The following is a 288,358-nucleotide window of genomic DNA, read 5'->3' as shown; positions in this document are numbered from 1 at the left end:
GGCAGATACCAGGAACACTTCCCCCCCCTCCCATTTAATATGAAACTTTATTAGAAACATATAGTCACTATACATTCCTCAAGCTGATAGGAAAGTATGTATACAGAAAAAATGAGATATTGAAACAAAGTAAAAAAAAAAAAAGTAAAACAAACAAAAAATTCACAAGGAGAAACTTTCAATAGCTCATTGTCCCTTCCCTTCCATTGTTACTAGCTGCTAATGTACTTTTCTTTAAATATTGGAGGTTGTTGCTTATATTTATTTCATTCATTTCATGTGATTTTTAAAATTAATCTTTTAACACTTTTTCTTTAAAACCATATTATAGACGTCTAATTCTGCCTTGCGGTGTGATGTATCGTATGTAAGGGAGCCATTCCTGCTTGAATTTAGTTAAATTTCTGTGATGAATATATTCAGTCAGTTTTTCCATTGTTGTGTATTCTCAAATTTTGGTTTCCTATTCTTGAATTGATAGCAGAGTTCTACTTTTCCAATGTTGTGCCAAATTAATTCTTGCCACTATCAGCATGTTTCTTGGTAGCTTATTATACTTTTCATTTTTTATGTCTCTGGAATTATTCCTAATAAAAATATTTGTGGGTTCAATTAATATTTTATTTTTTAAAAAAATTCTGAATGTTTTCTCTTCCAGTATGGTAAGAGATTTTGTTCCCACATAACTACCACATATGGTAGAATGTTCCTTCTTCATCATGACATTTCCAGCACTTTTTATTCTATGATCTGTCCATCCTGTTAGCCATTGATAGGATTATATACCATCTATAAAACATTTTGTATCAATTCTCCCTCAAACTGTAGCTTGAATTGCATTGATTTTTCCATAGCTCTTCCCTTTGTTCCATAATAATTACTTCTTTGAAATTTTATATCCATTTTATCATGCAATTTTTAATTCATGCTGTCTCTATCATATTTCAACAACAATTTATAGATACATCCCAATAGATAATCATGGCTCTGTATAAATATTTCAATTCTGTTACCTTTCTGAAGGTGCCTCCTCTTTTATTGAGATCACTTATTATTCTTCCAGTAATTTGTAAGTACAATAATGATGGTAAGTTTCTTCCTTCTTTAAGAAATTCTTGCTGTGTCTTTAATCTGTTTTCTGAATCTGGATATACATATTGGCATGTGTGATTAAATATTTCTTACTGTAATTATCCTTGAAATAAAAGCATGCAAGGGTGAGGCTGATGATGAAAATTCTCAAGTTATCCTTATTCTCTGAAGGTTTCTAATTTTTAGCAGACTTTGTCTTATAATTCAATCTCTGTTATGTTACGTTTCTTTATATCATAAATACCAGTTAAGTCCATTGACTAAGCCGTCTTATTCTAAAATTGATATTCTGCTATTTGGGCAATTTAGCCATTTGGTTTTCCATTATAAACAACTTGCTCAACAGTATACTTTAAGATTAGGGAAAACAAGTCTTCCTCTTTCTTTTGAGTCTCATAAAATTTTGAATCTTCCTGTTTTTTTCCCTACTCCATATGAATCTGGGTTAATTGTTCTTTGCCAATCCTGAAAACTTTTATTTGAAATTGGAATTTGTGTCATTAGAAATAAAAAGTTCATTTTAGGTAAGATATTCATTTTTGTGGAGTCCTTGGTGCTCTCTGAGCCTTGTGGTTTTCTTGCAGACGTTTCATTGCCAGACTAGGCAACATCTTCAGTGCAAACTGTTGAAGCTGTTGTTGAAGCTGTTTGCACTGAAGATGTTGCCTAGTCTGGCAATGAAACATCTGCAAGAAAACCACAAGGCTCAGAGAGCACCAAGGACTCCACAGTTCAACCCTGAGCTACAAATATTTGCTTTGATTGATATTCATTTTTATTGTGTCAATAAGTCGCAGTCAGAAAATTTTACACTTTTTCACCATTTGAGATCTTGTTCTATTTTGTTCCATAATTTGTTGTAATTGTCTTGAAATATATCAAGATATTATTGCCTCCTATCTTATAGTCCTAAGTATTTAACTCGTTTTTTTTGTTGTTTCACAGGCAGTCTGGTAGACTTGAATCTTTTACTATTCTTTTTCTGCCAGTGTCACAATAGTGATACATTCTTATAATGGGGACAATGGGATTTCCACCTTTAAGTTATCACATACATTAGGAGAAAGTAAGAAAAGGACAATGGATGTCATTCCAGGATGTTTTTCCCCTCCTTTCTGTACTTCCTTTAAGCTCCAGTTAGGAACAAGTATCTGGTAGATGACACAATTAAGCCATGAGTCAGCAGGTATGTGACATGAATATTCATTTGCATTGAGTTTTCATATTGATTCTATTGAATTGGTTGTGTGCAGCTTATGATATAGACAGAACCTGTATCAGGCTGTGGATATCAGAACTTTATATCGTATGTGCCACAATCATCCTCAAAGAAGTAGCCTTCTGTCTAAAGTATTTTTTTTTCCCTTTTGCATCATGAAAGTAATCCAACAAGTATAAAACCCAGAGCCAATAATTTGGTGTGCAAATCAGTAGAACATCAGAGGCATAATCAAGAACGGAAATTTCTAGAATGCATAGGCAAGTGTGGAAAGCAGTATCTTGGCATTACTATACTACGTTACTGATACAGAGTTCTAGATGAGGATGATGTAAGATCTCTTTGTGTGAAAGAAGAAACTAATAATCAGTTTAATCAGTATACTCCATGTTGTTCTGTTCCTAATAAAACTCTGAAAAGCATCACTACAGACTCTTCACATAATGTGTTAAGTGAACAGGCTGTGGTGTCTTTGCCTATTCAAAAATTAAAGTGATTCTAATTGAAGAGAGAGTGCAAATGAAAATAATTAAACCTCCCCCTTTGATATTATCATATTGCTTTGGGGAATTCAAATTATCTGCAAATGCAAAACAAGAGCCCTATTCCTTGGTGAAAATAGGTTTTCTTGTGCCCAAGCTGCAATGGCAACATCAATACATTTTTAGTTGTTTGTTGTGCAGGAAGGCATTTCATAAAATTGATTTAGTGGAAATAGGGTCAACACAGCCCATAGCAAAATACAGGTTCTTCCATAATCACCAAAGTAATGCATTAGCTCAGTTTTGAAGTGCATACAATACTGCTGCCTTCCTGAGTAATTAGAATTATAGTCTAATAACTTACGTGTCTTATTTTTACAGAATCCTTAGCCTGACTCTGTAATAGAAGCTACATAAATAATACCACTGAAAAATCCAGAAATGTTGGTTACTGAAAGACTTGCTGTCCTAGAAATTGTTCACAATAATATTAAAGCTGCAATCACAAACATTAAGGTCTATTAAGCACAGCGTGATTTCAAATCACAATACATTAAACAATATTTCTTTACATAGCACAACCCTGTTTTAGGCACTTATTTGAACTAGCACTGAAGCATTGGACTTGCATATTAATTATCCAGGCAACATAATGTATGTGAGGAATCCATATTCAGATTTATAAATGTGATGGTGAAATATTAGTTGAAATGTCTCTTAAATGGCTCCTGTTTGTTAAAAACCTTTAACACAACTTGTGAATTCCAAAGCGCCAAAGGATTTTTCCCCTTTTCTCCAATATTGCATATAATGGTTTCCTAGTAAATAATTTCTGAGCAATATCTAAAGACAGTTATGACATATACAAGAATATTTTACCAAAATGTTTCTTTTATGAATGTCTAAGTATAAGCACTCACCACTGAGAATCATATAACAATGATTAATCTAGAAGGAAACAATGTAAGACTATAATACAAAATATTATAATATATAATATAATATAATATAATATAATATAATATAATATAATATATAATAATAATACATTAAATATAGTTTGCATGGAAAAAAGTATTCAACAAATTGAATACTAGGTCAAGTACAGCAGAGTATAGACCCAACAAAACACACAATGCTCAGAGCACGAATTAGGGCAAACACATGGGTATAATAAGAACGTCCCAAATATTACTTTGACTTTTGAGCATAAGTTGGAGTTAGAAGAGAGTGTTGTGGGTTGCATCAAGGGACTTTGGTTCTGGCACCAGGTTTTTCTGTTTCTATTTTCATTTTTCTTGTTTTTATTTTTTGTATGATATTGTCTTTATCTTATGGTTGTGAGCTGCCCAAAATCCTGGTTTTAAGGATACAAGAATTTTAAACAAACAAACAAATTTATATTTCTTCAATGAACAGGTTTTGTAGTGGTTTAGCATCACTATCACAATACCAAAATTCCAGTATGCCATATGTTATAACTAATTTAATTAATTCCACAATTTAATAAGAAGCATTGATTTATAAGTTCCTTACTGACCAATTTGGAGAGAAGTGGCAGTTGTATCACTCAGAATGTGATGTTAAAATCAATAGATTATAAATACCTATACAACATAAGTAAATCTTAAGCACAAACAGCCATAGCCTGAGGAAACACTCTCTTTCTGGTGAGACAGCATTAAATAGGTAGTTATTTTAGAAGATAATTGAATGCCTATTTTCTAATGATCACTTGATAGCCATAAATTTAAACATTAAAACCATATTCCTGAAAGTGACTTATTTCTTCTTTTCCATCTTGCTGTCTTTAAGCTTACAAGTTCTTTAATATGCACATATCACTACTGCTGACTTCTCAGCAGTGTGTTTCAATGAAGAAGACAAGTTCAGTGTCATTTACAGGCCCCTGGGGGCTACTCTAAGTCATTCTAAACTGAAATAATTTTAGGCTGCTTTTATTTTAAGTCACTTTCTCAGATACCAAGGGGAAGGCACCCCCTCCTCCCATATGCACACACACTCACTCTGACTGTTAATGCCAACTAAAACTAACCACAGTTAAACTCAAAAGTTAAAAGGGTACTGGTACTTGTCATTGTTCAAGCATAAAATAAAAGCAAAGTCCCAATTTGACAAACCAGAATAAATAAAGGCTAAATAAAAAAAGGAATGAAGGCTAAATATTATGCGGTTGGTTATTGATAAATGCATTAATTGCTTCTTACATAGTACTGCACATATAGCACATGGATTCATCTAACTGGTGGGTCCAGAACAAGCCAAGCAGGTCATTAAGAACAAGACAGTTCCATTCTGAAACTGAGATTTTAATCACTTGTCAGAAAGATCCAAGCAAGATCCAAGCAAGGGATGCTTTCAAAAGTTGAAAGCATCATCCTACCAACATAATGCAACTTCTGCCCCTTTTGAATGTGCTTTGTGACATACATACAAAGGGGCAAAGCTTGCTCTGCAACAGCACAATACTGCTTTCATCATTTTGACAAAAGCATTGTGTCCCGTGGACACCTCTGCCACTTGTTAAATTTCTCAAATTAACCCTATTAGATGATGTATTGAAACTTTGCAAAACTAAATGGACTATACTGTATTACACAATTGTTTCTTGTATGTATGGAAAGATTGTGACTATCTTATCTTGGGCTTTACTTTTCTGTTTGAGGAATTTGAAGAGCTCCAAAATTTGAAATATGCAGCAGTGAATATTTTCCATCTGTTTAGTAAATAACAAATAATTTTGAAGTTGTGAACATAAACATAAAAATTCAGCAATGTTTTGAGACAACATTTGTTCTATTTCCATAGTCAACTGTTATGCTTTTGGGATATCAACATTAGAAACCAAGTGATAATGTGCAATATTATTTTACAATGCAAAAGGGTGTCTTGACTTGTGTTGATACTGATGGACTTTTGATACTGAAGTCATAGTGTGTAATATATTATTTTCTTAATATTATCTTAATTCAGGGTCCACTTTTTATGGCAGGAGACTATACTCCATGCTGGATGAATCAGCTGGTTATCCCCTATTTTGGGAAGATTAAGCAGACAGAAGCTGTTATTTTCTGTAATGGGGCTAACCTTCTGGAATGGTCTCCCATTAAAGGTTTGTTTTTCTCTAATTGAAAAGAAAGGTTTTCCAGAAGTATTGTGTATTGTGCTGTGATTTTTTTTTTTAAATAGGAGGCAGTGTTATTGTCCTTTGTTACTATTTTGGGTTAGCAAGAGTCAAAGGGTTGCGGAGGGAATGAAAAGCTGAACTAATGCAATTATGATGCATGTGTTTCATGTTTCAAAAAGATAAGAAACCAATGTTCACTGATAGAATAGATCCTTGATGCTATAAAAAAATGCCTGAGTTGCAGGCAATCCTGTGACCTCACTTCCCTCTACTTCTTTAAGCCAATAGTCATGCTGATTTCTTCTTTTTAAGAATAATACAGGGGGAAAAGCACACACACTTGCTTATAATTATCCAGAATAAAAAGGATATACTACTGAATTCAGAGTATTCCTTCTATGTACATAAGAGTTATCTCAGCAGAAGCAGGGACTCAGTATCCAGCAAAAAAAATAACTTCAAGAAAGAGGCAGCTCTGATTCCTTTTTGGCTTGGCTACATTCAGTGCCATTTTCCACATTTCTCTGGAAGGTTTCCTAGCCATCCTGTGTATACACTGTGTTTTTGGAAGAAAGGCACTGCACAAAGATCCCCTACCTTTTCCCACTCACATGACCATTTGCACTCAAGACAACTTTGTATTCTATCTTTGATCAACCCAACCCTACCCAAGAAGGAAAGCTTTCTCATTAAAACCTTTAGGTAATGTTTAGTTCTTCCAGAATGGCTGGTTCCAGTCAGTGTGTCATTCATGGCCTAGGACTCTGCCTCTGCCTCTGAAGAAGCTGCTGAACCTGTGGAGTGTCAGCCTCAGGAGACATCAAACCAAGAATCACCTGATGCTGATCAAATACAAGCACCATCAAAACAGCTGGAGCAGTCAGATAATGAGTTACGGCCCCCAAGCCCTCAGACTCAGTGAATAGAGCAGAGAGCAGAACAAAGATGCTCAGTGAAGCTCCTTGCCAAGCAAGGGAGTATCTTAATTAAAGTTACTGTAGCTGGCTGCAGCATGATTTAATAGGCAGCCCTGACCCATATTTCTCCATTGGAAACAACCAGCTGATCTCCTACTCTGATGTGTCATTCCTGTGATTCTGCTTGTGATTACTGAAACCCTGATCTTTGGACTGGCTGACAAGCCTGACTTGATTCTGTGAACTTCAGGTTGGATTTGACTACTCTTCTGTTGAAAGTGAAACTACCCAGTAAAGCTTTCTTTCCTAGAGACTTTGTTTTGATTTATATCCTTTCCCTTGACTGCTGTTATCTGCTTGGCCTTCAGTAAATTACTATTCTCATCTAGCAACTGTGTGTGAGAGAGTCTGGACCTGAAAAAGGACACAGTGGAGGTGGGTAGGGAGAGGTTAAGCCAGTGTTTCTCAACCATGCTGGCTGGGGAACTCTAGGAGTTGAAGTCCACACATCTTAAAGCCACCAAGTTGGAGAAACACTGGGTTAAGCACTCAGCCTTTCTGTTATGGAGCACCACAGGACTTGGTCCTGTTTCTATTATGGTTTAACATCTATGTGAAAATTCTGCAAGAGGTAATCCAGTAGCACAGGGTGAGGGATCATCAATAGCTTCATGTGTATCTGTCAGCACCTGATCATTCAAGCATTCACACAATCACAGTTAGGAGGCTGGGATTCCTTTAACTGTTTTAATGAAGCGTAATGAACCGTACAGAAGGCAAGCTGTGAATAAAGATTTCCCACTCAAACCTAACTTAAAACTACATTCTCTTACTTAGTCCCCTTTCCCATGAAACCATGTCACCCTCCCTCCCATCCAGATGGTATTCCTGGCATATCTCGACCCCGTGTCCTTGATGTCCTCCATAGCCATAATAAACCACTTCACACTTCAAATCCACACCCCCTTCCATCTGGCAACATGTATTCCATTCCTTGGAGAAGGAAATGATGGAAGATGCTCCAATAAGGGTCTCTGTGAAATCTTGACATTTCAATATTTCTGGATTTTATAACTCAGAAGTTATATGTATATATTTTATGTGTTGGTAACTAGCCAAATAAAATTGAATGCAATAAATAAATGGATTCATTTTTCCCCCCTTCCCAGTCCAGTTGCCAACACATCCAAACAACTGAGATCCAGGATTACAAGTACTTTTACACACAATCCTGTATTCTTGTATGCATCTATTGTGCAGATGTAATAAATCCTTTCATCTCACACATAGACATACAGTATATAAGCAGCCATGCTTTATTTAGTGGTGATTTGTGATATTATAATGGATTTGCAGAAATAAGCAAAGCAAAAGTATGCCATTTCAGATGACTTCAGGAAAAGTAAATATATATAAATAAAAGGAATTAAAATTGTTATGTATTCTCAACTGATCAAAAAGTTACCTTCCCCTTAGAGGAAACAGTAACTTCTGTTTGTATTTGCAAACCACAAACTTATGGAAATATTTACCTATTTGAGTTTTATTTATTGGTAAATTAAAATCTTTTTTATTTTTGTGGTGTGTGTGTATTTCTTTTGAAGCCTACTGACTATAAAATCTTTTAAAAAGCCAATCTTTTAATCCCCCCACCTTCCATTAATAAATGCTTGCACTGCAATACCATTTGTGCAATTTACCTTTCAGTGAAAACCATTTTTACTTTGCAGAATTGCTTAGTAGCAAAGCACAGGAACATTTCTATTTGATCATTAGCTATTACTTAACCTGTTTACAGTTAATAATAAAATATACACAGTACACCAAAACATATTCAAACACACATTTGTTTTAAAAGCTAGAACTATTTACTATAAATTTTGTTAAGAACATTCAATAAATCATTTATAAGCCAATAAAAATATTTAAAATATCAAGTAGTAGTAGCTGTGATAATTTTATTTACTGGTTTGTGTCTGGTGTTAACTGCTTAGTAGACTATTCATGGTAAAAATAAATGTCATCTTACAGTAAATACCAACATAAATGTATAAATTAACATAAAATTAATTTATGTTAATACCATGGTCATAAAGTTTTGAATTGACTTGTGTAATCAACAGAAAAAAGTAGCAGTATATGGACAATATTCTATTATTTTATTGGCTTATTATCATTGCTATATCTTTAATTTATAAATACTTTTGTCATATCAGTGGGATTATGAACTGATCTTACTGAAAATGATTTGGCTTCCATTGAATTCTACCTGGGGCAACAAGATCTTTTAATGCTACCATTGCTTTTCCTAGTTTGGAAAGTTGCCAGAGTATGGTTAGCTAGATTTTTCCAGTCTTGTGTCTCTCAGATTTGTTGGCCTGAACTGTTAAAATTCCCAATCAGCTGGTTTGTTGACAAAATATATTTCTGCTACAGCTCTGAAGGAAGCCATACTGTGACTTTTAGGCTGTTTATTGGTCTCCTGTCCTATGAAAATTATTCACCAGTCTGATAGATCTTCGGGCATTGCAAACCTTAATTGTGTTCTGACTCCATGTTATTTTTTTTTCCCTTCATTCTTGCTGCCCATATGAGTTGGGTGTTAAACCATTTTTATTCTCTTTGATGACTAATGACAAAAGGAAGATGGAAGGGTGAAATTCGATTGATTTAAGAGTACTGCAAAAATGCTTGATCAAATGTGTCAGCTCATTCTACACTAATTCTAAGCCATTTTTTATTTATTTGATTTATACTTGGCCTTTATTTTAGATGTATTTTCATGTAATACCAAGGTAATCTTCAAGGTTTCAAGGTAAGCTCTGAGAAGACAAATTTAATAGGAAAAATCTCCAGCAGTGTTACTACTTCTGATAAGATGTTTTAAGCCTTCTCCACTCTTGATGAAAAATCAGTAAAGTATGTGAACATTTTGTGAATTTTGCCTGCCTCAAAATTTATCCCAAATCTTCTGCTTCATCTTTCATTCCATGGAATTTGATACCAATAATTTGATACTTAACATGAACATGGTTTTGAACATGGCTTTACTGAACGTTTATTAAAAGATGTTAGATCCCTAAAGATGCATAATTTGGAAAATGCATGTTAAATTTGTTTGTATAAACCAACCTAAGGTCTCCTCAATTCCATACAGAGAAAACCAAGAAAATAAAATTAACCCCCAAACAGATCAGCATTAAAAAAAAATGGTAGTAATATTTCAAATGATTACATGTGATGTTACCTATAATTGCTCCTAATGCGTGGTCACAGTCCTTGGAACCAATCAGTGGCAGAATGAAATAGAATTAGTGGCATTTAAAGCCAGGATTGGTCCCTAGTTTCTATTGGCTTATCTTGGTCCCTGTCACCTTTTCTGTAAAGGATTATATCAGGAGTTTTTTGTATTTCAGTCACAGAAATATGTTTTCTTTAGGAAATCTTGTTTGCCGTTTCCTGAGAATATATTGGAAATCAGAAATATGATAGCCTTCTTTCATCATTTTTGCCATAAATACACTGATACACAGATACTGTAATCAAATGAAGATGATTTAGTTTCTTCTGCTTCTCAGGGTAAAAGTCATTAAGCAAAGATTTAGAAAAGAGCACCACAAAGTATGCTTATCTAAATAACAATAAAGTTGACTGGAGCATATCCTTTCTCTCTTCTGTAAGAGTTTGTCTCATATTAGGTGCTACTATAAATGAATTAATGGAGGATTTGAGAAGCAACTTCATATAAATACAGGAATCAATGCTACTCATGTTTTCATTCTTCTAATAATGGAATAATTGGTTTGAGTTGCCAGGTTGTTAAAACATATTGATTAGCAAGCTAGTTAAGAGGGAGCTGGGTGGAATGTAGTTCAAGTGGATAAAAAGCTAAGTCTATAACCATACATGAAGAGTTTGGTCATTTCAACATCAAACTGAAAAGAGGTATCAAGTGGGGTGCCAAAGAACAATTCCAGATCTTTAATCTTTCATTAATGATTTGGAAGATGAGGTGGAGGGAATATTTACCAAATTTGCAGACAATACAGAACTGGGTTGGATAACTGATTATCAATTCAAAATAATTTGTTTTGAGAAATGTGCTGAAAGCAACAGAATGGAATTTAGCAGAGACTTTACTTTTTCTTCTTTTGGAGAAAAAGTAATCACATGCACAGATATAGGATGGGAGATAACTGGGTTGGTAGTAGATGTGCAAAATAGTTAACAATGGAAACAATTAGCCATGGTGGTTATGGATGTACTCAAGCAGAAAGCTGCAATCATCTCTTCTTCTTTAGAAAGTGACACCAAATGCTTTCCACAGCTTTGAAGAGGAGAAAGAGAGTAAATATTTAACAGCTTCTTTATTTTGATCTTACCGTAGTCCTGTTCCCATAGGCTTGGTGTCTAGTTATCCATGATTTAATTATCTGTGGTTAAATGCTGGAAAGTAACCCCTGCAAATAACAAGGCCCACCAGTACTATTATTCTTTACCCTGAACTGTTCAAGGACTCTAACTTACACTGATGGTCAGGATACTGGGAACAAGCCTGAGAAATCCAAAATCCTGCAGATTAGAGGTAGAGGAAATGCAACATTTACTTTTTTTTAAGCATTTAATTTTATAAGTAGAATGGAACCATATAGCTGACCACTACCAAAACTATATCACATGGAGTTTTGTAGCACAAGGAGAATGGGGAACTAGAGTAGAAAATAAATACCTTATTTCAGCATTCTGGGCATATCATGTATTTATCCGAAGGGAAGCTTAGATTCTTTCCCCTCCTATTTTTCTCTCTCTAACCTTTCTTTTTAGAGTACCTTAAATTTAGGATTGTTTTCCTTTCAGGTAAATACAGTACATGCCCATTAATATCAATTAATGGGCATGTACTGTATCAAGTCCTTACATATAAATGGATCATGCTCAGAATCTACATTCTTTTAGAGAAAGCATTCTATCAATCACTTAACCTTTGTCCAGAGGAATTTGGATGGGACAGAGATTCTGTTCTTCCACAGCAAGGATTAGAGTATCTACCTGTTATGCCCATGGATAGCTCATAAAATGGGCTGAAGAAAGGATTTTAAAAAAAGTGAAGAAATCATCCATCTGCCCCTGAAATGATATACCAGGAATGGTTTGACTATATATATGATAAATAGAATTGGAGAAAAGATTGAGCCTTGAGGACTCCCAAAGTGAAGTGCCTGAAAGCCTGACTTTCTCCCAACCACCACTGATGGTGTATGACCACTTAGCAAGGAAAGCTCCATCCATTTAGCTTAACTTCACTTAGCTTCATCCATTTTTATTAGCAAGGAAAGGAAGCATAATAAGATGTTGCTTTTGACACCCAACTGTCATAGGCAATGCAGAAAAATACTGTGGTTGACAGTACTGAAGTCCACTGAAAGGTCTAGAAGGACAAGAATGGTAGCCTTCCCCTATTCAATTTCTGCCAAACATACAGTATTCATGAGAGCAACAAATGCAGCTTTCATCCTGCACTAAGGCCTAAGTACAGACTGCCATGGGTCCAGATAATCCTTCAGAGCTCTTTAAACATCCTTTTCCGAAAAGGGAAGTTTGGAGATGATATGGTAGTTGTCCATTAACAATACGCCTAAGGCTCACCTCTTGTCTCTTTCAAGACAGCTAGCTCTTTCTCCTCTTTCAGAGATGTTGGTCACCTCCTGTATCCAACTTCCACTACCTTTCTAGCTGCCTTAATCAGCCAGGTGAACAAGGGACCCAGTCCATTCATGACAGAGATCATACCACCAAGAACCCTGTCTACTTCCTCCAGATCTACAGATTAAAAAACCCTCAACATTGCAAGACATTACTTCTGTCATCTCACTGTATTCCATCCACCTGGCTTCCAACATGGAGCTAATATGAGATATTTTAATCACAAAAGCCAAATAATTACAGCTTAAGATAAATTGAATTTTAGTCCTGGCTTTCCAAAGGGTTTGGGACAATCTAAATAGTACAGTTGGGTGGCATTCTGCAGATGCAGTAAGGTCAAAAAAGCAATTCTGCTTTGCTTTCTTATTGCCACAGAGACAGCTCACATTTGAGCTTATACTTGTATCCTGTTGTACTTCTTGTTTTCTGCTGGCATTGCTCCAGGCATCTCTTTGCTTATTTAATCTCCCAAAGGTCCTCAGAAAACTAAACATTCATCTGAAATAAGCCACAATAAGAGCAGCTTAGGAATTATATTATTTAGTGACCTGATCTGCCCTCCAGATCTTTGGGGAGGAAACTATCTGGATCCATCAGGTGCCTGGAGTGAGCCATTTTAATTGGTCCTGCTTCTCTACAGAGGTTAGTGATTTTAGTTAATCCCATCATCATGAAAAAGTAATCTAGTATGGCAAAGGACTGATAGAAAAATTCTTTCTTACCAGATCATATCTCATCTGCTCTGAATAAAGGATAAATCTAATGTGTGGGCAGCTATGAAAGTGAGATCAGCAATGACCTGGCACAAGTCCATGGGTTGTCATTGATGGCCATGAATTTCCAAGCTGACTCTGACTTCAGGGAAGAGAAGTTAAAATCACATCACAGTGCTAACATTCTGAGTAAGTCCATAATCACCCCAAACCATCCATCTCAGGAATGGATGTTGCTATGGAGGTAGAAGAATAAAACAATAGCAGCAGCATCAGGTTGTATCTCTGCCCCAACTTTACAAATAGGGGTTTGACTATTTGCAGAACTGGGCTCCTTGCAACATCTAGAGTCTCCTGGTAAACAATTGCCACTTGCCATTCCACTTTCTCTCCTCCAGCTTGGACAGTTTTCAGTGAGGAGTCCCACTACTCGTCAAGCTAAATCTTGGTAATGCACACTTGATCTGCACTCTCCTCTGTGACAATGGACAAGGTTAGATTTGCTGCAGAGAGACTGGCATTCAAGTGTATCAGCCTGAGCCTGGCTTGCCCAGTGTTGGATGCCTGGCTCATGACTTGAGTAGATATGGTGTTAATCTCCCTTCTCTGGAAACGTCTTTCCTCCATGTCCTACAATACTTGCTCCTGCCTGTCACTAATCTCCTGTCCATAGCTTCCTATCCCAAACCTCCAGTGCTGGGTAACATCTAACCAAGATTCAAATATGGCTGTTTGACAATCTTAATCAACCATATATTTAATTTCCCGCCATTCTTAACAACAGAATAACTAGCTCTCACTTCTCATTTCTCCGCCCCCCTCCAGTACACGCTTCACTCTTACCTAACTGGATCTGGAGTGGGGAGAACTCCCCTCTTTGTTCTCTTAATCTAGAGAGTGGTCCCTACTCCTCAGTTCTCCAGCTCTCACTCAGAGTGCAAATACTTCTTTTCTTCTTTCACTGATTGCTGTATTTGCTTTTCCATTAAATCTACCAGCCCATCTGTCAGTGATCCAAAGGGAGGGTCGCCAGGCCAGAGACAGACTGAGACAGTCAATTACACTTCAGTTCGTATCCTCTTGGCTCCCCTTAGCTTCCTTTTATACCTTACATCTTTTCCTTGTTGTCTATTTCTTGGATTTCTTTCTGTTCTCCCCCCCCCCCCATCTGTGTTGTGTACCAAGTGACACAATAACCACCCTAGCTCTACACATCATCTTCTCATATTCTCCTAAACGGGTCTTAGATTTCAGGCAGATTTCAACCAGCACTCTCAGTGGTGATCTCAGTGATTCCCATGAGCCCTCTAAACCACAGGTGAGACACCCATCATCCCCCAAAGTTCCAGCCTTTTGGTTCATCTGATCCTAAGGCCATGGCATTGCCATTCCAGTGTACAACATTCATTATCACTTTCCCAGCATAAAACAGTTTCCATGATCCATTTAGCCATATCCTCAACTCCAACTCAAGCTCTTTCTACTGTCCCAACTGATTAATTTCTTAGATAGCAAGTCCCTGTTAGCTTTTTTCCTCCCTTCTCTTTCACACCATAATTTATGAATGCTACATTATCTCTTGGGAAAACACCACAAAATACAAAAAAGAAACACAGGCACAGGCACAGCAACTACCCCATGAACAATCTCTCAACTGCTGTGTTATGAATTTCCCATTAAAAAAAAAAGAATCATCAAAATAGCCTTAGTAAATTGTAATGTTTCCTCTGGTAAGAAGAGCTGAAAGGATGTAATAAAAAACACCTTTTCTCTCACAGTAAAATAAATATCTCAGGATAAAGCACTAAATGGTAAGGAAAAAATGAATAGAAATTAAATCTACCAAATATCATTGTTGTTAGAATGGAGGTATTTTTCTTTGGAGAACTTCAGCTTTGACAAAGCAAAATGCATATTATTACTACAGTATACTGTATAATTTTATTATGGCATTGTGTTCCTTGTAAAATCTGACTTATAGATATCTCTTTAATGAATTCTATTTTTTACTTAAGTATACCATTTCCTGGAACAGATGTTTAATGCAGTACCTCCACTTATTTTCTTCCAACTCTTGATATACTAAGATCATAGATGGCAAGAAAAAAAGTAAATTAATTATTAGTGCAGCTTTAATCTACAGCTAATATCTTTGTGTCTTCTTTCTTTTCATGGTAGAACTTTGGAGCTGCTTAGAGTTAAAGTAAATGAAATGATATTAAAGCATTTATAATAATAATGAAAAAGAAAATTATTAGCTTCAACTTGTGACAATGGAAATGACAAATACCACCAGTCCACTCTTCCTCCAGCATATTGGCCATGTTTCTTGTTTCTTGTTTCTTGTTTCTTGTTTCTTGTTTCTTGTTCCTTGTTCCTTGTTTTTGTTTTTTTAAAAAAAACCTCAGAGCCAATGATATTGACTGAACTGCTTGCTGGGGAACCCTATTCCTGTTTTATGCCAAGGTGTATTTCTTTTTGACTTTCTTGGTCTGTGTCATATTATGGCTTTTGCCTTCATCTTCCTCCTCCTCTTCCTTGTACAAAATGGGTCCCTATGAATCCAAATTACTAGCCTCCTTTTCTTCATCCTGCACAGTCTGGAGTATGAGCCTGGGAATGAGTGCATCCACTGGGGCCTCTTCAGTGAAAACGTGGTGATTTAAAGAACATGCATCTCCTTGACCATCTTCCTCTTTCATTCACAATCTGGAACTTTTAGCAGCTCAGTGGTAACAGGCAGAGATCTCATCCTGTCTAGAGTTCCATTATCCTTGGAGAAACCTTCATTCTCAAACAGCAATGAATGAGCCCTTGGTGAGCCTTCAGAAGCTGGAGTTGCTGGCAGGGGGATAGTCAGTGCTTGCTGGATGTGGATATGCAGTGTGACCGGGGACTAATGAGGAACCTCTGAGGTTCTCCAAACACCTGCTCCTGAATCCAGCAATAAAAGACTTTCTTGCTGAGTCTCCATCCACAGTTCTGTAGAAAGGGGACCTCTGCCCCATAGAGAGAGATAGGCAATGAAATGTTGGGGATTCTGATGGAATGTGAGAAGTTGGGGGAGAGTAAAAAGCAACTGGTGGGGAGAGGTGAGATCATGTGTGGGACTAGGGAGGAAGGATAAGACAATGAAACAATCTCTTCATTAGTGATTTGGGAGTAGTTATAAGAATTCATTAAGTTTATTAAGTTTAGAAATCATTTTGCAATGAATTTCCAAAATTAAATGAAGGCAAAACATTTTACTATGCAATAGTATTTTGCACACTTGAACTGCATTCTTCTCAAATCTCCTTTTTAGAAATGATAAGTTTTTCTTCTTTGTTCTATAAATCTTTGTTCTATATCTCTAAGATACTTGCTGGTACTGTAATGTGGTATTATTATTATTATTATTATTATTATTATTATTATTATTATTATTCATAGAGTTGGTGATTTACAGACAAGAAGAAAATATACAGTGGGTGACCTTGGGGCAGTCACTCTCTCTCAGCCCAACTCACCTCACAGGGTTGCTGTTGTGGGGAAAGTAGGAGGAGGAAGGAATACTGGGCATGTTCCCCGCCTTGAGTTATTTATAAAAATAATAAAGGCAGGTTAGAAAATAAAGAAATGAACAAAAGATATAAAGATCCATAAATTATATTAATCAAAGAATTAAAGTTAATTCTTTAACTGATCAAAGTTAAATTAAAGCAAATAACAAACCAAGATTGGTTCAAGGCCAAATGCTGTCTGGAAGAGCAGCTTCTGCAATACAATCAGGGTGGGAGTCAACCAGACACAGTATCTACAGGGAGGCCATTCCAAAGAACTGGCACAACCACTAAAAAGCAGCACTGTCAAGCCTTGCTCCTCTAAAATTGTGGGATGCTACTAATAGTTTTTTTTTCCCCCCTGGGAGATCAAACTGGTTCAAGTTAGTTTTAATGGGAGAATGCAGTCCTGCAGGTAACTGGATGACAAACCATGTAGGACTTTATGGGTTAGTACCATTACTTTAAATTGTACCTATAAGCGCTATCCACTGAACTCTGAATCAACTGTAGCTTCCTTTTCTTTTTTTTTAAATATAATTTTATTGAAGAAATTTTAACAAGATAAAAACAATAAAAATATTAGAAAAGAAACAAAGAAAATAAGAAAGAATAGTGAATAAGTAAGAAAGAAAATAGAAAAATAGAAATGAAAAAAAATGAAAGGGGAAGGGGAAGGGGAAGGGGAGGAAGAAACAGCTTCCAATCTTTTGTATAGTGGTTATAAATGCATTTATATTTTATCTTCTCTCTCTAAGGTTACATCATAATTTCCTTCTTTCTATAAGCTACCCTTTCCAATCTTCAAACCCATAAATCACAAGTTCCTTTTTCTCTTTTTTTTAGCAAAAAGTCCATGAGGGGTTTCCAGTCACTGATAAATGTAGTTGTTGATCTTTCTCTGATCAAACAAGTTAAGTTTGCCATCTCTGCTAGTTCTGTCATCTTCATCAACCATTCCTTCATTGTGGGTATTTCAGAGTATTTCCATTTTTGCACATATAATAGTCTTGCAGCAGTAATCATGTATAAAAATAATCTTCCATGGCTCTTTTCTAATTCAGCATCCATTAATCCCAGCAAAAAAATTCTGGTTTCAGTTGAGTGTTGATCTTTAAAAGTCTTTGAATCATTGTATGAATTTGAACCCAGAAATTTCTGGCTTTTTTACAAGTCTACCAGGCATGATAAAATGACCCTTCACATTGTCCACATTTCCAACATAAATTTGAAACACCTTTATACATTCTAGACAATTTTTCTAGAGTCATATACCAATGGTACATTATTTTATAAAAATTCTCTTTTAGGTTATAACATAATGTAAATTTCAATACTTTTAACCACATATTTTCACACTGTTCCATAAGTATATTGTGTCCAAAGTTCTTAGACCATTTTATCATACAGTCTTTCAATTGTTCTTATTCTGTTTCAATAAAAGTGTATACATTTCAGCAATTAAATGTTCATCACTTACATAGTTCAACTTCAAATTCTGTCTTCTGCTGGTCAATTCCAAATGTCTTATTATTGACCTTAAATCTTTCTCTTAACTGTGCTATGAAAACCATTGAAAATTAAATCCCTCTGCAGCCAATTGTTCTTTTGATTTCATTTTATATTCTCCATGTCCCTGTTCTAACAATTCTTGATAAGCATTTTTCTTTACCTCGTGTAAAATGCTTCTTGTGCTGAGACCCATAAAGTCATTTTTCGGACACTCTGGGTTTATATCTGTTATATAATCGCAATATGGCACAACATCATGCCATCCAAACCTCCGATCATGCTCTTCTATTTCTAAAATTCTCTTATTTCTCAGCAAAACCCACTGTCTCATCCAGACCAAGCAGCAGGCTGCAAAATACAATTTAAAATCGGGTAATCCCAATCCTTCTCATTCCTTTGCATCTTGAAGTATTTTATATTTAACACTTGTTTTTTTTCCCCTTGCCATACAAATTTAGTTTCATTTTTTCCATCAATTCCATTTGTTTTTCCATTTCATATTCTTTGTTAAACATCTTCATATTTTGTTTATTAATTTTAAAACCAACTAACACCCCAAAATCCTTTAGCTTTTCCACTAATATTTCTATTTCTTCAAGAGGATCTTCCAGAATTTTCACCAGGTCATCAGCAAACACCCGTAATTTATATATTTATATGTTTGATATGAATCAACTGTAGCTTCCAAGTGATCTTCAAAGGCAGCCCCCTACAAAGAGTGTTGCAGTAGTCTAAGCAGTTGGTAAGGAGGGCATGAATCACTATAGAAAAATAAATGCCACAAATCTTTTGGGACAAGTCAAGGTGGGATACCTTTTAGTGGATCTTTAAATGGGAAAAACAAGCCCTAGTGGACTTTAAGGATATCCTTTGTGCTGCTCTGTAATCCACTGAGACCGGGATACCTTGACTTATCCCAAAATATTTGTGACATTTATTTTTCTACAGTGATTCATGCCATCCTTGCCAACTGCTTAGACTACTGCAACACTCTTTGTAGGGGGCTGCCTTTGAAGATCACTTGGAAGCTATACTAGTCACTGTCTCTCAGCCCAATTCACCTCATGGGGTTGTTGTTGTGAGGAAAATAGAAAGAGGATGGAGTATTAGGTATGTTTGCCGCCTTGAGTTATTTATAAAAATAATAAAGGTAGGACATACATACATACATACATACATACATACATACATAGTAACCTGGCATAACATAAAGCTTTTATTACAAAGAAGCTTTATCATCATATATAAAATATACTGCCTTCTCTGCCTGAACACTAAATTCCTCACATCATCTCTCTGGTTCTCAGTCCTCCAATGTTCCTTGATTATTTATCTCTGTTAACACTTGGTTGACTTTTTAATTGTTTTCTAGCATATGTCTTATACTTGCATTACTTTCACTATCTTAGTCTCTCTTTCTCCCCTTTTCCTCTTTCCTCCCTCCTTTTCCTGGCCTTGGCAGCCATCATCAGTCTTAACAAAAGGTTCTGGAAAACCAACAACTACCCTTTCCTTCCAGTCTTCTTCTTCCAATTAACTTTGCCTGGAACTTCTGAAGGTTTGGGTCCACAGCATTAGTAAATTCAGATTCTCCATTTCCTGTTGCCTACACATACTCACAGTTCCAACAGCTATCTCTTCTCTTTTCCTTGGAACATCTTCTGAGTGTTGATATGCTTACTTTCTATGTGCTTTGTGACTTTTGGACTTTATTTTTTCCCTGTCCGTTTTTCTTTCCAACCATAGCAACCTCTTCTCTAATAGCGCTTTTCCACTGTCCCTATGTAATACTTATCAGTTCCCCTCCTCTCTTCCAGAGAGGTGTTTTTCTACATGCTACAGGACATACTTTCTTGGTGGGAAATGCTGACAAGTGTCTTGTGACCTTGTTAAGAGGCAGGCAGAGGTGCCTTTTTTTTTCATTTTGCAACTTTACTTGAAGCAGAAAGATTTGCATTGCAAATATCTTTAAATCACTGGTTTATTTATTGCCTCTCTGGGGTACTCAGGCATAGTTGATTTGCTCTGTTGGCTTGCAGCCCTGAAGGAGGCTATTCCCCAGTTTCTGAAATGCCACATTTGGGTTTACATGGAGATGGAATCGAAACATGAGTTAATTGTTCCACCTATGAAAAGGTCTTCACATTGTGGAATCAAACTTGAACACTTCATAATTTGAACACTTCATAACAAAATGAATGGTGGGGTAGAGAGAAGGTATCAACTTTCCAGATTAGTTGAATAAGTGTAATTGTTAAGAAATTTTTGTTATGATTGCAAATCCATTTCTCTGTAAACACAAAACGGAAATGAAAGTTTAAAACCATGCATCCAATATGACAGGGTAGTTATAGATATAATGATAGAAATCCCAACTTTTTATGTTGAGAGATATTAATTATTAAAGCTGTAGCACAGTGTTTGTTGCTGATGCATACTGGATATTGGAGACAGCCAAAGAATACCAAAAAGACATCAATGTGTTCTTCATTGATTATAGAAAAGCCTTTGATTGTGTCAAACAGTGAAACATCCTTATAAAAATGGGAATCTCAGAACATTTCATTGTCTTCAAGTGAAACATATACACAGTCAGGAAGCTATAGTACAGACAGAACATAGCAAAACAGACTGCATCAAGGTTAGGAAAAGAATGAGATAATACTATATATTATTTCATTTATTCAACCTATATGCTGAACAGATATCAAGGTAAGCTGGATTGGAAAAAGATGAGCATGGCTTCAAAATTGGAGGAATAAAAATCAATAACCTGTGCTGTGCTGATGACACTACTCCGATAGCTGAAAATACAAATGATCTACAGACTCTAGTAATGAGAATCAAGGAGCACAGCAAAAAATGGGACTAAGATTAAATATAAAGAAGACTACACTAATGACAATAGATATAGCAAACAGCCTTAGAGTTGACAATGATGATACTGAAATTGTGGATAGCCAACACAAATTGAGGAACAAATGACCAGGCTCATTTTTGACACATTGTGTGAAGACCTAGCTGTCTTGAGAAGTCTATAATGTTGGGAAAGGTAGAAGAAAAGAATAAAAGAAGATGACCAGCAGTAAAGCTGATGGATTCAATTACAGTAGTGATGGTTTGATTCTAACTTTAGTATCATCATCATCATCATCATCATCATCAAGCAGTCAAGAAATGCACTCTAGGGTAGTTCTTAGTAGGATAGCAATGAAGGCTCTGGAAAAGATATTTAGGTGCCGTGATATGTCTTTATGTACAAAGATCAGCATCATGCAGGTTTGTTTCAGTGTTATTATTTGTTTACTAGTTTGCTAAGTTGTAAATTATTTTTATGGGATGGAATTTTGTAATTGCCGTGTTGTTCTGATTTGTACCATGCCTTGATTAAGGCAGCTAATAAATAAATAAAAAAATGTTGTGATAATGATAATAATTAAACATTAAAGGTAGTGACAGCAAATATAATAACTGCTGCATCCCCTGGATGTTGGGGTTGATTAGGGCAGACTTCATGGTAGACATGCCTTTTTTCAAATTCATACAATTTACCTACCACACATCTTAATAAATATATGATTCCAACATCCATTAAGTTATACATAGACAGATATTTTGTATTCATATCAAACTTCTAACTTGTAAAAAATAGAACTTGCCAATGTATACTGTATTTCTTCTCCCATTTGATTTGCAATATCTTGATGACATATTCTTATTATTGTCCTGATTACCAGGAAACACACTGAGACAATGACTTGGTCTCTAATATTTATTAGTAGTACTTAACAAGAATCCTAACAAACTGAGGAAGCGTGGGAAAACCCAGCCATATAAACCCCAAAGGTTAAGGCGGTCCTGATCTGTGTCTCTTTGAATGGCTGAACAGTTCCTCAGTGCTACGCATGCGCTTGACAGTCTGGGTGGGAGCCCCCTGCTCGCCATCCTTACTCATGACAATTATTCTAGGTAGTTTTTTTTTCTTTTTAATCCAATGGATCAATATACAGATTTTAATACTTACATGTATTATAAAATACAATGAAAGAATACTGTAAGTCATTTTTACACTTTTATTATATTTTATACCATCACTAACAGGATTTCTCTAGGCTGTGCACAATCAAATAAACAGCATAAAAAGCAAAGTGATATACAAAAAGTATCAAATCAACACAAAGAATGTTGTGGTATAGAGAACAGTGTATTGCAGACCTAAAGTTATTACAACATCCCCTTCTCTTCACTATAATTATCTGATAATTACAGCTCTCTAATTATCAGCTCTTATTTATTTTAACAATAATGAAAAGTAATCAATGCATAGCTTCTAAGTCAGCCTTTCTCAACCTTTTGACCCTGGAGGAACCCTTGAAATATTTTTCAGGCCTTGGGGAACTCCTGCACATTCAGGCTCAAATATAGGCCAGAAATTACAAAATTATTACATTCGTTCCATGTGTAGGCCTGTGCATAATCTATGCATTAACAGTGTTCTTAAACTAAAAATAAACAGTACAACTTACCTCTTTAATGTGAAGTTGCCCGAATTTGAAATAATATTTAAATAAATTGTGATCTCCCAGGGAACCCCTAGTGACCTTTCACATAACCCTAGGGTTCCATGGAACCCTTGTTGAGAACCCTGTTCTAAGTAAATAACATCTTATTTTACAGAAAAGTTGCTATTTTTGTTATGCAAAGAAAGTAGTTATAAGTTAATGTATATATACAGGCCTACACATGAAACAAATATAATGATTTTGGAACTTCTGGCCTATATTTGATAAATATTAAAGTACTTTTTGTTACGAAAAGTAATGTCCTCTCCTTCCAGGGTGACTTCTTATGCATCCTTGATAAACAAATCTGATTGGTTGTGGACTAAAGTATGCCCAGTTTTTGGAATCAAATGTGACATGCCTTTTCTAATTGTCAGGAAGCACATGATGGATGAAGAGTCTAATCAACATCCTTATACATAACTCTTTTTATGGCAATAATGTGAGTAATAGACAGAATGAAAAAAAAATTGATTGTATAAAAGCAAAACAGTATTACATCTCTCATACTGCAGGTGTTGATATACCTTCAAATACTGTAAAAGAGGAAATATAAACATTGCCTTGGGGTTCTTACTGTAATTCTGAATGAGCAGGAAGCATAAACTCCGTTTAACTATTAACTGATATAAACCCAAGTGAAGTGTATAATATACCAGGAACAGGCATTTAAATTAATATACTTTGTATTCAATCATTTTAAAAAAAATAGAATAATCTCTTGGATGCTTAATAGAAGACAACATTTCTACTGTTGATTGTGGATATGGGGATTGATCATCTCTGCAGTACTAAGCACTGAGTGGAGAGCTGTGAGGAGCTTTCTTACAACCAAAAATGGTACAGGTAGTCCTTGCTTAATGACCATTCGTTTAGCAATGATTTGGACTTATGATGCCACTAAAACCCAACTTACAACTGGTCCTCACCCTTATGACTGTTGCAGCATCCCCACAGTCATGTGATTGCGATTCGGGTGCTTGGCAACTGGTTTGCATTTACAACGAGTGCAGCTCCTGCAGTCATGTGATTGCCATTTTTGACCTCCCTAGCTGGCTTCCGGCAAGCAAAATCAATGGGGAACCATTTGATTCGCTTAATGATCATGTGGTTTGCTTAATGACCACATGGTTTGCTTAACAATCACTGCAAAAATGGTCATAAAATCAGGTCAGATTTGCTTAACATCACTTAGTGAACAAAAATCCAGTCCTAATTGTGGTCGTTAAGTGAGGACTACCTGTACTGTATTTATCCTATAGGAAGATCAGTTTCCCCCACCACCACCAAATACCTGTAAACTGAAGGTTTGTTTTTATTTGTTGATAAAAGCCCATAGAAGGAGATGTTGAAGGCAGAGAAATGGGCCAGAGAGATAAACGACTGCTGTGACATAGTTGTTGAAAAGACAGATGCCTTTATGTATTAACTTGCATGTTAGCTGTTGCTCTGGAAGAGCTGCTTGCCTACTGAACCTAATCACTTTTTAATTCCTGAGTAGGGTTTCTTGTCTATTTTCCCTCTCCTTTCTGTCAAATTGCTTCTTCCCAATATTTCACTTCCGTTCAGTTTTATCCCATCCTTTCTCTTTCCTTTCCCTCCAATAGAGCTACCTCTTCCTGTGACCCTATCTGTATCCGGTTTGTATTTTTTTTTTTTAACCCTTCTGCTTGTTAATGTTCTTTCTGCTGGAAAGAAGGGGTAAGTGTGTACTTCTGCATTTCTATGTGGGAAATACACATTTCTATATGGGTTTATGTGTGTGAGAGAAAATAGCTGATGTATATAGATGGGGAATCTATTTTCTAAATGAAGCAACTTATTTTAGAGGCTATAAATGTTAATGAATAGATAGCTCAGTTAGTATACCTGGACTGTGGTTTCTAGAAAGTAGACACACACATGTAAGTCACACAAAAACATTACTGGATGATAGGGTGGGGACAAATCTTCAGAATTGGTTTCAGCTGAATTATCAATTCTATATTGACAAGCTATTATGTTCTGCACAGGACTTTTGTTTGCTCTTGAAGACTATTTGGAAGTTGCAATTTGTCCAGAATTCAGCAGTATGGGCAATGATGGGCATACCACAAATGCTCATGTAACACCTTTGCTTTGTGGAAATCACTGGTTACCAGCAGTCTTCTGAGATGTTCATTTGTTTCCTGCAGTGTCTGGCTCTGCTGTTTAATTCAACAGAGTTGGCATGCTTTGGGCCCTGTCAATTAAACAGTGTCATCTGATGGGATTCAGAAAGCAGGCTCTCTGTTTCAGCATGTGCCCTCTGGAATAGCATCTTCTCAGAGCTCTGTATTGCCCCTACCCTGACCTCATTTAAATGAGCTCTTAAGAACTGACTTTTCCCCTTGGGTTTGGGCTAGGTTGGGGTTTGGGCCCCTTGTAGAAATGCTGGTATGTCAGAGAAGGTGCTTGCTCTTGCTGGATGTTCCTTACTGTTGTTGCATATCTAGTTCAATCTGTTTTTAACATTGTATGCCACCCAGTCATCATGGAGTTGTGTGGCTTTAAAATATGTATATATTACTTACATTACATTACATTACACAATACTATATTACAAAAATATAATAATATAATATTGCATTGCATTGCATTGTTATATGTTTGTGTGTATGTATGCTTGTAGGAAATGCTGGGATGTTTTCTATTTTATGGGTATATGATAGATCATCTTTGAGAGATCTAGATCTTCTTCTTCCTCTTCTTTTTTTCCTCTTCTTTTTTCAAACTTTAACATTAGAAGGACCTTCCTGTTTCAAGATAAAGACCACAGACATGTATTCCAAAGATTCGTGAGCAATACAAACTCCCTATGGCATGTTTATGTTACATAGTACATTTTAAATGAGATAGACAGACAGACAGACAGACAGACAGACAGATCTTACCCACATAATGCTCTTGACTGATACAAAGATTTATATAAAAATGTTTTAATAAAGTTGCACATATTACAATAAACACACACACAACATATAAACTTAAAATTCTCATCTTTCAGGAACAGAATTGGATTCCATAATCCCATTAATGGCAATTTGCTAATGGAGTGCTTTCACTGCAATTTAAAACTATTCAAAATCTAGAAACCACATGTGCTCAAAAGCACATATACTGTGTTTGTGTGTGTGTGTGTGTGTGTGTGTATGTATGTATGTGTGTGTGTGTGTGTGTGTGTGTATTCTAATTAAGAAGTACAAGTGTGTGCATAGGATCAATATTAGGAAAACATGAAACTGATACATTGATCACTAAAATGTGAAATAAATATCTGGGGCTTGATGACTAGTTTAAATGCGGACATGTGATGTGTGCACATAACTTGTTTAGTACAGTAATCAGAAAGTTATATTAAGTCAGCCATAAATCTCTCTGGAAATAAAATATTGTTGGGAAATACAACAGACACTGCTATCAAATCTCAAATAAGCCTTTGCTGAGTCGAGGAATAGGGGAAAAAATCAAAATGAAACAAAATGAAACATTCAAGGAATAATCTATATCATTTCTCCTTCAGGTGAACAAAATATTAAAAAGAAAACATTGGTACTATTACCAATGTTGTTTAATTATTGGTATTATTAAACAACAATGAAAATGCATTCTATAAGGGTATGAATGCAATAATGTTGTTAGTTATGACGATAATGTTATGAGCAAGTATCTTTGGATGCAGCTCAGAAATTGTTACAGAAGACAAATGCAGATATTGTTTAACCAGCACAGCACTTTATGATGCTCTTTAATTTGCTATTAGATAGCAAAGTCAAGTGTGTGTGAGTTGGTACCATATTATGGGTGCCAATGTACCTGCTTACAAAGTCAGTCGCCAAGCTGTCTGTAATTAAAGGTCTGTAATACAGCTCAAGCCAAAGTTGTTAATATTTTTAATCAAGTCCAGCCATTGGAGGATAAGTTTGATCTCCAAAAGACAGTCTCTCTGTCTCTCTCTCTCCAGATATGAATGCAGGGGTGGGGAGGGGGAAGAGAGAGAGAGAGAGAGAGAGATGCACTTTGATGACTGCAAACCAGGAAAACTTACGGAATGCCTTGATTAAAGAAGAGAGTACAAAAGATGGTCTATTTAATATTAACAGAAAGAGAGAAACAGAGAGAGAAATGTCAGCTAAAGCCAACCCAATACAACTAGATGGAGAAGCTGAAGGGGTAACAGGCTTTATGTTTCTAGACTCATAAAAATAACCAGGATTGTGACTGTAACCATGAAATACAGAAATGTTCACTACTTGGGAGAATGGCTATGACAGATCTAGACGAAATATATTCAAGTGCAGAGATATCAGTCTGACAAGAAATACTGTATATTATTTCAAGAAATTTAGAATCATATTATTTTTAATGTATTTATTTTATTTCCTTATTTCAATCATGCAGATGAAATACAACTGCCCTCCCCTCAGCACTGTGGGTGGGAAAATTTCATGGAATTATTTACAGAGACTTTACCCTTGTAGATCCAGGGAAGCAGAAACTCTGACCTGTGTCCTCATATGGTTTCCTTTTAATGATGCCCCAGGACATGCTCTGATCTCCCCAGTCATTTCTACATGTGAGGGTCGTACTGATAAATTTTACGCCTATTATTTTTAAAGACACCCAAGCCTACACTCAGATACTAGAAAATACTAAATACTGAATAAATGCTGAATAAATACTTTCATACTAAATACATACTAAAACCAAGTTGTACAATTGTGCAAAACTTTTAAGTAGGTATGTCGTTTTATTGTCTTACTGTTTTCTTTTTTCCCTGATAACAAATTGTTGTATTGAACTTTCTGTCTTTTTTTTTTCCCCACTGTAAAATCTGGTCAGAGACTGTAATAAAGATATTTGATCTGAAATACAACTGATTAAAAAATGAGCAAGTGTGACTTCCATTTTCAGAATCTTAATTAATCCTCTAATCCTCACAAATTATAATGCAATGCAACCAGCTAAGTATATTGAATTCCTTCTACAAAGGTACACTTTGCCACTGAAATTATGATTTAGAAATGCTAAATTTAACATTAAATTATATTAAATTAGGCAGCAATCTTTTGGACATTTTATTTATTATTTATTTGTTCTGTTTATGTTCTCAGTTCATGATCTCCAGGCAATGTACTACGATGCCCACAACAACCCAGTGAGGTAGACAGATAATAGCTAGCCCAAATTGCTCAATAAATTTCCATGGCTGAAGATGCATTGGGACCTGGCCTCCCTAAAATAATTGAAATGAATAATGAAGTAACGAGCATTACTCTGAATATGGTTGTGTTATTTATTTATTTATTTATTTATTTATTTATTTATGTCATATGGCTGTGTTATTTATTACTGTTTTCCAACACATTCATAGTAGATAACTCTCGATATCTGATTTTTGTTACTTCTTTCAACAACACTAACAAAATCCAGTTACAGTTTTTAATATGCACAAAGTATTCTTTAACAAATTGAAGAAAAGGTTTGAGTTGTCCTACACTACGTTTTATAATTTGAATAATTGTTTTTATTAGAAAAAGTAATAATTTACTGGAGTCAACCATGGAGATTTCTCATCATTACTTTTGAATGCCTTTTTGCCCTGGAAGGGAGGGAGGAAGGGAGCAGGGCCACAACTGGGGGGGGGGCAAGCGGGGCATGTGCCTCAGGTGCCGTGCTGGTGGGGAACCAAAATGAGTGCTGGGGGGGCGCCAAAGTGGGCGCGGAATCCATGTTTGCCCCAGGTGACACAGACCCTAGTTGCGGCCCTGGAAGGGAGGACCCTACTGAGAAATGCAATACATTTCTTGTAGATCAGCAAAATATTAAAATGGAGGGGCTAACCTGGAAAAAAAAAACTATTTTATTTTAGAGGCTCTGAGGTTTGTGTATACTCACACATATATACTGACAATCCTATATACGTAACGTATACTTTGATTAGTATTCTTACATTTCAAGGACAAACCCATCCAAAGTGTATGTGATAAAATTAACATATACTTTGACTTTTATCACATATACTTAAATTATAAACCTATAATTTAAAAACATTTACCACAAAAACATCAAAAACACAGAAAGACTAACATTTGGAATCAATAGCAATAAATTGGCAGTAAAACAGCAGTAACAGTTTCAAAAATTTCAGTGAACACAATATCATTAAATGGTTAAAATACTTGAACATCAGATCAACAGGAGCACAACCTAGTTTTAAAGAAGATTGATTTCAAACAAATGCATGGACTCTGTAAACTTCAGGTGGAAACTGAATGCCAGAACTGTGAGATCCTCTGCTAAAAACACTGTACCTCTCTTGCAACCTAACATAACAGATTGCAACTTGACAAAGGTAGCTTGTCAAGATGATTGATAATTGGTCTGTTAAGGGACATGGTCCTAGTTCTACAGATCTTTTAAGCCAAAACTGAATCTTTGAATCCAGTCCAGATATACCCTGAAAATTAGTGCAACACCTATAATGTTATTGTATACCCTTAACCAAAGAATGGTACACTCCTTTCTAGGACAGTTATTCTCTTCCACCGATCATGCAGTTTCAGAAGGGATCCATGTGGAGTGGTGAAGGAGGAGTAGGACATTTGCCTAGTCCTAGTCAAATCAACTTTAGAAATCAATGGGATGACAGATGTTGCCACAAGATAATTGATACAATATTCTATAATATTACTGAACTGTTGAACTGCTGTTAAGATACTCATTGCTACCTTTTGCATGAGAAAAGCTTTTTAAACTATGTTCAGCCTCTTTGAAGGAGATGGAATGGAACCAGAATTCACAGGATGATGATAAGGGACAACACCATTGTATGATTACATTGCCCTCTAAGCTTAGCTATATCCATAGGAGTCCACAGGAGAACAAGAGGTGGCAAGTGACTAAATATGTGTCACAAGACTGCAACACCAGTACAACAGGGCAGGGTTTGTGTTGTGCATCATGATACATATTTTGTCAAGTTTATCATGGTTAGAAAGGGAAATCTATGGCTGTATCCTCATAGTAACTTATAGGATAAGGGATTAATTTTTCTCAGCAAAGTATACTGTTGTAAGTATTCCTAACACAAGATGTTTGGAAATCATTTGGTCTTCAATAGTCAATAATGTTGCATTAGAGTAACAACATTCAAACATCTATATTGAGGCAATACATTTATTAACTCAACTGTAAAGGTTTACAATAGTGTATGAGCTTTTGAATTTCAAGTATTAGGCCATATAAAAATCAGAAAAGGGGAGCAGGATGGAGAAAAATGTAGCTGCACTGGGTTACAGACACAGATGGCTGATTCTAGAAACAAGCAGATTGAATCCTATTAGTTTGGGAAATATTGTGTTGAACTGTTGTACTAATAATTCTCCCAAATTCCATTGGGAGAAAGGAAGATGGAAATGATTACAGATTTCTCATTTTTGAAAACATGAAAGTCAGCTGTTAAATTCTGTTTCTGCCCTGCATGAGATGCACATAAGAAGATCATCATAGGTAGGGTTAAGCTGTGCTAGTAGGATATGTACCTTCAGAACATACAACTCCAGCATAACTATTATAAATACCCTATCCCTGTTGTAGTATCATTGTTTGAATTGAATAGCTTAAATAGTATTTTAGTGGAAGTGGTTTGCACATCAGCCTCACCCTTTAGTTATATGTGTTATGCTTATCACAGATGAAATTATGATGGAACTGGTCGAGTTTCCCTCTTTTTCTCCTTCTCATAAAATCTTCTTCCCATTTATTTAACTTTGTGCCTTTTAAACCACAAGTACAGGTTCTTTACAGTCGAGTGTAAGGATGGATCAATCAAAGTAAATCTGCTCTGATTATCTACTCCCTTTTGGGAGCAGATTCCATATCAGCACTTTTCTATATATATATTTTTAAATGTATTTAAAATTCTTAAGAAAAACTTCCAAGGATAGGACAGTTGGCATTATTTCTTTAAATATAGAATGTGATCAAAAGAATTCTATTTCTGTTCATTAACTGAAAATGACTCAGTAATTCAAAGTAACTTGGAATGTAGTCAAATTTATATATTCATATTCATATTTTATTTTTATTTACAATGATATTTTTCCTGAAATTTCACCCTATCAGAAATTTCAGCACATGTGAAATTCTATGGTTACATAGTCCAAGAAGTGTTTAAGAAATAAAGTCTCTCTGCAAAGAGCCCCACAACACAGTCAGTACATACACCCTGCTATTTTTTCTGTTTAATTTTCCTTAAGTGTCCTATAGAAAGTTCAGAGTGAATCTGTGCATTATATAGCACTTGAATGTTGCTCACATTTATACCTCAACTTTCCTCCATATATGCACAACTTTATGTTTATAATAAATTGGTAGTGTAATCTCAAATTATGGAATGCTGCTAGTGCATGAGTAACTAAGGGAATAGGATCTGTTCTTGATCCAACTTTCCATAGGAACCCTGAGATTTACAGAGAATTCTTACAGCAAGATTTTTTTCAATTAATTTCCTAATCCTTTGTGTGCACTAGACTTCATCAACTGATCCTAATATAGTGCATATTTAATGGATCTCTGTAAAGAAGTATCTCTGTACAGAAAAATTACCAGTTTCTTTCCTTTCTGTGCTATTGTGCAAACCGCAATAGTACGAAACTGTAGCTTAATAGCACAAGTCAAGGTCACATTATCACCAGCAATTGATTCAAAACTATCCAGTCATGAACTTGCCATTTGGATAACTGTTTTCATCCCCCATGCTTGGAGGAAGGGAAGTAATTCTGTTTTAATCAAAGATCTTCTTAGCTATTCATTCAGTTTCTTCAGCTGCTCTGGAATGGTTCTTCAACTATAATGCAGAAAGAATGGAAAGAATCCCATGGGCATTTAAGTTGCTTCTGGACTAGATTTAGCATTCTAGTCTTTATAGTGCTATTTATAAGGCTTATATATCTATCAAAGTGCAGTGGTGCTGCAGATATTCATCAGGTATAAATCCAGAAGCACATGTTTCCATGCACACACATTCGTGAATCTGCCCCCACAGAACTAAAATATAAATTAACACTGACTAATTCAGATGTGTGCTCCTGTGTTTTATTTATCTCACCATGTGAGCTCCCTAATGATGTTAATGTATTACTTACTGTATGGCCATTGGTAATATTACTGGATGGGCATTATAATCTATTATAAGATATAGTAAATATTTCTTGGATTTAAGCATTGTGCATTGTCTGGATAAGTTTTTGCATGGTATGCAATATAAAAATGTTACAAATAAATAACCAGTCTTATGAAAACTGCATACAGATTGAATGTGTTTTGTGTTTTAACTGAATCAATACTATGATATTTAGCTACTTTGCAGCTTAAGAAGGTACGCCAGAATGCTCATCTTCATGGATAGATTTCAGAGTTCTTTTATGGTGAATAAGATGCTCATAAGGAGAGTTACTGAAGATCATTAGTTAAGGGATAAGCAGCAGGTGTTTGTGCTAAATTGTGCTGCTCTTTGTTGGAATAAACCTACAAGTGTGCAGACCATAGGGGTCAGCTCTTCACTGAAGCTTCTGAGATGAAAATTTTCACCTTTAGAGGAATGACATAAGCAACTAATTTCTCTGTTATGATGATGGCCCTCTGTTTGGTATATTTGTGTACCAACTGTGACATTTGTTCTGTCAGATAATCAGAAGCTATTATCTTTTGATAGTTCATAAACTATTGATCACAACCCAGCACCATAACTCTCTTTCCCAGATATATCATTATGAGGAATTGGAAAAAAGTATAGTGATTCCATCAGACACACACTATTGGATATGCTATGTATTAGAAAATTGGCATATTGCCTAAAAGATAAATACAACAACTCTACTGCCAGTTGGGCCTTCCTTCCTTCCTTCCTTCCTTCCTTCCTTCCTTCCTTCCTTCCTTCCTTCCTTCCTTCCTTCCTTCCTTCCTTCCTTCCTTCCTTCTTTCCCTCCCTCCCTCTGCAATCTAATGTCCAGAAAGACAATAGTAAAAGAAGGTATCAGTTGACAGAACAAAAAGCTATATATCGAAATGAATTATTATCCAAAGTTGTAGCTGTCCAGAAATAATCCTAGCTAGATAAAGAGATGATTCCAAATTCCTCAGGTTGCAATTCCTGTTCCTTATAGTGAAGTTAGATCTTTAAAAAAATAGGGAGATGCCATTGCTCTTTTTTAAAAAATACTTTCTTACAGGCAGCAAATCTGATGATGTCACTAAATTGAGCATTTCCATGTGTCCTTGCTTGTTAGCTACTGTGGGCAAGTGATGTGCATGGCAGAAATTCTGTTGCTTAAAATATATAATTCAGTTATCCCACAGAATGTTTTTAGCATATGATTGCTAATAACAACTTTTTTCCCCAAAAGAAAAAGATTTCTGATGAAGAACATGAATATTAACATTTGCTTTTTAGTTATTTGGCAAGAAAATGGAAATGATACAAGCACATCATGAGTCTATTCTCTATGTGACATATCAGATTATCTAGAAAGAAACAGGGGTTTTTATTGTAAGAAAGATAAACAAATGAGCAGTTGAAGGAACAATATGTGTAAAAATATGAATAAATCATGCTTACCCAAGAAAAATATGCATATGCTAAATACATACTATGATTGACTTGAACTGCACTTGTAAACAGTCTGCATTTGTACATGACAAGAATGAGTCACACTTGTGTATTTCATCCATTTAATATGGATTTCTTACAGTGCATTTAATTTTTTAGGGAAAAAAAAACAGCCTAAAGTTCTGCTTTGGCTGTAAAGAAAAGACAAATTTCTTTTTAATATCTGGAAAAAAATATCCATGCTTAGAAGAAAGGTGAAAGGATTTTTTTCCCCTTGTTTTTGTTTTTGGCAGGAGACTGTTCCCAGATGATTTCATTATTTTCTTTAGGTGCAAGAGCTCAAAGGTTGGATTCAGTTTTGCATAAAGGTATATCAAGATAATCCGATGTTTGAGAGAAAAACATTTGTAAACATGTGTATTATGCAGGTGCATCCATCTGACAGTAATTGCTTTTTGACTGGCAATACACCTGAGTTTATTGCTATTAATGTGTAAAATTGCCAAGCTCCCTGCTGTTTGTGGATTTCATTTGCCATCCCATGAACTATTTGTCTGGCAACCAATTTTCTCCAGTCCACTGACTCACTATTTAAATCACAGTCATCAAACTTGTGCAGATTGGCAAGGAATCTATTGGAGAGAAGAACATATTTCAGTGCTCTTCAACATATACATTATTTTTCTGACGTTCCAACAGTTAACGGACCTGGATGAAACTAGGGTTTATTCTTTTTATTTTATTTTACTGAAAATACCTGCTCCTATGATAGTCAATCAGCATAGTGAAAATAGCACAGTGGCCATGTATGCCTGACATGATCCAATGTGCACAGTAGCGCATGATCAAATACTCATGTAGAGATCTGCTGCCAGAGAGCCAAAGACTTTAAAGCAGCTGCCCACATTGGTCCCAAGCTACTGCAGATGGAATGAAGAAAAGACTCCCTTTGTGTCTTATTTCATCCCCTTTGTGTGTTCCCTGGGATTGGTAATAAAGTGGAAACAAACAAAGGAACTGGAGCAGTATCATTTGTGTGCATTCTCCATGTTCTTTTCTCTGTATTAGCAGCTGGAATGGATGACTATCCTAACGTTAACTCTCTTTTCCAGATTTCCTTGAATCAGGTGAATTACCCAACAATTAAATTATCCACTCCCATGGGTACTCTAGGGGTTTCTGATCCTCATTTAACTGAGAAATGATCACGCTTTAAGGTTTGCATGACATACTAGATTTTTTATTCTTTAATTGACCTGATTAAGTATGTCATGGTAGCATGCTCAGTATGTACATCATTCTAACCCTAATTTTGCCTGAAGTTAGAATGCTGTAAATGTGCAAGAAACTCTGTGCATCAATCAACTATAATCTTTCCATTTGTTAAGTCAGAGAATTCAAATTATGAACTTAGTCAGGCATATACATCTGCCAGTGTAACAAAGAACATTTGGTTACCTTCACTGATTTTGCTGTTGGCAGACTCTATTTAAAGCCAAGTCATGGTTTACAGCTGGCATATAATTGCCATGGATTGTAGTCTCTGCTTACTGTTGTCCAGAACTGGAAAGAATTACACATAAGCATGGAATTTAAGAAATCTATTTTTTTTGCCTGCATTATATTTATTTTATTTAAACTATCCATTCTTTGGTACAGTAAGTCTCCTTTATGTTTGCCAATGCTGTTAACAAGGAATATATTTTACTGCAAGGAAACTGCAGTGGCATGGGCAGTGATGCATATGCCACAATATAGTCTTGTAACAGAGCTGGTCCACAGCCTTCACTGGTTGCCATTCCAGGTGCAATTCAAGGTTATTGCCTACAGTATAAAGCTGTTTATATCATAGGCCTGGTTATTTGAAGGACTATCTACCTTCCATAATTTCTGCCTATTTCATAAGATCAGGCAGACTCGGCACATTCCAGGTCCACTCAATTAAACAGTGTCATGTATTGGGACCTAGGAAGTTGCTTTCTCTGTCTTGGTGCCTGTCCTCTGAAATAGTATCCCCAGGGATCCATATGGGTCCCATCCTGACACCCCAAAACTTAGGGTAGGATGGCTGCTGAGTCCCAATATGTTGGTTTTTGTGTTGTGTTTGGGGTCTGTTCTCTTCTGGACATCTATGATCTCTTTCTCAATCCTGATTTTCTTGCTTTTAAAGTGTAAGCTGCCCAGAGTCACCCAATTAAATACATATTAAACATTAAATAAAATACATTTAAAAATTTTAGAAAACAGAAATTTGGGTTTTAAAACAGCATTTTAAAAATGTTTTTCAGGTTCTTGGGTGAGGGTCAGTCTTAGCTCACTTAGGAAGGTGTTTATAGCTGCAATGTGTTCAATTTTAGATTCACCTATTCTATGGACTTCCCGTCCACAAAAAAAAAAAAAAAAAACAAGACTCCACAGAAAATTGAAAACTATAGGTCTTTGGAGAGAAAATTTGAAAATGAAACTTCTCTTAAGACATATGTAAACGTATTGATTCACCAAGATTTGCATATATATGACTCACACATCAAAAAAAGATCATTAATTACCACCACCAAAAATTGTTTTTTAAGAGAGGAATAATTGCACACAGTATTCATCTGGCAGATATGAGTTTGCCCACTGATGTCCATATTTAGATAACCAAAACTGATCATGATCACAGACCACACTTTAATAAAAGACAGCCCTTGTATTTGTCCAAATAACCGCGGAGAAAAGAATGGGTCTCAAACAATTTGTTCTCTTGAGAAAATAGTCCTGTAAAGTGAAAAGCCAAAGTCCCTTGTCTCTGTGTTATTTTAAATTATACATGAATAAAACATGTTAAATCATTATGCTAATCTACTATTCCAGTACTTACAATAATAATAGCAGCAGGAAGTGGAGAAAGGCTCTGAAGGATCCCTAAAATGTCTGTGATGTAGAAATGCACAAACTGCATGAAGGCACAATCTTGCATCATCAGAGAGTGATGGCTAAGTCTCTTCACAGCCCTAGGATCATTCACAATGTTATTAAGAGCTGCAGGGTCAATTCTAAGAGCCTTAGAAATAAGACGTTTAATATATCTAGATGATATCTTAAGAGCAGCTCCAACCGGGAAGCTCCATTAGTTCACTGAAAGGCCACAATTCATTTATTAAAAGCCCTGGGCTTTGTAATAAAGGAGTGGGGGGGAAATCAATCTTTTCACTTCAAAAATCAATAGCCTACTTACATTGGGGGGGGGGGTGAATACTCGAACCATGACAATAATGATGATAAGGAGTTAATATTGGGGTAGGAGGAGGGAGAAAGAAATGTCTGTAGATGTAAAAGATTTTCAGGTGCATTATGCAGCCAGACATGTTTTATATTCCTTTTTGACTGTAATCAGCGTCTTCCAAGAGTGTGCCTCTGATTGGATGGCTTTTGAATTCCAGGCACGTGTGTGGTGGGAGGGACATATTGCTGTTAGTTTAGATTGCAGGGAATCAAATCTATCACAGCTAAATGAGAAGTGGTTACTTAGATTAAAGCAGAGGAACGTAATTTCAAGGGGAGGGGGTAAGGAGGACTGACACACACTCAAAAAATGGGCAGAAAAGGAAATGAGTGGAGCCAGGTTAAAAACTAAACATAATTAACTTTAATTTCTATTAAAACAAAAAATTACATATTAGTATTGTGATTACTAGACCTCTATGAAGCATCCCACTCACCTAATCTCTTATCACTAGACTTTGGAATAATGCCTTTTCTTTAGTACTTCAAAGGAAGGCACTGTCATATATTGCATTTTTATTGTTGTTATTGGTTGAGTAAACATGCCTGTGATCTAGTATTGTTATTCTGTTATCTTGGCCTGCCTGTATATGTTGCAATTCTTGAAGACCCACTGGGGTTAGTTCTCCTAGAACTTTCAGTAAAGCAAGAATGAGAAAAACTTACTCCTGATCCAATTGCCCTTTGTTTGATCAATGGAAAAAAATACAACAAGGGTGACAGAATTGGATCTTAGGGAAAAGAAAGTTCTCAAGCATCACTAGATCTCTGGGGTAAGGATAGGGATAGGGGACAATAATTAGCAAAACAATCAAAAAAGAGAGGAGAACCATAGCCAAGACAAAGAGAGAGAGAGAGAGAGCACTAATTTTGTTGAGAAGATGAATGTGTTTTATAGTGCCAGTGCAGCAACTGATCAGGCATCATACAAAGAGAGACCTAAGGAGGTTTTTGAAGCCAAGATGATACAGTTGTTGAAAAAAGGTATCTATTTTATGAAATGTAGAGTGCAAAGCATACAGCTTTTTATTATGACCATGGGGTCTTGAATAAGTGCAAACAATAAAGCAGGAAAATCCATTGCAGCAAATGCAGCTGAAAACTGTCTGAACATTGCAGCTGTTCTCTCAGCACAATGTATTGAGACTCTGGCTATTTCATGGGATTCTGAAATAAAGCATTCAAAAAACACCCTTAACAAAGACAGAATTAACATTTAAGAGAACATCTGAAATTGTTATCTCCAGGGAAACCAGAAGATACTACAGAACTCCAGTCAGGCATGACAGGAAATGTAAATAAGTTTGCAACAGCATACAAATAGCCAGTAACAGATCAAAATGAACTGTGCTACCACTGTGGCAGAGGTTCACTCACACCCCAGCTCAATGCAGATTTAAAGGAGAAACCTGCAGAACATTCAGTAAAAGTGGGAAGTAATCAGAACCTGTTGCTGTGGGAACAGAATACCATATGCTAAAGTTAAATAAGCCCCTACTTTATAAAGAGTGCAATGATGTATGCCATATATAAAGAATTTGATAATAAAAGTAGGGTAGCTAGCTTCGAAATCTTTAGATGAAATTTGAGTAGTACTGTTCACACTAGAATGGCAGAAGCATATCAATGCAATTAGATGCTTGTCTGCTGTGTCACTTATATCACAGCATGCATTTCAGAAGCATATTAGAGATCCTAAATACAATTAAAAATTTATACTGGAAAGAAGATCATTCCTATTAAGTAATACTGATAAGTGTACTATACAATTCAGAAACCACTGTGATATGTGGGACTTAAATGATGTGAGAACAGGTAGTCCAACATCTGGGTCATGAGTCTTTGAGGAAGCTGCCACTGGATTCCATCAACAGCTTGCACATTATATTTCCTATTGCCAAAACCCACAACAATAAGCTGAAAATGTTATTGGATGCTGCTGTCCCTGTGCTCAAAGATGACATCAACATCCTTGCACACATAAAAGATAAAATAGACTTACAGAAACTTACCACACCATAGTTTCACAAACTGTGCTCACTTCCATGTGACATACATGAAAAGCTAGAAACTGAACTGGGACAGATGGAAGCTGACAGAATTCTTTCAAAAGCTGATCAAATCCAATTAGCATTAGCTGTGATTCCAATAATTAAATGAATGAAACTTCCAGGACCTGCAATGATTTTAAAATTACCCATAATCCGTTACTATCAGTTAAGCAATATCTCTTATGCAGATTTGAGAACCTTCTCAAATCCAGGCAAGAAATATTGCCCAGGACAATTCAACAAAATAGGCCTGGCAGAAATTTATTTGTAGATAGAAATGAAGATTTCAAGGTGTTTTTCCTTGTAAATAGAAACAAAAGACTGTATCAATATAAAATACATGTTTTTGAATAGTATCAGCACTAGCTGTTTGCTGATGACTCTTGAACTAAGTGCCACAAGGTTGTCCAGGCATCCAGTGCCATTTGTATGATATCATTGTCACTGGAAAAAATTATAAGGTGTATCTTTGACACTCAAGGCAGAGATTGGCAGACTACGGCCTTCAAGCATCATGGAACAAATATGAGTTATTTATTCCTAGTATTGCCTATTACACTAACACCATCAGTGTAGTTGTGACTGCTCCAAGGCTACAAGTTGTGGCACAACAATGATCCCTTTTTGATTTGTTAATTATTTTAGTAGATTCTTTTCTATTTTGCTTCTGTGGTATACCTCTTTAACACTCTAAGTGGGGACTGCAGACACTGTGAAGAGGCTTTCACTGAAGCAATGAAAATTCATTCAGACATGGCATTCACACAGTATAACCCACACTAGCCAGTGAGGGTGACTTGTGATGCTTCACAGTATGGCATTGGTTCAGTTTTGTGACATGTCATAAAAAGCAGCAGTGAACAGCCAATAGCTTTCATTTCATGCCCAGTCACAGCTGCAGAAAATTATGCCAAATAATCAGGTAAGTCTGGGAAATTAAACATTCAAGCAGTACTCATGTGGAAGGAGGTTTACCCTCATCACTAAGCATCTGTTACTACAGTTAATTTTCATCCACAGAAAGTGATTCTATTTCCAGCAGCTGCTTGAACACAGTGATGGATAGCACAGATACAACATAGAATCCAAAAGGCCACACATAAAAACGCAATACTTCACCATTGTACAAACTATAGAGTACAATGTAAATGGACAATCAGAAAGATGAAAGAAAGAAGAGGACTTCTTTCTTATACTGAAGAGACTACTCCTGACAAAATGTGAAGATGACACAGGAATCAGCTGAAGAAAACACAGGTACAGAAAGAAGAAATTGCATCTGACATGGCTGGAGACTCAACTGTAATTCTCAAGTTACCACTAGTAGCACCTTGGACTGCAAGAAGATCAAACCAGTCCATACTCCAGGAAATAAAGCCAGACTGCTCACTTGAGGGAATGATATTAAAGGCAAAACTGAAATACTTTGGCCACATAATGAGAAGACAGGACACCCTGGAGAAGATGCTGATGCTAGGGAGATTGGAAGGCAAAAGGAAGAGGGGCCAACCAAGGGCAAGATGGATAGATGATATTCTAGAGGTGACAGACTCATCCCTGGGGGAGCTGGGGGTGGTGACGACCGACAGGAAACTCTGGTGTGGGCTGGTCCATGAAGTCACAAAGAGTCGGAAGTGACTGAACGAATAAACAACAACAACAAGTAGCACCTAGCTGTGCAATAGGCAGAATCTGTTGTTGTTCCACTGTTGTTAATATTATCAGACAGCCATTTGTGGTGATACACATTCACATATGAAAGCCACCACCATGCCTAGATTTGTAAATATGATATAGTTTTGTATCTTGGTAGAGTGGTGTGTTGCCTATTGTGTTATTGTTTTTGGCTTATATGCATGCCTATGACCCAGTATTATTACTCAGTTACCTTGGCCTGATTTTACCATTTATTCATTAATTTCCCTTTTCAAGGACTTGAAAACTACAATTAGGCAGCAACTTTTGTCAGAGTTCTGGATGTCCCATCTAAAAATTTAGGGAATGAAGTGTTCATTAAATACAACTTATATGTGCGTATTTAAAATTAAACTTATCTGTGTTGAATAGTATTTTTTGGCCATTATTTCTGAAGGCAATTGAGATTTCAACCTATGAGGCTGATTTTTGTCTTTATTACTTTACATTACAAAGTCTATATACTTTTTTTTTTGTTTGTTTTATGAGTAAAAGATAAGTTGGGTGAATGCATGTAAGTTAGCTGGCAGTATCCAGATATATGAATGACCTTTATGAGGTTATTAGTCAGCTTGTTTTACTATATCTGTATCCCTAGAGATGGAGACATGGATAGGCATATCTAATACTTTTTCTTTCTGTATGTTATTACAGTATTGTCAATCATTTGCTTGTAACTAGAATCCTAGAATTGTGCACTGGTCAAACTGAATATATTTCTTAATAGAATATTCATGGATAAACATGAGTGCACAGATTAAGACCTAAGATAGTTTTGTTTGCTAATGTAACAAACCATGTTAGATTTTCTGTAGTGCTTTGCCATTGGCAGTGTCTCCATCTGATCTAAAATAAAACTAAATTAAAAAGAAACCTTTGCTAGAAACATAATCTAGATATCTCATAACAATGGGAACATTTACAAAAAAATCTTGATTTTTCAAGGTCTGAGAAAAAAAAAATCCTTACTCCTAATTTATTTTTAGTGAAAAAACTGTATTATTAGCATATTAATGCTGTAAAGCTGTTTAAAAAATATTTTCAGGAGACACTTATTTTATCTCCCCCAAACCGTACTGTTTGTTTAAAACAACAGCCATTTATATTGGTATTCTGAATTAGTACCATATGCACCCATCCACTTTAATTTATAGATACTTTCATCAAGGTGTCTTCTTGTAACTGTGTTATTTTGTTTTGTTTTGTTTTTTGTTTTTGTTTTTTTTTTAAATGAGGTTCCTCAGGATCTTTAGTGATTTGCAGTCCTTGGTTTATCAATATAATGTTTTGGCAGACATTATAATACTATCCTTACTCTATTGCAATCCTAGCTCACTAATAAAATGTGTAGTGCTTTTAGAAATGGTGAGTAGAACATTTTGAAGACACCGGTTGGTTGATGAATAGCCAATGACATGTATTATGTCCTCCATCCCATCTAAGATCTTTCCTGAGGATCTACTAATGATTGCACAAGTCTAGGCTTACACTGGGTAATTTAACACTCCGGGTCTCTGTATTGGCTTGAAGAAGAAAAACTGGTTGTTTTGCATGCCATGTAGAATCAGCATAAGACTGTTTCAATAAATGGCATAATGCCAACTTTGAATGATTATCAGGAACATCAGGGTTGCAAATACAATACCTGTATTTTCTGTTGTTTCCAAGAAAAGCCAAAACAGATATCAATGTTTTTTCAAACCAAAATCAAATCTTTATTATGGTCATAGACCAGCATATACAGAATAAAATAACATTTGGAAAAAAAAAAAAAAAGTAAAACTAGTACCTAACAGTGTCAGTAACTGTTATTGCCTATTTGTCTCAAAGAAACTGCAACTAGATCAGATCCTTGCAGCTAACCTGGTGGAGGTTTTACATCAGTGATATCTAGACCTGTGATAGATTCACTAGAACATCATGTACATGGGGTTTTTTTTAAAGAAAAGCTGCTTAGCTGCTTCATAGATTTAGTCTTTCATATTGATTAAACCCTGAATTGATTTCTTTATTGATTTTTGGGTACATTCTCTTTTCTATTCAATTCTTGACAGCTCAAAGAATTAATATTAACTTGCATTCATAAGTAAGCTGCTTTTATTTTTAAATATATTACCATTAAAATCAAATGCAAATATTGCATTTTTTTTCATTTTTAAGGGGAAATATTTCCAAATGAACATGTTTAAGGTGCCAATTCACTACTGAAAATTCTACTCATAACACTACAGAATGCAATAAAGACATGATAGTTGGAAGTTGATGATTATGATTATGAATGATTATGATCATTTCTAATATATACTTGGAGCATAGTGCAAAAAAGGATTTGCTGTGTAAGAGGGTGCTTAACTTTCTTTCTTTGCCCAAAGCTCAGCATAGCAACCTTCTGTCTCATCTGCTTTCCCTTTTTAAGACAAGTCAAAATATGCATCTAGAATAAAAGCTGGAGTAGGATTTTCAGGGGAAAATACCCTTTCTCTGTTGCTATTTGCTTTGCTGCTGAAAATTAACCAGACGTTTCATACAAGGTAAACATTTTTTTTGTCCAAGACAGAAAGATAATCTAGATTCCCAAGTGCAAAATTTCATTGCAAAATGATAATAATTTGTATGTTGTAAGAGCATTTATCTTGACCTTTTGGAGAATTTTATTTCACGAGGAGGATTGTGAGCCTATGTTGATGTACCTCTAAGCTTTCCATATGGTCACAATGTCTGTTGTGGCAGCTCTGGGATGAGATCACAGGATTGAAACCATTTATGAATCTACTAATCCACATTATAAATTGGAACATCAACACCTTAACGTTAGCAAAGGCTCCAAGTAATGGAGACCAAGTAAATCTTCTGTTTGTTTTTCATTTCTGCTCATTTAAAGCATTAATAACATCCATGATTATTTTAAATAATGGATAATCACCGTGGGTAAGCAACCTATATTTACTTACAAAAGGCTTCATATGTGAATGCAATTGCTGTATTGGTGTACAGTATAAATAAAGTGAGAGATTCAGCTTCTAATTCCATTAAATTTATTTATCAATACAATGTACAGTATATTTTTTTTAAAATTCCAGAGTGACATTAAATGAACTTAGCCACAGAATGAGCTGAAAATTATCCATCTTCTCCCAAGGGTTTAATAAAATGCACAGAGCTTTGTTGGGAATGCCAAAGCTATTACATATATTGCAAATTTAAAATATATTCATCTGGAAAAGGCCATGCATATTTGCTTCAGAACTAAGAATAGTGGATGAAAGATGTCCATTTGCCAAGCCTGAGTTCCAGAAACGTTTAGCAGAGGATGTCATAAAAAGCCATTCTGCATTTCCTAATTTCTCAGTAGAGATATTTTAGTAATGACAACTGAAGACATACAAACTGCTAGTAGAATTCTAGCAATGATCTTTTTCTCTAAATATGCACCCTATTTGATGTTTAAAACTAGGCTGCAAAAATGCAAAGCAGAGTTAAGGCTATTAAAAAGCTTCATAGTAAAGTAACACATGAGAGAAGAAGAGAGTATTTTAGGAATTATTTATTCTTCAGGATATTAGACAGATAATCCAAATGAAAGCCATGAGAAACTAGCAGTGAATGAGAAGGGCTTCCAGATACCTTGCATCGGTAACTTAGAGGATTCCTTTCCATGAAATATTTTGATATTTACCAACATAAGCAATATAGATAAATATGCTGGAAGTATGACTTGAGTTGCACTGATACTTCAGCACCTCACAACCTACTGACCATGAGGAGCAGTCAGTGATCGATAAAGATTTAAGAATTTCTGTAATCCCTCGGTTAACTCTCCATCTGCCATTCTTTGGATGTGAGCTTGCGAGTTTCAGGAGCTTGTTGCTGTTGTCTTCCCAAGCAAAGTCTACTTGATAGAAGATACTACTTTAGAGTTAATCTACCACCATGACCCCCAACATATCCAATGTGTTTCCTGTAATGAACTTTATATTTCAGTTACAGTTGCAAAGAATTGTTTCATTTGCTTTGCACAAGTTAAATTCCCATTCTCCAAGAATGCAGGAATGGAACTTCCTCCAACAATAGGGAGTCTCTTTATAACTTTACCATGAAAGAGGAATATAATATCCATGTTTGAAGGGAATATAATTTGCTTATCAGCCAAACTTTAAGAACTAACTAATTGTTTTCTACTGCTGTTAAGATTCCTGATTATAACAGAATGCCTGGAGAAAGCATCTATCAGAGACGTTGTCTGCTCAGCTATAGGTACTAGCATGAGTAATATGGACAAACTGTAGCTGAGAGATTTGGGAGACTAGTCTAGGTTAAGGAGAAAAATTAGGCTAAACTGTTGGTAACGCTTGAGGAATTTATGAAAACCTGTTTTCCTGTGTTATCTTTCTGCCTGAAAGAAAACCTGAATTATAAAAATCAAAACCTTTACTTGTTGCAGCTGAAATGCGAATTTGAGCACTTGCTGGAAATTTTTAATAGTCATGAGGTAGAAAGTTGTTATTTTTTTAAAACTGCCCTGCTTCAGTTATTGAAATTGGCTGAAAATAGCTTTTTAAAATATTGGAATTTCACAAAGGAGTAAAATGGCAGCTGGCATTTGTCAAAGAAATGAGCTTAATGCATTATTTTTCTCCACAGAAATAATTATGGTCTAAGTGACCATACAGCAAATGAACAGCTGACTGATATGTGCTATGTGTAGAGTATATTCGGGGAAAGTTGTGGTTTTATTTAAACATATCTTGATTTTTTTTTCCATTTCAATATATTCTATGTCAAAGCAGTTCTTGGGTGACAAGTTCCTGGCAAAATAAATAACAAGTATCCTCTCTTATCCCATTTCATTGTGCCACTGGTAGCACAGAAGTAAGCCAATAACTAGGAAAATGCTGAATTTATGAGCAGCTGCAGGATAAACTGAACAAATAATCTAAAGTTGTAACAGAAGCAAGAATGAGAGTGAGCATTGGGGAGAAAGTAATTCCAAGGGTGTGCTATCTTCTCATAATAAGGATCTTAAGTGTTTTCAGGGGACAGGTAAAGGCAGTCTAGGAACATCTGAATATTATCCTGATTAATAAGGAAATTGTATATATAAATAAAAACCCTCCTTATTTCAGAAGACTAAGTTGAGTCTTTGACTCAGTTGAAGGGCAAAAATTTCACATTGGATAGCTCCCTTTGCATAATTGAGCAGAATGTCAACAACCTTGAGACTCCTGCTTAAACAACTAGTCTTCAGTCTGAAAATAAGGTTTTTTCTTCATTTTTCTGACTTATTTTGGTGGTAAACATGAATGGAACTCTTTCTAGGGTTTTCAGATTTCCAGATTTCCTTTATTAAACCAGTTCTTCCTAAGTTACATGAAAGCATAAGCAACAGAAAAGTTGTTTTCCCTCCTCTCTATTGGGATGTGTGTTTCCTGACTACACATACCCTGTCCACCCACCCTCAGCAGTTTTTTCCAATAACAATAGTGGCAAAACCTATTCTGGGAATCAGCCAAGAGCTATAATGTTCTAGGTATTTTTTGATTAAGAATTGAAAAGAATTTATGACAGTATGAATGATCACCAAACTCAAAAGGCTTAGTTAGATGACTGATTGGCTAAATCACTGAGATCTCTAGTGCCTAGGAGAATTGATCCAGGAGTGAGGGTGCCATTTCCACTTGCTAATTTAGGTCCTATATGATTCTATGATATAGAAGCTTTTCTAACAACATTTTAAAGAGTAGCCTTAGCTGCTAAGTGGCTTCAGGAACAATAGTTATTTCTCCTGGATCTGCAGCTGAGAAAATGTGTTCAAAATGTTTATAAGTGGATATCCCCTCAAGAGGCTGAAAGGATTGGGACTGAAGAGTTTATGTGGAGTTGGCTAGCTAGAGGATGGAAATGGGTTTCTTAGCACTGCTCCCAAACTGGCTATTGAACTGATGTATGTGTGTGCATATGTATGTATATGTCTGTGTGTCTGTGTGTGTGTAGGCATGAAAGCTGGTTGGGTCACTCTGGGCCAGTCACTCTTTCTCAACCCATGATGTCAGGTGACAAGATGGTCAGTTCCTGTTATAACCAATGGATCAACATTCGGTTGATCTAAAAAGCAGAAAATGCTAGAAAGAAAATCAATCAATCTTCCTTCTTCCCTTCTTCCCTCAGAAGAGGACAATCAATCTCCAGAGGCAGAAAAAGAATGTGACCTAATTAAAGGTTCTCGTTGGAAAGCATGATTTTGTACCCTTAAAATGTCTACTCAATCTTACTGATGTCTGGTCTTGACCAATTTTATGGGATCTTATTATAGGTTTGGCAAATGGGCCATTTTTATCAGGAGAATCTCATGATTAAGATATATTTCCTGCAGACTTTCTGATGAGATGTATGAGTATATTCTAATGATTTCTAGGGACTTTTGTTAACTGGCCAATTTAAAATAGTCCTGATGTTGACAAAAATAACTAAGATTTGATCAGATGATCCAGTATTTCTTGGACTATTTGAGGTACATTAATGTAATAAAGATGAGTTAAACTCCAACACTGACTTATATTTAAGAGGTCTTCCTAAATTTACTGCTTCATACTATTTCAAACTCATTTATACAGGTGAAAAAGGTATGCAAGCTCCAAGTCATTTCTGACCCTTTGGGGGGATGCCGCTTTCATGACATTTTCTCAGCAGACTATATTAAATAAATAGATAATTTTTAAACAATATTCTTTCATTCCTGGAGACTGGGACAGTTGTTTTACTGCATACAAAAAACAAGTTACCTATATCAAGAAGAGCTGCCTGCTGCAGATCACAAACACATGAAAGAGAGAGAGAGGAGTGGGGTGGTCTCAAGGTTTAAATATTAAGCCTTTTCCTTCCAACCTTTGGAGGCTATGGACTTCGGTCTTTTTCTTTTTTAATCATCCTTGAGTTTGGATTGCTTAATGTTTAGACAAGAGTTCTGTGTGGCTTCAGTAGTGCTGGCTGCTGCCTTGAAACTTCAGCCCTTCAGATATTAGTATTTGAAGTGAATTTGATGCTACAAGTCACAACATTATTAGAACAACTGGGGAAAGCTCAGTATTAGTACCTAAGCCTAATTTCTTACTCTCAAACAAATTGGTTTGCTTTTGTTGCATCCACTGATTGTTTCCATTTTGCTGGATGCCATTTGATCTGTGTGGCAATTCTGCTACCTTCCATTGACTAGTGGACTAGCACCACATTTAGCACCTATAGTAGGTATTTTGATATTTGTCATTTTCAGTGAAACTTGGAAGAAGATCCTAGTTTCCAGGCAGCTGGCCTTATTGCACATTAAGGGAAAAGCATCACCTACTTAGGTCCTGGCTGGAACAAGGAATTTATTTAGCCCATGAATGAGGAAGCATGCACATTGGTGAATTGTCCACTGCCTCAAATAAAATGGCAAATATGACAGTTCATGGAATCGTAGAATATTATCAATTATTTCTTTCTTAGTTTACTCTGTGGGCCATTCCTGTTATGGACAAACTGAAAATGATCATTCCCAATCTGGCTAAATGGAAAAATTAAGTGAAAGCAACTTTCTAGGGGTTGAATTTGCAACATTTCTTTTCATTATATACTTTTCATGCAACTTATCAACTTGATATGGATGCTTCAGATATGCTTCCAACCTGGGGATTGTTGCAGTTTTGGCTCAAGAGATTGCCAGAGCAGAGAGCTATTCTCAGTCAAAACTGAAATCAGCCAAACAGCACTTTTTCTACTATTGAAGAAGTTGCATTGACAATTAATTGGTGATTAACCTCCCATTATTATTACTTCCTGGGATTTATCTTATAGCTCATGCCTTATTCTAGTATCTGTCTTCCATGAATGATCAGATTCCTGATTCTTGTAATGGTATCTGGCACCAGAATCACAAGGATTTATGGTGTCATATCAGGCAAGCCAATTGTCGTTTTGTGGAGAAAGACTGTCAGAGCACGCATGACTGAGCACAAACAACTTTGGGACTGCTATTGAAAGAACTCAGCCTGAAGATAGAACTGCCTCTTCCTTTTTCTGACTTTGAGTTATTTTCATTTGGTGATAAACATGATCAACTTTTAGTCTAATTTTAATAGTCCAATTGCCTATTTGGAAGAGATCCTTAAATCAAAAGCCCTTTCACAGATGTTTATGCATAAAATACTATATATTTATTGATTTGACACTTTTAGTAGCAAGTTTACCTTTAGTTCATTTTTATTTTTTTTCTTGAACATACAATTAAAACATAATGAATAACATTAATAAACACTACTTTAAAATAAGGTGAACATACTAAAACTGAATTAAAGTAAGGACATATGATTCACAGCTAGACTATAAGAAAAAAAAATCCCACCAGGATGAGCTTGCTTACCCCTCCTTGTGGCTTTGTAATAATAATTGGCCTTTATTAAATGAGGCTATTCATTTATCAATTATTTCTTTTTTAAAAAAGAAAACTCTACGGGCTGTGTGGGTTTTTTGAGCTATGAACCAATGAATAAGCAGTGTCTTTATTATCTGGAAATCTAACATTTTCAAGCTGGCTGCCTATTGCTGCATCATTGCCTCTTACTATACTTTAACAGGAAAAGTGTTGCACATTCTTGCACCAGAATATTTATCACTCCCATTGCCTCCTAAAGCCAGGTGGTCATACAGCATAACTCCAGTATAAAATCAGAAAACTATAACATATGATTCAATACTATAAACATTAATGGTTAAATATTACTGTGGCAAGGATGTGTGAATTTTTTTTCCAACTAGAATTCTTGTTAATTGTTCCTACAAGAGTAGACATTTCCTTAAAGATTATAGGAGTCTATTTTTTGTCTCCCTTTGAATATACAATCTTACTGATTATTTACAATTGTCCTTCCATTTTCTGGTTGAAGATATTTAAGTTTTACCAATGTGATTTGCTTCCTGGGATGTATCTGAAATTCCAAATGATGTAATATCTCAGCAAGCTTGAGGAAATCTGAAGGTTTGTAGAAATATTAAAAAAGATTAAGGAGGAGATGTAGACTAATCAGAATCCAGAAAGAGGATTGAACATAGTCAACACAGAGCACTTAGATCTGAAGTAGATTAGGTAGAATGGGACTATGCTGAAAGTGTCTGTGGCTGGAATAATGAATAGGAACAGAGATGTTCCTACTTGTTTTTAATATTTGTAAAATACTTTAATATGTGTAATTCAACTTTTGCCAACCTGAGTGCCTGTTCTGCCAAGTGTCCAAGTAGTGATCAGGTGCTCAGACAATTGGTTCTTTTAGATCCAGAGACAATAAGTACACCAGTGAATAAAGAGATTTTAAGCTTTATTATTAACTTAAGCAAACAGATTTAAACAGAAACAAAATTTAGGCAGATTAAACAGAAGCATAAAAAGCATAGCATAAAGAAATAAAAATCATAACATACCAAGCAAGTTGATACCCAAACTCCCATAGGCTGTCAGGAGCCCCTTAATAAAGACAGCAGCGATACCCCAGGGCAGCTCAATTTCCACAGCATCCAGCACTCAGGTCTGTGCAGAAGCTCCCAAACTCAAAAGGCAATCCTAAGGTTTTTATCAAAGTCTGGCCCTAAAACCTCATGACCCTGTTTCCATGGTACAGAGACTGCAGGATCTGACCTTGACTGGATAGTTCTCAGGGTCTGGAGCACCTGTTTAATCCAAGAGCCTGGGAAACTATACAGATAAGCTAGTGCTTAACAAAAACAATCTTAGGGGGGTTTTCTTCCCCCTCCCATTTCAAACAGAAATTAAAAAAAAACCAAGCCAGTTAAACATTAGTATAACTCAAAATAAACTCTAAGCTTCTTCGTGTGAAGGAGAAAATCAAAATATGTCAAACTCCTTGAAATTCAATGGTCTTCTGCATTGCCACCAGAGTGCTATCAATTATATCCATTTTTGCTTATGAATTCTGAGAATTGGAGCCCATATCTCTAGACAGCGCCTACCTGGGAAGGGCTGATGTGGAAAGCTGGCCCTTCCTATCTTGAATGTGTACTCAAAGCCATGGGATTATTTGTAATCTTAAATTTTATAAGTGATCATGAATTTGGGCACTATTTATCTTCCTGTCCTGATTTCTTGTCTAGATTGTCAAAACATACTGTATGTGGGGTGTTTATATAAAGACTGATCTGTAGTTTTCTCTTCTGTGAATCCTTGTGAAGGATTGTAGCTGGTCTACTCTATCGGCCTTCTTCTTCCTCTTCCTCTTCTTCATATAAATATGCACACCTCACACAAAATGACTCTGGGCAGCTAGCAAAATCTAGCTGCATTGTATTCTAGGGAAAATACTTTTCCCTCCTGGGGAAATACAAGTATCGAAATATAGTTCTAGATGTGGGATTACTTAATTTATGAAATATCTGCTTCCACTTTTGATGCTTCGATGCATGCCTTACCTACAATTCTAGTTTCAAAATCTGTGGTTGTAGTGATCTGGTAGAGAATACAAAGCTTTTGTAAAGATACCACAGTAGTCTTCAGCTAAGCACAATTAAGCAGCATTTTTCACTGTATTTTTAAACCAAAGTGTGGTACTTTAAAGTTGTAATCTAAATAGAGACTCAGCTGTTACTAAGATTACAACTTTCATCAGATCTATCTGTTATAGGAGCAATAATGTTCTCAAAGCTTTACAAATAGCTTGAGATATTTTTCCTTTTTAACATTTGTAACCAAAATCTGAAAATTGGTTGTTAGCTTATTTGATTATGCACACAGCATTTCTATAGTTATCTATATCCAGTCCAGAAATGATTGGCCTTGTTAATTATAATTGTGTAAATTTTATTTCATTTTTCTCTCTAAAACAATCCCCACCATTTCACCAATGCTGCAATGTTCCTTGTGTACAACAGACTGTTCTTTTTCCTCACTTTTATACTCCTTTCTGTCCTTATTTGGAAAACAAACTTTTGAAATGTTCAGTTTGATCTGTCTCTTTGTGGAAACAAACCCTATTTTGTGCACTGTGAAATAAATAATAGCCTAATGATGCTTTTAACTTTTGTGGAGTTTTAAAAATCAGCACCTTGAATGCTGGAAAACGAGCCCCTAAAATGCAGCCACAGCCTGCATTTGCCCCTTTTTCTAAAAGGTTTTATTTCTAGGCAGTTTTGAAATCACTCCCTCGAATGCAGGAAAAGAAGCCCTTTGTAAAACCACAGCCAGCTTTTACCTTTTGTAAAAATCTAAAGACATATATTTTGCAAATTGTAGCCTGAAATGCACAGGCATGCGTAAACGTTTTGAAGTATGCCCTTAATAACATTTATTCCACCCCCTACAGCAAAGCCAGGAAATATTAACAGAAATTAAATACTCACACGTTGCAATCAGCCAGGCAACAGGTATCTGGTTGTGATACTTATTATGGATACATGTCAGAGACGTGTTTCTGGGCATGTGTGTTTGGTCAGCTAGTAAAAAGGGGATAGTCTTTGTCCAGGGCATGCCCAGGCATGTCAAAGTCACGATTCTGGAAACGTGCTTGAGTCAATGACCTGTCATTGCTGGTGCAGGGGAGTTTGTGCTGACAAACTTGAACAGCTACCGGTTTAAACCCAGCAGGCTTTTGAAAGAATAAAAGACCTACATTTTGAAGATGGCAAATACTGATGGCAATTTGTCTGATGTAAATTTGACCCCCAAACCTCCCAAACATTGATGTAGAATAAGAAAAAGACCTGAGCTATGTAGCCTAATTGAGGAGAATGAACTAATAAAGCCTTGTTATTGTAGGTTCTGCAAAACATCAAATGGTAAGTAAATATAAAGATTAAGAAAACAATATTTTGATTAGTTGAAACAGCCAGCCTAATTCTTATTTCCTGTTTTAGAAATGACTGTCTTAAAATGTTAGCATGACACAGATTCTGCAAGGGTGTATCATAAAAATGCTGCATCGTTGTTTAATGGGGTGTCTACAAGCAGATGAAGAACAAGTGGATGGAACTGGTGAAACTGAGCTTTTTAAAAGTGTATGCTTTAGACTTTCTGTGCCTCACGCCCTTTGGATCATTATCAGTATTTCTGACAAAGTGAATAAATTACATTTCACGCAGGACACCCTTAGTGAACTCAAGGCATTCATACAATGTATCAAAAAGAACAAAAACCAGTTTCATTAATGTCAAAGATTGAGGCTGAATTGCCAGTGTCTCTGAAGAGGATCATATGTCAGAATGTAACAGAAATTAATTACAAGAAACTGTTAACATTCACCCCATGAATTTTATAATAAAATATGTTTACAAATCATGTGAAAACTCTTATTATTCCTTTTGCTACTCCTGTTTAACCATCTCAGATGGTAAACAAGGAAATACAATTTAATCAAAGCATGCATAATATTATTCAAACTGGGTTCCCTGGTGGAGGGGTGGCTGGCTGGTTTTGCAAAAATGGTGGTAGGGCATTTACAAAGTAAGAAATCATTACTAGAGCCAGGGATTGCCACAGGCAGAATAGGAATTTCCACAGACTACTAGTGTAGTCTTGACCTTCCTTTCTTCAGTAGAAAAGGCTTATTTACTATTAGCAATATTGTTAAGTGACTGGTTGCTAACTGATCAACTACTTTCATTTTAATCTGCACTGCCATTGTCTTACCATTTGTGTGTCTGCCCTCCAGTCTGCTCAACAGACCCGCACAAGCTGTGTTAATCAAAATAGAAAAAAATAGGAGAGAGAGAAAGATATGGGATTTATGTAAGAAAAATAGAGGAGAAAAATAGAGGGGAGAAACATAGTGGGGGAATCCGAGGCATTATTTAATGTTCTAATAACGCATTAATTAACTGGCTAGTCCTATGAAAAGTGGTTTCACCAGGAAAAAATGCATGTAGTCCTTGACTTATGACCACAATAGGGACTGGAAAATTCATCATTAAGTAGTGTGGTCATTAAGCGAGGCATCACATGACCACCCCTTATTTTACAACATTTTTTGTGGTTGTCGTTAAGCGAATCATGCAGTTCCCCAATGATTTTGCTGGCTGGAAGCCATTTGTGAAGGTTGCAAATGGTGATCATGTGACTCCAGGATGCTGCAACCATTGTAAATACATGGTGGTTGCCAAGCACACAAATTTTGATCACGTGATTGCAGGGATGCTGTGATGGTCTTAAGTGCGAGGACTGATCATAAGTCACTTTTTTCAGTGCCATCATAATTTTGAATGGTTGCTAAATGAATGGTTGTAAATTGAGGACTACCTGTAGGTTCAAAGACAACCTTGGTACTTTGAAGCATAGGTCCCGTTTCTGCCTTGTATTCTGAAATGTGAAAGTCACAAGTCTCCATATAGTCCAGCACTAAGAGTGTTGTTGCTGGAGCCTTAGGAAAAATTCATTCTAGCATTTGAGAAAATTAAAAACTGGATCTTTTTAATTTTAATCTTTTCTACCCTCTTTCTACGTCTGGTATGCTACAACCACTTCTTCACTAGCTGATTAAATGGTAAGTAACTGAGGATGCTGGAAAGGATTTGGGAATCAATATTCTCAATTTAAATGTCTTAACAATAATGAAAACACATGCTTATTTTTTTTTACTTGATATTTGAGAAGTTGCTTATCACTTCAATCCAGGCTGAACTATGGAAAATCCATCCTTCTCTAGAACATATATTTATTTGATTCTAACTTTTGATTTACCAGATTAAGTGCCATCATCTGTACCATCTCCTGCTCCCTTCTTCCAGGCATAAGTGTTTAAGGAAAGAGGAGAACAAAGGCACTTCCACACAGCAAATGTTTTCACTAGCCTTGTGTGAATATTTCAGATTTGGAATTTATTCAGATGGATTTGCTCTTATCTGGAATGTCAAACTGTTTGACAGTAGTGAATAAAATTGAATCAACAGATTGATCTGATTCAATGAATCAAACATGTCTGCACTATATTAAAATGCATATGCATTTTAATGTTGAAATTTAATTGGCCTTGATTCACTTTAAATTGACTCTGATGTCTGAATTAAATGGATTGATTTTTTAAATTGATTTGAATGCTTGAATCTAATCAGGGCTAATTTCCACACTTCTAGTTTTACAAACACTCAAAGACATTTGAAGGTAATCTTTGATTATGTTCTTTTCTGACAATTTGAAATGCTGAAAACAAGGAAAAAATCCCTGACGTTACCTTGACCTGCTGGAAGTTCTGTTGCAGTGAAAAAGTCTAGCACTCTAGAGAGAGAGAAAAAATAAAATAAAAATAAAAAATAGTTTCTTTGTTGTGGACTTGCCCTAGAAATGTTGACACTTTTCTTCTCAAATATGGGTTATGCTTTCTGTAGAGAGTGTTTTGTTTATAGAGAAATGAACGTATTTTCTTTACATTCTATATCACCCATTTATTTCTTTTTTAAAATTATGATATAAAAGTAATCAGATTTTTCCCCATGCAGAGCTAGAAAACAATACCATCACTACCTTTATATTGCCAACATTTTGGCTTTTGGCTTTTTGAAATGTAAATTTATTCAAAACAACCTTAATTATAACTAAAATTACTGCTTCTTCTGAGACTGTACATCGCACACCTCATTTCATGTTGCAATCATCCTGTGTATGCTGCTGCACCTAAGTCTCCTGTTTTATTTTTATTTTTTTATGGGTCCTGAATGTTCCTTAAAGATAGACTGACCATATTTCCTTGAGACAAAAACAGGACATTGGGATGGCAAAACAGGACAGGGTTAAACTTATGTAATATTCACGAAAAAGGCAATAAAAAAAGTTTTCAAAAGTAAGCTGGGAAGGTGCAGGAGGCAGAGGTGCGGCAATGGTTGGGTCCAGAGATGCTAGGCAGGGGTGGCATTGGGCAGAGAGGTTGCAGGAAGGCTGAGGGTGGCGGTGAGCTGGGACGGGAGGACAGGAACGGAGGTGGCAGGAGGCTGGAGACGTGCAGGAGAGTTGAAGGTGGTGGCAAGCTAGGATGGGAGGACAGGAACGAGGTGGCAGGAGGCTGAAGAAGTGCAGGAGGGCTGAGAGCGGTGGCAAGCTGGGGCGGGAGGACAGGAACAAGGCAGCAGGAGGCTGGAGAAGTGGATGGCTGAGGATGGCAGCTAGCTGGAATGGGAGGACAGGAATAGAGGAGTCTAGTGAATGGTTGTCCCTGACAACCTGTTCCTCTCTGGCATGCCCTTTTATTTTATTTTCTTCCCACTGTTTTGGCCTGAATGCCAATTGGCTTCTTTTCTGCTGGGTGCACTTTTCCAACTGTCTTCCACTGCACTGACTGGTGGCAGCAACTCTTCCTCTTGCTCACCGCCAATCCTGCAGTTCCGCTCTAGGTTTCCTGCCGGATTGAGAACTACTGCCAAGTCAGCCTCCTTTTCAATTTCAATTTCAATTTTTTTCCTGCTTTTCCCAATAATGGCTCTAACATTTTTAAAAATGGGACAAAATTGACATTTATATTAAAATGATGGGATGGTTGGGAAATGTTAAAAAAATGGGATTGTCAGCCTACTTAAAGATCATTACATTAAAAAAGCTTAAGTGCATACCCTGAAAAGTTGAGTCTACTAGGAATTAAACACTAATTTACTACAGTTAGTATTTTCGACACAAAATAATCATATATTTTTAACTCTTTAATGACCATATTTATTTCTGAGTATAGCTCTGTGATACAACTCTAAAGTTACTTGGAGACAGAGATTCATCCAGATTATTTTTAGGGGTGGAGAGGAAACTTCAGTATAAAACAATGCCTTGGGAATATTGTGCCACTAAATCATTTAGTGTACCTAGAACATCAAGGCACACTCATTTTGTATTTCAAAAAATTCTGCATCTCTCTGCCTCTCCCTCATTCTAGGTTTATCTATGTTTAATTGAAATAAAAGCATAAATCAGAATTTGGTTGCACTGATGTACAACATTGCAAATTATATGCAAAATGCAGCACCTACAGTTTGTCTGACAGAAAAATATTTACAGTAACAATCTCTGGGGTAGAGAAGATGAATATAATTAGGAGTTTTGTAGAATCCCACATTGTAATATAAGTGCATAGCATGTTAATACAATCATTTTAAATAAGGCAGAGTTAAAACAACAACCCTAAGTAATAAATAAGAGCCTTGTGTGGCGCAGAGCAGTAGGCGGCAGTATTGCAACTGAAACTCTCCCCATGACCCCAGTTCTATCCCAGCAGAAGCGGGATTCTCGGGTAGTTGGCTCAGGTCGACTCAGCCTTCCACCGTTCCGAGGTTGGTAAAATGAGTACCCAGCTCGCTGGGGAAGGTGACGACCAGGGAAGGCAATGGCAAACCACCCCGATATACAGTCTGCCAAGAAAACATTGCGAAAGCAGCGTCCCCCCAAAGGGTCAGACATGACTTGGTGCTTGCACAGGGGACCTTTCACAAGTAATAAATATATTTCTGATAACCACAAGCAACAAATCAAGGGTATACATCAATTAGACTAAGCACCTTTAGGTCCAACTGACCTTTAAAAGTAAGGATTAAGTACATGTCTCCCACTGAATTTAATAGGACTTTTAAGTTCTTCACTTTGGTCCTATCTCCAGTTACACTTCAACATTGCACAATCATGCCCAAACACCATCAATCTTCTCCCTTGACCTATGACATTTTCCTCACTCACTGTGTCCCCAGCCTATGAGTAAAACAATCTTATGTTATCATTATGTATCCAGGTTCTGAGGTATCATACTCTCTTGCTACATCTTCAGGGTTTGTACAATCTGTAATGCTTTATCACATGTTATCTTGGATATGAGATCAGATGACCTGTTGTATAATCAGAGGTGTGGTTGGGAGTCTTGGGAGATTCAGACATGTCCTCTTCCTTGAACTAACTAGCCAACCCCACCATAGCCATTTCTCCCTGGAATTTGCCCCCTCTATTATATGCCCATCACCCCCTTCCTATTGTTGACACCAAGTTCTCCGGGCTTCCAACAAATTAGAGAAGAAGAGAGCAGAAATTCTCTATTTTATTTGGAGAAGAAGATAGGATAATTGTATGCTTTGCTTTAACAGTATTCTGTGTTCAGGTATCTGAATAGCTGTCATGTAGACAACAGGACAAATCATTCAAAGTTGTTCCAGAAGACCAGAAAAGAAACAATGAATTTAAATTACAAGTAACTAATTTTCAGTTGGACACCAGGAAAAAATTGCTAATGGCAAGAGCTGTTTAACAAAGGACTGTCTAGGAGATGATTAAATGACTGTCACTGGAGGTAATTAAAGAGGCTGGGTAGCCATCTGTCAGCAATACTATAGTAGTGGATTCCTGCCCTAGGCAAGAGGCTGGACTAGAAGATCACTAAGGTTCCTTCCAACACTTAAGTTCTAGAATTCTATGATATATGAAGTAGTATATATTATATAAGAGAGCCAGCTTGGAGTAGTGGTAGGGCACCAGGCTAGAAACCAAGAGACCATGAGTTCTAGTCCTACCCTAGACACAAAGCCAGCTGGGTGACCTTGGGCCAGTCACTTTCTCTCAGCCCTAGGAACCTGGCAATGGCAAACCACTTCTAAAATCTTGCCAAGAAAACTGCAGGAACTTGTCCAGGCAGTTGTCAAGAGTTAAGATGGACAATACTCCTGGCAGGATTATTGCTTCCATAGTTGCTTATATTTGCTATGGTGTATTTGCTTTTGGACCAATAAATTTTGATTGATTGATTGATTTGCTATGGTGGTAAGGAAGAGAAGGTAGTGCTTTGTTCAAAATGTCACTCTAGCAAATGTCACTCTGGCATAGCTATTGAAGTGAGATAATTTTCTTGCTTTGGCCAGGAAAATGGTATTTCTTTCCAGGAACCCTGTGCTGAACTGGGTTAGTTGGCTGCAACAGCCTCTCTCTGCTCCTTGTTCTTGCTATAGTCTTGCAATAGATGGATGGATGGATGGATGGATAGATAAAATAATAGTGCTTTTTCTGTGGGCCATCAGAATAACTAAGGCAGCTGATGATGCTCCAATACTTAGCCCACTGGACTATGAATGCACCTATCCCCCACTGAACATAATCCCCTGTAAGCCTATTTAAAATCAGCTTCACATCCATGGTCTCTCCAATGCTCACACAATGAATCCCTATTTAAATGTAAATACTGCAAAACTTATAAAGAGAAATCCCTTTTCATTCTACATTATGAATTACCAGGAAGCAAAGGTACAGATAAACACTGTGATTATGAATGACACCATTTTGTTTACCACATTTATGGCAGAAGTTCCATTATGCAGACACTTTGATGGGTGTGGAGAAAGAGAAGTTTTCCAAACATAAGCAGAGCTATTATTGGTGAATTTAGCATTCTCTTTTTAACATTTCTCTTTTACATGAAAGCAGTTTCTAAGAAAAAACAAAACAATATAATTATTTTTAATTTCAAAACTTTACTTCAGAATCCTTCATGTAAAATGTTGCATTTTATTTGTTTGAAATCTTTATCCTGCTTCTCTAAAGCATATGCAGCTAATAATATTTAAAAAACAACAACACCAAAACGTGCAACAACATTCACATGTATAGCAAATTTGCTGAAGCTAATATGGCCTGAGTTCAGTCATTTCTTGGATGAAAAGCTTGGAGTGTGCTTACAAACCCAGCTATGCCATTTTGAGTTTCACAGTAGGAGACCGAATATAAAATAAATTGATACATATGCTGAATATTTTTTAAAAAAGAGAGAGAGAGAGAGAGAGAGAAACATTACAAAGCAAACATACCACAAAATTACAGTGCACATAGTCACATCATAAGGTTATATATCTAACAGAAAACCATGTTTTTGTTTTTGTTTTTGCAGCAGGGCAAACATCAGGGACTTAAAAATCCTGAGGAAAACCTATCCTAAGCAATTATTGGTTCCCTTTTGTGGAGAATGATCTTCACAGGCTTGAGAGGTGGAAGATTTAAATTTGTTCTCCATTACCCAATTCTCAACATCAGGATGTCCTGAATACATGTTGGAGTCCTCAATTCTCAAAGTGCTTTATGGTGTACGTCCTTAAGTATATACTCTTGCTTGTTAAATACTTAGCACTTGGTCAGAAAGCTGACCATAGAAAGTGCCCATGAGTAGCTTTCTTTCAAAGTCTAGTGGCTAAGCACTAAACTGAACTTCATGCAATTTCTAGGCTTCAGGCTTCCCTCACATAAATCAGACACATTGCTAATTCTGGATTACAAATGAAGTTTCAGCATACGTTTTGATCAGGGAGACAGTGCAGAAATTCAGTATTTTAAGTCACAGGAAGTTTCCTTGGCAGCTGACCCTATATTGGCAACCAATCTCACAGCCTTTCCATAATTGCTAGAGGACTATGCATGGTGTATATCTCCCAACAGCACAGAATCAAAAATAGAAATTATTCTATTATTGATTATTGCAATGTTGATTCAGAATATTTTTTGCGCCTCTGGTCCCCTGTGTGTGTGTGTGTCTGTGTATAATCATGGCTGAAATAGTTCTTGTCACTGAACCCAAGCTCAGTCTACTCGAACTCTTAAATATATACACTGTATATATAGTGCTCTGAGATTTAGAGTGTACTTGATGCGTTGGATAAGTGGTTAATGTCTATATAGTGTAACTGCATGTCTTAGATCTGTTAATTATAGCCTTTTTAATATCTGCATATTCTACATATACGGTAGATGCCACATATCCTTCTCTTGACTTCCTCAAGAACTTCTAACAACCAATTATTCATTCTAACTTCACTGAGCCCTTCCACATAACAAGCCATTGAGACACAAGCCATTTCCAACCTAAAAAGAAGCTATCTAGTGGTCTTCCACTTTGGTCTCATTGCTCTCAGCCTGCAGTCTACAGTACATTCTGAGAGAGATCACATGGCAGAAAATCAAACTTTCATTAGAAAAATAAAGGCCAGGACACAACCACACACAACTGTGCATTATTCTCAATGTGAAGAGTAAGAACACTTTCTTTCAGAGCAGTTTCCTTGACTCACAGAAGAACTGGCTTACCTATGATGATAAAATATCCTTGTTTCTGCACATAGCTGGGTAATGTCAGATGATCCATCAAGATATTGTTTCCTTATCATCTGTGATAGAACAAAACCAAGTTTTGAACAGGATTGACACAGCTGCTTTACCATCCTCCCCTCTCTTCCGCTACCACAAAGATTATAAACTGAATCCTCAAATGTATTTGCTAGTCTTCTTATTCCAGCTGATGTTATCTGTTTCTCCCATTTTGAGCTACTTTCATAGAAGAGGGTCATTATAATCACTGTTCTGAGCCATGAAACAACCTTTAAGGCTATTCTAAATATTTAGGACTCTTTCAAGATTATTAGATATGTTTAACATCTACTTGCAATGTATCTAAGGACTTTTCTGACTCTTTCATTACACAATGAAATGTCTTCTTTGAGAAGTTATTTTCTCTTGCCACTTTTTAAAGAGATAATATATATTCATCAGAAAATTACATGCATCAAACGAAATAGCCTTTGCTCAATATTTTGCTTCGAAGTATGTTAAATGGCATACTCTGAAGAAAAATATAGGGCAAAGACTATTTCCTTGAAATGGCATGGGCAGCCAATACTATAAATTTTCCCACTACTTCGTTTTTTTCTGGAGCAGCTTCAGAATTCTATTCCATTTGCCAATTATTACAAAACCATATAATTCTCTAGGCTGAATTCTAAAATAGGAAAAGTAATGCCCTTTGCAATATTTTCAGCATCTGCATGGTTTATTTGAGGCATATTCAGAAAGTAAATCCTCATTAAAATTTGACAATTTTAACAGGTGATCAGTGCTAGGAGCAACTTATCACTCTAGTTAGAGCTGTGGTCTGTGTTGTTGTTTATTCATTTAGTCGCTTCCGACTCTTCGTGACTTCATGGACCAGCCCACGCCAGAGCTTCCTGTCGGTCGTCAACACCCCCAGCTCCCCCAGGGACAAGTCCGTCACCTCTAGAATATTGTGGTCTGTACTCAGTGAAAAAGTGTGTGCATATACATGTAAATCTGTGGATATATATATTAATTACCAGAATTTTGTGGTAATTGCTTTTGGACAGTGCTTGAGCTCTCTTTTCCATTGTACTGAATAAGGTGACTTGTATGTTCATATACGTATTTCTCAGGCATTTCACTGTCTAGAAATTTCCCCTACCATTTTATTGAAAATGTTATTCACTTATAGGTTTATTGCAGTGAACAATGCTGAAAAGGTAGTTATATGTTCACTGCTCTGTCTCTGTGTTGTGGAGATTGGACAAAGAGCACATCAGGACATGGGGGGATTTTGAACTGTTGGTGTTTGCTTGATAGAACAATGGTATATGCTCCTTTACATCATGAAGACTTCCATGGGATAGTGATAAGTCCTAAGGGCAGGGGTGGGAGGCATGGAAGGTAAATGCTCATGGTGCAAATTCAGTCCCTTTTGTACTTGTCGTGATATTATAGGCAAGTATGTAAGAGGTGGACATACTTGGATCCTGACATCACAATTCACCTTTTGTCATTTTGACAAAACCTTCGGTTGCTGCAAAGGCTATGCTTGAAAATAAATGAATATGTGAATATCCATATAAGTTGCTAAATTCATCAATTGTTTAAAAAATAATTTAAAAACTGACTTAAGCAAAGAGGAAAGTAAAGGCTTCACTGACAATCAGGTCCTCTCAAAAACTTTTTAAAATTAAAATACCCCTCCCCCACCTCTGTATGTCACCTGCTGGGGCTTCATGGGCAAGGGACTTTTCTTATATCTTCACCACCTTCTTTCCCCTTTCTCCACCACAGGACTTCCTAAGGATTGTGGGACAAGAAGTAGAGACGGTCTGCATAGCAACTTGTGAGCCACTCATAGCCTCCTCCTCCCACTTCAGGGTTAGAGGATGACATTTTGAGATGCAGTTATATTTCTTGATTCTATACTGAAGCAGTATGGTCACTAAGCCAGCTTTGGCTTAGTGATTCAGGAAGGAAAGGAGAGGAATTTGTTTGGTCTTAATCAGATTGTAAAGCATTTCAGAAGCTGGTTACTATTAGGCTGCAGCTGAAAAAGCTGACTCCCAGGATTTATCAAGATACAATTTTTGTAACAGACTATGCTTTGAAAAATAGGACAGTCCCAGCCAAACTGAGACTGTTGTCAAGTGTAATAAATGTTTGGCCACTGGATTCAAAAAAATACCAATAATTTGGCTATTCTATGTTATATTTTCTCCATATTTCTAAAAGGGGGAAAAAAAACACCTGGTGTTTTTTCTGTCCTTAAATATGGGGTTTTGGATTCAAGGCATAATAAGTCAAAATAAAAAAAAAGGTGACTTAGCAAGCCTATGCTGAATCTGCTTACTTAGGATTAACTGAACTTGTTGATTTAAATTGGAATATATCAATAAATAATCCTGCCTAAAACTAAGCCTCCTCTTTTTCAGCTTTATTTGGGTAAGTTATCTTAGAAAAGCAGCAGGTGCAGGAGAGACATTTTTCATTTCTAGCTCTGTCATCATAAGCAGCACGTTTTATGGGTTTGTCTATTGACAAATGGTGCTTTTTACGATATTGACATTAAATAAGAATATAATTTAGCTGGGCCAACTTGTTGACTGGTGCAGGCCTGAAGCTTTGAGCTAATCTAGGTTACAGTTTTTTGCAGAGAAATTAGATTTTTATTTTTATAATTTATATTTGTATGTATATATTGCTTTTCCATATGCATGGTAAATCAGGAAATATCGCTATACAGTGCAGAACACATCAGTATTCTATAATATCCTTAATGGTTATTAAGTAGATTGGCTTCCGGAGGGAATGGCGGACTGAACGCCTCTGCTTGCTGGCTCAGCAGGCGGAGTTGACAACGTGGTAACTTTTTTGGGCTCAGGCAGGTTTTCCTGAAGCCCAGAAACGTTCTCCGGATCAAGGAGATTACCTGGAATCATCCCATCTGTGCTCAGGATGGCTGCTTGCAGCCAGAAGATCACAAACAGCATTTCACATTCAACTAGTAAGAGCCAGCAGGGAGGCAGGGGATTTATCACTTTCCAAGCCGTGCTGCAGCCTTAAAAGGACACTAAGACTGGCCACCCCATTTCTAAATCACCAATTTGTTTTTTTGTTTGTTTTAGTATATGTACCCCAAGAGAGGCTTTCTAAAGTGAGGAGAAGTTGGTTCTCTTGGTGCTTAAAATTATTTTTGGGATTACTTTTTATAAAAAAAAAATATTTTAAGTTTTGGATTTTGTTTTCCTTCCAAAGGAAATTCCAAAGATTGAGAGTAAACAATTGTCTTCCTATTATTATTTTTGTATTAAATTTGAAGATATTAGCATTTGCCTACATGTTGAATCGGCTGATTTGAACCTTCAGTTGTTTTCACTTTCCCGTGAGAACTGCCTGCTATCTCACTCTCACTTTATGTAAACACACTTTGGAACTCTTCCATATCTTCAACTTTTGCTCGTTAAGTTCCTTGGGGGCACCATAATCTACTGTGTGAGACATGGAGGATTTTGAACAGATTCTTTCTGACTTTCACCAGGATTTTAAATAGATTTCTTCTGACTTCTACCAAGCTTTTATGCAAGATATCCAGGACATTGTGGAAAATATGAGATCTGAAATGTGCCAGGAGAATGGGGATGTGGTGGATGAAACTGAGGAATTTAAGAGCAATAGAAAGGGTTTGGGGTTTTTTTTAAGACTGAGATTGGGATTTTTATCAAGATGCTGGATGAAGATTGGATAGTGGAGTTGGAGAAATCTAAGGGAGAGAATGATCTGCAAGGCATAAGTGAAATTGATCTCCTGGTGGAATGCCATGAAAAGAACCTGGAATCTTTAAGGGGAGCAGTTGGGCTGTTCGATTCTTTCAGGAGGAAAGCTCTGTGCATGTTGTGGGATATGTAACTGCTCTGGTTTATTTTGAAGTGGAATAAGGGTTGAAGAATGTTCATCTGGTTTATTTTTAGGATTTGATTGATGTTATTCCCTTTCAAAGATAAGGAATTACTGTTTTGAATTGTCTTTGTTTTTTGGGTTTATTAAGATTAAAATTATTAAAACTGTTGTACTATTAAATATAATAGCAGACAATTTATGTGCTTTTTAATTTGATTTTTATTATAGTAGACAAAAATGTATAGAATAGTGGTAGGAAGGGAATAATTACTTCTGGTTTATATTTTGGAGGGGAGAAAGATGTTTAGGAGGTTTATACGAACTCCCCCCGCCCTCCTTATTTTAATATAAGGAGGAAGAATAACTGTATTTAGTGATTTTTATTATGTGTTAAAGTGAAATGAATTATAGAAATAATGTGGTGTTTTGATTTAATATACAGTTGGGTAAGACATCGATTATGGACATTTTTGTATATCCTTGCTGTTAAAAGCCACATCTTTTTGTAAATTTGTAATTTTTTCTTTTGTGTTTCCACACTTTTTTAGGGTTTTACTTATTTATTTGTTGTTCTTTCTTTGTAGTTTTTTTTTGGGGGGGTTGTAGTTTTTGTTCTTCTCTTGAAACCTAATAAAATGTACTATAAAAATGGTTATTAAGTAGATTGAAGATAAGTTACTTGAATATACTTCCATTGTGGTACATCCCTATCATGCTGTATAAGTAAAGTGGCCACATATTCTTTATTATAAATGACAGACCTTTATTTCAGAAAGCTTTCCTTTATAATTATTTAATTTAATTATTTGCTCTTGAATTTTCCTTTGTAAAACTAAGTTATAAATATAAATATATATGTTTTAATTTACTTATGAACCTCATTCATATTTGCCCCTTTTTTCAGGTTTGTCGATTATTTTTTTCCAGGAAAATATGGTCGTTGTATCTATAGGAACTTTTCTAGGCCCCAAGTAATTTGTTTTAATCATTTCTCTTCTAGTTCTTGCTATTGTTCTATCTGTTCTGCTTAGCATTACTGCCGATGGTAGTACGGAATTCTTTTAGTTACCCTAAATCTTTATTAAGTATTGTCCTGTTCAGACTGAAGGCGACCTGGGAGATTAACAAAAATACTCTTTATTAAGTAACTATTTACAATAAATAAGTCATTTGACTCAAGAAAGAACTTAGTTCAATCAAGACCAAGTTGGCAGCGGCAAGGCAACCGGCAAGAATGCAGGAGGAAGCAGCAACAAAGCAGTGGAGCAGGACTCACCAATGTAGACTGGAAGGCTGGAAAGGTCTGGATTCCAAGCATCTACTGGAACTGAAGACAACAGATCTCGAACCGAAACAATACTTGAATTAAGCTGACACTGGAACACCAACTGGGGCTGACCAGAGCCCCCTGGACTCTTCTGAGGACTGAGGATCAGACTGGACTGAACTGGAAGACCTGAGCTGGACTGGGTACCTGGAACTGGAGACTCCAAGCAAGATTGAGAACTCAGAACAAGGCTGGACTAGGTTGGATTCTCTGGACTAGGAACTCAGAGCAAGGCTGAGGACTTGGAACAAGGCTGGACTGGACTGGAAGTCCTGGACTAGGCAGCAATTTGGTTTCATGACAAGATAGATATGAAACTCCTGAGCAAGTTTGAGTACTTGAAGTGCAGTTAAACTGGACCAAAGATTCACTGTGAGTCTGGAGGTCGAAGGCACACTGAAGCTTCATGGAAGACCTGGAACTAACTGACAATCGGGAAATGTTGCACGGCTGCACTGAAGACTTGGAGTGAAACTGCGGGCTGGAGGCACCACTAGGCTGAACTGGAAACACTGGGCTTGGCTGAAATCCCAAAACAGGGCAGGAAGTGCATTTTGAATGCACACAAGATAGCTGTGGAGAGCCAAGGCTGGATGCAAGACTAAAGTTGCTGGGCTCGGCGATAAGAGGATCCTTGATAGCAGCAGAAGCAGGATTCAAGTCCTCTTCGGTGGAGAGCAGGGGTGCTGATTCCTCTTCGGTAACAGACACTGTCTCCAACGCTGATAGGAACTCTTCTGCAGATGCTGCAGGCTTGTAGGATCAGTTGTCTCTGGCCGCTTGCTCTTCACGCGTCTGCCTTTTATGCCAATCCTTCACGCACCTGGACCCTTCTGCAGCCAATTGGGCTGCCTTCTCCTTTGTGCATTTTTCTGCCCATTGTTGATGTGCGCTGATTGGAGGATTCAAATCCTCCACTGAATCTTGGCCAATCAGCACCTTAGGCTCTTCCCACGCTGCTGACTCATCATCAAGTTTCACTTTCCCAGTTTCAACCCAGTAAGTTTCTATTTCCTCCTCTGACTCAGAAGGAGTTTCGATTTCTGAGTCAGAGGCAGGCTTGATTCTCACAAGTATGGAGCTATCAAGGAAAAGTGAAACCGTGATTGCTGTAGAACACTAGGACCTGAAGTCCGCAGCAAAAGACTCTAGAGTCTTTCTTTTATATTAGCTAAGTATTGAAATACTGGCAAAACTACAGCAACTCTAGATCAGCTGAAAAGAAAACAAAGTAATGATTGTATCCTGATTGAATGAGATGGTTTTATTGATGAGACTCAACAAAGGGATCTGTTTGGAAAAGGGTACTGAGTAAAATAATTCTGAGGGCATTTTAATTCTGATACCTGCAGAAGTTGCTAATTTTTAAACTATGCTCATTTTAAGGGAATTGTATTTGTTTGATAAATAACAAAACACAACTAGTCATTTTTAAAAAAAAAATGTTTTCAGCATAAGTAAGATTTTAACCTCTATAACAAATTTCACTGTCAATTTAATATTTTTCAAATCAGGTTTTATTTTAACAATTATAATGAAAGCTCACCTGAGCAACAGTTATAAATAAACAATATATTGGTATATATTGTGCTAACAAAAAGGTGAAAAAGTCACATCCAGTTCTAGCAATATCCCCAAAGTGAGGTCCTCAGAGTAGTTGGGAAGATAAATGTTCAGCAAACTCCTTCCTCTCAGTTAAATTGCCAATAAACATAATTTCTTAAGGTTCTGATAAAAGTGGTAGATGTTATTCTCAAAGTAATATTATCATTTCACCTCAATTTCATCTTTAGTTAGCAAGGGAACAAATATTCCCTTCCAATACTCACAGTTACTGGTGGCCTTCTTATGCCCTGAGCTAAAACAAATTTGAGATTTTTTTTCAGTGCCTTTGCAAAAGACTTTCTCACCTAACTTTCAGTTCAATATTTATGTGCAAATACTGAGTCCTGGTGGCTGTTTAAGAAAAAGGCATTAAGCATGTGCCATATAGTCAACCTTGGGAACAATCTATCTCTACATACAAGTTCTTCCTCTCTTCCTCCTCCTCCTCCTCTTCTCCTTCTCCTTCTCCTTCTCCTTCTCCTTCTCCTTCTTCTTCTTCTTCTATTGTAACTAGTTTCTGAATTTTTCAGTCGTCAGAAGCAGAAATTTTAATAAAATATATTTGACAGGAGGAACCAGAATGTTCAATGGTTTCTCAAAACACAAATATATAATGTACATTTGGCATGGGAAGAGAGAATGAACCATATACTTGTAATATTCTAGTAGAAGTAATGGAATTTGTTCCTAATCATTAAATAGGAGGAATGGACAATGTTTTATATAATAAGACAGAATTTAGGAAGGGGATAGTTGGGAAGTTTTCTAGTGGGAAAACCAACATAAGAACTATATGCAGTTCATATACTTTATATTGTTGTTTATTCGTTTAGTCGCTTCCGACTCTTTGTGACTTCATGGACCAGCCCATGCCAGAGCTTCCTGTCGGTCGTCAACACCCCCAGCTCCCCCAGAGACAAGTCCGTCACCTCTAGAATATCATCCATCCATCTTGCCCTTGGTCGGCCCCTCTTCCTTTTGCCTTCCACTCTCCCTAGCATCAGCATCTTCTCCAGGGTGTCCTGTCTTCTCATTATGTGGCCAAAGTATTTCAGTTTTGCCTTTAATATCATTCCCTCAAGTGAGCAGTCTGGCTTTATTTCCTGGAGCATGGACTCGTCTGATCTTCTTGCAGTCCAAGGCACTCTCAGAATTTTCCTCCAACACCACAGTTCAAAAGCATCAATCTTCCTTCGCTCAGCCTTCCTTATGGTCCAGCTCTCGCAGCCATATGTTACTACAGGGAACACCATTGCTTTAACTATGCGGACCTTTGTTGTCAGTGTGATGTCTCTGCTCTTCACTATTTTATTGAGATTGGTCATTGCTCTTCTCCCAAGGATTAAGCGTCTTCTGATTTCCTGACTGCAGTCAGCATCTGCAGTAATCTTTGCACCTAGGAATACAAAGTCTTTCACTGCTTCTACGTTTTCTCCCTCTATTTGCCAGTTATCAATCAAGCTGGTTGCCATAATCTTGGTTTTTTTGAGGTTTAGCTGCAAACCAGCTTTTGCACTTTCTTCTTTCACCTTCATCATAAGGCTCCTCAGTTCCTCTTCACTTTCAGCCATCAAAGTGGTATCATCTGCATATCTGAGATTGTTAATGTTTCTTCCAGAGATTTTAACTCCAGCCTTGGATTCCTCAAGGCCAGCTTGTCGCATGATGTGTTCTGCATACAAGTTGAATAGGTAGGGTGAGAGTATACAGCCCTGCCGTACTCCTTTCCCAATCTTAAACCAGTCCGTTGTTCCGTGGTCTGTTCTTACTGTTGCTACTTGGTCGTTATACAGATTCTTCAGGAGGCAGACAAGATGACTTGGTATCCCCATACCACTAAGAACTTGCCACAATTTGTTATGATCCACACAGTCAAAGGCTTTAGAATAGTCAATAAAACAGAAATAGATGTTTTTCTGAAACTCCCTGGCTTTTTCCATTATCCAGCGGATATTGGCAATTTGGTCTCTAGTTCCTCTGCCTTTTCTAAACCCAGCTTGTACATCTGGCAATTCTCGCTCCATGAACTGCTGAAGTCTACCTTGCAGGATCTTGAGCATTACCTTACTGGCATGCGAAATGAGTGCCACTGTTCGATAGTTTGAACATTCTTTAGTGTTTCCCTTTTTTGGTATGGGGATATAAGTTGATTTTTTCCAATCTGATGGCCATTCTTGTGTTTTCCAAATTTGCTGGCATATAGCATGCATTACCTTGACAGCATCATCTTGCAAGATTTTGAACAGTTCAGCTGGGATGCCGTCGTCTCCTGCTGCCTTGTTATTAGCAATGCTTCTTAAGGCCCACTCAACCTCACTCTTCAGGATGTCTGGCTCTAGCTCACTGACCACACCGTCAAAGCTATCCCCGATATTGTTATCCTTCCTATACAGGTCTTCTGTATATTCTTGCCACCTTTTCTTGATCTCTTCTTCTTCTGTTAGGTCCTTGCCATCTTTGTTTTTGATCATACCCATTTTTGCCTGGAATTTACCTCTGATGTTTCTAATTTTCTGGAAGAGGTCTCTTGTCCTTCCTATTCTATTGTCTTCTTCCACTTCCGTGCATTGCTTGTTTAAAAATAATTCCTTATCTCTTCTGGCTAACCTCTGGAATTTTGCATTTAATTGGGCATATCTCCCCCTATCACTGTTGCCTTTTGCTTTCCTTCTTTCTTGGGCTACGTCTAGTGTCTTAGCAGACAGCCATTTTGCCTTCTTGGTTTTCTCTTTCTTTGGGATGTATTTTGTTGCCGCCTCCTGAATAGTGTTGTTAACTTCTGTCCAGAGTTCTTCCGGGACCCTATCTACTAAGTCCAGTCCCTTAAATCAATTCTTCACCTCCACTGCATATTCCTTAGGAGTATTAGTGAGCTCATATCTAGCTGATCTGTGGGTCTTCCCTAATCTCTTTAGTCTGATCCTAAATTGTGCAATAAGAAGTTCATGATCGGAACTACAGTCAGCTCCAGGCCTTGTTTTTACCGACTGTACAGATGTCCGCCACCTTTGGCTGCAAAGGATGTAGTCAATCTGATTTCGGTGTTGTCCATCTGGTGAAGTCCATGTATAAAGCCGTCTCTTAGGTTGTTGGAAGAGAGTGTTTGTTATGCAGAGTGAATTGTCTTGGCAAAATTCTATCAGCCTATGTCCTGCTTCATTTTGTTCTCCCAGGCCATACTTACCTGTAATTCGAGGTGTCATTTGACTGCCCACCTTAGCATTCCAGTCTCCTGTGATGAAAATAACATCTCTTTTAGGCGTGTTGTCCAGTAGGTGCTGCAGATCCTCATAGAACTGCTCTACTTCAGCTTCTTCAGCATTTGTGGTTGGGGCGTATATTTGGATCACTGTGATGTTAGATGGCTTGCCCTGAATTCGAATTGAGATCATTCTGTCGTTTTTTGGGTTGTATCCAAGCACTGCTTTAGCCACTTTACTATTAATTATGAAGGCTACTCCATTTCTTCTGTGGTCCTCTTGTCCACAGTAGTAGATCTGGTGGTCATTTGATGTGAAGTGGCCCATTCCAGTCCATTTCAGTTCACTGACGCCCAGAATGTCTATCTTTAATCTTCTCATCTCACCAATAACCACATCCAATTTGCCCTGGCTCATAGATCTTACATTCCAGGTTCCGATGGTGTGTTGATCCTTAGAACATTGGATTCGCCGTTCACCACCAGCACCGTTGGCCGCTAGCCGTCCTTTCGGCTTTGAGCTAGCTGCGTCATCACGTCTGGGGCTAGTTGAGCTCATCCTCTGTTCCTCCCCAGTAGCATTTTGACCATCTTCCGACCTGGGGGTCTCATCTTCCGATGGTATACCGACATATATCTGGTTGTACTGATCCATTTAGTTTTCACGGCAAGAATACTGGGGTGGGTTGCCATTACCTTCCCCAGGGATCGCATTTAGTCTGACCTCTCTGTCATGACCTTCCCGTCTTGGGTGGCCCTTCACGGTTTAGCTCATGGCATCATTGAGGTGCTCAAGCTCCAGCACCACAACAAGGTAACGATCCTTTGCTGAAGATACTTTATATATTATAAGTAAATTAATTTATTATTGTTCAACTGAAAGGTCATTTTACAAAGAACAAACATGGAATCAGGTCTGAATCTTGTAGCTTTGGATAGCTCAGTACAAATAGAATTCATTTCTGAGGCCTGTAGTGCTGCAGAGAGGAGGCCTAAGAAAATTTCCCCTATTATACAGTATGTCTACTGGATCCCTGTGCGTGCCCGTTTTTATGCCATCAGACCATAAAAACAATTAACTAATTAACTAATTGGTAAGTTAGTTATTATCCTTGCTTCTGCCCCATATCAAGCTGTTGATCATCTTATTTTAGGAAAAAAAAAGATGAATATGTTGTCCTTAGAAAGCCCTGTTCTATGAGAGGACATGACTTTATCAAGTGAACAAAAAAGGCTAGGGAATCTGCTAAAGCTTCTATAAGAAATAAATGAGAAAGCAGATGAGTTTGGAGACTGTAGCAATGCACAGACTGGTCCACTTTGGACAAGGCATTATCTCAAAAGCTAGAGACAGAAACTGCTTTAACTTTAGGTGCAACTATTGCAATGATAAGAAACTCTGAACCAATCAAGTTCCATGCCCTGGACCAAACAACCTTAATGGGACTGCAGGCAGTTGCTAAAAGTCCCTGCCAGTCAAACAAATCTATAGGGGGAAAGCAGGCAAAGAGCCAAGCTAGATAAACTTTGCTGAATGATTAAAGCAATCAGCTTCAAAACAGTTGGAGGACTGCATTCGGTGTACAGAGGGCAGAATGTCCTGCTAGAATGGCTGGATGGCATAAATGTAAGAAAACGGATCACTTTGCAGCCATCTGTTGTATTGGGAAGGGTGCAAAGTTGAAAAACCTGCAATATCAATGAGTGTTTCCTTTTGGAACCCTTGGTATACTGTCATGGGAAATGTTTTTGTGAAACAATAATATTTTAAAATGTATTGAGGAGCTGATGCAACTGTTTACAGAATCTGTTTACAACAGCTTCCAGAGCTTGCCTCATACCAGCAGATAACTGCATTCCATGAAAGACTTGACAGTACCACTTTATAGACAGTACCACTTGACAGTTACTTTATAGTTAATACACAATATAGGGTCAGATAACTTCAAGTGTAGCTGCATCCTCAAATAAATAATCTTCTGGTTCATAAGGTATATATTCCACATCATGTAAAAGAATTGTCCAGAGAGACTCACCTGAAAACAGGAACCTTGAAGAAGTTTCCAATAAAAATAATGTTTAAGAGTTGTTCTGTATGCAGTCTGTACAGCCAGAATGATTACAGTTCCACCACTCCTGAAAGAAAAAATAAATCAGAGAGCATGTGCTAGAAACAATAGGACTGAAATAATCTCTGAGCCAATGTGTCTTAATGGCATAAGTACCCAAGGAAAATGGAGAGATTCCATATGTGTATAAAGAAAGTTATCATATGGTTGAATAAAGCCATGAAAAGAGAGAGGTACCTCCTTCACACTACAGATAATAATTTTCTATCACTTGCAGCTGCTTGATTATTCATGCAGTTGGAAGCAGACAGAAGCTTTTGGCAGGTCCAGTTACACTAACATGGTGCCAGATTAGTTATCTTTATTATACCATTTGGTATTTTCTTTAAAAGATCAGCTTTTCGGATTTCTAGGGCTCTTGCTTCGTTCCAAAGAAAAAAATGTCTACGCTCATTCTCCTGGAAGTTGTTTCACTGGTGAAATCTTAGTTTATAATCTTTCTGAGGATGAAGATAGCTAGAACCAGAGACTGTCTAGCAACCAAGGCTTTAGGTGTAAAACTGAAGCAAAAGCTTCTTAACCCTAAAAGAGATGCCTGCTAGGCTTATATATCTTGGACACTGCATCACATGAACATTGAGAACAGATCCAGAAAAGGTGGAAGACATTTTAGGAATTAAACCCTCTGAATTCATGGCTGAGTTTTTGGTAAAGTGCAAGTCTACAGGAAAGCTACTGACACTAACCAAAAGACCCAGTAGCCCAAGAAGAAAAAAAACAGGCATCATCTACAACATACAGTGTAAGGACTGTATCAGCCACTATGTGGGACAGACAGGCAGAAGACTAGCAGAGCGCATCCACAAACATCAACTAGCAGTCAGAAGACATGATGAAAACTCCTTAGTCTTACAACACATGGACAGACACAACCATAGTTTCAACTGGGAAACTGTGAGCATCCTAGACCAAGCTAAATCCAAAAATGCTAGAGAATTCCTGGAAGCCTGGCACTCAGACAAAGCAGCCATCAACAGACACATAGAGGTAAACAACATTTACATACCATTCAAAAGAGACAACAGAAAAGCCAAAAGACCAGAACACTTCCTTGCCAGTAATCAACACCCACATATGCAAAGATTAACACTAGGATTAACATCAGAGGAACAATCAGATAACACAATATACCCTAATCAAGGAACTATTAACTCAGTCAATCAACCAAGCAGCAAACAACAGCCCAATCAAGGAACTTCCAAGGAAAGAACAACACCTCCACCAATACAAGCTGGACAAACCCCGGTATATAAACAGAGAGCAAGGCCTACTCCCTTTTCACACTGAAGATGTTGCCTAGTCTGGCAATGAAACTTCTTCAAGAAAACAACAAGACTCAGAGAGCACCAAGGACTCCACATTCCATAACCACTGAAGAGGTTGACAAGTTCCAAGGAGAGGTCAGTTGTGGTCAGCAGAGCTTGGAAGCAGCAACCTACAAAGAGGAAAATTGGCAGTATGGGGACCAGATGTCATCAGAAAAGCAATGAGGAATTCATCTAACAGAACAAGCTAATGAAAGTCAATGGCTACAGTGGTCGAAAGTTTAGAAGCAAGGGATTGACTAACAGAGATAGGCAATGGTGGCAGACAAGTAGTGAGGAAACAGCTGGATTGTCTAGTACAGTCAGCTAACAGACCTAGTGGCAGTCAATGAAGCAGCCAAACATCACCCTAGCAACCATGAGCTAGGCCAGAAGTAGCATCACATAAAGCAGGCCCAACCCATATTGGCAGTGCCCAGTGGTGGCAGAGGCCATCTACAAGAGAGGTGAGTGCCTGGGATGAGGATGAGAGAGGGGAAATGGAAGAACCTTTTTCCCACCTACCCCCACCCCCAGACCATGGGAGAGTAGCCAGGTAAAACTAGTCCTGTTATAGGTTAACAGCTCTTAGGGGGAGGTTGAAAGTGAAATAAATTGAGAAGTAGGGAAAAGAAAGAAAAACAGCATATAGTGGTTAGTTTAAAGATAAAGAAAAGAAAATTAGGAACTAAACTTTAGAATCAGCAATGCTTCTTTTTTCATAAATAATAGACCACCAAGAAAAGATTTAATTTTGTAACTTGCTCCTTTGCAAAAAAAACTAAAATTTCCCTATGGCAGTTGGCTTCTGTATTGCTTGAGACTGTCTCACCCCTGAGCCTGTGACATAGAGTGTCTCACGAAAGTATCATAGCAGATTGTTCTGATAGCCACCAAAATCTTCTGATCATAATTAATTCAACAGGCCACTGGCTTTTTCCCCAATGTTAGGACCAGGATGTTAGGAGAACCACATAAATGTGTGTCTGTTTGTGAATTTGTTATATGACGCCTTGGCTTTTTCTTTGTATTGGATTTTAAATCTTGTTTGATTATGGGGTTCTTTTTGTATTGGTTTATGTTTGTTTGTTTGTTTGCTTGTTAATTGGTTGTAGCTGCCCAGAGTTATGTATTTAAGATGGGAAGCCATATACATTTTCTAAATAAATAAATATCTATATGAGAATGTCCTAATACTCACAACAGACAATACTCCATAGTTCACAGTGTAAGATTTGTCCTGTTTGCAGAGAAATATCATTTTAATCATGATCACCAATCCCTGCTATCCATAAACCAAGGAAGAAGCAGAAAGAACAGTTCAAACTACAAAGCAAATACTAATATAGAAAAATACATTATCAGGTTTATTAACTTACAGAATAACACCATCCATGCAACTAAAAATAGCCTGGCATCACTAATCATGGGTCAATAACAATGGACCCCAGTTCCAACCTTGGAAATACACTTGGCCTGTCACTGGCCTGATTGCAAGAAAGTCTATGCATCATATATAAAAGCAAATTCCTAGAAATTCCTTTCTAATGACTATCATGGAATGAATACTGTGCTAGAATTGTTTCCTTTATCCGTAGCATGAAATAAATTAGATAACCATATGCAATGGTTGAACCAGCTACTGCACAGGTTACCTTAATCCTATATTGTCATGACCAACTCTGGCACTATCATGCACAGCTAGTTATAGAAAAGCTACAGTTCTCACTTACAGGAACTTCCAGAACCAGGATCAAGTGAGTTAAGCTTGCCCAGAGACCAAAACTCTAAGTCAAGTTAGTACCACCAAAACATGGCATCTGAATTTTATAAGCATTACATAACCTGAACATTGTGGAGTCCTTGGTGCTCTCTGAGCCTTGTTGTTTTCTTGCAGATGTTTCATTGCCAGACTAGGCAACATCTTCAGTGCGAAAAGGGAGTAGGGTTTGTTCTCTGTTTATATACAGTGGCTTGCCCTGCTTATGTTTGTAGGGGGATGTTGTTCCCTCCTTACACATGTGTAGGGATGTAAGAGACACTATATAGGACAGACAGGGAGAAAACTAGCAGACCGCATCCACAAACACCAACTAGCAGTCACAGTGAAAACTCCTTAATCTCACAAAACATGGACAGACTCAACCATACTTCCAACTGGGAAACTGTGAGCATCCTAGAGTGAGCCAAATCAAAAAATGCTAGGGAATTCCTGGAACCTTGGCACTCAGACAAGTCAGCCATCAACAGGTGGAACATTATTTATTTATTTATTCTTCAAATTTCTGTCGCTGCCCATCTCTCCCAAAAAGGGGACTCTTTACATACTATTCAAAATAAACAATAGAAAAGCCAAAAGACCAGAACATCTCCTCACCAGCAATCAATACCCAAATATGCAGAGATTAATACCAGGATTAACACCAGATGAACAAACAGTACACAATACCCTAATCAAGGAACTATTAACTGAGTCACTCAACCAAGCAGCAAACAACAGCCTAATCAAGGAACTACCAAGAAGAAAACAACACCCACCCCCCAACACAAGCAGTTCAATCCTGAGCTACAAATATTCTCAATTGGAACCTGAACATTATTTATCATAGAGTGCTGTCTACAAATTTAATAAATAATTTTGTAGATACTGTGGAAAACTTCACCACCTGGTTTTCTCTTGTCACCCCCCCCCCTTTCAAATTAGGGCTGATGAGACAAACAAAAACATAATCCTTCTGGAGTTAAGGTTAGCCCTGACACTCCTGTTCTTTTGCAGGGCCTTGAAAACTCGGTTTTGTGCCTGAGCCTGGGGCCCCAAGTGTGGGACAGAGCCTGTCTCCTGATTGTGTTAATGGTGCTTTTTTTTAATGATTCTCAGCTGCTGTGGATTTTTATGTTTTTATTTTTTTGTATTATATGTTTTTTATCTATTTTATGTAAACTGCCCAGAGTCCCATATGTGAGACGGGTGGCCATATGAATTGAATAAATAAATAAGTAGCACAGATTTCAAAAATTAGTAGCAAATTTTTATGTCAAACATATCTGGAGTTTATTTACTCAAAGTTTGCTTTTTGTTTTTTGTTTTCCTTTTCCAGATTTATTTGTTTCTTTAAAAAATAATCTACAGTATTTTTTACAACATGACTTTTGTCTTCAATAGATACGTTCCTTTGTTTTCCCAGTTGCAACATGAAGAAGCTTGTAAGACTAATGGCCTGCTTCTCACATAAATCATTTATTTGCTATCTGATATAGTATAACTCTCCCTACATAAAACTGATCAATTTATTCCTAATGGGCAAGGAGGAACAACCACAACATGAATATGTTTCACTCGCTGCTGGGGTTTCAGTAGCCTCATTAGAGAAAATTCAAGGACATATGGCTATGGGCCGATGGTACAGAGAAGATTCAAAACTGAGGAAAAACTATGACTTCTAGGCTGCCTGTGAAGCTTAGGTTAAACGAAAGGTGCATTTGATAGCATCAACAAGAAAGTGCCAAGCAATATGCAACAATTAGTCACTAGATGACTAACACTTTTAATATAAGTTAGGATCTTTTAACATAATTTTTATCTTTGAACCCTTCCCTACTATTGAATTAAAGTGCTATCCACCCAACCTTGTTTCAGTGCAAAATTTACTGCATTTCATCATCCATCATTCAAGGTAATTTCCTCTGGCTTTGTTGTTGTTCCCCTTTCAGGATATCACCAGCCAGCAAAAAAAAAACATTCATGAATCAGGGCACTGCAGCATGAATGGGATGAATCTGACTTTGGAACTTTGCCTCTGCTTCACTAGCTTGGTTTGACTTCCCTTCCCCTCGCATCCCATTTCTAAAGTTAAAATAAAGTGAAATAAATAAAGGTATGGGGAAAAAAGCCCCAGAGAAGAGGAACATTGAGGAGTCCTGTAACTAGCTAGATGCTGTACAGCAGAATAACTAAAATCGATAAGCTGCTGTGCAACTTTGTCTCTTACTGAACTGAGAAGAAGGAGAAGTGATTCGAAACTGACCTATATGCATTTGAAATTGACAAATATGGGGAAACTGACAAACTGACAAATGACCAGCAGTACCCCAATATCCCTTATTATTTTATGGTCACTGGATTTGGTTACTTGAAGAACTGTCTTCCCATGGTAACTGCCCACCCCACATATTTGGATAGGGAGGGACCATTTGGAGGCCCTTTATTGAAACAATGCCATCTTGTGGGACCCAGGAGGCAGGCCTTCTTGGTGACGGTCCCTATTTTATGGAATAACCTTCATCCTGACATACAGTTACCCCTGACTCTGCTGGCCTTTAGAAAGACTGTCAAGACCTAGATCTTTCCCCAGGACTTTGGTTTGTGATGTACTGGAGTCCTGATTGGTTGTTGGTATTACTGTTGTTTACTTTACCATTTTATTGTTGTTTGTTGGTGTATATATTGCAGCTATTATTTTTGTTAGGTGGTGTTGTTTTTTGTAAGCCTCCCAGGATCAGCTTGGTTAAGGTGGGTGGCCGTATAAATGCTTTAATTAATTAATTAAGGAAAAAGAGAGTGGCTGCATCCAATAACTAAAGATATATTTCAGAATACCATTAAAGCATAACATTTTATTTGTTTACATGATTATCATTAGGCTTGTTTAAACTACAGTTTGGCTGGCTAACAAATATGAACATAATTAACAGTAGCTATATAGTTTTGCTGTCTCTTCTACCTTGTTGGAAAATTACAGAGAGGGTGCTGTCAAAAACTGGGGAGGGGGACAGGTGATGGTCATGAAAAGAATCAGTGTGCTCATGCAGAGACAAATGATGGGAAAGAAATGACTTCCATAAGACTGGTTAGAGAAAAAAGGGCAGGTCTACATCTCCCAAATAAATTATTTAATTAACTAATTAATTACAAATGGTTTTATGCCACTGAAATCCAAATATATCTCTGTTCACACCTATGACAGGTAATCACCTTCAAGACAAAAGGACTTTCTATTACAGAATTTACATACCTAGAAGCTATGATGGGAAAGTGTTAGTTTTACAGGGGGAAAAAAAAAAAAACTTTTTGTAGCATTTACATTGGTACATTCCATGATAATTTAAGGCTGTTTCACTCATAGGCTGGTATGAGATGAGGACACATGAGACTGGGGAACCTTTGGCATTGTGAAGGCACATGGTACCAATGAAATTGCTTGTCCCACATCTGTTTAAAGTTAAATTGGTTTTTTAAAAAACTGACTTTATTCTATTTTTTATATCACTTTAGATATCTCTAGCAATTTCAGTAAAATTTAATATGTGAAATTATTGGATTATTTCTCAATGATGTCATTTTCAGGATGGAGACAATTCAAAATCCATTGTAAAATAGTCACAATAGACCTATTATGAATTACCTCTGAGGCTCTGCCCTCAAAAGTGGCCTACTTTTGTTTACAAATAAAAAAAAAATAGTTTCTAAAGTCTAAAGGCTTCTCAAATATTGAACATTCAGAATGTTGCTGAGAAAAAAAAGTGTAATATAAATGTGTGAAAAACATTCAGACAGAGAATTCAACCTTTATCTACTGTACTGTATCCACTTTTCAAGTTCTAAGGAAGAAAGTGTGGGCCTGCATAGAAATATTCTTTTAAAAATATTATTCTAATGCTTTTGTGCTGTTTCAACACTTTAAAATGAGTTTATTATTTTTGTATTTGATGTGATTTGGTATACATCATTTTTATATAGCTTTGCAGTGTGAGATAAATAGAGATAGATGCAAATCAATAACAAAGTTTATCTCTCCCTTTGGGGGAGATGGGCAATGACAGAAATTTGAAATATAAATAAATAAATAAGGATGAACTCTACACTTCATCTTTTTATTCTCATAGGCATCATATATCATGGGATTCTTATATTTATTGCAGTTTTCTGCTTCATTGATTCCTCACAAAGAATGTGGATCACCTGCTCTGGATCTCCATGCTAGCTTCAGAAAGCTCTTATTTTCATAGCTTTCAATAGTTAAGGTGATCTGGACTGAACAGCCCCAGCATGCCTGAGGATTGCTGTTCCTACTCTTTTCAAACTACGAGGCAACAACCAAAGGCTTGCACCAAGTTCTGGTATGTTCCACTTAACAGCCACACTCACAACAGATCTCTCAAGCAATGTGGAGTAACCTGGTGTTTAGCTACCCATAGTCACAGCATATTACCTGATGAACTTTAGATACTTTTAAAGTGATATAGAGGCTTCAGTGTTGTGAAGCATATATAGAAGATTTGGATTCAGAACAGACCTAAACATCTGTAACATACATACATGCATGCATACATACATTTATAGTGTTACTAGAGCAGCTTGGCAACCCCAGTTTAACTGATTATCCCCATGACACAGGCCATGATTTAAGCATCCTTATCCTGTTCTTTTCTGTACTGCAAAACGCCAGCTGGCAGCAAAACACAGAGGCAAGTAATGATAATGAGTAGAACACATTATACTGGCAGTTTTTCCCTTGCCACAGCAAGCAATAAATTCCACGTAGGATCACTATAACCCATGTTGTGGTTCTGCTGGTGCAAACAATGGGACAAATAAGGTTTATTGATTTCCAACTTACACAGCCTTTATTTAATTGCTCTTTTTTGTAACTTATCCCAGCAGTGGTCCTAGTTTCAAAGAAACCAGGTTTTCTAGTTCTGGCACATGCTTTTTAGAATGAAACTTTGGCCCATATTACAGCAGAACAAGCATGTGGAAACCCACCACTTTTTGCTTATGGAACCCCCCTCTGTACATTATCAGTTGTGAGGTGTAGATGTGTGGCAGAGAGAAAAGGCATAATGTCAAAGCAGTGGGTGGGGACACATCTCAATGACAAAGCACATGTTTTGCAAGTTTAAGGTCCCTTGATCAGCCTCCAGTGATTCCAACAATGCCTGCTTGAAATACTGAAGATGCTGTTCATAGAACAGCCTGGTCTTTTAAAATTCTGCCATCCAGCTCAAGAATGCCTTACTATTTGAGCAAGTTTATTAGTCAGTAGCAGGTCTTCATTGCTGCTGTGGAAGAGACCATTTTAGAAGTGGCCCTAATGGGTTAAGGGTGTGCGCGCGGGAATCAAGCAGGAGGTGTTCCAGTAGAAGAGAGGGGGCAATAACAGGTGTGTGCCTTTTCTTCTACCTGTCTGTTTCAACATGTGTACCACTGCCCACCTGTTCAGCCCTCCAGACACCCCGGCTAATTCTCCTCCAGCTGGTTTGCGTTCAGGATGAGAGGCTCTTTGGCTTGGCTTGTAGATGTCGATCTGGTTTCTGTAGCGATGGGGCAGACTGAGGAGATCTATTGGCTGCTGGCTTTGTAAATTTCATTCAGTTTGGTCCAATAGCAGAAGGAGAGAGACTGGTACAGCCTGGACCCCTCTCCCTGTTCAATCTCGCTTCTCCTAGCCAAGCAGTCTCTCTCGCGCTCTCCCTCCCTCCTCCCTACCGCTGTCTCCCCGCAGCGGCGATCCGAGCTCTTACTCAGAGACCAACTCGCCTTCTTCCCGCGCGGCTTGTAATGAATTTTCTCCCTTGAATGTAGGTCATTGGCAGCAAGGAGCAGCGGGTTCCTTCGAGCCTCGTGTTGCGGCCAGGTTTTGGGGGGTGCGTGGGTGCGTGTGCGTGTTGTTTGTTTGTTTGATCGCCGCTCCCCCCCTCCCCCGCTTCTGAGTGGGCTGTTGCATTCCTTCGGACAAGAACGATCCTTCGGGTTGTATTTCACGGACACGAAAAGGGGATGGGTGGTGGGGAGAGACGCCGAACTCCGCTCAATCGGGCGGCGTGAGATTCCAACCAAATTCGACGGAAGAAATCCGCTGGAAGGTCCTATTCCATCCACAGCAGCAGCTCCTTCAGTAAAGGTAGGTGCATCTAGAAGTCTTTCCTCTCTCTCCTCCCTTCTTGTTTTTGGTTTGCAGCTGATACTCCGTGGAGGTGCTGCTTTGCTGCAGTCATTTTTGCGCCCCCCCCCCTTCCCGCCGCTTTGCCACCTTTGTATTGGGGAAAAAAGGCAAAGACTTCTTTCTGTTTTCTTTTCTTCTTCTCCTCTCTCCCTCCTCCTCTCCCCGCCACCATCATTACAGAGGATTTCATCCCCCCCGCGCCGCCCTCTCTTCACACGCACACGCACACACTCACAATCACCCACTTAGGCATCCGCGCATCCTGGACCGTGATTTCGAAGATGGGGACCACTTTGCTGCAGTCAGCTCTTTCGCGAAGCTGTGGGGCTCTGTGTGAGATGTTTACAAAGTAGTTCTGCCTCTCAGAGAAATCAAGCCTGTGCAGCGGGGAGGGGGGTGATATCTGCAGTACGGGGGGCAGGGAGAGAGGGGGAAAGTGCCGCCGCTTCACGGAGATTATGCAGGGAAGCCGGACCTCGGGGGCTGTTCTTGGGAACCGAGCGGGGATGGAGGTTGGGAGAAATGCAAAGCAGGCGGCCGGAGCGTCGCTTTAGCCCTCCCCCGCTAGAATGGGGAGGGATTAGGGGCTCTCTGGAACCATTAAGCGGGTCCTCCTCCTCCTCCTCCTCCTCCTCCTGCTTCCTCATCTCCGGAGGCTGCTTGGTGTTCTGTTTTTTTTTTTTCCTTTTCTTTTTAATAGATGAGAAAACACACGTGATTTACAGACTGGCGTTCGGGGTGGGTTCCCTCCTTATTTATTACTTGTTTATCTGAAGAGAGAAGCTGAATTAAATGGGAAGAACAACGGAAATAGCTTTTAAAAAGGAGGGGGAGGGGAGGCTGGAGCGCCTTTGCGAGGGTGGGGGGACAACAGAATTGCTGGATCCGCTGTATGCACAAGAGTGGATCCTCTCTGAATTCTCTGCACCTTCTCGTGGTGGGGAGGGGGGAGGAGGGAGGGGAACTCCACTTTGGGCTGGAATGGTTGGTCAGTGCTGCTAAGTCTTGACTCTCCAGTGGAAAGTTAGCAAACCTAGAACTAAGACTCAAGTGGTCAAACAACCTGCCTTTAATGCCTGACATCAGGGCTGCTTCTAAGCTTTCCATCCAGCTCTTCCTTCTCTGCACTGCAGCTTCCTTCATTTTCCTGTGCACCCCCTCCCTTTTGGTCTGCAGGGCGTTGTGAAAGATGAACTGTCCCTTCTGCAGCCACCCGTGAAGGGGGTCATAAGATCGGCTGCCTAACGTGTTAGTCTCCTCCTTCTCACATCCTTTGCAAAATTGCCATCTTGCTCTCAGCCCTTTTTCCAGCTCCTGAGGCCTTCAAGGATCTTTAAGGAAAGGATGATCCTAATGGGGGGCGGGGGAGAGATGGTTTCATCTCCTCTCCCCACCCCCAAATCACTGCAGGCGCTTGTTCCAGATGTACAGGCTGCTACTCTTTTGGCACTCAGATGCTCTGAGAAGGTTTAGCAGCTGCAGCTGTCTTGTCCCTCACATCTCCCCATGCCAGGTCCAACTTGTCAGGTTCAGCTATCTAGCTTCTCCAGTGATGGATAGCAGTGTGACAGTTTGGAATATTTTTTACCCTTCACCAGTACCCAAGTGCCCAGTTTCAGTGTCTTTACTTCTGAAATGCCCTCCCACCCCCCACCCCTGGTAAGTTGCTTTCCCACTTGCTTAACCACATTTTGCAACCATTGCTCAGGAAAACACGGCTGTCAGTGCTGAAGCCATGGCCCAAGGATTGAGTAAATTGAACCCTACTTCCCACTCCATGGGTACCCTTCTGTCACACCAGTTAGTGGCCCTGCTTGGTAGTCTTTGCCTGAATTTTAACCTGAGCTAGCTGGAAGATGTTTGAAAGGTAAGAATATCTATCTTAGGTTTCAGGTAGGATATTAAGTAGTATTAAGCAGATGTGAAGTAAAAAGAAACTGAATTCTTGTTCTTACCATTCTAATTTTGAGCTGCTGTTCAGTTGCTAGAGATATGCTTTCCTGGATTTCATTTTGCTAGAAAGATTTTTTGAGTGCTGGGATAAATTTGGAAAGTGGTTATGTTCAGTGTCTGGTTAATTGTAAGTTTCAATATTTAGGGTTAGGGCTGTTAGATGTTTCAAAAAAAAGGTTCCATTAATTGCCTGTCTTGTTAGCATAACATTCTGAAACTCTACATGACATGCCTTTTTAGGTACCATGGGCATTTTTTCCCCCTATATATAGGTGTGTGTGTGTGTATTTCCTGTACAAACATGCATACATGTATAAGATGTGTGTGAGATAGATAGATAGATAGACAGACAGACAGATAGATAGATATGAAAATACTATAAAGAAAAATAGGAAAATACTATATATAGTAGAAACTTTTTTACTTTTGGGTGGGGGGAGGTGATGGAAAAAAACAGGTGCTGTTCTTGCAAGAAAATTCCACAAGGTGGTAGTGTGGACACTTCTTAATGATGTGCATTTTATTTATTTTTGGGGGAGGTTTGGTCAATTGCTTGAATGTTTTTCCCCCTCTATTTCTTCTTGTATCTTAAAAGACCCATTGTATGTCTGTTTTGCAAATGACAAAAGCAGGATTGTTTTACAAATTGTGGTATATTCATCTAGGCCAGCTTTCCTACCCATCAGTTATGTCTTTTTGGGAAATAGAAGGCCTTCTGAGATTTCAAAGTTCATGTATGAGAATTGCAGGAAGTGTAGGATTTGGCTTGCCTGGAACAAGATATAACAATTATGTCAAAGGATATGCAGCGGAATGAAGAAAATAGAACCTGTGTTTTGTTATACTAGATGGTGTACATCAACAGATCAAGAATGAACTGTAGAAGTCTGTAGATCTAGTAATGAGAGGCAAAGATTGATGTATCTATTGAATCCATTACACTGACTGTTTTTGATCAGATTCATGTTTCATCCTGTGTTATTGAGAGGATTTCAGTAAGCCAACGTCTTGTGTTTGTGTAGATAAATAGATTGATAAAACATTGTTGGAAAGAAGTTAGAGATGATATCCTTGCTGAAATATGAGTGAGAGAAGAAGGGAGGATGTTTTTGAAATAAGGGGAAATCTTTTGAACTTGTACATTTAAGGTGGGGCATACGGGTGGCAAGGTAGAGATGGTAAGGCTTTAAAGGATAAGACAGAATGACATGGTGATGGCTGCAATGTCATGTGAAAATTGCTTCTTTCCTATAATTTTCAGGAATCAGTTTACTGAAAATTTGAAACTCAGATTAATAGAAGGAGAAATATATTTCTTGCATGAAATGGGCACAAGCTACTCTATTAGTGGAGCAGATATGGTAGATTGCATTTTTAAATAACGGTAATATTGTGTCTAACCAGTTATATATTTCCCTTTGTGTGTGTGTGTGTGTTTCCTTAGCAGAGATACACCCTCCTGGTTATTCTGGAAGAGAATTGTACATTTTTAGTTAGAATTATGTGAGATTCTTATGCAAGAGTTGCATACTTTATGTAGCAGTAATTGCATTAGCATGAATAATTTGACAATACAACAGCACAAATAACAAGAATCTATGAAGGATCTTATGCTTGGTAAAACTACTCAGTTAAAAACTGTTTGGTTTTTAAAAATTATTTATTATCATTATTATATCAGGTGCTATTGTGTCATGCTACTTCTCTCCCGAAGATATTTATGTTATTCTGTAATGTAGTTAAACTATTAGTTCAAGCATACAGTGTATCCCTAAAAGGAAAGTTGGCAGTTCATTTCATTGTAAATAGCTACCTCTAAATCAATGTACTAAATTTGGTCAGATTATTTCAGTTCTGATATTAGCTGTTTAAGTTAAGTGTCTCATTCACAATAATATAAAACTGAAATATTGTAAATTAAAAATGAGTATCAAATGAAGTAGATAAAATTAAGGTCATTATTTCTGTATAATTGTGGCCTCTCATTTTATTATTATCTGAAATAAACTGGCTGTTCATTATTTTGTTTTAGCATAACATTTAAAAGATCAATGTGGCTATTTAGTATTCTTTTATTGACTGGCTTCATGATGAAGGGTTTGTCAAAAAGGGAATCTTAAAATGCGCATAGGCATTCAGCTGTGGATCAGAAGGAAGAGTTGCTTGAATTCTCCTCAGGATAGGATTTATTTTTTCAGATTATCTTTTGCTATAGAAACACAGCCCCTGGTTTTGATGGGTTCTCAACAGAGTCACCACATTAAAAGAGAAGAATGATTCTGATGAGTTGAATTGTCCCTTGTGTGGATTACATCCACCTGTGCAGGACAGTATCTTTGTCTTTGTACCATTGTATGGCCTGCTGAAAGAAAGAAAGAGAGAGAGAGAGAAAGAAAGAAAGAAAAAAAGAAAGAAAGAAAAGCAAGCAAGCAAGCAAGCTTTAATGCAACCCAGGTGCATTTCTCATACCTGCTTCACAGTAACTAAATACACTTTAAAATAACCGTAACAAAAAGAAATATTAGAAACCTGGACCTTAAACACAGGGCTGGCATCAAGCCACTCAAAGCCATAATGGGACTTTAAATTCTGGCTAAAGCTTTCTTCCCTCACCATGCAACTCAGGTGTACTCAAGCTCTGTTTGTAAAGCATTGATATTATGAGCCATTTTGATCCCTGAATTTGAGAGGGCTCTGCAACCTTTTAATGGGCCTCATTCTGTTTGCTTTAGTACTGTAGTCCCCTGACCTGAATTGCAACAGGAAAAATGCTTGTTGTCTGATGGAAATGAGATTTCATTGGCAGTTCTCCTGGAAATAATAGATAAGGAAAGACTATTCAATATATCTAAAGATGAAGAAGAAAAAGGAGAGAAATGGAGCCAGAGAGGTAGAGATGACAGCTGGAGAAACTGTTTAAAAGAAAGCATTCATGACTAAACATAAAGCTGAAATTTACATTTTGGAAATAATTAGGGGTAAGAATCATTGATATCTACAGCTTTTAAAATCTGACTACATATCTTAACATAGCTGAAGCAGATGTAATAGGAACAGTGATGACTTACCTGTAGCCATGCAGTTTCCTGAATAAAGCATCTTTAACTCCAATGCTTTGTTTAATTAAACTTATAAAATTGTGAATAAATAATAACACAAGTAATACACATAGGCCAATAAACAAAAGCAAGAACAACTGTCCCCTTGAAATCAGAGCTGTTTTCTCGTAACAGTGCAAGTTTATTTATTTATTTAATTTATTTATTTTCTGCCCTGCCTTTATTATTTTTATAAATAACTCAAGGCAGCGAACATACCTAATATTCCTTCCTCTTCCTATTTTCCCCACAACAACAACCCTGTGAGGTGAGTTGGGCTGAGACAAAGTGACTGGCCCAAGGTCACCCAGCCAGCTTTTATGCCTAAGGCGGGACTAGAACTCTCAGTCTCCTGGTTTCTAGCCCAGTTCATGTGCACTTTCATTTTTTTTAAAAAAAATGATTTAATTTTTGATTCCAAGATTCTAAAATAGACTTGGGCAGACTTATACATTTAATAAAATGAATAATAAATAAAATAATCATTCTGGATTTCTGGAGTGGAAGAGCAATAGGCCAAATATGAGAATTCTGCAAAGCAAATATAGGGGATGCAGTGAGAAAGCAAAGGCAACAGAGGGCCAGTTGAATGTGTGAAAGCATTGATGATTTAGGATGTTGCCCATCTATCCAAGACATTGATGTATTTCATATATTTTGTAATATTCCACACGTTGCCTTTTTCATTAAAAGTTTCCTAGAAAATGACTGTTTTTTCAGCCTTCTGCCTCCTTGAGCATTCTGCTTTGGATATTTCCAGATGTGGATTATTAGTTGCCTGACACTGTGGTTTACAAGGCATGAAGGATCTTAAAAAAGAAATACTTTCTAATTAGTCTTCTAGAATTACTTGAGGCTATCCAAAATGCACAGACACATACATTACTGTGGTACACAAAACAAAGATGACCTTCCAAAAAATGTTTGACAAAATTTCTGATCACATTAGCACTTCCAGAGGCCAAGTTCTCAAGTCAATGAGAAAATGGTTAAAGGAAAATATATACATGAAAGAAGTAAATTGAATTTTTTAATAATGTTGGGAGATGTGTAATGAAGTTCTTCATGGATCTCCATTAAGAGGGCATATTTTATTTAGCCTTTAAAAAGGTGGAATAAAAATGGATTTAAATACTCCAGAAGGATCACAACAAACAGATAAATGTGCAAAAAGGTAGCAAATAAAGGGTAAGTAATAGTGAAACAAAATATGCTCAACATATTTGCAGATGTGATCTGAATATGATAATATTTTAAAACTGTTCTTGACAATTTGCCAGCCAGAAATGGTAGGGGGAAAAAAAAAGATAAGTTGGTATTTCTAGTGGTTAAAATACAGATTGGAAAGAAAATGGATAGGATTAAAAAGCATTGGAACTAGGAAACAATGGCTTAGCATATGAAGAAGCTGGATTCCATTAGCAGGTGTGGAAAGGAAATGTCAGGACAAAGTAAGATCAGAAAATAATAAAAATAAAGAGAATGGCATTGGGAATCACTATATTTAATAAGTAGATAAATTAAGGAAACTTGCAGAAAAATGGGAATAACACAATGTCAGGCAGTGTATGATTTTTGAAGGATGAAATATTTACGTACAGTTGGGAACTGAATTAGAAGCAAAATCCCCTTCTTCCTAACCTGGAATCCTGGCCAACTTCTTACCCATTTATTCTTATTGCATATGAAGATAACCTTGGAAGAATCATACATTGTTTCTGTTAAAACTCTTGAGATATGAGATCATCTATGCACTTTCACTCTAATGTACATCTCTTCTATTTCTGCTTTTAATGTACTCACATTAAGATAACTTCATTTAAGTAATGTGGTAGCATTTTCTACCTTCCTCTTTCACATTTCATTTTCAGAACACTGTTCTACTTGACAGAGGTGTTGAAACTTTTAAGAGAGCCAAGCTTTGGAAATTAATGGAGCTCTCATTAGAAACACATTATAGAAAATCTCACAAGCTGATTAAATGACTAGGCTGAAGGATGAGAAAAATGCACTCATTATTAAAATGACATTTTTTAAAAAAAGTTTGAAATGGAATGGGAGTTTTTCATAGGGTTTGGTAATAGCATGAGAAAGGCACACTGAAGTGCAACTGATAGCAAATGGAAAATAGAGTATTTGTAATGTGCTGAAATAATAAAAATGGGGAAAATGTAAATTATTAAAATTATATGCTTAAATCATATATTAACATATTATTCATTAGGCATGATTTTATATCTCATCCAAAACAGACTTTATATTTTAATTTTGGAATAATATTTCCATAAAGGAAAATATTACCATTTACAACTAGAAAGATCATCCTGGGTACTTCCACCAGAAGGAACACTAAGACAAACAGGGAAACATGTCCTCTGAGACTTGGGATTATTGATCCCGCACAGAATAGATAAACTTGGCCAAATCAGAAGGCAGCAAATTTTGGCAGTGGATGCTTTAAAAATAATGAAGGAGGGCAGCCAGGGACATAAAGCATAATTAATGTGAGGACTGGAATTTCTGGGCTGTTTATTTAACCTACCATTGGTTGACCCAATGCCAGGTTTAGACTGTTTTTGTAATTGTTCCATGTTTCAGTCCTAATTCATTTGTCATGATTCCATATACACCCCTTTGCAGGATGAAGACTATTAGATAGATTTAGTTGATATAAATTAGATAATAATGAAGCTGATGAATGAATCAGGCTTAATGTCAGAATTCATCATCCAGAAGGGATCAGTAAAGGAATCAAATTATGCCAGACAGTAAAAACAAGAGTGATATGCTTGACATATGTAGGGCAAGGCAAAGTCAAAACTCTGCAGTGTAAGAAGCTGAGAAGAAGGTCTTTGGGAAAAGCTGATAGAGGATTGGTTTAAAAACCAAATTAGAATAATATAGATAAATATGAACTAATTGCTTTGGGAAAAGCTCACATATGATATAAAAATGCATTCTTTATAAGGTTGGGCAATCTTCAGCCTTCTGAGAATTTCAGTTTTATAAATAACACTCTAAAATCCATAGCTATAATGCATATAAAATGTGCAAATTAGACTTTAAAAAAATTCTGTGCCCCCAAACATGAAGTAGAAGAACTGAATAGAGATTTATATATATTTCATCAAATAAATTGATCAGTTAATTATGTGCCATCAGTTTGGTTTTGATTCTAAGTGACCACATAGATTTCTCCATGACAACCTGCCCTAAAATCTAATAAATAAATATCCAAATTATTCTACCTCTCAGCTTTCTTCCTTTCAGTATAGTAGTACAAAATAGTCAGGATGTCACTTATTTTGGTTCTATTATTAAGCAATCGAAGCTTTAAAAAATCATTGCTGATTTACTGTAAAGCACCTACAGTAGATATTGCAGTAGATGAGGACTGTTTTCTATCCACTCCTCTCTTTCTTGTTCTTTGAGATGTACAGACCTCTGGCTGTGAACATTTCAGGAGCACTGAAGATCATATCTGGGCTACAATAACTGTGAAAACCTAGTCTCAGCACTAATATGGCAAACGAAGTAGAATTTCTTGGTCCTATACTTCTATACATATTGTGCCTCTATATATTGTTCTGAGTAATCAAACCCCAATCTATTTTGTATTGCCATTTAAAATATGTTTTAAAATAAATTATGCAATATATATTTAGTAGTGGTTTTATATTAACCCTCTTCCAGAGATGTCCATGGAAGGGGAGTCAAAAATGTCAAGATTATGTGGGCAACTGTGTAACTGAAGCCCCTCCTCTTTTTAACATGTGTTACACAGACAAGTTAAAAAAGTAGAATTGCAATCACACAGTTGTACCTGCTATCTTGACATTTTTGAGCCCCTGTTGATGTTCCTGTCATCATACAGAATTTCTTACCTGCGTTGTTGCGAAGTTTGGAATAAACCTGTCTTTCCTGTCATAGGAAGCTATGTATTCTGATGTCACTATATTGGAATAAGACCATGTGTTTAATATTTTATCCGGGAGAATTATATATCTCAGTATTGGACTTCTCGTAAGTAATATCAGTGGTCTCATGCCATTTCAATGCTGTGTAGGATATAGATAAAATTAACCACAATAAGAAATATTGGTATACCTTTATTCATTTGTCTGCAGAACAATGAAGTCATATCTGATGAATTTAGGTAGTAAGCAGAAATGAATAGCTGGAATAATAGAAATTGTTTTGGATATTGAACTAAATTTATTATGAAGCAAGCTCTGTGGAGTGCTGTTTGTGTCTTTAAAAGCTCTATTTACCATTAGATCTGCTCACCGAATCATGGTAGCCTGGACTGAGGCAGCAATGATTGTTTTAAGAGGTTATAGTGACAAAGCCAGAAGCAACAAAATGCCTTTCTTGTTCAGCAGTCTGAAGAACACAAGGGCACCTTTAGCTCCATATGTAGTAGTCAGTCTGAGAGGCTTAGGCATCCTGACCTAACATGAACTCCTAAAAGCCTGTGTGTCTTGAGGTGCCAACATGTAGATATTGTTACAAATTCATAAATACCACATTTCTTCTTCCATAAGGTAATTCAAGGCAGTATATTTAAAGTTCTCTGAATTTTTTCATCTAGGCCCTGAATACATCTTGCTAAGTGTCAGGATTTCTTCATTATGTACTTTGAGGCAAGGGATGTTAATCGTATGAAGGCACTGATGTGTGTAAGCAATAAATGTGTGCCCCACCCTACCCGACCCCATGGGTATTTAAGTTCTAACATGTACCTGTAAAAAAAAAGTATAAAAATATAAATAGACTTGATTATCTTTAAATTTTGGTATTTCCCCATAACCATACATGTTTAAAATGCAATTGATTGGTTAAAAACAACCACCAAAATCAAAACCTTCCTTGAAAAAAATTCTGCCACAAGCACAAAATACATTTAGTTTGCTCAGTTTAGCAAACTAATTTTATTCAGCTGACAGAGAAAAACACTGTTTACAAGATAGTTATACAAAAAGCTTTTCTGTTGTGTTATGGAACAGCTAGTCTTCATCACAAGAGGTTGTTAAGCCCAGCTTAATGGGGTGGTTCTTGTGAACTAGATGAAGGAAAATGTACTAAACGTATATAATGAATAAAACCATGAGTTATATGTCAGTTAAGTTTCAGGGTCTGCATCTGTTGTCCTTATAAACTGAAGTTATATTTGAACAATGTCACATTTTGGTCCTCTTGTGAATACCCCAAAGTAGCTGAGACACCACACTATGCTGCAAACAGTCATTCCAAGCTTGCTGTGTTAAGTATTATGCCTAATGAGAAATAGTAGGGAAACACACTGATACAGTCAGGATGAGGTCTATTGGAAATTGCCATAATGTATATTCTCTGCTATCACATTGACAGGAGCAATGGGGGTTGAGAGATCAAATTCCTCCATCTGTTAACAAGTTGTTTTGTATCCCAAATGGCTAAAAAACAAAGATTTATAGGTGCAATGGAATCTGTTATCTAGGCTAGACCTGAAGTTATTCAGAAGCAAGCCAACTGATATAGCAGGGGAGGGCATTCATTTCAATAATCAATAAATTTCCTGGGATACTTTAGTTAATTTTAGCTCAAAGTCAGTAGGATACCCTTCAAATGAAAACAATTTTTGCTTATGAGTTTACAAAACTCAGGAAGATATTTACATTCAGCAACTGGTTTTGGAATATATACTGTAGATATTTTTTATTATATCTTCTATCAGCAACATGAATATTGTGTGACATAATGAGAAATAATAATAACTCAAATGTTCTATTTCAATCATAAATCAATAATAATATGGTTGGCTAGGTTCTATAGCCATTCAAAAACTTTTTGGAAAGTTTCCTCACCATATTCCACACAGTGATAACAAGCTGTTAGGAATCTTGCATATAACAGTCTCAGTGTAAGATAAAGTAACTTGTAAACTGATTGTATAGAAGTGAGGAGATGTTAGTCAATAGGTAAGAGGAAGATAATATTCAATACAGCCCAATTTTTTTCTGTACTGTATATTCCTTTCACTGATGAGATGTGTAGATTTGAGGCAAATATACACACATATTCTTATTTTTTATATTCTTATTTTGAGTATAGAACAAATAAACTGTTATAACTTCATACATAAATCATTGAACTGTGGAGTCCTTGGTGCTTCTGAGATTAGTTGTTTGCTGCAGACATTTTATTACCTGTCAGCCTTACCAGGTAGACCAGACAGGAAACATGACCAGATGAGCTAATGCTACTTTATTGTAAGGCTGCATTAACAGAATCTTGCAAATCTGAAAGTACAATTCTCCTGCAGTCTCCTTTACAACCCAAGAAACTACAGAGGGTCCCTTCTGAGCCTCTTGTCACACCCACTGTTCAGCTGTGGGCTATGCTGTCTCTTATCTGACTGTTCCCTAGGCAGATCTCTTCACCCTGTCTCCCAAGGTCTTTCCCACATACCATTACAATCAAGTAATCAAACAATTCAATCAAACAAGCAGAAAACAATATCCTAATCAAGAAACTACCAAGGAGAAAACCATGTCCCTACCAACACTGGCAGGGCAAGCTACTGTATACAAACAGGGAGCAAACCCCGCACTCACTAGCACTTATGATGTTACCTAGTCAGGAAATGAAATGTTCACATGCAAACAACCAAGCTCAGAGAGCACCACGGACTCCACAGTTCAATCCTGAGCTGCTTATATTCTTTTCTATAAATCATTGGAATTCTATGCTTTTGATTTTTTTCCCCACTAATTGTTGTTTGTCACTACAACTTGTAATGGAGACTTGAAAAAACTAAATTGTGGACAGGTTAGCTGGAAGTAGTGCTTTTCTGTTTACAACTTTACAGAGAATCTAAAATGTTGTGTTAATTTTTGTAGGGATTTAAGAATGTGTAATGAAGATTCATTACTGGATTGAAATATACATTTGTTGCAATTACACTTACTTTATAGAGAAATCTAGGCACTATTTGTTCAAATAAGATATATGTTATATACTGAAAACTGACATTAGTAAACATAATATACATAATCTACGTATTAAAATAGCTTATATAAACTATTTATGGAGTACACAGTTAAAGAGGAGTTTATGTAAATTTATTTGTGAAATATGCAGGAATAGCATAAACCAGCCAAATTATGGTTAGAGTTTGCATTACAGACCCTGAAATAGTCCTATCTAATTTGTGTTTTGAGTTCAATATTATTCACTATTTCTATCAAGTGCTTAAGGGGCAGATTGCAGGTGGAGTTTTGTTTGTTTGTTTACTGTTACTTGTACACATAGACCCAAGAATGAAAATATGACTGTAGTTCTGTATTAATGATTGGTTCTGTATTAAACCCTGACTTTTGCTATGCAATCGAAATGTTAGACCTGTGGCAAACATGCAAGAAGTACTTAATGGATGTTGGTTTATGAGATAACAGTAGTTCTGAAGCTGTAAGGATCAGAAACAGGTAAAAAATAATACATGTCTTCCCAATTACCAGCATGATATTGAGCATCAGCATCTATAGATCAAAAAGGACCACAGGTAATTTATCCAAGCTTTTGGAAACTGAAAGCAGATTTGAAGGAGAAAGGGCAGGGATGTTTCAATCCTTATCCCTTCAAATGAAATTGACATCTTACACTGACATATCATCCCTTGCCCTGAATAGTATTTACAATGACCCCATTTTTCTTCCTTTCTGCAATAGAATTAATTGAGAGACCATACAAAAACAACATACAGCTCAACCAATCCCACATCCAATTCAAAATATTTTTAGCCCAGAACAACTGTTTTGACAGTTCCAGAATTGCTCTGCAGAACAGCTCAATTCTGGGATAAAAGTGCTTGATTTATATTCAAAAACAGGATTGTTTCAATATCAGAGCATTTCTAGAATATTGAAACAACATCAGAATACCTCCAGCAAAGTTGGAACAATTCATTTCAAACTCTGATAAAATCTGAATTATAACAGCACTAAGATAAGAAAGTGAATGTTCCTGCAGAAATTGAAATGGTATAGTAGTAGGTTTTTGTTGATAAATTTGAGACTGGAAAACTAATGATGCCTCATTAATCGCAAAAGTTATCTGTGGGAACTGAAGTCCTTTTGCTTGCAGGAAACAAGAAGACTCTGATTATGTATTTTGCTATGCTATTTGGAATGGAAGTTATAATATTATATATTAGTTAAATTCTTAAAATCTATACATTTTCTCTATGCATTGATCTAATGATCTGAGGACTTGTGCTGAACTGGCAAATTTGAACTTCTGATAGATTTTGATTCTTGGTATATTAAAACATATGATTGTGTGGATTTTCTTAGCTTTGCTGTTTCAATTTATAAGTAAATGAAGTGCAAACCAGGTATTTATAGACATCATCAATTGATGTTTATGTTCAGCGACTTCCAGTGGGGACATGGCGGACTGAACTGCTGTACTCGCAGGCTCTGTGGGTAGAACTGACAAAGCGGCAGGTTCTTTTTGGGCTCAGGCAGGTTTTTCCTGAAGCCAGAGAGCATTTTCATGGACAGAAATTGCTCGAAGTCATCCCATCTGTCCTCCAGAATGGCACCTTGCAGCCAGAGGATCGCAAACAGCATTCGCGCTAATCTGGTAAAAGACTCCAGGAGGCTGGGATGTCACCATTTCCAAGCCGTGCTGTAGCCTTAAAGGGATACTAAGACTGGCCACCCCATTTCTAACTCACTGAATTCATTTTTTTTTTTAAGTTTATGTACCCTAAGAGAGGCTTTTTACAGCAAGGAGAAGTGATCTCTCTTGGTGCTTATCATTATTTTTGGGATTATTTTTTTGAAAAATCTTTTTAAGTTTTGGCTTGTTTCTCATCCAAATACTAAGGATTGAGAATAAATAATTGCCTCCCTGCTATTATTTATGCACTGAATTTGAAGAATTTAATATTTTCCTACATGTTGAATCTGCTGTTTTAAACCTTCAGCTTTTTGCTGCCACTTTCCTTTTCTTATCATACTTTCACTTATATAAACATCTTTCGGAAATTTTCCATGAACTCCTACTTTCACTAGTTAAGTATCTAGGGGGTGCCATAATTTACTGCCTGAGACAGAGAGGATTTCAAACAGGCTTTCTCAGAGTTCCATTGTGAGCTTCAACAGATCTTTTTTTCAATTCCTGTCAAGTTGTTATGCAAGATATTCAGAACATTGTAGAAAACATCAGCTCTAAAATGTGTCATCTGGTTGGGAATGTCGTGGAAGAAGCTGAAGAGCTCAACAATGATAGAAATGTTTCTACTGACAGTGATATTGAGCCTTCTGTTGAAATGCCAGATGATGACCAGATTGTGGAGTTGAAGGAATTAAAAGGACAGATCGAATTGCAAATTATAAATGAAATTGTTTTTCCGATGGAATGTTGTGGGAAGAGGTCGTTATCTATGGGAGGTTTTCTGCTGAGAAGTCTGGGTTTTTAAGAAGTGCAGTTGGGCTGATTTTTTTTTTTTTTAATGAAAAATGTTTTGTGTGTAATGTGGAGATATGTAAATGCTTTGGTATATTTTGAAGTGCGGTAAGGATTTAAGAATATTCATTTGGATTGTTTTTAAGGTTTGTCTGACTTTATTCCTTTTTAATGATTTGGATTAAGAATAATAAGGTATAATAAATGCTTGGTTTTAGCTTTAATAGGATTAAGATGTTATAATTGTAGTATTAATTATAAGAGCAGACAATTTATATGTTTTCTTAGTTTGATCTTTATTATAGTGGACAGAAATGTATAGAATAGTGGTAGGAAGGAAATAAATAAATGTCTTTGTAGGGGAAGTTGATTAGGAGGTTTATATATTTCTTTTTCTTTTAAATTAAGGGGAGGGGACAGTTGTATTTAGTGATTTTTATAATGTGCTAACAGAATGATTTATAGAAATAATGTGATTTTGGTTTAATATAGACTAAGGAATTGATTATGGAAATTGCTGCATATTCTTGCGGTTAAAAGTCAGAAGTCACCTCCTTATGTAATCTTTAAAATTCTTCTTGTGTTTTCACACCTTTTTAGTTTTTTTCCCCCTTCTTGTAGCTTTTTTTTTTTTGTAGTTTTTATCTTTTCTTTAAATCTAATAAAATTCGTATTAAAAAAAACAACTGATATTTATGTTCAGCATTAGACAATGAGAATATCCCAGTGAATGCTGACAAAATTTAGCTTTGTACAAAACATCATAGTTGGTAACCCACCTGCCAGGGTTAAAAACATCAAAAGTTTCACATTTAAACCTCCTCTTAAACTTGAGTAGGACACTAAAATAATTCTGAGGGTGGTATATCTTTATTTAATTGTTATTTTCAATATTTCTAATGCAGTGATCAAAGAGTGGCCTACAAAGGTGTTTAAAATAATAAAACCAATAAAATCACTAATGATAATAAATTACTAGCACATATTTAAATAGCTACAGTATATTTAATTAAATATTGCCTCACATAAGTGTTTTTATTTTCATTTTATGTAGCAAATATAAAGTAATAAAATGTAGATTATCCTACTATTGAAGAATAAAATATTTCTTTTTTTTTCTTTTTCTTTTTTTAATTAAATAGCCTGGAACTATGAGATCTTGTTAACAGTAGCAAAAGGTGCCCTGCCCAGCCAGATGGCATGCTAATGATTTCCCTTCTGTTGCTCATTTCTTAGCTCCATTTTTGTGAATTTACACACATGAAAGCCAGATATATTTATTATATTTTAATTTTGATTTATAGCTCATGTAGAAAGCTTAGATATGCATACCACCATAGCATCCATCCAAACTTGACTTTGAGATTATATATTGCTGATTTTTTTATAATATGTATTATTATATTATAATAAACTCTTTGACTTAGATGCAACTCTTTGACTTGGATTGCTCTACTACACAATCTTCCTGTCATTGGCTTCAACTGCTTGCTAAATAATGATTTGATCATTAATATTTCTCTTATTTAATTATTGGAGAAATGCTTTATCTTAGTTTGTTATCTTACACTCTTTATGCTTCCTTCCCTCCTCCCTCCCTCCTTCCTTCCTTCTAATGATATATTTGTATGGCAAGGGAGCTGTCCAATGTTGTCCGGTCAAATTGTAGGGAAGAACTCTTTTAAATGATCTCTTATTCAATGTGTTTTTTTCCATCTCCTCCAGCATCTCTCATGCTCCCTTCATTCAATGCTTTTTCATTCCTAGAAAAAAAGTGCATTCCAAGAAAAGTGACTAAGAACTTCTGCTGTATCATTTATTGTCATTCACAAATTTCTTACATACATGTAATTATTTCTAACTTTTTATGCATTAATGCTATAATAAGTATTTTAAAATAACACTTCAAAAGCATTCCATGATATGCATTCCTTAAACACAAATTCCAAAAATGCTCACTTCTGAATAGTTAACAGCAGACTACAAAAGTTTCCATTACCTACTGCCTAGCTATATTATGATGGAGTCTGTTTTGGCAGCATACGCCATTTCATTTCTACTTAAATCAGTGGAAACTTGTGGTCAATTATATATAAACCTCTTTGTGCAAAATAGGTTTCCTGACCTTTTTAATGCCTTTCAGCTGCTCTTCTTTCTGCCCAGAATGAAACACTTTTTCATGGCTTTAACAACCAGCTGTGCTTTCTCCAGAGATAAGGATAAACAACATGTTAGTGCAGTTAAATATATGGACATTTAAAAAGTCATGAACTGACTTTAGAAAATAAAAATGAAATGAGCAATGCTAAAAGGTAAAACAAATCATTTAAAAACTGATGAAGAGGAAATTGCTTCTCTGGAATAAATCAGAATTACGCATACACTAAAGTGTCTTGAACCTCTATCCCATACTGTTAGGTTAGTTCTTTTAAAAGCAGTGTTGGACATTGTTGTTTATTTTTCTACTTGCATGTGTCAGTGTTGGGGTCCACCATCTGAAATTTCCTCTTTAGTAGTCTCTCTCTCTCATTCTCTCTCTCTCTCTCTCTCTCTAACTTTTAGGGAAATGTTGCTCTAAAGCAGCTCTTTCCATCATTTAACCTTGGAACAAGCATCTTGGAAAATTCCCAGTGAATATGATATTGGTGTTTGCACAGTCATCCAGACATTTAGACTAGATTTGGCATTTTTGTCCACCTATTGAGTCCTTCCCAAGGACCTGGGATAGGCAACTGTTGTTGTTTAATAATATTAAATGTTATTTCTTCACCATTAATCACTGACCTTGACCAGCTTCTGAGCTCAAATAAGGAAAGTCAGGTACTGCCACCTTTACTTAGATGTTGGTCAGTGAGACCAGGACTTAAATCATGAACACTTTTTTAAAAAGCATGATTAATGGCGAAAAAAATTATTTCCATTCCCACAGAACAAATTACAGTAATGAACTGAATGTTGAAGCTTAGAAAGTGTCCCTAATGTTGCCTACTGTTATACAGTAGTTCCTTATGTTCCCAGTGAATGGCTGTCAAAGAGAATTTACATTATTAGGATTGTTTATATTTTCATGTGAATTACCAAGACACCCACATACAAACATAATAGTATGAATGTTATTGACTTTTGATACAAGTTTAGAAAGATTTACGAAAGCATGAGCTTTGGTATGCATGTTCATATTTTACCTCATTCTCAAAGTACTGTTAGGCAAGCCCCTTTTCCTTTAAATTCAGTGTCCTATGTGACATGTAATAAATACTCACTGGAGTAGAAATTTTATTTTAAGATGATGCAGTTTGTAGAATACTGGCAGGCTTTCTCTTCCAGCACATCCACATGGAGGTACAGTAATAGCCAAACCTTTTAACTCCCTTCCCTTCCCCTCCCCTCTTCCACATTTCACTCTGCATAGTGAGCAAATAGAGTCAGATAGCCAGCTGAAATCATACAACCTACATGGCAAAGAAAGTTTCAACAGCATTCATTCAAGTCATCTGCAGATGGATTTGTCCGCTAGTTGCAGTGATCTTCAAAGAACTGTACCTTTTCACTGGTAACTAAAAGATCATCTTTGTACCATCATAAAGTCTCCATGATCTTGACCAGAAACAAGATAGCAAGTTTAGATGTGAATTTTCTGTCCATGCTAACTGAGGAGGAGTTAGGACAAGGCCAACTGGTCAACAGAATAGATTGGAAAAGTGTTATACCTAAGACAAGCACAATGACACTTTATCTTTAAGGAACAATTTTAAGCAAGCCCTAAATAGGACCTAATTTTCTTTTACCACCAATAAGTATCTAGTCTTTTCCATTTCTGTGCTTCCATTCTCATTTCTTTCTTTGTGGAAGTCAAAGATGGAGAGATATCAATTAATTGCCTATTATTATTGTCAAACCTCTTAAATGAGATGTTGTGTAAAAATAAGTGATTTATTTTATTTAGAAAACTATAACAAATGAAACTTTATAGTCCTATCAGCTTCACCACATTCAGAAAGTGGCACTGAATTTTTTCACAGTCACTTATTCTGTTTACACAATGGCTCCTTAACATATCTGTATGAAATTTGCTTCCCAGTGTGAAGATTTTTATTGTTAAAATGTCACATATTTAGACCCCAAACAATAAAGTTATATGTATGGAATATACTATGAAAGCAAACATTTCAAAATGGTGTCTCTGAAGTTGCAACTGTAAAAGTTGTCCTCTTCATCAACTCATGAACATGTAATTTATCTGAAAATTTCATCTTACTGCACTGAAGAATCAGAAAGTTGCATACATTTGGGTCTCTCTCATAGTAGTAAATGGGGAATGAAAATTTGTTTTTCCCCTTAAACCTAGCTCCAGTTGGATTGATTTGTACTGAATTATCTCTGGAGTGACCCAGATCAGATTACTTCTTTTCTGGGACTTGGATCAAGCTCCTAAATTGAATTGGATGATCTCTGTGCACTCCTATTACATGAAGAAAATGGGAGATATAGTATATTGCTTGTAAGTAGCATTGCATGTTCACAATAGCAAAGTTTCTTTTCTGAAAATAGTATTGGTTGAGGGGAATAATGAAAATAATGTAAAGCTTCAATATACTTAGGATGTTCAGAAACATTGATTTGTTACATCATGTTTGACAAATTATTCTTTGATTTCCAAACAAAGTGGTGAAATAAAAGGATTTTAACTGATGAAACCTAACTGTATCAGTCTATTTCCATGCCAAATGTAAGCAATCCACCTCAATTATGCTAATTAGTGCCCTAGAAGAAAATGATACAGCTGTTTAGCAAATTAGTAGAGATATTTTCCTTTTCAGTAGAATAAATTTCAGAATATTCTTGCCAGAAGGAAATCTGTTGTGCACACATTTTTTTTTTAAGACAAGATTATACTTCATATTTTGACACCAAAAATTCATTATGTTTCCATTATGGATTGAATATATTTTATGTTCTTGGTTATTATGAGCATCTATATTCAGTATGTTTAAAGACTTCTCCTTTATCCATTTAGCTTAATTTCCCAAACCATTATCATAAAAATTGGAGCAAGGTAAGACAGAAATTATAACCAGAATCATGCTCTTTAATTTTATTATTATTGAAATAAAATTTATATGTTGCTGTTCAGCATAGGTTCTCAGGCCAAGTAGGAAAACACTAAAATATTTTGTCATTAACAACTAAATGAATATATAAAGTATACACTTGGGAAAAATTTTAAATAATAGAACAGTGCATGTAATGGAAAACATATTTGAATTGTTTTTTGTTTCGCCTAAACAATAAAAAAGTGTTCCTGTTGTTGTTGCTGGAACAAAATTCAAAACATTTCTAATATTCTAACCACTGGAAGCAACGGGGACCTGGAACAAGCTTGTTTTCTTGTTTCTATTTATAGGCCACAAGGATATAGCAACTGTTCATGCTGACTGCTACCAGCCAGCCTTCTTGCAGGGGGGAAAAAAAATCACTGAAAGGATTTTTTTAAAATGCTTTTAAAAATTTCCATTACAGATCCTATACGTAATCAATTTGTTTCTTCTTAGGCTAGCACCAAGGTATTCTTGCTTTGCCACTCAGGAACAGTATATTTATTTTGCCATAAGAGTAATGGGAAAAGAGATTAGTCCAGTAGTTCTTAAACTGTTTGACTTAATTAGCCCTTTTCCCAGTCTCAAATAATGTCATTACTTCCCCACACACACACATACCCCCCAAAACAGTCACTGAAACAAGTATCTCTGCAGCAGTCCCAAACTAGATCCTCAACTCACAAACAAGCAATTACAAATTGCTTCCTTACCCCCAAGGTTATGCCCAAATTACTCCCAGTTTAAGAACCACTGCATTAGTGTCTATGTTCTTGTAAAAAGAGCACGTGCCCTCTGTAATGGTATATGGGAATGACCTTGGGAGACAGGAAGAAGACCTGCAGATAGACAATGGTCAGATTAGAGGCAGCTTAGCCTGCAGAAGTAATGGGGACATGGCAGACATCTCAGAAGGGACCCTCCCTAGTTTCTTGGACTGTAAAGGCAGGGGGCGGGCAGGAGAGATGTACTTTCAGACTTGCAAGATTCTGCTAATGTAACCTTACAATAAAGAGATAGTGCTCCTGGATGTGGACTACCTCTTGCCTGGACTACCTGTCAGGTTCTCCGTTTCAATGTCCTGTATACATCGTAACTTTTCACATGTCACTCTTCTAATCCGTGTTTCCCTGTTGGAAATTTCCAGCCCTGCGAGGCTGTAATCTCTGGAATGCATGTTTGGGTTGGTGACTCTATTCAAGGTTACTTTCCCAGGCCGGTGTATGACGATGGTTGACATCTGGGATGGGGTGGTTGCTACGATGAGGCACGGGGCGGAGTTGGACTGAAGCAACAGTATTTGATTTGTATTTCGTGCGCTTTTGGTTTATTCTCAGCTTTGTCTGTATCTGCACACTATTCCTTTAATAAATCAGTTATCTTAAAGCTCGGGCTTGTGAGACTGAGTATATTGGAGTAGGCGACCATTACATAAAGCTGAGAATCATTTCTTTAACCTTTCCGCTAGCCCCATCCAAGTATTTGGTGAAGAGGGATGCTAGCGATGTCAGAACCCGGACTGCAAGCGTGCGAGGAGGGCGAAGAAGAACCAGACACCACAAGAGCGCTTGTGGTCCCGAGCTCCCGAGCTCAGAGGGCAGCCCGACGGGATAAGCGGGGTGCCCTGACGGAGGACCGGGGTTTACCGTCTGAAGTGAGTGGCGCTACAGGGGATGACTATCGAACCGGGGAGGAGGGAGACTCTGAGGTCGAATCACCCCAAGCATCCTGGGAACCGGAGATCCCGGTGGTAGTGACTACGGGTCTATTGGAAGCCCCGGTCACCCCTGCACGTATGAGGGCGTTGGAGGAAAAAATGGACATTATTGTTGCCCTGTTAAAGGACCAACCCAGAGGGTTGGAATCCTGGCAGGAGGGTCCGGAGGAAATTCCACCTCGACGGCCCAACCCGGGAGCGAGGTCCCCATCCCCGCCGAGGGGGAGAAGTAGGACTGGGGTGTTCTGGCAAGCGAGGGGTAGAGAGTCGGGAGTGACCAGGGAAGGGTCACAGGCGGCGGCCAGGCGTTCATTGGCCTTTGTGGAACCAGCTGAGCCGAGAGAGTCGGCAAGAACCCCTCCGCCTTTCATGGTGAAGTTCAATGGCGACCCTACCAAGCTGTCCTTCTTCCTTACCAACGATAGAAATTATATGGCTGACTGGGGGCGAAGCTTTCGCTCCGAGCTGGGCAAAATCAATGCCATCGCCAATAAGCTAAAGGGGAGGGCAGCAGATTGGTATGTGCAATTATGCCAAGCTGAAGCCACAGAACTAGAGGAGTTTGAGGAGTTCCTGTGGGCATTAAAACAACACTTCGAAGACCCCTTGGCCCAGGAACGGGCGAAGCGGGCATTGAGGAAGCTTTCCCAGGAATCCCTCTCCGTCGCGGACTACGCTTTGGAGTTTAAAGCCCTGGCTGGAAAGGTGGAGGACTCGTACCAGTCGACCCTAGTGGAAATGTTCAAACAGGGACTGGAGACGGAGGTCCTCCGATGGGCGTTGGGACGGGACGATCCGAAAACATTGTATGGGTGGATTCAGCTGGCCGGTAGTGCTGAAGACGCCCTAGAGACATTTGCCCATAATAAAGAATTGAAAGTTCAGTAAAAGTGTCCACACCCCGGGATTCCCAAGCCACCCCAAGTCGAAAAGTTGGGAGGAGGAGAAAGAACGCCGTTTTGTGAAAGGACAGTGCTTGCGATGTGGGAAAGAAGGACATCGTGCAGCGGCGTGCCCAAGAAAGAGATCTGAGGAGTGACCTGGAAAGGCATCCGGCAAGTCCCCTTCAGTACCAAGGAAGGTGAGAGCTGCCCGTGCGGAGGACAACCCTGACGATCACCAATTCGGGGGAGAGGAGGAACAGCTGGACTTCGAACAACCGGCGGGAAAAGCCAGCCACCTGCCCTGAACGGCGCCCTAGGGCAGGTGGAAGGAGAGGGGCGCAACCACGATTCGGTGAGTGGGAATTTTCCTACCCTGATGGTCAAGGTAAAATTGGGCTCCAGTACCCGAACTGTGGAAGTGTGGGCAATGCTGGACTCGGGCTGCTCGCGATCTCTAATGCACCCCGATCTGGTAGCCGCATTAGAGCTTCCCAGGTTCCCGTTGAAGCGACCAATGATTTTTACCCAACTGGACGGGACTATGGCCGAGGGGAAACCAGTAACCCACTCCACGGGACTGGTGGCGTTGCAAATGGGAAGTCATTGGGAGAAATTACCCTTTGTAATAGCACCGGTGGAGGGCCCATTGGTCATCCTGGGGATGCCCTGGTTTGTCAAGCAAAATCCGGCTATCAACTGGCTGCATAGAACTGTGACGTTCGCTGATGGATTTTATAAGGTACCAGAAAAGGATTTGTTGGAGGACAATGGAGGGGGGCGGGCAGCCACCACCACAGTACAAACGCTGTAACCACTAGAGGGACAGCCTGCCCAATATCAGGACTTTGCAGATGTTTTTGGCGAAAAGGAGGCAGATCGCCTGCCCCCTCACCGAAAGACTGATTGTGCTATTGAATTGTTACCAAATGTAAAGTTGCCTAACCCAAAAATCTATGCCATGTCCCCGAAAGAGTTGGCCACATTGCGAGAGTTCATTGACAAGAATCTGGCCAGGGGTTTTATTGAGCCAGCCAACTCTCCGGTGGGGGCACCTGTCCTATTTAGACCTAAAAAGGATGGTTCTTTGAGGCTATGTACAGATTTCCGGGGGCTCAATGCAGTGTCAATATTAAATATCCTTTGCCCCCCCTCAAAGACATGTTAGCACATCTGGCCAGAGGCAAGATTTTCTCAAAACTGGATTTGAGGGAGGCCTATTTTCGCATTCGCATAAGGGAAGGGAACGAGTGGAAAACAGCATTTAACTGTCCTCTGGGGGCTTTTCAATACAAAGTGCTACCTTTTGGGTTGTCAGGGGCACCTGGGGTATTTATGCAGCTTATCAATGAGGTCCTGCATGACCACCTGTTCAAGGGGGTGTTGGTATATTTGGATGATGTATTGATTTATACTGAAACCATGGCAGAACATGTTCACCTGGTGCGTCAAGTGCTTGCTAAACTCCGAAAAGCTGAGTTGTATGCTAAATTATCTAAATGTGCTTTTCATCAGTCCCAAATTGATTATCTGGGCTACCGAATTTCAGCAGGGGGGATTGAAATGGACCCAGCAAAAGTGGAAGCCATTGTCGCCTGGGAACCCCCGCACACGCGACACCAATTACAAAGTTTCCTTGGCTTCGCCAATTTCTATCGGGCATTTGCCCAAAATTTTGCGGAAATCGCCCTTCCTCTCACTGACTTATTAAAAACCAAAGCTCGGGGACACTCGATGATCAAAAAATCCAGGCGCGCTCCTTAAATGGACTCCAGCCTGCCAGCAGGCTTTTGAAGTGCTTAAACAACTGTTCACAACTGAACCCATCCTCAAGCATCCCGACCCAACTAAACCATTTGTGGTACAGGTCGATGCCTCCGACTTCTCTATCGGAGCCCTCTTGCTCCAAGCTGACCAGTCAGGCACTTTGAAACCCTGTGCATATTTGTCTCACAAGTTTACTGAAACGGAGAGGCGATGGCATGTTTGGGAAAAAGAGGCTTTTGCTGTAAAAGCAGCCTTGGACACTTGGCGGCACTTATTGGAGGGGGCTTCGCACCCTTTTGAAGTTTGGACTGACCATAAGAATCTCGAAGCCTTAACCACCAGTTGCAAACTCAGCCCCAAGCAACTCCGATGGGCCAAATTTTTCAGCCGTTTTGATTTCTCTCTCAAGTTCATTCCGGGGAGAAAAAACTTTTTGGCCAATGCCCTGTCCCACCGGCCCCAAGATTCTGGCCCTGCTCCAACTGTCCAAGGCACGGTGTGGACTGAAAACCAATTGGGATTGGCAGCCGTGACGCGCAGTCAAACACGCGCCCGTCTGACTCAGCAGCCAGCCACTCCTCCCTCTCCCACTCCGGGGCAGTTGCCAATTTCCTCAGATTTGCAACAACAGTTTCTTCTTCACCTGAAATCTGATACATGGTTGCAGACCAACTTAGACTCTGTTACTTTTCATGGGGGTTTTGCATGGAGGAATGATCGCCTTTATGTCCCTGCGGCTTTGCGAAAGACAATCCTCCTGCACTGCCACGATGATAAGCTAGCTGGGCACTTTGGCTACCTTAAGACCCTCCATCTCATCCGACGTCAATTTTGGTGGCCAGCGCTCCTCAGGGACGTCAAAGACTATGTTGCTGCCTGCCCTGTTTGCGCGGCAACTAAGCACAAAGTTGGAAAGCCACACGGCTTGCTACAACCGGTGGCTAACCCAACCTACCCTTGGCAGGAGATCTCCATGGATTTTATAGTGGACTTACCCCCCAGTCAATGTAAAACCGTGATTTGGGTTGTCAAAGACTTCTTTTCCAAACAGGCCCACTTCATCCCCTGCGCGTCCATTCCCACTGCGCAGCAGCTGGCCCGTCTGTTTCTCATACACGTGTACCGCCTACACGGGAGCCCCTCCCGTTTGGTGAGTGACAGGGGTTCACAATTTACATCACAGTTTTGGCGGGCTTTTTTGAAACTGGTGGGCACCAAACAAGCCCTTCCTACGGCGTGGCATCCGGAAACGGATGGATCAACTGAAGCTGTCAATTCCACCTTCGAACAATATCTCCGTGCCTTTGTCAATTATCAACAAGACAATTGGGTCGACCTCCTTCCCTTTGCTGAAGTAGCTTATAACAACGCGGTCCACCAAAGTACTGGCCAAGTTCCTTTTAAAGCTGTATTCGGCCGTGATTTCGTCCCGATTCCGGAACTCCCGCATCCGCAATCTCTCCCTTCCTCTCTCACCGATTGGGCTCAAACCTTAGCCGACTCTTGGCTGAAGATCCAACAGGCATTACACCAGTCGCAAGCCTCTTACAAAAAACATGCTGGCGTGAGGCGTTCCACCCAACCCGCATTTAAAGTCGGGGACAAAGTCTATCTTTCCACAAAATTTATCAAATCCCCACAACACTCCAAGAAACTTGGCCCTAAGTTCGTTGGTCCGTTTCCTATTGTTGCCCAAATCAATCCTGTAACTTTTAAATTGGATTTGCCACACAATCTTAAACGTTTGCATCCTGTGTTTCATTGCAGCTTACTCAAGCCGCTCGTCCTGTCGGATCGCTGGCATCCTCAACAAGCACCCCCCCCACCCATTATGATTGACGCTCAGCAACACTTTGAAGTTAAGGACATTCTTGATTCTCGTCGCAAACGCTCTACTTTACAATATCTCATCCGATGGAAGCATTTCCCACACCCTGAGTGGGTTGCCGCTCCTGATGTGCGTTCCCTGAACCTCGTCGCTAAATTTCATGCTGCCTATCCCTCCAAACCTGCTCCGTAACTTTTTTTTTAGGGGGGCAGTATGTCAGGTTCTCTGTTTCAATGTCCTGTATACATCGTAATGTTTCACATGCCACTCTTCTAATCCGTGTTTCCCTGTTGGAAATTTCCAGCCCTGCGAGGCTGTAATCTCTGGAATGCATGTTTGGGTTGGTGACTCTATTCAAGGTTACTTTCCCAGGCAGGTGTATGACGATGGTTGACATCTGGGATGGGGTGGTTGCTACGATGAGGCACGGGGCGGAGTTGGACTGAAGCAACAGTATTTGATTTGTATTTCGTGCGCTTTTGGTTTATTCTCAGCTTTGTCTGTATCTGCACACTATTCCTTTAATAAATCAGTTATCTTAAAGCTCGGGCTTGTGAGACTGAGTATATTGGAGTAGGCAACCATTACACTACCTCACAAGGCTGAGACCCTTATTCTTTCAATGGGACAAGTCAGCCTGATAAAAACAGAATCCTAGTATCCACTGACACTCCCCCATGAACCCCGTAATCCTGTTGCCTAAACCTTGCAGACTTTTAGCAATGTGGTCTGCCTTGATCCCAGTATGTGTATACATCCGTGCATGCGTGTGGCTGGCTGCCAAATATAAATTCTTGTATTTTTCTGCTTGGTGGGATGAGTATATTACCAAAAGAAAGAAGGATATTTAGTGCTGCTATCTAAGAAAGTAACCCTACTGGCAAAAGACAAAAGGCTTCCCTGCCTGGATTGCTTGCATTTGCATCTTAAAATATTCAGCAGCACAGAACAAAAAAGACCAATTATACATCATAAACTTGCCTTGCTCAGAAAAGGAAATAGCATCTTTATACTTGAAGTACCAAAGGGGCATAAAAAATTCACCAAACAGTTAAATCAAATTAAATGTCCTTTTGGAAAATGCATGATGCCCTTTGTTAATAGAGCAAAAGATAATGAACAGGGTACAGTACATGTGCACCTATCCACCCATACATATACCAAAGGTTATAAACCATTTCTAACCAACCAAACATACAGTTTTTGCATTTTTTGCAATTTTAAAATCTGAAGTCCTCGCAAGCAACAGGGCAAAAGAGAATGTAGTTTGTAAGAAATACCAAAATCTCAGCACACCAAGAAATGGAATTTGGTTAATTTTCAAAAATGTACTCAAAGTCAAAAACTCCAAAGAGCCAACTCTTAGTTTTTACATACAGCAACCTAACATTATTAACTTTTGTTAATGTGAAGCAGAATAGTTCATGTGTTTTATGATATACTGATTCTTAGTTGTTTTGTGTCAGGTGCACCATGGATGTTTTGATTCTGTCTTTTTAATGTCTAGCCAGTAAACCACAGATAATCTTTTTTTTTTTTAGTTATGGCAGGATGCAAATGCAATAAATAAGTAAATAAGATATTACTTTATTAACATTCTATCTTCAATACCTGTCTTCTTTTGTTGGTTATATCTAGAAATCCATCATGAAATTTGACTTTCCTAAACAGAATCTTTTTGAAAATAGAAGTAGGTCAACTTCAAGCCATCACACAATGGCATGATGTGCAGGCAACAATTCTCGTTTGTCTGGGCTGTGGTTTTGTGCTGGCTAGAGTATTGTGTCCATACCTAATGCTCTGCATATGGTGTGCCTGAATGTGGCTCAGAGCTACTGAACCTTGTTTGATCCAGCTGAGTTAGTGATGGGGTTCAATAACAATATCACTAGCTATGTGTGAAGGTGGTAGGGGGCAAAATGGAAAAATTGTGGGAAAGTGACAGGGAGAAGAGAATTCCATTGCAACTCAAGTGGTATAGAGGCTGGCTAAACCCAGGTAGAGTCTTATCTAGTATGAGACTTATTCAGGTGCAGCTTAGGGACTAGAATTGAGCTAGGAGATCCATGTGGGAATTCTTCCAAAGTGAACTTCACTTGGGTGCTACTTAGGGACAAGAAGAGACAGCCAGGTAAGCCATTTGAGTGACTTTCAAGCATTCTTCAGATTATATAAACCAAGGACACATGCCAGTATGATATTCTCAGATGAGTTAGTAAAAAAAATGTTTCATCAAATCAGCATCCAGACATAACTGTTAGGCCATCACCATGTTATTTGTGTTGGTGAATAACCCACTATTCAGTAGACTGGCAGGTGGCGAGTAAGATAGCATCAGACCACCACTACAAAGTGTAGCCCAAGCCTGGTGTTGATTGCCCTAAACTGACACAAGTCTGTTCTCTTGCTTCACTCTGTAGTGGAAAATGGAACATTTTGCATTGCCAACAAACAGCATAACTTTTGTTCCTGCCAATTTATCAAGCGCACTGTTCCAAGATGAGGCCCACTACAGAATTCTTTGCCAGAACTGGAATGGTGGGACTTGCTGATATTACTGAGGGTAGAATGCCCATTGCAGAACCTAGACATGGGTAGAGCTTACGGTCTTTTCTTTTACTCATTTACACAATTAGGAACATTCTCCATTGCAACAGATTATCACCGTGAATAATAATCTCCTTCACAGACTACACAAGGTTCTGCCATCCACAGTCCCTGCTTATTTTTCCTAAGAAAATTTGGATTAGTTTATCTGTCTGTACATTTGATAGGTTTGTTATGAAGAATAATAATTCAAGTTTAGAGATTGTGTCAACCATGAGTTTCTAACCTTGGGAAGGCATGGGCACACAGAAAACATTACCTTATTGTGTTATGCATTGGCCACCTGCTGATATAGCAGCCATTGGAAGAACAGGTTAGTGGGGCTATAGTTGGTTGAGACAGCTTGATAGATGATAGATCGGGATAGGTGGAGACTGACCTGATGCTGTTCTAACCTCTCCTTCATAATCCACTGTTGAAAGAGTGTGCAGGACAAAAACTAAACTGAATGGTTAGTTATCTGGATCCAGTTATTTGCATGCTGGCATATGTCAAGCTTGGCCTCAAACATATGCTTTAGCACAGGCAACTGGCTCCACCTGAGCACAGGTACCTTGCTGCTAGCTGATAACACAGATTGCCTATTGCTGCCAGAACTGCGAAAGACACTTGGATGATATCTTAGCCAATCCTTGCATTACTCCCAAAATTAAAGGAAACTTCATATCCTTGATGTTATTATTTGTGCTTTAAACTGATTGCAGGCAGCATAGGATTGGCCTCTGAGCTCATGCCTGAATTGCTCCCATACTATGTTGCCTTTGGACCTACTTAGGCAGTAACTTTAATAGCTTTTTGCCTTTATTGAGGAAGAAGAAATAAGGCATGGTTCTGCCCAAAAGATGTAGACCTGGACTCAAGTCTCTCATACTTTATTGTTATTTACTAAATGTGCTTTTACTGGCTGATTAAATCTACTGGATGCTGGCTTATAGTTATCAGGTATACTGTATTTAGGTTATCTGACATCAATTTGTTTTGACTGTGTCACAAAAGAGTATTGTCTTGCCCTTTAGGGGATACTAGTTCAAAGAAAAGCAATTAGAACAATAAAATGTTATTGCAGTTATCCTTGGGGCTATATTGCTTTCTTGCAGCTCATTTGTATTCTACTGGGTGATGCTTGAAAGTCTTGTGTACTATCTTACTCAGGCAGAAAGTTTTCTTAGTCAGATTATTTTGGTTTATACCCATCCCTGGGGGAAGACTGAGTTATACTCTGCTAATATTTATATCCATAGGAACATGATATGGTGGATATATTTGGAATGGGGAGACCTGAGTTCAATGTCCATTGTTTATTAGATAACCATGGTCTGTTTATTGTTTCTGACTCAACAATCTAACAAGATGGCAGTAAATCTAAAATGAGACAATTGTGAGCACCTTGGAACACACAGGATAAACATATACTGTATGCAAACTAATAATAGAAAACACAGTTCCAAAGTAATGATATATGTACAAACCTCCCATATTAGACTTTATGAACCTCTGTAAAACAGTTCAGCTGAATAAGCCTAACTTTCCCTAAACATACAAAACCGAGATGTCTAGGAAGATAGTGACTCTGTATGTACTATCACCATCCTTGTATTAAAACCTTATTAAATCCTTCAAGTTCCATTGAGTCATACACTTTGTTCCTATTGGCTCTGAAGATTAATGTTAATGCTATATTTACCCAGCGCTTAAAACCAACTGATTGCTATGGGAAACTGGACAAAGGGACATTGAATCTATTTTTTTTAAGTGCCCACAGTACTTTTGTTATCGGGAAAATAAAAAAGAATACTGGAGACCAGACCAAGAGACAAAAGCACTAAATAATATAGAAGAATGATGGTAGATTTTTCTTTTATTTAATCCTGACTTAAATGGTCTACATTTAGAGCTTCATTTTTTTATTTGCCAGAGTAGCAGACAGTTCTTATGCCTTTGTGCTGTGCCAGGCAGCCAACATGCAGGAGTTCTAGTGAACCATTGGGATGTTGCTATAGCTGAGTAATGACCTATGATCATGGGCATCTTTGGGCAGGGGAAGCCAGCGGTAATGTCACAGGTATCATGATATCATTGCAGAAATGACACCAATTATGTATTTGCATCATTTTATGCCATGAAACAAAATGACAAAAGTATATATTTGGTGGCATTTGCATGATGGTGTTGTAATGCACACAATATCATCTTGACATCATTCTCATTTCTATTGGATACCTAACACATTTGATTTGGTAGTTTACAACACCACACAAAACTGATTTTATTCCATATATCCTTAAACCTTCATTTATTGCATTTAACAGCGATTGATTCTTTTAACTGAATTCTGCTTAACTAAATGAAAGGTTAAGAATAACACTTTGTAAGATAAGAGTATACTTGTCAAAACAAATAGGTTTTATCTAAAATATTAGAGGTGAAAATCTGAGCACATGACTGTGATTTAAAAGAAGTCCTGAATTTATTTGTGTGTGTATTTTTAATCAATACTTACTTACATTTAAACATACAAGGAATAATAATAATAAAAAAATTATAGGACTGGGGGCAGTGGGAACTTAACTGTTATGCTCCATTGAGTCTTATTTTACCCAAATCAATCACAGCTCAGGAAAAAAAGTAGCATAGATATTTATCAAAGCAGGCCTAACATACAGATTTTGGATCCTTGTTAAGTATTACAAGATAATATGGTTAAGATTTTGGATTCAGAGCCAATAGCCAAAAGAAAGATTGATTACCACAGGCCTGATTTAGCACCTTTCCTCAACTGTACTAACCATGGTACAAACATGGCCTAGCAACTTCATTTTTTTATGCCATGTCCCTAAAAAATTTGCCCTCATCCCATCCCCAATCTCAAAAACACCTTTAGCTGTTATGGTTTTTAAGTAATGCTTATTCCTTTCCTTAATCATGGAGAAAATCAACCTATGTGGTCCCTTGGAGTTGAAAAGAACTTGAAGCCACATAATCAATCAATATTCCTTTAAGCAAATATCAAGTCATGTCAGCTTGACCCACTTCCCTAACCATTTAGTTGATGTTGCAGTCAAGTAGCCCCAGAGGGTGAGATTAGTTGGGTACCTCTTAGCCACTTTAGGCTAGTATAGGCATGCTTCTTCCTTCCAGCCCCTAGGTACTATTTCCAGAGCCATTCTGTTTGGGGCAGTTGAGGAATTAATGTTTCAAACTAGTGTGTGCTCACCATGTCTCTAAACTGATTCTCAGCTCAGGGGCCTGGATTAATTTGAACACCAGTTAACCAATGGTGTGGCACAAGGGCTTCATGCTGAAGTTGAAGGAGAATAGCCAAATTTCTATTGCTTCATAGTGTAACTCTTCCTGTGCCAGTTAGTTGTCTGGGTTGCTTTTGAACATTTGTTTAGAGCTGTCCTTGAATAGGGCTAAACTCATGTCCAAAAGGAGCCTGATGTTTGGGACTAGGACTTATGCAGCTGCATTAAAAGGGAGTTTGCCTGTCACTTCTTTAAATCCTGTCCAAAACCTGACTTTTGACATGACCAAATGATAAACTTGTGGGTCTTGTTATTCCTCAATCCTTGTTTCTGGACAGTGAATGGTGGATTATTTTCCTGCCAGCTGGTGAATTGGTTGGAGAAGAAGAAAACAAAGTCAGGGAAATGAAATAACACCTATATCCTGTAAATAAAGACAATATAATTTGCATTTCCTGTGGCAAAGTAAGTATTGCCACTGGGAACAGATAAACTGGTGGATATCAGTTTAGCCTAGGAAAAAGCTCAATGCAATTACCAGAATTTTATAGTGTGGCTCTGATAATTTTTCCTGTAGTGTATTATGTATGTCAGGTTCTGAGCTCTTTCTTGTTGTTTTCCAAAGAACCAACTTTGCTGTAGCTGGTTATTTCTTTGGAAGTGTGTGGATATGAGGATGAAGGTGTTGTGCATCATGGCCTTCTGGATCACTGGATGAATTTGAAACCTGTCCCTCAAAATTTGAGTACATCAGAACCTTTCTAGAGACAGGAAATAGTCCTGATTCTACCTCTTCCTCATGTCCCTGTCATGAAATGCTAGAGATTCTTGATTTGCATATTGGCTTTGTTCTCAAGACTTTTTTCTGATTGAGTTTTTAAAGGTTAATAAAAGAACTCCAAGCAGCAAACAGCAATCTTGCAGAGTAGAAGCGTGAACCAAAAAAGGAACTTGCACAGTAAGTTTAATTGCATTCAGAAATAAATTTAGTCTTCACATAGTAGTTAGATGAAGAAAAATAGAGATAGCTTACTTTTATTCAGTAGATCTGGATATGGGTATGTTCATAGTAGAAAGCATTTAATCATCACTGGTTCTTTGTAGACACTTTCTATGTAGAATAGAAAGTCTATGTGCAGGCAAGATGGTAGGGGGAGGGCTGCATTCCTGCAGAACCTCCTGCTTGCATGTGTGCCAGAAGGGTAATGGAGATTGTTAAGCCCAAGAAGGAGGAGGAAGTGGAAATCAGGTGATCCACGTGACATCCCACAAGCACAATAGAGACAAGTCTACCAGAGAAATCCACTTACTATGCTTGTGAGACAATGCTGAGTTGACCCCTGATAATTCTAACATTTTCAAGGGACAAAATTAAGGCTATTTAGGCACCCCAGGAAATCTCATGTTGTATCTAGTATCTGGAAGAATAATGGCAATATACAACTGAATTAAGCTTTCATCTGAGTGCCCAATGTAGTGCAGTGGTGATAGAAAGAAAAAAGTCCTTAAACATATCTACACTATTGGTAGCATGTTTTAGATCCTAGGGCTGTGGGTTGCCAAAAAGGGTTTAACTTGACTCCTCAAGAATATGATATATCCTCATGTTTAGAAGCAAACTTGCACATGTGGTTATATACCTTTTTGAGAGAAAACAGAAATCTGTAGCCATCAGATTTAGCTGACCGTATCTTAAAAGAAAAAGAGAAAGAGGAAACAGTATGTTGATATGGATATATAAAGGGATGCCATAACTGACCTGGAGCACATAATCTATGTATATTTAGTTTCTCTACATGGATCATTACTTTTCACACATGCAGTCAGATTTGGACCTTGAAGAGAGCATTTCATAATTCCAGTTTCTGCATAAGAATGGTTTTGGGATTTGCAGATCTCCTTAAAAATAACTGGATATGTGTTCATGACAGTAAGACAAAGGCACAGTTACTTTATTTTTTCTGCAGAGCTAAAAGCTGTACTTGAACAAAGACTGCAGTTACAGAGGTGAAAATGAACTGATAACCCTGTGAAGTGAATATATGACTCTGCTTCAGGGAAAATAAAATATAGAGTAATACTTTCAAAAATAACACCAGGGGCTGACAGAGGTAGGAAACTTAGTAGTGAAAGTGAAAAATGACCATCCTCAGAGATTATTTAAAGGTCACAGGAAAGATTCCTCTCTTTCTCTCTCTTCTCTCCCTTTCTTTCTTTCTTTCTTTCTTTCTTTCTTTCTTTCTTTCTTTCTTTCTTTCTTTCTTTCTCATTTTCTGACTAGTCGCTGTAGGTTCCATTATTGAAAGTCAAATAATATTAGGGGGACAAGGTGAAACGTGTTGAGGCTGTTCAGAAATAATGTTCATAAAAGTTACATTATAATTTAATTGTGTTAGCAAATGATATTGTTGGGATGGTCCATATGTAGTTCCAGTTTTAACCCAAATGGTGATTCTGAGTGAGGAGCTGATCTCCTAGCAGGATGTCTTCAGCTTTAACCCAATCTAAAACCTGTTGTGAAGCCCCACCCAGAGGAGGTTGGGGTCAAAAAGGGCATTTTTTTGTTCTTTCTTCATGAATCCAGTAAGAAAAATATAAATTGCTAATTATGATTAGACAAAAACAGATTTCCTTTAACTACTTCCACCAGAAAAACTATAAACATACAAATATACAGAAAATAGCATAAGTACAGGAATAACTTCAAACATTAGTAAGCTATTGATTGCAATTGTGTGGATTTCCTTGTGTCCTGAGAGACTTGCTCAGTTGGCAGTTCATGCGCACACAGGAGCGCAATCTCCTTAAAGCTACAGTAAAGCATGTCCTCTTATTCCCTTTAGAACAATTGTCAGTATGGAAAACTCAGTAACTCAGTAGGTTCATGCCCATATCTGTGAAGCCTTTGCACCTTGTTTAATATATATAACAATATAAAATTATTAAAATTATTATAATTTATTATATAATCCACATAATACATTCTAAATATATAATACAATTTATTATAAAACGATTGTGATGTTTATATATATATATATATATATATATATATATATATATATATAATGATATATAAAATCAGTGACCTGAATAGGAGCATGTTGTAGGACTGTTTATGTGTTTCAAGAATATAAAATAAAAGTTCATTGTCCCATATACTTTTTGTTATTGACAACCTTCACAATGTACCTCCTTGTTAAAATATTTTTTCTAGCTACTGATGTATTGAACTTAATGCACTACTCAAACATGGATGCAGTATAGCATATGATAATAGCAGGAATGGTAGGTAATAGTCATGTTGATGGTCAGAAGAGGTTAATATGTTTAGGTTACATCTTTTCAATGGAGTAGTTCAAAGAGATTACTTCTACAAGTTTGTTTGTTTGTTTTTCCCTCAAAGAAAATGCAATTTACAACCCATGAGAAATTTGGAAATGTATGTGGGTTTTTCAATTATTGGTTAAATTTTCAGAATTGCAGTTCATCTTATGATATAAAACTGGGTTTGTGTCCAGCAATGAAAATACAATATATTTATTGTATAAATAAGTGATAAAAATTTTGAAAGATGGAGAAAAATTAACATTTTTAGAAATACCATTCTTATTTTAAGTCTGAATACTTGCCAGACTTACATAATAGAATCCCTTTCTTTTATTGGCCAGTCTCATACGTTTTGGATTATTATTAATTCTCCCCAAAGATTAATATTAATCCAAGTTAATATTGGATTAATTATTAATTCTCCCCAAAGGCTATTAGGTAGCTTGGCTTAACTCAAGTTGTTTAGAATTTGGAGTTTGGCGAGGGGGCAAAGAATGTATCAATACCAATGTAAGCATTTGATAGTGTTCCATACAAATTCCCTTAGTAAATATGTTCAGGATAGTAGCATTAGAATCTGCCTGCCTAATACCAGTTTTAGGACATTGCCTTATAGTGTCTTATAACAGTTCAAAACTTTCAGCAAATAGAATAATGTGTGTATGTGTCTGGGAACAATATATATGCTGCTAAAAAATTATTTTTGTTTCTTGACTCTTGACTTCTTCTGGAACAAAGATGCTGAATTGAGTTAAAATTTTTTGAAAGTTCACTGATGTACAAAAATGTAATTAAGCATTGGATGACATTTTTAAATTTTATGTGTTTGGCTGGATGATAAGGGCTGTCAAGCAATTCATTTTAACAGGTTTTGCTCTGTTATTACAAAAAAAGCACTGAGACAGCATGTTTTCTTACCAGGGACTTGCCATGAATAATAAAATATTCTGTTTCTTTCCTTCATTATCTGTATTCCTTTCCTGAAAAGAAATAAGGATTTTAGGTCTCTACTTACCTAATTAAACAGCATTTATACTATATTCTCTCTTTGCTATTTTGTGCTAAATATACCACAAGGAAAAAACCCTATCATTATTATGGCGTTGTTGTTGTTGTTGTTATTTTGCAGTACTGGATTTCACTTTGTACCTGTATATTTCTAGTTTATTTGGTCTAGATTTCTAGCTGCCCAGAGTCACTGGTCTGAGATGGGCGGCTATAGAAATTGAATAGATAGATAGATAGATAGAAAGAAAGAAAAAGATAAAAGATTGGATCTTCTGCCATTGAAAAGTCAATGCTTTAATTTCCTTTCTTTTTTCCACCCAGTTTGAACAGGGATTTAAGAAAACCCTTACTGGAACACTCTTCATCATTTTAACTAACTATCCTTATTCATATTGTATGGTATCAGTAGATTCTTGAAAATTATATAGCAGGACAGGAAATTAATAGCACCTACCAGAAGTCTGCTTATGAATATTGTCATCAAATGATCTCTAAAGTCATTTACAAAATAACTGTCTCATTTTGTAAATTGTCTTAGCTGTGGACTTTTATATGAGCTCACAATTTTGGGTCTAATCTTAGCATACTGTCTCTGAATCAAAATGAATGAAGTAATGTTTTGCGTGATCACACTATTTCAAGAGGGTTTTGAAAGGACAGAGAATCTGCATGCAGCAAATGTTACCCACTTGTATACAAAGTCCAATATTAGCTTGAAATGTAGCACTCTTTCCAACATGGTGATGTGAAGGTTGTGACAGCCAACAACAGAAGTGTAAAGGACCATAGAAGACAGAAATTTATCCATGTCAGCCCTTCGAAATAGTCCAGACAAGAAGCACAAACCATGAGAACTAACACTATGTTTATTGTAAGGTTATAGTAACAGCAACTTGAAAGTCTGAAAGCATTTCTCCCCTCTGTTACTTTTACTTTCCAGAAAACTAGGGAGAGTCCCTTCTGAGATGCTTCCCACATTCCTTTCCCTCTGTGGGCTGAGATACCTTTTGCATGACAGTTGTCTAGTCTTCAGCTCTTCTTGCCTCCCAAGATCATTCCCACATACCATTCCAATCCATCCTTCCTTCTCCATATGCCATTCATGGAAAATTATTCTCTACAAGTGTCTTAAAACATGCAATAAATGTTATTATCATTTCACATTTTACAGCCTGACTGTAAAACATTTTGAAGTACATTTAATATGGTTTGTTACCACATTGTAAAATAAATAAATGTCACAACATAGCTACAAAAGCTTGATATATTCACATATTGTTAGAGATGACTCAGAGACCTTGTCCTCAAAGTCAACCAATGCAATAAATCTGAATCCTGGATGCTCAATTAGAAGCTGCAGCTGAACGATCACAGCACAGAAAGAGTGGTACTTCAGTGACAAACTACTTATTTTGTAGTGCCACGGTTTTCAGGTAGTTCCAGGAAGAATTGTAAGACTCTGTCTGAAAATGTTGTCAGCCACTGTAGACTATCTGAATAAATAATAACCACACAGCAACTATTATTTCTTCCTTCTCCTCTTCCTCCAGTACCATAAGCAACTGAAGGGAGGTGGGAAGGAACACCTCAAAACCACTGTTCTTATTGAAAGTGTATTACTTTTCCATAGGATTATAACTTGTACACTTACCTAGTTGTGAAAGCCACACTGGATGAAGTACTGTGCATGCAGCTCTTATCTTCGTTAACACAGTCAGAAGCTTTCTGGTGTAAGGGCAAGGAATATGTTTTCTTCTTTCATAAACTTTGCAGCGTCCCTAGCACTGTTGAAAATTCTATATTAGAACAAAACAATAGCTGAGGTTTAACACTGATCACTATTCATTAGTTTTCATAATTCTGTTTGTCTGCATGAATTAAAAACCAACACAAAACCCAAATTCATCCTCTCCCTCTGTTTCGAATTTACCCTGGAGGTGAAAAATGGAAAGCTTTACCCTCCCCACTGTATATATAGTGATCACAATCCAGATCAGAAGCCTGTGCCCTATTATGAAGGTGGAAAGAAATGGGCAGCAGTAGAAATTACTATTACTATTACTACTACTACTACTACTACTATTATTATTATTATTATTATTATTATTATTATTATTGACAAAAGTGAGGTTATCCCAGGTGTCCTTTCATTAATTATAACCTTTCTTTTTGTGGTAGTGCTTTTTATTTTTTAAACATGTTGTTTTTAAAAAGTATTGGGAGTTTAAAGAACAAATAGCAATGGACCTTTATTTCCCTTGAAGGACCTCTTCCTTCAGGTTTGATCTGTTGTTGAGAATGACATGGAACTAGAGCCAGTATTAGGTAGATTGCTCCACTTTCTCATCTTTACTTTGGAAAGTCAAGCATCTTACAGATGTCAAAATACATTTTGCCAAAACAAATTTCCGTTTACTAATTAGTTGGGCTTTTTATATTTTGAAAACAATTTGGAATAAACAATTTGGTCCTCATGTGAATTCATGTGCAACCTGTCTCTGACACCTCTCGTTTCAGGCTTCCATGTGAAGCTGACAAAAATGCAGCTATTTTTAAACCACATTAAATATGTATTACTTTAATTCACTTCTGAAGTGATGTTTTGAAGCATGCACAGTCTTGATAGATTCCACCAACCTTAAATAAGGTAGACGGAAACTAGAATTGATGGCTTGGTATAAATATGTCTATTTTTATTTTGTTTGGAATTCATATGTAATTTTTTGTTTATTCTTTCCCTGTTCAACGTTAATAAAATGGCAATATTGTTTCTGCTTACTTCTGACCAATCAGGAAACTAGTTGATATTGTGACATAACTGGCTAATGGTGTAAATAAGGACCCAAGTTAAAAATAGAATACACCCTCAGGACAAACTGGGGAGATCTAGTCTGATAACATTTAGTGTTTATTTCTTCAGAGGCCTCTGGCAATTTCATTTTGCTGCATGTTTTTGTCCCTGATGTGGAAGATTACTCGAATGGAAACTTCTTACTCTCGTTGCAGATAGAATACAATTTAAATATCAGTCTTTTCCTTACAGGCAAACATTAGACTCCAAATTACTTTTAGATACCCAAAGGCTCAGGGATGCATAATATATAAAAATATGCACTGGATCAATAAAAATGATAGAAAGGGCCAGAAGTAATAGAATAACCATTGGCAGAAATGACATTAAGCATACAAAGATATTCTGTTCAATCCTTGGACTCTCAGACTGGGTTGTAAAGACTCTTTACCTGCTAGAAGGCAAGCTAGCCTTTCATTTTGTAACGAGGAGAGCCACATTAATCTAGGGTGGCAAAAAATGAGGAGTCTGGCAGCACCTTTTCTGATTAAAAGATTTTATTTAAAAGGATAAGTTTTCACAAACTGCAGCACTCTTCATTAGAGACACAGAGTCCATGGCTGAGATAGGCAGTTCTTGAGATGTTTTGGACTGCAACTCCCATCCTCTTTATATGGTACAAACAGGAGTTTAAGTTACTAGACTACAATATAGGTATTTGTCCTGAGTGATTATCATACAGAACTATACGGCATAGTTAATATAAAAGAGTTTCCTATGTTCCTGTTAAATGTCAAGCAATGCATTTTACAAACATGTAAAATGCATTGCTTGACATTGCTTGACAAAACTCTCCTTCCTGATATAATTGCAAGTAAACAAGACCCACCCCCAATATTCCTGAAAGCTGTTCAGATATGTTTTTTTTTTCCTATTCCAGAAGAGAAGACAAACAAATGCAGCATTTTCAAATGTTCAAATATTCAAAAAGATTTTAAACTTCTTTCACTGCTTGTGAAAGTACACTGTTATGCCTAAACATGCTAAAGATGTTCAGGATTTTTTTTCTGAATGTTCAAGGATTATAGTTTATATTCAAATTCTCCTTCAACTATGAAACAGTAAACAGCCTACCTCACAGGTTTGCTGCAAGTTAAAAGTGCCTCAGATTACATGCTATAGATTCTATAGTAAGAACTCAGGGTTTTGTTCAATTTCTTCCCAACATTTCTTCAAGTTAAGTAGGTTTTTAATTACATTGGATTTAATTATTAGATTTATACTGCACCTTTCCTCCAGGAGTTCAAGGCATTTCTTCCTCCAATTTTCAATATGCTGAAAAATGAATTACACAATAGATGTGGCAGCTTCTGTTTAGCATTGTTACCAAAGCATGGATCCTAGTGTCCCCCTGAGTGGTATAGACTATTCCAATATTCATGAATGGTTTGTTCTTGCATTGTGATGCTTACTTTATAGAAATGGATAGAGGTGATACAATTGTGCATCACATCAAATAATGCAACTGCAATTTTAAAAACTGTTATTAGAAAAAATATAATTTTCTCTCTTTCTTTCCCTGGCAGGCTTCTCCATCATGATGGAATTAACTCAAATGGATTCCTATATAAATTTTGCACAGTAGGCTCTAAGTATCTGGGCATCTCATCTTCTTGGATAAGTGACATCAGCATTACAAGGGAAGAATCAAGGGATGGGCTGTAGCTACAAGAAGTCCATTGCTGTTTGTATTCCTGGGATCTGTCTATGTTCAATCTGCTGAGACACATACCACATTTATATTGGGTTTTCCATGCCTGACCAAGATTACCTTACATTTCCATTGGTAAATTACTCTCTTCCTCCCAACCACACACTTTTCTGATTTTTACAGTTGTTTCTGTCTCTTTCTGCAAAATTTGTTTTTCTGTCTGGGTGTGAAAGTCCTCGAGACCTGTTAATGCTGATGTAAAACCATGTCAAAGCCAGTGGGACTCTTATGGCTGCCTTTGATTTTTACTCCTGTTTGTGTCATGCTGAATTCCAATTTCCTCCTCTGGATAACTGCTCTAGCAATACGGTTTACGCTTATTGAGGGACAAGCACAATACCCAGTTGTAACCACAAATTATGGCAAAATCCGTGGTGTAAGAACACCCTTGCCCAATGAAATCCTTGGTCCTGTGGAACAATATTTGGGAGTTCCTTATGCTTCTCCTCCAACTGGAGAGAGACGTTTCCAACCTCCAGAACCTCCTTCCTCATGGACTGGTATACGGAATGCCACACAATTTGCAGCTGTTTGCCCACAGTATCTGGATGAGAGGTCACTGCTTAATGATATGCTACCGGTTTGGTTTACTGCCAACTTGGATACTGTGATGACCTATGTGCAAGATCAAAATGAAGACTGCCTCTATCTGAATATTTATGTACCAACTGAGGATGGTAAGTACATTCAGTAATGATGTAGTGGCCAGTGGGCCAGTCTGCGCAATTTATTGAAGTATGCACTGTAGGGAATTCTGCAATGAACTGTGTGATGAACTATAAAATTTCTAATTGGTTCTTATTAGATCAAAATATGATAAGAACAGTACCATGTCTGTATTGTTCACATTTGCTACATGCATTTATGATCACAGTCCTATTCTTCTTCCAAAGAGTGGCGCTATGTTAATCCCTGGTTGTTCACAGAGGAAAAGTCAATGTACAAAGAAAATACAAATGGCTCTGAAACCATTCAAATAAAAAATAAACAACTTCTAATATTAAACAAAAACATCTGTGTTAATACCTTATGTCTTCAAAATGAAAAAAAAAAAAGTCTATAGCTTATTTTGTTTAATAGAAGACCTTTGAATGACCATTAACTTTTTAGAAGTGCCTTGCTTTTTATTACTTCATAATAAATAATACATCTTTTTGACATAAAGATTTTTTTTATTTTTAAGCTGTCAGTATTTTAATAGCCCTCACTGTGTGTATATATAGAGAGATATATAATTCTTCATCCAGACAATTATATGTGAGCTAATCAATAGGTATGGCAAAATAGCCAAGAGTTACCATTAATTGTTTCCCAAACAAATATCTTTCCCTAATAATTTTTCTATAGATTTATTTCTATTACAAATATGTGTTTTATGCTTTTTCTTATGATTATACTTTTTAAATAATCTCTCAGTAACATTCTTACCAATACCCTTAGCTTTGATAATTATTCCTTACCTGAAGATAATGATTTACAAGGCAAATAGCTTTTTGGTTCTATTATACAGAATCATAGAAAATTGTCCTGTAGATGCGTATTTGTAAAATATTTAAAACAGACTATTTCAGTTTGCTTTTGTTCATAACAGTAGATTTATCGCCATCTTTGTACCCTGCACAAATAAATGCACAGAAGACAGATGATTATAAATGGCTTATTTTAAATAGCAAAGCACTTGAGGCTTTTGAATATCACTATTTTTATATTGTTTTTGCTCTGATTTCTGCTTCTGCTTCAAGGTTCTGTCAACTGTTGGCAGTGCTGCTGGTATAATTAGGAAATGAAATATTTCTAAATAAAAGGAAATGAAATATTGCTATTACTACTGCTGCTACTACAAATAATAATGTAAAAAACACTTAAGCTATAAAGTCCCAGCATATTTCCTCCATGTGATCCCACCCCTTTTCTTCCTAGCATATTGCAATGTATCTGTTTCCTTTTCTCTGTCTCATCTGAAGGAGTCAGTGGTTCACTCTTTCCCAGGTCCCTTGCTAAGTGATGGTCCTCTTGTGATGGAATAAAGAACCCATTGGCAGTTTCAAGAGGGATTATGGAAAAGAATGACCAATCATATTGCAGCAAGTGAAAAGGCGAGCAAACTGGAATGGTTTTAATGGAGTACCATGGTGCTCCATAAATAAAGGAAGAGTTCAGCTGTGACATTCTGTAAAGGAAAACCAAACTCTTTCAATCTCCAATTTCCTTTTCTTTATTTTGCACAAGAAAGCAGAGGCAATGTTTTTGAACACAGAGGGTTTCAATAAATAGCTGTTTTTCAATTTACAGTATTTTATGAGAGAAAAATAAAAAGCTGAAGGCATACCTCCCTATCTCACATATAAATCACTGTTTCAAATGAACCCTGTATGCATTCAAGCTCTTGAAGAAGTTGAGACTAGAAATACTGTTCCTTTTTATTCAATCTGAGGGAATCTTGTATTTTCAATGTTTACAGCAAGATTTAGGGAATCACCTTAATATAAATATTAATAGAAACACTGGTAATTTATAGGTGTATGGTAGAAAAAAATAAGCCAGAAGAAGGAGAGATTATAAAAGGAATGCATTTATTTTCTCTCTAATTTGCAGGGGTTGATATCAAATTAATTCAGCTAAGTTTTGGCAATTTAGGATCTCTGGCATAAGTGTTATTGAATGTAATTGAATAAAGTTTGTGCCAGACCCTATCTCTACTTTTATGAGATGTTTTTTCCATACTTACTTTGTAGGAAATGGGAATATTGAGAAGAATTTCACTTATGGGAAGGACTTACATATTTTTGAGAATTATCTAAACATAATAGTTTTCAAGGATAGACTTTATATCACTTCAGTGATGGCTGGGTGATGCTATGAAGATGCTTTAAATCATTGGGGGAAATTGCCTCAAGCATTTCAGAAGCTTAGAAAGCTTTCTAAGCTATTAGTTTACAAATTCTTATTGAAATTTCTTCCTGAAAATTAAAAAAAAATGAATTGCTTTTATTTTGTTAGGTACATATTGGAGGCACACAGAAATACTAAGAGAGAGGGATATTTGAAATTTGTTTTCTAGGATTCTTTTTTGATAATTGTTTTCTAGGATTTTACTTGATCCATCATCAATACCTGTGGAGTGAGGGCAGGGCAGGACTCAGGGAAAGCATCCTTAGTATAGGAACTGAGATAAATCAGAGGGATCAGATAATGAGTGAAAAGTGATAGACAAATAATTGGGGAGGCCCTGAATGTGATCACAGTTATTTGGGGAGGAAGGTGCAGCTTTGTACATAATAGCTTACCTTTGCTACACTAATTTTAAGTGTTCTATATAGAACCCTGTCTTAATACTTTGACACAGCTTTATCCTTGATTTGCTTCAATCTGAATGAATTCTAGAACCCAGTTAGGTTAATTTTGAAGCAATAAGATTTTCAAAAGCATATTTAAGCTTTTGACTTTAGCTTCCTGGCCTACCTTCCTTATGCAATAAGGAAGTTTTTCATAGATGCCTCAATCGGTAGTTCAGTAAAATTCCCTTGATCTTGGCAATTGTTATACATGCAATTATATAATATAAAATATGCATTTACATAGAATAGGGGGAAAAGTGAGAAAACTGTTATGGAAAACTGTAATTCCCATTTGTAAGAACAGCCAAGGCTATGAAACCCACCCATGTGAGTGCAGTTAACAAAGCTTGTTGATAGTACCAGCAGGATTCAACTGAATAAGACTATACTTTTCCTTGTGGATGAAAGTTCCTGCAGTTCATGAACTAATGATGAAGTTATGTGAGTCTACACATTTGAAGCTAGTAGCTGAAGGCCAATATGCTATTAATGAAGAAAATAATCACATTCTTTTGTTCCCAGGATTTGCATCTGCATGAACTCCTAACTTTTCATGGTTAGCATTTTTAAATCTGCACAGTTTTGAAATCCACATACATATTGATTGCTTTTCTGGGGGATGAAAATTTGTCTACATGAAAAGACATTCTCATTTTTTTAACCTGCATTTTGAATTGCCTGCATTTTTGAGGCCCTAGGGCAGTTTTACTTTTCACTATATTGGAATTTTACAGTTCTCTTATTTTGGTGAATTGCCTGAGCTTGTTTACACTGTGATGTCTATTATGTGTCAGCTCAGATATTTTCCTCAGCTTGAGGATAAATTATGCTTTATCACTTTCACTTCAAGTGACTTGATATTAGGGTGGTGTTTTTTGTTTTTGTTTTTGTTTTGGTGTTCTTTTCCCTGGCATGAAATCATTTGATTTTTGAAGCAAACCATGAGAGAAATTAATTAATGATGCAGTAATCTTACACTAGTTAGTTACACTAATTAGTTAATGATACAGTAAGCTTACACTATCTATAATGTAAGCTTACTATAATCTAAAAAGTAAAGTTCAGAATGGACTTTAATAATAAAACAGGGTTAAAAGGCACATAGATTGTAGCCAGGGAAAAGGTCCAACTGATTGTAACTGTCAGTAATTGATCTTTCTCTGGAAAACTGAACAATATAATGCAAAACAAAAGGGTTTGGAACCATGCATATTTTGGAATATGTCTTCCTCTATTCTATGTTCTTAGTCTCTACAGTGATTAATTAGAGATTAACAGGCCAATGACAACCTTGACTTCCAAAGAGTTACCTAATCTATTTTATACTCTAGACTTACCTAACTCTATCTGGGCAGCTAAAATCCAGGCAGCCACAAGATGGCTGCATAAATATACAAAAGTCATTCATTCATTCATTATTTCATTCTTATTGATTAGTCAACTGACCTTATCAAAATGCAGGACAGCACCAATATACAAAAATGTGCTTTAGTACAGGTTTAGTTTGGATACATTTAGAAATATATCCAAACTAAAATGAGCCTTCGTTATAGCTCTTAGACTCTTGAGGATTAATTTAAAAAATGAACATATTTCTTTACAGTCACAGCTCATGTTTTTTTTACAAAAGCCCAGCTACAGCCATATCAAAATCATTCTGATTGTGAACATGACAATGAAGTGCAGATGCTACTTTTTTTAAGGGTAACAGAAATAATTCCTTGGAGTTTAGCTTGCTCTTCTGGTGCTGTGGAAACTAATAAATGTGAAAAAAAACATTGAGTTGTGATTGTTCAAAATAAGGGTGGAGAGAATAGTAGTTTTTTTTTTTAAAACAAAACATTTAGGCACATAAGGGAGCCTATAAAAAGGGGGCAAAGATGGATGGAAGGATTTTATGTGTCGAAACAACAAGGTTCGTGACAGAAGAGCTTCCTGCCATGTTATAGAATAAAGTGATCAGGTATACCTCCCAATTAGGTAATGAAGCATTAACTATAACACCTTTAATTATTACATGCAAAATATATTGTCTGTCATTTTTAAAGAAGTTTGTTTAGGGCTACCAAATATGGGTTCCAGAATCCAAATCACTACTAGATGCAGGAAATATATACAGAAAACTAATTCATTGCTGCCATCTGGTGATTATCCAAATTTTTGCAGCCTAAATATAGTAGACCTAAACTTGGTTCTTATGCCACTGGCATGAAATGGATAACAATAGGGCTGTGCATAGCTTTGGAGGGTGCTTTGCCTCAGTGAAGCTTTATGCAAAATGCCCCAATAGAAGCTGGTTCATAACCAACACCTTCCCCTAATAGCAAAACAACTCCTCCTCCTCCTCTCCCTTTGCAATTCTGGTATGCAAAAGTTTGCTCTGAGCATTCATAGACGTTTCTCACAATATTTTTAATAAAATTATTTCGCCTGTAGCATGAACTGCCTGATCAAGACCAATCCCAGCTGTCTTGCATGGGTGTGGGGGAATGATTTGTAAGAGTTGAGCTCCTAAATACTTTTGGTATTTATTAGAGAATTATTGAAATAAGGGAATATGTGTTTCTTTTTAAATAGAAATTTAAAGTGCTTAATTATACAGTGTGCTTATCTTAAAGGAACTTATTTGTGGTTCCTAATATTTACATAGTCTTTCATTGCTAAATAAGTTCTCAGTAGGTTTTTCCATGGGACATTTTTTTTCTTTTGTTAGCCCCTCTCTCTTAAACAAAAACTGAAACTGTTGTCTTCTTTTCTTCTGCATCTAGAAGAGCACTGCCTTACCACATGGCTTCTGAATTTTCTCAGCTGCCAGCTTTTCAGAGTCTTCTCATCACAAAATAATTTGAAATCTAGGAGGTTGAGCTCTTCCCTCTGTGACTCTAGTCCTTCTCCAAATGAAAAGGAACGGTCTATAAATGGCTCAACCCTAATCATGTTTAAGGATTTAAGTTGAAACCACCTTCCCATAGCAAATTATCTGAGATGGGGGGGGTGCTACTTAAATTAGGTAGCGACTGATTCCAGCTTGTCTTCTTTCCCCACCCCTTGCTAGCAATGCAAGCACACTATTTCACCTCAGCATGCAGAGATAGTTAATATGATCCTGTTCCCTCTCTTTCAAATCCACCTCCAAGCACAGGAGACTTCAAAGTTCCATCCCTCCATCCCTCACTATAAGGAGACAAGTAACAGCATGATTTCTCCAAAGTACATGGTGTGCTGCTTTCTTATCATGAACCGTCCTCCTGCAAGAAGTGGAAGAGGCTCAGGAGAAGCAGGGCTTGGGTGGCCTGGAAAGAGTATACAGGCTCTGCACTAGGATCCAGAATGAACACCCTGACGAATAAGCCCAGGAATGAAACAAACATACACACTTTGCTGTCCTTATTTGCTAAGTCTGGTTAGATGAAGGTTGTTAGAAAACAGGGCTGTAAATAGTATAAATAATGTTAAAATAAGTGAGTTGTTGCTAGCCTCTGCAGAAGGGCCCGGCCCAAAACAAAAACTACCTCCCGTAGGCTGACCAATTAAAAGGAGAAAAGGAAATAATTTCATCTCTTCTCAGCAACATTGTGAAATGGGAAGTATCTGCATCTCTTATCTGAGTCATTAATTCAAAAGAGGCTTTGATTGGTATGCTGTCTGCTACCTTCACATGTTATCTGAACCTGTACATTCCCATGTCAAACAAGGTAGACATTAAACATGAGAAATTACCAAACATGAGAAATTACCAAGAGATTTGCTTTAAAAATAATACTTCTAAAAACAAAATGAAATGAATATTTCCAAACTGTACCAAGCAACTTATTTTAGCAATATGAGAATTGGGATTTTATTTTATTAAAATGATCACATTAAAAATAAACAAAAATATTTCTATAATTCTAATTGCAAACATTTTCACAGTGAAATTATGACCAATGTCCAAACAGAGGGAAAAAATCCCTTTTTTTAGTTTTTAGTTTTTATTTTCATTTATTTTATTTATTTGTGCAATAAATTTTAAAAACAAAAACAATTCCTTCTAAGTTTCTAAATATTTCTATCATCTGCCAGCCAGGTGTCTGTTTCTAAGTATCTAATCAAATCTTTGCTTATAATCCTACGAAAACTATTATTATTTTTCCCATCTTAAATATTCATGTTAAAGTACAAACAAAACAAATACAACAATCACAATATTTAGTTTAAATCAAATAATTGTTTTGTAACAGGCTGCAATATCTTTCTGAAGGTTACTAGGGTAACTAGGCATTGTTTCCAAAAGTGTTAAATGATGAACCTGAATATTAATATTCATAATTTACTAGTCAGAGTGGGTTAGCAAATATACGGGGCTCCTTTTTACATCATCTGGTCCAGGCTTTCTCAACTTTTTGACCCTGGAGGAACCCTTTAAATATTTTTCAGTTCTCTGAGAACTGCTGCACATTCAGGCTCAAATATAGGCCAGAAGTTACAAAATTATTACACTCATTTCATGTGTAGGCTTGTATATATGTTGCTTTTTGAGTGAGATGGGTGGTGACGAAATTTGAAATATAAATAAATAAATAAATTTAATAAAAGTGTTCTTACACTAAAAATAAAGGCTAAATCTTACCTCTTTAATGTGAAGTTGCTGAAATTTGATTTTTTTAAAAATAAATTGTGATCTTCCAGGGAACCCCTAGTGACCTCTCACAGAACCCTAGTGTTCCACAGAACCATGGTTGAGAAACCCTGATTTAGTCACGTCATGTGTAGTATTTGATATCTTTTCCCTAATCTGGATTTTGTCATTCTGACCCACCCCACCCCATCTCCTAGTGGTGGCAACCTTTGCAGAAATGACTACATATGCTTAGATGGCATGGGTTCCCTTCAAAACAATCACGCCAAGCATTCAAAACAGCTCAGTGTTTTTCCCCTTCACTCAGCTGTTTGGAGGAACTCAGCTTAATATTCACTGCCTACTTACGCACAATGGATGAATAGTTTGCCCTGTGTTGTCTGATACATTTGTTCTTTTTTTTTTTTCCTGTTTACTACATACAAAGAAAATTGCTTATTTTCATTTTCTGTATTTCATGTGGATCTTTGATCACTTTTTACAGAACTCTGCATAATTTTTTTTTTCCTCCTCACAAAATGTTTTTCTGTCTGGAAAGTTTTCAGCTTTAAACCAGCTACTTATGCTTGTTGGCTTATTTTTCCCTTTGGATGCGTAATATTTTACTGTACTCAGCCATATAACATAAATGGCAGGAGAAGTTGTTCTGGGTACTACATTAAAATGTTAGACCTTATTTCATCAGATAACTGCACTATAGTGGCACCTAGTGATAAAGCACAGACATTTCTCAGTGATAGAATAGAAATTCACAGATGGGGCAATTCATTTTTCCCTATCCAGAAGAAACACACTTTTATAAAATTAGAAGTTACAGATGCCTGTTCAGGTAACCAGTAAAACAAAAGAACCGGTGCTGATGTTATACACATATTGTTTGAATTTTTGAAAATAGTATTATAAACCTCATGCCATATGACAGCAGTGCATTTTTGAACATGAAAAAAAAATTGAAAGGTCTTGTTCTAACCATATGAGGAACTAAAATAATCTATAAATTGCCTTAGTATTTATTGGTTTATAGAGTAGGGTTCATTTAAGTATTATGGATGTTGCTTATATCACATCTGTGGTTTATCAATAAAGAACATTGCCTGTACTGTATTTGTTTCATAAACGCTGTTTGGAAGATAGTTTAAAGGGTAATTTTAAAAATTATTTGTTTATTTATTTCCATTATTTCTTTACTGGCAGTTTTGCACATGTCTTGGCAGTTAATGAAACCCATAAAGTAAATAATTTAGAAATTAAAATTGCACACTGATAATAATATGAAGAGCCAAATGAAGGTGTGAATTTCCAAAGGCTTGTTGGAACAGACATGTTTTTACAGCTTCCTGGAAGATGACCACAGTGATTCTCCTTCAAAGATGACCCTTTCTCAAAAAGGCATTTACAACCTCCTGAACTGGTATCTCACCTCTCCTTTAGCTGCCTGAAACAACCAGGACTCCAACCCACCAGTAGCAGATCCACATCCTTAGAGTATAAATGATCAAAAGAACCCCAGTTAACTTTTCAAGTTATAACTACAGTTACCTTCTCTAGTTCCATGCAAATACAAGCAATTTTATCAGCAAAACACCTTACAAACCTGTCACAACAGGTAGTGTGTGGGGGGTGGAATTTCACTGGACTGGCATGCTCCAGTAGCCTATGGTCCTCTTAAAGAGTCTGCTGGATAGCATTTTGCTGATGCAGAAAGCACAGAGAAATATTGGTATGGGGCTGCCCTTATGGAAACAGTGTAGAGGATATGGACTTGTACCTGGGCTTGACTGTCTTCATTCTTTATTTCCTGTCACAACCATGGTAAAGGCATTCTTCCTGCCATCAATGGCATGGCAAGTTTATTTTGTTAGCAGCTACTATGTTCTCTTTATTTATTGCAAATCTAAGCATTTTCCAGTTTGATATTACAGGTAAGTATTTCTCTGCCAAATATTGGTATTTTTATTAGAGTCATTCTTCTATGTATGGCTTCTCATTCTTGCCCAATCTCCAGTGCTTTCCACTGTTAACAAGTTTATTAGGTCCTTTAAAATAGTTATCATAATAGTATTTATTACTCAACTTTCTGGTTGTCAATACATCAATATAAACTAGACTGCTAAAAACTGAACCTATACTTCAGAATCTTTAAACAGGTGCATCACCACATCACGGCAAAGCTAAATACCATTTTCTTGGCGTACCATGAATTCAGAATGAATACATTATACTATATAATATGATTCATGGCTGTCAGAAATTAGCAACGTTTTTGTGGAGACAGACCATGACATTAGATTTGAAAGGAGCAACTCTGGCAAAATTCACATTTGCCAATCTTGTTCAAATACAGATCTTACTGCATCTTCTCTGACTGAAGATACAAACTACAGTTCACAGCAGAATTAATGATATAACTTTAAAACACCTACAAATAATGTTAAAATTTCCTTTTTCAAAAATAGAATTTCATTGTTTTGAATACTCTAGCCAGTGGTTGTCAAATCTGCTTTCCCTTAAATGCAGTCTAACAGATGTTAAACATTACAACTTGGCTATTTTAGTCATACATCACCACCAATGCTGCTTTTCCCTTAGCATGGGTTTCAAGCTTTGTCTCCATCGCAGCAACAGATCTGGAATCATAAATGAGAAAAAGCATCTGCACAGGAGAAGAGAATTGGAAGACATCTCTTCTGCAAATTTCCGAGCATCTGTTGCTTTTCTCTAAAATAAACACGTTTAAAGGTTTCCAGTATTTCTTCTGGACTTCCAAGGGCAAAGACATATATGACTCAGTCAGTTACTAAGGTCATTGGGTCAGTTTTTTCAAAAGCTGATTACTAATTTCACACTGTAAGCACAGAGAAGCTCAGCTCTTATGTTCTCCTTTGGCCATATAAACTAAAACTTCCATGTTCAGAGGCAATATTGGATTCAAACAGGGAGAAAGAGCGTGTGTGAAGAGCAGAAAAGAAGGATATGTTATCACTATGCTACATGCCACAATTATTTAGCCAGGCAAAGCTACAAACAAAATACTTCTGTAGGAGTCTTCTTGACCTGATGATGGAAAATTCACTTCTTGCATTACAGACCTCATCATCCCTGGCAATTGGCAACATTGGCTGTGACTGATAAGAACTAAATAACAACAACAGAGTCACATTCTCCAGCCCTGCTTTAAAATGTGATTTAAACTGATGCAATAGTAGCCTAATGAGGGACCAAAGCAATTGGAGATAAACACTGCCAAGTATTCACTAAAGAGCAGCTTCCTTTGTTCCTATAGGGCAATTTTAATAAAAAATAGGTAGGGCTTAAGCTTTACTAGGATCCCTGAGAAATGTGAATACCTTTTCATCAGAAAGAAACTTCATTAAACATATGCTTTTACAAATGGGCATGTGGCTTATATGTCATTACTACTGAACTGTGGTACTACAGAAAATTGCTGAGTTTATGTTAGACAGCACAAGAACTAATCATTCAGTGCTAGATGGTGAAATTGGAGGAAGAAACATCAATAATCTACACTATGCTGATAACACTGCTCTGGGAACTGATGCATATGCTCTACAGGCTCTAGTAATTGAAAGTTAAGAAGCACGGTGAAAGAAATGGGACTGAATGTAAATACAAAGAAAACCCAATTAATTACAACAGGTACAATAACCAGCCTGAAAAATGACATTGAAGATATTGAAATAGTGAATAGCTTCCACCTTTTAAGATTGGTGACATCAACAGTAAAGGGGTCCCCAAAAGTGCTGCAGACTAGCAGTCGGTGGGGTAGCAATGAAGGCCTTGGAAAGATATTTGGACACTGTGACAAGTCGATACCTTGAAAAACAAAACTCTGCAGGCAGAGTTGTCCAACTCTATGGAGGTGAAAGTTGAATTTTAAAGAAGCAGGATAGAAAGATTATTGATGTTTTTGAAGTTTGGTATTGGAAAAGATTCCTGAGAATACTTTGGATGGCCAAGAAAACAAAGAATGGTTGATAAAAGAAATCAAACTAAAAAAAAAAAAAAAACAGAATGAGAAACATTAGCCAGTTTCTGAAGTTTATACAGTAAATTCAGAGAGAGTTGATAGACATATAGGGGCATCCCAACAGCAGGCTGTTCCTTCTAATGTGATGTGTGTATTATATTTTTTTCAAAGACTCTGATTTGTACAACTGTGTGTGCCAATTGCTCTTTTGTCAAAGTATGAGAACTCTGTTTATTCCGAGTCCTGGAATGTGTAGAAAAAAACTCCATTCATTTGGCTAAGTCTGTAGGCCTTTTTTCAGATAAGAAGGATGAACAGATTAATGGAAAGTTGTTATCTTTGTTATCTTATTGTCAGTGTTTATTATACAATTAAAAATTCTGAAAAGAAAGCCTTGAAATCTCTCACTGAGATTTCAGAATTATAATTAAAGCTATGCAGTACAAAATCGACTCCTACATCTCAACTACCCACAAGAATTTAACAAAAACTATTTATGAATGAACATAAACTAGGCATAAACTTTACACATTGGATAATTTGCTGCACACCTGCAAAATAAGCTTTAAGAGAAGGTTATTTTGATAATGAAGGGCAGAATAATATATATAAGAGCACTGGGTTTATGGGATGATAATAAGGACAGATTTAATTTATTTTTCTTTTATCAGACTTATTTTGTTGATGTTTATTTGTTCAGTCACTTCCGACTCTTCATGACTTCATGGACCGGCCCACACCAGAGCTTCCTGTTGGTCGTCAACACCCCCAGCTCCCCCAGGGATGAGTCCGTCACCTCTAGAATATCATCTATCCATCTTGCCCTTGGTCGGCCTGTCTTCCTTTTGCCTTCCACTTTCCCTAGCATCGGCATCTTAACCAGGGTGTCCTGTTTTCTCATTATGTGACCAAAGTACTTCAGTTTTGCCTTTAATATAATTCCCTCAAGTGAGCAGTTTGGCTTTATTTCCTGGAGGATGGACTGGTTTGATCTTCTTGCAGTCCAAGGCACTCTCAGAATTTTCCTCCAACACCACAGTTCAAAAGCATCGATCCTCCTTCTCTCAGCCCTCCTTATAGTCCAGCTCTTGCAGCCATATCTTACTACTCAGAATACCATTGCTTTAAATATGAGGACCTTTGTTGTCAGCGTGATGTCTCTGCTCTTATCTATTTTATTGAGATTTGTTACTGTTCTTCTCCAAAGGATTAAACGTCTTCTGATTTCCTGACTGCAGTCAGCATCTGCAGTAATCTTTGCACCTAGAAATACAAAGTCTTACACTGCCTCTACGTTTTCTCCCTCTATTTGCCAGTTATCAAGCTGGTTGCCATAATCTTGGTTTTTTTGAGGTTTAGCTGCAGGCCAGCTTTTGCACTTTCTTCTTTCACCTTCATCATCTGCATATCTGAGATTGTTAATGTTTCTTCCAGTGATTTTAAATCCAGCCTTGGATTCCTCAAGCCCAGCATGTCGCATGATGTGTTCTGTGTACAAGTTGAATAGGTAGGGTGAGAGTATACAACCCTGCCATACTCCTTTCCCAAACTTAAACAAGTCCGTTGTTCCATGGTCTGTTCTTACTGTTGCTACTTGGTCGTTATACAGATTCTTCAGGAGGCAGACAAGATGACTTGGTATCCCCATACCGCTAAGAACTTGCCACAATTTGTTATGGTCCACACAGTCAAAGGCTTTAGAATAGTCAATAAAACAGAAATAGATGTTTTTGTGAAACTCCCTGGCTTTTTCCATTATCCAGCAGATATTGGCAATTTGGTCCCTAGTTCCTCTGCCTTTTCTAAACCCAGCTTCTGCATCTGACAATTCTCACTCCATGAATTGCTGAAGTCTACCTTGCAGGATCTTGAGCATTACCTTACTGGCATGTGAAATGAGTGCCACTGTTTGATAGTTTGAACATTCTTTAGTGTTTCCCTTTTTTGGTATGGGGATATAAGTTGATTTTTTCCAATCTGATGGCCATTCGTGTGTTTTCCAAATGTGCTGGCATATAGCATGCATTTCCTTGACAGCATCATCTTGCAAGATTTTGAACAGTTCAGCTGGGATACCTACTGCCTTGTTATTAGTAATGCTTCTTAAGGCCCATTCAACCTCACTCTTCAGGATGTCTGGCTCTAGCTCACTGACCACACCATCAAAGCTATCCCTGATATTGTTATCCTTCCTGTACAGGTCTTCCATATATTCTTGCCACCTTTTCTTGATCTCTTCTTCTTCTGTTAGGTCCTTGCCATCTTTGTTTTTGATCATACCCATTTTTGCCTGGAATTTACCTCCAATGTTTCTAATTTTCTGGAAGAGGTCTCTTGTCCTTCCTATTCTATTGTCTTCTTCCACTTCCTCACATTGCTTGTTTAAAAATAATTCCTTATCTCTTCTGGCTAACCTCTGGAATTTTGCATTTAATTGCGCATATCTCCCCCTATCGCTGTTGCCTTTTGCTTTCCTTCTTTCTTGGGCTACTTCTAGTGTCTCAGCAGACAGCCATTTTGCCTTCTTGGTTTTCTCTTTTTTTGGGATGTATTTTGTTGCCGCCTCCTGAACAATGCTGCCAACTTCTGTCCAGAGTTCTTCCGGGACCCTATCTACTAAGTCCAGTCCCTTAAATCTATTCTTCACCTCCACTGCATATTCCTTAAGTATATTAGTGAGCTCATATCTAGCTGATCTGTGTTGTCCAGTAGGTGCTGCATATCCTCATAGAATTGATCTACTTCAGCTTCTTCAGCATCTGTGGTTGGGGTGTATATTTGGATCACTGTGATATTAGATGTCTTGCCCTGAATTTGAACTGAGATAATTCTATCATTTTTTGGATTGTATCCAAGCACTGCTTTAGCCACTTTACTATTAATTATGAAGGCTACTCCATTTCTTCTGTGGTCCTCTTGTCCACAGTAGTAGATCTGGTGGTCATTTGATGTGAAGTGGCCCATTCCAATCCATTTCCGTTCACTGACACCCAAAATGTCTATCTTTAATCTTGACATCTCACCCAGAACCACATCCAATTTGTCCTGGCCCATCGATCTTACATTCCAGGTTCCAATGGTGTGTTGATCCTTAGAACATTGGATTCACTGTTCACCACCAGCACCGTTGGCTGCTAGCCGTCCTTTTGGCTTTGAGCTATCTGCGTCATCACATCTGGGGCTAGTTGAACTCATCCTCTGTTCCTCCCCAGTAGCATTTTGACCATCTTCTGACCTGGGAGTCTCATCTTCCAATGGTATACTGACATATCTCTGGTTGTACTGATCCATTTAGTTTTCACGGCAAGAATACTGGGGTGGGTTGCCATTACCTTCCCCAGGGATCGCATTTAGTCTGCTCTCTCTGTCATGACCTTCCCGTCTTGGGTGGCCCTTCACGGTTTAGCTCATGGCGTCATTGAGGTGCTCAATCTCCAGCACCACAACAAGGTAATTATCCTTTGCTGAAGATCAGATGTATACAAGCTTCAAGATTATTAAATCTCATTTGTTTTTCAGTTGAGATTTAGGAATGACAGCCAACTACCAAATAGTATCTGAATACGAGCACAGAACCAGCTGCTATTATCTACTGAAACAATAAGGTAAAGGTAAAGGCTTCCCTTGACATTAAGTCCAGTTGTGTCCGACTCTAGGAGGCAGTGCTCATCTCCGTTTCAAAGCCAAAGAGCCTGCGTTTGTCTGTAGACACTTCCGTGGTCGTGTGGCCAGCATGACTGAGAGGAACGCTGTTACCTGCCCGCCGAAGCGGTACCTATTAATCTACTCACATTTCCATGTTTTCGAATTGCTAGGTAGGCAGGAGCTAGGACTAGCAATGGGAGATCACCCCATCATGCGGATTCGAACTGCCGACCTTCCGATTGGAAAGCTCAGCAGCTCAGTGGTTTAACCCGCAGCGCCACCGCATCCCTACTGTAACAATACCTATATAATAAATACAAAATAATATTTGAGTTATTACATATTAAATATCCTTCCAGTTTTGGAACAGGAAGCCTCTTAGTTGTTGCTATCCCAAAATTAGAAGGAAGTCAACCTTTCTATCAACTGCCAATCATCCAGCAATCCACTGGGCACCTATCTAGCTTTATCAAATACTATTTTGATTACAGTGTGGTATTACTCATGGCTTGATTGGGTAAGATAATTTGTGATATCATTTTATTTTATCTTATTTTGCTTTTGCTTGAGGAATAATAACACAAAACCATTTCTCAAATAATATTATAATGCTGCCAATAAGTCAACATCTTTTATTAGGCAGTCATTTTAAAATGTGCTATGATATTCTATATTGGTGATACTCTAGTTAAATTTTAGTTTTTTGTCTTTAATTTTCTAGGCTATAAGCAGTAGGGTTCTTGTTGGTTCTTTTTTGCTGACATGTTCCCTATCAGGTCTTTCAACAATCAGCATGGCCTGTTTTTTTTTCTTCTTCTTCTGTTTCTTTACTTTGATGCAGCAAGCACATTTTTCTTTTAATCTTGCCCCTGTGTCCTTACGATGATAAATTGTATGAACCTTTTAACTGATTCTGCAATAGGATCTTAATACTAAATCCAAAAAAACTTTTGCTTTCTATTTCTGCATGGTGTAATCAAACCACTGTCCTATGTAAAGTAGCCTATTGATATGTTTTGAAAGTGTAAGTTATTTAAGCCAACTGCTTTTAAATTTCCACTTTTGTATCAATTTTCTCTAAGGAATCCTTGAGGTCCTATTATGCAACCTGGGTAAAATTTCGGGCTCTGTGCTAGGCATGCAGTGGATAGATTCAGAACCATTAGTGAGTTATACACAGAAATGGTTATTAACAGTAGTATTACAAATCAATAATAATTAAATTTAAAAGTAATTCAATTTAAAAATTAAAATTCCTTTAGCATCCTGGGTTTGAACATATGAAACATAAAATTCTAGAGAACATAACTGGAGTGTGAGAAGAATGGGCCAAACATTCTTTGCTGATCAATCAGTAGAACGTTTTCCCATCTCACTGATTGAGAAAAATTAAAAAAAATCATTTTCATCATTAATTAATTAAACACTTTTTTTTGTTTTTAGGTTTCTATGGAGATCCTATAATATGAACAAACTTTTCTTTACCATTTAAAAAAAAATCAAAATCAGATTCATACAAGATTTAAACAAGAAACAGTAATATGAATAGAAAGCTGTAAATGTCATCTGAAAAATCCTGGGCTTCTGCAAAAATACATTTTTGTTTACAGAAGCCCAGGATTTTTCCAATATTGTTTCTTGTTTAAATCTTGTATGAATCTGATTTTGATTTTTTTACATAAAAACAAGACAAAACAAAAAAGTTTAATTAAACAATTAATTGATTGATTTGTAGATTCTGGGCGGTGAACAAAATTTAACAAACATAAACAATTACAATAATACAAACATTAAAATATATAGTCGCTGAGAATAAAGCACCCTTCATAGTGACTAAATTAATCACAAAATGAGTCCCTGCACACTCTTGGGACCCAGGCCCAGGCCCAGAGCCAAATCTTTAATCAGGGTCAGGGCCATACTGATTTCCCGAGGGAGAATGCTCCATAAGGTGGGTGCTATGGCAGAAAAGGCATGCCTTCTAGGTCCTGCCAACCAGCATTCCATAGCTGATAGGACTCAAAGCATGACCATCCTGCCTGACCAGATCAGACAGGTAGAAACAACTGGATAGAGATGGTCCCTCAAGTAACCCGGTCCCAAGCCATGAAGGGCTTTAAAGGTGACAACCAGCACTATGAATTGCACCTGGAAACACACTGGCAACCAATGCAACTTACAGAGTAGAGATGTTACATGCGCTGAATAACTGGTACCAACTGCTACCCATGCTGCTGAATTCTGCACCGTTGAAGTTTCCAAATGTTCTTCAGGGGCAGCCCCATGTAAAGCACATTGCAGTGGTCCAGTTGGGAGGTCACAAGGGCATGAATGACAGTGAGCAGGGCCTCCTGGTCCAGGAGTGGGCACAACTGATGCACAACCCAAAGGTGTGCAAAGGTCCTCCTAGCCATGGCTGTTACCTGCTTCTTTGGGCAGGACCCATGAGTCCAGGAGGACCCCCAGATTGTGTACTGGGTTTGTCCCAGGTAGTGCCACTTCATACAAGACCAAAAATGGAAAGTCCCTGGCACCAGAAAGTTCAAACATCCAAAGCCACTCAGTTTTGCCTGGATGGAACTGAACCCTGTTGTGCCCCATCGAGGTCCCCACAGCCTCCAGACGTAATTAGTCTCAACCATGAATCATCTTATAATATAAAGCTTGCACTGGCTCATATAGCAACTTATAATAAGATTATTTCATCATTTTAATAGCTTCCATACCAGGAAAGAATCAGTTGTTATGCTAATGATCCCTTAGCAGTGAGAAGTGTGAGTGAACGATGCTACCTCTATTGCTATCATATTTAAGTCACACAAGAGAAGAGATAGTTTGTAATAGTAATTTTATTTCTCTTGGCAAAACAAGTTTTCAATAATCAGATAAACTGTATATACTATAAACCATTAATCAGGGTTTGCATGGTATGATAAGCAACTATCATTCTCTCTAAATACCCTACAAATTACTCTATTAATCAGGGGGTTACTAACTGACTTTTAATCATTGTGATGACTTCATGACCTGTAGCCTTAGTTCCTCATGCTAAATATTAGCCCTCCAAACACCTTCATAATTGACCACTGAATTATAATTTTCAGTATGAAAGAATCAGGAATTTTCACATTTTTTGCCCCTCCCCTCCCATTTTGAGGTAGGGGAAAAATGCAAGTCTAGCTTCATTATTAAAAAATGAAGGACCTTCAGATGCCAAAAAATTGCATGCTTCTGTGTAAGACATTTACTTGTAGTTGCAGTGGTATTTACTTTCCTATGCAAATGTGTGAACTATTACCATCTTAAAAAAAAAAACAAAAAAAACAACAACAACCCTAATTTTGCATGAACATTAGTTAAGCCAGTTCATCACAGTTACTCTAAATTCCAGGGACTTTTTAAGACTCTGAATGGTCAGAAGCATCATGTTAATTTAACCTTATGCTGACTTCTTCATTTTCTTGGTTATTTTGGTCATTGCTTTTGTTCACTGAAGTCAGTGGCCCAGTAAATAACCCCAATATTAAGGAATCCAAAATAGTTTAACTGATTAATTTTATTTCAAATTATCAATACAGTCAATTGTTTCAAACTGAAGGATGTTTTGGATGAAATGGTCCAATTGATTGATTAATGAATTTATACCCTACCTTTCTGTGTTTTCCAACAATTAAAGTGGCTTGAAACTTAAAAAAAAAAAAAAAACGAAGTACAAATAGAAAAAAAAATAATACATTTAAAACCAAAAACAAAATTAAAACCAGTCATTAAACTAATTAACAATTAAAAGCTTGGCCAAAGATATGTAGTTTTAACATGTCCTAAATTGTTCCTCTTTTTAAAGAAGAGGCTTTGCAAGGCTATAAACTGTGTCATTTATATCAGCACATCTCCAAACCTGTGCCTTCTAAATTCTGTTGGACTACAATTGCATAATTTCCAGTAACACCAGTAGTTCTGATTTAATTTGCATGCTCTGACGCTATGCAAAGGTATTTTAAAGAGATGCGATACTTGAATCAATAGGCAAGCCATATTATCAGACAAGTTGCAAACTCATGATTGAGTAAATTGTAAAATATTTCATTTTCTTTTTTTCAGTTGTTTGAAACCATTTTTCATATGTCCTTCAATCAACCTTGCTATCTAAGGATTCAGATGCCTTAAACATTTAAATGAATATCCCTAGATTATTCAGTCACAATTCTAGATAGAAGCAATTAATTCATTCTCAATAAAGTTTACATTTGAAACATTTGTCACACAATCTAATTTACATATGGCACCTTATTAACAATGTTACATTGTATTTCTTCTTAGTATGGCATATAATAGAAGAGAGGCAAAACTTTTTCTAAGAAATAAAGTAATACAAAAATGAAATGCTTCTACAATTAAGATGTAAAATGTTGCATCTATCCTAAATTTGTCAAAAACCCACAGAAGTTTACTGAGTCATTCTGAATTACAAAACTGTATTTTAGGACATGACAGATGCTAAATCGAGATCTGACACATACTTACTGTGTTCATAAAATGTTATGCCCAGTTGAAAAAAAAATGTGCTGCTACATTAAATGATAACCATTGTTTAAGTTGCAAGGTGATCCATGATTCTTTAGATTGCTGACATTCAGTCTTTTATACATATATCTTTGGTTTATATCCATTTCTTTACTCTAGCAAGTAGTCAAGGTGGCCAACATTTTTTTAAAAAGTACTAAACAATAAAATAAAATATAAAACCCAAAACATAGATTAAAATTAACAGTAAAATTAATTATATGTTTCTTTATGAATTTTCTACATGCTCTGTGTGTGTATAGCTACACAACTCCTACAATTTGATGAGTGATGCAGGAGAACAATTCCTGTATGCCATAAATCAGGTCAGGAACATATATTCAGAAGGGCCTGTTCTGCAGATTTTAGTGGCCAACACATTTTAACATTCAAATATGACATAAACATATTAACTCTAACGGTTTTTGGACATTGCTTAATAGCAAGATCAATCATGAAGGGACAATTAATTCAATTTCCTATTTAATCTTCACTGGCCATGTAGCAATTTCTTTTGGATCAGTATGCTTCTGTTCTGCTGACTGTTTCTACATTTGCAACTAAATTTGTGGTTGTTAAACATCTTTTAAAACATAACGCTGTATATATGGAGATTAAACTTTAGTCCTGATGTCTTTACAGCAGGAATACTTAAGTTTTATGATGGATCATAAAGTGTTGAGGTTTCTCTACCATATTTAAATTTGTTTGAGTTAAAACAATCTGTGATTCTGTGATTTTTATTCATGTATCTGTTTTATTAAGAGTCAGTTTCATGTAGTGGTTAAGGCACTAGACTAGAAAGCGGGAGACTGTTTGCTCTAGTCTTGCTTTAGACATAAAGCCAGCTGAATGGTCAATAATTGGCTATCTGTGCTAGGAAGGAGGCAATGGCCAACCTCTTCCAAAATCTTGTCAAGAAAACAAGTCACCAGGAGGAAAAGAACTGACACAAAGTCACCAAAAAAAAAAAAAAAAAACCAAAACAAAACTCCAAACAAAGAAAAATAAAAACCTGTTTTATTGGGCCATTGGAGACGTTTTCAGAAAATATAAAAATCACCTTATGGATTATAAAGGTAAATCTATTAGAGCCACTTCTATTTGTTTTGTTTCTTCAGTACTATTTTCCTCACAAATTATACAACATATCAAGAGCCAGTCTGGTCTAGTGGTTAAGGCTCCAGGCTAGAAACCAGGAGACTGTGAGTTCTAGTCCTACCTTAGGCATGAAAGCTGGCTGGGTGACCTTGGGCCAGTCACTCTCCCTCAGCCCAACTCACTTCACAGAGTTGTTGTGGGGAAAATAGGAGGAGGACAGAATATTAGGTATGTTTGCCGCCTTGAGTTTTTATAAAAATAATGAAGGTGGGATAGAAAATAAATAAAATAAAAACAAAATAAAGAGTATTCTGTAGCACCTGTGGTGTTCTAGGATATCTACTCCATAATATTTTTCAAAAGTATTTTGGTTTATTTCTGTCATACTATACTGTTCCTTCATGGTGGTGTTGGCTGACCCTGCCTACCTCTAACCATGCTTTGAGTTTATAATCTAAATGGAAGGCAAATTCTGTGCTGGTAGCTCTCCATACTTAATATTGTTCTATTATTACCTTTGTATCCTGCCTGACTTGGATTCTTGTTCTATTCCACTCAGTCAGATTCTTTTCTCCTTGGGAGAAACTGCCTGAGCAAAAACTATGTGATGATCTTGTGCCTATATTCCTTCTACATAAATTTAAGATCATATCATGTCACACTATCCCGTTTCAGTTTCAGCTTCTATGGTTTAAACATTAGATGATCAACAGTAATTTTGACTTCTGGTGGGAACATGGCGGACTGAACAGTGGTGCCTGCAAGTTCTGCGGGCATAACTGACAATGTAACATTTGGGGGGTGGGGGATCAGGCAAGCTTTTTCTGAAGCCCTGTAGCATTTTTTGGAGAAAGGAAAAGGCTTGGAATCACCCCACTCATCCTTCGGATGGCAGCTTATAGTCAGACAATTGTAAATAGTGGTTGCAATCAACTGGTAAGAGCTCTCCAGGAGGCTGGGATGTCATCATTTCCAAGCCGTGTTATAGCCTTAAGGGACATTAAGTCCAGCCACTCCATTTCTAAAGCACCCAATTTATTATTATTATTTTTAAGTATCTGTGCCCTAAGACAGGCTTTCTACAACAAGGAGAAAATGTTTCTCTTGGTGTTTAACATTATTTTTGTGATTAACATTCCTTTCAAAATTCTTTTTAAGTTCTGGATTTTGCTTTCTATTTAAATATTAAGGAGGGTTGAGAGTATATTATTGTCTCCCTGAAATTATTTTTGTACTAATTTTGAAGATTTTAGCTTTTTCCTAAGTGTTGATTCTGCTGTTCTGAACTTTTATTTTCCTGCTGCAACTTTCCTTGGGAATTGTTATCTTGCCTCAAGAATGTAAAAGTTCGGAAGTTATTCTTTAACTTTCACTTTTGCTGGTTGAGTACCTAGGGGGTGCCATAATCTACTGTGTGAGACATGGAGGATTTCAATCAGGCTTTCTCTGATTTTCATCAAGATATTAAGCAAGATATTAAGCGGATTCTTTCTGATTCTTGCCAAGCTCTTATGCAAGACATTCAGAGCATTGTGGAAAATATGAGTTTTAAAATGTGTCAACTGGTTGGGGATGTCATGGATGAAATTGACGAATTGAACAGCGACAGAAATAATTTCTTCTAAGAGTGAGATCATGTCTTCTGTTGAAATGCTGGGTGAAGATTGCAATGCTGAGGTGAAATTTAAAGGAGAGATCAAGTTGCAAGTCATGAGAGGAACTGATCTTCGGATGGAATGTTATGGGAAAGAAGGGGTTATTAAGTAAGGGAGGTTTTTTTGAAGAGAAGTCTGTATTCTTGAAGGGAGTGGTTGGGCTGTTTGATTTTTTTAGAAAAATGCTTTGTGTTTGTTATGGACATATGTAAATACTTTGGTCTATTTTGAAGTGGGGTAAGGGGCTAAGAATATATATCTGGATGGTTCTGGATGATTTTATTTACCTTTAATGATTGGGATTAAGTATTAGGTGGTAATAATAATAATAATAATAATAATAATAATAATAATAATAATAATAATAATAGGTTTTGGGTTTAGTTTGGCTCATTGTAATTGCTGTATTATTAACTATAATGGTAGCCAGTTTAATTTTTTTTTTACTTTGGCTTTTATTATAGTAGACAGGAATGTGTTGAATAGTAGGAAGGAAATAATGAAGAAGTTGCTATCTTTGAGGAGGGTTAATTAGGAGCTTTGTATTTTATTTTATTTTTTTTAATATAAGGTGAGGGAGTAATTGTATTTTAGTGATTTTTTATAATGTGCTTATGGAATGATTTATAGAAATAATGTGATCTTGGTTTAATATAGAGTAAGGGATTGATTATGGAACTGTTGTATATTCTTGCTATTTAAAGTTGGAAATCACCTCTTTCTGTAATATATATATGTGTGTATATATATATATATATATATATATATATATATATATATATAGTTTCAATACTTTTTTTGTTTTTTTTCCTTTGTAGTTTTTTTTCTGTAACTTTTATCTTTTTCTGAAATTTTAAAAAAAATATTATTAAAAAAAAGTAATTTTCACTTCTTCCAAAATGCATATCTTTGTTTATATTCATAACTCCATGGTTTCCCAATATTAGTTATACAAAAATAATATTTCTAATGGTAAAAATAAAATTTATATTAGCTTAAATTCCTTCCCCACCCCTGAACAAAAATTATTACCTGTCAAAAATAGGCTTTTTATATATTGCTTAATCTTAGGCTTCTCATATTTAAGTGATAACCAATAATTGTTTTGCTATTTTTAAAACAACTTCCATCCATGACCTATATTTTATATTAATGTTCACAGTAGTAAAAGGCAAGGTTGTGCTCTGTGTCAGAAGTGAAACATGTAAATTCCCATTGCTTTTCTACATATGATAGAGTAAAAGAAAGAGTTCAGTCAAAAGAGCTGTCACTGTGAAATGCTTTAATGAGTTCTAAATTCACTAAAGTATTTTAAATCAGAAGAGCAGTTTCCATAGCAGCCACAATAACATATGGGAATTAAGAAAGCTGTTAAGATTTTCTTTTCTTTGGCTAATTTCAGATGGGACCATTATCACAAAAAGCAATTTTCTTGGATTATCATTTTCTGGTGTTTTTACTTTTTAAGATATCAGGACTTATTTGTATTGTTTCTTCAATTCCAAATTCTGTTTTATTAGTAATGGATATACTGTCTTAATAGAATAATAATATAAATGGGCTACCAAAATAGCTATGGAAGTTTGCAACACAAAATGTGAGAAGCATATTGTAAACAGAATGAATTAATAGTACTATGAACAAAAAGAAAACAAAAACCAGGTGTGTTATATGTTTGTAAAACTAAGACGATTATGTTGGGTTGAGTTGATGAATCCATTCATGTTAGTAAGGTATAGGATTAATTATGAATGAAAAACCTAAATGTATGTCAGAGAATATGAAATAGTGTCCTCAATGTTGTTGAGGATATATAGGGATGTAGAAATTCATAACTTGATGAGAATTGTAGGTTGTATTGCAATGCATGGTGATAATGAAAGAAGCAGGGATGGGTTTTGGAGGAAAACACACACACACACACAGAATGAATGAATGAATGAATGAATGAAATCTATAGAAAAACATTATTTTGTTTTTATTTTATTTATTTATATTTCAAATTTTGTCATCGACCATCTCCCTCAAAAGAGGGAGTCATGTTAAGTGACATGAATAGAAGGAAGAAAAAATATGATCATATGATTCAAGAATGAATGAGAACTCTGTGTGTTTGTGAGTGTGTGTGTGTCTGTGCACGTGTTTTAGTATCTGCTTGGGAAAAGCAATTTTGAATACACAGTTTAAGCATAAATTTATTCATGCATACATGTGGCAGAGGAATACATCCAATAGCACATGTGCCTTACAGTAATGGGAAGAATTAAAAAAGATGATGCTTTTATTTTAAATTATGAAATGAAATACGCTATGGATGTCATGAGTAAGGATGGCGAGCAGGGGGCTCCCATCCAGGCTCTAAAGCGCATGCGTAGCACTGAGGAATTAGGTAGCCATTCCAAGAGACACAGATCAGGCCCGCCTTAACCTTTGGGGTTTATATGTCTGAGTTTTTCCCACGCTTCTTCAGTTTGTTAGGATTTCTGTTATGTAGCAGTAATAAAACACTAGAGACCTGTTCCTTGTCTCAGCATGGTTCCTGGCTGTTAGGACATCAATCCTAACAAACTCCTACTCCCATCGAAAGAGGGAGGAACAAGAATTTAAGGAGAGACATTTGGAAATGTCTTCAGAAAACCAAGAAATTCGGCTCGCCATCCAACAATTGGCAGCAGCCCTGCCACAACACCAACAACAGGTAGATCTACAGGTTAACACATTACAAGCTGCCATGCTACAGCAGTTACAACAACCAGTTCTGATTAACTCACAACCGGCGCCAGCAGCAGCAGCAGCATGCCCGCCAGTAGTCTTGAGATCCCAGGGCAGTCTACCAGAGAAGTTTGGAGGAGAAGCAGGGCAGTTGAGAACCTTTCTCACACAGTGCACAATGTTTTTTGACAGCAGACCGGCAGAGTTTCCCACAGACAGAACCAGAGTCACCTTCATCCTAAGTCTGCTAAAGGGACCAGCAGCCAAATGGGCTATTCCCATGGTGGAGAACAACGACCCGATTCTCAACGACTACCAGAACTTTTTGGCAGGGTTCCGAGCACACTTTGATGACCCGATCAGAGAGGTCACTGCCAGCCGGGAAATTCGGAAGCTCAAGCAAGGTAACATGAGGGTGGGAATCTACATTGCTGATTTCAAGTTGTTAGCAGGAGATCTGGACTGGAATGAGAGTGTATTAAAAGACCAATTCAAACAGGGGCTGGATGAAGAAATTAAGAATGAATTAGTGCACCAGGGAACACCAGCTACCCTAGAAGCCTTATATCAGTTGTCTGTGGTCATAGATGCCAGGCTAGAAGAGCTCAGACAGATGCAGCCAGGGAGAAACAGGGCCCTCAGAGCATTTCCAGGATTTCCAGCTCTCTCCGTAGCATCCACTCACTCAGGACCAGAGGAGCTGATGCAGATCGGGGCGAGCAGGAGGCTTATTTCCGAGGCTGAGAGGCAGAGAAGGAGAGAGAGCGCCCTCTGTTTCTACTGCAGAGGCCAGGGGCACATGTTGAGAGCTTGCCCAGAGAGAAGCCAAGCAACTTCAGTAAGACCTCCAGGGCAAGCAGCTGAAACAAGAGCCATCTCCGCCTCTGCTTCCAACCAGGGAAACTCCATCGGTCTCCCTCCACAGAACTCAGCAGGGAGACCATCAATCAATTAAGGAGGGCTCATTCCGAGGATTCCAGGCAATCCTTTTACTACTTACCAGTAATAATGCACGTCAACCAAGAGCTCCAGGTCAAGCTAGAGGCCCTTGTGGATTCCGTAGCTTCCAATTTTATTGATGTGCAGACCATACAAGACTTCAACATCCCAACCATAGAATTGCCATGTCCCATAGAAGTGGAGACCATTGACGGCCAGCCCCTCAAGGCAGGGCCGATTAGAAGGCTCACAGAACTGGTGCAACTGACAATGGGAGACCACACTGAGTGGATCCAGCTTTATGTTACTGCATCACTTAATGTGCCTGTAATCCTAGGCACACCTTGGCTGAGGATCCACAACCCATTGCTGAACTGGACTATGGGAGCAATCTCCTTCCCAGCTAAGGAATGCCAGCACCACAAGATTCAAGCCACTCTCCACTCTCCAGCAACCAACACAGTCACGGAAGCAGGGGGGTTCCAGTTGCCAGCCAAGTATGCAGATTTCGCAGATGTTTTCAGTGAACAAGAGGCCACAGCACTACCCCCCCCCCATAGGGACTGTGATTGCACCATTGAGTTGATACCAGGAGCCAGGATTCCAGCAAGGAAACAATATCCCATGTCTCCTTCCCAGCTAAGGAATGCCAGCACCACAATATTCAAGCCACGCTCCACTCTCCAGCAACCAACACAGTCACGGAAGCAGCCACCTTAAAGGATTACTTGGACTCTAATCTCCAAAAGGGGTTCATCCAACCATCTACTTCCCCAGCATCTGCTCCTACCTTCTTTGTACCAAAGAAGCCTGACCCGTTGGCACCTGCAACCCAGGAGACACCCATGAGAGTGGTCCATGATTTCAGTTCCCTCAATAAAATCACAAAATAATAAGAAACTTATCCTCTGCCCTTAATCTCCAATCTGCTAGATCGCTTACAGAAAGCACACATTTTTACCAGGTTGGATCTCAGGAATGCGTACAATCTGATCAGGATGAAAGAGGGGACGAATATCTGACTGCCTTCGACACCAGGTTTGGTAAATTTGAGTACCTTGTTTTGCCCTTTGGCTTGTCTAATGCATGAGCCATATTTTCCAGATTTATGAATCAAGTTTTCTCTGATTTACTAGATAAGTATCTGGTCATTTATCTAGATGACATATTAATTTTCTCTGAGGATGCTACAACTCATGTAACCCATGTACGTAATGTCTTACAAAGACTGAGAGAGAACAAGCTGTTCGTCAAGCTAGAGAAGTGTGCCTTTGATTTAACTGAATTACATTTCCTGGGCTATAAAGTATCAACAGAAGGCATATCCATGGATCCTTCTAAGGTCCAGGCAATTCTCTCCTGGCCACCTCCCCGAAATGTTAAAGAAGTACAAAGATATCTAGGATTTTGCAATTTCTACAGGCGGTTCATAAAAAACTTTAGTAACAGGGCTAGACCCCTCACACAGCTTTTGAAGAAAGGATCAAAATTCATTTGGGGGGAGAGAGAGCAAGCAGCCTTCCAAGAATTTAAGCAACGCTTTGCATCCCAGCCGCTGTTAAGATGCCTTGATCCCACGAAGCAATTCATAATGCGTTCAGATGCTTCCGATATTGCCATTGGGGTGGTGTTACTGCAATATACAAACAAAACCGAGAATACATTGCTTCCGTGTGCCTTTTTTTCACGCCTGCTCTCACCAGCAGACAGAAACTATGATGTTTTTAACAAGGAGTTGCTGGCAATTAAAGCAGCATTCCAAGAGTGGAGGCACTGGCTAGAAGGGGCGACCTTTCCTGTGAAAGTTTGCACCGATCACAAGAATTTACAGCTTCTACAAAACACCAGATCCCTCACCCCACGCCAAATCAGATGGAGCCAGTTTTTCTCCCGTTTCAATTTTGTTATTTCTTATGTGCCCGGGGCGCAAAACTGCTTGGCAGATGCCCTGTCTCGATCCTTTCAGGCAACCCCCACCACTCACCAGGAGGTACAGGCTACTATATTACAACATCACAACTTTGATCACTCTATGAGGGGGAACCAAACAGAGATTTTAGCAGCAGGCAGACAAGCAGAGGACCTATTTACAAGAGTCAGAGCTCAGCAGCAACAGGACCCGTATGCCAGGGCCAGGGTGGATGACCTCCAGAGGGGCCTGCAAGACACCACATCCCCATTCAATGTGGAGGCAGGAATCCTCTGGCATAGCGGGCGATTATATATTCCCCCTTCATTGAGGGAAGAAGTACTGAGACTTTGCCATGACCACCAAATGGCAGGCCATGGAGGTGTTTTCAAAACTTTCCATAGAGCTCTGAGAGACTACTGGTGGCCTACGATGACTGCAGACATAAAGGGTTACGTTGCTTCTTGTCACACCTGTAGACGAGCCAAGCCTCTCCCAGGGAAGCCCACAGGACTCTTGCAACCCCTACCCACCCCCAGTAGGCCTTGGGATACAATCTCCATGGATTTCATCACTGATTTACCCCTGGTCCAGGGGCTGACGTCCATACTAGTGGTGGTGGACCTTTTCACAAAAACGGCACATTTTATTCCTTGCAAGGGCCTCCCATCTGCACCAGCCACAGAGCAGTTGTTCATGGACCATATTTTTAGGCATAGAGGCATAGTGAATCACTTGGTGAGTGACAGAGGCCCACAGTTCACTTCCAGGTTCTGGAGGGCCCTTTTCCAGTCATTAGGGGTCCAGATCCACCTGTCATCAGCGCATCATCCTGCTAGTAACGGGCAAGCCAAGAAAATTAACCAATGGTTACAGCAGTATCTCAGGTGTTACACCACTTATCAGCAAGACAAATGGCCAGCCCTGCTACCCATGGCAGAATTTACATATAATAATTCTGTGGAATCCTCGACCAAGATGTCCCCTTTCCAGGCACTCTACGGGGTTAACCCTCGGGTGTTGCCCACCTCTTTCCAGCAGGGAACTGTCCCAGCCGCGGCTGATTTTCTTAAAGAGCAACAAGCCGCACAGGAGTTCTTAAAGGAGCAGCTGAACAGGGCAAAGAGTGCTTACAAGAGGGCAGCAGATGCTCACAGACAAGAGGGGCCAGCGATTGTGGTAGGAGACAAATTGTGGCTCTCTACCAAGTTTTTGAACTCTACCAGACCCTCCAAGAAATTGGACTCTAAGTTTGTGGGCCCTTTCACTGTGGCGCAGCAGATAAATCCAGTGGCTTATCGTTTACAGCTACCAGCATCCATGAAAGTCCATCCAGTGTTTCACAGAGCCTTGCTAGCCAAAGACCCTCCCCCAAGTGCCTTACAATCGCAACTCCCCCCCCCCACCTCCAGTAATTGTGGAGGGGCGGAGGAATACGAAGTTGAGGAAATTCTGGACTCTAGGAGGAGGGGAAGGGGCATCCAATATTTCATACACTGGAAAGGGTACCCTGAGGAAGAGCGCACGTGGGAGAATGCCCGAGAAGTACATGCTCCAGCACTGGTTCATCGATCCATCAGCTTTTCCCTCACAAACCCAAGCCTCGCACTCTACCAGAGATTCCTCATTTGGCTGAGCAGGCAGAGGAATCCCAAGCAGAGGAGTTCGTAAGTTTGCACCTTCCACCCCCACCTGAAGCCTTGACTCCAGTTACAGAGGGGGGGGGGGCGCAGCCCTCCACCTCAGGCATGCAGTTCCCAGGGGGGAGGGGGGACAACTCTTCTAATTAGCTATTTTCCAGCAGCAGCCACCTGGGCCAGAAGTGTTATCAGACCTGGAGAGCAGCACTGATTCGTCCTTGGAGGAGTTTTCCTTTGAAGACTTTCCATCGTTGCCCAGTTCCCATGGGACCTTAGAAGCAGACGTCGAATCTTATCACGACTCTGGAAGGGAGGGGGCTGAAATGGAATGTGAATCTGGAGGGGAAGGTGATGTCATGAGTAAAGATGGCGAGCAGGGGGCTCCCATCCAGGCTGTAAAGCACATGCGTAGCACTGAGGAATTAAGTAGCCATTCCAAGAGACACAGATCGGGCCCGCCTTAACCTTTGGGGTTTATATGTCTGGGTTTTTCCCACACTTCTTCAGTTTGTTAGGATTTTCTGTTATGTAGCAGTAATAAAACACTAGAGACCTGTTCCTTGTCTCAGCATGGTTCCTGGCTGTTAGGACAGTGGATAAGAAAAAATGCATTTAAGAGAATAAGAGTAATAGAATGTATACATAGTGAAAAAAATAGTTAAAGGAAGGAACATTGAAGATTTTAAAAGGAGGAGGAAATCCAGAGCAGTTTTGGTGAAGGCAGCTAAACATGTGATTTCTAACAAAGAAATGGGGATATAGAATAAAAGTGATGGTTTGGTATACAGTGAAACTGAAGGAAGAGAAGGGTGGAGGAAATCTGCTAGAGATTTGTATAATAATGATAATGATATATTAAACTTGTATGCTGCCTGACTCTCAGTGACTCAGGGTGGCTTACAACAATCAAACAAAGAAATTACAATAAAAGCAATAAAACGTAAAAGGTAAGGATAAAAGATGGCAAGCACAATGAAGTGTGGGTCTCATTCTCCCTTGCCAAATGCCTGAGTGAAGAGCCACATCCTCATGGCTCTTCTAAACAGCAGCAGAGTAGGGGCCATCCAGATCTCAGTGGGAAGCTCATTTGAAAGGCCAGGCACTGCTACAGAGAAGGAGCACTTCCAGGGTCCTGAGAGATTGCATTGTTTAAGCATGAGAACCTGGAGTTATAACAAATAATTTGATGAAAATACTGTAAGAATGTTGGAAAACGTTAACACTGCAGGTGTAGATGGAATAATGTCAGAATATGAATATAATGTGCTTTTGGGGTTGTCTGTGAGTTTGGGGGACAGAAAGGGAGGGGAGGCTTGTATCTGTTTGTCGGAATGCACCTCGACCCATTTACTTGCTATAGTTTCTTGGCTATATTAATGTCCATACATTGTTTACTTGGCGACCATATATTTTTATTTTATACCTTTAATTGTTTTTAATTATTTTAACTGTTTTATGGTTTTTATGATTGTAAGCTGCCCAGAGTCACTTGTTGAGATGGGTGGCCAAATAAATAAATAGATAGATAGATAGATAGATAGATAAATAGATAAATAAATAAATAAATAAGTCACTTGCCTCCTGGAAGATACCCATATTCTCTTTTATCTTTAACTTATCTTTATTATCTTTATCTGATCTATCATGCCTTGTCTTTAAGGCCTGAAATTTTAAAACATGAAATAGTTTGCCCCTGAGCTATTCTTCTACCTTTTTTCCCCAATGTAGTACCTTCGTTTTTCTCACCTTCTGAAATTAGTTATCCTGTCACCTTTGGCTGAAATACTGGTGAAAGATTTATCATTTACAAAATAGGCTAGCCTTTATTTAGCTTTAGACAGACTCAGGGCAAAGTTGTTCTTCACTGTAATGGTAATACTGTCTATCTTACTCTGCACTGGCTTTGCCATTCTAATTGACTACGTAGGACTGTCTGATTCTGTTATGCATAATGTAATGTATTTAGCAAGAAAGAGAAGGGAAGCAATCTAGTCTTGCTTTTAATAGCACTTAAGCAGTTGAACAGATACAAACATAGAAAATGTGTGCCTGAGACAAAGTGTGCATGATAAAAAGTTTGTTGTGCCATTTCAACCCCCTAATTATTAATTTAATGCTGAAATATTCATATGCAAACATTCAACAAATTATTTTCCTCCTGTATTGCTAGTTTTTTTCTCTAAGCAAACTCATATTATATTTAATATCCAGAAGGATCACTGCTAGTCAACAACCTGAGCTGTAACTATATGTTTATTCCACAGCCCTATGCCTGGGGAAGTGGTATGCAAAGTTTTTAATTATAGGTTCAGATATCATCTTCTATGTATTTTCATTGTAGACATTGTAGGAATGCAGCCATGTCAGTCTATGGAGCTGAAAAAATCAAAAGGAGTCTGATACCACCTTTTTTAGGCTCACAAATTTCCTTAAGAGGCACAAGCTTTTGCAGTCTATAGCTCACTTCATCAGATGTCTGAAGTGAGTGAATTGATGTAGGATTTAAATTGGGATGAGTTTGGGGGAGGGGGTAGAAAAGAAGGGAACATAAGGTGATTATGCAGATACAGGTTATATGCAAGACATATTACAAGTACCATAGCAATTAAAAAATAGTAATGTGCTAAAAATCCATTGTGTTTGTTGAGACCTTGTGATATAGCCTGAAACCTTTTGATGCATGTATGCTCAGTGGTCTCTCAGTTATGCTGGTAAAGTTTTTTTTTGAGACTTGTAATTATGTATCCTGGGAGGTTGAAATGCTCTGATATTACTTTTTCCATGTTCTGAATTCTGATGTCAAACTTGTGCCCATTAATTTTTCAGTTTGGCCTGTTTGTAGAATTCAGAGTGGTATTGCTGGCAGATAATGGCACATATCACATTAAGGGAAGAGAATATGAAGGTGCCTATACCCATCCAATTAGATCAATAGACAAATCAATGTATTCCCAGGGAGAACTTACTAAAATATAGACTACAAAATAGAGCAACACAATACAACTGTTTGTCACCTAAACCTCACAACCAAAGTCACTCAAATGCTGAACTCGTACTGAACAACAGCATTGCACTTTCTCAGTCACTAGATTGCAGGCCCATATACTTGCATACCAACAATGGCCCAACCTGAAACAGATTCTCACATACAACAAGAAATAACAGGACAATGATGCTAACTGGGAACCAGATGTTGTGACAGACCCAGATGGCTATTTTGCTCCTGCATGTACACCAACAGAACTATTACACACCCCAGCGACTACCTACACAAGATTAGAAGTTGCTCGGGTAACTTCATTGAAATCTATTTGGCCATTTCATTCTTTTAAAGAATTTGGTTTCATTGAGGGTATCACAAGATTCCGAATAAAGAAGAGAAACACATTGAAAATTCCATGTTGAAAATATAGAAGGTCTTGTATCTTCTGCCTTTCATTCAGTTGCAGAATGTCTATTCAGATAGCAACTTTTTATTCTTTTGAATTATTTTATATACAATCATAACAAATTAATGATTTTTTTTTAAAGTAATAGTTATATTTAAATGTAGAAGCAAATAATAGTAGAGACATATACTGTACAATAGATTTTCACTTTAATATGCAAAATATAATGTTGAAGACTGGAATGTTAAAGAAAACCTATCACCTTGAAAGATTAAGACCTTTCAAGATAATACTTCAGCTATATAGTCTACTAATATATGGAGCCAACATTTTGTATATGTCTCTGCATCCTGTATAGATATGGCCCATCCAAATGGTTGATTTGCAAATAACACAGCCACCCCACCCCATGTGCCATCAAGTCAGTGTTGACTCTTAGCAACCACATTACTCCAGGACAATCTGTCCCCAACCCTGTCCTATGATGCACCCATTGCTGCTATAATTAAGTCCATTCCCTTGCTTCTGATCCTGATCCTCTTCTATTTATTTCTACATTTTCCAGCATTATACACTTCTCAAAAGAGCTAGGTCTTCGTATAATGTGTCCAGAACATGATAATTTGAGCTTGATTATTTGTGCCTCAAATAACTCTGGGTCCATTTGTTTGTTTTCTTGGCTATTAGTATTCTTTCTATACTGCCTATTCAAAGTCTAACATTCGTTTCCATAGATGTCACAGGGAAAAACTATTTCCTGCATGATTCTGATCTTTGTAGGTAGAGACATATCCCAGCAATGCCATCTGAATATCATATCCAAGTCCTTCATGGCCACTCTACCAAGTGATAGCATCTGGTGTATTTCTTGACTGCTGATTCCTTTACTGTTAAGAGTTGATCCTAAAAGGCAGAAGCTATCCACTGCTTCAGTATCTTCATTGTTAATTCTGTGGCTTGTTACTGTACTTGTAATTAGTTTGGTCATCTTTATATTTAATCTTAGTCCCATACTTTCACAGTGCTCCTTGACTTTAATCACTAGAGCTTGCATTTTCAGCTATTGGAGTACTGTCATCAGCATAGTATAGATTATTGATGTTTCCTCTTCCAATTTTAAAACATGCTTATCTTTTTCTAATCTGGCTTCCTTATGTATTGGCTGATTAATTGATTGATTAAATAAATACATAAATAACTAAATAAGCAAGCCTTATCTCAGTCCTTTGCCAACTTGGAGCCTGTCTGTTTCTCCATGTACTGGCTATACTGTGGCTTCCTGGACTGTGTATAGGTTTTGCATGAGGACAATGATTCCGATTTTTTTAAGCATATTCCACACCTTGACATGATCATACAGTCGAAGGCCTTTCTCTTATCAGATACTAACATACTAACTTCTTTTTGGTTTTTTTTTTGCTTTTTCAATTATGCAGAGTGCATCAGCAATAAAAATATCAAAACAGGAAGTTTTTACAAGTTTAAAATGGTCAAACAACTCAGTAAAGGTAGAGTAAACTTTTCCATAATGTCAGAGTCACCTACTTGAAGTTCTGACTAGAGGATCCCATCTTCTTAACAACTTGTATGATAGAAACCCTAAACATCCCTTGTGATATGCTCAAGTAGGATGGACAGAATATGATCAGATGAGATGGTCCTGAAAGTGTTGCAGAATGCTGGGAAAGCCTTTAGCCCAGGAGAGGTCAAAAAAGTCACACACCAAGCATTTCTATAAAAATAATTTATTTACAGAAAACAAAAACAAAAGCAAAACATTTAAAGGACCTAGCTCCCGTTTTGGAGCAAGCCTTGCTGAGCTACATTTCCAGCAGAGAGAAAAAAAAGAAGTGAAGAACAAGTCCGGGCAGGTCCTCCCCCCAGGCTATTTTGCATGAAGCACGTGAGAGGAGACAATCAAATGCAACCCCTTCACCTGGCCAAATGATTTGTTACAATAGCAGTCTTAATCTATTAGTAGGAAAACCTCAACACTCCCCTTTTTACACTACAGATTAAGATGCATAACCAATCTTCTCTGACACCTTTATATGTCTTTCCATTCACATTACCATTATCTCCCCTTTGGTTTAACAGAAAGTTACCATTTTTCTTCCTGTGTTTTTCCAAACCTAGGTAATTGGTCACAACTCCAAGGCTTTTTAATATGAAATGGCTTTTTATGCAGGCTTCAAAATTAAGCCTTTGTTTTTCTGTTGATGTGAATAGCAGCAAATCATCAACATAAATGCACAGATACATACAGCCTTGTTTGTCCTTCTTCATATATACACAGGGATCTGCTTTTCCTTTTTCAAAACCAAAATTCTGCAGTTTTTCATCTACTTTTTGGTTCCAGGATCTAGCAGCTTGTTTTAACCCATAGATTGACTTCTGCAGTTCACAGACTAGATTCTCCCCTTTTTCATAGCCAGGGGGTTGCTGCATGTATAATCTGTGGTCTAAATCACCATAGAGAAATGCAGTTTGAATGTCATAGTGGTTAACTGACATTCCCTTGAGTGCAGCAACTTTTAACAGTAATCTAATTGATTCACCTTTAGTAACTGGTGCAAAAGTCTTGTCAAAGTCTAAATCTTTCCTTTGAGTGAACCCTTTTGCAACCAACCTTGCTTTATATTTTTGGATTTTGCCATCAGCATCCCTTTTCAGTTTGAAAACCCACCTACAACCCAGACAGCGTTCATTGGGAGGTAGATTTACCAGTTTCCATGTTTTATTTTCTTTCAAGGATGCTAATTCCTGTTGCATGGCAGAATGCCAACTTTGTGCAATCTCAGGTGGTAAAGCATTCACTTGTTCTAAAGACTCAGGTTCTGTGAATATGTGAAAAGCCTTTACTGTTTCAGCCTGAAAACGTGATGGAGGAACGCCTTTATTACTCCTCTGAGATCTGCGAGGTAATACAGGGCTTAAATTTTGACTCCTATCACTTTCCTGAGAAGCATCTATCTCATCAGACAGATCTTCAGTTTGCTTTTCTGGTTTAATGTCCTCATCAGGCAAAAGATCACCATCAGCAAGTCCTTGCTGTTCTCTTGTGGTGGTCAGTTCAACTGGAGAGCTAGAATTTAATCTCCCCCAGTTTTGTTCAGCAAAAGAAGCGCTTTTGCTAATTATTAATTTCTCTCCCATTATGAACCTGTAGCTCCTCTGGCTTTGTTCATAGCCAACAAAGATGGCTTTCTTTGTTGTGGGGCCTCCTTTCCTTCTCTGTTTTGGAATGTGAACCCATGCAGTGCTACCAAACACTCTAAGATGGCTTACCTTTGGTTTCACACCATAAAACAAATGGAATGGAGTGTCCTGAATCATAGAGTTATACAACCTGTTCTGAACATAACAAGCAGTCGATAAAGCTTCTCCCCAGAACTTAAAACATAATCGTGAATCTTTTAACATGCATTCCATCGCATTTTGCAAGGTTCTGCCCTTTCTTTCAGCAACACCATTTTGCTGAGGGGTGTACGGGTTAGAAAGAATTTGTTCTATCCCTTTTTCCACTAGGAACCTTCTGAATTTGTGAGAAAGGTATTCTCCTCCTCTATCACATTGGAGTGCAGATACAGGCCTAGGGAATTTTCCATTTGCCCATGTCACAAAACTTTTAAATTTCTCAAATGCCTCATCTTTGTGTTTTAAGATGTAGATAAATGTGTATCTTGAGAAATCATCAATGATGGTCATTGCATACCTTGCTTGTCCAAGACTTGGAGCAAAAGGACCAATAATGTCAGAGTGTACAATTTCCAAAGGTCTAGTTGTAACTCTGTCACTGTGCTTACTCACAGGAGCTTTCAGTGTTTTGCATTCTTTGCAAACTACACAATCTAAGTATTTGTCACAGAGTTTTATCTTTAGGTCAGCACACAGCTGTGGCATTTGTACTATATACTTGAAATTAGCATGACCAAGTCTCCTGTGCATCAGGTGTACACATTGGTCATGATATGGAGTGTTGCCAACTGCAGCCTTGCAGCTTGGCTTCCTTGCATTTTGCACAATGTACAAGGAGTCTTTTAACATACCAGTAGCACACAATTTCCCATTTTTTCGTATCTCACAACCATTTTTCTTAAATGTTATGATACACCCTGTTGCAGCCAATTGTGCCACAGATAAAAGGTTTGATTGTAAATTTGGCACATACAACACACCTTTTACAGTTTCTCCTAAGCAGGATAAATACAAGTCACCTTGTCCCATAATTTTGGTCACAGACCCATCAGCCAAAGATACACTTTGTCTTTCAGTTTTAGACAGTGACACAAAAGAGCTTTTACAATTACATAAATGACAACTGGCCCCAGAATCTAACACCCATACATCAGAATTACCCTTCTCGGCAACCTGTGCAATTTGGGTTGTCTGAAGAGCCTTCTTCTGTGTTGCCCTTGTGTTCTTCTGCTCTGTCTTTCTACCCTTGGGTCTCATGGCACAGTCTCTTTGCAAATGTCCAGCTGAACCACAAGTGAAGCATCGCTGGCTTGCTAGCGCTGTGGCCTCAGGTTCCTTTCCCTTCTTTTCCCTCATTTTCTGGTCTTGCAGCTTTCCAGAAGAGATGGGGGGGGGGATCTTTCCTCTCTCTTCTCCCATTCAGCGAGTAAGCGCTGTGTAACATACGATGGGGTGAGGTCTGCTTCAGGCATAGCCTCCAGGGTACAAATCAGCGTGTCCCACGTTTCATTTAGTGAGGACAGGAGGATATAGGATTTTGTGAGAGGTGTAAATTCCATTCCTCTCTCCTGCAACTCAACAAACAGCTGCTGAATATAATGCAGGTGCTCAGGAAGGCTATCTCCTTCTGCAAGGTAGGCTCTGTACAGCTTTTTCGTCAGAGTAACTTTACTCCCTGCTGTTGCCTTTACATATAAGTCTCTCAAAGCGTCCCAAAGTTGCTTTGCAGACTGCATGCCTCGCACGTGGACTAGCTGATTGTCCTCAACTCCCAAGATAATGGTGGCTCTAGCCCGCTCATCCTGTCTCAGCCATTCAGCATTGGGATTTTGGGGGGTTTGCTCACCAATTGGCAGCCAAAGATTCTCTCTGCGAAGATACATCTCCATCTTCAGGGCCCAATTCAAATAGTTGGTCTCTGATAGGCGCTCCAGAGGCATCGCTGAGGGCTGGGAGGTAGCCATGGCTTCTTCCTTCTTTTGCAAGTCACCTCAGCTAGCTTCTAAGTCCTGCAGACCAGCAGTTGCTGGAAAATCTCCAGGTGGCTCCAAAGAAAATCTTCACAGGTCTTTGCTACCTGCCTTTAAATTGTGCATGAGGTGTGGAGTTGATCTCTCTTTTCTTTCTGGGTTTTACTGGGCTGTTTTACTGGGCCCATAACCTGTTGCAGAATGCTGGGAAAGCCTTTAGCCCAGGAGAGGTCAAAAAAGTCACACACCAAGCATTTCTATAAAAATAATTTATTTACAGAAAACAAAAACAAAAGCAAAACATTTAAAGGACCTAGCTCCCTTTTTGGAGCAAGCCTTGCTGAGCTACATTTCCAGCAGAGAGAAAAAAAAGAAGTGAAGAACAAGTCCGGGCAGGTCCTCCCCCCAGGCTATTTTGCATGAAGCACGTGAGAGGAGACAATCAAATGCAACCCCTTCACCTGGCCAAATGATTTGTTACAATAGCAGTCTTAATCTATTAGTAGGAAAACCTCAACAGAAAGTAATGCCCAGAGTGTCTCTTTTGGGGGAGATGGGCGGTGATGAAATTTTCACAAACAAACAAATAAATAAAATGTGAAGCCAAGTGATGTAAGGCCTTTAAACAGCAGAACTCTGAATTTGAATCATAAACCTTTTAGTAGCCAGTGCAACAACCATAGCATGGATGTAATGCTGCTAAATGTCTTTCATCCACCTGCAACTAAGCTGCTATATTCTGAACCAACTGTAGTTTTCAGTCCTAAGTATAGAATTGTTACAATTGCCTAAATTTGTAATGTAATTTTGTAAGAGAAGTGTAGTCAGAGAAGAAGTATAGCTTATAATGTCCAACAGACCTTAACGCCAGTTTAGGATCTCCAGCCATAAGAGATCAATTGCATAGATTATTGACTCAAAATTTCACTATAAATACCCCTTGTTATAATCTCAGTTCTAACACAAACTGCAGAGAAGTATCCACAGTCAATCACACTGTTTTTTTTCAATGGGATAAAGAGAGGCTACTAGGAATGTGTTGCCTCTGTCTTGTGCTATACTTGTGCTACAATGAAAGCAATACATGTATCTATTCATAAGGAACTATATACAGTATGTGTGTGTTTTTGTACACACTATATATATAGTGTGTGTGTGTGTGTGTGTATAATTTACTATAATTATATAGTAGTAATTAGCAGTTGGGGGAGAAGAGGAAAAACAGGGGGACTATTAGACTCCTTTTTCCTTCCCCCCCCTTTTTTTTTCCTTTTTGTTTTTTTATAATCATATTTTCAATCCAACCTTTGCTTTAGAGTAACATTTATTTTATGTATGCATGTATGCATGTGTTCCTTTCCTTTTCCTTTTTCGTTTTGCTTGTTGTTGTTTTACCTAATTATTAATAATAATAATAATAATAAAGTATATGCCCAGGATACACAACAAAAAAACCTGAAGGGAAAAATAGTAAATTCAAATACTTAACATATTGTCTCATATAATTATATTATTTTGTAGGAAGCTGTGATATTTGACTGATCTGGAAAGCAGCAGAAACATGCAAATTTGTATATTTTAAATCCAGATTACTGATTGGACCAGTGAAATATTTGAACACAATCTAGCTAACATTATTTTCAGGATTTGGAGTTGAATTCATTTTTAACTCAAGTTGCTCTGCTTTCTAGATTTTGTAACATTCTGTACTGGTAATTTCAAGTTAATGTTCTTTCATTTATGAAAAATCACATGTCATTAGCTAACTAGATTTACAAAAAGTCATTATCCTAGAAACCCCAGATAGTGATAGATGGATGGATGGATCGATCAGTATCACAATGATACTATCAGCTCTGCAACTGTTCCCACAGAGCCAAGCTATTTTTTAAAATGTCTTTTGCAAGCATTCCTGTTATCATGAAATTATTATGTGCTCTGATAAAATTCGGTTCACAGTAGGATTTTGTATTTACTATTGAATATTTTATGGGCTATTGCTGGGTATTTGGGTAAAAGCACTGATATTTATTTCTTTAAGTGTTTATCCAAAATTGATCTTTTAATTTTACAGGAAACTGGAAGAATAGATTGTCATCATTTATGTTTGAAAAGTACCACCCATAGGGATAAAAGTTATACACCCAGCTGGAAGTTATTATGACACTTTTGCATGCTCATTGGGAACTAGCAGTGCTACTGAAATGCCAACTTTTCAGTTTGTTACTCATTAACATAGGTGCAATATTTACGGAGAGAATTAGAGAGATGTGGGATATTGACAACTGCCTGGAATAATATAGTTCTGCATGTGTAATTTTAGTGGGTGATCTAAATGCCAGAATGGTAATAAATGATATCATCAATATAGTCTAACTGGTTATACCAACTCATTCCAAACCATTCTCTGGAGGGCAGTAATCTGGGAGCATTGGCATTGGATCCAAACTGTCAACCTTTGCTTGTATGTTGATTTCTTGAAGTGTAGTTATACATTTCTGAATTGGTCCTCATTCTTTAATTATAATTAGGACATTTTATAAATCTGGTGGAAATGGGTTTTTGAGCTATTCCTATGTTGGCTCAATTTTTCTTTTCAGCCATGGAGCACATCAGTATAGTATTATGGATAAGCTTATGTTTTCCAGGTGGGTCTGATACTGAGCAGTTAGCATTAAAAAGTAGTCTGAATTCAGACTATCCCATAAGTGTTATTAGAATCAAACATAATATTTGGCTGACTGATTTTTTGTTGTTTATTCGTTCAGTCACTTCCAACTCTTTGTGACTTCATGGATCAGCCCACGCCAGAGCTTCCTGTCAGTTGTTGCCACCCGCAGCAAACCCAAGGTCTGACTGATAGTCAGTTCAAATTATCAAAGAGAGGAGGGGGGAGAAGCCCTTAAATTATTTTATTGCAATTATTCAATTAATATTTTGTCCCAATCTTTCTTAAAATATCTCAGGCTAGGTTTCCTTTTCTTCTACTCTCCTATCATTCTTATGAAGCAGCTTTACTATTACTTTACTATACATAAAATAATCTAAGTTACCAAGGAAACATTGTATCAAAATAAATTTGAACCCTGTATCCTTTTAACGTTGAATATTCTAGCCATTACAAAACCTTACTTCCTAAAACTTTTTCAGATCATAAAAATAATCTGAATATTATTATTATACAAATAATGCAATTAAAATTAACATAGAAAGTGCTTGTGCTTTTTCTTTGTAAATATTGTCTTAAATGTTCTTTTGGTTGTTGCTGTGTAACCAGCTGGAAAAGTGTGCCTTTAGTGTCTCAGAATGTATCAATTTTTATTTTGAGATTTAGAAGGAGTGTGTTCTACTTCATCACAATATCCATCTAGACAAGTTAACAACTTCCTAGTATTCTGTTTAACTTACTGACAAAATGCGATGTGTGCATTGCATTGCGACGGGTTACATCACTGGTCATAACATGATGTAACCCAACGCAGCATGATGTAAGCATCGTGATACATTGGAGGTTTAAAGAAACAATTAAAGCGTTATGTTTAAAATGTAGCTTGGGAAATTTTATTTCCTTTTGTTGTTATTGACATAAGAGATCTAGTTTAACAAAAACATAACATTTAATAATTTGTTATGAACGTGAATATAAGTACAAGTTGATTTCAGAAATGATGAAAAATGATTCCTAATGGTTAGCTGATTGTGAGGAACTGACAAACTACATTAAAGTGTCTTATAGCACACTGAACTGCACAGTGCATATTGTTCTATAAATGGTTAACTTGCTTTATGAAGTAGATGTTATCAGATGAGGTAAATGTTTTTAAGCTAAGCATCATACAGTTGAATGTCAAGAACTGGTTCTTACCAGTGATAATGTATCCTAAAGCTGTTCTCCAGTGCGTGCTTTTAAATAAGCCACATTGATATCAATAGGCCTGTCATATATAAAATCATGTTTGAGAGTCACTCATAGAAAGCCCTTATTGTTCTTGACAGATTCATTTTGGCATCTAAAAGTTAGGGATTTACTTACATGAATTGTTTAATTCTTTAATAAGCTCTGAGCAGTCTCTGTAGCCTAGAGTGTTAGTCATACTGCTTTTGATCTGTATGTTTTCTCTTGGGTTACGCATATTTCTTAAATTCATGCTGTTGTTTGTTTAAATAGTCTCCATGCTGTGGCTAGAATGAGTCTTAGCTGTTGTTTGTTTGTTTGTGATAGGCTCAGAATAAGATAAAATGGATCCCACAGGGATAAATTACAACAGTTAACCAACTGGATAATAAGATCATGACAAATAGATTATGTATAGAATAGTGTATTTTAGTAAAGAAAAATCCTGCAGTATTGGCCGGGATGCTGAGTAGAATGAATTGAGAACAACAATGAAATTATACATCTAGTGCAGCATAGACAAAGATGGAATATAGAAATCTTAAAACTGATGGGAAATTAATTATTTGATGTACAGAACGTTTTTTTCTTTGCGGTAATGTGACTCTCAAAAATGAAACTTAGTAGGATATAAATAGACCCACCTAGCTTCTCATATATCTCTTTACAGATATCTTGTGAGTGAATATGTGAATTTCAGTTCCTTTGTTGGAATATGTCATGAGAGCATACAGTGTTAGACAAATATGTATTAAGCAATTTATTACCTGTTACCAGCTTTTTTGATATAAGAAAAAAGTATCTATCTATCCTGGGCTTATATGCCTCTTCATACTCTGATGATTCTGAGTAGTGTATAAAACCAGCATCCAATAAATGGATAAAATTATCATTATTATTAAAAAATGCAAAACAAAAATCAGTCTAGGCGTGTGGGTGTTGATCTGTGTGAATCAAACAATGTGATAATTATTTTTACTGGGTTTTATTTCTTTTTGTAGTTCATAAGGTCATCTTAAGCAAAAGGAATGTGCTATGACAGTATGGAATCGTTTTTTGTTATTTTTTCATAGCGTATAATAAGACTATTTAAAAAATAATGGCATATAAGAAAACAATTTTTTTTAAACATATGTCTATGTCTCGGTTATATAGCACAGTAATGTAAGGGTGCTGTTATACAGTACATTGACTGCCTAAACAAACATTAAAGTGATTACTTTGTACACAGCAGTCTGTTTACTTTTTTCATGACTAAACAAATGGAAAAAGTGCTAAAGTAGCTTCTGCTGCTATTGTCAAGTGTAGATTACCTGGACCATACGAACACAAGGCAGAAAGCCCTGTGTCATGTCAGAATACATTTTAAAGAAGAAATGCTTGAAGTAAAACATAACAATGTACTCAAAATAATCTAGAAACAAAAATGTAAAGGAAGTCAAATGGCATATGACAACACAGTAACTTTCCAAACATTCCAAACAAGCCTATTCAGAAAAAAAGGGTAATTAAATAATAGAGAGAAATATTAATGAAAGAATGGATGAAACCCATCACAGCTGGAAGTAGGGAAAGACAAATTTTGCTATTTATGGGCATCTTTAAATATGTTTATACCATACGTTTATCACATTTATTAATTACTGATCTTTCAAATGAAAGTTCATGTTGAAATATATATCGTAAATACATTTACATTTATAAGAGCATAATCCTACATAGGCTTTAGCTCACTGGCTTTCACGGGCTTATTTCTAGTAACTAAGAATTACTAGAATTTTTTGTTGTTTATTCGTTCAGTCACTTCCGACTCTTCATGACTTCATGGACCAGCCCACGCCAGAGGTTCCTGTCAGTTGTCAACACCCCCAGCTCCCCCAGGGACAAGTCCATCACCTCTAGAATATCATCTATCCATCTTGCCCTTGGTCGGCCCCTCTTCCTTTTGCCTTCCACTTTCCCTAGCATCGGCATCTTCTCCAGGGTGTCCTGTCTTCTCATGATGTGGCCGAAGTATTTCAGTTTTGCCTTGAGTATCATTCCCTCAAGTGAGCAGTCTGGCTTTATGTTCTGTAGTATGGACTAGTTTGATCTTCTTGCAGTCCAAGGCACTCTCAGAATTTTCTTCCAACACCACAGTTCAAAAGCATTTATCTTCCTTCTCTCAGCCTTCCATATGGTCCAGCTCTCGCAGCCATATGTTACTACTCGGAATACTATTGCTTTAACTATGCAGACCTTTGTTGTCAGCATGATGTCTCTGCTCTTAACTATTTTATTGAGATTTGTCATTGCTCTTCTCCCAAGGATTAAGCGTCTTCTGATTTCCTGACTGCAGTCAGCATCTGCAGTAATCTTCGCACCTAGAAATACAAAGTCTTTCACTGCTTCTACCTTTTCTCCCTCTATTTGCCAGTTATCAATCAAGCTGGTTGCCATAATCTTGTTTTTTTTTTTTGAGGTTTAGCTGCAAGCCAGCTTTTGCACTTTCTTCTTTCACCTTCATCATAAGGCTCCTCAGTTCCTCTTCGCTTTCAGCCATCAAAGTGGTATCATCTGCATATCTGAGATTGTTAATGTTTCTTCCAGCAATTTTAAATCCAGCCTTGGATTCCTCAAGTGAAGCACATCGCATGATGTGTTCTGTGTACAAGTGGAATAGGTAGGGTGAGAGTACACAACCCTGCTGTACTACTTTCCCAATCTTAAATCAGTCCGTTGTTCTGTGGTCTGTTCTTACTGTTGCTACTTGGTCGTTATACAGATTCCTCAGGAGGCAGAGAAGATGCCTTGGTATCTCCATACCGCTAAGAACTTGCCACAATTTGTTATGGTCCACACAGTCAAAGGCTTTAGAATAGTCAATAAAACAGAAATAGATGTTTTTGTGAAACTCCCTGGCTTTTTCCATTATTCATCGGATATTGGCAATTTGGTCCTTAGTTCCTCTGCCTTTTCTAAACCCAGCTTGTACATCTGGCAATACTCACTCCATGAATTGCTGAAGACTACCTTGCAGGATCTTGAGCATTACCTTACTGGCATGTGAAATGAGTGCCACTGTTCGATAGTTTGAACATTCTTTAGTGTTTCCCTTTTTTGGTAAGGGGATATAAGTTGATTTTTTTCCAATCTGATGGTCATTCTTGTGTTTTTTCAAATTTGCTGGCAAATAGCATGCATTACCTTGACAGCATCATCTCGCAAGATTTTGAACAATTCAGCTGGGATACCATCATCTCCTGCTGCCTTGTTAGTAGCAATGCTTCTTAAGGCCCATTCAACCTTACTCTTCAGGATGTCTGGCTCTACCTCCCTGACCACACCATCAAAGCTATCCCCAATATTGTTATCCTTCCTATACAGGTCTTCCATATATTCTTGCCACCTTTTCTTGATCTCTTCTTCTTCTGTTATGTCCTTGCCATCTTTGTTTTTGATCATACCCATTTTTGCCTGGAATTTACCTCCAATGTTTCTAATTTTCTGGAAGAGGTCTCTTGTCCTTCCTATTCTATTGTCTTCTTCCACTTCCGCGCATTGCTTGTTTAAAAATAATTCCTTATCTCTTCTGGCTAACCTCTGGAATTTTGCATTTAATTGGGCATATCTCCCCCTATCACTGTTGCCTTTTGCTTTCCTTCTTTCTTGGGCTACTTCTAGTGTCTCAGCAGACAGCCCTTTTGCCTTCTTGGTTTTCTCTTTCTTTGGGATGTATTTTGTTGGGGCCTCCTGAACAATGTTGCATACTTCTGTCCATAGTTCTTCTAGGACCCTATCTACTAAGTCCAGTCCCTTAAATCTATTCTTCACCTCCACTGCATATCCCTTATGAATATTAGTGAGCTCATATCCAGCTGATCTGTGGGTCTTCCCTAATCTCTTTAGTCTGATCCTAAATTGTGCAAGAAGAAGTTCATGATCAGAACTACAGTCAGCTCCAGGTCTTGTTTTTACCAACTGTATAGATGTCTGCAACCTTTGGCTGCAAAGGATGTAGTCAATCTGATTTCAGTGTTGTCCATCTGGTGAAATCCATGTATAAAGCCATCTCTTAGGTTGTTGGAAGAGAGTGTTTGTTACGCAGAGTGAGTTGTCTTGGCAAAATTCTATCAGCCTATGTCCTGCTTCGTTTTGTTCTCCCAGGCCATGCTTACCTGTAATTCGAGGTGTCATTTGACTGCCCACCTTAGCGTTCCAGTCTCCCGTGATGAAAATAACATCTCTTTTAGGCGTGTTGTCCAGTAGGTGCTGCAGATCCTCATAGAACTGCTCTACTTCAGCTTCTTCAGCATCTGTGGTTGGGGCGTATATTTGGATCACTGTGATGTTAGATGGCTTGCCCTGAATTCGAATTGAGATCATTCTATCATTTTTTGGATTGTATCCAAGCACTGCTTTAGCCACTTTACTATTCATTATGAAGGCTACTCCATTTCTTCTGTGGTCCTCTTGTCCACAGTAGTAGATCTGGTAGTCATCTTATGTGGAGTGGCCCATTCCAGTCCATTTCAGTTCACTAATGCCCAAAATGTCTATCTTTAATCTTGACATCTCACCAGTAACCACATCCAATTTGCCCTGGCTCATAGATCTTACATTCCAGGTTCCAATGGTGTGTTGATCCTTAGAACATCGGATTCACCGTTCACCACCAGCACCATTGGCCGCTAGCCATCCTTTCGGCTTTGAGCTAGCTGCGTCATCACGTCTGGGGCTAGTTGAACTCATCCTCTGTTCCTCCCCAGTAGCATTTTGACCATCTTCCGACCTGGGGATCTCATCTTCCGATGGTATACCAACATATCTCTGGTTGTACTGATCCATTTAGTTTTCACGGCAAGAATACTGGGGTGGGTTGCCATTACCTTCCCCAGGGATCGCGTTTACTCTGACCTCTCTGTCATGACCTTCCCATCTTGGGTGGCCCTTCACGGTTTAGCTCATGGCATCATTGATGTGCTCAAGCTCAGCACCACAACCAGGTAATGATCCTTTGCTGAAGTAACTAAGTAACTAAGAATAGGATTGCAAATTAATTGTATTTTATTCTGAACAGAAATCAGTAAAGGAATTTACAGATTTCTTAAGCATGCCTTTTTAAATACAGAGTTTGTAAAGCATTAGAATGAGAATGATAAAGACATATGATAAATAATAGAGAAATAATCATATTCTATTTTCTTTCTGTAAAATGGCATGTTTATGAGAACTCCAAAACAAATGGGAAATTTAATTAAATATGTGAACAGTGAGGTCTAAATAAACAATAATATAACCACATTAAGGAATAAATATCAGATCCACATAAATAGAATGCAGATAAATTAAGTGTAATGAGAAAATGATCTCACTATCAAAGGTGACTTTGGGAATAAAAATGAAATGAGAGAAGTAGTGAAAAGAAAGAATGCAACATTAGTTATAGTGAATAACTGCACAATGCATTGATTACTTACAGTAGTAATAAAAGGTGATGCAATCTCTGATTAAAATCTTCAATGACTAATGGTATCTAACAAAAGATGTAAACATTGTCAGGCTGTTAAAAAAAATAGTGAAAAATTTGGCACACTTGTTAATACAAAGCTCTTAAGAAGCCTATTACAGTTTGTTTATTTGTTTGAGTGTTATGGGATCCCATTTCTATATTTGATAGATAGATAGGCAGACAGGCAGACTCATTTTTCATTTCCAGAAGAAATCCCATGTGGCTCAACATATAGAAACAGCAAATAAATGATAAATCAATTGAAGAAAGGTAAAAATAACATGGTCCTGTAATGTTAGATTTTGAAGTGCTGGACCTCGTTGGGACAATGTGCATGCCACACAAAAAGACTAGCGCTATTTCATACTAAGATGGTTGATTAGAAAACAGCATGACTGCAGTCTTGGGCATACTAGTTACCTGGGCTAAGCTTTCTTGATATCAGATGTGATTACTTCTCATTTTTAGCTTTGATTGGGATATCCTATCTCCTTCTATTTATGAAAAGCAACAGTATCTTCAGAACGAAGAGAGTTGATTTTTTCCCCTGCGGTTTCTGTATCATCTCTCTTGTCACTCTGTAGGCTTTTTCAACCCCAGTTCTAAGCCACTTATTTGGTTTTGTCAGATTCACCCTATGATAAAAACAACCTGTTACATATACACAAAACAGTACTGAAACCAGAGCGCCTTATAGTAATTTACCTCACTCAAGAAAACAAGGATAATCCATCAGTTATCGCAGACAATCTTCACTTTGAAAAATCACAAGAGCTGTGGTCTCCCATAAGCCCACACATCTTCTGAAGGTCATTTTAATAGCTTGCTCATTCATTCATTCATTCATTCGACTACTATGTGCCATAAAGCTGGGTGGCTTACAAACAGCAATTAAAACAGAAAAAAATGTAAAATCTTCACAAAAACTCCCACCTGCCCCCAAAACAACACCCCTCCCCCCACACCAACAAATATGGCTGGGCTTCAGTCTCACTCTACTCCAAGACTTGCCAGAAGAGTCAGACCTTCAAGACTTTCCAGAAGGCTAGGAAGGTAGGGCCTTGCCAGATCTCCGATAATCTCTGTTATTTGTATCCAGTATTAATTTTATTTTTATTTTTTTTAGCTGAAATATGGTGAAGTTTTGGAATTTAAACCTGTCCCTTGTCCCTGTTATTGTTTGCTTGCCTCTTCTTCTGTGTATACTCTATAGCTCTTCTTGGTGAGAGAAAATGTGTATCAACTATAATGTTCTTCTCTTTTAGTTCTCTTATGCAGAGAAAATAGATGAACATGTATCATAAGCAACAAGGAGGAGAAGGTGGAGGTAGGGGTACAGAAAGGAACCCTTAAACCTTGAGTCCCCACTAGGGTATGGCCCCAGCAGATGTAAAACAGTATCAACACAGCATAACTTTGAACATGTACATGCAATGTAGCTGGTATATGCTATTGAGTATGTACACTTTCTGTATATTGCATCCTCTTACAACACTATCCCTTCTGACATGTCTAAACAAACAAAAAAGCTCAATATTTGGAAACAAATTGCATCTTTTTTGCATAATTAAATCTTGATCTGTAGAACTTGAAGAATTTAGCTTGAATTAGAATTTCATAGGGACGCGGTGGCGCAAGGGACGCGGTGGCGCTGCGGGTTAAACCGCTGAGCTGCCGATCGGAAGGTCGGCGGTTCGAAACCGCGCGGCGGGGTGAGCTCCCGTTGCTCGTCCCAGCTCCTGCACACCAAGCAGTTCGAAAACATGCAAATGTGAGTAGATTAATTGGTACCGCTTCGGCGGGAAGGTAACGGCGTTCCGTGAGTCATGCCGGCCACATGACCACGGACGGGTCCTTAGGGACAACGCCGGCTCCAAGGCTTAGAAACGGAGATGAGCACCGCCCCCTAGAGTTGGACACGACTGGACTTTACGTCAAGGGAAACCTTTACCTTTACCTAGAATTTCATAGGATGTCAAAAATGTTCTATGCCTTTAAAACTATATTTCTTGTCATGAAATATTGATTATGTGTCTTTTAGTTGATAAGAAAATGATTTTGTGTTAATTACACAATGTATAATAGGCCCTGAAAATGCATTGGTATCACTGCAAACCTCACTTGATCAGAATGGTTTGAGTAGGTTCATTACTTCTCTTTCCTCTATGATGCATGAGTTCTATCTCATACACAAGAGAAAGATATCAGCAGTTATGGGAAGGCTTTTTTTTTTAAAAAAAAAGAATGTTTCAATGTAATCTAAATGAATCCAGAAGGAACCAGCTCAGCAATCACTGAGAAAACCAGGATATGCTTACTATTTTCAGAAGGATAGTAAAACCAGATAGAAGGGAGATATGAAACAAAGTATCACTAGACAAGGGGTTAGCCAACTATAACACCAGTATGCATAAACTCTTCAAATTTCATTCTATTGTTGCGTCTTTGTTTCAAGTCTCACATACAATTTTCTAATCAGATATATTCAGAGACCATGTATATGAGTAGCTGTAAGAAATGGACAACAACTATGAAATTTGGAGTACTTAAAACAGAAGGAGCAGATTAGGGACAATTATCTGGATCATGATAGGAAACTGAAGCTACAATAGCAATTTAAATGTAACTATGTAAATACTTCTCATTATATCCTGTGTTGTCCAACCAACATCTTCCATGAAAAATGAAAGTGGAAAAAAAGGCCAGTTAAACATATATTCATTTGAGTTAACTAGGAGTATCCAATGACATACAGGTTAAATAACACTGGCATCTGTATATCCAGCATATTCTAGCCATGTTAATGAAGTGTTGGGAAAGTTCCTTAAAAACAACTATTTCTGATTGAGTCCTGCTTTCACAGCTGCTATTTATTGGTGAAATGTTTCTGAGTAATGCTATTGGAGGCAGTGAATATATGCTAGCATTTCACTAATCCTGCTGCTAGCTTCCTTTGAGCAGATCTGAAAGAGCTCTGTCTGATTGCTGGCAATTAGTCCTGGATTATACCTGAAAATCCCCAAACCCAAATTTTATAAAATATAAAATATTTTATACCTGAAGTCCTCAGGTATTGAATACTGTTATCAACTTATACAACAAAGATATTATACATTGCCCATCCTACATAACCAAGACAAAAGCATTTCATATTTTAAAAAGTCAATCATTCACACATGTATTTCCACATTCATTTTCCTTTTCAGGTTTCCATGTTGGCATGTGTTTCTGTGTTGGTGAGTGGCACTAAAACAGTCCATTCATGTGATCAACTTGATGACGAAAGAAATGAAATTATATTTAGATTTTAAGTTTTTTGCTACATAAAGGGCTGATTGATTCAAGATTCAAGATTAAAATGCACGGGCACAGAGAAACACATGCTGTAAGAAGGGAGAATAGGGCTAGATGCATCTGAGCTGGCTTACAAATCACTTATTAGCACGTTAGAGTGAAAGAAATTGTAATTGTTTATCAAGGACCATAATTTTTGTTTGATATGTTGCAATGTAACACAATTATATGGAATTCTCCATCTTATATAAAGCACTGCTTTTAGGGGGTTGGGAGTGTGTGATTCTTTCATTAATTGTGTTTCAGTTGTCATGGTAGGTAATATGCATTGTTAATCCAAATCTTCTTCTCAAAACATAATGCATTAATAATGTGGAACCTGACTCATTCATATCCAGATGTGCTTCTGTCTGAAATCAGATATGTTACATATGCTTTGACTTACGGTTTGCGAATTGTGTGAAGCGCTGATTGACTATGTTGATGTTGATTTATTGGCAATTATTATGATAACAGGCTTCATAATACTGTGTGGATTTTGTTTGAGAACAATATTCAAAGGGTTACTTTATGAATATCGAACATTATAGATTGATACAGTAGAATTTTTGACTTTTCCCCTTTGAACAGCAGATCCAAATAATAGATAATAAACTGTCTATGACTTTTTTATTATTTTGAAATACAGTTAACTTTGCCATGAACTATGGATGGCGACTTCTTGTAGTTCTTGTTGGATCCAGTTCATATGATTCAGGGTGGGTTAGGGTTAAAATACATCTTGAATAGCCTAAATTGAATTTCTTACACGTTTTTCATCACATCCCCATTTCTTAAACAGCCTTTAGAAAAGTCCATTTGATTCATCATGCACTGAAAACTGAACTATCTATGTAAAGGAGTAAAATAACATATCAAATTCATCTTTTACCAGTCATATCTAGTCAAATTACTTGCATTAACACAAGATACAGTTTTTTCCCTACTAGTGATTATTTTTAATTGTTTGAATATTTTTCACATTTATGTTTGTGTGGAATTTGCATCCTTTATTTTTCCAGTACAAATGTTGACCTTTTTGTGTGTTACATTTTTTCTTTTTCAATTTCCGGATGGATAGTTTTCTTTAAATTTTTGGGAATCTGCCAGTTTTGAATTATCTTTTTTCCCTTTATTCTCCTGCTCACTCTGAACCTAGGAGCCAACACAAAGAAAAGCGCAGATGATATAACCAGTAATGATCGTGGGGAAGATGAAGGTATTTTTGTTGTTGTTGTTTTTCCCCTAAAACTCAGTCCTGATATGCATGTACATAAACTTTTCCCCTCCTTTATCTAATCACACACATTTTGGTGTGGTGTTTTATTTTTGTCTTATCTAGAATCAGCCTTCCTTTTTTTCTAAAAACACAAATTAGCATTTAGATTACCGCAATTCCTATTTGAGATAAGAGTACTGATTATCTATAATATCTGTGAATTGAGTAACATAAATGTTATTTGCAATCAAATGCTTATTCCTATTCCCAACTTTTAACTGGGAAGAAAAGAAATGAAACTGAAATCTTGCATGTGTATTTTCTTTTTCTTTTTTCTTCTTTTAGTAGCTTGTAAATTCACCTTCATGTTATTTTCTCCTTCTCTTTCCCTTATACTGGATGCAATTACACTTACTTTGGGTTTCTTTTTTTTTTTTTTTCCTTTTTTCCTATCTTCAGTGTGTAACAAGTCAAGACAATTTAGGGATGCTTTCTAGCTTCCTTTTTTTTATTCTTTAAAGCTTCCTTCTTTTGCATGTAATTGGGGCAAAATTGCCTCTACCATTTATTCCCACATTTCTCCCGAGAAGCTATTTTGTGAGTTTATCCCAAAACCAGTAATGATATCTATCCTATTTGGAGTTCCATCACTTGCATGTTATTGTAAAATTGCAGGAAGCCTATTTCTGTAAACGTTTTAATAGAATCTGTGCTATGTTATGAGTGCAACTGCTCAGGCAGTATCAGCCATGACAAACTGGTAGGTATACATATTTATTTTTAGGGATATTGTTTAAACTATGTGATAATTATCAGATGCAAGAGATTTGGAACTTTCCAATGAACTTAGTTACTACTTGCAGACCCCTACACTATGCTATAGGAAAATGTAAAGTAAGTCAGAAAGTTACATACATTATAAGAGGCTAGTCTTATTTTTTTAACTTGCATAATCTTTCAAATTTCAGTGATAAATGCATTGAGTGGCATTGTGAAAGTATTTTCTGTCTAGGATTACCTTTTAATGGGATAATATGTTGGGATATGAAGCCTGCAGAAGAACTCATGAAATTAGGATTGAAACTTGTGGTATAGATGATAAAATTAATTGAGCTATGCATTTATTTTAGGAATTGTGCACTTTTGACATCTTCCCTTGGTATGGTCTTGTTTTAGCACTGTTACCTGATTTTTCTCTGTTTTCATATCTGATACAGACTACACCTATTTAACAATTTGTCTTTCTATTCCATTCAGAAATATGCATAGTATGATTCAATCACCTTTTAATATGTCTGCTTCTCAAGAGTGCAGAATGATTTCTATTTTTTTAAAAAAATATATAGGTACTAAGATGTCTGTATCTTGGGTAATGCAACTGTTGCCTTTTTTTTTTCCCTTGCAGTCTTCAACTATTTTCAAATAATGAAACTAGGTCTTTATTCCATATTCAAAATATAGGATTGTAGGTTCCCAGGAAAACCCTAGTTTAGTTGAAGGACTACTTCACCTCCCGCTGAAAAGTCTCACATGAATATAACAGCAATATATTACAGAACAATACATTATATGTGATATTTCTGCCAACTTCCTTTTATATTTGAATCTATAATGAAGTAAATACATCAGCTGGAACTATTAACTGGCCACACATTGTCCAGACAAATACATCTTTGTCCTTTTTGGTTTTGATCCAAACTTACCTCTAGTTAATAAGCTCATCAATTGCTGAGGCAAGTACAGTAAGTCTTCAAGAAAAGATGTCCAGCAAAGCCAAGCCTTTGATGCTTAGCAATCAATTTTATGGCTATTTGGAACAGATTGTGAAATGTGTCTGGATCTAGGTTTATTATGCTACTCTATCCCATGTAGTCCTTTCAAACTACCCTTCTGAGTCACACCAAGGCTTAGTTGAACTAGCATGCAAGTGTACAAGTACATTGGAAGAAGTTAATAGTCAGCAACATGTAAGAGGAATTGTCTTGTAGGAGGCATTCAGGGAACAACTACTGCTTAAATTGGCAGATGTTTATTCATTATGTTATTTGTCCAGGTTAATGATGGTACCTAGCCCCAGTGTTGGTAGATGTGGAAAAGCTAAGCAGGGTTGGATCTTAGTTGTTGGATGGAAGACTACCAGTAAAGTGGAGTGAGAAGTTGAAAAGAACATCCCAAAAGAAGGCAATGGCAAAACACATATTTATTATACAATTTATGTGCTGCCAAAGTCCTCAAGGACTCTAGGTGGCTTATGTTACATGGACATTTAGTGTGCTTTGAAGGAAGCAATAATGTATCTGTCAAAATACATTATTTCAGGATCCACTACTCTCACCTACACTATTTTTACTTTGAATGTTAGCTTTTGGTGGGAGGGGTGGTAAGGATGTCAGTTTGTTGTGTTCAAACTGCCTACATTCTTTGGGTCATAATTGCAGGAAAATATAGTTAATAAGCTTACTGAATTTTTGAAATGAATATTGAACTGTGGACTTTCTAACAACAGTTTGTAAATATATTCTTATATTGTTTGCAATATATTTTTTACATATTCGAGTCTTGGGAATATTCTGTTACCATTTCAGTCCTACAATGAATTACACATTGAATAAGTGACACTTTAGCCTTTTTTTTTTTCCAGAGTTCTTCCAGAAACCATATTTGCTTTATTTCATTGGTTATGACTGAAGAGAAACAGAGGTGATTATATAAGAAATACAGCTGAAATAAGAAAATATGCAAAATAACTAATTTATTAGCTCTTTGGGGGTAAGAAAAAAAAAAACTATGATTCTTTTTATTTAATACTTGTATTACTTTCTTGTGTTTTCCTTACTTGTATTCTTTTCAGATATACATGATCAGAACAGCAAGAAACCTGTGATGGTCTATATTCATGGTGGATCATATATGGAAGGTACAGGGAATATAGTTGATGGCAGTATACTGGCAAGCTACGGAAATGTCATTGTTGTAACCATCAACTACAGGCTAGGGGTTCTAGGTAAGTAATTTTCTTATTCTTCCCCAGCAGCTCCTCTTCCTCTCTATTTCGTTCTTTAAAAATAAATAATTCCTGAAAAATTTTCACACTCATATTTAATTTTTTTCTGATACCAAAGATAAACAAACAAACAAATAAATAAAAATAAAAATCCTCTGGATACTTACTCAGTGATGGACTGTATTGAGTTCAATGAGACTTATTTCCAAGTCTCTGTCTATATGCCACTGAACCTGTTTGATGCATTTTACTTATTATTATTGTTATTATTAGCATTTACATTATTATTATTATTATTATTATTATTATTATTATTTGCATTGATTTAAATGTAGGGAATCCCTTTATGACACCATACCTTTTATGTGGTATGGTGAAGATAATGCTTTGCCATGTTGGAACTTTTCTAAGATTCAGAATTATGACTATATCTTCTTATGACTGCATCTCGTCATTCCTTTTGTTTCTAAGGGAAAAAGACTTGTTCCAAGCTTTGTAAAGTCAACTAGATTTTCTTGTTAGTGGAACTCAGTTTTGTCCAGCCTCTTGGCTCTAATTTTCCACTTCACTTCCATAATTCAAAGCCAGAATAACCCAAGAAGTTGAAATCAATACCTCTTAGGGACGTATGGAAGGCTAATGTAGCTTCCCTGTGATTTTTTTTTTTTCTCTTTCCTAGAGTGCAGATAATAGATTGCTAAAACCAATTTATACTGTTGGCAATATTCTCATTTTGTGACTGTTTCTGATGGTGCAGAACTCAGGCTGTGTGGCGTGATAATATTAATTCAAGATGGCTACACTAAGTTTTATTGTGATTCAGTTACTTCCTTATTCTCCCCCAGTAGAAAACTTCCTTACAATCACCCCTTGTAACTAAGTTATCACAATGACTAGCACTGTATAAAACTTCACTGGAATATTCCTTGTTACATTTGTAAATTTATTAGAAGATATATTTGAATTTGTATTTTGGGCAGGGGGGACGAAGATAAAATGTAAGATTTACTACTACTTGGAAAAATGCACCTGTTGCTGCAACTGAATTTGAATATGAAGGAGTGTATTCACTGGTCTCTGAAAGTCTGTGTAATTTTCTCATTGGCATTTGAGTGAATTTATGTCTGCTTTTAAGCGTCCTCATAAAAGTTAGGCAGCCCTGGGTTGTTAAAACTTGTGAAACATTAAACTATAAAACTAGTTTGCTTCTTGCTAATATACTGGTTTCCGGAGAGAGATACACAGACACGCAAGCATGTTGTATCTATATCTCTTCATTTGTTTTCCTGCTTAAAAAAATCATGTTTTTGCTTCAATGAGTTGAATTATCTTTTCCATCAGGAGACTAAGATCATATATAGAAATAAATAAATATATATTTAGCTTCTGGTAAGAGGGTTTTTTTTTTGTCTCTGTGTGACACCAGCTTTTGTGTCCTGGTTTCAGCAAAGGGAGAAAATGCCCATGCAATTGGCAGGCAAAGAGATGTGGGTGCTTGGGGGCAAGGCTTGCAGAGGTTCTGGGTGAGAATACGAACCCACAGCAGAAGGAGTAGAGCATTTAGGAGCAATGCATTGCAGCGAGGCTTGTAAAAACATCAGGAAGGCTTGTCTGGAGAGATGGCAGCAGACAGGAAGGTGGAGGCAATAGAGGAGGAACTAGGAAAGCAAGAGAAAGACCATGTGTGTACACAACAGCTTACTAGAGGCTGAGCAGAAGACATAATCCAAGTCACACAGTCCATAATCAAATACCACACAATAGCTTGCAAAGTACTGAGGGATGATCCAGAGACTTGGTCAGGAACAAAACGAAGCAGGAACCAAGAACAGGAATTCTGTTTTGAGAGGGTATCGGTTTTGGATTCAGTGGCTGTTGAATCAATGGATGCAGCGCTTAACAGGTCCTGCCCACATCTTGGAGCCTGGCTCTGAGGCCATGACACCAGCTGTGGTTTTAGAAACAAACAAATCTTAATTATGGTCAAAGACCAGCATAAGGACGGTGGGGTACAATCAGTTAAAAACATAGAAAATGCATTAAAATGTAATATAAAAAGATGATAGATAGGTAGATAGATGTAGATTTAGGATTAGGATTAGATGGGTGTAGGGGAGCATAAAGGTTACTATGTCTATCAATATAGAACACTGCAGTGTGATGAATTAGATGCTAATTAAAATTAATTTATGGCACAGGTCATCAATTGATGAATTTTAAGTGCTGCTGTGCATAACCTGGCAACATTGTATGTTGTAGCAGAGTTGGAATCTGACAGCAGCAGGAGGTGTAAAATCGTCCTTAGCACCCTGGGTATTTATACAATAATGGTAAGATGAAGCTAGTACAAATGTCTCTCTAGTACAGGCACTGGAGGAGCACATGCCCTGTTGTTTCTATGTGACCAGAGTCACAGGGGCATTGTTTCTCCAGGTAAGGAGCCTTCCTGTATCAGCCTTCCAGGACAGCTGAGGGGAGGGCATGACATTGTGCCAGAGTAAAGGCCCTCCGATGGTTAGGTACCTCTAGTTTAGTTAAGTACAGTATGTGATAGGGGAGGCAAAATACCTGCTGGATTCGCTGGCAATAAATGTTGGGGACCTGGCTAAATACAATTGGTGCTCCATGTTTGCCACATGCTGTTTAATGAGTGCTTTGGCCTGATCTTATCCCATGATGAGTAGAAGACCTGGAGAGAAGCCCAGGGATGAGATTTTAGTTGCCACTGCCTGTTTCCATGTGGGCAGAAAGTCATCCCTCATAGTTAAAGGGGCATGGCCAAGGGGAAAAAGGGATAATCTGAGCCAATAGTTGAGTATGACCACACACATCCTAGCCTCCATTTTCATTGGCCTGTCTCTAGTCTCGGGGTGGCATTTGAGACACATGTTGGGACTTGAAGGGCCCATCTTGGGAATTTGAATTGCCAAAGTTCCAATGGTGCAAAATTGGATTCCAACAGCACACCATAAAGAAATTGTACTATTGGCTTGGCTTTGAAAATTTAAGTGCTGTAGGTATATAGTGGCTACCTCTTGACAGCTTTAATTTTATTTTCAATAAAAGCCCACCAAAAAGAAATAGGTTCAGTATGTTGCAAGTACACTTGTTTTCAATATTATTACTTTTACTTTGAACAAAGGACCAAATGGTTAGGCTGTTACCATTTTTCATATTTTCTATATGTGCCTGAGTGTGCAGTAGTTTTTCCATATTTTATATATATAAAACAATGCACATAATACATATTATTTGATAGATATGATAACATTCTGATTTAATTCATGTTTGCCACAAGTACTGTAAGGAAACAGTATTCTGATATGGCAAAATGACATGTAAGTGGCTTCATATCTCTTTACTGTTAAGAATCGTGAATTATTCAAATACCAGTAAAACATGCACACACACTTTATTGTTTCCTGCTTTTATTGTCTTGGTTTCATAATCTGAATATTAATGCTAGGGATCTTAGGCAATTCTCAGAATTGGAATGCTAGGGAAATATTTGGTAATCAATACAACCTGATACTGAAATTTAGAGATATAACAATGTAATGTGCATATTTTGTTGCTAAAGTGGGCATTGTAGTTTTGTTAGTAAAGACAGTCATTTTCAACCCATTCTATTACATCCAAGTTATTCTCTATCAGGAGACAAATTCCAGGGCAGCCGTGGATTGTGTAGTCATTAAGTACTGTATTCAGACTGGGGAGATCTAGATTCAAGTCTCTCCTCCATCACAAAACCCTGTCCTTGGGTTATTTCTTTCATCTCAGTTGTAGCTAGGACTCTGTTGCAAAGATAAAGTTAGGAGAAAGTTTCATACATCACCCTGACCTCCTAGAAAAAGGATGGGATGTAAATGCTATAAATATATAGATTTGTCAAAATAACTATGTACTTAAAGCCTAGAACATCATTTGTATCCCAAATGTATATTTTAATTGTGTCCAATTAAAAGACTGTACCTTCAGGTACTTATAAAACTTACACCTACATGCAAAGGCTCACTGACTTGTGCTTCTAAGGGTTATCTATAACATGCAAAAAGAAAGTGAAAATGCCACAGAAATGAAAGGAAAGGCAGGTCTATATTATTCAATAGTCACAGTCTATGGCTTCAAAAACTAAAGGGACTATGAAAACATTATGCCCATTTTTTTAAATATAAAGAAGTTTTTTCCTTGTATATGGAAAAGAACACATACAAGGTAGGCACAATGTATACAGAAGATGTAGTGGCTCAAGCTGGACCCCACAGTAAATCTCAAATCTCCTGACACTTTATGATTTAGTTCAACTCCTCAGCTTGATTTGGCAGAAGACTCACAGACACAGCTAGGTTAAGTTCAAATTCACTGTAGACTATAAAGAAGCAATAAACATCAATTAATTGCCCACTGCTAGTGCAAAAATGTAAAACAATATTTATTCATCCCATTCTTCCAAATTAATCAATACTTGGTGTGAAACTTGGCGCTGTGAAGCTGAGCAACTCTCTGTTCCTGTGGGGGTCATCTCTAGCTTGGGCACTATTGGTTCCCCCCTTAATCCTTGCATATGAACCTCAATCTTTTTCTTTTCTCCATGAAGTGAAAGAAGTAAACATCTGAGATGACCACTGGGTTTTTTTTTTCTGCCAGGTTTGGCAATAACATTATATAACTATGTTTCCTCCCTCCCTCACACAATTTCATTCTAAATCAAGAGTAGGGATCTTTTTAGGGCTAAGGCACTAAATGTTTTAATAATTTAATCTAACATAAACCCACTTTCTTCAATTTCTGATACTTATGAAATTATAATATATAGATATATGTTTCGTAACGCTTCTACATTTTTTTTTCTGTCAAAACATACATGGAATAGTATTAAATTGTTGCTACTAATTTGACATATGTGTGCGTGCACATTGTGTGTATATATGTGCTGTAAGGCTTGATCTAATCCACATGTAAATTCTGGACAGAAAGACCTTTATTCCATACACTCACAAAACATTATCTAAATTCATTCATCTGATATAATATGAATTATCTCTAGCAAAAGTTGCAACTCATACTAGGGCCAACATATGTTCTTTGATAAATGAAGTGCCTTACATACTCTTTAGATGTATGACTTTATATTCAAGATAATTTTGATCACCCATTTACCTGTAGAAATCAGTGTATCCATTTATACATAAAAATGATCAACCAAAGACCCTATAAAACAGATATAACTACAGTACCTTTACCAGCCATGAAGAAAATGGTTAATATCTTCATACTAAAAATTTTAAGGAGTCCTTTTAATCCATTTTGATTTCAGCCCCATAGGCATTAATCTCCTTTACCCACTTATTGAGTGGGAGTTATTTCTGAATCAAATTATTAGGATTAAATTGCAGCTGCAAAATGTAACCATATTTTATCTTTCCCATGAAATTGCTAATTATATCTATATTTAAGTATTGAATTTTATAAGAATTTGCAAATATTTAAGCTGTTCAGTGCTAGTGATGAAAGATATATACTGTAACACTGATTTTTATTCCCCCTAAGACAACCAATAACAGCTAACCTGTCTTTAATGTGTTCATCCATGTATTTTACAAAAATACATCCATGTTTAATAGATGCTGAAAATAGCCAAATATCTAAAAAAAAAAAACAGCTGCTGGAAGAAAACAATACTTTTCAAAGAACACATTAGCCTGGAATCTTCATTCCCTCAGTCTTTCCACATGTAATGCTTTTAAAGCTTCACATCCATCTTCCTTCTTTTTGTCTAGAGATTCTTTAATTGTGTTTTCCAAATGTCTAAGAAAAATGTGCTTCATATAAGACTGATGGAGAAAAAATATCTTTACCCTTCTCTACATTTTGCAGTACTGCTTTCACAGGTACAGCCTTTTCAGGGATCATAAATACTAAATGTTCTAAACCATAATTGCATTATGAGACTTGTAGAGGGAGCTGGTTAGCTATGTAGCTTGGTCATTTACTGAGCTGTTGCAATAGGATGACTTACATTGTACAACCAATCCCCAGACTGTCTGAGAAGCTTAGACAGCGGACTACTGAAGATAAAGGGGGAATTGAGAGCTCTTTTATTTCCTTGTTATGTAGAAAACAAAGATCACACATCAAAAACATCAGTGCAGGTTATACACATGAAAAACACCCATAAAAAATTGAGTTGAAATCCAATGGGGATTTGCCCAGATATAAATGCTTATCACCATGAATGTCAATGCTTACTCAGATAGTGGAGTGCAAATTTCATATGAATTCATATTCATATGACTATAAGATAAGTTGGAAAAATAGTTTTTTTCTAGATTAATAATTATTTCAGGTTTTATTTTATATCCATTCAATCATGTCCAATTCTTGGAGACTGTCTGGACAAGCCCCTGAAGTTTTCTTGGCAAGGCTTTCAGAAGTGGTTTGCCATTGCCTCCTTCCTAGGGCTGAGAGAGAGGAACTGGCCCCAGGTCACCCAGCTGGCTTTGTGCCTAAGGCAGGACTAGAACTCACAGTCTCCCAGTTTCTAGCCTGGTGCCTTAACTATTACACAAAACTGGCTCTCAGATTTTATAAGTTTAAGCAAATCCATGTTGTTGTTTCATCCCACTAAATGTTTCCTAAGCATGTGTCTGAATGCCTTTGCTGTATCTCAGTGTTGTACAGCTCAGGCAGGCTGAGGATATGTTAAGGTGCCACAGTGTGGAATTTATGTTTTCCCTAATATTCCAAAGCAAGATACTGTGTACAGACAATGTAGTGCACATTGATATGCATCAAGGAGGTGGCCTGAAATGATGAGCTTTGTGAATTCAATTTGTTCTGCCAGATTCCTTTGGAACCACCTCCTTTAGTCTGGCCCCTGATCTATTTGCCCAATTCAGTCTTCTTTTGGCTGAAAGGAAGACCAGAACTATGGCTTCTGCAACCATTTTTTTAACAGGTTGACCTATCAAATGTGAAGCCTTGAAACTGATTAAACCATCATGGTTTAACACATATAGTTGAAAATATAATTGGAAAGACTCAGCTTTTAAACTTCTGCAGTCTATTTAATTGGGAATTCTCTTCTCAGAGATGCCCTGAATCCTTTTCCTCTTCTCATGTTATCTTCTTAGAGAGTTTATAGCTCCCACACTGAACAACCACTAGATAGCTGCCAAGAGATACAACCCCTCTCCTGCAACTCTTTGATGCCAGCCAGGATTGTTAGGCTGAACAGTCAGCTGGTTGATCCATAGTTTCAAGATGATGATAATGATTACTTAGATTGGTCAACAATGCAACAGGAAAGAAAAAAAGGAAAAAAATGCAGAGCATGGAGTAACCAAAGTGTTGTAAATGTCAGCTGGCAGTGGCTTTTCATGTGATGGATGAAATGAGTAGGGCTGGGATTTCCACCAAGTGAAACTCCAACCAGGGCCATTGGAATGTTGTGCATTGTAGCTGTATGAAGAGCAGCACAGACAGACTCATTCCGGTTGTATGAAAATGGTGCTCTATAGGGGCATCAAGACTTAGAGTAATATGATTTTCTGACAGCTCCAAGGTGGGAGAGGAGCAAGACAAAGCAGCCATGTGGATGTTGCCTTTGTCAGAATTTTGTTTTTAAGAGATCTGCACAATTATGGGTTTGTATTCAGAAAGAATAACTGGGCATCAGAGTAGTTTCAAGCTTATAGGGTATCTTAAGTTTTGCATGATTGTCTACATACTTGTTATTTTATCAGTATTAAAAATAAGAAATGGATTCCTACTTTTGGGACATTCCATGTTGAATTAAAATAATTCTAAATTATATTGCATGAAAATATGCAATGTTCAAAAACCTAACTCTCCCTATCCCTGAATAAAATTGGCAACATTTCCTGTAGTCACAAGGCTATTTTTGTGCCAACCCTTTGAGATTGACAAGGTCAGGAAATAAGAGTCACTAGGACTCTTGTGAAAGTATTTAATGTGGTTAAGGTAACAGAATCTTTAAAACCTGTCAAGGCCCCTCTGTACTTCAACTTATACCTAACACAAAAAAGGCAGATTTGTTTTGAGTTTCCTCATATTCTATACTTTTATAAAACTTGGATATACAGTATTTTTTTGTAATTGGATCAGTATTCCCCTCCCTCCTTCTATGAGTGAGACCCACATTCCTTTTCCCATCAGAGTCACTCCCATTCCCATTCACACCAATGAGCCTAGCAGCTTGGCAAGGTCAACAGCCGTCAAGATAGAATTAGACAAATTTGGAATGTGCCTCCCCACCTCCCCATTGTCTGGCAACAACAACTGGAGAGACCAAGGTGAAAAGTTTTATTCCTTTTGGCGATCATTATCTAGAGAGTCCAGAAGTAGTTAATCCAAACAAGGCGGAATTGTTCTGAGTTTCTTTCCCATACTTTCTACTTTCACAGGATTCTGATATCTTTTTCTGTAACAGCTCAGCCTTCCCCCTCTCTCTTCTGTAAGCTGAACCCACATTTCTTCAATTTGTGGGATCAGTTACAGTTAACCACACAAGCTACATTAGAGTACTTTTATCAGGCAGTTATGTTTACATGCTATCCATTAAAATGAAGGAATAATTCTAGAATTAGAATTAATGGTATCTGATTAATGGTTTACATGCTATCCATTAAAATGAAGGAATAATTCTAGAATTAGAATTAATGGTATCTGAAGCATGGTGACCCAGTACTGAATGTTATAGTTTCAAGTTTTAATTTAATTAATTGACATTTCAATTAATACATTTATTGATAAATGTGTACTTTATCTGGACTAGAACTGTGAAAGAAGGATGTCAAAATATGCATCTTAGGGCTTTGCTGGCATACATTCTCTATTTCACTATTCTGGGAAAATTATGGGAGGACCTTTTGTTGTTTTTGTGTGGAGAGGAAACAAAAATGCAAAATGATTTTGGTAGAAGGGTAGGACACAGCTTCAATTTCTGTATGCAAGTTGCCTCATCTCACATAATTTGGATAGCACACATCCACTACCTTCATTAATTTAAATAACTCTCTACATGCAATAAAACAAATAGTCTTCTGAACAAAGGAATGTTTAAAACGCTGCCTGATTAGAAGGACTGTATCTGCTGCAGTATGAGGTATTATAAATTACCTTTTCCTTCTTTGCCTTATATAGCTGCTTCTTTGGTGTATCCATAAAAAAAGTAGGCATCAATTCTTTATATGCAAAATGCTATGATTTTTAGTGCCTTCACTATAGGGTTGGAGAAGAAATTAGAACCCATTAAGGCACTGAGATAACTAAGTATCTACTTCTAAACATGCCAACAGATCAAAGCTTTGAGGTCTTCACATGTCTGTATGGAAGGAGAAAAAACAGTCTTCACATGTTACCATTGTTTTCCTTACACAGTCTGGGAAGACTTCAGTCTCCTTGTTCTCCTGGCTCTGAGCAAATGACATATTCCTGCAAAGCTGGGTATCACTGACATCCAGCAGCTTCCAATTTCTGTGTGAAAGATGAGAAATAAATAAATAAGCAAACAAACAATAAAGGCAATAATAAAACAATGAAATATAATATGGAATAAAAAGAATAGCAATAACAATACTGACAGCTAATAAAAAAGCATGCCTTACTGCAGGATATTTGACTTTACAAACAAGGAGAAATCAGCCTACTGCATCTTTCTAAGTGGAACATAAATTTAACACTGGAGTTGTGTTTCTTTGTTTTTTCATAAATATAAGACTAAATTTCTGGACTAGAAATGAAACTGGAGTTACTGACTACTCATTTTCCCCATAACATTCTTACCTGCTCCCCAGCATCTCTCAAAAATATAATCTTGCAAAAAAAAAAAAAAAGACTTCATGAATTATCCAATTGTCAATTTTCTCTCCAAATTTATGTAAGGTGGTGATTAGCACAAGGCAATTATGTAGGAAATCTTGGGGTAGGCACTTGAATGTATTCACTGTATAGTTTTGTGAGAGTAAGATGCCTGTGAAGTTGAGTTCATTTCTTCTGAACATGGTAAAATAACCTGATTAAAGAATAGATCTGCCCTCCATTTCAGTGCACACTGGAAAGTACAACACAATGCAAGAATATGACATCTGCTACAAGTCAGATACCATATACCTGTAGGTGGTCCTTCTTTAACAACCACTTGTTCAGCAACTGTTCAAACAGTACTGAACAAGTGGTACATATGACTGGTCCTCATACTTACATCGGTCACAGTGTCCCATGGCCATGTGATCACCATTTGCAACCTTCTTTGCTTGCTTCCTAAAGCAAAGTCAATAGGGAAGCCAGCAGGAGATTGCAAATGGCAACCACATGATGTCCTCACTTAATGACCCACAGTGATTCACGTAACAATGGCAACTGGAAGTGCCGGAATTTCTGTTACTATGTGGCATGGTCACATGACATCACACTTTATGACCATGTCACTTACCAATGGAAATGTTGGTCCCAATTACCATTCTTAAGTGAGGACTACCTGTATTACTTGTTGGAAGTGTTAAGTAGGTCATAGGAAATGTTCTGTAAATATATTTCCATTTACAGGTTAAATTTAAAGTTAAATTCCTTAGAAAACTGTGTTTGTGATGGAATGTGAGGGTGACCTTGGAAGATAGGGGGAAGAGATGCCGCCTAGGGAACAATCAGATAAAAGAGAAAGGAGCCCACAGAGTAATGGCCACAGAAAGAAACTTTGGAAGAGACTGCCCTAATTACTCAGGCGGTAAATTTTTAACTAAGTGAAACCTCAAAATTGCAGAACTTGATACAACAGATTTTGCATGCAATGCACTAAATTTTCATGACTATAGAGATAGAGATATATAGTATAATCTTGATTTAAAAGACCATTTGGTTAAACTCTAATATCTGTTAAATCTGAATGTAATTCACATTATTTGTGTTCTTTGTGTAATAATGAAATTGCATTGATTTGCATAAATCAGATGCCATGAATTGACACAAATGATGAAAAAACAAGACTACTGCTGAGCAGGGCCTACTCTTCACATCAGGAATATTGATCTCCAATATTTTTATTCTGCATCTTTTAAGAATTGTTTCTCTGGTTTTATCAGGATCCTTAATAATGTGAATGAAGGATACGCTAGATTTCTGAACAATTTAATTGTATCCAAGTCATGCTGTGCTTTTTCAGATCTGTCCCCTCTGCTTTGGTCATTTACAGGGTATGCCATACAGTAATCAACTGTGCTCCTGCAGGTTTAAGCTGTTAAATCACTAAATTATGTAAAGTTCTTCTGCAGTTTCTATCATATGGAATACCTAAGATGTATTACCCCTATTCTTAATCAGTTCTTTGACTGGTATCTAATTTACCTAATGGCCAATGCTAACAGAATCATGGCTTTTATTGATACCAAATTCTTCTGTTCAGTTATACAGATTCATAAAACATGTTTGCACAGTTAATTTGTTTTTTTTCCCCTATATTTTGCACTTTGTCTTATCTCTCATTATAATTATGTAGTTTTAATTCTGTTTGGTAATTTGGTTGATTGAGAAGATCATATTGTAGCTTTGTGTTTTACTGGCAGGACTTTAACCATATACTAAAGTAGAATGATTAGGAACATTATTATTTAAAATACTAATACCTATCCCCATCCCCAGCCAAAAAAGAAAAAGTATGTGTTTTATGTTTTGGGCCATATCACACTCCCAGGAACACCATTATCTATGCACTAAAATTAGTTGGGAAAGCCTGAAGTGCAACTGCATTTGTTTGTTTGTTTGTTTATTTATTTTGTCCTTTGTTCCAGTAGCCTGATAGTTGTGAAAACCCTGTTAGTTTGATAATTGATTGGTGACTGCTTCTCATTTTGTTTTGGAGCCATGACATTGGTAAGATTAGCTATACTTCTTAAAAGAGCACATGTAATGATTTCATCTTTGTTTTGAATAAAAAGCTGTGTTTGGCCTGAATCAGATGATTGTACTATCCAAAACGTGTCCCCAGGTTTGCTATATTTTAGGTCAGATAGATCATATACAACCATATAATTTATGTGTTACTTTGATAAATAAACTATTACTTGTGGTTGGCACGTAAATGATATGTCCTCAAAGCAGGGTTTCTCAACCAGGGTTCCATGGAACCTTAGGATTCCATGAGAGGTCACTAGGGGTTCCCTGGGAGATCATAATTTATTTTTTAAAAAATATTTCAGATATGAGCAACTTCACATTAAAAAGGTACATTTCATTATTTATTTTTAGTTTAAAACACTGTTAATGCATATATAGAGACCTACACATGAAAGAAATATAATAATTTTGTAACTTCTGGCCTATATTTGAACCTGATTGTGCAGGGGTTCCCCGAGGCCTAAAAAATATTTCAAGGGTTGCTCCAGGGTCAAAAGGTTGAGAAAGGCTTTAAAAATTTGCTTACAGTACAAAAGGCATTTATATGTTGCTTAACTAAGAATTCTCAGAGGAAGTAAACCATCTTCACTGCTCAAGTTAAGATAATTTACCCCCCATCCTCAGTGTTCTTGATTGTACTGTTACATTTTGTAAAATGAGACATTGTACTTTGGCACCAGTATAAACATGCTTTATGCCACGACTGGACTTAATGTCAAAGGAAACCTTTACCTTTACCTAAAATTTGTCTACTGTGAAAAATTTTGATTGATTTTACTGATTAGTGTATGTGCTATTGATAAAACAATGCAATTTAAAATAGCAGGATCAGCAAGGAGTTACTGTGTTCATGGTGTAAATCACCAAATATAAGATCTAATCAGCTTTCTAGAGGCAAGTTGAAGTTTTATTCAGAGTTTTCTTTATAAGATTGTAACGTCAGCTTCAATTAGGACAACATTCACATAATATACATTATGGAATTCCTTTACTGCATATTCCATATTTTAACACATAATATATACTGCAGATTATCAAGCATTTCATATTGCTTCAATGTATATAATAAAGGAAAACATTCAGAATAAAGAGGACAAAGCAATAAAAATTCATAAATTAGTATTCATATAATCAGGACATCAAATATCAGAAGGTAAGAATGAGATACATCTCCAGTAGACACTGAAAACATAACAGAAATTGTAGGGGAAAAAAGTAGTCTAGACAGTAAAGGTATTACTGTAGTTAAAGTCAGTCATTACCTTTTCACCAAATGAAATTCTTCAGAATGTGATGGTACCAATCAAGTATGTTTGGAGATGCATAACCTTCTAACACAATTATTCATGGGACAACAATATTTCAAGTTAGTCTTTCTTGATTGTTTATGGATATATGTGCTAACACGATGAACATAGTTTGGTACAAAGTAGTCAGCTTAATGAAGTTCCCTTCAGCTGCATGACCAAGCGGCCCATCAACATTCATGCCATTTCATTCAGTTCCAATCTAATCTCAAGAAAAGCCTACAGAGCTGGTATTATATTCGTCAAATTTAAGGATATCATTTGGAGGTTATTTCTGTATCTCTAATTAACATAATGTAATTAGTGTATCTTTGTTCTTGAAAGGGCATAGTTGGCATACAAAATGAAATTAATTTTAACGTTCTCATGAAGATTCCATAAATTTCATGGATGGACTCCTGAAGTCATTAGTTTGTAATGGTTTGTTCAACAAGAATGCAGTTCCCACGCTAATAAATAAACTGCTTTTTCCTGGACCTGAAAACTACTAACTTGCAGGCATATCAGAATTCAGATTCATTTTGTGCAAGCACTGGATCAAGAGGTGATATAACTCATTCTGATTCATATATATGAGACACTGCTTTCCCCAAATCACATCATGACAATTTCCAGTAGCTTCTTACAGGAGTTTGATGCATTGGAAACATGATTGTACTCTGTGACAGTCTGCATTACAGCTGCCAACGAGTTCTGGATGAAAATGCACCCAGGGTCTGCAGTTTATGATTTTGGGGAGCAGAAGGGTAGGTTTGTACCCTGCATGCTCAGGTGACTGATAATCCAGTGTACTTATCCAAACGAAACTGATTCATTGAAAGTCAGGCCTGAGCATGATGACAAGCTAACTGTAGTGTTGGATCCCTTGTTTACATCACTGTTAATTTTATTGTCTGTCTTTATTCTTTGGGAAATTAAGTTGTATTTTCTTATTGGTTTTAATTATTATTATCAGGCCTAAATCAGAATGGTGAGGTACATACATACATACATACATACATATATATATATATATAGTAAGTGTTATCATTTTTATTAGAAATCTATGGTTTTTCTAAATGTACTTTTGAAATATACAAAGTTTAATGGTTAGTCTTGTCTTTCATTTCTAGTTTATTAAAACATTGTTCAGAATGATTTAATATAAAATTAGTTAACTTAAAAAAGAGTTAACATTTAACTTCACTGTTAAATGATGCAGTCTATGAATATACACATATTTGTTTATTAGTTACAGAAAAACCTTATTCAGATATTATTGAAAGTAACTTCCTGCATATGTGATCAAGAAGTGTGCAATGTTGAGGAGGCTGATTCTTTATACTATGCACACTAGTGTGTATACTACAAACTTCTGCAGATGTGTTCTGGATTCTGTGGAATGGACAGACATTTTTGGTTAGAGTTGCTGTTTAATGGAGACAGTGACAGAAGGCAGATAAATTTCTGCTTTCCACTGATATGTTTAAGTACTTTCATGACTGAATAGGGCATAGCACTTGGAATTTCATTTTCAAATTGGATGAGAATGGTTAAAACATTTTCAGTGTAGGACTAATAAATGTATTTGGTTGGTTAATTTCTGGGATTTTGTACACTTGTCTATTTGAAGGCCACAGCACCATTAATTATATACCCCATAATTAGAGAAACTCATAACCCATAATTATTTCAAATACAGTAGGGTCACTAATCTTCTTTCATGGCCAAGTCAACACATTATTAACTGACTCCTTGTGATTCTCAAAACTGTCAGTAATTCCTACATCCAATGATTTTTCCTTTGATATGGTTCCCAAGAGGCAATTACATAGCCTTTTTCTTCCCCTCAAGGATGTGACAATGAGGATTAACTAAATCATTATTTTTAAATAAGCCAAATTGAATAATTGAAACATCTGAGGACAATTTGTTATAGCTAGTGAAAATAAATGAAAAGCAAGACTGAGAAAAATTATCTTTCCCATCCAGATATTTTTAGAGAAAAGAAAATTATTTTTTAACTGGTATTATTATCTTTTTCTTGGCTGAGCCCTAGAGATGCTAAGCCAGAAAATGTTCATAATTCCAGCTAACTATATAATATAGTACTTAGGATGAACAGTGGGATAGCTTGGATCACAAAACTATAATTACTATATGCATAATATCATCCAATATATAGGAAGTCAGGCAAGAACTATTAAAGATGCTTACTCAACTAGGTTGCCCATCCATTAACTACCTCAAAGAGAAACTTCCTGATGAGAAAGAAAGGAAGGCATGCAACAATTACTTTCGAAGCCTGAACAGCAGGATTTTCTAGCCCTTCACACACTGTAATGGAATATGAGAATGACCTTGGAAGATGCAGGGAAGAGATGCTGCCTAGGGAACAATTTGATAAAAGAGGAAAGAGTACGCAACTGAGCAGTACTCAGTTGGGCAGAGCAAGTAACTTAGAAAAGACCTGTCCTAACTGTTTGAGAGTAAATAGGGATGGCAGGAGATTTGTACTTTCAGACTTGCAAGATTCTCTTAATTTAGCCTGACAATAAATTAGAGGTAGCTCATCTGGTCATGTTTCCTTTTCTGGTTTACCTGGGTGGGCTGACACACCTACTAATATCTGTCATTTTGGGGCGAAATAGAACATTTTTTTATTATTATACACCACTCAGAGTTATAGTATACTCTTTGAGATGGGCATCTATATAAATACGATATATAAACAAACATTCTTCAAACTAACTTCTTCCCTACCTTGCATATTACAATTTGTAACTTAGCTTTTTTTTTATAATCATCACTATTCCCTTCATGCTCAAACGTTAATTATTGTGCAACCCTCTTTCAGCCAAAGCCACGAGAAAGAAACATAAAATGAGGAAAATAATTTCTTATAAAATTAATGTATGTTTAAAATAGTTGACCCAATTTGAGCGATACCAAAAAACTAATTATATTTTTTTAACTATGTATATTGGTATAACTGTATTTATATGAAGAAAAGAAATGTAGATTTCTAGACTTATCAGTTGATATTCTATTCTGAACATAAAGATGCTGTGGAAGACAGTAATCAAGGGCATTTTTGTGGGGTCAAAAAAGGCAAGATGACAACCACAATTACCGACCAAAGCTTTAACCATTTTTGGGGGTGTCATTTGCACAACACACATTATAAACAGATGGAGCTTTGATCGTATCATCATGGCCTCCATCTCGATTTTTTTTGACACCCTGACAGTAAGAATTTGCCTTGTGGCTTCATTTGTCAACCAGTTGCATTCCACTACTATAATACCCAGCAACTCTGCTACCCCATCTAATTGGAGAATTGGGGAGTTGGGAAATTGATTTTTTTTTTGTCCTGTAGAGATATGGGTGAACTTATGAGAGAAAAAAAGAGAAGGTATGGATTTATTTCTTTATTTTAGAGTGTGGGAAGGAAAAACAAAAGAGAAAACTGAAAGCACCTGGGCTTGTAAAAAAGGGCCACACAGAAAATGTCTGGACTAATGGATACAGTGGGAAAAAAAAAATAGTTCTCTTGACACTGATTGTGGCAGCAGCATAGCTGGACAGCAAGTAACAGTTTGCTTATTTATTTATTTATTTATTTATTTATTTATTTGTCAAATTTTGCCACCGCCCATCTCCCCCCGAAGGAGGGACTTTGGGCAGTTTACAAAAACAATGAAAACATTAAATATCATAAACATAAATACCTATCTAATACAATATAACAATTTAATATAAAACAGAAATATAGTATAACATCCAGATGATGATAGTTGATATAAAACCACTCATGTATATCTAAAGGGCCATTTTAGAGCACCAGCCATCTCCAAAAGTGATTACCTCCCTCCCTCTAGGCAACATGGCAGAACTAGGTTTTTAGTTCTTTTCAGAAAACCACCAGGGATGGAATCTGCCTTATCTCTGTGGGAAGGATGTTCCAGAGGGTGGGAGCCACTGCAGAGAAGGCCCGCTTCTTGGACCCCACCAGATGGAATTCTCTTACTTGCCTTGTAAGTCCATCAACCCCTAGCTAGATTTAGTTACACATTTTAGAGACCCTGAGCTTTTAATTGCCAGACTATTCAACAGGAACTTGAATAATAAGAACTCCTTAAAGATACAAGTAGTCTATGGTATAACATTTAATAAAAACAACAATATATTATAATAGGATTTTTAAAATAGCCTTACATTGTACATTTACATTATTGACTGTGAGCTTCCCATTTTGTTAACTAAGTATTTTTATTTCTCTAAGCCATGTGAAAATTGTCCCTGTGCACACCCACAGGAATGGAAGCTTCTTCCTTTGGTCCATTCTGAATATAATATGGTGAATATTATAACCATGCCGATAGGAAATATTGCGTGTGTAGGGAGGGGTGTTTGCACATGCATCATATTTTAGAATGTGCATGTGCATTTATTGGATCAGAGAATAGGTACATTCTCAGGACAGATTGTTATTGCATTTGCACCAAATTACGTTGGACAATTATTAGTTTTCTTTTGTGCTGATTATATGCCAGCACCATCTATATGCTATTTATGTGATAGATATGGTGATTTTCTTTTAAGTATACAAGCATGGCTACACCAAAAATCTCTGCTGGCTATATGTGTACACACAGACCTCTCTGCTTGAAAAAGCTGTTTATTTCTCAATGAACTCGTTCAATACTGAAAGCTCCCACAGTATGAATCTTTTTCCCATGCATAGCTTCAAGAATATGTTAGAACGTGGAGGCTGTGAATCAGGTGCAATGTAAATTAATATTTTAACAATATTTTGAAAAAAATCATATTTTGAGTACTCAGCAAAATGAATTTTCTCTTAGGCAGATTCAGAATTTGATATTCAGTAGTCCCTTGTTTAATGGATAATAATCACCAGTAGCAAATGACATATTGAAAATATTCCCTTCTCCATGGTTGAACCTGTCAGGTTTGCTCAAAGACATACCCAAACTTCATTTGCAAATTTGAAAACCACCCATTTGCTTTCATTTTCTTCCAGAAGGATTTGATTGTGTCTCTAAGTTAGTAGTTTGCAAAGTGTTTTTTTTTTTGTTTTAATTTAGTGACCATGTTGACTCAAAGAAAAAGAAAAAAAGAAAAAAGAAAAGAAGAGTGCTTCTAATAAAGCTCTCTTGCGATTGAAAGCAAAACAAGGGAGAAAATGAACTCCCAAATGACAGTAAAGTAAATTTCATTAGTCTGACCTGACACAAGTCGGATGTGCACCTTTTCAATGGCATTGTGCAAAACTAATATAAGAGTACATTGTAAACATCACATTGCTTGTTAGGTATATGGTATTCAAACCCAAAGGTGCTTCATATCTGGCACGGGCAACCTTGCTGAACCTGTTGGGAGTTCCTAAAGCATTTTCAGATCTAACACAGTATCTGTTTGCAGATACAATCCATGTTTGAGTTAAAGAGGCACTTCCCAACTATATCCACATTTGTGAGGCCTCCTGAAATCAACCTAGTATTTTCTCAAGCCCACACAATATTATGGAGGCCAGGAGAATTCACTGTTCCTTTCCAGAAATGGCAAGGAACATTGTTTAAAGACAATGCCCATGTGAGATCCAGAGTACCTTGGTATACAGTAGTCTGCTTCTGAATTGAGTACTATCTTTATTTGATATATAACAACTAGGACAAAAGTCTGACTTTTTATTTACAGTGAGATTCCTAAAAATAGCATTGGCTATTATATAACAATTATCAAAACATTAAAAGAAACATTTAACTATATTGCTTGTTTGTTTTGCCTAACTCCAAAAAAGTTCTGTAATCTTAAGAAGTAGTACTATGTATTTATAATGACAAGAATAAAAAAGTCAAAGCATTATGAAACCACTCTCTTTTAATCAATTACAATAATTTAAAACATTGTTCCAAGTTTGAAATATTTATAATACTTTTGATTATTTACTGATTGCTTGCATTACAAACATCACAATGTTTACAATGTTTTTATGCTTGTTTTTCATAGTGCTCTTATAAAAGGTCTACAGATTTTTTTTTTCCTCTTAGTTTTTAATGCCCGCTATTCTTTCTTTGTCTTTTTACCCTATGAGTTTACTAGGATTTATAGACTAAATTATTTTAAAGCAATTTACAGGCTCAGAAGACAGATATGACAAAATAGGCTTCCTTTCTGCCTTTTACCATCAGCATCATGGAATGGAATGGGACATGGCAGCTACAATTCTTTCAATTACACATAGAGCAGGGTGTTTCAGACCCCTAGAGCTTATCGTGAACTCAAATTTAGCAAAATGTATTGGCAGTCAAAAATAGTATTTGCTATTGACATAAAGTTGGATAGTGCTATGATTAGGACATCACCAGCATCTGGTCTTGCAAATAATGTTTACAGATTCATTTAGGTGATAGTTTGGAAAAAAAAAATAATAATTGTATGTAGTGGTGCTCATTCAATATATCCAATATACAACAGGCAATCACATAAACATGTATTTCAGCTCTACTTTCCAGCCCCGAAGAAAAGACAAGAATAAAGCACGTATCTTTCTATAGTATTTTCCTATCTATGCAGAATTTTTGCAAAAGGATTTTAAGCATATATAGCTCAATCCTTCCTTGAATATGCTATATACATAATATATTCCAAGAAATTTCATGTAGATGTTGAACATAAACTGTACCAGTATAAAAGCTGTAATATTATCATTTATTTATTCATTTATTTGTTCATTCATTCATTCAACATGAGATAAATAGCTTCAATCCCAGTCAAAGGATTATAAAATTGACCAAATGATAGGACTCAATAAATTCAATGATCTTGAGACCATTGTTGGCAGGAGATTAGTTCCTATTCATGACATTCTTGCGGGGAAGGTCAAAAGTGGAAGGTTGAAACTAAGATTAATTCACATGACTATAACTTTAAGACAACTTTAGATATCATATGATGAAACTTCTCCAGGTCAGAAGGCACTCCTTTAGCCAGTGGGAGAACAGTGGATTTTCACAAGTAGACCTGAGAATGTTGATAGTGCAGATTAAAATCAAGAGAAAGTCTGATCACTGATGGTGCCAGTATTGAAAATAATTAACAAGGAATGTTACTGCATCAAAAAGTATGCATCAAAAAAAAAAATGAAAATAGAAATGAAGGGTAGAAAATTCTGGAGTCCTTGGTACTCTCTGAGATTGGTTGTCTGTTTGCAGACATTTCATTACCAGACTAGGTAACATCATCAGTGCTAGTGAGTGTGGGGTTTGTTGCCTGTTTTTAAACAGTAGCTTGCCCTGCCAGGGTTGGTGGGGGTGTGGTTTTCTCCTTGGTAGTCCCTTGATTATGGTATTGTTTTCTGCTTGATTATTTATATATTTATTTATAATCCCTGCTTATCTGGGTGTTGGTTGCTGGAGAGGATGTGTTCTGGCCTTTTTTTTCCTTCTTAGCTTTTTTATTTTCTTTTTTGAATGGTTTGAAATGTGATTTATCTCTATGTGTCTATTGATGGCTGATTTGTCTGAATGCCAAGCTCCCAGGAATTCCCTAGAGGTTTTGGATTTAGCCTGGTCTAGGATGCTCACAGTTTCCCAGTTGAAAAATGTTCTGAGTCTGTCCATGTATTGTGAGATTAAGGAGTTTTCATTGTGTTTTCTGACTGCTGGTTGGAGTTCATAGATGTGCTGTGCTCATCTTCTGCTTGTCTGTCCTACAGAGTGGCTGCTACAGTCCTTACGCTGTACGTTGTAGATGACTCCTGTTTTTTTTTTCTTCTTGGGCTGCTGGGTCTTTTGGTTTGCTTACTTAATGTTTCAGAGATTCTTTTGGACAATGGTACATCTTAAGTATACCAAACTATCCTGGAAGCTTGGCATTCTCTTCTATTGGACAGAAATTTGGATGTTTTAGGAATATAGGTGAATATAGAATGGGCCACTGTAATCATAATTAGGGTTTGTGACCATAAGGAAATGAGTGACTATAATATTCCAGAAGAACTTTGCAAAGATGTGATTGGCTATTTATTAGTCTCTTGAGACAATGATCATCAAGCAGATACTCACATAGTTTGGACTTTTGATGGTAGTGGATGATAAACTAGAAAAAATGGTTATGCTGGCAAATTTGAGGAAAATAGAAGAAGGAATGACAACAGATAAGATAAATGAATAGTGTCAAAGATATTAAAGGACTGTCCTTGGAATAGCTACAATTTATTACTATATAGTGATCAGAAGTTAAGCCTAGCTCAATGGCACTTGATTAACATAGCTGCATGAACTTAATTACTAATATTGATAGGTTATATTTAAATCACCAAAATATTACATTTAGCAACACTTGTTTTCAGTTTCAACAACACTTGAATAAAAACTGTAGCCAAGTACTGTACTCAAAATCAAAATTAAGTACTGTAACCAAGTACAGGAAATACTATTACTCACTGACTTTAATTTCACTTTCCTTGTGGGTAGCTGCAGGATACAACTTTGACAAGCTGATCATCCCTGAGTAAATTTGCTATGCTGTTGAAGTGGCACTAATGTTATCTTAAATTGCAAATACACAGTTGCCAATTCAGGTGAGAAGTCCAAAGAACAAAGGGCAGTAAGTGAAGTGGTGTGTGAATGTGATGGAACCAAGAATGTTTTGCAAGGCTAGAAAGGCACAGAGATATAGTAAATAGGGCAGATTTAAACTAGTTTTAGCTATGTTTCTATTCCTTTTTTTAATCTCATGCTTTTAATTTATTTGGCATATTATTTTACTCCCTTTCTTTATTTGGCATGATGGAATAATGTGATGGATATCGATACGTATTCACCTAGGTAATTAACAAACTGCTTTATTGAACATGACAGCCTGGTCTTGATGCCCTAGAACATTCTAGTACATCGAGGAAGAAAAAAATCCAACAGTATGCCGCTGACAATATTTGTACCTCTGTCTTTCATATATGAGCAAATTTAGCTTTTTCCATATAACTCTAAGAAATAAATTTGCTCATTTTTAAAAAAAATTAATATAATATGTAGCAATTTGTATCTGTCACTGTATGACATTAACCACTTAACATAGAAATAGGAGATTAAAGTCTTCCTGCGTCTTCACTGCCATCCCTATACTTATAACTGACAATCCAGTTCTTTCATTGATAGTGATAGAATGTAGTTATTAATCTATTTCAGGTCAAGTGAAAATTGTATTTGAATATATGGAATCTGTCATGTCCTCTACTGACTGAGAAGTTGTAATTACATTTTCTTATTAAATCTTGAAATAATGTTTGTTGATCATCACCAGCAGTCAGCAAGAAAGATTTTGTAAAATCAAAACCAAAATATTATCAAACAAAATGGAATGCTGGGAATAATTACAAAACCATAGGATCAGCATACAAAGAAGTCATCAAAACATGGCTGCAACACTTGTTTTATACATATACTTAGGACTGAATATTGCAATCTCATGGGCTAGATCTAAATGGCCAGCTATTGCCCCATCACTTGACAGTGACCTTTTGGCAGAAAAATAAGCTTCAGAAAGTCTGTGAAATCTCTCTGCAGCTATTAGTGGAGCCATTTATGAAGGCAAAAATAGGCCATGTATGGTGAGATTAGACTGTGATTATTACCCAAGAGAAATAAACTCGTTGCAATGTAATGTGTGTTATACAAGTTTGGATATAATTGACCAAAAAAGTAATTCTAATGAAAATTGGCATACACAAAATTATACAACTCCAGCAATATATGCAGTATTTTAATCTACTAGAAATTGTACGCTTAATTTTAAAACAATCTCCAAAGTTAAAATGCCTTCCCTATTAAAGATGGAAACATCTTTTAGGATGAAAATAACTAATCTCCCCCAAATCTGGCAACCAATTAAAATAAAGGTTACCTGAGGGACCATCTTCTCTCAGTTGTTCCTACCTATCCAATCTGGTCTGGCAGGATGGGCATGCTCTAGGTCCCATCAGCCAAGGAATGTCAGCTGGTGAGGACCAGGAGACATGCGTTTTTTGCCATAACACCTGGCCTCTGGAAAATCCTCCTTCCTGAGATTAGGATGGCCCCAACCCTGTTGGCCTTTCAGAAGGCCTTGAAGACCTAGCTATGTGCCCAGTCCTGGGGTCCCAAGTGTGTGAGGGGCCCCATTTTCTAGCTATGTTGACATCAATGGATTATATGTCTTGGCTGCTATTTGTATTTATTTTATTTTCTGCATTGTGATTTAACTGTTTTAATTGTTTTTATGATTGCTCACCACCCAGAGTCACTGGTTTGAGATGGGTGGCTATACAAATTGAATGAATAAATAAATAAAGGCTTTTTAAATTCAGAAATGTTCTGATAATCAGTGCATAAATCATCAGTTCATAAATTATCAGTGCATAATTTTTGTTCCATGTTGTTTTAGAAGTCATTAGTTTCTCACAAAATCAGATTTACATGATTTATTCAATGGGAAGGACTACTTCAGTAGCACATCATGAGCAATATATATATACTTGAAAATACGAATTATGATACAAACTTTGCAAGACAAGGGGAAAAAAAAAAACTCATCTCAAACTGGAGGGAAATTCACATAACATATTCCAGAAGCTGTACCTTATGCTCAAAAACATGGAAGACATATTATTTTATATATTCTTTTTATGTGTTTATTTTATTTATGTTTGACTGTTTGTAGATTGTTATGGAGTTTTTAACCATAGTTATGTTGTATGCCACCCAGTCACATTTTTGTGAGATGGGCAGCTATATAAATATGCTAAACAAACAAACAAACAAAACGAATGGAATTGATGACAAAAGGTAGATTTTTGACCCTTGCATTAGACTTTTGACCTTAACAAAGGCCAATATGTGATTATTAAAAACACTGAACCTTAAAGATCCTACAAAACATCCAAGTGCACAAGTACTAATTTGAAAGAAATGAAAGCTGCAAAAAAAAAACAAAAAACAAATCTCCCTCCCAACGTCCCCACATAGAATGGAAAATTAGAAGAGAGAAAGTTGGGTGTAGTTTTATTGCTGAGAGCTTTAAGTTCCAACTAGGAAGTAAGTCTAGCATGACTTTCTCAGCAGTATTTTTGAAAAATAATGTGGCAGAAACTCATGAGAAACCAAGGTCTTCAAGATATATTTTTAAGATATTTAATTGACAGATACCTAAGACAACTACTGCACGTACTCATTAGATAGCTATTACTGAAACAAATTCAGTAAGATCATTTCTTTGGATATCCAATGCTGTGCAATTGAATTTTTGTTCTTGCAATGGAGTTTCCTATTCTCTAGTTTCACTGATCCCCCACTTTTTGCCTTTACTTCCTTCTGCACTACTGACTCAGAGGAGTCTGCCACTCATATGGATCAGATCTGGATAGATCTGCGTATTAGAGGGAAGTAACTGACTTGCCGAAAGAACTAGTCTAATGGAATCAATTGGATATTTTATGAAGATCACCACCTAAGATTGGTTTTCAGATTTGCTGATGTAAAGACTGCCATATTTCATTTCATTGCTATTTTCTGACTTCCAAGGTAATTGTGTACTCTAATTAAAGATATATTAACTGAACAATTATTAAAGTTTTATATTGGAACTTACTTGTCCCAATAGCCCTGCGTACTTCATCCTATAATCAGTTTTACAAACAGTGAGGCCAGTCCAATTACAACGGTTTGCCTCCTTTTTAAAATATATGTATAAAGCATGACATCTTGATACACAGGCAGTTTTTTCCCTCATATCAGTAGTTCAGAGTTCAGTAGTTCAGAGCGTATTGAAAATATAGTGGGAGGGACAAACAAATTATCTCCCTTTCCAGCAGGGCATTGTATTGTTATTACTTTGTGATCTGCCACAGCTCAGGCAACAAGCCACCGACTCAGTAATTATAGTCTTCTATTTATCAGCCAGAGGGAACACTCCTTGCATGCTGTTAGTACTCTGACGTTGAGTAAAGACAATCACACAGCCAATTTCAAATTACTTTGGAAATTTTGGAAATGGTGAAAAAGATATTGTGTTGTGGTGTCATTAGAACCAGAAAGTGAGGACACCTGCCTGTTTCTTTAGCTGCACTTTCCCAGACTCCTTTAGCCCTGCTATTATTTGGGCCATCAAATGGTAATGAATCTGGGACAAGTTCAGTATAAATTAGGCAGAAAGAAAGATGATCATGGAGACTAGCACTTTACTCTTCAGAATGCTAGCTTCCTATTAAGGAAAATAGAAAAAGTTAGATTGGGCAGGAAGAGCAAGCAAGGTGCAAGAAATCTGGGACATTATATACCATATATAATGGATTAGTCCAAGGATTAGAAGTGCTGGTAGCCTGGAGACATGGATGAGCTTGAAATAGTACCCATTATAGGCTTCTCTGAAGCAGTAGGCATGGTTAATCATGTGATATTTACTAATACAATGTCCAAATCTATACAGGATCCCTCAAAATAACATTTGTGAATAGACAGCTAAACCTAGCTAACAGTATTTCTATTATTTATTATGTTTCTGACCATCCTTTGTGTTAAAATTAATTAACAATGAAAAGAGATAGATCTCTACTGTTTTTTTTAAAAGCAGAGAGGGCGATCAAGTGCACTTCCAGGGGGATATAAGGGTTAGGGTTAGAGATAGGGTTATAGCCTGTAAATAATGCAGAAGAATTATTTCCCATATGCCAGAAAGATGGATTGTTGACACCAGGGGAATCTTCAGAAGAATTTACCAGGTAGACAGCTTTGTAAAAGAGACAACCCCAAAAGTACTATTTGGAGCCTTAAAAATTAATACCAATACCATAAGTTGTTAAAACAATTGCTAACCAATGTAGATCCTTTCAGTATAGTTAGTAGATGACTCCCATACCAATTGCAGCTTCTGGATTTTTCAATTAGCCACACATAGGATAAAGGTAAAGGTTCCTTGACATTAAGTCCAGTCGTGTCCGACTCTAGGGGGTGGTGCTCATCTCCATTTCAAAGCCGAAGAGCCGACGATTGTCCGTAGACACTACCGTGGTCATGTGGCCGGTATGACTAAATGGAATGCCGTTACCTGTCCACCGAAGCAGTACCTATTAATCTACTCACATTGGCATGTTTTCGAACTGCTAGTTTGGCAGGAGCTGGGACTAGCAACGGGAGCTCACCCCGTCATGCGGATTCGAACCGCCGACCTTCTGATTGACAAGCTCAGCAGCTCAGCAGTTTAACCTGCAGCGCCACTGCTTCCCTAGCATGTTTCAATATTCAAGACTGGATTAATATAGTTTAAATAATCTTATGTGTTCCCCACATAACATTTAACATAACATATGGTACCAGATTTTTTTTTTAATCCATTCAATCATGTCCTATTCTTGGAGACTGCCTAGAAAAGTCCCTGCAGTTTTCTTGGCAAGGTTTTTCAGAAGTGGTTTGCCATTGTGTATTTCCTAGGGCTGAGAGAGAGTGATTGGCCCAAGGTCATCCAGCTGGCTCTGTGCCTAAGGCAGGACTAGAACTCACAGTCTCCCAGTTTTCCATAGAAAAATATTAATTTGCAAAACAAACAAATATATAAATACAAAGATTGAAGAAGATTGGCTGAATAAGAACTTGACCTCAGTGAGAATCTAGGACCTATTGGATAGTGACCTCTGGAATTTTGAAAGTGTTAGTTGAGGAAAATGGAAATGTTGGGGAAGTGAAATTTAACTACGTGACTCTCCTGTGAACAGCAGGAGCTGTTCTACAGCAGCAGTCTTTTTTTTTTTTTTTGACAATTCTGAACGTCATTCTAATAGCCTTTGTGAAACATCATAGTTATCTAAAATCTAATAACAACTTTAGAATATTATCAGCAATATCAGCTAAAGACATTACTCTTCCCAATCTCAGTAAATAATGTCTCATACTGAAAAGTGGAAAAGTCAGATTCATTTTGATTATGTGAAGCTTCTCTTTTGCATATGTGTTTGTGTCCATATGTGTCTTGTATACTCTGTGCATATATGTGTGCATTGCATTTGGAGATAGGTAGCAGGGGAGGGAGGGAGGGATACAGTGAGAATTTGAGTGAATTTTTTACCATAACCTATTCTGCAAATCCATATGCTCAGGCTGAGTTTCCAACTGCTTTGTTTTATTTTATTTTCATCTTACATTGATCATAAAAATCCAGAGGCAAGAACATCTCACAAATAACCCTTTTGTTATTATGATGCAGCTTGATATCTGCTGAAGGAAGCACATTTTGCCAAGGCATTTTCAGCTGTGAAGAATTGCCTCATCGTACAACTTTCTGAGAAGTCATTTCTATCATGTTTTTAATTGCTCTCATTCAGTTTGATTGTGTGTGGGGGGGTGAGGTATGCTTTTAGCTTGAGTGCCATTTGCTTCTGGAAATGGAAGATATAAATTAATTAAAATTAAATGCATTTTTGATTAAATTAGTGAGACAATGGTTTTTCTTTGTACCTACCACAGTTATACATAACCTTTTATTGTATAATTAAATCCTCTTCAAATACAGTAAAATAATTCTTTCATGGGAGCTCTTTTTGTAGACCTCTGGAAGAAATGGAAAAGAAGAAAAAAGCTTACATTTAAGTAGTAATACAGTATGATCAAAAATATCTCTGAAATGCATTCTAAAATCCTGTAAAATAAGGCATAAAATGGAAGCTTTTATTACATGGAGTCAAAAATAAAATTAGACAGAGTTCAAACTGTACTACAGTAAGTAGTTACTCCAATTTTGTTAGCGTTCAGAACCATTTTGTTAATGTATATTAGTTCAGAAATCAATGCAGTATAATATTGCATGCATAAGAAAAAGTATAGTATAATGGTGTTCAGAGGATATAGGGCATATTAGTTCTGTAGGCCATAGAAATTGATGTTGCTTTATTATACCCAAACCAAGATGGCTTTAGTTAGGTTTTAGTGAGTTGGATTTTGATTCTTTTCTCAGTTTCAGAATATAAAATCTTTATCATATCTAGCTTGGTATTTAGCAACCCAGTATGCTTTTTGCCACCCAGTATGCTTTTTCCCAGCACCCTATTTTGGCTGAAGAAAACTACTGTCTAGAAGTGTGACAGTCATATTGAACTGCAACAGATTTGGTTTATTAATCACAATACACTAAAAACTGTTTTCATTTAATCACACTGCACTGAAAATAGTATTGGAAAATGTGAGGTAATTACTTGATGAGAATTCTTAGGACTCCCAGGCAAAACCATAATTAAGGCAATTAATACCTTGTGATTACTACCCATTCTAATACACAAACTTTTCAAGTAAAGAGATTCACCATCTGGATGTGCTTACCCTAAATACTGTAGCAGGAAAAAAAAAAGGAAGTTAAGCATACAGGCTGTACAGCTGAAAAAAAAAAATGATACAGTAATTCCATTCCAGAAGGTATTATAAATACCAAAACAACAACAACAACCAACTATACTTAGCTTAGACTAATGAAAATACATACTTTTTACACATCTACAAACTAATTTGTCACATTCCTAACTCAAATAACAGAGCTCAGAACTCAAAAGGAAGTGGTAATAATAGTTCTGTCAACTTGGAAAAAAGGGTGTTATTTTTTAATAGATCTAGTGCAGAAACTAGGATACTTCATCAATACAAAGGCGTATTACATGCATTATGTTATGTTGTTATGTTATTTATTTTATTTTTAGTAAAGGGCATGGAGTACCTATGTAAAAATACTCATAGAGCAACAGGACCAAGGTCAGAAATTAAATTTGTTTCTTTAGAAAACAAACTAGAATGGCAATTTGGTGGCTAACTAGTGATGATTATCTGAGAGATAGGAACAAGGGAAGTCCAGTGATGATGCTAAGAAGCCTGCAACATAATTTATCTCATCTTCTGCAGAAAACGGAGGAGATCTGGATTGGGAGTTGAAAAGCTATTAAAAGAGAAAGGTTGAGAAGGGAAGTTCTACCTTTTTGGCATTACAATACATCTAAAAAAGCCCAAGAGACTTGCCATGGCTATAGCAACACTACCAAGTGTAAAGAAATCCAGAATTTCAAGACATCTCTCTATTTTATTTATCATTTTGTTTATTTATTGAATTTTTATCCCTTTTTAAAATTCTCTGGAGATTCTTGTGCATCATGTGCCTCATGTTGTGACTATTCTGGAAGAAGCAAACTAAGTACAATTACAACTATGAACAGTTCTCTGCTGCAAATGTTTGCATATTGCTGGAATGAAATTCACAGTTTAAAATTATGTGGAACATTCACATGCTGAGCATTCTCCATTGGTAATGCAGGAAGAAGGCTGAAATATATCCATCAAGTCGGGAAAAAAAACAAAAAACTGTTCAATAGATTAGGAGTGAAATTTGAGCTTTACCTTTAGTAAAACTAGGGAGAGGGTGATTTGTTCACCTTCTCCTGAATGAAAACAGCAATATAATAAAAATACTATATAAATAAACAATATTTTTCATCACTGATACTCTCTTATACATTTTAATCAAGGGTTTTGGCACATATATTCTTTTCTTAACGCATAGAAGAATGCTGGTGTAAACAATAATGACCTAGTAAAGATGTGTGAGAAACTCATTCCATACAATTTTATATATACATACAACAGAATTTGACATCCTGGATTTATAGGAGATTAAAAGTTATCCAGGTACTAAATATGCCCTTTTCTGGATTTTTCAAGAGTTTCTAACTAAAAAAATAATCCATAAGAAAATCAATTTATTAGCTAATGCTATTTACGCAAACAGTCATAATTAGGAAAGTATGAAAAAAACAAAAATATTATAGTAGAATAAATAGCTTGGAGATATATGTTCAGAAAAGGATTCACAAACTATATACATTAGGAAAATAAAAGTACATATAAATTTTGCTTATTAGTTTCAATGATTCTTGAAACTGAAAAGCTAAGTGAAAATAATTTTGTTTTACAAATTAATTAGTACATTCAGTGAGTTAGGTCACAGTCCCTAACCATTTTTTTTTAATAAACCACTATATCATCATCAACATTAAAGGCCTTGCTGAATTACCAGATAATGCAAAAATAGGCAGTGTGGCTTTTTCGGGCTCCGTGGCTTATACATCTTTCAAACTTAAAGTAGCTGAAATGGCAACTTTGTTCAAATTCATTAAATTTACATTTCCAACTCAAAATCTTGCAATATTTTGGGTAGAAAGCCAAAAGCCTAAGAGATTTAATGATTTTTCAGGATTTTGTCCATATATATACTATGTCCATATAAAATATGGCCCGTCTATTGCTGATTGCATAAGGTGACATAAAATGAAGGCTAATTGTAGAGCAATGCTTTCTTGGATAAAATAGTTGCAACAGATGTACTAAATTTTGAAATACATATCAGAAAATTCCTCAGGATGTTTAGAATGGTCCTTCTTGAACTATCAGATATCAAGGTTCTGCCCCTATGAGCAGTAAGAAGTTGATGTACCAGAACACAGTCCTTCTTTGCAGTGCTCAGACACTGCTGAACTCCTTACACATAGCATTCAGGAAAATAATAATAATAATAATAATAATGACGTGACTTTAGATGTTTCTGATACATAGCTGATAGGGAATGGGCCACCATCTTATTATATACTGTTAGTTAAGCATTTAAGTGATGGGGTGGGAGATGTGATTTAGGGATCTTGTTTAATGCTGATGCTGATTTGCCCACTGCCCAAAGTAATCTGTTGGGTGATCTCTATCTCTATCTCTATCTATCTATCATCTATCAAATTAAATAAATAAAACATATTTATTCAGACTCCCATTAAAAATGAATTAAGAATTTTAACTCAACCAGAATGTGTCACTTTTAAGACTTTTGTTTGTTTGATTTGCCAGAAGGTAATAAATAGGATTTAGTAAATCTTTGAGCACTACTTTGTTTTGACAACAGAATCGAGCAAAGCTCCTCTTGCAGGTGCTTTGCAAAGAAAGCCAGTCCCTTCATTTTAAAAGTGAACCAAAGTGAATGCACTGCATTTTACTTTACTTGCTTGTTTCTTTTTCTCCTTACAAGAGCTGGATAAAGCTTGTACAGGTGCTGCAGAGGCACAGAGCTTTTTTTTTTTTCCCCAGTCAGTTACTGAAAGCCTTGAAAGATGCTTTTGCATATCCTCAGCACTCGCAAAGAAGCTTCTTCCAGTTTTTAAAGATTGGAATAGGCTGAGAGGTGATGTGGAGTACCTCACTGGCAAATCACATCACAGGACATCATCCTGATGGCACAAAGCATCTTGCAGAGGCAAATGAAACTTAGGCCTAATCACAATTTCTAATCAGGAAGCATAAATAGAACTCTCTTTACCCCAGGTGTATTCAAAAATATTTTTAACAAACTAGCCAGAATAAGAAAAGAAAGGGGGGAAGGGTGATAATGAGCAAGTCTATGAACCATTTATAGTACTTTAATTTCCGTTATGCAAAAATTTCTCAGAACAGTTTGTAGGCAATTCCTACTGATTTTTGTCAAAATAGATCACCTGATTGTCTGTCTGTCTATTATCCATCTATCCATGAATTTGCCAAATACGTTGGCAAATTCAGACAAAGCTCAGGGACTGAATAACTCATAACTAACCTGATTCCTAAAGAGTTATTTCCTGCATTTGAGCCACAGCACAAAATTTGGTTATGGTAGTGCAGCCAGTAAAAAGGAAGTATAAAATATATCAGATATGCTTGGAGTAGGAGTAAAACATTGAGTTATGTGGGGAATATTAATATTTCCATGAAATGAGAAAAATAATAGAACATGAGTCACAATCTCAACTTACCCTTAGCCACAAGGACAAATATCTGACAAAGGAATATTACCAAATTTATCCTCCAATACTTCTGATGGGCAAAGCTTAAGGCCCTATGTTGCCTCAAGGTGGTTGGAAGATATCAGATTGTTTGGAAAGGGTTCAGAACTTCTATAGAGTAATGATATTTGGTAAGTTGACAAGGTCCTGTTGATAATCACTGTACACAGTTCTTTTTTGTTTTCCATTTCTGAACCCACAGATAATAAGACATTAAAAGAAAACCAAGGTGAAGTCACTTTGTTGTCTTTTGTGACAAACAGACTGAAAGTTGTCAGTCCAAGTGAGAGGTGCTAACCCCACTAAGGAAAAAAAAAAGCCAATCACTAATTAGTAAAAGCCAGGCCTTGGACTCAGACTTAATCAGGCCTGCTTCCAAGTGTTGTGCTAGCATTAAGCACACATGATAATTACTGAGAAGATAGCCTGGGGGAATTTTGATTGAACCCTTTCCAACTTGATACAACTGCTGTAAATGTAAATCTAAGAGCCATACAGCAGTTGGGCTAGAAGTTTAGTCTCAAAGCCTTTGAAAGCAGATGAAGTATAATGTACAGAATGGAGCAGGGGCAGAAATGTGAGGGTAGCTGAAATGCTTATCTGGGCATTATTGATATTAAGCTGTTTTTGGGCAACCAGGACCCAGTTGCCAAAAGTTAATTTCCAGGTATTTATAACTTGAAACCAGTCTATTGCATTAGCATCTATTCACCATTTATGTTTCAAAGATCTTTTAGCAAACACTATCACTTGATCTTGCAATAATTGATGGTCAGAAATTCCTGCCAGAAGCAAATGATAAAGAGCTCTTCTCAGCCCTGTTAGAGTTCACAATACAAGCACTGCATTGTCAGCATGAAGTAAGATAATTATATGTCTTTTATATAATTTAGAAGGATGGAAGTCTGGATTGTCCAAACAGTCCACTAATGAATTAATATAAAGATTAAATATTATTGGAGCTAAGATATTGGCATTTTCTTGTGGTTTGTAATGCATCTGACCTGAGCAATGCATCTAACCCTAAGGATATTACTGTAAAGCTGGCAAATAAGCAAAAGAAATCATGAGTCAACAGACAGAATTAAATGCAGATTTAAATTCAATAGGAATGACATGGGGAAGGAACACTGAAACCTTATCCAAGCTAGATCAGACCATTCTAAATTCTGCTTCTTTATTCTCCAGGAGATAACTGGCAAACAGTTTTGTAATGGCATTTACAGAGTGACTATACTTGAGTGAGAATGCATACTTTTTTTGTAATTGGGATTACAGTGGGTAGACCCTGATCCATGGTGATGTTCATGGTTTGATCAGTGCAGGTACTGACTTTAGCTAATACTACTGCCAACAATCAATTATATACAAGTAGAATAAGGCCATCCCTTCCCAGATTTAAGCTGGGCAATTAAGTTGATGACTTCTGAAGGAGAAACCATGGGCCACACCAGGAGAAGGTCAACACTGGATGAAGAAGAAAAAAAGATGATTAATATCTACAGTATTTGTCTATTTAATATAACCACCCAATCATCTAATGGCATGTGACATCCCAGATTCAGAAGATTCTCATAAGCTATATCTGACACACCAAAGGCAGATACCCAAAGGCAGATGTGAGTATCCAGGATTTCTGAATTGCTGACTTCTTTTTTTACCCTGCTAGGATGACCTTAACTGCCCTTTTTTTGTGTCAGAAACATTTGCCATGAGTCCCTGAGTTATTAGACCCATAAGCTCTTTAAATTGTGAGTCGGGTGCTTTTTGCTGTGATACATCTTTTTTTAAAAAAGCTTTCTGAGATATGTATGTATGTATGTATGTATGTATGCATGTATGTTATTCCTTGGGCTAGAATTGACCTGGTTCCTCTGTACTTCATGTATCAACATCTAGCCCAGGGGTTATACTGGCTTTAATCAGCCAATTAAGACAAAATTGCGGATTGACAGATGGTAAATCCCTATAAGAATATTTCAGGATCAAAACTAAATCATTGTTTAAATGTTCATCAGTTATTAGATGGTAAAGGTAAAGATTCCCATTTAGTTGTGTCTAATGACACACTAGGGGGTGCTGCTCATCTCCATTTCCATGGCCAAAGAGCCAGCATGACAGTCACAGAAACACTGTTACCTTCCCGCCAAAGCGGTACCTATTTATCTACTTGCATTTGCATGCTTTCAAATTGCTAGGTTGGCAAGAGCTGGGGGGAGTGCGGAAGCTCACTCCACCATGCAGCATTCGGGTCTCTAACTGCTGAACTTGCAACCTTCTGGTTGACAAGCCTGGTGTCTTAACCACTGAGCCACTATGCCCCCATAATTATTAGGTGATTAACCAGTAAATCATCTAATAAAGTACTGTAGATACTGTAAAATAATTATGTAGTCTATAATATTTGCTTTGTCTTCTATCCAGTGAGCAAGCACATCTGAGCCATTCAGCCATTAAGGAAATAATTGTCCAGGCTGCTCAACAGTGAGGCCATAATTAGACCAATAAAATTACATAGTATTATTTGAGGTTCATATCTATAATGAGACAGGTTATATGATTTTGGGGAAGGGGGCTGTGATGGAAAGTTGTAGACACTAGGTTATCATTTAAAATACCTTCTAATAATAAGGCTGAAATTAGGGAAGGCAACTACCAAGTCAATAACAGACTTTCCCAAGTTATGCTATTTTTCTCCAAAAACAGCTAGGATACTCTAGCTCAAAGGAAAATCATCTGGCAAATATAGAGAAACTGCTTCTTGCTGCAAAAGGGTTTATCCCTGCAGATCTGCTTATAATGTGGCACAAAGTAGACCTGGAGGCCTCTCGGTCCTCTGGTTCTATCACCATAGGGTTAAGCCTGAAATTTTTTGACCTATCACTTTTGTTGAGGACCAGGAATGCCATTAGAGCAGTGTTTTTCAACCTTGGCAATTTTAAGATGTGTGGATTTCAACTCCCAGAATTCCCCAGCCAACATGCTGGCTGAGGAATTCTGGGAATGGAGTTCACACATCTTAAAGGTGTGAGGTTGCCAAACACTGCATTAGAGGCTTGGCTACATCCTGTGGTGTATTCATATTACTGGAAATTTCCTTTAGCCTTCTAGCTACATTCTCAAAGTGTATGCTGTCAGGAGGGAGAAATTAGGATTTGCTGGCCTGTTCTCCCAAGTGGGCCTGACACTTTCAGACAGTGCCTTCTGAAGAACAGTCTTCCAACTTGATATTCTTTAGCTGTTTTGGAGGTCAGTTCTGATAATGATTGGCTGTTTAATACTGGAGCTGAAGTCCAGGATTTGGTAATGAGGCACATGTTCATTTTTTAAAAATATTATGCAGTCCAATCACTATAAGTTATTGCTAATGATATTTATAGATAAAAACCTAATATCAAACAACAGATAGAATGGGGAAATTTTGATGGGTTTTACTGAGGACATTATGAATACCAGATTGTTTTCTGATCAAATAAACTGCAAATTTCTCTTGTAGCATATATGAAAAGTGTCTTCATAATTGTTGTTCCAGATGTTGTATGATATATTTGTGTGAAAGGTACCCTGTGCAAGCACCGAGTCATGTCTGACCCGTTGGAGGGATGCCACTTTCATGACGTTTTCTTGGCAGACTATAGCGGTGTGATTTGCCACTGCCTTCCCTATTTGTCACCTTTCCCAGCAAGCTGGGTACTCATTTTACTGACCTCGGAAGGATGAAAGGCTGAGTCAACCTGAGCCGGCTACCCGAGAATCCAGCTTCCACTGGGATCGAACTCGGGTCATGGGGAGAGTTTTCAGTGGCAATACTGCTGCCTACAACTCTGCACCAAATGAGGCTCTCATATGATATATTTACCAATGTTTTTATTGTTATGGAACTCTAGTTTATTAAACTGAATTAGGGCCAGCAGCTGAATTTATATAGCATTTTCTGAAAGAGCTAAATATATATATATACAAATTTCAAATGGGAATGTCCACAACAGATCACTGAAATTTGTCCTGTATATAAAATCTATTTTTTCTTAATTATTATATGATTAGAACTGATATATTGTTCATACTTAATGAGAAACAGTTTATCTCTGAAGATGTTAGTGTTTGTTAGCCCATTCAGCGTAAGATATTATAATCAATTGTTTCAATGTGGATGGATTATATATCCACAAGATCATAGTTTTTATTATAACTAGCAATAAGGCCTACAGAAAAGGATTGTTACCTTGTCATGGTGCTGGAGCTTGAGCACCTCAATGATGCCATAAGCTAAACTGTGAAGGGCCACCCAAGATGGGAAGGTCATGACAGAGAGGTCAGACTAAATGCGATCCCTGGGGAAGGTAATGGCAACCCACCCCAGTATTCTTGCCGTGAAAACTAAATGGATCAGTACAACCAGAGATACGTCAGTATACCATCGGAAGATGAGACCCCCAGGTCAGAAGATGGCCAAAATGCTGCTGGGGAGGGATGAGTTCAACTAGCCCCAGATGTGATGACGCAGCTAGCGGCCGACGGTGCTGGTGGTGAACAGCGAATCCGATGTTCTAAGGATCAACACACCATTGGAACCTGGAATGTAAGATCTATGAGCCAGGGCAAATTGGATGTGGTTATTGGTGAGATGACAAGATTAAAGATAGACATTTTGGGCATCAGTGAACTGAAATGGACTGGGATGGGCCGCTTCACATCAAATGACCACCAGATCTACTACTGTGGACAAGAGGACCACAGAAGAAATGGAGTAGCCTTCATAATGAATAGTAAAGTGGCTAGAGCAGTGCTTGGATACAATCCAAAAACGGATAGAATGATCTCAATTCGAATTCAGGGCAAGCCATCTAACATCACAGTGATCCAAATATACGCCCCAACCACATATGCTGAAGAAGCTGAAGTAGAGCAGTTCTATGAGGATCTGCAGCACCTACTGGAGAACACGCCTAAAAGAGATGTTATTTTCATCACGGGAGACTGGAATGCTAAGGTGGGCAGTCAAATGACACCTGGAATTACAGGTAACCATGGTCTGGGAGAACAAAATGAAGCAGGACATAGGCTAATAGAATTTTGCCAAGACAACTCACTCTGCATAACAAACACTCTCTTCCAACAACCTAAGAGACGGCTTTATACATGGACTTCACCAGATGGACAACACCGAAATCAGATTAACTACATCCTTTGCAGCCAAAGGTGGCAGACATCTATACAGTCGGTAAAAACAAGACCTGGAGCTGACTGTAGTTCAGATCACGAACTTCTTATTGCACAATTTAGGATCAGACTAAAGAGATTAGGGAAGACCCACAGATCAGCTAGATATGAGCTCACTAATATTCCTAAGGAATATGCAATGGAGGTGAAGAATAGATTTAAGGGACTGGACCTAGTAGATAGGATCCCGGAAGAACTCTGGACAGAAGATAGCAACATTGTTCAGGAGGCGGCAACAAAATACATCCGAAAGAGAAAGAAAACCAAGAAGGCAAAATGGCTGTCTGCTGAGACACTAGAAGTAGCCCAAGGAAGAAGAAAAGCAAAAGGCAACAGCGATAGGGGGAGATATGCCCAATTAAATGCAAAATTTCAGAGGCTAGCCAGAAGAGATAAGGAATTATTTTTAAACAAGCAATGCGCGGAAGTGGAAGAAGACAATAGAATAGGAAGGACAAGAGACCTCTTCCAGAAAAGTAGAAACACTGGAGGTAAATTCCAGGCCAAAATGGGTATGATCAAAACCAAAGATGGCAAGGACCTAACAGAAGAAGAAGAGATCAAGAAAAGGTGGCAAGAATATACGGAAGACCTGTGTAGCAAGGATAACAATATAGGGGATAGCTTTGACAGTGTGTCAGCGAGCTAGAGCCAGACATCCTGAAGAGTGAGGTTGAGTGGGCCTTAAGAAGCATTGCTAATAACAAGGCAGCAGGTGATGACGGCATCCCAGCTGAACTGTTCAAAATCTTGCGAGTTGATGCTGTCAAGGTCATGCATGCTATATGCCAGCAAATTTGGAAAAGACAAGAATGGCCATCAGATTGGAAAAAAATCAACTTATATCCCCATACCAAAATAGGGAAACACTAAAGAATGTTCAAACTATCAAACAGTGGCACTCATTTCACATGCCAGTAAGGTAATGCTCAAGATACTGCAAGGTAGACTTCAGCAATTCATGGAGCGAGAATTGCCAGATGTACAAGCTGGGTTTAGAAAAGGCAGAGGAACTAGGGACCAAATTGCCAATATCCTCTGGATAATGGAAAAAACCAGGGAGTTTCAGAAAAATATCTATTTCTGTTTATTGACTATTCTAAAGCCCTTGACTGTGTGGACCATAACAAATTGTGGCAAGTTCTTAGTGGTATGGGGATACCAAGTCATCTTGTCTGCCTCCTGAAGACTCTGTATAATGACCAAGTAGCAACAGTAAGAACAGACCACGGAACAACAGACTGATTTAAGATTGGGAAAGGAGTACGGCAGGGTTGTATACTCTCACCATACCTTTTCAACTTGTATGCAGAACACATCATGCAACATGCTGGGCTTGAAGAATCCAAGGCTGGAGTTAAAATCACTGGAAGAAACATTAACTATCTCAGATATGCAGATGATACCACTTTGATGGCTGAAAGCAAAGAGGAACTGAGGAGCCTTATGATGAAGGTGAAAGAAGAAAGTGCAAAAGCTGGCTTGCAGCTAAACCTGAAAAAAACCAAGATTATGGCAACCAGCTTTATTGATAACTAGCAAATAGAGGGAGAAAATGTAGAAGCAGTGAAAGACTTTGTATTTCTAGGTGCAAAGATTACTGCAGATGCTGACTGCAGTCAGGAAATCAGAAGACACTTAATTCTTGGGAGAAGAGCAATGACAAACCTCGATAAAATACTTAAGAGCAGAGACATCACACTGACAACAAGGGTCCGCATAGTTAAAGCAATGGTGTTCCCCATAGTAACATATGGCTGCGAGAGCTGGACCATAAGGAAGGCTGAGCGAAGGAAGATAGATGCTTTGGAATTGTGGTGTTGGAGGAAAATTCTGAGAGTGCCTTGGACTGCAAGAAGATCAAACCAGTCCATCCTCCAGGAAATAAAGCCAGACTGCTCACTTGAGCGAATGATCTTAAAGGCAAAACTGAAATACTTTGGCCACATAATGAGAAGACAGGACACCCTGGAGAAGATGATGATGCTAGGGAGGGTGGAAGGCAAAAGGAAGAGGGGCTAACCAAGGGCAAGGTGGATAGATGATATTCTAGAGGTGATGGGCTCATCCCTGGGGAAGCTGGGGGTGTTGACGACCAACAGGAAGCTCTGGCGTGGGCTGGTCCATGAAGTCACAAAGAGTCAGAAGTGACTGAATGAATAAACAACAACAAGCAATAAGGCTTCTTAATTCTAAAGTTTTATGTCAGGCAGAATTCCAAAGAGATATTTTGCTGAAGTGATATGATCTGGCCATTACCACAGCAGCAGGGTTCCTTGATCCCGATGTGTTCTCTTATGGCATTATCCCCAACACCAGCCTTGTGTATGCATAAAAACTGTTTTACCAGCTTTCCATGACCTCATGGACTTTCAGAAATATTTTTTTATTGTTGTTTGAGGAAGAGCACTGGAGTAATTCACACATCATTTTTTCTAAAGTCTTGAGCCTAAGTGAAAATATTGAAGCTCCATTGATCAAAACCAACATGGGTCACAAGCCTTTAAATAGACAGTTCCATAACTGAAAGATATAAATCTGAATAGATCAGCTACTTCCAGTTGTAATACACTATTTTTAGACTGTTATATATCTGAGCATTGCAAAGATAATCTTCAGCCCTAAATCCTCCATCTAATTGCATTATTATTATTATTATTTCCATTTAGAAAAAGAATACTCAGTGATTTAGGAGGGCTTTAAAGCTCTTGTAGCAATAGTGGCCCAAAACTTGGGGGGGGGGGATTAAACTGATCTTTTAAAAAAGAGAAACTTGTACAAACATTCTATTCACTGTAAAACCTACATATATTTAAGATCAAAGACTTAAATTCATCCACTCTCCACTATATTTTAAATAATATATCATAGAAATTTATTTTAATGTATTAATTTCAAGGCTAAAAATGTCATTTCACTTTCTAAGTACAGAATTCCTTGCCAAGTACTACCCTTTCTGAACAATGTGTCAATATTTAGTGTATAATTTAGGCCACAATTACATTTGCCCATTTACTTCGGAAGACATTCCATAAAACTGAATGGTGCTTACTTCTTAAAATATTGAGAACAAAATCAATATGTACTCCATAAAACTGTTCTATGTTAGTCTCTCATATGAACCCTCCAGTCCCCCCTAAATTATTCTCAGGAGCTCATCATATAGGCTTCAATTAAGGTATATATTTTAATGCATAATAGATTTTTCACAAAATCAGTACCATTGCTTCAGAACTCACTCCCAAGCAGGGAGGAAGGGTGATCATTTTCACTGCAAGTGAAGGACAATTTTTCATCAGAAAGAGTTTTGGGATTTTGGTTTGTTTTTTGTTTTATTTCATTTAAAGTTTGACCAAAAAGTGCCATATTAAAAATATGGAATAGATATCAATCCTGATTGTGCCTCAAAATGCCATTATGGATCTCAGCACAAGAAGCATTTTATAGAAAAGAAACAGCAGGCAAAAAGAGATGGCTAACTTACTGAGAGCTGTTAGAACAAGAGGATGGAGAATATAAGATGAAATCAAGAGAACAATTCACTGCAAAGGGATTTAGCTTTCAATGGTTTCCATATGCACAGTTAAGAGGAAGATTAAAGGTAGATGATAGGAAATTTGGAATTGAACAGCACAGGAAAAAAATTGAAATTGAACTATGTACAAATGATGAACATTGCTAAAATGTATAAACTTTTGTTGAAATTTGAAATGGAAGAATAACAAGTGACAGTGTATGATAAAATGGGCTAAGAAATTTGGACATAATGTACTGATGGAACAGTGGGAAACTATGTGGCTGAAAGGACTGAAATTTATATTATGTTATAACTTAAAAGAGAATTTATATAAAATGATGTGCCATTGGTACATGACTCCAGAAAACTTATCTAGAATGTATGAAGGTACTTCAGATCTATGTTGGAAATGTGGAAAACATGGTCATTTTATCGTGCCTGGTGGACCTGTAAAAATCAGAAAATTTTGGGTTGAAATATACACAGCAATACAAAGAATTTTAAAGATTAATATTCAATTGAAACCAGAACTTTTCTTTCTGGGATTATTGGATAAACTATTAGAAAAGAATTATGGAAGACTGTTTTTATATATAATTGCTGTGAGACTGTTATACGCCCAACATTATGAAAGATTCTGAAATACCCCTAATTGAGGAATTGCTGGTAAAGATGACAGACTTAGAATAGATGGCAAAATTCTCTGATTAGAGAAAGGACAATATCACATTTATTAGTGACTGGAAACCCCTTATGCACTTTTTGCTGAAAAAAGAAAAAAAATGACTTGTGAATTATGGGTTTGGTGATTAGAAAGATTATGGAAAGAAGAAAAATATGCTGTAACTTTAGAGAGAAGGTAAAATATAAATGTACTTGTAACTGCTGTTAAGGAGATTGGAAGCCACTTCTTTATAACTTTTTCTTTTATTTCTCTTTCTTTGCACCTTTTTTTCACTTATTACTTTTCTTTCTCTACTTCTTTCTTTCAAAATTTGCATTGTTTTTATTCTTTTAAAATTTTTCTTTAATACAAATTGTGTGTGTGTGTGTGTGTTTGACCAAAATGAAAAATTCTGTAGGAAAACTCATCTGCATTTTTATGGATAATCATTTATTTTGTGCAGAGTGTTATAGTTTTTCCATAATTTGTCTATACCCTCATTTCTAGACATGTTTCTTGTAGTTTTTTTCTTAATATTGTGTTGCATTTGTATGCACACACACACAGACACATATATGTACAGTATGTAATTTTTTTGAGTCACAAACACCATCACAGTTTGACGTAGGTATACAACTGTCATATATATAGGGTCTTCTCATTTATCAATATGTCTATGTAAAAAAAATGTTGTACAACAATTTTTTCCTCCATCTCTATGACAGTGATGGCACTTTCAGGAGTCTTGGCAATTAGCAGCAAGCCTCATTTTAATCAGGAGGATTCATTGCTCTGATTCCAGTTAGCTTTATGATTGCTATATCATTAAACTTAAGCTGCACAATGTCAGTAAAACCAGTTAAAATGAGGAGAATACTTCCTACCTATACACTGGGCCAGGGGCATAGAAGCTGAGGTTTAGGTCATATGTACCCCTTTTTAAAGTTTCCACCAAATTATAATTTTGAATGTGGAAAAAAAGAGATTACTAAAGAAATGGTAAGTATAAATTATGTTCTTGGCAAAGCCATTCTGACTTTCAATAATCACCACATTTTTACCAAGATGCTTACAGATTGGCTACTGTATGTCTTATTTCAGAATCTTCCCAGGTATTTCTGTCAGACTGTTTTCTGGATCCCCTTTTTTCTTCTGTCATGCTCTCCTCCAGTTGTCTGCCCCTCGACCTGTTATTTATGATTTCTCAATACAACACATAAAGGTTTCATCAGATCATCAGCTACTTTATTCAGTACTTTATGCTGCAATTCAACTTGTCCTAGAAATTTAAACCCATTCAAAATAAATCGTATTTCCTGATTTTGTTTCTGTCAGTCTCAAGCTACGATCCTGTCCCTTCAGTCTGATCTTCACAATTTCCTGGTACAATACAGATTCTTGACAGAGAAAATTGGACCAAAATAAGGTAGGTAGGTACAGTAGGTAGGTAGGTAGGTAGATGGAGATAATAGAGATGACAGATAAGGGATAGAGATAATTCAGCAGCTAGTATTCTTTTCCTTTTATTTTAAACATACCTAATAAATGTGAGTAGATCAATAGGTACCGCTTCGGCGGGAAGGTAACGGCGTTCCGAGTCGTCATGCTGGCCACATGACCCGGAAGTGTCTATGACAACGCCGGCTCCAAGGCTTAGAAACGGAGATGAGCACCGCCCCCTAGAGTCGGATTCGACTGGACTTTACGTCAAGGGAAACCTTTACCTTTTAATAAATCCTGTCCTTTGTTCTTAGCATCCTTTGCCAATCTCAACCAATTCTCAGCTTTAGCATTTCTGGGCTATATATAGGTATTCTTCCTTCCATACCTATCTGCACATGTTTTTGCTGTTTCCAGATCTTCATTCAGGGTTTTGTTTTGTTTTGCAATCAAATTGTCTTTTCTTATTTTGCCTTTGTCAATCATTCCAGGTAGGCAAAATTAACAGGCAGAACAGGGATTCCAGGAATATTCTTTATTGTAAAAAGACAGAAGAACTGAATATTGAAAGCCTGCCAAGTTTCACTCTCTGCCCTGTTTATACCAAACAGAATCAAGGTGGGGTGTTTTAAGTTTCTTTCTCAGAGTTTCCTCTTTCTCAGGACTTCAGACATTTTCTGAAAATGCCCCTTAAAGGTTCACTCGTTCCTTCCCTGTTCCCTAGGCCAGGTCTACATTCTGTCACAGACTTCTATTCCCCCACCCTCAGCCCCAAGCTCTGGACTTGCAACCAAATTATTTGGATATTTCCAACTCCCCCATACCAAGCTCCTTTTCCCATTAGTTCCTCTGGCCATGAAATCAAATTCTGATAGCTGTGCATTTATTATCCATTCATTTGCTATATTCTAATCACGTGAGTCATTCTATCCAGTCTCCAACATACCTATTAAATCTTTTATGTTTTCTTTTTTCTTTTTAAATAATTTTTATTGAAAGTTTTTTTAAAGACAATAATAAAAGACAATGCAAACAAAATTCAGAAAGGAAAAGTAAAGAGAGAATAGAAAGTGCAAGAAAAAAGGGAAAAATTGAAAAAGAAAAGGAAGGAAAAGGAAAAAAAATGAAGGAAAGAAGATTTAAAGAAGTGATTTCTGATTTTTATCACAACAAGTACACACTTAGTAATTCTTCACCCACTATAAGGTTACATGCAAATATTTCTTCCTCCAATAATCCATCCCTTATCCATATGCAAATCCATAAATCATTAACATTTCAGTCCTGGTGTTAGCAAAAGTCCATAAAGGGTTCCCAGAATTTTATAGTATAGTATATACCTTGGTCAAAGAAACCAACTTTGCACTCCTCACTTTTGCTTCTAAGAATCTTAATCTTTATTTCATTCAGATGTTGTCATAACATTTGATCTCTCTTCAGATTTTCTTTTTCCTATCTCAGAGGCTTCTTTGAGGCTTTAACAAACCTCTTTCATAAATCCAGTAGGGAGTCGATGTCCCGGTCGTTCTTTTGGCTTATCCTTTGTATTACCGCTTTAACTGTTATCTATGTCTTATAAGCCACATTTTTTTTTCATTTTCCAATATTTCAACAATTTCTTTATATTCTTATTTTTCTACATCAAATAAGGCTTGTTTCAGCTCTTTATCCTGTAGATCTTCCAAGGTATTTTCTTTCAAATCTGAGTTTTCTTTTTAATATCTTTTGGACATGGTCTATCCACAGAAGAAAAGAACATTCCTGACATTGTAGCTGCTAGTTTCTGTCCCCATTCTTCAAATATCTCCTGGAGTATTTCTACTATCATACCATTTTCTGTTATTTTGTCCCAATACTGACCAAAGACAAAAGGCAAGCCCCCACCTCTGTTTTTTTTTAATATTATTATTTTTCCTTTTATGCCTGAAATATTTAGATCCCTCTAGTGTCCTATTTCTGAAATCATAAATTCCCAAATTTCTGTTACAACTTAAATTAGACTAAACAATTTAGTTTCCACAAAGGTACAAAGGTTTATTTATATAATTATTTCCAAAACCTTAGAGTAAAAGTCCTAATATTCCAAATTTGTCTGGTCCCTTAATTTGTTTATAACTTTCTTGAATTAAAATCTTATTTAGCTTTTCCAGTTTATTTCAAGAATTTCTTTAAATTCTTAAGCTTATAGTTATTTTTTTCTTTTGTTCTAGAATGAAGATAAACTCACCAGGTGGCTTTGCAAACTTGTCATTTTGAAGATTTCTATTAGTCTTAAGGTAGTTGAATAGGTAATTTCTGAAAGTGATTAGAAAGTGAGTTAGTGAACCCAGTGTTCTTAAAAAAGCTCCGCCATGGTTTAGAGTGTGATGGCTTTCCTTTGTCTCCTGATGCTCAAGCCTGCAGGAAACTGCTATCCTGTAGTCTTCTCATGAGAAGCAGCCATCCAGAGCACAAGTGGGTGATCTCTTGTCCTCTCCTTATCCAGAGAGATTCTGTGGGACTGGTCTATACACTAGTCCTTTGATTGCAGCCATGTTGTTGTCTCTGCTCATTTGGAGATGTGCTAACTCCCCACTTTACCCAGATGTCAAATCTTTTATGTTTTCATGTACTAAAGAGTTCACTTTCATCTTGTTGATTTCTTATATTCTGAAATGAGCAAATGATCTTCATGAGTATTTTAATAGGCCTCATGAAAGAGAGATTCCTACTGCCTTCTGAACTTACTTCAGGACTTTTTACGTCCACAGAATTCATTTTAAAATCCTTCTATCAAGCTTGGCTAAATACATTTTTACTATTTGTTATGAGCTGCAATAGCAGTCCATCATCCAGGTAATTCAAGTATGTTCCCAGATATCAAGTTTCTTCCATTGACATGATTGCATAGTCAGTCATTTACTTGCAGTATTCCTATTTCCCTTCCCTTCTTTCCATACCCTGTATATAGAGATGAAAATACCTGAACCCCCATCCACCCCCATGATTCCCCATCTTATTTTGTAGTTTTAAATAATATCTTTTGTTCCCATATAAACTAACAGGAAGGAATAATTGTTAATTAACCTGATAAGTCTTTGATGTTGTTGTCTGACCTAGACACTGTACAAGTCATAGTGTACAACCGCCAATCACTTACAACTCTTTTCTTCTTGCAGAGCAGTTATCTGCCTGTTAAGAATCCACCTTCTTGATCAAAGTATCCTTTTTTTCTTCCCTTAAAGCTCTCAGAAGTATCTTTCTTTTGTGAAAGCATAAAAGCTGTTTTTGAGTGCCAATGGTACAGAATATCTTTGACGTCTCTCTTTTTTTTCCCTGTGAGTCATGCTCATAAATTGGGTAGAAGGCTATTTCCTTTACTTCTTTATTTCATTTTTTCTTTTGGAAAGTTGTTTCCTCTGCCAGTTTCTGCTGAATGCCTCAGTTGTTTGTTCTGATAAATCTTTATCTTCTTCATCCTTACATGACCCTCTGGAAATTATGCTATACTCATCACTGGAGTCATTAGTTCCTACATGCCTTGTCCTGTATTACCAAATGTCATCACCCACCCCCAATTTGCAGCATGAAACAAATGTGATGAAATTAGAGAAAGCTTTTGGCTCTGCCCTGTTAAAATGCAATTTTGAATTTTCAACTGGAAACATTCCTTTTTCTCACTGTAACTGAAACACAGAATGCCAGTGTGGCATCAAAACACTGCTTGTAGCTGTACATGTAACAATAACTTTACACTTGACTGCATCTTTACACACTTGATTACACTGGCTTTAGGGAAGTTTCTTCCAAGTCTGTCTTCATATAGTATCACAGCTGGGTTATGGTGTTGTAAACATTCCATTTCAAATGGAAGCTATTTTTAGGCTAGTCTGAAAACATGATTATGAATTATTGGGTCTTAACATAATGCTTTAGACAAAAAATGAGTTCCTAGGGATGTTGATTTTAAAAGTAACTTATAGGAAGCTATTGTCTTAAGGTTATATTTTAGCAAAATAGAAAGGTATTTGTCTATGTAGCATAATGTTGCCTATTCTGTTCAATGTCAATTCTCCAGTGTCTCAAGCTGTTTTTCCAGGACTTGTTACCTAATGGAAGTCACTCAAGCAGAGCAGTTAAAGGTCTTTCTGTGAAATACAACTGAGGCCAGAAATTATTATTTAAATACTTGCTTTTTCTCTTGTGTTGATACTAAAAATCAATGTTTCTGGCAATTCTTGTAGCAAAATTATATCCTTCCCTACCTAAAATGGCATTGTTGATCTGAAGGTCATTTCTGTTAACCTTTTCATCTGAGGCATGTTCAACTCCTATTGGTTAACTTGTAAGAAAAGATGTCCAATTTTATTCATTGTAACTAGTATGCCAAATCAGGATTTCATATATGTTTTAGAGAGCAAATTTTTTATTTGGATGAGCACTTTTGACAAACTTTCAGTTCTGGATGCCTAATCATCAGTCCTGTTTTAGGGGAACAAGGAAATTGGCTTCTACAAAATTGAAGCATTAAGTATAAGTCGTAGACATTGGCCCTCCAGGTTTTTACAGAGGAGCCTTGCTCAGCTGTACTGGAGACTGGACTTAGGATCTTTTGTATGAGACTCAAATATATTCAATTGTGGTGCAAAGATTTTGGTATCTTTGGAGAAAGAATTATTATTGTCATTGTCGTTATCATCATCATCGTCATATGATCTACTACTTCAATGTGAAGTACTAGCATTTAAAGCAAAATTTATTTAAGAATTAGATTTCTGGTAACTTCACTGAAATAAATAAGCTAATGGAAATTACTGATACATTATTTTATTTATTTATTTATTTTTATTTTATTTTATTATTTTATTTTATTTTAGTATCACATTTGCCAGTTGACAGTTATTAATGTAATACAACCCTGCCATTTGGCAATATGATTAATATTCCCTAATCTTTTAATTTAAAATATCCTTTCCATGAATGAAACCCTGAATTAAGCTTAAAATTTCCAGTTTCCTTGCATCTGCAGCAGTTGCTCTGTGTATGTATGTATGTATGTATGTATGTATGTAAGTATATGTGTGCGTGTCTGTGTGTAGAATATTATTTTTCATTAAGGTGGTTATGTTCAGATTAATACAAGTGAAGATTTTATTTAACCATGTAGTAGTATCCTTTCATTATAGGAGGATGCTCTGTTAGTCTAGGATCAGAAAAAAATCAGGAGGTTTCTACTAGCATCTTTTCTGACTAACATTTATTACAAGTCATAAACTTTTGTCAGCAGCAGCTAACATTTATTACTACCAGAGTAGCTAGACTGGTGTAGGATTTAAATTGATGTGAGGCAGAGGGGAAAAGAGGGGCAAGTGACATAGGTTGGTTATGTAGTTGCAAATCATATGAGAGGCAGGTTACAAATAGCTTATCAATTAACAGCTGTAATGCATTAAGAACACATTGTATTTATTGAGGCTTTCTGAGAATTGCCTGAAACCTTTTGATGTACGTTTGTTCAGCAACCTCCCTCTCAGTGGTGGAGTTCAAGTCCTGTTTTTCAGAAACAACCATTTTGAGTTCAAATCCGCATGACGGGGTGAGCTCCCATTGCTAGTCCCAGCCCCTGCCAACCTAGCAGTTCGAAAACATGCAAATGTGAATAGATTAATAGGTACCACTTTGGCTGGCAGGTAACGGTGTTCCGTTTAGTCATGCTGGCCATGTGATCACGGAAGTGTCTACGGACAAACGCCAGCTCTTCGGCTTTGAAACGGATATGAGCACCACCCCCTAGAGTTGGACACGACTGGACTTCATGTCAAGGGAAACCTTTACCTTTACTTATAGAGTATCTTGGGATGTTGAAATGCTCTGATACAACTCTGTTTTTGTTTTGTGTCCTGATATCAAATGTGTGTCCACTAATTATTTTGTGCAGTTATCCCATCTGTCCTACATAGAATACAGGGACATTGCTGGCAGATGATGGCATATATCATGTGAAGGAAGCTCTAATGTTGTCATTGTGCTTGTTAGGGTCTGTGATGGTGTTGTTGGTGTAGATATGGGGACTAAGTAGATGTCTGGATTTGTTGCAGGTCTGCTTCCATGTCAGCATAATTGTTCTGTGCTATCAAAGATCCATGTACTACAAAGAGGGGAAAAAAAAACCTACTTTTCCTATCGTTTTAGGAACTAAGGTTCTGACCTAGTTTGTAAACAAGTTTCTTAACTGGGTGCCTAAATTACAAGCCCTCTGGTCAATGAATGGGTTCCACTTTTCTAAACTAAGGACCTTACCACTGTTTTGTTAATAGCACTAACTTTAAGAAAAAAGGAAATATATCTATTTCCTTTCCCTTTTTATAAATATTTTAATAGTACACACAGACACACAGAGACAGATTACTGTCTCTGAAGTCATCAGGAGTTTGACAATCCCTTCCTTTTTGACAGTCCTTTTAGGCTTTTTTTTTTTAGTGAACAAGATAGTAATTTTAAAACGTTAAAATTAGATATCTGAAACACTGAAAGAAGAAAATGACTGATTACAGAATCTACATTCAGTTCACTGGGATATACATCTATCAAACAAATTGTGAAGCCTAGAGAAAGATTGTTTTGTACGATAGCTGAGGGAACTACTCTAAGTTTCCCTCATCTATTCCTGTTTGATTCTTTTTTTTTAAATTGCCTCAGTGCTTTTTAGAAGATTTTCCTTGGCAAGACAAAAAAAGTTTAACAGATTGCGACAGATATAGGCAGGTATGGATAGCAGGTATCAAGAGACTTCAAACCAATGAAAATATAAGAAAGCAGACATAGATAAACCATACTAGCCTGTTTATTCTTTTCTGGGGTTTACTACTGATTTATTTCACACCAGGTACCAAAGCTCTTGGAGTAACCTTTCAGTGAGGTTTATCATTCAAACATAATGCTTTGCTTCTTCATGTAGAGAAAACAATCCATAGAACTCAGGCTTATTCTGAAGTAAACAGAGTAGGATTGCAGTGCATGCTGAAAAATAGTGTATTATTGGAAAATTAGGATTTTAATTTTTGTATTATTAAAAATAACTTAAATCAATTTTCTCTGTAATAAACATTTTAACTTCTTTCTGATATACAGTGTGTATGTGTATGTATCAAGATAAAAGACTGATTACAATTTCACACACACACACACACACATACATATATATATATATAGAGAGAGAGAGAGAGAGAGAGAGAGAGAGAGAGATGAATGCTTTTGTGGGTTTTTATATAAACGTGTAATTTTATTTTATTTATACACACACACACACTATATAAAACTTTTGCTATGTTCATAATAAAATATTACCACATTAAATTGCTTCTTAAATCTGCTTATTTAACAATAGAGAAATAATAGAAAATTAATTCTATTATTACAACAATAATAATCAATAAACATCCAGTATATGCAATTCAAAGTTATAAATGGTCTTCTGAACAGAACCCCTAATAAAGAAATACTTCTTCAAAAATAAAAAGAGAAGGGATATATCTATGTATCTACTGGTTTCCAAAATGTATAATTCAAAAGAACATAACCATATTCAATATTCAATTATTCTGGAATAAACTAAATACATAAACTGCATTCTGTTCAAAAGGAAACTTTTATAGCACTTAACCACATCATTTGAATCAATGTTGCATTTTGAGTGCCAATTTTTCCTAGTGATCTAAATCTAGTCATTAAAACACAATACAGGTAACCAGGTTTTATGAAATAATAGTTCATAAAATTAATCATAATTCTAATGATATAATAATGCTAAAATTGAAATGTGATATAGCTTTCCAAATGGTCTTCTAGTGATATTTCAATATGTGATGTCTGATTTCTCATTCTATACTTGCCTTTCCTTTGAATATCTCAAAATATATTTGAACAATCTCTAAAAATATTAAAGTTTATTATATTCTTATATTAATTGAAGGGTTTACAAAGCACTGTAGTGGATTTGCCACCTGATTCATTTGTTGATTTTCATGCTTTACACTTCAAAATTGGCAGTGCAGTGCTACAGGCATCTAGGCATCTGTGACATACCCAGGTACCATCTGGAAAACCGGAAAGTTAAATAAAAATTCATTCTGGAAAAGGGAGGGCACTATTATTGACACTGCATGTAATGAGGTCAAATTTCTGAGATTGGAAGTGGGGGGAACCAAAGAGATAAGATAGCCTATAACTTCTTTTGACTTCATTCCCACCTTCTGTCTTTCCATTTTGGCATTTTATGGAGAAACTGGATGGAGCAGTTCAGGCTTTTTGCAATCTTGACATCTGCTGAAACACCAAATAATTTAGAAACTCTTCTGATTAAATTGGATGAAGGCAACTTTATGTAGCTTCCACTTTTCTTTATATAGCTATGGATTTAGTTCAGAGCTCCAAGGTCAATCATTATAGGCAGCATACCTTAACTGGATAGCATTTACAATGATCCGTTGCTAGTCCCAGCTCCTGCCAACCTAGCAGTTCGAAAACATGCCAATGTGAGTAGATTAATAGGTACCGCTTAGGCAGGCAGGTAACGGTGTTCCGCTTAGTCATGCCGGCCACATGACCATGGAAGTGTCTATGGGCAAACGCCAGCTCTTCGGCTTTGAAACGGAGATGAGCACCGCCCCCTAGAGTAGGACACGACTGGACTTCATGTCAAGGGAAACCTTTACCTTTACCTAATTATTATGCACTTAAAAATCTTCCAAATTATTGGTATAAGTAGAAATAGTTACAGTTTACTGAATTTGAGTTTGAATACACCCTGGCTATAAAATGATTTTTGATAAATATGATCTTGTATTCAAAGCATGAAATGCTATGTAGCCTCATCCAGAGGAGAAATATTTGTTCATTCATTTGGTGTCAGATGAGATTGACTCTTTGCCTTGATAATTAGTTTTTAAATTAAGAAAACTTATTCTTGCAGTTAATTAAGATCAGCACAGAACTACTGAAGGAAAAAAAAAACTCATTTGTTAAACATGAAGTTGTTATTGACAGGGGTCTCAGACAACTTTTAGTATATCTGAGAGAAACTGAAAAATTGAAAATAGAAATGTGTTGCCAGTTTGAAAAAGCTGAACGTCCTTCCTTCCTTCCTTCCTTCCTTCCTTCCTTCCTTCCTTCCTTCCTTCTTTTCCTGTTTGCCCACTCAGTTTGTATGTGAATGTGTATTTAATAGAAAATTATCACATGAAGATCACTCTTAGAATGAATTTTCAAAATTTGAAGGATGTAATCAATAACTGCATTATTATTTGGGAAAATCATTTAAATTCTTTATACAAACTGAAACTGGAACAATTTTCAGTGGGTTATCTAAATCTATTCTCTTACGATAACAGATCAATAGTGCAAATGCTGGAAATTTCAAGCCTTTTTCATGTATTTGTTTATTACCTAAAGAAAAGATAATCATTACAGTCCAACACAGAAATTAATATAGAAAAATGGATTCCAGTTTATCTAACTTCAGGATAAAGTGCAGCCAGTACAAATATTTTCAGTATTTTCATTATTTTTTTTTAATAACCTGAACAATACCTATCAGCACTTATTCTGAGTTTAGATGTTTAAGAGTGACGACACTTAAGATAAACATCTGGAAAAATGCAGATTTGGTTAGAATATGCCTCATTTCCAGTGTGTTGCAAAAATGAAAAATATTGTTTTCAAAAGGGTATTTGAAAAAATAAACCATAATTTTGGTTTGGTGTGGTTTGGTGTGTTTTCTTTGGAGGAAAATGTCTGTAATACTTTTATTTATAGAATATTTTATATACTTACTTTTATTGGAAAGTTACAGCAGCAGCAGACAGACAAGATGGGCTCTGTTATACCCTACACTTAAAAAAAAAAATGTTAGTCCTAGTCCTATCTGTAAGCATTCTGTAGCCACTGAGAACTTAACACTGATGTTGCATTTATGTTCCAATTCTGCAACAAAAATTAGGACTCCCAGATGGTTCTCTTTGCCACTAGTTAGTGGATTTTTGCAGCTCACATAAGATATTGCTAACTAAATTGTTTATTTTCTCTTTTACTATTTCTGTTAAGTTGCATTACTATGAATACTGTGGTTAACATTCTAGGATATTTATTTATTTATTTATTTATTTGATCAAAGTTTTATCACCGCCCATCTCCCCCCTGAGGAGGGACTCTGGGCAGTTATGGTAGATGATGATTTTCATTATCATAATATTAAAATATATCTGTGGAACAGAAAGCTCTCAAAAATCCCTTTAGGTTCTAGTTGACAGATTGTTCTACATTTACTGTTATGATAATTTACAAATGTTAATGGATAACACCTTTTCAATTTAGAAGTGTTTGGTGCCTACAAGTGTTTCAAGTGGAAGTGATGAAGTCTGAATTTTCCATCAGTTACATTGCATTTTGCATAAGTGCAACTGTTCTGAAAGGACTTGTAGAACTAATGCCTGTGAAGTAAAAAAAAAAAGTTTTAAAAAATCTAATTTTAGGATTTGATAATAAAAATGATAAGTTAGGACTTAGAGAGCTATATACTGTGGAATTCAAACTGTTCCAAGTGAATTGCTTTCAGCAAAACAAAGCAAATCTGGAGCTTATGTATTTGACAGCTTTCTGAATTACAAGGCCACCTGCAAACATGGCCCATTTCCATTTTCAAAATCTGATAACAAGATAAAAGTGTTAATGGGATTGGGATGATGGGAAGCCAGACAGCTTTTTATCCCCTCACCCACATACACCAAAAAAGCCTCTAGATCTGTTACTATGGGTTCTCTGGAGTATTAGTGCCTAAAGTAAAAAAGCTACATTTACCTACATTCTGTTCAAAAAAGATTCTTTGTCCTGTTGAGTTAACTGTACAATGCTATGCAGGTCTACTCATCAGTATTTGCTTCTTAGTAAGTTCACAAAGAATTGCTATCTCAGTAATGATATTGCTATCAATAGCATTATTGAGGAAGATGGAGAATCAAATGAATTTATGAATTATTATTCCTAGTATATATTTTCATATTCATGTTGTCAGTAGGTGTTTTCCATGCTTTTAAAGACTTGGAACAGGCTACAATTAACAACATAAAATGAAAACATAAAAAAATCAATAATGTAACCAAGAGAAGAGGAAGGGATCACCAAGAAGGCAGCAAAATGTTCAAGTCTCCACAAAGAGCTATGTTTTCATGGCTTTTCAAAAATATAATATCTGAGGGGTTATTGTTCCACAGAGGCAGAAGGCGCTCCCTAAGAAGGTTTGAGGGTAGAGTCCCTTTATATGGCTTTTCTTCATATGGCAGTCAGTGCAGGCCCCACTGTTGTTAACTGGTGTTATGCCTGCGAACCCAGGTACTCCTATCATTACTCAGGCTGCTGTGTACTGAACTAGCTGAAGTTTCCTAAGATTTTCAAGGGCAGACTCACATAAAATAAATTGCAGTGGTGTAGCCATTAGGTGACAAGATCATGAGTATCCAAGAGGAAAGTTTTCTATTCCAGAATTAGTCACAACTGGTACACAGAATGTAACTGTGCAAAGGTCCTCCTGGCCATAGTCTCTATCTGCTGTTCATGTAGAAACTTTGAGTCCAGTGGAATATCCAAATGGTGATCCAGCTCCATCTGAGGAAGCACAACTTCATTTAATGTCAAAGACGAACTACCTCTGGAAATAGTTACCATGCAAACCCACTCTTTCTGTCTGGAATTAAGTCTAAGCTTGTTTCTCCCAGTCCGGACCCTAACAACTTCCAGGCACTGAAACAGGTTTTCCCAATGATTCTGTTGTCTAGACCATACTGACAATATCTCACTCCATCCCAGAAGTTGTCATCTCCCAAAAGCTCCTTATAGTTGTTAGATGGGGAAAGAGGACTGTGCCTGTGGCATCTTAAAATGGATCTCCCTAGGGCTCAATATCTTCCCTACCACTACCACTATTGGAACTTATCACCTAGGAAGGAGAAAAAACATTGCAAAAAATGGTTCTTACTCCAACCCAGAAGAATCCATGTGACTGAAGGCTATTGAGAAATCAAGCAGGACCAGGAGACTTCCACTTCTCCTGTCCTGGTCCTACCAGAGGTTACCAGCAAGAATAACCAATTGAGTTTAAGTCCCATATCCAGGCCTGAATACTGTTGGGAAAGGACTTCATCACCACCTCCTTAACAACCTTTCCTAAATAGGCTTACAAAAAATAGTGTAACAAACTTGGATTTTATATTTCTTTACATATTTTAGCCAAAATTGGCCTTTTAGTTAACATACATACAAAGATATGATTTCCTCATTCATATCTTACATTTGATGTATACAGTTTATACTTTATACATGTCTGCCACAAATTTAGCTTAAGAAAACAAATATATATTCTTTATCATTTGGGTATAGTATGTATGTATGTGCTGTATATGTATATATGAGAGCCAATTTGGTGTAGTGGTTAAGGCACTGGACTAGAAACCAGGAGACCATGAGTTCTAGTCCTGCCTTAGGCACAAAGCCACCTGGGTGACCTTGGACCAGTCACTCTCTCTCAGCCCTGGGAAGAAGGCAATGGCAAACCACTTCTGAAAACCTTGCCAAGAAAGCTGCAGGGACTTGTCCAGGCAGTTTCTGAGAATCAGACACGATGGAATGGATGTACACACACACATGCCTTAGTACTCTTGGATGGAAACACACATTTTAAGCCTTTAAATATCATTGATATTAAATTGGCATATTAAAAAAATAGATCTCGTTTTTAATATTTTAATTGCTATAGGAGAATAAATGAAAAAGAAACAAGAATAGCCACAATGTCTGCATTTTTCTATGACTGAAAAAATAATTGGGTCCTTAAAGCTTGTATTAATTATATTTAAGCAGAACCATGACGTTTTGAAAAGCAGAAGGAGGAAAGATATGTTATATGCATACCCTATAACTAATTCCTTAACCTGTGAGTTAAATTTATCCTTTTCTTCCTTTTCTTCTCTTTCATTTTTAATTTGTAGGTTTCTTGAGTACTGGAGACCAAGCAGCAAAAGGCAATTATGGACTGCTAGACCAAATTCAAGCTCTAAGATGGATTGAAGAAAATATTGGATCATTTGGAGGAGACCCCAAAAGAGTTACGATTTTTGGATCAGGAGCAGGAGCATCTTGTGTTAGTCTGTTGACATTATCTCACTATTCAGAAGGTAACTATCCTCCTTGCTAAATAAAATAATTTTAATAGTTATAAAATAAGAATGGATTTCAAAAACAGTAGAAATTGGTCCCAGAAATTAGTATGATATCAATATCCCAGGAATTGGTATCATATCAATTGTACTAGATTTTCAGTTCCAGTTTTTAACATAAACACTGATGGCTTTTATGTAATATTAAATCAATAGACTAATCAGGACCGATTGATCTTCATAATTACTTGAATTACCTGAGTAACCTGTCATACAGTACAATTCCATTTAAAAAAAAATACAGCATCCAAAAATACTTTGCCTTAATTAGATTGGTCAACTATGCATATAGCAAACTTAAAAAGGAGATATAAATTTGTGCATAATATTCTATTGAAATATTCTACTCAGCTTTCTATTCAAAGGTGATTTGACTGAATCACCTAGTCCTGCCTTAGGCATGAAAGCTGGCTGGGTGACCTTGGGACAATCACTCTCTCGCAGCCCAACTTGGTGCAACGTAGACTAGCCTCCTCGTGGTGCACCCCAGGCAATGTGACTTGTCACGGCTAAATAGTCTACACATCTGGCTGCTGGACCTCACAAGGATTTCCCAACAAGAAAAAGCAGCAGAAACACTGAACTGCTATGCCATATAATTAAAAAAACAAACAAACAAACTTTCAAACAAAATCTTCAGACTTGATTGTCAAATCAGTTCTATGTGTTGAAGTAGCTTATTCATAAGAAATTTGGTGAAGCTGAGCAAAACCCAGATTTTGTTGTTGTTTATTCGTTTAGTCGCTTCCGACTCTTCATGACTTCATGGACCAGCCCACGTCAGAGCTTCCTGTCGGTCGTCAACACCCCCAGCTCCCCCAAGGACGAGTGGGTCACCTCTAGAATATCATCCATCCACCTTGCCCTTGGTCGGCCCCTCTTCCTTTTGCCTTCCACACTCCCTAGCATCAGCATCTTCTCCAGGGTGTCCTGTCTTCTCATGATGTGGCCAAAGTACTTCAGTTTTGCCTTTAATATCATTCACTCAAGTGAGCAGTCTGGCTTTATTTCCTGAAGTATGGACTGGTATGATCTCCTTGCAGTCCAAGGCACTCTCAGAATTTTTCTCCAACAGCACAGTTCAAAAGCATCGATCTTCCTTCTCTCAGCCTTCCTTATGGTCCAGCTCTCGCAGCCATATGTTACTACGGGGAACACAATTGCTTTAACTATGCAGACCTTTGTTGTCAGTGTGATGTCTCTGCTCTTAACTATTTTATCGAGATTTGTCATTGCTCTTCTCCCAAGGATTAAGTGTCTTCTGATTTCCTGACTGCAGTCAGCACCTGCAGTAATCTTTGCACCTAAAAATACAAAGTCTTTCACTGCCTCTATGTTTTCTCCCTCTGTTTGCCAGTTATTAATCAAGCTGGTTGCCATAATCTTGGTTTTTTTGAGGTTTAGCTGCAAGCCAGCTTTTGCACTTTCTTCTTTCACCTTCATCATAAGGCTCCTCAGTTCCTCTTCGCTTTCAGCCATCAAAGTGGTATCATCTGCATATCTGAGATTGTTAATGTTTCTCCCAGCGATTTTAACTCCAGCCTTGGATTCCTCAAGCCCAGCATGTTGCATGATGTGTTCTGCGTACAAGTTGAATAGGCAGGGTGAGAGTATACAGCCCTGTCGTACTCCTTTCCCAATCTTAAACCAGTCTGTTATTCCGTGGTCTGTTCTTACTGTTGCTACTTGGTCGTTATACAGATTCTTCAGGAGGCAGACAAGATGACTTGGTATCCCCATACCACTAAGAACTTGCCACAATTTGTTATGGTCCACACAGTCAAAGGCTTTAGAATAGTCAATAAAACAGAAATAGATGTTTTTCTGAAACTCCCTGGCTTTTTCCATTATCCAGAGGATATTGGCAATTTGGTCCCTAGTTCCTCTGCCTTTTCTAAACCCAGCTTGTACATCTGGCAATTCTCGCTCCATGAATTGCTAAAGTCTACTTTGCAGGATCTTGAGCATTACCTTACTGGCATGTGAAATGAGTGCCACTGTTTTATAGTTTGAACATTCTTTAGGGTTCCCCTTTTTTGGTATGGGGATATAAGTTGATTTTTTTCCAATCGGATGGCCATTCTTGTCTTTTCCAAATTTGCTGGCATATAGCATGCATTACCTTGACCGCATCATCTCGCAAGATTTTGAACAGTTCAGCTGGGATCCCATCGTCTCCTGCTGCCTTGTTATTAGCAATGCTTCTTAAGGCCCATTCAACCTCACTCTTCAGGATGTCTGGCTCTAGGTCACTGACCACACCGTCAAAGCTATCCCCGATATTGTTATCCTTCCTATACAGGTCTTCTGTATATTCTTGCCACCTTTTCTTGATCTCTTCTTCTTCTGTTAGGTCCTTGCCATCTTTGTTTTTGATCATACCCATTTTGGCCTGGAATTTACCTCCAATGTTTCTAATTTTCTGGAAGAGGTATCTTGTCCTTCCTATTCTATTCTCTTCTTCCACTTCTGCGCATTGCTTGTTTAAAAATAATTCCTTATCTCTTCTGGCTAACCTCTGGAATTTTGCATTTAATTGGGCATATCTCCCCCTATCACTGTTGCCTTTTGCTTTCCTTCTTCCTTGGGCTACTTCTAGTGTCTCAGCAGACAGCCATTTTGCCTTCTTGCTTTTCTTTCTCTTTGGGATGTATTTTGTTGCCACCTCCTGAACAATGTTGCGAACTTCTGTCCAGAGTTCTTCCGGGACCCTATCTACTAAATCCAGTCCCTTAAATCGATTCTTCACCTCCATTGCATATTCCTTAGGAATATTAGTGAGCTCATATCTAGCTGATCTGTGGGTCTTCCCTAATCTCTTTAGTCTGATCCTAAATTGTGCAAGAAGAAGTTCATGATCTGAACTACAGTCAGCTCCAGGTCTTGTTTTTACCGACTGTATAGATGTCTGCCACCTTTGGCTGCAAAGGATGTAGTCAATCTGGTTTCGGTGTTGTCCATCTGGGGAAGTCCATGTATAAAGCTGTCTCTTAGGTTGTTGGAAAAAACCCAGATACAAATGTCAAAAGCATTACAGGATTTTTTTTTTTAAGAAAAAAAAAGTTAATGTTGCTGGATAAAAATTACTTCCAACTCACTTGAGCTGAACATGGCCATGTTTTTTTTCCTTTGATGACTAGATCCTTCTGAACTATGTGTTATAAAGCTTGAACACTGATTCACTACGTAGTTACCTGGAGATATTTGCAATCAGCAATAGTATACATAATTTTCCATAGCACCTTAAAAAAATCTCTTTTCCAATCATTTAAATTACTAATTAACTTTAATAATATATGGTAATTTTGCTATATTAAGAGTGTTTCTAGCTTGCTCCTTTAAAAAAAAACAGGATCTTTTTTCAAAAACTACTTTGAAACGTTTCCATGGGATTTTACTTTGCATTTTACTTCGTATTTTCTTTATGTGTCTGCATTCGAAAGAGATAACATTCGGCCGCACAGGTGGATTCAGTGAAAATTAGAGTCAATTATTTCAATGTACTGTATATTTGAGAAATATTTCCCCCCCCCTAGATATTCATATTGGATTTTTCATATCCGTATTACGAACATTGAGAATGAGAAGAAATGTAGCTAGCCTTTGGCAAGACGGCTGCAATAACAATGTTTTGTTATTGTTGTTTTTCTATGCAAACAGATCTATGTTTTCTCTTCATCAGTACTGCTTCTAGATACCATATAAATATTATTTTGTTTTGTCAATGTTTTTGATTGTGTATTTTAATTTTTACTTTTGCACCCGCAGGTCTGTTCCAAAAAGCAATCATACAAAGTGGAACAGCCCTGTCCAGCTGGGCAGTGAATTACCAGCCTGCCAAGTACACTGCAATTTTGGCAGAAAAAGTGGGCTGCAACACTTTGGACACTACAGACTTAGTTGAATGCTTTCGGAATAAGAACTACAAAGAACTCATTCAGCAAACAATCACTCCAGCTACGTACCACATTGCCTTTGGGCCTGTCATTGATGGGGATGTAATTCCAGATGATCCACAGATCCTAATGGAACAGGGAGAATTTCTCAACTATGATATAATGCTAGGTGTAAATCAAGGAGAAGGTTTAAAATTTGTAGATGGAATTGTGGATAACGAAGAAGGCATATCTCCAAATGATTTTGATTTCTCCGTATCTAATTTTGTGGACAATCTATACGGTTATCCAGAAGGGAAAGATACTCTGAGAGAAACCATTAAATTCATGTACACAGATTGGGCAGACAAGGAGAATCCTGAAACACGAAGGAAGACCCTGGTAGCACTTTTTACTGATCACCAATGGGTTGCACCAGCTGTTGCCACAGCAGACCTCCATGCTCAGTATGGTTCTCCAACATACTTCTATGCATTTTATCACCATTGCCAAAGTGAAATGAAACCCAGTTGGGCTGATTCTGCACATGGTGATGAAGTCCCTTATGTGTTTGGTATCCCCATGATTGGTCCGACTGAATTATTCAACTGCAACTTTTCAAAGAATGATGTCATGCTCAGTGCAGTTGTTATGACGTATTGGACAAACTTCGCCAAAACAGGGTAGGACATCACCTAACATTTCAGGCATAACATTGTTTTATAATGCTAGAGCTTCTCTTTTGATATTCTTATAAAATACTTCTCCTTGGAGCTCCCCTCCTTTCGCAGAGTGTATCTTGCTGTAGAATGAAAACAATATTTTCTGAATGATACAGAAGGAAGCAAGGCCAGCTTAAAAGAACTTGATGCAGATTTTTGGGAACGTGATCTGTATACATGTAAAAACATAAAGAGACATAATGCTTACAAATTATTCTAAATGAGAGCCAGTTTGGTGTAGTGGTTAAGGCTCCAGGCTAGAAATCAGGAGACTGAGAGTTCTAGTCCCGCCTTAGGCACGAAAGCCGGTTGGGTGACCTTGGGCCAGTCTCTCTCTCTCTCTCGGCCTAACTCACCTCACAGGGTGGTCGTTGTGGGGAAATAGGAGGGGGAAGTAGTATCAGGTATGTTCGCTGCCTTGAGTGATTTATAAAAATAATAAAGGCAGGATAAAAACACCTTAAAGAAAATAGCTTGCCTGGCCTTGGAATGTACAGTCAGCACATGTGTAGAATCAATTTTATCCTCCTTGTCTAGCACTGGCCTGGTCCCACCAACCCAGTGTAAAAGAGGCAAAGCAGTGGGGCACATTCACCATTCATAGGTATTATTAGGATTACTGTACAGATTACATTTATTGCCATCCAATATCAGGCAACAGAAGTATACTTATTTGGAAGAATTGCAATAAAAAGTATAATTCAGTAATTGAACACATTTGATTTCTATGAAAAGATATTGCTATGGCTGAGAGTTAAATTTGTGGCATTAAATTAACTGAATAGTTAATCTACCTTGCTTCATAAATAGCAACAATGTGGTTATTTTGTTGATTTCAGCCTTGTTTTCTCACCACTGCATATTCCCATAACATTTAGGGCATGAAGATACAGGAAAAGAATAGGCCTAAGGTTAAAATTATAATGCATTATAAGGAAACAAAAGAAAAAAAAATATGATTTAGATCAAGACTGTCCTCTGTGGTTTCTCTATAGAATTAATTGGTTGCCTTTTAAAATGAAAAGTTGGGGAAGAGCTATATACCTAGAAGTAATTACATAGGTTTGTTTCTTCATCTAGGTTTATGACTGATTTTAAATTAGTATGTGGTTTCTTAAACTGTAGAATCTTCCTATGTATATTTTGAAGCACATGCAAGGAACATAATGCTACAAGAGGACATAGAAACGTATTGGTAAAACTAGTAGAAAACATTTTATATAATGTTATCTTAACTAATAATGCAGTGTTTTCCCCTCTAGAAAGCAGTGGTGGTGGTGGTTTGTTCAGGTTCTGAAACCATTTTTTTCCCATTCTCTTTTCTTGTCTTAGTATTGAATTTTAAGAAAGGTCCTTGCAGTGCACCAAGGGCCCATAAATCTTTCCAATGAACAATGATAGCAAATCTGAGCTTTCAGAACCGCAGCTCTACTGCAGTGCAGAAAATGGTATGCAGCAATATTGGGCAGCTCAGAGAAATACATAGTGTCCCGATTCATTCAGGAGCTTAAGTGGATTTCATAGGATTTAAGAAAGCCAGAGTGGCATAGTGCATATCATCCAAAAAGCAAGCAATTGTTTCTGTTCCACAAAGAAACCAGGAGAGAACATATCCTTCTCTACACTAGAAAGTGACATACTTCTCTTTCTTTATTGACTCCTAAATTTAAACTGCATTCTTACTTTCTTGATGGATAGAAAAATGGATGCATGCATGGATTGATCCCAGTTTGGACTCCAACCCTGGTATTTCTTGGTTTCTCCCATAAAAGTCATTATTAGGGCTGACATTAGATCTTTTCAGAAGCAAATGAATTTGGCTGGCTGCTTCCACCTAGCAGAGGATGGATCCCAACAGTGCTTTTAAAATGTATAATATTGGGACTAAGTGATCTTTTTTCCAAATGGAATAAAATCCTTTGTTTAGAAACATATCCATAAATTGCTTATTTTTTTTTTTCAAAAATGCATAGATTATATGAACTGGTTTTGTTCTGTACTGAGTAACTCAGACGTAAGTATGATGAGTAATTTTTGGTCTTTCTTTGCAAGTTTGTCTATTGTATTTATATAGCCACCCATCTCACATGAATGCTAGGAGATTTTACCTAAAAAGAAAATTTGATTATGTTAATATAAGGATATCACTAAGATTAAATTATAGTTTTACCTGTAGTAAGATCCAGCAGTTTTTTTAAACAATAAAGAAACCTTGGGAGAATTTTATAGTGCTTATGGATATTTTGAAAATGGAAGTATTGGCTCAGATAATCCTTTGAGCACAGCAAAAGATATTATTAAAAATTATATTTCAAACAACTTGTTACACTTTACATATATGGAGGAAAGGAAGGAAGGAAAGAAAGAACCAAGCAAGCTAGCTCAGTGTGATTCAGTGTAATACATTACGCATCTTACTGCCTTATTGAAAAAGCACTTACATGTCAAAAAAAACAGAGGAAAAAATAATAAAGCTTATAACAGGAGACAGAATGCTGAGCCCGGTAGTTGCAATGCAGCAAATGTATTCACATATTTCTCCTATTTTGAAGAAAGAATCCGTAACTGTTGCCTCAGCAACAGTGTAGTATTTTATAAAAATTGTTCTGCCTCATGTCTGCTTTAGAAGCAGGATGAAGCTATTGTTACCATGGCTAATAAAAACACATCATAATAACGAATCACACTGATCCAATTCATGGACTTTTCTTTGATTTATGTAGAAGAACTTAGCAAGAGAACTTTCATGGTTTTTCTTTTGCCTCTTCTACCCAACTTGTAACTATTGCTGACAGCACTGAGTATCTAAGTGCTGTATCTACTAGGAGTTCTATCTTGTTTCAAATGCATTTTCAGTTCCTATTACCAGCTTCTTCTTTAGTAAAAGAGATGGGAAAAATCCAGTGTAAGGACTTTCAAGACACCTCTAACAATGATAGAGCCACAAGTAGAAGTTGAAATATTCTTTCCTCTCTTTGGAAAAATGATAGAAATATTTGATTTTCTGCATTTATACAAAATACCTGGACAAAAGTTAGAATGGACTGGTTTCCTCTGGCTAAGTTAATTATGTAATGTTAATTTTGACTTGGAAAATGTTGATGCTAAATATCCCCCTCCCCCCTTTGAAAATATGTTTGTAATGTATTCAGTTATGAAACAATCAGGTTTTTTTTCCCTCACCACTCCCCTTATATCATGGCTTGTCTTCCTTGAGGAAACATATTTTTTTCATGGATGAGAAAACTGGTAATAAAGGGTAAAAGATGTCTTCGAGCTAAGATGAACACATTCATGCAATTTTCTTGGCAACGGAAGAGAAGTTGCCTTTTTTGAGAATGTTTTTTCAACTTTTCACTGTAGTCTACAATTCCATAGTGGTTTCCTAAGTACAAGTACATTAGGCTTTTCTCTGCTTAGCTTTAGAGCCAAACAAGGCTGACTAGATAGCACTACCTGCTGAAATAGTAATGGGGACATCCTTTCAAAATGAAAACCCCCATCATAATCTTTTTTTGGTTACGCATGATTGATGGATGGTTCTTATTCATGAAAAATATTAATCAGGTCCCATGATCTTCTGCAGGACATAAAGCATGCAATTTACAGCTGAGAAACTTTGGTATCCAAGGGACTTTGGATACCACAGGTATCTCTGTTACTTTTAAATTTTGCCCCATCCATTAGTATCACCCTTTGTCTCTGTCTCTCAGAGGACTTGATTTGAGCAAGAGCCATTCCGTCCAGCTGAAGTTGAAGAAAATTCTAGCAATGAATCAAAGTGCCCAAATCCACCACCATTTCTGTAAATAGCAAAATGAGTATTATGCATGTGTGTTTCATGGGTTGGTAGATAGATTTTTTTTAAAACCCATGCTTAAGATAGGACTAGAACCTGGGTCTCTACTCCTAGTCCAACAGCTTAACTACTACACTATACTGGCTCATAGACACACAGACAGATGCAGACATGTACACACACTGAAGGAACTCGAGATACATTTCAAACTTTCCCCCGTCTCCCATTGTGTTTGGCTATCTACCATCTTTTTTTTTTCCTTCTTTTCTGAAGACAAAGAAGAAGAAGGGGAAAAAAAAGTGATTCAATGGTGGCTTTGAGAGGAGAGTGGTCACATCATGGGCTGTATCATTTGTTTATTCCAGTTTTGTTTTGATGAACACTATACAGCAAGACTGCATTTGTTATTAAGGTATTTATGGGTGTGGTAATGGCAGCTGCCAGTTGGCAGCTATTATTATATTTATTGTGTACAGTCAAAACATGGAAATAAAGCAAGGAACTTGGAAGTAGTTAACAAAGAGCAGAGACCCGTACAAATCATAAATAACCCTACTATATTGAGCAGAGAGAGCACTGTAAAAATATTTAGGGATGGTATAAGAAGATGTCATCAAGGTCTCTTAGGACTGTTTTTGTATCTGTAAACCAAGCATTTTCTGCTTAATATCATCCATAGTTTTTACTGGGTCCAATTTAAGTAGGGATTGAGTTGGTAGTCCATAGTTTGCCAAATCAGTAGGCAGAATGTGATATATGTATTTACCAGGATAATCTAAACCAGAGATTTTCATTCTTTCTCTCTCCCTCTCTCTCTCTCTCTCTCACACACACACACCAGGGATTTTTTTTTCCAACTTGAACTTCCAATGGCAGAATCTAATACAGATCTATACAATGATACAGACAAATTCTAGGAGCAGGAAAATGTTTGCAACTGAATGGGAAATGTGGAATGTAGACTGAATTATTTCAATGGAAATTATATTATGTAGGTGCTGAACTGTGCATCATATCGCAGGTTTGATACCATAGCTTTAAACAATTTGTTGCAGGAATATAGTTGTGGCTTTTATACTAATTATACTTGCAGATCTAATTATTGACATTAGAAACATGGTCTGTTTCGGTGGCCATTAATACAAATTACTGCTGTTCCAACAAAAGTGGTAGTGAACATAGCAAAAAAAAAAAAAAAAAGCTTGATATTTACTATGATTTGCCTTAACAGCCCTCTGTCATTAAAATAAAGCCCCCCGGGGATGGACTAGTTTTCCTATGACAAGAAAATGAGTGAAGTCTACATTGTATGTCGGCATAGATGGAAAACAAGTCCATTCTATTCCCAAATCCTTTCAGTGTTCTTGCTTCCACAATTCTTAGACTTTACAAAGATATAGCCACCACTATAATTACAGCTTTGAAGATTTGACATTTCTAGCTTTTTTTGTTTGTTTGTTTTCTGTGTTCATAGGTGTCTGGTGTAAACCACAGTGGTAACTAAATTGATTTACCTTTAAAAACTTACTTGGAAAAGCTTCATTTGATATAGAATGCCGCTGTCTGGATGTATTTGAGACCTGCATTAAATGCCTATTAGATTCTAGGTGAAATTTAAAGTGCTGGTGTTAATCCTTTACGGCTTGGTGCCAGGCTAGCTAGAGGGCTGCATTTCCCCATTGGTCCATCTGTTACAATCATGTCAGGAGAAGAAGCTGATTGTTCTCCACTTTAATGAGATCAGGGAGGCTTGGCCCACAGAAGCAGTGGTTCTCAGTGGCAGTGCTGGCCTTTTCGAAGGCCTCCTGCTTGAGGTTAGGTATACCCTCATCCTGGCCATCTTCTGGAAGCTATTGAAGACTAAGGTTTTCCAAAGGGCATTTGAATCATGATACCTCTTTGATACTGTATGTTTTATGGTTGTTATTTTTTTCTATTAATGTATTTTTGATTTGTTGTATGTGACCCACTGAGAGTCTGTTAGATTGTGACAAGGTACTAAAATGGCAAATAAATAATTTGATGAGACATATGTCCCAACATCATGACACAGCTCCCTTTCATACTAGCATCCCAACATCAGATTCAAGTTCCCAAGTCATGGAGTTTGTTCTGTGATGTCACAATTCATAGTTCATCACTTCACTCATTTTCTGGATTCCTGTGTCTATGCCCATTCTTGAAATCTGCATTTGTGAGATATGATTGAAAATCACTGAAAAGTTTCCATTTTTTTTTTAAAAAAAGTAACTTAGCATTTCATTTTCATATGATAGGCACTTTGCAAATATTATACAATGTATCCAATATATGTATAATGTATCCAATATATTCCATAAAAGTCACTTTGCAAATATTATAAAATGTATCCAAAGCATATATTTTGGGTAAGTATTCTGATCTAAACAGAATGAACTCTATTACCCATAACTTTGAAATTCAGAATAACATCAGAGAAAGTCTGTAAGACAATTGACTTTAGATCTTGTAATACATTTTACTATGTACATTGTTTTTAAGTTTCTGATTGTTTTTAATATTTGTTTGTTTGTATACTTTTAGGGATCCAAACCAGCCTGTTCCCCAAGATACAAAATTCATCCATACAAAACCCAATCGTTTTGAAGAAGTTGCCTGGTCTAAATACAACCCAAAAGACCAACTTTATTTGCACATTGGTTTGAAACCCAGAGTCCGGGATCACTACCGAGCAACAAAAGTCGCTTTCTGGTTAGAACTCGTACCACACTTGCACAATTTGAATGAAATATTTCAGTATGTTTCCACTACAACTAAGGTGCCACCACCTGATATGACATCATTCCCTTATGTTACCCGACGTTCTCCTGGGAAGTTTACCACCAAACGCCCATTAATGACACCAAGCAACAATCCAAAGCATTCAAAAGACACCCAGAAAACCTCTCCAGAGGATACAAGTGTTCTGATAGAAAACAAGAGAGATTATTCTACAGAGCTAAGTGTTACCATTGCTGTAGGAGCATCATTATTATTCCTCAACATTTTGGCATTTGCAGCCTTGTACTATAAGAAAGACAAGCGACGTCATGAGACTCACAGACGCCCCAGTCCCCAAAGGAACACAACCAATGATATTGCCCATATACAGAATGAAGAGATTATGTCACTGCAGATGAAACAGCTGGAGCATGATCATGACTGTGAGTCACTACAAGCTCATGATACCCTCAGACTCACCTGTCCACCTGATTATACCCTCACTCTTAGAAGATCTCCAGATGATATTCCACTCATGACACCCAACACCATAACCATGATTCCAAATACATTAACAGGAATGCAACCTTTGCATACTTTCAATACTTTCAGTGGAGGACAGAACAGTACTAATTTGCCTCATGGACATTCTACCACTAGGGTATAGCTCTGTCATTCACCCATCCCCATATAACTCAGAAGATTAAACATAAGAAAAAGGAAAAAAAAAAATCATATTCTCCATTGAGCAATTTGTGAAAATTAAAAGGTGAATGGTGAAAGAGCAAAGCTGTCATAATTTTCTTCAGAACCTTTCCATAGGAACTCTGATATTCAAAAAAGATCACCTTCTCAAACCCTGTGAAATGTGAAATGTGTACATTGCTATTAGGATTCCGCTTTAATATCTCAACCACTTTGATTGAAAGTAAGAGTTGAGGCCTGAAGAAGGTCTCTTAGAAAAGGATATATATTGAGTGTAACAAACAGAAACAGAACTTTTGAAACACAGAGCCAGTGACTGTATAGGGTTTTTTTCTTTTTTTTTAAATAAATAAAATTTTAAAAAAAGATGTTCTATATGTGCCATACCATGAATGGCCCTTGTTATACAAAAGACATCATCATGGGCTTTTACCCATCCTAAGAAGCTGTAATCCAGAATGGGGAAATAAGATTTTATTATTAAAAAAAAAAATAGGACTGACTATGCAGTAAATATGTATAGTTCTGTGCAAAGAGATGACTTGCCAGCCTGAACTATATTTAAGGAACTTTGTAAAAAAAAAAAAAAAAGTGTACATAGCTGTGAGTTTAAAAAAAAGAAGCTTTTATTGATGTTTTCAGTTTGAAAAGAGCTTTTAGAAAGATTGTGCTTTCAGTTGTGATCTATGTGTATAAACATTAATCATACCACCTATGTTTCCTCCCAGAGCTAAAGGAGGATGTTCTTCTTAATTGCTAGTGATGATCCAAGACATGAAAGATTTTTCCTAATGTTTCATTTCTAGGAAAACATGTTGTATCATACAAAGGACACAGATGACTGTGTGGCCTGCTAGATTTTCCTTTACAGGCTAAACAGATGCATGTTAAGGCATCCGTAGATAGGAAACAGGATATTTTTTTTCCCCTCCATTGAAGGAAAGAAATTTCTCTCCCCCCTTCCCCACCCAACCCACTGCTTTCTTTCCTCTTTGTGTTAGCCTCCATTATATTGCAACACAGAGACAAATTGGAATAATTTCAACAAGCTTGTTCAACTGATCTAGGAATCCTGTTCTTAGTATCCTATGTGCCATGAACCTTTGCTTCTTTCAGAAGGACTACTTTTTAATTCAGTCCTTTTCTGCGATGAAAGTTCTGCCTGCACTAGCAGATGGCAGAAAAGTTATGCAAAGAAGGGAAATTGATAGCTACACTGAACAGGGAGATCACACAAGTTAGACAAAGAGCAATATTATTTTTCCCATTAATTAAGACGAAAGTACTTGATGGATTGGTAGCTACAACTTTTCACCCAATAGTCATTTTAATCAAGCCTAAGCTTGATACCATGAAAAGCAAGAGAGAAACCATATTCATGTATAATAGGTGAGTTGCCTTGAAGAAGTTGTATCAATTCATAATTCATAATTATTAATTCTATAAGATAAAATATCATTCACCTTATCTCCAAAAGCAGGGAAGTTTGATGTGAAATGCAGCTGTTCCAACAAGATGTCTGACATCTCTGTGTAGAGTTTAACAACAATTCAAAACAAAATAAATCAAAATAAATCGGATATTATAAAAGTAGAAATTATTATTAGTAAGTGAAAAATGGTTTATAAAGGTAGAAACCAAAGATATTTGAACAGAGTTGCTCTGCACAAGATCACATCTTTCCTGAGGTATACATTCTATTTTTTTTTCTCTTTTACTGAGGAAGGCACCACACTGCTATACCATCATCTTTGTAATAATAAATATATATGTGATATGATGTCACATAACAGAGGATGCCTTCTGCTTTAAAATAGATAGACTGAGCTATTCTAACTTATAGCTACCTTGATGTTTTGCTGGATGTGGAATAATTGTACAGCTTCATGCTGTTTCTGAGAGAGAAAGCAAGCTCCTAGAGTAGCAAACAACAGCTGGGGACCTAACAGAAGTGCTAACATGATTCACCATTTTAGAAAATGAGATTAGTATATACTTTCCTTTTCATTCCAGGTAAAAAATTAAGAGTTCCAATTTTTACCCAATAGTTAAAGGAAGTCAATGCATTCCTTTATTTTTAATGTAATTGTAATGTATTTGTTAGTTTTATATTTCACCTTTCCTCTAGGAGCTCATGGCAGCATTCATAACATTGCCTCCTTGAGTTTTCTCCCATGAAAACAAACCTGTGAAATAGGTTGGGCTTAGAAGTAGGGACTGGCACAAAGTCACCTAGTGAGCTTTCCTAACTGAAGGTGGAGTAGAAGTTGGGCCTTCTCAATCATTGCCCAATATCTTAACCACTTTGCTACACTGGCTGTCTAAAGCTGGATCTTTGCCGTCATGACTAAGACATCACCTCCACCAAGACACAACAATTCTTCATGACTCAGTGGGGAATAATAAGGAAAATGATGGCATCTTATTCAGATGGGTATGTTTGTTACGTGAATTACGGTATTTGTTTAGTACTTCCAGTTGTCTACTGCTAGCAATATGTACAGTACTGTGTCAGGCTTGTGACATTTGGGTAAAACCGTTTCTGTAAGTGAATGATTTTAGCTTTTAAAAATCAATGAAAATGATGTCACTTTAATAATTTAATACATCTGGACAGATGTATGATTTATAAATGGAAATTTTTAGGCTCTTCATAGGATTCTATAATAACAACAACAACAAAGGGTACTTTAAAGAAAAGGAAAAAAAAATCCCAGACTTTTCTTCTTGACCTTAAGAGGCACGCAGGGTTTCTTCTGTTATTGTTTCTTCATTTTTATTTTTTTTTTTTGGTTTGCCTTAAGTAAGGACAGAAGATATATATGGCTGGACACATATGTATAAACTTTTCAGCAGCATTTTTAATAATAAAATATCACAGTATTTTCTAATGCTTTGTGCAAAGAATTATGTGTTTATCATTTTTGTAAAACCATCGTTTTAAAAATCCGTGTGTGTGTGTGTGTGCACGTGCACATGTATGTGAGCATATGCATGTGATATGTATTCAGTAAAGAGTCTTGCCAACACTTGCAAAGTGTTGAAATGATAGCCTGGATATGGATAAATATTGTTTGTTAAAACTTTACTGTGAACCTTACAGAGTACCAGTTGTTGAAGTTCATAACCACTGAACACAACAAATACTACCTATTATTACTCATGAATTTTATCATTTTCCTTAGTTACAGTCTGTCATGTGAAAATGGAAATTAAATCCTTGTGAACCAGAATGCTTGCCCCAACCAAATTAAGGTAGTAATCAACTTTACAATTAACCATGATTAACAATTCAAATGATAACTTCTTGAACTTCTTGAACCAATATATTTCCTAGTCTTTTTCTGATATTTAATCATTGGGATCTAATATCTAACATTATATAGATATAACATTATTTATATATATATAAATATAGAGAGATATAACACTATTACCGCCCATCTCCCCCCAAAAGGGGGGAGATGGGCGGTAATAGAAAAGTGAATGTGAATAAATATAAATATGTGAAATTGCCATATACTAATTGGTTTTTTCATTAGCACTGGCTTCTACTCTATTATCAGTTCCATGATTTCAAACCTTTTCACCAGTCCTATGGAGAAACATCAAGGGCTGAACACATGCAAAGAACGTGTTCTACCATGGAGCTACAAGACAATCCTATGGAAGACCTGTATTTTATTTCTAAAAGCCATGAGACTTCATATAAGAAACTAGTTTCAGACAGGAGTTCCACAGTTCAGAAATTGATCATTTGCTGCATGTACAACTAGGTCTACAAAGTTGAACATTCAATAAATACCATAAATGTATGAAGTAGAATTACTTAGAAATACATAAATGAAATGTAAAATACAGCTGAAAAAGTTCTTTGCTTGTTTGGGGCACAACTGGACCTAAAGGAAGCAGTCAGTAAACTATTTCTTTTAATTGCATAATGATTAACTGGAAAATCCTATTTTGAAAATACAAATACATGGGTTTTATCCCTGTGCATATCTGTGATCTTCAAAGGTAAATATCCAGGTCAAAGGTATCCATATATTTTGTTCCTGTGCAACTTACAACAATGTGTGTGTGTGGGGGGAGGGGTATGTGTGTGTCAAGGACAGTACTTTTATTCTCTATAGTCAGTTTCATAGTGAATTAATTAACAATACACATTTAATCACATTTATAATTAGTGGTAATTTTACACTAACATATTTCTTACACAAGCCTTATTGTGAGGTACACTGTAAAAAAACCAACCAACCAAAAATGCACTTCCAGGATGGGTGATTGCTGAGATAAACTCTGGAATTGTCCTTTACAGAAGATCAAGCGTACAGAGAGATACACATATTCTAGATGTTAAAGTGTTGTCACCTTCATAAATTATTATTTATTATGTGCATATTTATTTTTAGATAAAAATAAATATCCTCTTCTATTCAGGCAAGCAAAGTAGCTAATAAAAACAAAACAGAGAATACAAAAAGGTTAAAAATATACATTGTGATGAGTACTAAACTTAAGTAACAATTAAAATCTAAGAGAAGTAAAAGAGTCTGCAGATTTTTTTTTAATTGCAAGAGGATGAGGATCAAACACAAGTTCCAAGGATTACATTCCATACCTTTAATTCAGGAGAAAGCCCACTCCCACATGCCAGATTGATTGAATATAATAATTTTAATAATATTCAATTAAAAAGCAGTGGTGACATTTTTGAAACAGCTTTACCTACAGATTTTAATGGCTAGACAGCCAGATTCATCATGGGAAAAACAGTATCTCATGTAGTCATGTGATAATGCAAAATTAAGATCAGATCCACACATTTTTAAAAAATCTGTTAAAATATATTTGGTGACTTTCAAGTTCCATAATGAAAATTTCACATATATGCTTGTAAGAAACAATAGACTTAGAATATAATATGTAGCAACTTCAGCATGACCATGGCAAAGACTGAAGAGGCGGTGAGTAGATTGTTTTTTGGAAACTCTCTGGACAAGGAGACGAGAGATTACCCACATGTACTCTGGATGGCTGCTCCTCACAAGGAGACTGCAGAACAGTGGTCTCCCATGGGTTTGAGCACCAGGAGAGGAAGGAAAGCCATCACTCTCTCAACCATGGCAGAGGCTTTTTAAGGACACTGAGTTCGCTAACCTCAGTTTCTAATCACTTTCTGAAATTGCTCATTTAGCAATTCTAAGGCTGTTAGAATATTTGGAATGACGAGTTTGAAAAGCCACCTGGTGAGTTTACCTTCCTTCTTGAACAAAAGAAAAATTAATCATAAGTTTAAGAACTTAAAGAATTGGAAAGAAAATAATATGTAACAAATAAGCAAAAAATGAGCATATCCTATGTTAAAAGCAGGTACATTTATTACAGTTTCTGGACTTAAGTGGCTGTCAATTGTAAAGTTCTGCAATGCTTCAGATTTTAAGAGAAAAAAGTACATAAAAATCATTAAAAATCTGGAAAACATCAGAGCTGGAAAAGCTATCCCAGCACATAAACATTTTATGTCATCAAGTCCTATTCAGTTGCTGCCAGATAAATTGAAAAACAGAATAGGTATCCTTCTTAAACCCCAAAGCTTGACTTTTTTTATTAGTTGGTTGAGAATTATAGAAATACTGAAATTATGGCACTAGTAAAATATCCACTGCATTGTTATGGCTTGTATATAACAATATTGGAGTACAAAGTTTCAGATATGCAATATTTGAATGAAAATAGCTTTATTCACGATTGGCATGTAACCCAGAACAGTCAGCCCAAAGATTCCACCTTCCTACTATACTGCTGATCTACTGTCTGTCCACATAGACATATACTGTAGGAAGTCTTTCAAAATCTCTGCCAAATAACTCTCAAATTTTTGGACTTCCACATTACTGGAAAGGTATGTTAGAATAGAACAGACAATCTCAACATTTCAAGCCCTCTTTGTGCATTATAAAAGTGAAGAAAGTCCATGTGAAAAGTGGGAGTCAAATAACTTTAACCTATCATTGTGAATATAACACAAGCACCACTGGAAACATTTCATTCAGCATGAAAGCTGGCAGTGAGGAAGTCTTTTTTTGTAGACTGAGAAAGCATTTAGGTTCCAAACTGCATGGAGATCTAGCCCAACAAGCAAAGATCTTCTTCAGATATTGACTCTTAGCAAATGCCCATCTCAGGCTCACAAAGGGCAGAATTTGTCAACTTGTGTTGCGTGACACTGTTATCATAATGTCTGAGCAGGGCTAGACTCATTTAGCAAATAAACTAAGAAGCTGAGTATCAGTTCAAAACTATGTGTACTGAAAATCGCTGTTCTTGTTGCTGCTGCAAAACTAGTTATTTTTTAAGGGCACTTATCAGAGAATGACTACAGTAACATTTTGAAATATTTTTCTAAGGCAGCCTTTCTCGAGCATTTGACCCTGGAGGAACCCTTGAAATATTTTTCAGGCCTCGGGGAACCCCTGCACATTCAGGCTCAAATATAGGCCAGAAGTTACAAAATTATTACATTTGTTTCGTGTGTAGGCCTGTATACAGTATATGCATTAACAGTAATCTTAAACTAAAAATAAAGAATGAGACTTACCTCTTTAATGTGAAGTTGCCCGAATTTGAAATATTTTTTAAATAAATTGTGATCTCCCAGGGAACCCCTAGTAACCTCTTGTGGAATCCTAGGGTGCCACAGAACCCTGTCTAAGGTCTTTCTTAAAGGAAAATTACATAGGAAATCTAATCAAGTCCTGAAAGAAGGGGTTTTTTTTTTAATAATGTTTGGGAACAAAAGTCCTTTGGGAGCTTTTTTATCTTTTTGTTTTTACAGGAACAAGTGCTGCATAACAACTTGGTGCAGTCCTGTGAGGAAAGAGGAACAAAAACATTAGATATTGCTTCATAAAATTGTTCTTAATAAAAAATAATTTGTGAGATTGTTATTTTAATTATATAATTATTTTAATTATTTAGTATGGGTTTGTTCTGAGCTATAATTGTGCATTCCTTTTTCTGACCAGAAGATAGACAACTGAAGCAGTGCTCAAATGTTGAATTATTATTATAATGTATTGATTTTTATTGATTGATTGATTTCACAACTAAAAACAGACAACAGAAAATAAAAAAAGGAATATGAAAAATAATAGAAAGGAAATTTACAAGCATCATAATTTTTTACATAATTTCAAAATAACAGTGGTTTAATCTGCATATTAAAATGTTTTATATCAATCTGAATATTTAAATCAGTTCTGAAGTATGTCAAGAGAGCCAGTTTGGTGGAGTGGTTAAGTCACCAGGCTAGAAACCAGGCACAAAGCCAGCTGGGTGACCTTTCTCAGCCTAGGAAGCATGCAGTGGCAAACCAATTCCAAATTGTTTGCTAAGCAAACTGCAGCAGCTTGTCCAAGCAGTCACCAGGAATTAACACTGACTAGAAGGCACAGGATGCAGTGGCGCTGCGGGTTAAACTGCTGAGCTGCCGATCGGAAGGTTGGCGGTTCGAAACCGCATGGCGGGGTGAGCTCCCGTTGGTCGTCCCAGCTCCTGCTCACCTAGCAGTTCGAAAACATGCCAATGTGAGTAGATCAATAGGTTACCTTCGGCGGGAAGGTAACGGCGTTCTGAGTCGTCATGCTGGCCACATGACCCGGAAGTGTCTATGACAACGCTGGCTCCAAGGCTTAGAAACGGAGATGAGCACCGCCCCCTAGAGTCGGATTCGACTGGACTTTACGTCAAGGGAAACCTTTACCTTTACCTAGAAGGCACAAAATAATAATAAAATAAAATTATGAAATAATTACCAACTATAGACAATATTACTCAAATTATAAATTATAAACTGAGATTAAAGAGTTGCAATAGTTTCTATCTAATCTGGAAAACTGACAAATTTAATAAATTATTTTTAAAAAATGACTATTATAATCTATGTCAGGAAAAATCCAAACTAAGAAATCCTTAAAAAGAGAGCATAATGAAATTTCACCAGAGGCAGTTTGATGTACTTCTGGGACTACATGAAGATGCTTTAAAACTTACAAGTGCAAATTAAAGGGCTAACAGTCAAACTGGATGTTGTTTATTTGTTCGTTTTCCTGCCTGGTCTGATCTTGAGGGGTCAACTGACTAACCCTCGAGGAACACAGATCTCTATAGTAGTAGTCCAGAATGTAACATTTTGAAGCCTGCTTCTGGGATGTCCATAGTAATACCTCAGTCGTCTACTGATTCTTTCATGTATTGGTTTGGCGAAACATAAATCCTGTTCACGGAACACACCTAAACAGGTCAATAGTGGATTAAGTGCATAGTGGGAACATCCAAAAAAGGATTAATTGGTATAGTCAACCAATCTTGGAGAATAGATTAAACCCAGAATGTGATGCTTCGTTTATTCATTAGCTGTATCATGGGAATATCTGAATAGAATGAACAGGTACTTTTAGGATCAACTAGCAACATTTTTTCTACCAGTCACAGTGTCTCAGTCAGCTTGTAAACTCATGGCAAGTGCTGCTGATTGTATCTGTAATCAGTTAAACTTTGCCCACCATATATTTGGGGCCACAAGTGAGTACTTCACTATGCATGGAGATAAAATTAAACTTTGGACAATCAAAGCCATACAGGTAGTTACATGGGTACATTATAGCAATAGCTTTTCTGGATAACAGCCACAATCTATTTTCTGTTTAGCCTTTCTCATCAAGCAGTCTGCTCTAAATTAGATTCCAAGTACTGTGTTAATGATCTGAAGGCCTCTGTCTCAAATGGGTAGTTTTGACAATCCTTGGCTATATCTGCTGTTCTGGGGACTACAATAGTTTCTGACACACTGGAATCTAGTCATTAAATAGAAGCATGTCTTGCATTAATTTGGACAACTGTAGGATTTGTAATAGATATTCCTTTAGTCTTGCATTTGGCTTCAATGAACATAATTATAAAAGCAACATTGGCACTACTGAACCATTCAGAAAGTTCCTGACTCTCAGATATCAGCCCCTAATTGCATTTTTGCAGCAGAAAATGTAGGACGCTGCAGTTGGTAACTATTATAAAACCACACTTGACATTAACTAAGCAATCTGCTTATAGCACAGGATTGCAGGAATCTATTAACTTTATAGCAGATAAAAATGGCTTTAGAATGAACTGTACACTTAAAATTGTTTGGTGGATTACAATTCAACAAAAACTATTATGTGGGAATCTTTGAGCTGTTTATCATGCCTATCATTTACAAATATAATTTTTCAAGTAAGCACAATATTAGAATATGTTAGGTATCTTCCAATTTAAAGTAAGTAAGCATTGTGTGAGGTGATAAGGTAGCAGAATATATTTAGCCTTGAGAAAAGACAACTGAGAGGATATATGAGAACCTTCTTCCAATATTTAAAGGGATATCACCTATCATCTGCTCTTTATCATTCCACAGCACGCAACAGGGTAGCTGAATTTGGCCAAATGCTAGGGAAAAAATGCTGAATGGTAACAGTTAAACAGTGGAACCAATTACTAAGGAGGATGGCGAATTTCTCTGCACTAGATATAGCCAAAAAGGCTGGATTGACATTTGTGGAACATTTATATTTTAATTCCTATGCTGAATACTTGGTTGGACTTGATGACTGACTTAAAGCCCTGTATGTTTTAGCCCCTAGATATCTTTGGGATTGCCTCTTCCAGGAAGAATTAATGTACCTGGTGTGCTTGTCCTGGGAAGGTTTGCTGATGTAGGTGATGAAGGCAATGCAGTTCAGCTGCAGCCACTTCCTCTGGAGTAGCCTTTCCTTCAGGTTTGATTAGCAATATGATATATAATTGTCTTGTTATCAATTTGTGATAGAAAGTAAATGGGTGGTAATGATAGAGAGGGTTAAGGTTAGAGACAGATGATAGGTAGTTCTAAGTTTTTGATTACATGATTGTATTCTGTCATTGGATTATAATTTTTTGAGAGCAAACAGTAGGCCTCTTCAGATAAGTGCCTGAATGGAGAGGATTGGAAACTGAATAACAGCTAAAGCCAGGCATGCTGCCCTAAATCTTTTAGGACTGCCCAGTCTACTATTTTAAACCAAGAGTTCTGAGAGGAGCATCTTCCAATCAGCATGGATATAATTCCTATTTAGATTTCCATGCTGAACATATAGATAAATTAAAGTGAGAAGCACATGACAGCATAGTGGGTGAAGCCAAAACATACAGCAGTGGCCTCTACTCTGTCTCAGATCTCCAAGCATTCAGGAAAGTGCCTGAACAGAGCTAGAAACCATTTTTAGGGGGGGGGGGGAGGAAGCATTATTATCGATTATTATTAAAACCACTTTTCTTAGGGCCTAAAATATACCCACCTCCTTCAATTTCTTTTTATGCATTGATCATCCTTGTTGCTATTTCCTGTACCTCTTTCAATTTCTATAAACCTTCTGGACTGTAATGCCCAGAAATAAACACAGGACCTGAGGGGACTAAACAAAGCATAATACAATGGAACAACTATTTTCTGTGATTTGGAAATTTGGAAATGCTTGCTAATCAACACATCATGGGTCCCCTCCTGGGTTGTGAAAGCAGCAGGGAGGTGACCTGAGGTTAGGTCCATGCACACTGTTGACCTCTTTGAGGGAGGGGTTGGTGTTTCTAGCCTTAAACAAAGCAGTGATATGCCTCCTCCTCAAGAGGCTGGCCATTGACCCAACAGTTTTAGTTAACTACCTACAGTTAGTCTTTTAACTACTAAAGGAAGGTTGTTCAGAAGCTGATTTGACTGCAGCTGCAGACAACTTGGAAGAAGCAAATTACCAAGATCCATATCAGTCAGGTTTCAAATCAGGGTTTAGTGCAGAGGCGGCTTTGATCATGTTTGGAGATTACTTGTAGAGGTATCAGGACTGAGGTGGCTCATCCATCCTTGTGCTTCCTGGTATCTCAGTGGCTTTCAGTACTGTTGATCATGGTATCCTTCTGGACCAGCTCCAGGGGTTCAGAATTGGGGGCACCATTCTACAATGGTTGTCTTCTTTTATTCAGGGCTGGTTCCAATCAGTGTTGGTTGCAGGGGAGAGGTGTCTCCCTAAGCCCTTCCTATGTGGGCTGCCACAGGACTTGACTCTCTCTCCCCTCCTATTCAACAGCTACATGAAACCATTGGGTTTCACCCACCAGTTTGGATTCACAGTTATATCTCTTGACCCCAGGCTGGCTAAGTGATGCTGTCAAAGTCCTCTTCCGGTGCCTGGAGGCTATGCAGGTTTGGATGGGGAAAAACTGCCTCTGACTCAATTCTACCAAGACTGAGTGGCTGTGGGTATTAGGACCACCTGGTTCAGGGATATTTCATCCTTCACCTTGGATAGGGTTGTACATCCTGTCAACCCCACTAGGTAGACCAGACTAAGAAATAACTCTCACAGGAAGGTTAAAACTACTTTTGTTGAGATTGGCTATAATAACAGAATCTGGCAAGTCAGATTGTGTTGTAATTCTTCCACTTTTCATTGTTCATTGAATTAGGGAGGTGACTCTCTGAGCTGCCTCCTAATATAACCTGGATGTTCTGGGCTTAAAATCATGTTTTATTCCTTGTCACCTTTGTAACAGAGCTTAAATATCTCTGTCAAGATCATCTTCCTTATTCTCTACACTTCCCAGTTTAGGAGTCTTCAGGGACTCACAGCTCCTGCTTAATGAGCAGGTGGCTGCTGTGCCCAGAAACTTTTGCATAGCTTCTCATCTGGTGTTCCAATTGTGCCCTTTCCTGGATCAGGAAGCCCTTCAGACAGCCACTCTTACTCTAGTCACTTTATGACTTGATTATTGCAATGTGTTGTACATGAGGCTGCCCTTGAAGCCCACTCAGAAGTTTCAACTGGTCCAGAATGCAGGGGCAGTGATGGGCTTGCCTCAGTATTCCCATTTGGCATCTTTGTACCACAGCCTGCACTGGTTGCCAGTTTGCTTCTGGGTGCAGTTCATGATGCTGGTTATAAATACAAAGCCCTACATGGCATAGGGCCAATTATTTGAGGGACTACCTAGTTCCCGTGGTGCCATCCCAGCCAATTTGAGCTGACAGAGATGGTGTGCTCCAGGTGCCTTTGATTAAACAGCATCTTCTATCAAGACCCAGTAAGCATACTTTCTCTGTTGCAGCACCTGCCCTCTGCAATTAGATCCACCCTGATGGATCCCACCCTGATGGATCCCACCCTGATGGTGTTCCAAAGAACCATTAAAACTTGGCTGTTCTCCCAGTCTTGACCTGGGGTGGCTGGAGCTGGATGTTGGTGGGATACATTTCAGATTGTCTGACAGATTTGCCATGTTGCACTTTTCCTTCTTTTATAGTTTGGTTTTTGTTGCTTGTTATTATATTGCCTTGTTCTGTTTATTGTATTGCGAGCTGCCCAGTGTTGTTCAGGAATCAGTTAATGCCAAATTAAATATAAATAAATAAATATTTAACCATATATGATTTTGTCATATTACATGTTTCAGAACTCCTATAGTCTATAATGGAATATACATAAGATAAAGCCAAGTTTAACAAATCCATGCTAAGTTTGATAATTATCACTTTGGAGTCCTTGGTGCTCTCTGAGCCTTGTTGTTTTCTTGCAGGCATTTCATTGCCAGACTAGGCAACATCTTCAGTGCAAAGAGGGAGTGGGCCTTGCTCTCAGTTTATACTGTGGCTTGCCCTGCCTGTAGGGTGTTGTTCGGTCCTTGGGAGTTCTTTGGACTGTTGTTTGCTACTTGGTTGATTGCCTGAGTTAATAGTTCCTTGATTAGGGTGTATTGTGCTGTTTGATGGTTCATCTGGTGTTAATCCTAGTGTTGAATTTTGCATATCTGGGTGTTGATTGCTGGCAAGGGGGTGTACTGGTCTTTTGGCTTTTCTATTTTGGCTTTTCTTTTGTCTCTTTTGAATGGTATGTAGATGTTGTTTACCTCTATGTGTCTGTTGATGGCTGCTTTGTCTGAGTGCCAGGCTTCCAGGATTCCTCTGGCATTTTTGGATTTGGCTTGGTTTAGGATGCTCACAGTTTCCCAGTTGAAACTATGGTTGAGTCTGTCCATGTATTGTGAGATTAAGGAGTTCTCACTGTGTTTTCTGACTGCTAGTTGGTGTTCATGGATGCGCTCTGCTAGTCTTCTGCCTGTCTGTCCTACATAGTGGCTGTTACAGTCTTTGCATTGTAAGTTGTAAATAACTCCTGTTTTTTCTTCTTGGGCTATTGGGTCTTTTGGGTTACTTAAGATGTTTTGAAGAGTTTTAGTTGGTGTATGTGCTACGGTGATGCCGTGTGGTTGTAACAGTATGTTGGTGGTTTCTGAGATGTTTCTGATGTATGGCAATGTTATCCTTTTCATAGTTTCCATTGGTTGGGTTGTAGTGGGTTGGGTGGTGAGGCACTTTTTGATAAAGTTGAGCCGGTATCCATTTTGTTGGAAGATGCTGTACAGATGATCTTTTTCTTTTTTCTGGTGTTCTGGGTTGCTGTAGTGTGGAAGTGCTTGTTTGAATAATGTTCTTACACAGCTCTTGTGGGAGGTTGGATTGTTAACATAAGAATGTGACTTGACCACTCACTAGTGACTTCGCTAGAATGCAATTAATCTGGTCCTGAAGATCTACATAGTCAAAATAAGGATATATTCACTCACTCGACCACATAATATTTTACTCTGAACTGTAGGATTTATTGCAACATTTTCTTCTGGGTTGTCATCAAAACCAGCTTGATTATTTATATTAGCCAGGATTCATTGAGATTTCCTGTGTATTTTCTCTTTAATATAATAACTTTCTACTTATTTACATATATGAATATTACTAAGCATTCTCAATACATAATTCTGTGTGACATAACTACAAGATCAGGACTGAGAAATATGTATATGCGTAGCAAGACTAGCATGTTGTGCTCTGAACCTGAGATGCCATCTAGGAGATAACAATCTACAAATGATAGAATGAATATAATCTACCTACTCTGTAATATTTCGTAGCAACAGTCTTACCATGTGATATAAAACTATTTTATTTCAAAAAGAAGTGACAGAATATAATTAATTGAATTTATGTCAATAGATAATGAGCTTGATTAACTTGATGGTGTACAGTACATTGTCTTTGTTTGCACTGAAGATGTTGCCTAGTCTGGCAACGAAATGTCTGCAAGAAAACAACAAGGCTCAGAGAGCACCAAGGACTCCACTGCCTTTGTTTTATCCACAATTTAAGATTAAGTCTGTAATTCTGAAAAAAATCCAGTGGTTTCCAGTGTCGCTGTTCATCCTTCCCATTGTGTTCTAATACCATATGTATTGTAAGTTTATAGCAGCAAGATCTCCACAGGTGTTCCCATATAATCCCTTCCATGAACTTAAATGCATATTTCAAGGCTTCCTTTTTGTAGCTCACATAAGTGGATGTATGGGGAACCTATGTGGATTAATTAATACTATTGTTTGAGCAGTTTTGATCTCAAAATTTTAATATCAACGAACTGTCAAAACTATGATTGATGCACTGTATGCATTTCAAAAATAAGCAGAATAACGTTTTTAAAGAACGGTTCGCAACTGTGGTCTGTATCATGCTCAGGATCTAATTCCTGCTAATACTTGTCTTTTTAGTGGATTTATTTTTGCTTAATAGGATTGTTTCTATATTTGTGTTGCTATAAACTGTCCTGGGATTTACATAAATTTAAAGCAGGAAATCAATATTTTATATAAACAAGCAGATAAGGTGTCATCATTTTGCAGCTGAAAAGGTAATTCAGTTTGAAAGTGAATGGGCATTTTTCACAAAGGTTCACAAACTACTGTCCTTTTTAAACAAAAATGTAATTAGAATTTAGGATTCTGCTGTACTCTGCAGTCTTGCAGGGTGCAGAGATCTTTCTAGAACTATGCCATGGGTACAAGTTTGGTGAGGATCTCCAAATTATCCCAAGAAGCACTTCATGATGACTCTAAAAACACTGTGCAAGCCATGTTAATGCAACTGCACCATAACAAAAAAAAGGGGGGGGGGAGGTGTTCAAGTGGGGACATGGCAGTCTGAACAGCTGTGCCGATGGGCTCCACAGGCAGAACTGACAATGTGTCAATTGTTTTGGGCTCAGGCAGTTTTTTCCTGAAGCCCAGGAGTGTTTTTCCAGAGAAAGGAAAACTCTCAGAATCACCCCATCTGTCCTTCGGACAGCTGCTTGCAGCCAGAAGATTGCAAACAGTGTTCGCATTAGACTGGTAAGAGCAGCCAGGAGGCTGGGGCATCAGCATCTCCAAGCCTCACTGTAGCCTTAAAGGGACAGTAAGACCAGCCACCCCATTTCTAAATCACCCATTTTTTTCTTTTAAGTATGCATATCCTAAGAAAGGCTTTCTGCAGCAATAAGAAACCATTTCTCTTGGTGCTTATCATTATTTTTGTGATTAATTAAAACATTTTTTTTTAAAGTTTTGGACTTTGCTTTCCATCCAGATACTAAGGAGAGTTGAGAGTATGTAATCATCTCCCTGTCATTACGTTTATACTAAATTTAAAGATATTAGCATTTCCCTACATGTTGAATCTGCTGTTTTGAACTTTCAGCTTTTTTCTCCTACTTTCCCTGGGGAACTGTCTGTTATCTTACTGTCACTTGTGTAAACACATTCTGGAATTTTTCTATTATCTTCCACTTTTGCTGGTTAAGTACCTAGGGGGTGCCATAATCTACTGCACGAGACATGGAGCATTTCAATCAGACTTTTTCTGACTTCCATTGAAACTTTAAACAGATGCTTTCTGATTCCTGCCAAGCTCTTAAGCAAGGCATTCAGGATATTGTGGAAAACATGAGGTTTAAAAAGTGTCATCCAGTTGGGGATGTCATAGATGAAACTGAAGAATTTAAACTGATAGATTTTTTTCTTCTAACAGTGAGATCGGGGCTTCTGTTGAAATGCTGGAGGAAGATCGGATAGTCGAGCTGGAGAAATTTAAGGGAGAGATCAAGTTGAAAACCACAAGTGAAATTGTCTTTTTGATGGAGCACCATGGAAAAGAAGGGGTTATTATGTATGAGAGGTTTTCTGAAGAGAAGTTGGAGTTTTTGAGGGGGGCAGTTGGGCTGTTCGATTTTTTTAAGGAAAAAGCTCTGTGAGCATTGTGGGGATATGTAAATGCTCTGGTTTATTTGAAGTGGGGTAAGGATTGAAGAATGTTTATCTGGATTGCTTTTATGGTCTGGTTGATTTCATTTATCTAACAATTTGGATGAAGAATATTAAGGTGTATGTATGTATGTGTGTAGAGGGACGCGGTGACGCTGCGGGTTAAACCACTGAGCTGCTGAGCTTGCTGATCGGAAGGTCGGCGGTTCGAATCCGCGTGACGGGGTGAGCTCCCGTTGCTAGTCCCAGCTCCTGCTCACCTAGCAGTTCGAAAACATGCAAATGTGAGTAGATCAATAGGTACCGCTTTGGCGGGAAGGTAACGGCGTTCCGTGTCGTCATGCACCACATGACCCGGAAGTGTCTACGGACAACGCTGGCTCTAAGGCTTAGAAACGGAGATGAGCACCGCCCCCTAGAGTTGTACATGACTGGACTTTACGTCGAGGGAAACCTTTACCTTTACTATGTATGTGTGTATGTATGTATATGTAAAGAAATAATGTTTGATTTGGGTTTAATACAATTAAGATAATTATAATTGTATTTTTAATTACAATGGCAGACAATTTATGTTTTTTTTTTATGTTTGACCTTTATTATAGTAGACAGGAATGTATAGATTAGTAGTAGGAAGGAAATAAATAATTGTTATCGGGAGGGAGTTGATTAGGACTTGTGTGTGTGTGTGTACAGTTGCAATTGAAATTATTCAACCCCCATTGCAAATTATGTTAATTGTCAAAACGTACAGACATTCAGCTCTTTGCAATGAACAAATCAAACAAAAGCAATTGAAATAGCTCAACACAACAAATGCTTCAAGTGGTGTCCCTATACACACACACACACACACACACACACACACTCTGTATGTGTGTATACACACACACACACACACTCTGTGTCTGTGTGTCTGTGTGTGTGTATATATATATATATATATATAGTGTGTATATATATACACACAAACACACACACATACACACACACATACTTTTAACATGAGAGGAGGGAACAAGCTCAACTCACCTTACAGGGTTGTTGTTGTGGAGAAAATAGGAGGAGGAAGGAGTATTAGGTATGTTCGCTGCCTCAAGTTATTTATAAAAATAATAAAGGTGGGATAGTAAATAAATTTAAAAAATGTATTTAGTGATTTTTATATTGTGCCAATTGAATTATTTATAGAAATAATGTGATTTTGGTTTAATATAGAGTAAGGGATTGATTATGGAAGATTGTTGTATTAGTCACCTCTTTTTGTAACTTTTTCTTTAAAAAAAACTCTGTGTTTCCACTCTTTTTCAGTTCCCCCCCCCACTTTGTAGCTTTTTGTTTTATCTTTGTCTGAAATCTAATAAAATTCTTATTAAAAAAAAAGGGGGGAATGTATTTTTCCAAAATAAGTAGCAGTCTGACCTGATCGTGGTCAATGGAATGTGTGACTCTTGGATGCTGCCATGTACGGTATACGGCGCTGCATGCAGCTCCAATCTTAATGGGTTCACCAGCGCAGAATTTTCTGGCGGTACTAGTAGCAGCAGTGGAATAGAGAGAGAAGACAGTTCAGTAGAGGCGGAGAGGAATGTGTGGGAGAAGGTATGGCACAACAAAGGTGGGATGGAAAAAGAAGGCAGCAGTGGTGGTGCCAATGGGAAGAGAAGAAACAGGTGGGCATCTCATAAAGAACTTTACTTCCCCCCCTCCAAGAACTGGCAATTCCATCTAATGCGGCTTCAGTATTCAGTATCATTACATTTGCTGTATAGTATATGTCTGGACCTATTCACTCTCCATAGTTTATTTTCCTTACCACCCACAATATTTTATCTATGGACCTATCTTAGTGCTCTCTCTCATGTTCTTTTGTTTGCTAGTGTCATGGTTACTGTTCCAATGTTCCTGAAAAAACCTTGTAATGGGTTCCCATGCCATGGGGCTGACATGAGTTGCTGTACAGGAGGGGGCTGCTCCTGTTTCTTGTACCAGGCTGCAATGCGAGGAGTGAAGAATGAGGAATGCATGTTTGGGTTATCTTGCCCTGTCAAGGACTTTCCTGCAGAATGGCAGGAACCGTTAGGGGCACCTGTGGGCATGGAATTGTACTGACTTAGGTGGGAGGGACTGGGAGTTGCTTGGGGTTTTTATTGGGAGACATCCCACACTTTTACTATTCTCAGCTTTGCTTGTGATCCTGCATGCTATTCATTATTAAATCAGATATCCATGAAAGCCCTGTGTGAGTCTGATGGTGATTTTGAATAGGCAATCATTACAGCTAGTTGCTATCATGTTTGCATTTTTTACTTGGCTCACTTGCTTTAGTTTTTTTTTTTTTTTAAGAATTTTTTATTAAGTTTCAGAAAAAGATAAAAGATACAGAAAAACGGACAAAAAAAACTACAAAAAAAGAACTAAAAAGTGTGAAAACGCAAGAGAAAAATTTTAAATAGATTGCAAAAAGAAGTGGCTTCTGACTTTAAAAATCAAGGATATACAGCAATTTTCCATAATCAATCTCTTACTCTAAATTAAACCAAAATCACATTATTTCTACAAGTCAACCCCTTAGCACATTATAAAAATCACTAAATACCATTGCTCCTTCCCTTTAAATTAAAAGAAAAGAAAACATATAAATCACCTAATCAACTCCCCCACCAACATAACAGTTACTTAATTATTCCCTTCCTACTAATATTCTATACATTCCTGTCTACTATAACAAGGATCAAAAATAAAATAGCATGTAAATTGTCTGCCATTATAATTAATAATACAAGAAACATGAATTAATATTAATTAAAAAAACCTTTATAATCATAATCCCAATCATAAATGATAGGTAAAATCATCCAAAGCCAAAAGACCATTCAGATAAATATTTTTGGTCCCTTAACCCACTTCAAAATAAACTAAGACATTTACATATCCCCATAATAAACACAGAGCTATTTTCTTAAAGAAATCAAACAGCCCAGCTGCTCTCCTCACAAACACTGACTTCTCTTCAAAAAACCTCCCATATATAATAACCCCTTCTTTTCCATAACATTCAGTCAGAAAGTCAAATTCACTCATGTCTTGCAGCTCAATTTCTTCATTTAAGTTCTTCAATTCAGCATTGTCAATTTCATCCAGGATTTCAACAGAACTCTGAATTTCACTCTTAGGAGAGACAGTACCATCACTGTTAGATTCTTCAGTTCCATCCACAACATCCACAACCAGATGGCACATTTTAGACCACATATTTTCCACAATGCTCTGAATGTCTTGCATAATAACTTGGCAGGAATCAGAAAAAGTATGCTTAATATCTGTTTTAATATCTCAGTGAAAGTCAGAGAAAGCCTGGTTAAGATCCTCCATGTCTGAGGCAGTAAATTATGGTGTTCCCGTAGATACTTGACCGGCAAAAGTTAATGGAAAATATCCAAACTGAGTGAAGATAAGTTAACAGAGAGTTCCCCAGAGAAAGTAGTGGCAGGAAAATAAAACTTCAGAACGGTAGATTCAACATGTAGGAAAAATGCAAAAATCTTCAAAATTAGCACAAAAATAATAACAGGGAGATAACATACTCTGAACCCTCCTTAGTATTGGATGGAAAGCAAAATCCAAAGCTTAAAAAAAAAAAAAAGCACAAAAATAACGATAAGCATTAAGAGAAATCATTTCTCCTTAATGTAGAAATTCTCTCTTAGGGGCTTTACTTTAAAAAATTAAATTGCTTTAGAAATGGGGTGGCTGGATTTAATGTCCCTTTAAGGCTGCAGTGCAGCTTGGAAATGGTGACATCCCAGCCTCCCAGCAAAGTCTTACCTGTCTATCACCAATGCTGTTTACAATCTCCTGGCTGCAACTCGCTGTTTGGAGGACAAATGGGTCAATTCTGAATATTTTCTTTGGTCCAGAAAAGCACTCCTGGGCTTCAGGAGAAACCAGCCTGAGCCTGAAAAAACTGCCACGATGCCAGTTCTGCCCATGGAGCTCACAGGCATAGCTGTTCAGTCCACCATGTTCTCACCAGAAGTCCTTGGCTCACTTGCTTTAAGGATCTTCGATTATTTGCTCATCAACCATTTTTGGCAGAGAGAGACACATACACCCTTTTTATGAATCTACTGACTGTTTTGGTTCAGATCAGTCACAGTGATCTCAAGTAAAACTTGGGATATTTTAAGAAATCGGGGGGGGGGGGGATGGATGGTGAAGAATCAAAAAGGAAAGTATATGGATGAGCTGGGTAGGATTTTTATGTCCTATCTTGGTTGCTTTCTATATTTTAAAGAATTCCAGAATATTTTGTTTCTGTCAGATGCAATGCTCTAAGTGTATTTGATTCTTCTCTACCCTTACTACTTCTCTGTATTTAGGACACCTAGATGGGAATATGCCACAAAGCATTCCTTTGCCCAGACCTAATTTTCAGGGTAATAATTCATACTCACTGAGTACATTTTTCAGTTCCTGCTGCCATTCTTTATGGCTCTCTCGAGTCTCACAGCAGGGCAGGTTTTGAGTGACTGAGACCTGCTAAGCTGTAGATATTCATCTGTATATGTTTCACATCCTTCCTGTCTATTTTCTCTCTATAGTTCCCCCCCACACACACACACAACTTTTTTCCTACCAAGGGCAGCTGTGACAGGCATTTATCTACCTGGCTTTCCTCCTTTTATCCTGCCAAAAGCCAAACCTTGCTAGCTGTACTTCTGTGCCATTCAATGCTTGTTTCCTTTCTGATCTTTGGTAGTGCACTTAACCCCAAGATGCTGCCAAGCTAGGTTCCATTCTGGCAGTTGCTTAACCTTATACATTTGATCTTAGTTATTTCTTGCTGGACACCTCTATTTAGCAAATGCTGCTTGGATGGAATAAGCAACACTAGTTATAGTAGCAATTAAACTCATGTATTTTATTCTTCAATAGCGTGCATTTTATTCAGTAGTGATTAGGACAGCAAGAATTGAGCTACTGAAGAGAATGATTACTTACTCAGTTCTTAAACTTTCATGCAGTGAATTACAGGTAGTCCTTGTTTAGCAACTACAATTGGGACTGGCAACTTGGTCGTTAAGTGAAATGATTGCTAAGTGAAACTACAACTTGCTTATGATCTTACTTCAGCTTACCTTTGCATTACAGACCTGCAGAGCTTGTGAATGCAAGGATTAGTCAGAAAAGTTATTTTTTCACCATGGTTGTAACTGCAAATAGTTGCTAAATAAGGTGGTTGCTAAACGAGGACTAACTATATCCTGCATTTAAACCAGGTTCTCAGAGTGATCATTGATTTTGAGATAATCATGCTAATTAGAATGATAATTATACTGGGGATGAAAAAGTGTTAAATACTTGCTAATATTAGGGAATTGTATAAGAGATGGATATTATTAGGCATGGGGAGGTCTGTGCTATTGACATTTTTTTCTGTTCTTGGCTACCATGGTAATTAAGTACTTCCTTAAGAATCGGCCAAGTGAAGAGGTTGAATTTAATTGTCCTCAGTTTAGGTGTTAATAGTTGCATTGCCTGAGGGGAAGGAAGCTTGCAGGACTTTTGCTTAGTTTTTAGCCTTGCAGCCGAGTAAGCAGCTATCTCCTCTCTGAGAGCGTGTGTGCATGCACCAGCCTGTAAATATGTTTTTTTTTTTTTTTGCTTTCTGTAAATATTTTTTTATAGAAATGCCTGCTGTGTGATTTTTCTGATCTCCTGGGCCAACCGCTTCCTAGCCTACTCTGACAGGTTATGGGCCCAGTAAAGCAGCCCAGTAAAACCCCAGAGAGAGCAGAGAGATCAGCTCCACACCTCATGCACATTTTTAAAGGCAGGTAGCAAAGACCTATGAAGATTTTTCTTTGGAGCCGCCTGGAGATTTTCCAACTACTGCCGGTCTACAGGTCAAAGAAGCCAGCTGAGGTGACTTGCAAAAGAAGGAAGAAGACATGGCTACCTCCCAGCCCTCAGCTGTGCCTCTGGAGTGTCTATCAGAGACCAACTACTTGAATTGGGTCCTGAAGATGGAGATGTATCTTCACAGAGAGAATCTTTGGCTGCCAATTGGTGAGCAAACCCCCCAAAATCCCAGTGCTGAATGGCTTAGACAGGATGAGTGGGCTAGAGCCACCATTATTCTGGGAGCTGAAGACAATCAGCTAGTGCACATGAGAGGCATGCAGTCTGCAAAGCAACTTTGGGACTCTTTGAGAGACTTGTATGTAAAGGCAACAACAGGAAGTAAAGTTACCCTGACAAAAAACTGTACAAAGCCTACCTTGCAGAAGGAGATAGCCTTCCTGAGCACCTGCATTATATTCAGCAGCTGTTTGTTGAGTTGCAGGAGAGAGGAATGGAATTTACACCTCTCACAAAATCCTATATCCTCCTGTCCTCACTGAATGAAATGTGGGACACGCTGATTTGTACCCTGGAGCCTATGCCTGAAGCAGACTTACCCCATCGTATGTTACACAGTGCTTACTTGCTGAATGGGAGAAGAGAGAGGAAAGATTCCCCCCCCCCCATCTCTTCTGGAAAGCTGCAGCATCAGAAAACAAGGGAAAAGAAGGGAAAAGAAGCTGAGGCTACAGCACTAGCCAGCCAGCGATGCTTCAATTGTGGTTCAGCTGGACATTTGCAGAAAAACTGTACCTTGAGACCCAAGAATAGAAAGACAGAGAAGAAGAACGAAAGGGCAATACAGAAGAAGGCTCTTCAGACAACCCAAATTGCACAGGTTGCTGAGAAGGGTAATTCTGATGTATGGGTGTTAGATTCTGGGGCCAATTGTCGTTTATGTAATTGTAAAAGCTCTTTTGTGTCACTGTCTAAAACTGAAAGACAAAGTGTATCTTTGGCTGATGGATCTGTGACCAAAATTATGGGACAAGGTGACTTGTATTTATCCTGCTTGGGAGAAACTGTAAAAGGTGTGTTGTATGTGCCAAATTTACAGTCAAACCTTTTATCTGTGGCACAATTGGCTGCAACAGGGTATATCATAACATTTAAGAAAAATGGTTGTGAGATATGTAAAAATGGGAAATTGTGTGCTACTGGTATATTAAAAGACTCCTTGTACATTGTGCAAAACGCAAGGAAGCCAAGCTGCAAGGCTGCAGTTGGCAACACGCCATATCATGACCAATGTGTACACCTGATGCACAGGAGATTTGGTCATGCTAATTTCAAGTATATAGCACAAATGCTACAGCTGTGTGCTGACCTAAAGATAAAACCCTGTGACAAATACTTAGATTGTGTAGTTTGCAAAGAATGCAAAACACTAAAAGCTCCTGTGAGTAAGCACAGTGACAGAGTTACAACTAGACCTTTGGAAATTGTACACTCTGACGTTATTGGTCCTTTTGCTCCAAGTCTTGGACAAGCAAGGTATGCAATGATTATCACTGATGATTTCTCAAGATACACATTTATCTACATCTGAAAACATAAAGTTGAGGCATTTGAGAAATTTAAAGGTTTTGTGACATCGGCAAATGGAAAATTCCCTAGGCCTGTATCTGCACTCCAATGTGACAGAGAAGGAGAGTACTTTTCTCACAAATTCAAAAGGTTCCTAGCAGAAAAGGGGATAGAACAAATTCTTTCTAACCCTTACACCCCTCAGCAAAATGGTGTTGCTGAAAGAAAGGGCAGAACCTTGCAAAATGCGATGGAATGCATGCTTAAAGATTCCAGGTTATTCAGGTTTTGGGCAGAATCAATATCTACTGCCTGTTATGTACAAAACAGACTAGATAACTCTGTGATTCAGGACACTCCATTCCATTTGTTTTATGGTATGAAACCAAAGGTAATCCATCTTAGAGTGTTTGGTAGCACTGCTTGGGTTCATATTCCAAAACAACAGAGAAGGAAAGGAGGCCCCACAACAAAGAAAGCCATCTTTGTTGGCTATGAGCAAAGCCAAAGGAGCTACAGGTTCATAGTGGGAGAGAAATTAATAATCAGCAAAAGCGCTTCTTTTGCTGAGCAAAACTGGGGGAGATTAAATTCTAGTTCTCCAGTTGATCTAACAACAGAACAGCAAGGACTTTCTGATAGTGATCTTTTGCCTGATGAGGACATTAAGCCAAAAAAGCAAACTGAAGATCTGTCTGATGAGACAGATGCTTCTCAGGAGAGTGATAGGAGTCAAAATTTAAGCCCTGTATTACCTCACAGGTCTCAGAGGAGTAATAAAGGCGTTCCTCCATCACATTTTCAGGCTGAAACAGTAAAGGCTTTTCACATATTCACAGAACCTGAGTCTTTAGAACAAGTGAATGCTTTACCATCTGAGATTGCACAAAATTGGCATTCTGCCATGCAACAGGAGTTAGCATCCTTGAAAGAAAATAAAACATGGAAACTGGTAAATCTACCTCCCAACAAATGTTGTCTAGGTTATAGGTGGGTTTTCAAACTGAAAAGGGATGCTGATGGCAAAATCCAAAAATATAAAGCAAGGTTGGTGCAAAAGGGTTCACTCAAAGGAAAGATTTAGACTTTGACAAGACTTTTGCACCAGTGACTAAAGGTGAATCAATTAGATTACTGTTAAAAATTGCTGCATTCAAAGGAATGTCAGTTCACCACTATGACATTCAAACTGCATTTCTCTATGGTGATTTAGACCACAAATTATATATGCAGGAACCCCCTGGCTATGAAAAAGGGGAGAATCTGGTCTGTGAACTGCAGAAATCAATCTATGGGTTAAAAAAGGCTGCTAAATTCTGGAACCAAAAATTAGATGAAAAACTGCAGAATTTTGGTTTTGAAAAAGGAAAAGCAGATCCATGTGTATATGCGAAGAAAGTCAAGGCCGTATGTATCTATGCATTTATGCTGAGGATTTGCTGCTGTTCACATCAACAGAAAAACAAAGGCTTGATTTTGAAGCCTGCATGAAAAGCCATTTGACATTAAAAAGCCTTGGAACAGTAACAAATTACCCAGGCTTGGAAATACACAGGGAGAAGGATGGTAGCTTTCTGTTAAGCCAAAGGGGAAATAATGTTAAAATATTGTGAGTCAAAAGACATGATTTTAACCAAACTCTTGCTCTACCAAGTTATACAGAGTTGACAAAGAAAATTGGTTTGTGTCTTACTCATTAGCATAAGAAAAGGGGGAGTGTTGGCACTTTTTTCTGCCCTTGGCTACCATGGTAATTAAGTACTTCCTTAAGCATCGGCTGGGTGAAGAGGTCGAATTTAATTGTCCTCAGTTTAGGTGTTAATAGTTGCATTGCCTGAAGGGAAGGCAGCTTGCAGGACTTTTGCTTAGTTTTTAGCCTTGCAGCCGAGTAAGCAGCTCGCTCCTCTCTGAGAGTGTGTGTGCATGCACAAGCCTGTAAATATGTTTTTGTGCTTTCTGTAAATATTTTTTTTTATAGAAATGCCTGGTTTGTGATTTTTCTGATCTCCTGAGTCAACCACTTCCTAGCCTACTCTGACATGTGCAAAGTATTTTAAATCAATATTATATGTATTGTCCCTGAAAGAAAACTGCTGAATAAGATGGAACTTACCCCCAGGTAAATCTGTGTAGGAGTGCATATCTTAAAAAAGTGAAAGCTAGGAGATAGTTACATGAAAGTTAATATAAATGCTTGCAGTAAGGTCAGAATCTGAAGGTGGCAAAAGTTAAGTACGAATCTTGGAACAAATTATATATGACTTATGAAAGAAAATCTGGCTTTACTTGAAGTTCCTCTAAAGTTTTCCTTGAAGAAGTACACTTTCATTCATTTTGATTTATTGAAAGTCTAGTGAAAAAACAGGAGTCTGGCTAAAGCCTCATGTCTTAACATGACTTTTATGAACCATGTCAACATTTCTCTGATGTTTCCAGGCAAGAAGGAAAGTCCAAATTTGTTTCCCAAGTTTTGATTTATAGAAAATGTCAGTGGCAGCTATAGATACAACAACAACAACAAAAAGCATTACTACATGGCAATATGTGACTCCACTCTTACTTATCTTGAAAGTAATCTGGACGCTTGTTGAAAAATCTCAGGATGTGTGCATGAACAATTTTATAACTTTGTGTCTGAAATGATATACTTGTGCATATTCAAAAAGAGCATTTTCTACCAGTAGCATGTACTACTATGATCAGTTTCCTATCCAGATGCTAGCAGTAAAAAAAATTGCTTTGAGCATGTGATAAAGCATTATTTCAATATACCACCAGTTATTTCCCAGACTAATACATGTTGCTGCCTAAGGCAGAACAGCACATGGTGTGCTCTACCTGTCAAGATGGATAGTACCAAAGACTGGCTGAAAAAAATTGGTAGCTCAGAAAGAAATCACACAAGCATCTTTCCCTAAGAATAATGTAATTATAATAAATTAGATAAGCAACCACTTTCTATCTTTTCATTTTACCAAACTTATCTGCTATTTCAGACACCTCACTTTTTGCTGCAGAATCTATATTCCAGTTCCTAGATATTTTCTTTTCTGCATGAATAATGTCCTAGATTCAATCCTCAGGATCCCCAGTAAAGTTGAAAAAACAGTTATCTGAAATCCTGGAAGGCTATGGCCAGTCCTAGTCAACAATGCTGCCTAGAAGGCTAAATAAATTTAATAAAACATCCTAGAACAGTGTCTCTTTTAAAATTGTGTTTGTTTGTTGAATTAGGGGTGTCTGCATTTCAAGGCACACAATAATTAAACTAAGCAGGGACAACTACTACCAAATATAATCTCAAATATGGCATAAAGCAGCATTGGGAGCCAAATTACACTTAACACAAACAAGGTGGCAGTAGTTTGTATGACTGATTTTTTCATTGCAACCTAAAGGCATTTTGCTCATCATGAAGCCAAATATATTAGCACCATTCTACTTGATCAGATCTGCTACTAATCATTGGCAAAAGCTGCTGTGTTTGGTAGCTCAAGATATTGTTCTTATTATGGCAGAATACCTGGTTTGCATTAATCAACATGGCTCTAGGGCTGATGTCCTAAAACATACTCACTTCGCTGAAGTCCATTGAATTGTATTAAATTCACACTTAAAATATGGAAAAAATTAAAATGGAAAACTGATTTGTAAACCCAGTTTAAAAAGACACTGAAAATATGGATAAAAGCTGTCTAAAAGGTGGGTTCAAGGGGCATAATGGAAGCACCATAACTCATTTTATATTGAAAAATTGCTTAGAACTTGTTAACCTAATTATGAATGAAACAAGATTAAAAGAGTGTAATAAACACTACTTTTTATAATCCATAGATTTGTCATCCACCCAAGCAACATTTTATTATTAAAATCATTTAAAGTTCTTTTCATATAAATAAATTGACATACATAGATCTTGAATTGACAGTAAGATGTTTGATTTGTAGGTGAGAGTGTGTGAGAATTGGATGAAGTAAGACTATAATTTTCAGGATTTGCATAAAAACTATAATACATAAGCAAAACTAAATAAGTCATTATGATGACCTAGTTGTGATTTTAGGATGTACTTCTGATAAGACTCTAAAGGATGAAATGAGCACAAGGAAAATGGAAAAGTTCAGAATGAAATGGATGTTTTTTTATCCACTCAATTTAATTTCAACTGCAGAGTTACAGCTACATTTCCACTTACATAGCATTTCTTCTATTGTAGAGTATGCATTTTCTGAAAAGTTCACTTTATGGAGATTTCATAGTTCTGATTGTTATACAGGCAGAAATTAGGGTAGAATCAGTCTCCCAATATAATATATTTCAATGCATTTACTGTATCAAATAGTTCATTAGGATACAGGACATAGGGAACCAAGAAGAACTAACTGTATGGCTGCTAATGGCAGAGAGTAATCTAGACAACTGAAACACTAAATAATGAGGATTCATATCTGCATGATATTAAAAATGAATTCTAAGAAATAGGAAATCCATACAGTTAGAAACAAACAAGAAAGACCTGACAGGTTTGTGGAGTCAAAGCATCAGAGGTACTAGATAATGCAGCAAAAAGCCTTGTAGAAAATTGAGATTGTCCATCTTCCTCAATGTCTGAACTGAACAATGAGATCCAAAGGATAGTGAAAGATACCTGAATTTCTATGGTATGAAGACCAGTTTCTCAGTGCTTAGCTTGGAAGAGGTGGTGACCTTGAGCTACTACAGTATTGTTATTGGAAGGAGCAATGATATTTACTAGCAACTGCAGAGGTAAGGGTTAGGTTTAGGGTTAGAGTTAGGTGCAGAATTTTTGCTTGACCCATGGGGCATAGAGGCATGCATCTACAGTAAAGGCACAAAAACAGAAATGATATGGAGATACCAGTTTTCCAAGTGACATAAACTATATACTGTCCTTACCCAGGAGGGTAAGTAAAAGTTCCTTTTTCAAACTTCACCACCTATGAATTTTCATAGCCTACTGCTTCCTTTACATGCTGGCCACATTTTAATTGAAAACCAACATGATGAAGAAATAGTTTAGGTTGCATTGTATAATGTTTCTTGGAGACAGTGTCATAACTTCGATTTTGCTGGTCGTTTCTGGTTTTAAAATAGTATAACAAAAATAAAAGCATATTTTGCCTAACTATGACCAGCAGAAGGCTGAAATGGAGTAAGGAGGAGGTCAACAAGCACAGGGAAGAAGCTGAGCATTGCACAGAACTTTCATCTGCACTTACTGTACATATATATATATTTTATACTTTCCCTTTTCTGGGAGATAGAATCTCATCTTAAATTCAGGGTGTGAATTTTACCTTTGGGAGTAAAAAAAAATCATATGAATATATCTTGAAAGTAAGACTGCAGACTAGAAAGGGAGACAGTGCTGCTATGATCATTTCTCAGTGACAGAAGATGCTGCAATCTCATGATTTTAGAGCATGTAGAGCTTGACAGATTTATTTTTATTTCATGTATTTATTCACAGACTGACACTTGCTTTGTTGGAGTACATACAGAAGAATAAGGATTTCTGTCTAATTGTTATGGGAAATGTTGTTTGTGGCTGTATACCATATGTACAGTATGCCTACCTTGAGTTATGGCCGTAAGTTATGTGCCTGACATCAAGGTCATGCATAACAGATATATGCTTTATTTTAAGTTATCAAATTTATAATAATCATTCTTTTAGGCAAAACAGACATGCAGGGTCTCTCAAGAGTTGTGCAGTTGTAATTGTTTCAGTGGAAGGTAAGAAAAGAGATACTGAAACACTCTCCCAGAATTGATGCTGCATCTTGAGTTGGACTTCAGTTCCCAGAATTCTAAGAATGCCCGAGAATGGGAACTCTGCTATTGGTTCAACCTACATACAAGGCACCAGCTGAGAGAACACCTTGTTAGAATTTTCTACTGCTGTGTGGTGATTTTCTATGTAATCATATTGGATAAATGCTCTTTGGTATGTGATATCTCAACTGTTGCCTAGGAACAAAGCCTCTTGGCATTGTGGATTTGGAACTGTGATATGTGGGTTTTGGGAGACCAGTATCTATAGAAATGAGTACATAAGGGTGGGGGTGGGAAGTTCAGAATTATTTTGTGTATGTCCGCATGCAAGCACATGTGTGGTGGGAAGAATAACACTTGACGAGCACTGTGTATGCATAAATACTATGCATCTATTTATTTATTTATTTATTTATGCCTCTGTCTTTCTTTTTAAGAAATATCTTATGTCATCGACATAGAAGTCTCATAGCTTGGCAAATTTCATTTGTCAGGAAAGAACAGAATAAGTACCTGGCATCTTCCAGGGAGGAAGAGTGGACCAACCTCCCCCCTCCCCCACCCCAACCTGTCATATTTCCAGGCTGGTTGAAAGGTCAAAGCAGAATTGTAAGAAGCTATATCTGAAAAGCCACTATGTGTAATAATATTACAAAGCAACAGAGGAGCACCATTCATTTAAAATGAGCCCTAAGAGGAGATTGATTGCTCCAGTGGCAGCTTGCTAAAAAAAGAAGCAGCAATTTGAAAAGGGAATTATAAGAAGATTTATCTCATACTTTGCATCTTCAGCTAGAGAGAGATATACAGTGAGACAAGATTCAATAACCATCTGTAACTGGCCAGGCAGAATAAGAATTAAAGTAGATAGAGGATTATATGAATTAATGAACATGGGAGAAGTGAAGCAGGCTCTAATTTCTCTTTCCTATATTGGCAGTTTATGTGAAATACCATATGAATTTTACCTGGGATTAAGTACTATCATCTCCAAGAAAGCTCTTAAATAGGCACCTTAGGGGACAAACAGACACACACATACTTTTGTGTGTCAAAATGCAAAGTGTATCTTTTTTTCTTTTTAGGAAACACAGCTCTGTTTTTCATAACTGGTTCATCTGTTTTGTTAAGAGAAAACCTTTAAATAATGGATGAAACCCTATAACATGCCAGATTCATCAAGGAGAACCCATTCCAGTCATTTGTGATATTAATACAATGTCAGTCACTGGATATATGTACCAGGCTCAGCTGAAATTCCCTTGATTTTCTTCTCTGTCTTTTGCCTCTTGTCCTTTAAGAACCAAGGCAAAGCAACCTTTTCAATCCCCTGAGGCTGCTGACATTCCTGAGAATAAGCTGTTCTGAATTTGGTGCACTGGGTTGGCCTGTGAATTTCAAGCAAGATTATAGGAGTACCTGTATGAGCAGCTTCCAGGCTGTGAAGTCAAACAGCATTTGTAAACAGCCATTATGAAAAGGCTCTGTGCATGAATGTTAAGATCATGCAGAAAAAAAGACAGACAGTATTATGCAAATCATGACTTCCATTCATTAGGTTTCAGCATGGAAACACAGTGTGCACAAGCACTGCTTTGATATGGAAGCTGTCGGCAGCGCCCCTGTAATATTTTTCTGGTGTCAAGGTGGCTGCTGCTGGGCTACAAAAGTGAATCAGACTAAAGTGTTTTGATTCTTGTGTGTTCTTTCATTGGAATTCCCACATTAAGCCTTACGTCCATCATACCACATTAATAGGGCTCTATGTTCCTGGAATTCTTTTTACAAAATTGAGATAACAGACCTCATTAATAAATTCAAATGCTGCTCATCAGGGCCACAGTTTGCAGAGTCAAATGGCATGGTGAACTGATCCACACAGGCAATTTTGTAAAAACTGGTAAGAGAAATCAATTATAATTTTTACTGCATTGTTTCTGGTGTGTGTGGTGGGTGATTATATAGATATATTCTCAGTGGCAATATTTATTTTCTCTTTTTAATCCCATTTTTAACATAGTTTTATTTTTTCCGTTCTGCTTATGCGTGTAATTAACATTTCACATCTCTTAATTTCTTTCCTGGATTTGAGTAATTTAGTCCCAGGAACACTTCAGGGGTGGAAAAAGCATAAACTCTGAGAAGATTACTTAATTGCATAAGTAGTTAATTTACTATTACAGCAAAGCTCATAATAGTGAGCAGACTTTAACCTTTTAAAACTCCATCAGAAGGTATACGAAGATTAGCCCACCAAAGTATTGGCAGTCGTTTAGTGCCAATTGTTTGTTATGAAATGCATGAAAGGAAGAGGTAACTCATGTATTTATATACTTTAGTTTCAGCTTTATGTACTGCTAATATGTGACAACTCCCTAAAGGCAGTGCTTTTTCATCTAATATACTTGGAAATCATAGCTATCTATCAAAATCTTAGTTTGACAAAAAAAAATCTGCTCTGCATAGCCATTCATAGGCAATTCATAAGCACAGCAGTACCCATTCTGTACCTCCTGGGAAGAACCTTGTCAGATGTTTAATCTGTATAATAAATTACAAGTTGCTTTTTCTTTTTCCTTTCCTTTTCAAGCTTTTCTCTTCATCAAAGATTGATCTTAACTGTACAGCTTCAGTGTGATAAAAGTCTACCAAATACCCATTTCTACTTCACCAATAAAAGCACAGAAACTGTGATTTCCTCTGCGTTTCTTCAATCTACATATCTGCCTTTTAAAATAAGGGTTTTCTTTATTGCCACATGGTTAACAGCAATGGTCCAAACATTTTCTTATATTCAACAAAAGAGACAAAGCACCTATTATGGTAAATACATTCTATGAAGCTCCCCACTGTATTTAACTGTATGTATAAGTTGGTCTTCTCTACTTACAATGTTCCCCTGCTTTCCACTCATCTTATTAATGCATATGTTTTTATATTAATTTACAGTATTTACACTATTTTAATTTACAGTAATTTTATTCTTATATAGTAATCATTGTTATTTCTGCAGGTCTTCAAGCTGATTTTACACAAATCTGTATACTGTATGTGTGTGTGTGTGTATATATATTTTAAAGGGAATAAAGCTGCATATGTTTGAGGGTTTCTGCCTATCCCACCAGATCCAACAGGGCGGATATGCTCCAGGTTCCCTCTATTAAACAATGCCATCATGTGGACCACGGACCTTCTCTGTGGCAGAAACTGAACTATGGACCAGTCTTCCACCTAAGACCCAGAGGGACCTGACCCTCCTCGCCTTCTTGAAGGCTAAGATGACCTGGCCAAGTGCTGATTCAGGATGTAAGATGAACCCATATATGGTGCCTTGTTTATTGTGCTATGATAATTTAAATTCTATTTTGGCTTTTTTGGGGGAGGGGGTTGTTTGATTTATAGAGGTTGTACTATATTGTTCTAAGTGTTTGTTCTTAGCTGCCCAAATTTTGTATGTAAGGTGGGACTATATAAATTTTCTAAATCAAATATATACTTACTTACTTGCTTACTTACTTACTTACTTACGGGCTTTTCTCTGTAGGTCTGTGTACAGCAGCCCCATAGGGCAATGAAGCTTTGTCTTGACTCAGTCTACCACAGCAATCCCATCAACGTGGCATCTTGAGCCAGCCACTTCATCTCATTATTTATTCATTTAACTATTTTTCTCTTGAGTGCCAAGCTCAAAAATGTCTCTGTGTGGCTTCACAAAGTTAAAATAGTTAAAAAACAAACAAACAAACAAACCCTGAGGGAAGAACATACCAACCTTTCGCATCACATATATGTCCTCCCCAACTAAAAAGGATCTGCCTGAAATATCTCAACCAAAGACCAGGTCTGGGGGTGGGGAAAATAGTTTTTTTTTTAAGACATCACTTGAAGGCAGGAGTTGTGCTGACAGCAACAGATTACAATATCTCTTGGCTGCTATTTATATTTAATTTCTTTTTGTATTACGTTTAACTGTTTTAATAGTTTTTATGATTGTTCGCTGCCCAGAGTCACTGGTTTGAGATGGGCGGCTATACAGATTGAATAAACAAACAAACAAACACCTATTCAGATCTCCTGGGGGAAGACACACCGACAGAAAAGGCCCATTTCCTGAGTCCTGCTAAGTGACATTGATTTTAATTGATGGGCCAAAGGAAGCCAAATCTGTTGGAATGCACAGGGCAGGCAGACAGGTGGTCCCTCAAATAATTTCACTTTTATACTCTTAGATACTTTGGTCAGAAAGCTCATTTGAAAAGTGCAATTTTTAGTCATTTTGTTTTTGTTTTTTGTTCAATGAAATCAGTGGTTCATAAACAGGAATGTGTGAGAAAATATAAGGTAATAAACTAATTTCTGGTATTAAATTTTGATTGCTAATATTAATCACTTCAATCAGTGAAAAGGATTGGTCCAGTTGGTCACTTTCTATGCTGTCTTTAGAGAAAGCCCCACCGGGGGTGGGGGCAGGTGCTGAACAATTGTCCCTGGTACCCATTAAGAAAGATTCTGCTCATGAGCAAGCATAAAAGGCAGTAATGCAGATTGGGTCCATCCTATAAACAAAATGATAATTTAAACTTTTCTTGCTGTATTCTGACCCAGCACTGTCTCCTACCTGGTTTCTATAAAAGAAAAAAAAAATGGACTAGGATTCCTACAGTGCTTTCCTTTTTCCAGTCCCCTATACCTGTGAAAAAGTAAATGTCAACTTCCTGAGCTTGGCATCAAAACTACATTTGGATGTAATTTATTTATTTTTTTAAATTAAGTATATGGGTATGGGTATGGGTATGGGTATGCATATGTATGTTGTTCAGCAAAAACAAATCAGATATTTTTTCCAAGCTCCAATCTGATCTTGATTAAGAGTTCTGGTTTCCAACTTATGTGTTTTATCTATTTGCTTCTCTCTGTCAACAGATGTAAAAACCAATATGCAGATACCACTAACACATGAATATACATCAACTCACAATTGTTCTTCATACATCCGATAACATTGCGGGAGAGGGAGGGGAAAGAGAGAGAGAGAGATTCCTTTTGTATTGTGTATGCTTAGTCTATATATTTATGTATCTATATCTGTATATATGTTTACAGGAAGTTAATATAGCTGGTTTAGTGGTTGGCTTATTTGTAGAGCCAAAAACTCATACAACTGAACCTTGTCTACTACTGAAGCACTGTAGAAAACTGAAGCTTAATGTTCTAGGTTCATCAGTTCCAGCAGGAATTCCCAAATAGCTTCTAAATGCTAATTTCCCAAGAGACAATAATTTACTATGTTTGTTTAATAGCCCCATTGGCCTCTATTATAAAATAAACTTTACTCAGCCCTATCAGTGTTTGAGAGATAAAGTACTTTCACAAAATATTTTCTAATATTTTGAGGGAATATCTGATTTTTGCTCAAATTACTATATCTGAAATTGTTAGCTTATTTAGCTTGTTAGTTTTGTTTTGTTACAAGTTTGTGAATGTTATCCTCTCACTCCAAAGTCTCTATGAAAATCAAGTGTTTTCCTGCATATTTGTCCTAATATTATTATGTTATTTTCTATTCCTTTTTGTACGTGCTCCTTGCAACCAACTCTACTTTCTGAATGTGTTCTGGCATATTTCCATCAAATATACATATTTGTAGGGTGGTTTCCCCCCCCCCCTTTTATGCAGATTTTAAAACAATTTCTTGAGTTGCCCACCCTGAATTTTTCAACTGCTTTGATATATTTTTTCAAAAGTTTGCTCTGTTCTTGCACTTGGCTCTAGTTCAGCAATAATACCTGAATGAGTTTTGCATCCAGGTAATGAAAATTCTGAAGAAGACTGTTCATGAATTTAAAAGCTGCAATGTAATAAGCCTCATGCTTTTAGGGTGGGATGATTTGTGCTTCTGTAGGTTGTAGCAAAAATTTATGTGCACATATTTATATTTCTCTCTTCTTTGAGTGTCTGTGTGTCTCTGGGTATACATAAATATGCCAGGAATTATTGTAAATCGGTCACAATAGAGATATAAAAACTCCATAATCTTATTAGATTACAGTACTTTCAACTTTTACTGAGAAGAAAGTCCCATTAAGCTCAGAGGAACTACTTCTGAATAAACATACATAGAACTGGCTTGTTAAAAAATTGTAATATGGTAATCGGAAAGAAAAAGCTGAAGGCAGATTTAATATATTATGTGGTCAATAAAAGAGCAATTCACACTTCAAACAAATTACCAATTAAATCATTAGTTTGAGAAGGGTGATAGACCAGTGGTAAATTCAGTTCCTGGCAACTTCTAATAAAAATATATATCTACCTACTTACTTATCTATCTAGTCTTACAATAGAATCCTATGTATGTTGCTTGAGAAGTAAGCCTCACTGAATTCAGTGGGACTTACCAGATCAGTTAATGTAGGACCCACCCTGAGGATACCCCTGATTTTTGCAACCTTAATGGCATCAAATGAAATCTGCTATCTAATTTATCTAAAATTATCTGATTTACCAAACTAGATTTAGCAAATTTTATAACCTCTTATATAAACCTTTGTGTAACAAGAACCCCTTGGGCGAAGCTAGAGTTGTTTATTTTCTTAATAATATTTAAAAGTTTATGCTACTAATTTATCATTCCCCCTTTATTTTTATTATAGTTCTGTGCCAAACAATACTGCTGTTTACTGAGAAGCAATGGCTTTCTTCTTCTTTGTTTTTAAGTAGATCATAATTTCAATGAGAATAAGACATATAGCTCAGCTGTGATCCACCACATTTCATCCCCTTAGTAAAGACCACAGTGTTTTAAAACTGAATTTCTAAACATTCCAAACAACTATAAATTTCATTGAATTCAACAGGGTCTACCATGAAATTTTAAAATGGCATGGAATCTACAAAAACTTTCCAGAATGCTTTAAATAATATAGATCTGTCACTGAACTTTATCCAGAAAGGACTATAAAGCTATTAGCCAACTTATTCCAAAGGGCTGGCCTTTGAAATATTGGCAATTATAAGGGGGTGGGGTGGGGTGGGGTGAGGTGGGACTGGAAAATTAGGCAGTGCATGGCTCAATGTAAATACATCCTATTTTTAACTTGTATAGCTTTTTTCATAATTATTTGTATGACCTTTTCAGATTCCACATATAGAAGCCAGGCCCACTTCTTTGTGCTTCCCTATTACCTATTTCAAAATGTTGTCATAAAAATTTCACAGTCCCTCTCTTTTATTGAATGAATTGCTTGGACTGTTTCCCATTTTAGCATGACTCATGTTTTCTAATAACTTTTTTGGCTTCAAATATGCAAAGAAATAGGCTGGCACATCTTTAATGTTTATTCTATGGCAGCTTTAAAGACTAATTGGACATTTTTCAAAAGAAAAAGAAAAACTAATAATACATTTTCTCCTCTTAATTTGGGATAAGGAAGTGTTAGGAGTGAAGGTTTGAATTTCCAGCAGTTTTGGTTACATCTCAAGTAACTTTGATTTGTTGCTATTAATTACTAGTACTCTAATTTACTACCAGTTATTACTACTACTAGTAGTGATAGTAACAATAATCATTTCATTGATTTTGCCAGCATGACTATGCTTCCAGTTTTATCTGCATTTAGTTACTGGCAAATCAGTATACGGAATGCTATATCATTTCACATTGACACAAGCATGTTATAAGCGGGGAGCCCTGTTAGCCTATGGTAGCCAAAAATCAGGAGTCTTATTGCCACTCTATGCATCTAATGAAGTGATCTGCATTAGAACTTTTAATAAAATATCTTAGTTGAAGAAGGATTAACCAGACTCCTCTTGATTTTTGAAGTTTTTTGCATTATTTATTTATTTATATATTTTTTATTTTCTATCCTGCCTTTATTATTTTTATAAGTAACTCAAGGCGGGGAACATTTTATTTATTTATTAATTTATTAATCAAATGTATCAACACCCATCTCCCAAAAGGGACTCTGGGCAGTTTACAATAAAACATAAACAAGAAAAATATAAAACTGTAAAACACTGTAATACACAATAAAATAAATATGATAAAAACTCCGATGGCTGGAAGTTCTCTGTGATTTGCAAGCAGAGCAGGGTCCTTCTAAGAAACTAACCATCCCCAGGAATGACTACTCTCTCTCCCACCCCAGGCATGATAACAGAACCAGGTCTTTAGTTGTTTCCTAAAGTCCAGGAGGGAGGAAGCCAATCTCACTTCTGGGGGAAGGATATTCCAAAGGGCAGGGGCTGTTGCAGAGAAGGCCTGCCTTCTGGACCCCACCAGATGGAATTCTCTTACAGACGGGGTCCGTAGCATACCCTCTCTGCATGACCGGGAGCGACAGCTTGATATGATGGGGAGGAGACGGTCTCTTAGGTAACCTGGACCCGTGCCATATAGGGCTTTAAAGGTGATAACCAACACCTTGAATTGGACCCGGAAGCATACTGGCAACCAATGCAGCTTGCGGAGCAAAGGGGTGACATGCACTGATCTTGGGAAACCCAAGATCACCCACGCGGCTGCTTTTTGCACCAGCTGTAGCTTCCGGATACTCTTCAGGGGTAGCCCCATGTAGAGCACATTGCAGTAGTCTATATGGGAGATAACCAGGGTATGAGTGACTGTTCGAAGGGCCTCTCATTCTAGGAAGGGGCGTAACTGGCGTACAACATGAAGTTGCACAAAGGCCCTCCTAGCCACAGCTGCCACCTGCTCTTCAAGCAGGAGCCGTGAGTCCAGGAGGACCCCCAAGTTATGCACTGGGTCTGTCTGGGGCAGTGCAATCCCATTCAGAACTAAAGATGACAATTTCCCAGAAACTAAGGAGTCATTAATCCACAGCCACTCCATCTTCTCCAGGTTCAGCTGCAACCTGTTGTCCCCCATCCAGGGCCTCACAGCCCCCAGGCACTCGGAAAGGGTGGCCACAGCATCATTTACTTCACCTGGGATGGAGATATATAATTGGGTATCATCTGCATATTGATGATACCTCACCCCATAGTGACAGATGATCTCACCCAGTGGTTTCATGTAGATGTTAAAAAGGAGTGGAGAGAGTACCAAACCCTGCAGCACCCCACAAAGTAGGGGCTGTGGGACGGATCTCTTGCTCCCTATCAACACTGACTGGGACCAACCCTGGAGGAAGGAGGTGAACCAGTGCAGAACCATGCCGCCCACCCCCAACTCCCTAGCCGGTCCAGAAGGATACCATGGTTGATGGTATCAAAAGCCACTGAGAGGTCAAGAAGAGCAAGGATGGATGTACTGCCTCCATCCTGCTCCCACCAGAGGTCATCCATAAGTGCGACCAATGCCATTTCCATCCCATAACTGGGCCTGAAACCTGACTGAAAGGGGTCAAGATAATCCGTTTCATCCAGAATCCTCTGGAGCTGCAAAGCCACCACTTTCTCAACCACCTTCCCCAAAAAGGAGAGGTGGGAGACTGGGTGAAAATTGTCTAGTATAGTAGGGTCCAGTGATGGTTTCTTGAGGAGGGGGTGCACCAGCGCTTCCTTAAAGGCTGCTGGAAACACCCCCTCTCTTAAGGATGTATTTACCATCACCTGGACCCAGCCACATGTCACCTCCTGAGCTGCTTTCAACAGCCAGGAGGAACTTGGATCTCATTGGCAAGTGGTAGCATTTACAGTCTGGAGGATCCTGTCCACTTCCTCGGGTTCAACAGGATCGAACTGGTCCCAGATAACCTGGTACGTTCCCTGGGTATCTCCTCTGACTCTCTCTCATGCTCGGAGTCCAACTCGGTCCGGATCCGAGCAATTTACCTAGTACTCCTTCCTCCTCCTATTTTCCCCACAACAACCACCCTGTGAGGTGAGTTGGGCTGAGAGACACTGACTGTGCCAAGGTCACCCAGCCGACTTTCACGCCTAAGGCGGGACTAGAACTCACAGACTCTCAGTTTCTAGCCCAGTACCTTAACCACTAGACCAAACTGGCTCTCTTGTTTGTTTGCAATTCATTAATGTCCTTATTCATACACATTTCATTGTTCCAATGCTTTCTCTTGCCTGACCTTTAATATTTTCATCCTGCTCTCATTATTTAACAGTAATTGGTAACAAACAGTCCTAGCTAAACAGTGCTGGGTCAGTCAGACAGCCAGGAACACCATTCCTCTAGCTGGTGACATTTGACAACTAGCTAGATAGAAAACTTTGGACATATACAAATGTGTTCTTTGCTATCAAGTACCTCCCCTATTATATGCCTCTAAAAATTCAAAGAAGAGTTATTGTGTGGACTGTGGGACTGGAGGAAATTCAAAAGATTCAGCTAAAGAGAAGTAGCACACGTTCCATGATAGAAATAGTCCCTGCTGTAGCATACATATGAAGAAGGCTTTACATATAGAAGGGATACTGGTGCCAAACTTTTGGCTCTGCTCCCCAACACTGATTTGTCTGGAAGCCTGCATGTATATAATTCTGTATGAATCTCCCAGCTATTTGTTTATGTTCAACACACAGACTTTGGAAGTAAAGTATTGGGGGAAAAAACTTCAAGACTCCCTGAATGCCTCTTCTATATATGCAGCTTCCCATATATAGCTACTGCAGAACTATAGCTACATTCTACTACAGAATAACAACAACAAAAACAACAACAATGACCATAATCCACCTTGTCTTTAGAGAGGGGATGGCTGGGTGGATGGATGGATGGATGGATAAAATTCCTTGGACAAAATTTATCAAGCTGCTTAAACAAGTCATGAAGCATATCTGGCATCTCTCAAAATATTGGTCACAGTGATTTCTGATTTACTATGTTTAATAGCCATTCCTCCATGCTTTCAGACAGATTCCTAGCTCATAGCTTTGTATTTCACACTGTATAAACAAGCAAAGTAACGAGAGCCACTCTTTCCATTTTTTTGCCATTGATGTCCTCTAAGGAAAACTCACAGCTACACAAGCTCAAATTAAAAATGTTTTCAAAATGTACATCTTAAGCATCTCCTTGAACTTCATGCTATATCAAAAGTCGATCTTCCACAGGCTAAAAATTTGGTCCTATAACAAATTTTATTTTAAAAAGATATTATTACTGGAAGAGTGGGGGCTGAATAGCACTTACTAAATCTTTTTTTAAATCCCTTTTAAAGTTGGTGTTGTGTTGGTCTTTCTTATGTCTCCTGATATAGAAGTAGCCCTAAAGCTATATTACATATTTTTACCAGTAGATCACAATTTCAGTGTTCTTTTTACTAGGTGTACCATATGTAGGCAGCAACAATCCAGATGGCCACTAGATGGCAGCAAATTGTAGAGTTTAGAAAGCTAATAATCTTGATATTTCTCAAAGTGTTGGTCTCCTATAAAGTAGGAATGGAAACTGCAAACTATTAGAGGGAAGGTATAGAGCTTTTGTTTTGTTTTAGTTCATTTGGCATGCAAATCACATATATAACCATGGACTCCTGGACCTTTGCCTAAATAAAACTACTAGTAGAAAACCATCCTCAGGGATATATTGGGTTCATATACCAGTGATGATAGAGCTAGAGCCAAAAGCAGATGTGGCCACCTCACATATTTACTTATCTATCTGTAAATCACATGCTTCAGCACATCATATAAGCCAGTTATCCATTTCTCTCTGTCTCTCTCTTTACCCTCAATCCTACACTTACACACAGAGATGCCCTTTCCCTTTGTTCCCCTGCTGATCTTATATGGATGGGACAACAATGCCTCCAATTTACATTGCAAAGAAACATGGCATTTCTAGCCTTAATGTAAATTCAAAGCACCAGGCATCAGAGCCATAGACAGACCAGCCAGAATCTGGATTAAAAATTCAGTCCATGTTCTTAATTTGCCTTCATCTCTATCACCTTTAGCTTTGTATGTTTCTGTGCTGGGTGGGGGAAAAAGAGGAGCATCTCCCTTCACAACTAGCGGAGAAGTTGGGGAGGAAAAGACAAAGATGTAGAGGAAAGGCTTGATCCTAGTTCCAGATACATAGTATTAGGATAAAAACCTCAGAACTGGAAAAACAGCCTGAAATTTTCCCCCTCCCCCTCATGCAAGTTGGGACCCTTCCCCCCGCCAAGGCACAGTTTTTTCACAGGCACAGTTTGCTCCTGGGAGACCTTAATCCCACACCCAATAAGAACCAGTGTGGTCTAGTGGTTGAAGTGTTGGATTAGGACCAGGGAGACCAAAGTTAAGTCCACCCTTAGCCACAGACTTTGGGAAACTAACTTGGTGTAAGACCAATCTACTTCAAAAGGTTGTTGAAAGAAAAAAAAAATGGAGGAAATTAATGCCTCTTTTGTTCTCTGTACAAATATGACTTGAATAGATGTGATTTATAACCTTCCCACAGTCCTTGGCGGCATATGTGTTTCTCTTTTCTTATACAGCAAATGATTAGAATAATCTTAATTAGCAAAGTGCAGAGCATCCCAAAGTAATTTGAATAATCAATGTCTTGCATTTGCTGCACCCATGAAATATATGAATAATTCAAAATTCACGCCTTGTCTTAAATTCTTCAGATTTGGATAAGATAATAGCACTCTGCTGCATGTGATCATCACTTCTCATATTAGAGAAGCCTCTGCTTTAAATGAATGGGCCATTTTGCACCATTTCTGTGCAAAAAAAGGAAGCTATTTTAGATGGTGCTAGTGCTGAGTTATAGATAGGAAGGTGTCATTTTTTTGTGTCATTTGGGATTCTAATGCCAATAGAAATTGCTATTCTTGTGATAAATGTGAAAATCAGCT

General features: G+C 37.1%; 1 protein-coding gene across 2 annotated transcripts; it reads left to right on the top strand.

The window, feature by feature from the left end:
* Positions 1-81,748: 81,748 nt before the first annotated feature.
* Positions 81,749-249,052, top strand: NLGN4X (neuroligin 4 X-linked). 2 transcript variants are annotated; one of them, XM_063305065.1, is made up of 7 exons: positions 81,749-81,954; positions 122,357-123,218; positions 175,085-175,144; positions 177,996-178,148; positions 234,094-234,279; positions 238,090-238,879; positions 245,280-249,052. In XM_063305065.1, exons 2-7 carry the CDS (start codon positions 122,747-122,749, stop codon positions 246,121-246,123), a joined length of 2,505 nt encoding a protein of 834 aa, XP_063161135.1. In that variant the 5' UTR covers positions 81,749-81,954; positions 122,357-122,746; the 3' UTR covers positions 246,124-249,052. The 2 variants fall into 2 exon arrangements, with proteins under 2 accessions (XP_063161135.1, XP_063161136.1); XM_063305066.1 differs by lacking the exon at positions 175,085-175,144.
* The last annotated feature ends 39,306 nt before the right edge of the window (positions 249,053-288,358 follow it).

The sequence above is a fragment of the Candoia aspera genome, chromosome 5 (genome assembly GCF_035149785.1).
Source record: "Candoia aspera isolate rCanAsp1 chromosome 5, rCanAsp1.hap2, whole genome shotgun sequence".
NCBI lineage: Eukaryota > Metazoa > Chordata > Lepidosauria > Squamata > Boidae > Candoia > Candoia aspera.
This window is presented reverse-complemented; position numbering and strand designations above follow the sequence as displayed.

Excerpts from the sequence above, each read along its gene's own strand:
- NLGN4X (XM_063305065.1), top strand. The coding sequence starts at position 122,747 with ATGTCAAAGCCAGTGGGACTCTTATGGCTGCCTTTGATTTTTACTCCT. Across the intron at positions 123,219-175,084 it reads TTATGTACCAACTGAGGATG|GAGCCAACACAAAGAAAAGC; the intron begins GTAAGTACATTC and ends CTCTGAACCTAG. Across the intron at positions 238,880-245,279 it reads ACAAACTTCGCCAAAACAGG|GGATCCAAACCAGCCTGTTC; the intron begins GTAGGACATCAC and ends GTATACTTTTAG.